The sequence below is a fragment of the Sarcophilus harrisii genome, chromosome 3 (genome assembly GCF_902635505.1).
Source record: "Sarcophilus harrisii chromosome 3, mSarHar1.11, whole genome shotgun sequence".
Classification (NCBI taxonomy): domain Eukaryota; kingdom Metazoa; phylum Chordata; class Mammalia; order Dasyuromorphia; family Dasyuridae; genus Sarcophilus; species Sarcophilus harrisii.
In genome coordinates, this window is record NC_045428.1 from 559,486,382 (window position 1) to 559,773,253 (window position 286,872).

The 286,872-nt window shown below is 43.0% G+C and overlaps 6 protein-coding genes, 3 long non-coding RNA genes and 1 other non-coding gene across 20 annotated transcripts; 7 read left to right on the forward strand and 3 right to left on the reverse strand.

Moving 5' to 3' along the window:
* Positions 1-640: 640 nt before the first annotated feature.
* LOC116422821 lies at positions 641-3,857 on the reverse strand. Its single transcript, XR_004233356.1, has 3 exons — positions 3,588-3,857; positions 1,172-2,310; positions 641-1,091 (listed from the first exon to the last, which is right to left on the reverse strand). It is a non-coding gene; the product is annotated as an uncharacterized LOC116422821 (long non-coding RNA).
* A 21,646-nt stretch (positions 3,858-25,503) lies between these two features.
* Positions 25,504-27,506, reverse strand: LOC116422823. Its single transcript, XR_004233357.1, has 3 exons — positions 27,373-27,506; positions 26,964-27,247; positions 25,504-26,714 (listed from the first exon to the last, which is right to left on the reverse strand). It is a non-coding gene; the product is annotated as an uncharacterized LOC116422823 (long non-coding RNA).
* An 80-nt stretch (positions 27,507-27,586) lies between these two features.
* ID3 (inhibitor of DNA binding 3, HLH protein) lies at positions 27,587-29,601 on the forward strand. The gene is made up of 3 exons (XM_031962620.1): positions 27,587-27,985; positions 28,548-28,620; positions 29,017-29,601. The coding sequence occupies exons 1-2, from the start codon at positions 27,686-27,688 to the stop codon at positions 28,602-28,604; spliced, it is 357 nt and encodes a 118-aa protein (XP_031818480.1). The 5' UTR covers positions 27,587-27,685; the 3' UTR covers positions 28,605-28,620; positions 29,017-29,601.
* Positions 29,602-65,758: 36,157 nt separating this feature from the next.
* On the reverse strand, positions 65,759-69,467 carry LOC116422824. Its single transcript, XR_004233358.1, has 2 exons — positions 67,069-69,467; positions 65,759-66,201 (listed from the first exon to the last, which is right to left on the reverse strand). It is a non-coding gene; the product is annotated as an uncharacterized LOC116422824 (long non-coding RNA).
* On the forward strand, positions 66,080-82,109 carry E2F2 (E2F transcription factor 2). The gene is made up of 7 exons (XM_031962621.1): positions 66,080-66,843; positions 72,132-72,246; positions 75,755-75,974; positions 76,422-76,580; positions 76,884-76,998; positions 77,429-77,609; positions 80,332-82,109. Exons 1-7 carry the CDS (start codon positions 66,100-66,102, stop codon positions 80,574-80,576), a joined length of 1,779 nt encoding a protein of 592 aa, XP_031818481.1. The 5' UTR covers positions 66,080-66,099; the 3' UTR covers positions 80,577-82,109.
* A 10,500-nt stretch (positions 82,110-92,609) lies between these two features.
* Positions 92,610-158,274, forward strand: ASAP3 (ArfGAP with SH3 domain, ankyrin repeat and PH domain 3). 2 transcript variants are annotated; one of them, XM_031962622.1, is made up of 26 exons: positions 92,610-92,913; positions 121,465-121,537; positions 121,700-121,845; positions 123,350-123,424; positions 127,696-127,745; positions 132,889-133,000; positions 133,698-133,783; positions 134,120-134,195; positions 135,476-135,562; positions 135,734-135,846; positions 137,578-137,647; positions 137,914-138,001; positions 138,925-138,973; positions 139,203-139,396; positions 140,591-140,724; positions 140,855-140,949; positions 141,173-141,350; positions 142,570-142,655; positions 142,769-142,884; positions 143,237-143,304; positions 143,407-143,514; positions 150,204-150,414; positions 154,175-154,439; positions 155,474-155,576; positions 156,398-156,541; positions 156,835-158,274. In XM_031962622.1, the coding sequence occupies exons 1-26, from the start codon at positions 92,779-92,781 to the stop codon at positions 156,907-156,909; spliced, it is 2,937 nt and encodes a 978-aa protein (XP_031818482.1). In that variant the 5' UTR covers positions 92,610-92,778; the 3' UTR covers positions 156,910-158,274. The 2 variants fall into 2 exon arrangements, with proteins under 2 accessions (XP_031818482.1, XP_031818483.1); XM_031962623.1 differs by having other exon boundaries at positions 92,611-92,913; positions 135,737-135,846.
* A 2,300-nt stretch (positions 158,275-160,574) lies between these two features.
* On the forward strand, positions 160,575-193,005 carry TCEA3 (transcription elongation factor A3). Its single transcript, XM_031962624.1, has 11 exons — positions 160,575-160,787; positions 166,025-166,087; positions 167,343-167,448; positions 171,209-171,353; positions 172,417-172,506; positions 182,495-182,658; positions 183,112-183,168; positions 187,815-187,969; positions 189,753-189,899; positions 190,983-191,054; positions 192,105-193,005. The coding sequence occupies exons 1-11, from the start codon at positions 160,719-160,721 to the stop codon at positions 192,111-192,113; spliced, it is 1,077 nt and encodes a 358-aa protein (XP_031818484.1). The 5' UTR covers positions 160,575-160,718; the 3' UTR covers positions 192,114-193,005.
* Positions 193,006-214,426: 21,421 nt separating this feature from the next.
* On the forward strand, positions 214,427-232,171 carry ZNF436 (zinc finger protein 436). 3 transcript variants are annotated; one of them, XM_031962626.1, is made up of 5 exons: positions 214,688-214,728; positions 216,780-216,936; positions 217,757-217,840; positions 221,467-221,593; positions 224,241-228,846. In XM_031962626.1, the coding sequence occupies exons 3-5, from the start codon at positions 217,808-217,810 to the stop codon at positions 225,488-225,490; spliced, it is 1,410 nt and encodes a 469-aa protein (XP_031818486.1). In that variant the 5' UTR covers positions 214,688-214,728; positions 216,780-216,936; positions 217,757-217,807; the 3' UTR covers positions 225,491-228,846. The 3 variants fall into 3 exon arrangements, with proteins under 3 accessions (XP_031818487.1, XP_031818485.1, XP_031818486.1); XM_031962627.1 differs by lacking the exons at positions 216,780-216,936; positions 224,241-228,846 and adding an exon at positions 230,986-232,171 and having other exon boundaries at positions 214,427-214,728; XM_031962625.1 differs by lacking the exon at positions 216,780-216,936 and having other exon boundaries at positions 214,440-214,728.
* Positions 232,172-247,091: 14,920 nt separating this feature from the next.
* HNRNPR (heterogeneous nuclear ribonucleoprotein R) lies at positions 247,092-281,770 on the forward strand. 8 transcript variants are annotated; one of them, XR_004233359.1, is made up of 13 exons: positions 247,092-247,199; positions 250,032-250,197; positions 252,510-252,628; positions 253,081-253,188; positions 257,540-257,653; positions 262,098-262,274; positions 264,046-264,181; positions 267,656-267,870; positions 270,802-270,951; positions 273,762-273,883; positions 274,023-274,567; positions 278,784-278,874; positions 280,276-281,770. XR_004233359.1 is itself a non-coding variant. In XM_031962631.1 (12 exons), exons 2-12 carry the CDS (start codon positions 250,041-250,043, stop codon positions 278,795-278,797), a joined length of 1,857 nt encoding a protein of 618 aa, XP_031818491.1. In that variant the 5' UTR covers positions 247,092-247,199; positions 250,032-250,040; the 3' UTR covers positions 278,798-280,068. The 8 variants fall into 8 exon arrangements, 6 of the variants coding, with proteins under 6 accessions (XP_031818491.1, XP_031818489.1, XP_031818488.1 ...); XR_004233360.1 differs by having other exon boundaries at positions 280,279-281,770; XM_031962631.1 differs by lacking the exon at positions 280,276-281,770 and having other exon boundaries at positions 278,784-280,068.
* LOC111719881 lies at positions 263,131-263,236 on the forward strand. The gene has a single exon (XR_002769826.1). It is a non-coding gene; the product is annotated as a U6 spliceosomal RNA (small nuclear RNA).
* Positions 281,771-286,872: the final 5,102 nt, after the last annotated feature.

Consider the following 286,872-nt stretch of genomic DNA (forward strand, 5'->3'; position numbering starts at 1 on the left):
AGATAAGAAGCAATCTGATATAGATTAAATATGTGCAATTCTTTTTAACATATTTTCACATTTGTCACGTAAAATCAAATAAAAAGGGAAAAATTACGAGAAAGATAAAACAAACAAATAACAACAACAAATAAAAGGTGAAAACACCATGCTTCAATCCACATTCAGTCTCCATAGTTTTCTGTCTCTGGATTTGAATGGTATTTTCCATCTCAAGTCCATTGGAATCATCGAATTGTTGAAAAGAGCCAAGTATAATGAGATAATATTTGTGAAGTGCTTAGAACTTGTAGCAAGTGTTTAATAAATGCTTATTTCCTTCTTTCCTTCCTCTCTTTGCCCCTTCTTTCCTCTTTCTGCTTCTCTCCTTCCTTCCTCCCTCCCTCCTTTGTTTTTTTCCTTCCTCCCTCCCTTTCTTCCTTCTCTCTTTCGTTCTTTCTTCCTCCCTCTTTTCTTCCTTCCTTCTTTTTTTCCTTCCTCTTTTCCTTCTTTCCTCCCTCTCTCCTTTCCTTCCTTCCTTCCTCTTCTTTCTTTTCTTTTTTCTTTCTTTTTTCCTTCCTCCCTCTTTTCTTTCCTTCCTTCCTTTTTTATTTTTTTCTTCCTCCCTCTTTTCTTTCTTTCCTTCCTTCTTCTTCCCTTCCTTCCTTTCTTTTTTCCTTCCTCTTTCCCTCTCTCCCTCTTTTTCTTCCTTCCTTCCTTCCCTCCTTCCACAACACTTATTTACAATATACCTATGCTACCTACTTCTTCATTCATTCAATAAGCATTCATCTTTTTCTTTACTTATCTTAATTCAATAAGCATTATTTGGATGCTAATTATGTTCCTGGTGCTATCTAGGGATGGAGACAAAAAAGGAGAAACAGTTGTCGCCTTCAAAGAGCTCACATTCTCTCAAGCTAATATTCTCCTAGTGAATACTTGCTCGTCCTATTGCAGGCCCCAGCCTTCTTCTGGTTCTTAGTTCAAACCACCGTGGGAGACCAGCAGACCTATCAGCTTCCTTGGCTGGGCCACCAAATTGGTAACTGCGAGTCTGTTAACAATTTCCCCCCTTTCAGAGCCACAAGTTCCAGTGGGTGGATGAGGCCCTGAAATAGAAAGAATCTTGGAAGCTTCTATGACTCATCTCCCGACACTAGCTCCCTGTTTTATATCCTGTTCTGCTTACCTTGGTGCATGCATTGTTTGATCTTATTTGCTTGGAATTCAGTTGTGAAACTTTTACTTTCTTTTAATAGCTTTCTGTGTCTTACTGGGTAATGGTTTCCTGGAAGAATAAAAAAATGGTAGACCAAAATGAAAATGAACTCTGGGATGATTCGTTCTCTTGGATGATTTTTATTTGGCTATGGGAAATTTGTTTTTATTTGGCATGAATAATAGACTCATAGAGTGTTAGGACTAGAAGAAAAGCCAGGACTAAGGTCAAACAAGGTGGGCAGTTGATGGACAGTAAGTGGAGTGTAACATGTTTTGTTTTGTTTTTACAGATGGAGGCGTCATTTAATGGAGATAGTCATAAAAATGAGAAAGTTGAACAGCTCTGGTCAATTTGGGGTCTGATGTGTAACCCTTGATGGGGTTGCAGAGAGGCTTGCTTCTGGGTGCTCTGGTGGGAATCCAGGCTGTCAGAGCTGGACGAGACCTCAGGAACAGATTATTAAATGTGAAAAAGAAATTTAAAACATAGACCTTAAAATAAGAAAAAAATCAATGGAAAGAGTAGTGACTTTGGCATTGGAATAGTTGTATTCAAATCTTGTGCTTGCTACCAGGATGGTCTTGATCAAGCCATTGGACCTAGTAGCGACCTTGTGTCTTCTAAAAATATACAGTGTCATATAAAATAAGAATATTCTCATTATATATATATAGTGTCATATAAAATGAGAATAATCAAAATAAATCAGAATAAGAAATAACAGAATATAGAAAGTTAACTTTGAAAAATGCGCTAGAACGGGGCCTGAGAAATTTTTACATGATCAGGATATATAGGTATATAAAATAGGTATAACGGCAAGCTAGAATTCTTCACTAATCTTTTATTTATTTATTTTTTGATGATGGGGTTAATGACTTGCTCCGGGTTTTACAGCTAGCAAGAGTCTGAGAGCCAGATTTAAACATAGTTCTTCTTGAACTCACGACTGGTTAGGCCCATCTCTAGCAACTGATAATTCTATCTCTGGCCAGGTCATGGTCTTGGGTTTGAGGTCAGTTTCCCAGTTGCCAGGCAATCCCATCCATTTATAGTGGGACCTGGGAAAGGGGTCTTCACTGAATTGTAAAGTTCATCCTCGACACCTAAAACAGAAGGTCACAGTTCCCCAAGATTACCCCTGAGTTGCCAGCTCCGATATCATGCTAACCCTTTTTTCTACCCTCCCTATTGCTCCAGATTCCTCCCCCTCCCCACATTAAAGTTGCTCTCAGGGGAAAAAAGTGTAGGGGGTGATGGAAGGGCCCCATTTCCCACAACAGAGCAGACTCCACCATCACATCTGGTCTCCAGCCAGGAATCCTGCTGGAGACGAAATTAGCCTGAGCTGAAAATAAAGTCTCCATCCTTGGAGGACACCAGGAGTTCCCACTCCCCCTCCTTCAGAGCCCAGCTTGGCCTTCAGAAGACCCCTCCCTACTCTATTTCTGGCCTCTCCTGCGGATTTCCCTTGCCTGCCTCCCTCCCAAGTGGAGGCAACATAGAGGGGAATAGAGACTGACTTTCCTAACCCAGGTTTTCCCTCCCTAAAGAGGTTAAGAAAACAGCTAGAGCATCTCAGGTCAAGTCTTGTTGCTTGTCGTAGGATTCTGGGTAAATCATTTCACCTCACTGCTTTCTGAGATACAGCTTCCACATCTGTAAGATGGGGATCATAATGCCTTAGAACTAGACAGTTTTTCTGGGAGGGTCCTTAGAACCCAGGAGGTCAGAGCTGGGAGGGCCCTTAGAACCCAGGAGGTCAGAGCTGGGAGGGCCCTTAGAACCCAGGAGGTCAGAGCTGGGAGGGCCCTTAGAACCCAGGAGGTCAGAGCTGGGGGGCCCTTAGGACCCAGGAGGTCAGAGCTGGGAGGGCCCTTAGAACCCAGGAGGTCAGAGCTGGGAGGGCCCTTAGAACCCAGGAGGTCAGAGCTGGGAGGGCCCTTTAGAGCACAGGATGTCAGAGAGAAGTGGGTCAGTGGAATATAGAATATCAGGACTGGGAGGGCCCTTAGAACCCAGGATGTCAGAATCAGAGGGACTTCAGGATAAAGAATGCCTGGAGCCCTGAGACTGGTGAGCCGGCCCAAAGCCCGTACTGGTTCGGGAGAAGGGCAGCAGGGAGCCCCGGACTTCAGCCCCGGGAGCAGCTCCCGCTCTCCCCGAGCCGCTCAGCCCTCCGCTGCCCCTCCCCCTTCCCGGCGCCGGGCTGCCAGCGTGGTGGACTAACTGCATTCCTTTGGTTTTCCCACACACTCCCAATCAAAGGGTCCCCCCAGCGCTCCGAGCTCCCTCCCTCCCCCCGCGGTAAATGCCTGCAGAAGTTCTTTTCCTCCACCAGCCCCCCCTCTTCCCGCCACCCCCGTCTTTAATCTGTTGTTACCAAAGAAAGCGGCTTTTGTTGGGCAGGGGGTTCCAGGGGCCGGCGGGCGGGGGGAACGCAGCCCTGTGAAAGGCGCCCCCTCCCCACGGCTAATTATGCACGGTGGCTGTGGTCGGGCGGCCGATTGTGTGTCCTGCAGCTGCGAGGGCGGCCGCGGAGCGGGGAGGGGACGAAGAAAAAGGCAGCCCGCCCGTCGCCGCCCCGAAACCTCCTCCCCCCACTCTCCCGGGCCGCTCGCATTGTCTCCGGCAGCCCGGCCCCGCGCACCTGGCTCCGGGGCCCCGCCGGGCCGGCCCAGGGCAAGGGACCCCTCCCGGCCCCTTCAGACACCCGGGCCGGGGGGCTGGGGGCGGGATCCCGGAAACTCCGGCCGGAGGGGGTGCGCTGGACCGAGGGGGCAAAGGACTCGGGTTCAGTCTGTTAGTTCCTAGACTGTGATGGGGGCCATACTTCCCCCACTCTGGCCTGGTTTTTTTTTGTTTTTAATCTGTAAATGGATGAAATTTAGTTCTAACTTTCAAAAACCCAACTAATTTCTGTGATCTAAAACCCTCCCAGCTCTGACATCCCGGGTTCTAAATTTCCCATTACCTCCCTGGTTCAAGGGCCCTCCCAGCTCTGACATCCCTGGTTCTAAGGGCCCTCCCAGCTCTGACCTCCTGGGCTCTAAGGGCCCTCCCAGCTCTGACATCCTGGGTTCTAAGGCCCTCCCAGCCCTGACATCCTGGGTTCTATGGCTCCCTGTGTAGATGCTAACCCTGAAAATATCTGCCTAAAACCATTGGCTTTGGAGTCCATAAACCGGATTCAAATCCCAGCTCTCCCATTTAATGTCTGAGTGACCTTGGATAAGGCATTTCTACTCTCTGATCCTAAACCCAGTCAATCTGTAAAATGAGAAGCAGGGCCTAGATGACTTCTAAGTTTCCTACTAATTCTAAATCTATAATTCCAGTTTCCTGTGACCTGCAGGTCATGGATTCACATAAATGGCTCAGATCAAAAGCTGGAGGAGAGGGTGTGTGATGCCATCTATTCAGTCAGTCAATAAACATGTTATTAAATGCCTACTGTCTGCCTGGCACTGTGCTAGGAGCTGGAATACAAAGAATAGCAAAATATATATGTTTCCAGCACTCAAGAAGCTCAGTCCAAAGGGGGTGAAAGCATGCCAGTAATGTTATACAAATAAGCTGCCAGGTCACACAGCAAGCATCAGAAACAGAATTTGAACTCAGATTTATGACCCCATTTTATAGGAGAGAAAACTGAGGATCAGAAAGGATGTGATTTGCCCATCAGTCCACATGTAGTATTTTAGGAGGCATTTGAACCAGTCTAACCTGACTCCCCACCCAGCCTACAATCTCCTAAAGCACACGGATCTGCCAGAGGGATCATTTTTTTTTTAATACCAGAAACTTGTGAAGGCCATCTACTCAAACATCTAGGGATCTGAATCACTGGAAGAAGTTTTGTCCACTCATTCCTGAAGAACCTGGTTGTGAAGGAGGGTCCTTTAAAGGTTACAAAGTCATTTCCTTACAAAGACTCCAAGGAAAAACCCATGAGTGTTATCTTTGTTTTAAGAGGTAGGGAAACTGAGGCCCAGAGAAATAAAGTGATCTTTACCTCTAAGTAAATTGGGTTCTTAATCCTGGATTCCTGCACTCTAACTAGGGTCATGATTTAATAATAACAATAATAATACACTGATTCCTCTTTACACAATACATTCACACATATGGCATCTCACTGGTACAATCATATGGTATATTCGGAAAAACCCTAGCTACAGGTATACAGTGAAAAATAACAAAATTCTAACGGTACCCAGGGGTTCTTTTTTTGTCTACACTTGTGATATCCCTGGTGAAGAGAAACTAATTCTAAATGTTCTGTAATTTAAAATTTTAAACGCCTACCTAGAATGTAAGATTAGGTTACATACCCAAGGAGTGAGTCTCAGTCAACAGATGGTAGAGTCCTGGCTAAACTTTCAGCCTCTGAGAGAAGCTTTAGGGCAGATAAGTGATACAGTGAATAGAAAGACTGAGTCCTGGGTCTGGGTGCAAATCCAGCCTCAAACACACTTAGTAACTGTGAGACTCAGGACAAATCACTTAACCTTGATTGAGAGAGAAGTTGGGGAAGAGCAAGATTAAGGGGAGAGAGAGAGAGAGACAGAGAGAAACAGAGACCAAGAGAGATAGAGACACAGAGAGAAGACACAGACAGACATGGAGAAAGACAGAGAGACACGGAGAGAGAAACAGAGAAACACAGAAGAGAGACAGACAGATTGACAGAGAGACAGAGAAGAAGGAAGGAAGAGAAAGGTGGGGGTAGAGGAGAGACAGAGGGAGAGACAGAGAAAACCTTTCAGGATTCCCTAAATCTTGGGGCCTTCCCTCTGTGGAGCTAATAGGAAATATTCTCTATCTTGTTTGTATATAGTTGTTTGCATGGTATCTTTCCTCCACATACACACACACATACACACACACACACACACACACACACACACGCAACCTTTAACTGTGAATTCCTTGAGAGGAGAATTGTCTTTTGGCCTTTGTGTTCTCAGCACTAAGTACAATGCCTGGCATACACTAGGTGACAAATGAATGCTAGACCCTTAAAGAACTAGCATATACTTTTTATATAAACCAGACTTTTTTTTTTTTTTTTTGGAGGGGGGGAGGCATTCAGGATAATGTGTGCCATGTTTAAGGGAGGGAATGGCTTCCCAGAGCAAGGATTTTATCTTGTTTGAAAGCGAGAGCGACAATTTTGGAATCAGAAAGACTTCTTGGTTCAAGATTTATCTCTGACAGACTTGTCTGTCGTGTGATCCCACACTCCTCACTGCTTTTCCCCTAAACAGTGTGATGAAAGCAACTTGAAGAAGTCAAGGGGGAGGGAGGAATTGAGCAAGGGGCTCCAGCAGTACCAGAGCTATCTTGAAGGGAGCTAGAGGAAGAGGGGAGCAGGGAGAGCATAGGAGGACACAGCTTGGGCAGAAGCACAGAGGTAAGAGATGAGTTGCCTCTTAGAAAAATAGCATATAGGACAGTTTCACTAGAGAGAATTTATGAACCTACTTATCCGGGAAAATCATTTCGTCTGGTGCAGTGCTATTGAGAAAGCAATGTATGGAGTTAAGAGTTCAAATCATGCTTGTTTCTTATTCCCTCAGTACCCGGGGGTCACCTCATTTCTCTAAGGCCTCAGTTTCCTCATATGTAAAATATGGCAATTGGACTTCAATGACCTCTGAGGCTCCTCTCGGTTCTGATTCCTATGAGCCTGATACTGCCCTGAGTCTGTATATTGGGAATGATACTTCTTCATAGAAAACCCTAGGGATTAATGACACACACTGGACTTACCTAATTAAAATCTAACTGTCAATTTTACTTCTTTTTAGGCCGTGGGGTTAGAACAGGGTAAGCAAAATGCAGTGGAAAGAATCCTGTCTCTGGAACTAACCAATGGAGAAACATTTATAAAGTGCCTACTATATGCCAGACATTGTACTAAATGTTGGAGATACAAAGAAATAAAGTTTGTAAAGATGAGACTCCTGGAATCTGGCCTAAATCAGTGAGCCCCAACACTGGGTACAATAAAGAGGCAACCTCTTAAACAATCTATCAGTCTCCAATTTTTCTCCCGTCCCCACAAATCCATTCTGCATCTGGCTTGAATAATTGTTCTAAAACATAATTGTAACCAAGTTGCTTCCCAGCTCAAGAATTATCAATGACTCTCTATTGTCTATAGGGTAGAGTTCCAATTCCTTAAGTACTTACTGCTTGTCAGTGCTACCTGCTAGATATATAAAAAAGAGGCAAAAGACGTCTCAGCCTTCAAAGAATTTACAGTCTGATGGGGGAGAAAACAAGCAACACATATATACAAAACAAGGTAACTACAGGATGGATAGGAAATAAATAACAGAGGGTAGGCACTGGAATTAAAAGGGTTTGGGAAAGACTTCCTATAAAAGAAGGAATCTTAGTCGGGACTTAAAAAAAGCTAGAGAGATCAATAGACATGGAGGTAGAAGATGAATGCAAGCACGGAGGAACAATTGGAGAAAATGCTTGGAATGGAGAGATGGAGTTCAGGGTTCAGATCTGGGCTCTGACTTTTACTATGCTCGTGACTGGGTTATCCCCTTGAGCTAGATGGTCTCAGACCCCCTTCCCGGCCCAAGTGTAGATCCCAGCATTAGCTAGAGCAGAAGCCAGATGGCCATTTCAGAGGTCAAAAATATGATCCACGACTGTTTCAGGATCTGTAATGATATTCCCGTTGTGGGCTCCAAAAGGGTGAGCAGAGCTTACCCCCAGACTGCCAATAGTTTGCAGGAAGCATCTCTTACCCGGGGTCCTGCTTGTCTCATCTCCCCACCAAGCCCCACTCCTTGCACACCTCGGCTGGCCTCGTGCCCCCAGAGCCCTGGCAGGGGGCACTCTTGGCCAGCCCTAGCTGTTTCCTGTTTGGCTGGCAAATTATATTCTCTGGCAGGCTCACTTTCCCTGAGCCCTCCCCCACCCGGCAGACCCTGGGAGTCTGGAGCCAGGGTAGAATCCAGTCCAAGCCCAGGGAGACGCCAAGCATTGTCTCAGAAGGCCTTTTCTTCCCTTCTCCTGGCTCCGGGTCATCATCACTTGAAGGTTTCCAAAGCATTTGTCTCATAGCAACCCAGTGAGATACGGTACAGTCTTAAGTATTATTTTCAACATTTTACAGATGGGAAAATTGAGGTTCAGTGACCAAAGTGACCGATCTCTAGGGTCGCTTCTAATGTTAAATCCTATGGCCTTATAATGTACATAAATGAACTTAAAATTTTAATGCTTAAATTGTTTTCATCATTCCAGGGATCTTCCAGGTAGGCCCTTTCTAGACCAGAGACTTAACCAGCTCAGCTCAGCTCTGGAACTCTCTGAACGGTACCATACTGTTCCAATTGGTAAGTTTTTCACATAGCCTGCTATATTTAGCCAGCCCAGCCATGCTTCACTTTACACCCAGGCCTTCTTCTAGCCTGCCATTTGCTTGTGCCCTTTCTGACCCCACTCCATCCCTCTTTCCAGCTCTGGAACCATAAGCAAGTGAATTCTTCCATTCCCACTGGAAAAGATGTGTCAGCCTACTCCCCTGTGGCCCACTCGTTTTCCATACCAAAATACTCCACCCTGACCACCATTGCCCTGTATGTGTTGTCTTTCCCTATTAGAATGACCTTCTTGAGATCAGATACTGTCTTGCTTTGGGCTTTTTATTCCCAGGGTATAGCACAGTGCTTGGGGTATAACAAGTACCTTTTAAATGCTTTTTTATTCATTCATTCATTTAACTATATCTACATCTATCTATCTATATTATATCTCTATATTCCTTTGCTACCCAGAGAGTCATCCCTTATTATAAAGATTAAGATGGTCAAGCGGTCAGCAAATATTTATTTACTTTAGGTTATATAGGTACAATCATTTTTAATAACAATAGTTTTTTTTATTTTTCAAAATACATGCAAAGATAGTTTTCACATTCACCCTTATAAAACCTTGTGTTCCAAATTTTTCTCCCTCCCTCTCCACTTCCTCCCTCCTCCCTCAATAGCAAGTAATCCAATATAGGTTAAACATGTGCAATTCTCCTAAACATATTTCCACATTTATCATGCTGCATAATAAAAAATCAGATCAAAAGGGGGGGAAAATGAGGAAAAAAAACCAAGTCAGCAAACAACAACAACATCAAAAAAGGTGAAAATGCTTTGTTGTGCTCCAGATTCAGTTCCCATAGTCCTCTCCCTTGGATGTAGATGACTCTCTCCATCAAAGTTTATTGGAACTGGTCTGAATCCCCTCATTGCTGAAAAGAGCCAAGTCCATCAGAACTGAACATCACATAATCTTCTTGTTGCCATGTATAATGTTCTCTTGATTATACTCACTTCACTCAGCATCAGTTCCTGTAAATCTCTCCGGGCCTTTCTGAAATCATCCTGCTGGTCGTTTCTTATAGAGCAATAATATTCCATAACATTCGTATACCATAACTTATTTAGCCATTCCCCAACTGATGGGCATTCACTCAGTTTCCAGTTTCTTGCTATTACAAAAAGGGCTGCTACAAACATTTTTGCACATATGGGTCCTTTTCCCTTTTTTATGATCTTTTTGGGGTACAGATCTTGGAGAAACACTGCTGGATCAAAGAGTATGCAAAGCTTGATAGCCCTTTGGGCATAATTTCAAATTGTTCTCCAGAAAGGTTGAATCAGTTCACAACTCCAACAATGCATTAGTGTTCCAGTTTCCCCACATCTCCTCCAACATTTATCATTATCTTTTTCTGTCATCTTAGCCAATCTCAGAGGTATGAATTGGAACTTCAGAGTTGTCGTAATCTGCATTTCTCTAATCAATAGCCATTTAGAGCATTTTTCATGACTAGAAATGACTTATTTCTTCATCTGAAAATTGTTTATTCATATTCTTTGACTCTTTATCAATTGGGAGATGGCTTGTAGCCTTATAAATTTGAGTCGATTCTTTATATATTTTAGAAACGAGGCCTTTATCAGGAACACTGAGTGTAAAAAAAATTCCTCCAGTTTTCTGCTTTTCTTCTTATCTTGGTTACATTGGTTTTATTTGAGGCAAAATCATTTTTAAACACATTTCCATATTAGTCATATTGTGAAAGAAAAATCAAAACAAAAGGGAAAAATCAAGAGAAAAAAACATTCAAAAAAGGTGAAAACATTATGCTTCAATTGGCATTATCTCCATAATTCTCCCTCTGGATACAGATGTCATTTTCCACCCCAAGTCTATTGGAATTGTATTAAATCATTGTATTGTTGAGAAAAGCTAAGTCTATCATAGTTGATCATCCCACAATCTTCAGCAAATATTTATTAAGCAATTATTATTTGCCAGCCACTGTGCTAAGCACTGGAGATAAAAAATAAAGAGAAAAACATCATCCTTGTCCCGAAGGAGTTCATAGCCTAATAGAGGCGAAAGCATACAAATAAATACATACATGCAAGATGTAGGATAACTTTGGACAATAATCTCAGAGAGAGGGCAAGATGTAGGGCAGGAGAGTCATTTGGCAAAAAATAGGGTTAGAGTTGATTCTTGAAGGAAGCCAGGAAAGCTGGAGGTAGTGGGGGAAGAAAGAGCATTTCAGGATAGGATACAGCTGGTAAAATGGTCTGGTGCTGGAAGATGGAGTATCAAGTGTGAGGAACCCCAAGAAGGCCAGTCACAGAATAATAATAATATAAGAGTGGGAACATGAAAAAGACCTAGACTGTGAAGGGCTTTAAAAAACAAACTTTGATCTGGCAATAATAATAGGGAGCCACTGGTATTTGCAGAATGGGTTGACGTGGTTAAATTTTCCCTTTAGAAAAATCACTTTGGTGGCGGAGAGAAAAAATGGATCATGTGGAAGGAGACCAACCAGAAAACTTTTGCAGTAATTCATGAGTGATAAGGACTCACACTAAGGTGGCAGCTATGAGTCAAGAAAAGAGGCTTTATTCAAGAGATGCTATCAATCAACAATTGATATTTATTAAGCACTTACTATGTTCAAGGTATTGTGCTGTGAAGGTAGAATAAAACAGATTTGGTAAGATTAAATAGATGAAGTAAGGAAGAGCTGAGTATGAGAATGATGGGGTCATAGGTTATTAGTTTAGGTGACTGGGAGAATGTTGGGGTTCTCAACAGTAATGTGAAAGCTGGGAAGAAAGGGAAGGCTTACAGGGAAAGATGGTGAGCTCTGTTGATATATATTAAATTTGAGAAATTTATGGGACATCCAATTCAAAATATCTAAGGAAAGGGAACATGGACTCAGGAGAAAGACTATGGCTGCATATTGTGGATTTGGGAATCATTTGCAGAGATGTAATAATTGAATCCATGGGAGTTGGATTTCTGAGAAAGATAATATAGAGGGAGAAGAGATGAGGGATCCAGGGTGAAATCCTAGGAGACACTCATGAGCAAAGTCTTGGATGAAGATCTTACAAAAGAGATTGAAAAAGAGCAGTCTTTCTCAGGAAAAGTCAAGTTAACAAAAGGTTACCATCAGTCAGCTATTAAGCATTTATTTAATATCTCCTAAGTGTCAGGCACTATGCTAAGCTTTGGAAGTAGGAGAGAAGCAAAACAAACAAATAAAACCTGGTCCTGCTCATCAGGGAGACAAGATATAAACAACTACATACAAATAAGGTGCAGGAAAAAGGAAATGGAGATAATCTTAGAGGGAAGAGATTAATATTGAGAGAGATCCAAAAAGGCTTTCTATAGAAGATGGGATTTTAGCTGGGACCTGAAGAAAGCTGTGAAGCTAGGAGGCAGAGATAAGTGGATGAGAGTTCTAGAGATAGCGGATAATCACTCAAAATTCCGGGAGCAGAAGAGGAGATGGAGTGTCCCTTGAAGAACAGCAAGAAAGCAGAGTCACTAGATCTCAAAGCAGTGGGAACAGAGAAAGGGAAAACTGAAAAGGTAGGAAGGGGCCATGTGAATTAGCCTTCAAAATTCAAGAAAGAGGAGCATAACCTAGAATGGAGAGAGTATTCAGGAAGAGTGGGTGATTGACTGTTAGAGGATGAGGATTAAGAAAAGACTGTGCAATTTTGCATCTAATACTGGAGAGAGTAGGAGTTCAGCAAAATGAGCCAATGTATCAATCAAGACTGACATTTATATGTATTTTTCCATATTCATTTTCCTCTTCTCTGCAAAGGAGGGATGGCTTGTGATTTACCGTTTTTCTTCTTCTGGGTCAAGGTTGGTCATTATGGTGACACAGCAAATGACCTTTATTTCACGTCCTTTATTTCATGAGCTTCTCACAGAAGCTCTAGACCAGAGAAAGGATAAGAATTTCTCACTCCATCTTGACAGATAAGGAAACTGAGGCCCAGAGGGGGGAAAATGACTTTCAGAGGGGTAGTAGCAAAATGTTTAATAAATGCTTGTTGGATTGATTGGATTAGAATGAGAATGAGAGTCCTAGTTCTCCTGACCTCCAGTCTGGGGATCTTACCTGATACTTTATCTTTCTATTTGAATAATGAAACAAAATGCAGCTGGCAGACTCTCCTTGTATGAAAGGGCCTTTAAAACATTCAAGGGCCATGTAAATGTGTGTTATGACCACAGTTGGCAATTCCAGTAAGAAGAATGGGCGTAATTAGAGTAGCTGCTGCTTACCTTCTTACCAGTGAAGGTCAAAGAAAGACTTTAATCCTTTATTTCATCAGATTCTTTTCTGAGATCTCAGGGGGGAGGCAATTAATCAATCGACAAGCATTTATTAAGTACTTAGTATGTCCCAGGCACTGAGAGAATATTAATAATCATAAATAGTTGTTGTTTTTCAGTCATGTCTGATTCTTCATGACCCCATTTGGGGTCTTCGCAAAGATACTGAAGTGGTTGGCCATTTGCTTCTCTAGCTCAATTTATAGATGAGGAAACTGAGGCAGACAGGGTTAAGTGATTTGCCCAGGGTCACACAGCTAGCTAGTTTGCCATTTCCTTGTTCAGCTTATTTTACAGATCAGAAAACTGAGGCAGAAGTGGCTTGCCCAAGGTCACACAGGTGGTAAGTGTCTGAAGTTGGATTTGAATTCAAGTTTTCCCAATTCCAGGCTCAGTGCTCTATCCACAGAGCCACCTCACTAACCCTCATAACAGCTAACATTTATATAGTTCCTTAAGGTTTATAAATCCCTTTACAAATAATCTCTTTTAAGGGAAAGGGACCTGTATGTGCATGAATGTTTGTGGCAGCCCTTTTTGTAGTGGCTAAAAACTGGAAACTGAATGGATCTCCATCAGTTGGAGAATGGTTGAATAAATTGTGGTGTATGAAAATTATGGAATATTACTGTTCTGTAAGAAATGACCAACAGGATAATTTCAGAAAGGCCTGGAGAGACTTACACGAACTGATGCTGAGTGAAATGAGCAGGACCAGGAGATCATTATATACTTCAACAACAATACTATATGATGATTGATTCTGATGGATCAGGCCATCCTCAGCAACGAGATCAACCAAATCATTTCTAATGGAGCAGTAATGAACTGAACTAACTATACCCAGAAAAAGAACTCTGGGAGATGACTAAAAACCATTACATTGAATTCCCAGTCCCTATATTTATGCACACCTGCATCTTTGATTTCCTTCACAAGCTAATTGTACAATAATTCAGAGTCTGATTCTTTTTGTACAGCAAAATAATGTTTTGGTCATGTATACTTATTGTGTATCTAAGTTATATTTTAATATATTTAACATCTACTGGTCATCCTGCCATCTAGGGGAGGGGGGGGGGGGGCGGGTAAGAGGTGAAAAATTGGAACAAGAGGTTTGGCAATTGTTAATGCTGTAAAGTTACCCATGTATATATCCTGTAAATAAAAGGCTATTAAATAAAAAAAAACAAACAAAAAAAACAAAAAAACAAATAATCTCTTTTGATCTTCATAACAATCCCAGAAAGCAAGTGCCATTTTTATTCTTATTGCAGTGCAGATGAGGAAACTGAGGCAGAATGAGATTAAGTGACCTGCTACAGGGTCACACAAGTTTATAAGGCTGGATTTGAACTTGATCTTATCGATTCCTAGTCCGTATCTGTAACCATCACACCACCCGAGTTGAAAGAAAAAGTAAAAACAGTTCCTGCCCACTATCAGCTTACAGTCTAATTGGAGAGATAACATGTAAAGAGGTACAGATAAGACATAGGAAGAGTGTGCTGAAGGTAACCATAGGAAGGAAAGACTAGCAGTTGGGGAGGGTGTAAGGAATGGACTCCTGCATTTGAGCTTAGTCTTAAAAGGAAGCCAGGAGGGAAACTGCTCATCTACTTCATTCCTTTTTGAGCCAGACCTTTGATTTCACTGGTAAGAAGAATTCCCAGGGAGGGAATTCCCTTTTTCAGAACTGATATATTATTTGACTATATGGAGTCTTAGAACGTAGCCTGGGGGTAACATTGAGAGTTTAAACTACCAGAATAACCCAGTTGGGGTAAATCAGAACCAGACAGGAAAGCTGATCTCCTATCTTCCTGGTTCCTGGCTGGCTTTTTTTGCTATGCTAGGGATTGCCCTCATGGTGCTGATAAAGAAGTAGACCAATTACTCAATCAACAGGCAAAGATCGTTACATTCTGTTTCCTTTTATTTCCAGATATGCATTCTCTCTTTTCTCCTCCTCTCCCAACCCCAATGAGAAAGCAAGAAAAACATAACAAACATGTAGTCATGTAAAATAAATCCCCACATTGGATCCTAGAGTACAAGAGGAAAAACAATACAAAGTGGATATGGGAGAAGAGCTTTAAATGCCAATGATTTTGTATTTTAACCTAGACACAAGAGGGAGACACAGAAACTTCTTGAGAATCAGGAATATTTTAAGATCTCTTCTAACCCTGACATTCTAGGCTCTAAGATCCTTCTCTACTTAGGTAAGTTCAAAATGGAAAGTCTTACTCCCCACTTTCAGCTCTGACACCCAACATTCTAAGGCCTTTTTCAATTCTGGCATTCTAGATTCTAAGGTTATTTTCAGTTTTAACACTTTGTCATTCTGCAATTTCAGGATGGAAGCAAAATTAATTCTTAAGACTGAATTCATTTGCCCAAATAAACAAAGAAGAGTATATGAAGACCACAAGATGAGAGGAAGAGAGAAGAAAAGGAGAACCATAGGAGCACATGTCTAGAACCGAAAACAGCATTGGATATTATCTGAGTTAATAGTGTTGTTTCACAGATGAGCTATTTCTCATCCTCAAGAGATTAAGGGATTTCCCCAAAATCACACAGTCAGAGTCAGGATTTGACCCCTCCTGTGACTGCAAAGCCATTGCTTTTTTTACTACACAAGGAGAAAGAGGGAAAAGAAGAAGGGGACAGTAGACAAGGAAGGTAAGAAAGATAGAAGGGAAAGGAGAGAGCACCAGGGAGGGAGAGAATATGGGAAGGAGGGTGAGGCAAGTCCCTAGAGATTGGGTGGGAATTCCTGGAGTTTGGGTTTTAGTAGGGGAGCTATAATTCTCTTTGTCCAAATACAAATTTCCCCAACACATGCCTGGGACAAAAGGAGCACTGGGGCTCCACAGACAGAGGCCAAGATCTTCCATTGCATCCAAAGGCCATCTCCAGTCATCTTGACCTCTATTTGGCCACTGGACCCAGATGGCTCTGGAGGGGAAAGTGAGGCAGGTGATCTTCACAGCCCTCCTTCATTCAGACCCAATTCACTTAGATGTCACAGCATCACCTCCCTGATATCAGGGTCTTCTTCCAGAATAGAGCACAAATAAAATTGTCACTGAATTCTGAGGGGGAAATCCCTGTGTTCTCTGACTTTCTCTACTTGGGAAATGTTTTTTATTAAACCAAAAAGTTCTACAGAAGAAAGATTATACACACATGAACACCCCCTCCCCCCCAAAGCTCACCTTTTGTCCCATGGCATCCTCTCTAATGGATTTCAATTAAGTTGGGAGAGATCTCTTCCTTTCCTGGCCTTCTTTCCATGGGTTAATTTTCTGAAACTCGAGCTTCTTTCAATGACTGTACAGTGAGGAAGAGAATTAGATGATGGCACTCCGGAGATGTTCCAGGATGGTGCTTGGGACTATTCAGATGGCCTATTTGCAATCCTCACCTTCCCCCAAAGTATTTTGGGAATATTTGTGCTGCCAGCCATGAAGCTGCTTGCTCTGTTCTCAGAAAATCTCCTGACCCAGATACCACCCTGATAGAGGCCGGACCTCATCACTTCACGTCTGGATTGTAGCAATAACCTGCTAATTAGTCTGCCTGCCACAAGCCTCTCCAGCTTCCACTCAACCGTTAAAGGGATCTTGCTAAAATGAAGGTCTGACTGCATCAGCCCTATTCAATAAACACCAGAGGCTCACTATCACCTCCCAGATCAAATACAAAACATTCAAAACCCTTCCTAATCTGGTCGCCTCCTCCCTTTCCAGTCTTCTTACACATTATTCTTTCCCACGAAGTCTATGAGCCAGTGACACTGGCCTGTTCTTCAAACAAGCCCTTCCATCTCCCAAGTGAGAATTTTCAGTGTGCTTGACCCCATGTCTGGAGTTCCCTCCCTCCCTCTTCCTCCTTATCTCCTGTCTTCTCTGGCTTCCTTCCAGTCTCCCCTAAAGTTTCACCTTCTACAGGAAGACTTTTTCCATTCCCTCAATGCATCCTCTGCTGTATCCTGTCTATTTCTTGTCGGAATATAATTATCTGCATGTTATCTACCCCAATGGACTGTGGGCTTCTTGAAAACAGGGACTGTATTTTTGTCTTTCTTTGTATCCCCAAAGCCTGGCATACAGTAGGTACTTAATGAATGCTAGTTGACTGACTCACAAGAATGACTGAATGGAGACTTCAATGAGCCATCTAACCAGAGCTGTACCTGAACACCAATCTTGCCCTCCATGTAGACAATGAGAGAGGCAGTGTGGCTCAGTGGACTCAACATGTGTGGACTAGAGTCAAAAAGATGGACTTTGAATCTGGGCTTAGATATTTATTGTTACTAAGATTCCAAATCTCAGTTGCTTCATCTATAAAACATTGGGCTCAATGACCTCCATAATCCCATCCAGCTCCCAATCTATAGGTATCCAACTTTCTAGTGAAGGACCAACCACTAGCTCATCCCATTTTTGGACAACTCTGATTTCAAGGCATTTGTTTCTTTACAAGAAGCCAAACCCTACTTTCTTATAGCTTCCACTGACTTCTGTTTTTTTGCTCTTTTTGTATCCCCAGCACTTAGCTTAGGACCTAGTCCATAGAAGCACTTATTAAATACCTGGTGACTTGACTCTGAGGTCAAGCGGAAAAAACCCCTCTTTGACGTGACAGGTTTGCGAATTCTCAGACAACTATCATGTCCTACCAATTCAAAATGTCTCTCACCCAGTTCCTAGTCAAAACAAGTCTACTAACTTTTGGTGGGATAGAAAAATCCCCTTCTCCCTTGATCCCCCAATAGCCTCAGCACAAAATCTACCTTCCTGACGATATCGACACTGTTCTATCTTATAGAAGTTTGAACTTAATGTTGTCATGTGGGATCACTTTTGATATAGTATATGTAAATTATTCCAAGGACTTTAAAGGACTATGTAAATATCTGCTAAAACTCTGGAACACACATTAACAGAGCTAGAAGGGATCCTAGATAACTAAAAATAAAATGTTAAAGATGAAAGAAACCTTAGAACACAGGATGTCAGATCTGGGAGGACTCCTAGAACACAGACTATCACAGTTAGGAGGGGGCCCTTCAAACACAGAATGTCAGAGCTGGGAATGTATTTAGGACACAATATCAGAGCTTGGAGGATTCTTAGAACACAAATTGTCATAATCTGAGAAGGGGAAAAGGGAGTTTTAGAACAAAGGATCTCAGAGCTAGCAGGATCCTTTAGAGTATAGAATATCAGAGCTGGAAAGACTTTTAGAACACAATGTCAGAGGCCTTAGAACACAGGATGTCAGAGCTGGGAGAGTCCTTAGAACACAGAGTATCAGAACTGGTAGAGATCTTAGAACACAGACTATCATAGCTGGAAGAGCCCTTAGAACATAGGATATCAGAACTGGCAGAACCCTTCAGAGTGTAGAATATCAGAGTTCTAAGGGAGTACCTTTAGGACAAAGAATATAAAAAATGAAAGGGACTTAGAATATAGATCACTAGAGTTAGAAAAGATGGGAGAAGTTATGGAGTCCAAACTTCTCATTTTATATAAAAGAGATCTGAAGATTAGAGAGGAAAGTCCTGGTAATTAGTCAAATAATAATAGAATCTAGGTTCTCAAGCCTCTGTTCATTCTGCCTTATCTTAAGCAAAGAAGAAATAATATTTTAAGCCTACTGTGCATTTCTGTAGAAGTGCTTTGCATTTAACACCATTTCCCAAGAGGGACAACATTTTTGTGAGAGTGCTTCATTTCTGTATTTGCAGCATAAAACCATAGGGTACGTCACTATTCTGGACTACAGCTCTAAGTGCTTCCATCTCCCCAAACCCTTGTTTTCTCTTGGTCGATTGCTCCTGTCCTTTCTTTGCCCAGTAGATTGGCAGGTCACTTACCTTTTCAGGAGCTAATGATGCCATCCTTCAGGTTTGACCAAATAGTTTCTCGGGGCTCATGGTCTAGCTTTAGATATTCTAGGTTCTAAGGTTTATTCATTCTAAGGTCCCTCTCAATTCTAGCATTCTATGTTTTAACATTCTAAGGCCCCTTCTATAGACTGTGTTCTGCAAACAGTTCTCTAAAGAAGAATTGCAAACTATTAATAACACGAAAGAATGCTCCAAATCACTACAAGAAAAATTCAAATCAAAATAACCCCGAGGTTTTTTGTCTCAGAATGGTCAATAATAAAAATGACATAATATGGGAATAATTCATGTGGGAGGAGTTGGAGAAAGCTTAGCACAATACCTGGCTTGAGTAGATGCTTCATGAGTACTAGTCCAATACTTTGTGGGTAGAACTATGACTTGGTACAACTATTCTAGAATACTACTTGGAGTTAAGTAACAACAGGAGCTAAAATAACCAGACTCTTTTGACTCAGAGATTCCACTGCTAGATTACATATGTCCCCAATGAGGTCAATGACACAAAGAAAATCTCCAACTGCATCAAAATATTCATAAAAGATCTTTTTGAGATTGTGAAGAACTGGGAACAAAAAAGATGTCCATAGATTGGGAAATGAATAAATTGTGGAATATGAACGTAATGGACTAGATTCATCTTCAGTTGTCTTGATCTGTATCTTGCCACTGAACCCAGATAACTCTAGAGGAAAAAGTGAAGCTGGTGACTTTGCACAATATTCTCTCATTTAAATTCAATTTAATTGCATGTTATATGATCATGAGAACGAAGGGCAAACAACAAGAAACAGTAAATGTGATAGCTACAGAGAGGCGTGGGAAGAGTTACATGAACTGATACAGAGTGAGGTAAACAGAATCAGGAAAACAATATACACAGTGGCTACAATGAAAATGAACAGAACAACCACAAAACAATTGAAAGTGAATATCACAAAATTATAAGCTTGGCCCCTAAATAAAGAAACATAAGAAGATACTTCCTTCCTTGCCCTCAGTCCTTTGCAAAGGAAGGGGTGTCTTTAAGTGTGAAATATTGAATATAATATCATAATTTTCTGAAGTATTGATTGTTTTTGCTATACTTTTTTTTTCTTTTCTGCTTTTAACAATCTTGAGAAAGGAAGGAAGGATACAGAAAAAAAATGTAACATGAAAATAAACTATATCCAAAAAAATATGTTTTAAACTATCCTATGACATATACTATTCCTTTTCTAACAGTCTGTCTTTTTAAGGTTCTCTCCAATTCTGAGCAAGAGTCTATAATTATTTGCCTAATTTGCTCCAGGAATGGCTCAGCAAATGAATCCTTGATTTAGAGCTGAAGGTGCCTTATCATTCATCTAACTCAACCCTCTCGTTTTACAGATTAGGAAACTGAGGCCCAGAGAAGGCACCAACTTGACTAACATCATATATATAGTAAATGTCAAATTTGGGATTTAAATTCAGGCCCTCTGGTCTAAGTTCAATATTTTTTCTACTACTTTGTGCTATATGGGTAAGGATCACTATACTGAGGTAAATTGCAATACAACTGTACCTGCCCAAGCAGTTGATATCACAGTCTAGATACTATTCAATAGGTATGATTCAATTTTCTGATGTGGGGAGTCAACGTGCGGGGAGAGGGAATGTTTTCAGCTTATTAGTCAGAAATCTAGGTGTATTTAATTGACTATTTTTTTAAATGACTATTTCCAGTTTTGAGGAGAATAGAGGTAGACCATGATTGGCTGTTTACCCTTTAAAGCTTCCCTGTCTTCAAGAGAGATATAGGGAAAAAATTATATATACATATATATATTATACATATATATCATTTACATCTCATATTATATATATATATTATACATACATATGTGTATATACATATATATACACATATGTATATATATAAACACATTAGATCCTTTCAGCTATGAAATATGATTTTGGGGTTCAAGATGAAAGCTACTTTCTCATGTCATTTCTTTAGCAGTAATTTTGGCCCAAACCATAAGGTAGCAGTTAGCTTAATCCCTGTCATTTCATTTCCCTTCCCACAAAATACTTATTTTTACAAAAAGACAATCACAGATGCTGAGCAAACATATTTATTAGAAACCAGCAGTATGACTGGAGAAGTTACATAGAATAGTTTAAGAAATATAGAATATACAAGAATTAGGGGCTCTATGACTTGGGGACAATATAAAATCTCAGATCAACTAAGGGGAGAATGGTCTCTCCTCCATTCTTACTAGTCACTTCAGTTTAGGTATTGGGAATCAATCTGTCCATTGGAGCATCCTTCCTAAAATCTGTGACTCTAGGCATAGATCCTCCTCCATTCAAAGCCTATGCTCTCTGTCTCAGTCTCTGTCTCTGTCCCTCTATCTATTTCTCTCTCTGAAGCCATAACTCTCACGTAGAGTAAGATGCCACATTCAAAATCACTAATATTATCCCATCACATAAAAGAATATTTGAGTTGGAGTCAAGAAGAAGGCGGGGGACAGCATTTATTAAGTATCTACTATGTACCAGGCAATGTGCTGGTCATTTTATAAATGTTATCTCATTTCATCTCCATAACAATTCTGGAGGTAAGTGCCATTAAGATCCTCATTTTACAGTTGATTAAACTGAGGCAGACAGAACTTAAAATAACTTGCCTAGGATGACACAGCTAGTGTCTGAGACCGGATTTGAACTCAATTTTCCTGACTCCAGGCCCTGTATTCCAACCACTGTATTACCACCCTAGGTATTTTCTAGTTGTATGACTCTGGATAAGTCACTTACTCTCACTTTTCTCATCAATAAAAAAGAATACCTGCCTCATAGGGCTGTTGGGAGGGTCAAGTAAAATACTGTATGTAGACTACTTTTCAAACCATAAAGCACTATATGTGTAAAGTATTGTTGTTGTTATGACACCAGAATTAGGAATAACAAGTAGAAATTTCAGAGAAGCAGATTTGTGTCTGATAACAAGAAAAACTGCTTAATGATTAAAGCTATCTAAAAGTAACTTGACCTGACTTGGGAAGTGGGAAGTTTTTTCCCACCGGAATCTAGCATTTATATAGAAACTACTATGTGCCAGACACTTTACAATTATTATCTCATTTGATTCTCATGACAACTCTGGGAGGTAGGTGCTATTATGGTCCATATTTTACAGTTGAGGAAATTGAGGCAGACAGAGTTCCCACAGCTAGAATCTGGGAATGGAAATGAATTCAGGTCTTCCTAGCTCCTGACCCAGGACTTTTTCTATCTACTATGCTTCAAGACTAGAGGTCCTCAATGGGGGATTCTTGTTCAGATGCCCACTAAATTCCATGGCCTCTAAGATCCTTTCAAAGGTCAATTCAAGGATCAGTACAAGGTCTTTCCTGATGTTCCTGTTTTCTAGTGCTTTCCATTCAAAACTTATCTTGTGTTTATATATTAGGAAATAATTAGGTAGTCCAGTAGATAAGAGAGCTGGATCAGGAAGACCTGAATTCAAATTTAACATTAGCCGATTATTAGTTTTCTGAGCCTGAGCAAGCCATTTAATCTCTATTTACCTTAATTCACTGGAGAAAGAAATGGCAAACCACTCTGGTATCCTTACTAAGAAAATCCTTGGACTGTGTTGGTATGCTATGGGCCACAGGGTCACAACAACCACCACAATGTACTTGCTCTCCCAATAAAATATAAACTCAGGGCAGGAACTGTTTTTCTTTTATCTTTATCCTCCAATACCTAGACCAATGTCTAGCACATAGTAACTGTTTAATGAATGCTTATTGATTGATTGATTGATTCCAGTTCTTACTTTGGGCATTCCCATGACCATCACTATCTGGCTGAGAACCTAAAGCATTTTCACTTGAGATTTAAAGCCAAAAGGAAGCTCGTGGATCATCTAAACTCTCTCTTTATAGCTGAGCAGACCAAGACCTAAAGAGAAAAATCTACTTGAATAAAGACATAGAGACAATATATTTAAAAATCCAAATTTGAACCCAGCTTCTCTTTCTTCAAACCCAGGCAGGATGGGGGTGGAGGTGAGGAATAGGAAGGAGAGGTCACTTAAGTCATTTTACTTCATGGTTTTGTCCCTTACCCCTCCCATAACCAGTGAGTCAGTGAATCAGCCAGTGTTCATAAAAGTGATTTTAAATTTTGGCAAAGTCAGTTCCTTTCCCAGAAAAGCATCCAAAATGATTATTTACAATGCTATGAGATAAATGAACCAACAGCGATTGGGTCTGGGTTGTATTTTTTTTTTTTTTATTTTGGAGAAAAAAAGACAGAAGGTGAAAAAGACATAGAGAAAGAGAATGAGAAAGTGAGAAAGAAAAAGAAAGGGAGAAAGATAAAATGAGAAAGGAAAAGAGAGAGAAGGCAAGGAAAAGAGAAAAAGAAGGAAAGAGAAAGAAGGAAAAGAAAGGAAAGAAAACAAAAAGAAAAAGGAAAAAGACAGAAAGAAAGAATGAAAAAAGAGAGAAAGGAAGGAATGAAAAAAGAAAGAAAAGGAAAAAAACAGCCACTTGGGGCTGGGTTGTATTTTTTTTTTTATTTTGGAGGAAGAGAAAGAGAGAAAAAGACAGAAAGAAAGAGAAGGAAAGTTAGAAAGAAAAAGTGAGAGAAAGTAAGAAAGAAAAATAGAAGGCAAAGGAAAATGAGAGAAAAAGAATGACAGAAAAGGGGAAAGAATGAAAAAAGAAAAAGAAAGGAAGAAAAGAAAGAAAGACCCACTAAGGTCTAGGTTGTTGTTGTTTTTTAATTTTGAACAAAGAGAGAGAAAGTGAAAAAGAGAGAAAGAATGAGAAAAAGTGAGAAAAGAGAAAGTGAGAAAGAAAAAGAGAGAAGGCAAAGGGAAATGAGAGAAAAAGAATGACAGAAAAAAAGAGAAGAAAGTAAAAAGACAGAAAAAGAGAAAGACGAAAGAAACAAAGAAGAAAAAGCAGAAAGAAAGGAAAAAAAAGCAGAAAGAAAGAAAGGCAGAAAAGCATAAAGAAAGAAAGGAAGAAAGAAAGAGAAAAAACAGCCACTTGGAAGAAATGTTATCAAGTTCTCAGCATCTGCAATTTACAAGGCAGTCCCCCAGTTTCCGCGGCCTCCCAGGCCCCGCCCCCTGCTTGGGCTGTCGAGCCCTCATTGGTGGGGGGCGGCATTTCCAAGCCGGTGCCTGCGCCCGAGGAAAGGTTGCCTCGGACACGCATCCCTGTGTGAATGCATGACGTCCCAGGCTGGCGCCAGGCTGTCTGGAGCTGAGAGTTAGATCAACACAGCTGTGGGACAGGGACACACAGCTGGGCAAAGGAGCGGATTCCTCAACAAAAAATAGGATTGTGAGAAAAGTTCTGCAACAAAAACAGCGCAGACAAAGGCCTTAATGACATCCTTTCATAAAAATAAAAAATGCAAGAGGGAAAAAGCCTGGTAAAAGGAACAGAACTGGGAACAGAAAGTTCAGAGAAGGGGGTCGGATGCTGTGGGCCTGCAGCAAAAGGAGCCGCAGAAGACATTTGCATCCTTCAGCTGTTTGTTAGGCCCCAACTCCAATTCCCCAGCCCTCGCTTAACCTGCCTCTATTCTGGGCTGTTGAAGGACTGGGAATCCCGAGACCTGGGTTCAAGCTGAGGCTTTCCCTTTAATTCACGGAGCCTTTGGGCAACTCTTTCCCCACTTTCTGGGCCTCAAGTATCATCATGTGTAAAACAAAGCCCTTGGAATGAATGTTCCTTCGAGTTCTATTTATTCTGCACTAAGTCCCTTTCATATCCAGTACTGTTTACTCTCTGTCCCTTTCAGGTTACCCAGTTCAAAGGCCTCTTGCACTCTCCAAGCTTCCTCTGGTACCTCCCTGGATGGTACTTTTCGATCTGCTTCCTCCAGTGTCTCAGGACACCAACCTCAGAGTCCCATTCTACCAGAGTGGAGAAGTTTGTCTTGTTTTTTGTAACTTGGAAGCAAGCTCCTTTAGCTGAAGGTTGCTTCACCCTGGAAGAAAAAAGGATCAAGATTCTAAACTGAATTCAATTTGAGCCCTGAGGTTTCCAAGTATAAAAAGAGGCTTTGGGAAAGTATAAAATGGCAAACAGATGTGATGTGGAATTGGGATCATCTTCATCCTCATCATTCATTTCATTAAGCATTAATTAAACCCTAGCTTGTATTCGGTTTGGAATTGGGGAGGAGATGGGGGAAGTAACTGACATCATCATTGTTAAAAAGGTGATTATGGTTTTAACAAAGCACAGCTTTGCTCTTTAAAGTTTTCTTAACAATAGGGAGTCCTCTAACTTGGAAGGAATAGGTCCTCTATAGCTTTTAGGACAAGAAATAGTGGAAGTGGAAGCGTTCTTAGAACAGAGAATGTCAGAGTTGGGAAAGACTTTAGCACTTAGCATATTACAGCCCAGAGGGACAAAAGCTGAGAATGAAATCTAGATCTGATGATGTATTAAATGGAACTTTAACATATCTTTCAAGGGAGTAAATGGAACAGTTAATTAAATTAGATGGTTTTGTCACCAAATGGAGCTCAATTCTGATCTTCTAAGCTCCCACCAAGATCAGTCTGTTTCCCTAATGGGCAAAGTTAAGGGTCCAGACCTTAAAATGCAGACAAGAAGAGTTAGGAAAACTTATGGCTGGTAACTTTTTCTGTTTTTCTTTCTTTCTTTTTTTTTTTTTTTTTTTTAATCTCTGGAGGGATGGTAAGAAAACAGGATTGAAAAGAGATTTATCTATCACTAGATTTCCAAAGAGGTTTGTATCAATGGGACCGGGTCCATTTTGAGAGTTAGTGATTCACAAGGAATCAAAATCTGATCTGGCTTCTAAGTGTTGATTGATTCTTTCTGCCCCTTGGAATCCTAGAATTTTAGTTCTTGAATCTGAAAACCATCTAATCTAATGTCTTCTTTTTACAGATGGGAAAACTGAGGTTAACAAGTCTTATCTCTCAAAGAGATAATATTCCCTATACCCAGCATGTCCTCATTTCATTCCACTTTATCCTATTAAATGTGATAAACAGATATTAAGGATCTATTACATGTCCATGAGGATACAAAGACAAAAACCCCAAGACAACCTCACTTCTCACAGAGTTTATTTTTGGGGGGGTAGAGGGGAAGAGATGGGAAAAATGGCATGAACAGATACATAAATCATTATACAAAGTAATGATCTTCTCTTATTGAATCCCTACCCATCTTGCAAAGCTCAATTCAAATGTCACCTCTTTCATCCCAAATCCTCGTGATCATATATCTCCATCCTTGCTCATTATTGTTTGTACCTAGCTAATGTTTTTATATTGTAACATCATGCATTATAGTTATCATGTTGTGCCTTATCCTCTCAACTAAGGGATAACTTTGTATCAAGTTAATGAAGCATTTATTAAGCCCCTCCTATACTGAGGCAGCTTGGCGACAGGAAGACCTGTGTTCCGTGCTAGATATTAAGCTGTGTGACCCACACAAATCATTTAAGCCTCTCACTGTCCCTATGCAATCCTCTAAAACTAAGTAAGGAACACATGAGGTTCTACTTGGAGGAGGTTGGGATCCAAGTGGCGTGTTCTTTTCCATATAGATGAAATCATAGATCTGGACCCAAGGAGTACATTGTAGACATTTAGTAATGTTTTTGCGATTATAGAAATGAGTTTCACAAAAGGAGAAACTGAGGCCCTGAGAGGAAAGAGACTAGCCTCAGCTAGGAAAAGGCAGGACTAAAGAGCCCCAGCCTCTTGAGAGCAGAAAAATGCTAGATTTATGGTCAAAGGACTTGGATTCAGATTCTGGTTCGGCCCCTTTACTATCTATTAGATCTTGCAGCTGTCACTTCGTCTTTGGGCCTCGATTTCCTTATCTGTTTAAAAAAAAAAAAAAAAAAAGAGGATAGAATTAGATAAACTCGTTGCTGTAACTACTCCACCGAGTCCTAGTTTCCCACCTCCTAGAGATCGCCTTTCCTTGTGGGAGTTCCCAAGTCCCCATCTCGTTTTTCTTTGCCCGCCACAAAAACCGTACCCCTTTCTTCAAACCGCCCCCCACTCCACGTCCCTCCCCTCTGAGCGGCCAAATTAAGTCTGTTTTCTCCATTGTAACCTCAGCTCACCGCCATTCATTTTTTTTCCCTCTGGTCACAAGATAATTCCTGACGCCAGAAAGTCTGGAGGTCAGATGAACAACAAATTGAGGAACAAGGCGGCACTAATTCCTTACAAGATTCCCTTGAAAATCTTTTGCTTTTTTTTAAAAAAAAGTTTCCTCCTTGCCGTTTGGGGATTTATGACCTCCGACGGGCCTCCGTCCGAACCGAGGTGGTGGGTGGGGGCTGGGTGGGGGAAACTAGACTCAAACTCCGGTTCCAGCAGTTTTTCCAGTGGCCTGGAAAGTAACCTAGAAAAGGGGCATTTTCCATGTAAATTATTGTAATTGAGTTTTTAAAGACCCAGGGGCCCGCCCCCCTCATTCTCGGAATCCGCGACTACACCGCATTCGGTGTCGAGCCAAGCCGAGCAAACCTGTTTTGCAATTAAACAGCTTGTAAAGGTTCCATCCAACTTTTCCCCCCCAAGGCGGTCCGTGGGGGCTGAGCCGGAGCCTGGGGCGGAGTGTCATTTGCATGAAGGGACGGGGCAAAGCGAAGGATTCCCTAATAAGAGCGTATAGCGGGCGGGCAGGGGGTGTGGCTTGTGCGGTGGGTGGGGGCCTGGTCCGGGCTCCCCTATAAGAGAGAAGGGCTGCAGGCTGGCGCGCAGCGTGGGTTTGCCCTGTTTGTGGTTCTTTTCGTCTTCTTCTCCCCCAGTTCTTTCCTTTGCTACCCGTCCCACCAACATGAAGGCTCTGAGCCCAGCCCGAGGCTGCTACGAAGCCGTGTGCTGTCTGTCGGAGCGCAGCCTTGCCATCGCGCGTGGCCGTGGGAAGAGTCCCGCGGCCGAGGAGCCGCTGAGCTTGCTTTATGACATGAATGACTGCTATTCGCGCCTGCGGGAGCTGGTCCCGGGCGTCCCGCGGGGCACGGAGCTCAGCCAGGTGGAGATCCTGCAGCGTGTCATTGACTACATCCTGGACCTGCAGGTGGTGCTGGCCGAGCCCGCCCCAGGGGCCCCCGACGGGCCCCATCTCGGCATCCAGGTGGGTGCTCTTTGGGGACGGCACCGACAGGAAGGGGTCGCGAGACCGATCCGCTTGAGAGAAGCCTGAGGGCTGAGAACCGGAGTTGAGGGGGTGTGGAGGAAAGGAGGATGGGGACTGAAACCCGGAGAGGGTTGTGGCCCGGGTGGTGTCTGAGACTTGACTCCCCCACCCCACCCAGAAGGGGCCAAGACCCGCGGTAGAAAGGGTGGGGGCTGAGTTTGGGTGGCCTGGGATGGGGAAGGGGGGGAAACTTTAAGAGTATTAAGACCCAGACTGGGAGGATGAGTTAGATTGGGTTGTGACCAGGCTGGGGTGGGGGGGCTGGAACCCCGAATGGGATGTGACCGCCTGGGGTGCGGTGGAGACCCGACACCATTAGCAATTAGTGGTGATGTGAGGGGGGAAAAGAAACAGCCTCTGGACCCCGGAGCAGAAGCCGGGCAGGAGATGATTTTCTTGGGGAGGAGGGGGGGGCGTTGGGCAGGAGAGAAACCGACGCCCCCCACCCCCTCAGCCGCAATCTGAGGCTAAGCCCAACTTTATCCTCTCTCCTATCCAGACAGCCGAACTGACGTCTGAACTCTACTCCAAAGACGAGAGCAGTCTTTGCCACTGACCCCAGCCACCCCTAGGTAAGCATCTCCTCCCTCTCCCCTTTCCCGAAACCTCGCGTGGGTTTAGGTAGCGCCCCTACTCTGACCTCCCAGGGACATGTTTATTTAAAGTTGCGGTACTGAAATGGCCCAGATTCCCCGGTTTCTAATTGCCCCCAGCCCTAATTCTCAGCACCACCACCCCCAGCCCAATCCCCGGGTCCGGCTTCTTCTGGGAGCCTGTGATTTGCAGCCAACCAGTGGAGCTGAGGGTGGGGGGAGAGGGGGGAGAACTCTAGGCACGGATTTCTTATCAGCTGGAGGGGAACAAAGTTTCCTCCCTGGCGCCGACCAGTCTGCAGACCTGCCCCTGCCTGTGATCTGGGAGGAAACTGACCCGTCCCTGTATGTCTCCCTCCCCCTTCCCCCTTCCAGTTCTGTATGCAGGTGTTGTGATCCCGCTGGGACCCCGAGGATCAGGCTTTGACCAGAGCCCCAGGAATAGCCAGGTCCACACTGGCTCCAGCATCTGTTTTTACCACTGTCTCCGCCTCGCCTGGTTCAAGGCTGTGAAAGGAACTCCGAGCTGAGCCCTCTTCCCGGGATCTAGGAGAACTAAACTATGGGGCTTCTGTAGAAGAAAAGAGAAGACGGTTTTCATACCGGTTTACGGTTTTTCCCCAAGTTTAAAAGGATTGGTTTGTTCAGCAGGTTTTGTTTTTTCGAAGGGACATTTTGTTATTTCCCTTCCCCACCCCCAACCAATTTTGTTGAGGCAGCTGGAGACTTTAGATTGTGGTGTCCCTGGAGGGGGGGAGACCTTTCAGGAAAGAGACCTACTTGTTCCTGTCCCCTCCTCAAGACCTCACTGTGATTATGAACTCTATAATAGAGTATGTATAGCATATGTACCTTTGTGCAGGAAGGTGACTTTCTGTTTCATGCATTGTACTTTATAAACTTTTTATAAAAGTTAAACTTTTTGCATAATAAAAGTGTTTTTTTTTTTTTAAACTTTTTAGTGTATGTCTGTTCTCTAACTTCTCCCCAGCCCACAAAAATATCTTCAAAACATCTTATTTGTAAAAGGGTCTGGGTGCCCTTGCCTCTTTGGCTTAGGAAAGGTAAATGAATGACTGGGAGGGAAGCTCCCTCCCCCCCAGGGGGTTGATAGAATAGGACAAAATCTACTCTGCTAAGAAATCTGGCCTTGGCCAGCCAAGGGGTGGAGTGGGCCGTTGTTAGGCCAAGGCCTTTTAAACCTCAATTGCTTTTCCCCGAAGTTATCAGGACAAGAAGCACAAAATGATAAGAACTGGAGCTCTTTGAGATAAGCTGCCCAACCTCGGAATTTTTGCTGGAGAAACTGGCCTAGAGAACAGGGGAAGTGATTCATTTGAGGTCAGATAGACCTGGAATCCAAACCCAAGTCTCCCAATCTGTTCTCTATTTTTCAGTGTACTGGGTTTCCTCATTAAGGGTAACTTGATGGCCTGGTTAGGGGTATACTATTTGTTTTTGGAGAGGGAGAAGGTTCTCTCAGGTGAGCAGCCCCAGTCACGGTTTCCCATTCTATTATCTTTTTATAGATAGCCACCAGAACCCATTTCACAGATGAGTAAAGATTTTCCTTAGGAGCTTGGATAGAGCCAAGCTTAGATGGGGTTTAAATTGTTAATAAATCCCTCATTCGGGGTCTAGGAAGGTTACACTGCTGTTTTTAATCTGAGAAGGTGATGTTTATTTCCACTTGAAGTATATGTTAACCCCTGCTGTTTCTATCATTCCACCTGAGCCAGGGGAGCTAAACTAGCCTCAGCAGGGAGCTGGGATGACATTCACTATAGAGGGACTACCTTTGCATCAGCTTTGGGGCCAGCAGAAATAGAATAATGGATATGATTGATCTGAAAAGTTATAAGAAACTTGATCATCTTCTTGTCTGTAAAATGAGAGGAATTTAAGATCCCTCCCAGTTCTAACATTCTATATTAAGGATGCTAGATCGACTCATCCAGAGAGAACACTGGAGACTGAATGTGGATTGAATCGGAGCATTTTCACCTTTTTGTTTATTTTTTTCTTTCTTGTTTACGACAAATCTGTTTAAAAGGATTACACATATCTAACCTATATCAGATTGCTGGCTGTCTTGAGGAGGGAGAAAAATTAAAAACCCAAAGTTTTGTAAAAATGAATGTTGAAAACTATCTTTACATGTATTTGGAAAAATAAAATACTATTGAAAGATTTGTCACTTTAAAAAAAAAAAAAAAAAGGATGAAAGATTGAAAGAACTTTAGAGACCCCATCTAGTCCAAGCCCTTTCATATTAAATATGAGGCCCAGAGAAAATAAGTGCCCAGAGTAACTCAGGTAGTTAAACATCCAAAGGTGGAAACCAAAATCCTCTTAACTCCTGAATCTAATGATTTTTTTCAGTATACTATGCCACATTTGAATGTCATTTCAAGGTCTCTCCCAATTCTGGGATCCCATGTTCTAGGGGCCCACCCACATCTGACTTTCATTGTTCCATGGGCCCTCCCAGCTCTTACAATGAATTTTCCAAGGGCCTCCCAAATCTGGCATCTGGTTAAATGGCTTGTCTAGGGGCACACAGCTAATAAATGTCTGAAGCCAAATTTGAATTCAGGTCTTCCTGACTTTAGAGCCAATGCTCTATCTATTGCACTATCCAGCTGCCCCTGGCAATGGACCCCTCACTGAATGTTCCAAAGGCTCTCCTAGTTCTGGCATTCCACGTTCTAAAGGCTCTCCCAGCTCTGATTTTCAGTGATCCAAGGACCTTCCCAGCATTGACAATTCTGTTCTAAGGATTTTCCTGTGTTTCAAGGGCCATCTGAAATCTAAACAATAAATGTTCTGAAGGCTCTCCTAGTTCTGACATCCCATGTTCTAAGGGCCCTCCCAGCTCTGAAAATCAATGTTTTAGGGTGTATTCCACCTTCAAAATCCTATTAGGTAAAAAGTAATACAGTAAATACAAAGAAATAAAAAGACCACTGTGGGTGTATGAGCAGCTTCCTAAAAGAAGTTTAGAAATAGGGGCTTCTGTAGCTCAGAGCATCTATCTCTTCAAACTGTCCAGCTAGCGTCCTTATAAAGAAGAAAAGGCAAATAATATTCTCTTCCAAATTATATAACAGATAAAGTAGTGAAAGACCAAAATGGTAAAGTTCCTAATCCAAAGTCATAGAGACCTTAGCAAAACTCCAGGACTCATTGATTAAATACCTATTGTCAAGTTTTCAATCATTCAACAAACATTTATTAAAGATACTTTTTATTAATAAATTATTTTTATTGTTTTCTTTTCATATTAGCTATCTATATCTATATCCCTAATATTTTTTGGGGGGGAGGGGCAGGCAACTGGCGTGTCCAGAGTCACACAGCTGGTAAGTGTTAAGTGTCTGAGACTGGGATTTGGATTCAAATCCTCTTGACTCCAGGGCTAGTGCTCTTCTGCATCATTTAACTGCCCCAATTACTAAATATTTTTAAAGCCCTTTGGAAACCTTCCAGCTGTATAAATGCCGGCTCTTATGTACCAGGCACTGGGAATGCCAAGTCAAAAATGAAACGATCTCTCCCTAAAAGAGATTATCTTTCTATCACTGGAAATAAGGTAGGAACCTAGAAGTCAATGGTTTCAGGAGGCAGGAGGCACCAACAGCTGGGGAAATCAGAAAGGCTTTATAAATTTCTATACTTCTGATCATTATTAACTCAATTTGTAATGCAGATACCACCGGTACAGAAACTCCCTCTAACAATGCAGATCCAAGATGGTGACCTTTCTATCATTTCAAGTTGCCTGCCACTCAGAGAAATGAAGTGATTTGTTCTTGGACATAGAGTTAATAAGAGTCAGAGGAAGGTCTTCCTGATTCCAAGGTTAGCACTGAATCCCTTATTTCACTATCTCCCATGGCCCCACAAAGTCCTATAAAGAGGCATAGAGCTGTGAATTATGCAGCAATTCCATCTCAAAAGAATCCTGATTTCACTTGGGCCAAAGGGCAGTAGAAAGCTTGGTGGTGGCTTGGGCAAGTCCCAGCTTATTGTCAGAGATGAATGGCTCATAAGAAATGGATCAAAAGACCAAGAAATGGATCAAAAGACCACGAAATGGAAGATTAAGAGCCCCAAGGGAAGGATTCCAGTGTGTTGGTGTGAGTTCCCCCACAGAGCAAAACACAGCTTCTTTTCCTTCTGCCCCCTCCTTCCTTTCCTCTTCTTCCTTCTCTTTCTCCATCACCATTATCATCTTTACCATCTATCTCCTCCATGGTCTTTCACTGACTGCCCCCATTCACAACTCAAAAGATTTCCCTCCTTGCCTCTTAGAATCTCTCCTTCCTTCAAAACACAGTTTAGAAGCTACTTTCCCGATTCTTCCAGCTGCTAGCGCCTCTCCTAAAGTTTGATTTATATTTTGCACATGTATTAATAATAATAATGTCTGGGTGGTGGGTTGTTGCCCTTCATTCTCCAAGGGGGCCAAAATGACCCCCAAATTTTGGGATCCAATTCCAACACAATTTGTCCATACGGACATTTGGAATGGAAATGTTTCTAAATAACAATACCTAACTAACTACTCACTATGTGCCAGACGCCGGGTTAAATGCTTTGCAATTATTACCTCATTTGATCCTCACAACAATTCTGGGAGGAAGATACTATTTTTATAGAAGAGCTAGTTAATATATGTAAAACATTTTCTAAACCATAAAGTGATAGAGAGATACACACACATATAATTTATATATGTTTGTCTATGTATATATAGTATATATATTATATAATACATATAGCTTTGGTATATATGGAGAGAAAGAGACAGAGGGGGGGATAGAGACAGAGAGAGAGGAGAAAGAGTATTTTGAATGAGTGTGTATGTGTGTGTACATATAAAGACTATCTATTATTAGTCAGGAAGAGTCAGGAGTTCAATTTTAGCCTCAGACGTAACACAACACTATCCCCATGACCCAAGTGATTTAACCATCATTTGCCCCAGTTTCCTTACACACACACACACACACACACACATACACACACACACGTGTATACATATGCACTATATTAGCTGTTACTACCTTAAAGTAGTATTTATAAACACATCCATACATATATGTGTGAATGTAAAGCAAAATTCTTTATCTATATTAACTCCATTTAACCTGGCCACAATCCCATGAGCTAGGGGTTTTTACAATCCCCATTTTACAGAAATATTGGTTGAGGCATGTTAAGTAATTTGTCAGGGTTATAGAACCTAGAAGCGTATGTGCAGCATTTGAACTCGGGTTTTTGTAACTCCAGGGCCAGCACCCTCCCCATTTAGCTGCTGGTTTTCACCCTTCTCAACCTCCTCCTTCTTTACAAATATCAAACTTCCTGAGATGTGAAGGGGCCCATCAGCCACAAGTGTTGCATCCCGCTGGTGAGTCCCAGGACCAAGCAGGGGACCCTTTCCTCCCTCCTCCCTCCGGAGAAGGCTCCTGAAGAATCTCCCTCATTAGCTTCCCTGTGATTCCCAGCACTCCCCTCAGAATCTGTCTTCGCCCAGCTCTCTCACATCATCTGTCCCACACCTCCCTGCCCATCTTCACTCCTGTCAAATCTCTTCCAGATGCTGGACAAGGTTGCCTTCAGAATGGGACTCTACAGCCTGCTTTGCTTTGGGAGGTAGACAAGGGAGGGAGCCTGGAGCCAGCATCCCCTCCTAGCCTTTCCTCACAAAAGTCCCTGGAGCTCAGGGATTGAAGGGGAAAGAATAATAATGGTAATAGCTCGGGTTTCTGGAAGGTTTGAAGTGTTGCAAACTGCTTTCGATATGTTCCTTCATCTTAACATAACAACCTTGAGAGGAGGAAGCTGTGAAATTCAGGCACAGAGAAATTAAGAAAACTGTACCATATATTGTACATGTATACCAACCCCATATGTACTATATAATGTATAATATACTATATTCTATATGCATATATACAAAGATACAAATGTGTGTATCTCTCTATCACTTTAAGGTTTATAAAGTGCTTTACTTCTATTAATTAGCTCCATATAATGGCAACTACCTTCCAGAATTTTTGTGAAGATCACTGAATTAGTAATTGTAATGACTTAAGTATATGAGGCAAGTTTTGAATGTAAGTTTTCCTGACTGCCACATCCAATTCTCTTCCCATTATACTATCTAGCTTCCCAAAAGAAATGGCTTCCTCATATGTTCTTTTCCAATTTGCTCTTTTGGGGGTAATTTGGGTCTCATACCCAACCACAGGCTAAATGGGGGGACCTTGGACCCCTAAATCAAAGGTCCTTATTATCCAGCTTTGGAAGTGTGACCTGAGGAAGCCCCCATCAATCAAATGATCAATCAATAAGCAGTTAGTAAAGGGAAGCTAGGTTGTACAGTGGTTAGAGCACCAGCCCTGGAATCAATAGGACTTATCTGATCTCAAACATTTACTAGTTATATAACCCCAGGCATGTCTCTTAACTCCAATTGCTTCCAAAAAAAAAAAAAAAAAAAAAATAAGCAGTTATTAGGAACCTACTATGTTCTGGCTGAATACTGGCATTACTCTCCAAGACCTTATCCCAGAATCGCAAAATTGTGATTTGTGGGAGTGTGTTCAGAAGGCCATGGGGGAGGGAAAGGTGTTTATGGAGGGGTGCCATGTTAGGCAAAGTTAACAGGCCTTAGAGCGACCATGAAGGCCAGTATCTTCATCTTAGAGATGAAGTGAAATCTTTTGACCAAGGTCACTCATAAGTGACCAAGTGACCAAGGTCAATCCCAGTTCTGGGATTGAAATCCGGGTCTTTGAGGTCAGGAGCCAGCTCTTTGTCCTGTCCAGCCCCTGATCCGCAGCTGTCCCTTTGGAAGCTGGGCTTTCTGGCAGTGCATCCCAGGCATCCTGAGCCATCCCATGTGTGAGAGAGAAAGAATCCCCCCTCCTGTCACCCCACCACCACCTTGGAGATCTCCCTGACCTTCCAGGAGCACAGGGCCAGGTTGTAGGGAAAAGGGGAGAGGTCTAATTCAAGGCAAAGCTGAACAGGGCCTGAGACTATCCACCACCTCAGCGGGGGGCCTAGGTGTTTTGCTGGATGATGCTTGCTAGAGGTGTGGGGCTGGGGTGGGGGACGACAGCCCCCGGATTTCTCCTGGCTCAGGGCCTAGGAGTGAAGGGTACGTACTCTCCAGGTGGGGCCTCCAGGGGGGCCTCAGAGTTGTGTTTATAATATGACATCATCCCTACTTGGCTCCTGGCACGAATTACTATGATATTTAATAACAAACAGACATCAAATCACCCCCCTTCTCCCCTTTTAGTCCTGATGAGATTTGCTGTGGTAAGTAAAGGTGAGTGAAACAGTTAGGTTCAGAGAGTCTCTTCCCATCCTGACCATCTCATTCCTCTTCTTCCTCAGGTACCAACTCCTCCCTGAAGCTTTCCAAGATCTCCATTCCCCTCCCCCTGTAGAAAATGATCTCAGTAATTCATTTTACCCCATCACATCCCACCTTTTATCACACAGATTTGGAACCCCTGGCTTTAACCATAGGCTTCTCAAAAGTTGGAAATGGCTTTTTATCTTCGCCTTTATCCCTAATGTGAAGCACAGTGTACGTAATAGTTACTTAATAAATGTTTGCTGAACTTGGTTGAATGTATCCCAAATTCCTTCATTCACAGACAGAATTTTAGAGTAATCTTTTCCTCCAGAAGCTGCCTCTCTTTTAGTCTTCCCAATACACAACCTCACTGTTCCTGGACTCTTCACTTTTTCTAACATTCCTCCAATTTAATTAGTTGTCAAGTTTTGTCATTCCACACAATTGGATTGACAGATCTATTTTTATATTATATTTATATATTGTATTTATATTATATATTTTTATATATTAATTTATATATCTAGATATATGTGTGTATTTACATATGTATATATGTAAAACCATATTATGCATATTTCTATTTATCAGTTCTTTCTCTGAAGGTAAAGAGTATCTTTCTTTAATCTGTCCTTTGTAGTTTATTTGCATATTTATAATACTTGGAATAACTTACAAATTCACAGTTATTCTTTGAAGAATATTTCTGTTGCTATATACAGTGTTCTCTTGGTTCTCATTTCACTCTTAATTATTTCATATAAGTCTTTTCTAAAATCAATCAGCTCATCATTTCTGACAGCATAGTAGTATTCCATCACAATAATATACCACAATTTGTGTAGCCATTTCTCAATGGATGGATCTCCCCTCAATTTCTATGTCTTTGCCATTACAAAGAATTACTATAAATATTTTAGAATATATAGGTTCTTTCCCTCCCTTCCTCTTGGGAAAACAGACTTAATAGTGGGATAGCTGGTCAAAGGATAAACACAGTTTTATATCTCTTTGGGTATAATTCCAAATTTCTCTCCAAAATGATTGGACCCATTGACAGTTCTACTAACAATATATTAATGTCCCAATTTTTGCCCATCCCTTCCAACATTTGCCATTTTCTCCTATCATTTTAGCCAATCTGATAGATAGGAAAGGTCATCTCAAAGTTGTTTTAATTTGCATATCTCTAATCAATAATGATTTAGAATATTTTTTAATATCACTCTATATAACTTTGATTTCTTTTCCCCAAAACTGCCCATTAGAAGCCTTGGCCATTTATTACAGAATGATGTTCCTGCAGCACAACTTTGATCCATTTTCTCCTCCTGCTTAAGGAACATCAGGAGCCTCTAATTGCTTTGTTTGACATTGAGGGCCACCCTTCATTTTGGCTCTTACCCACTCTGGCCTTCTTAGATCTCTTTCTACCTCATACCATACCCATTTGAGTCACTCTGTCCTGCCCACTGCTCTAGTTCAGCTCAAAATGTTCCATCTAGACTTTGTACAGACATCAAGGCTTTCCCATCTCTCCCATATCTTTTCCACTTAGCATCCTAGCTTCTTTCAAGGTTCAGGTCAGGAGCTATTGGCTATGTCCTTGCTGATGGTCTAATTGGTCAAGGCCCTCCCCGAGTTACTTTGCATGTATTTTGTATGGATTTACTTACCTGGGTACATGTTCACACTCCCCCTTCCTCCCTTCCAGTAGAAGATCAGCTCCTAAAAATCATCCCTTGCTTTTGGTTTTGTCTTTTTGTCCCTGAACTTTAGCACAGTGTCTGGCACCTACTTTGTTGTTGTTCAATTGTTTGGGTCTCGCCTAACTCTCGGTGACCCAATTTGGAGTTTTCTTGGCAAGAAATAATTTGCCATTTCCTTCTCCACTGGTAGCTACAAGGAACTTGAAAAATCCTTGCTGAATGAATGAATGAATGAACTTGGAAGCAATTCAGTGGCAATCAGGTTCAACCTCTATCTGAAGAATAATCATTACTATAAACACCAGCAAATGGTCATCCTGCTTTTGTGAAGATCTCAGTCAGTCAATAAATATTTATTAAGGGCCTACTGTGTGCTAGGCACTGTGCTAAATGATGAAGATATAAAAAAAAAAGGAAGTTTGCACCCCCAAAGAGGGGCAGGATGGAACACTGGACCTGGAATTCAAATCCAACCTCAGATACTTACTAGCTATATGATATTGAGAAAGTCATTTTACACTGTTTGCCTCAGTTTCGGAATCTGCAAAATGAGCTGTAGAAGCAAAGGGCAAACCATTCCAATATTTCTGCCAAGAAAACCCCAAAAGATTTGGACAGGATTGAACAACAAGAAAAGTACAAAGAGCTCACAACATGCAAACAACTATTTCCAAATAAGCTATAGAGAGCATAAATAGGGGATAATCCACAAAAGGGAGGCATTAGGATTAAGAGAAATTAAGAAAGACTTCTTCTACAAGGTAAAATTTTATCCGGGACTTGGAGAAGGCCAGGCAAGTGTGAAGGTGGAGATGAGAGAGAGTATTCCGAGCACAGGAAAAGCCAGGGAAATGTCCAGAGTTGAGAGATGGCATGGGATAAACAAAGAGGTGGTGACCTCAGATCAAAGAGTATTGGGAGGTAGGTAAGGTATAAGAGGGCCAGAAAAGTTAAGGAGGGGAGGTGCTAAGTTATGAAGGACTTCAAATGCTAAATAGAAGATTCAATATTTGATCCTGGAGGTAATAGGGAGCCACTGTAGTTTATTGAGTAAGGAGTGACATGGTCACAGCTGAGCTTTAGAAAATCACTTGAATGGCTGGGTGGAGGATGGACTAGTGGGAGGGACTTGTGGTGGGCAACCCCACCAGCAAGTTATTGCAACAGTCCAAGTGGGACAAGATGATAGACTTGCACCAAGATGGCAGCAGGATGAGAAGAGAGAAAGGGGTATAGTCTAGACATGTTACAAAGGTAAGAAGGGAAGTGTTCCATATCCTGATAGCCCAATGTTTTATCGGGCAAGTTCATTGCTTAGCAAGATTTTGGTGACATTAATAGAACTCAGATAAAAAGATGCTAGAGCCAAAAGCATCCTTGAAGAGGATCGAATCTCTCTCTCTTTTTTTTCCTCTTTATAACTTTTCTGCACCCAAATGCAATCAGTTTCACATCTCTTCCACCTGGCAATCTATCCCTTTCCAGCTTCTCATCCCACCCCATTTTTCTTCTTCAAGTTAGACATCCAGGTCTTTCGAATGATCTTCTTATGCAAGAAAGCAACTTGATTGCTCTCTTCTAGACCTCCTGCAGTTTCTGTAGATCCTTCCTGAAATGTAGTGCCCAGAATTGAGCACAATACCATAGATGCTGCCTGCTCAGGGCAGAGTCTGGAGGAGACTTTCTGTGTGTCTTAAGGTAGCCCAAGGTCAAGTCACCTTTTCTGGCTGTCATATCACATTCAATGTTGACTCATATTTAATTTTCCTTTCCCCAAACTCCTAGCCTTTTTCTGGCAAATCCAAAAAGCCAGCATTTATTGAGCATTAGAACACAAATTACTTAGACTGGCATTGGTGATTTTCATCACCTGCCATCTACCTTTCCAGATACACAGACATTATTGTTCCTCTTCATACAGTATGTTCCAGCCACAATGACCTCCTTGCTGTTCCCAGAAGTGTTCCACTCCACTTCTCTGTCTTCAGCACATTCTGTGTTCTGTCTGGAATACACTCTTCTCAATTTCTGCTCCCTAGCTTTCCAGGCTCAATTTAGTGAGCACCTTCTTTCTCCCCCACCCCCAAACCTTTCCTGAAAGACCTAGTAGTTAATTCTCCCTCCTAATTCAAATTATCTCATCTAATCAAGTAATCACCATTAAGTGCTTACTATGTGCCAGGCACTGTGCTGAACTCTGGGGATACAGAAAAAGGCAAAAAAAAAAAAAAAGTCCCTGCCCTCAAGGAGCTTACCTCATAACAAGGAACATCCTTACTAATTAGCTTAACCACCAAATTTCCCATTGGTCAGCTAGGTGGCCTTTGCTTAACCAGAGAACTTCCCATTGGTCAGCTAGGTGGCCGAGTGCACCTGAAGTCAGGGAAACAAATCTTTCTGAGTTCAAGTCCAGCCTCAGATACTTCGTAGCTCTGTAACCCTGGGCAAGTCACTTAACCCAGTTTGCCTCCATTTCCCCATCTGTAAAATAAACTGGTCTTGAAGGAAAATGGCAAACCATTCCAGTATCTCTTCCAAGAAACCCTAAATGGGATCACAAAAAGGGAGACACAACAAAGAGTCCCCATAGATTATTAATTCTCTGAGACCAAAGACTCTCTTTCTTAATTAGGTCCTGCCTGGAGGATTGAACGAATGTATGGATTACAGCACATGAAGAAGAAGAGTGGAGAGGGGGTATACATAGAATTTAGAGTGGAAAAGGACTATGTAAATCCACAAATCTCCCAGATTGCGAAACTAAACCTGGGAGAAATGAAAGGATTTGCCCAAAGTTACACAGCTAATAAGGAGCACATGCAGGACCCAAGGTTAGGTCTTTAAGGTTCTAAACTCAGAGCTATTTCCACTACAGTCATCTGACATGGAGTGATTAGAAGGGGTTAGGAAGGGGGCAGGGGTCTGGCAAAAATGGAAAGTAGGCGGAATTTCTTCTACCCTTTTTCCTTCTCCTCCTAAGGACAGACAGAGGTCGAGCTTCAGACACATTTATTTATTCAGGAAGGTGTTAGAGATTTACTCATCCTAGGAGGATCTGCATCTTAATAGAGGGCCCTGGGAGAAGGGAGCAGGAACACTTAACTCTAGTGGAATAACTGATTCATGGCAGAATTGCAGCTCTGGTGACATGCCCTTGGAGAGATTGGCCAAATGGATAATGAGGTGCCACTTCTGGGGTCGAGAGCCTGGGGACAGGAAATAGCAAAGAGAGTGCTGGAGTAGGGATCTGAAAACCTGGATTTGGGGCCTGATTATATGATAATGAACACATCTCTTCTTTTTGGTGACTCAGTTTCCTCTTCTGAAAAATGAAAGATTGGACCAGGGGTCCTTCTCCTTTTTTGTGTCACGGATCCTTTTAAACAATCTAGTGACATCTATAAACCCGTTCTCAAAAACAAATCATAATTGAAGCAAATACTAAGGTTAGAAATAAGTAAAAATCAAAATGTAATTCCCCTCCCCCCACAAGCTATGGTCACGGATCCCCTTGAAATTCCTTTTCATCTTTTAAATGGTTCTAATCATCTTCTACCTTCAATCAATCTTTATTACTTTATTAAGTAATTTTTAATATCAGAAAAAATAAAACTCTTATAATTCTCTTTAAAAACAAATATCACTGCTTTGGCCATCTTCAATTAAAGGCCCCTTATCATAAAATATGTAGTTTTTAAACTTTACTCAAATTGAATTTATAATCTCTATGGCTTCCTTACATATACATAAAAAAAAGTGCAGTAAAAGTAGCAAATTCGAAACTATATTGATAGTCTTATCATTCTTAGTTTGTAGTTTATAGAAATGGCACCTGGTTACTTGGCTTATTAGTTACAGTGTACCATTCAATAAAATACAAAATACATGCTTGGTGAACATTCGTTCCTATCTACAAGATGGCAGCTAAAGATTAGGCTTCAGCCAATCAGTCTTTAGAATGATCAGAGCTTTGGAACTGGAAGGCACCTTGGAGACCCTCTGACCAGACCCTCAGAGGAGGAAACCGAAGCCCAGTAAATAAAGTGACTTGTCATAGGTATAGTAAATAGCAAAGCTGATACCAAACCCAGGGCTCTCCTTATACCGCCTCCGGCTGAGCACAGAAAACCAGCTGATTCCTTGGCCCCTGTCTGCTTCTCCTAAAGGCTTTCCCAGGGCTCTCTTAGACCTACAATTTCATCTTCACCTACAAGACTTAACTTCTACAATTTCATCTTCACCTATATTTTCTCTCTCTCTCTCTAAAGATCTCTTTATGATCGAGAGAGAGAGAGAGAGAGAGAGAGAGAGAGAGAGAGAGAGAGAAAAGACTGCTAGCTGTTTAGGCTAGTTAGGCTGGTTAATGTCTCTGAGACTCAGTTTGCTCATCTGTAAAGTGGTGATAATGATGCTTTTCTAAACACAGGCTCACAGATTCTGAGCTGGAAGGGGCCTTCGAGGCTGAGACCAGCCTTCTCATTTTACAGAAGAGGCAGCAGAAGCCCACAGAAATGAGTTGACTTGTCCCGAATCTCGGGACTGAGCAGAGATCCAAATGCGCCTTGGAGTCAGAAAAACGCGGAGTGCAAAAGCACCGTTCAGTCCCACTCGCACCTCACGGGGTGGTTATGAGGGCAAGGCTTAAAGCTTCGAGAAATGTGCGCAGTTATAATTAATAACGATGATGAAGACACAGGCCGGTGGCTCGGGGTACCCAGAGTTCAGCTTGCCTCGCTGTCCAAGCCTGGGGCGATTAGCCCTGCCCCCCCTCCCAAGGAGCCCAGATTGGCCGGGCTCAGCCCTCCCCCCCGCGGCCCCCTCCCTCCCGCAGACGCTGTGTGTGTCTGTGCTGGGCACGGCTGGCCGGGGAGCCGCTCACAGGTGTTTGCTGGCGCCCTGATGTCTGAGCTCGGGCCTCCCTCCCTCCGCCTCCCCCTCCCCTCCGCTGCCTGGTCCCGGAGCTTCCCGGCACCCGCCTACCCTCTGCAGACAGCCCCAACTTCCTTCCCCAGATCTGCCAGCCCGCCCCCCGCCCCCGAACAGGGCAAAAGAGGCAGCTGCCCACAGCTGGCCAGGGGCCCACCAAGCGGGGGTGGGGGGTGGGGGTGGGGTGGAGTGGGGGCCGGAATAGAGCTCGGACAGCTGGGACGGGCTTGGACTGGGGGCTTGGGGTCATTGGGTGACCCTAGGCAGACTGGACCCTCAGTTTCCCCCTCTGTAAAGCGAGGAGATTGATGATTTCTAACTCGCCCCCCTCCCCAACGCAGCTTTGATGTGTTATTCTTTGTCGGGGATAGACAAGTGCAGTAGATTGGGCGCCAGACCCGGAGTCGGGAGCATACAATCTGGGCTCAGACCTAGCTGTGTGAGCCTCGGCCAGTCACTTCACCCAGTCTGCCTCAGTTTCCTCGTCTGTAAAATGGACTGGAGAAGGAAATGGCAAACCACTCCAGTATCCCTGCCAAGAAAACCCCAAATGGGGTCATGAAGAGTGGGAGACAAGTGAACAACAACATTCTGTGTTCTAAGCTCCCTTCAGTCCTGACATTCTGCCTTTTTATGATCTCTTGGAACTCTGACATCCTACGTCCTGATACTGTTTTCTAAGGTCTCTTTTTGTTTCATTGCTGAGTAGCGCAGTGGATAGAGCCCTGGGCTTGAGTCAGGAAGAGCTGAATTCAAATGTGGTCTCTTCAGACATTAACAAGTTGTATGATCCTAGGCAAGACACAGCCTCTGTTTGCTTCAGTTCCTCCTCTGTAAAATGGGGATAATAATAGCACCTACCTCAAAAAGTTGTAAAGATCAAATGAGATTTTGAAAAGCACTTAGAAGAGTCTAACACATGCTAATGACTTAATAAATGCCTATTCTCTTCTGGCACTAATGTTATTAATTCTGGGTTCTTACTGTTCTAAAATTCTATATTCTAAAATCCCTTCTAACCTTGACATTCTGTGTTATAAAGATTCTCCCTGTCCTGACATTCTGTATTCTAAGGACATTTCCAGTTCTGACATCCTGTGATCTAAATTTCCTCTCAGCTCTAACATTCTCTGTTCTAAGGACTCTGACATCCTCATTCTAAGGGCCCTCCCAGATCTGACATCATGTGTTCTAAGCTTCCTCCCAGTTCTGACACCTTGGGTTCTAAGATCCCTCCCAGCTCTGACACCCTGGGTTCTAAGGGCCTTCCCATTTCTGACATGACAACCTATGTTCTAAATTTTCTTTTCAGCCCTGACATACTTTGTTCTAACATCCTTTTCAGTCCTTATTGTCAATGTTCTAAGGCTATGGTTCTCAAACCTTTGTTCTCAGTATCTTTATAATATTAAAAATTATGAGGAACTATCCAAAGAGTTTTTGGTTATGTGGCTTATATTTAGAGATATTTAACTTATTAGAAATAAAAATATTTTTGAATTTATAGACCCTCTGAAAGGGTTTCAGAGACCCCCAGGATTCTCTGGACCACACTTTAGGAACCACTGTTCTTAAATACCTTACAGCTGGAATATCCTTGATTTCCTGATCTAGAAGACTTTTACTTGTCAAATCATAGAGTGCTATGCAAATGTTAGCCATCCATAGTTCCTCCTAATCTCCTTCCACTTCTCCTTTAGAAAAGCTTAGTAAGTAGAACCTTCTCTATCCCAGTCCCAGGCCACAATGGGATTTCTCAGTTCCTCTTTCCCCCCCCCTCCGCCCCCCCATTCATCATATGATTTCTGTGATGAAGGTACTTGATGTAATTTAGGGAGCAAAAGATTTCCGAGCTGGGCCTGAAGCAGAGAAGGGTAAACTGGGGCCCATTGGACTAGCTCCCTTGGAGGGGCTGCAGATCAAAGCACCAGCTGTGTCACAGGCTGGTTGTATGAGTCTGGGGCAGGGTTAACCCAGGCAAGCCAATTCCTGGCCCTTGAAGGGCCCTCCCCTGTGCAGCTGGGACCAGTGCAGCTGTGAATCCTTCGAGCCAAGGAGGAATTCCTTGTAATCACAGGCCTCAGCATGGGCACCGGCACAGCTGGCAGAGCTGAGGGCATGGGGGAGGGAGGCTCCTGTCTGCACTGAAGCAGGAAGGTGGTCCCAAGAAAGATGATCCCAAATCCCTAAGGAGCCTTTGTTCCCTCATGAATATGGAGTCAATTTGTGGAGAAGGCCTGGAGAGAACCCATTACTGAAAACATGAGGGTGGGCATGGAGAAGAGCCCTTCTGAAGTAAAAAGTCCAGCCTCTTTGGTGCCCAGGGTGAGGTTCCTAAGGCCTACGAAATCATGGAATCACAGATTCATGAGATTTTAAGCTGGAAGGGATTACATATTGGAAATTTTAAGGGCAATGTATTATGGTGGAAAGGGTCCTGTTTTGGGAGCCTGCAAGATCCTGCAGAATCAATTCAATTCTTGTATGATTCCAGGAAAGTCTCTTATCCTTAATGAGCTATGATTTCCTCCATCTGTAAAAGAGGGATAATAGTATCTATTTCCCAGGTTGTCATGGTGGGGGCAGGAATCAAGTGGGAAAACTGCAAATCTTTAAATGCTATGAGAATATGACCCATTCCATCGACTGGGAAACAGCTAAACAATCTGATATTGATGGACATGATAGATAAAATGTGACTGAACCATAATAAGGGACAGTGAAGAGAAGAATTCAGAAAAAGCATGGGAAGATTTATACAAACCATTGTAGCAGAACCGAAAAAACATTGTATACAAAGACTACTATGTGAACAAATGATACAAAATTGACCAAACTCGGGTCAAGGAAAGGGTGGAGAATAATAGAGCTATAATAATAAAGTGTTTCTTCTGTGCTAGATGCTGTGCTAAGCACTTTATATCCTCATAATAACCCTTTGGGGGTAGGTACCATTTTGATCCCCATTTTACAGAGAAGGAAACTGAGGCAACAGCATTATACAGGTCACATAGTTAGTAAGTAACTAAGATTGAATTTCAACTCAGCTCTTCCTGACCAAAGCAGAGCATTCTATCTACTGTGTCAACTAGTTTCCCTTCTTTCTTTGCAAAGAGGGCAGGAGTTATGGAATATTTTATGTACTATTAAATATCATTGATGTGTTGAATAGAGAACCCATCTTCCCCCATAATATGCTGATTATGTGTGTAGCATACATACATAATGATGTATTATTATGTCCCCAAATAATACAAATGTCCCCTGGACAAATGTCCCCAAGACAATTCTCCAAGGCTCTCAGAACCCCTTGAAAGTCAGGTGATCTCTGTCTGAGCTACACTGGTAGAGGGAGTTTCTTTCCTGGGAACTACAGTGGTGAAATTGCAGGTTTAAAAAAAATCCATAAAATACTATTTAAAATTGTGAGTTATTATTCTTATGTACTTGTACTCACAGAGTACTTTAAAGTCTACAGGGCATTTTCTCTATGTTATCTCACTGGGGCAGTGCTATTTGGCCAGCTTAAAGTCAAGAAGAGCTGAGTTTAAATGTGGCCATGCTCACTCACTAGCTGTGTGACTCTAGTCAAGTCACTTAACATCTGTTTCTCTCAGTTTCCTCACCTGTAAAATGGAGCTAATCAACCTCCCGTGATTGTTTTGAGGATCAAACGAGATAATTATCAAGTTCTTAGAATAGTGCTTGGCACATAATAAGTGCTATATCAGTGTTAGATATTATTATTATTATTATTATTATTATTATCATTTGTCCTTACAACAACCCTTGGAGGGAGATACTACAGGTATTATTATTTGAATTTTACAGATGAAGAAATTGAGAGCAAAAAAAAACTAATACGTGTCAGAGGCATTATTTAAACCAAGTATTTTCTGATCCGAGCCTAACATTCCTTCCATTCTCCCAATATTTGTCTTAATGAGTTCTTTTTCCCATCATGTCTAACTCTTTTTGACCCCATTTGGGATTTTCTTGGCAAAGATGCTGGAGTGGTTTGCCATTTCCTTCTCTAATTAATTTTACAAATGAGTAACATGAGGTAGAGTAAAATGACTTGTTCAGGATCACACAGTGAGGTCTGAGGTCAAATTTGGACTCAGGGACATGAGTTTTCCTGACTTCAGGTCCAGTGCTTCATGTAATATGGCACCAACTCACTGCTCCTAAATATGATTAAAAGTCCTGTAATAAGACCATGTTGGAACTAGGAGAATTACAGGTTCTTCCCAACATTGCGGGGGATGGGGAAGATCAATCTTTATTTTTTTTTTAATTTTATTATAACTTTTTATTGACAGAACATATACCAGGGTAATTTTTACAACATTGTCCCTTGGACTCACTTCTGTTCCAACTTTTCCCCTCCCTCCCTCCACCTCCTCTGCTAGATGGCAGGCAGTCTTATACATGTTAAATATGTTATGGTATATCCTAGATACAATATATATGTGCAGAATCGAACAGTTCTCTTGTTGCACAGGGAGAATTGGATTCAGAAGGTAAAAATAACCCTGGAAGAAAAACAAAAATGCAAAGAGTTCACACTGATTTCCCAGTGTTTCTTCTCTGGGTGTAGCTGCTTCTGCCCATCATTGATCAGTTGGAACTGAATTAGATGGAAGATCAATCTTTAATCCAAATTCGTCTCTTCTAGGAATCCTGAGAATCCCTCAGTGATTCTCGGTATATCCAGTCCACTAAGAGTCTACTGTATTTCAGGAACTGTGCCAAAAGCTAGGGTTATAATTAACACAAAGAACCAGTCCCTGCCCTCAAAGAATTTACAGTCTAAAGGGGGAAGATAACACAAAAGAAACAGAAAGGTTGTAGGATCAGAGGTTCCCAGCTTGGGAGCATCTCGTTCCCTGGGACTGAAACCAGGTAGAGCTGCAGATGAAAAATAGACCCATCTTCCCATTTGAGTATGTTATAAAAATTGGCATTGATGTCGCTTTAGAATTGACAAAGCACTTTTTTATCCATTATTGCAACATGTCTTCCTCATGACAACCTAGTGAGAGATTATTATAACTCCCCCATTTTATAGATAAGAGAAATATGCCTCAGAGAGGAGAAATGATTCATTCATTCACACACATGCTTATTTTTTTTCTTATTGATTTCTTTTGTATTTAGAAGACCAACATTTCCCAAAGGACTACTTCCCCTTTTCAGAAAACCATCCATTCTAATGAGGAATAAAAAATAGGGGGAAAACAGTCCAGCAAAACTAACCAACACATCACACAAATTTGACGTTATATGAGCGTGCCCCATCCACAGGCCTCATCTCTGCAAAGAAGAGAGGATGTTCTTTCTCCTTTGGGACCAAACTTGGCATTTATAATTTTTTGGCATTTAGACTCAAGTGTTCTTTTTTGTTGTTCTTTATTTTTATTTATTATTTTTTATTGTTGTTGAGGCAATTGGGGTGAAGTGACTTGCCCAAGGTCACACAATCAAGAAGAGTTAAGTGTGAGGTCAAATTTGAACTCAGGTCCTCCTGACTTCAGGGCTGGTGCTCACTATATCAACTATCTGTCCCTGTTCTTTATTTTTAAAAACAATATTAATATCTTTGGTTTTTATATCACTTACCCTAATCCTAGTGTTTTTCCTCCCTACCTCCATCCCTTATTATAAAAAAGTAAAACTAATCTGTGAGTGGAAAGTTTGAAACTGTATGAAGTATGAAGTTCACACCCACAATCCCCCAACTCTGCAAATAAATATGTATAAGGGCATAGTTTTCATAGTTCTTCCTTGGGTCCACTTTGGTCATTATAAACTCATAGTTTAATTACCATTATTTTGTTACCATCCTTCCTACTTCCATTGCTGGAGGCACTGTTTATGTTGTTTTCCTGGTTCTGCTGAATTTACTTTGTGTAAGTTCATAGAAGTCTTCTCATACTTCTATTTTTCATTTTTAAAGAGGGCCAATGACATCACAGGATAATGTTTTGACTCTTGGATGAATTAGTTTGTTTTTTTTTCCCCTGAGGCAATTGGGGTTAAGTGACTTGCCCAGGGTCACACAGTCAGGAAGTGTTAAGTGTCTGCAGAGGAATTTGAACTCAGGTCTTCCTGATTTCAGGGCTGGTGCTCTATCCACTGCGCCACCTGGCTGCCTCAGGGTGAATTAGATTTAAGGGAAGCAGAGTTGTACAAAATTGTCAGCCCCGATCTCTCTTCTTGTATTGTCAAAGTCCAGCAGCAAGGCCAAAGTCAGGACAACCGATGATGGCCTGGGATGCAGTGGATGATTTAGGCTTCTTCAGTGTCTGATCAAGCTCCATTATGCCTGCCTTTGTAGCTGTTGGAATAGTTCCCATTGTGCTGGGGAAAATCTTCCCATGTTTGAGGTAGACACACCCCTAACTCACTAACCGTTTGGGGGTCTGTTAGTTGCCCCCAACCTATTTCAGCCCATTGCCGAGATGGTCTTCCTGTAGTGTGACCACTGAGAATGATGCAGCTTCTTGGCTAAGTGACAGTTGGACACTAAAGGCAGGTGAGCAGCCCTGACGAGGGCTTAGCAAGCACATGTTCCAGAGGTATTCCTTACATTTCATACATTTCTCTCTGTCTTGCCCACAAGAGCAAACCCATTAGTGGCAGCAAGATAAATGCCCTTCTCCCAAAATAACGCCTCACACTCCCCAAAATGACAGCTTCTGCTCTCAAGGACCTTAAGACCTCAAGGATCTTAAAGATTTATATGTCAGATTAAAGATTTATATTATATGTCAGATGTAATAAGGGCAAAAACAAACCAAAGATATTTGAAGAAGACTAAGAGAGAGCTCATTTTCAGATGGAGGAAAAGATGTGGCAAGATTAAGATGATAACCTGAGAAGGACCTTGGGGAAGAGAGTGTTGATGAGAAACGTGGCTGAGGAAGGAATATGCACAAGGTATAAGGTAACAAACATAGGAAAGATAAGTTAGGATGAGATTGAGGGACCAGATGTTCAGTTTGACTGGAAGGGAAGCTCTATACAGAAGCTTGAATGAAAGCTGGAAAGAAACTAGATTGCGGATTTGCTCACATAACATGTGGCAGAGCCATAACTAGGAATTCTGTGTATCAGGGCAAAGGTGGGACTAGGATCACTGAAGCGATGTAGAGAAGAGACTGACCTCAGAGGCAGATTGAGACAGGTAGTGTGGGATTGGATTAGAACCCGAGAATCTGAGTCCACTTTGTAGCTTTCTCACCTGGTACCTGGAGGAATCTGAACCTTTCTGAGCTTTCAGAGCCTTGAGTTCCTTGTCTGTACAATGAGATTGTTGGACGAAATGGGTTGTGAGCCTGGATCTGATGATTCCATGATGGTGGAGACCAGTCCATGGCTCCAAAGGCAATGGTTTTGTGTGTGTGTGTGTGTGTGTGTGTGTGTGTTGTATGTGAGTGGGTGTGAGTGTGTGTGTATGAGTGTATGTGTGAGTGTCTGTGAGAGTGAATGTGAGTGCATGTGTGAGTGTGTGTGTTGTGAGTGTGTGAGTGTGTGTGTATGAGTGTGTGTGAGTGTCTGTGAGAGTGAGTGTGAGTGCATGTGTGAGTGTGTGTGTTGTGTGTGTGTGAAAGGGAGGGCAAGCTCTGGGAGCTTAGTTGTTTTGCACAGTCAGTGTCACTAAATTGGAGAGGACCAGGAGGTGATGAGTAGGGATGGCATTACTTTGCAAAGGTACCATGCTGGTACTATGGACCAAAGCCTTGGTCATCTCTTCCTACTTCTGATGATGGACAAGGAGCTTGTGTCTTCTGACTCTTAGTCAAATGCTGTTTCCACTACGCCACACTGTCATCGCCAACAGTATCATCCTCCCCATGATGGCCCAGAAAACAAAGCACTGTGAAGTCCCCGAGACGTGTAAGACCCCTGGAGGAAGTATCTCTAGAGAAAGAGGCAATGCAATAATCCTTGTTATTACATGGTTGATGGTGGGATTTACTTTTTAATTTAATTTTATTCTATTTTCATGTTTGCATTATCTTTCTCCTACCTTCCCCATTCCTCATTAAGAAAGCAAGAAAAAACAAAACCCATTATAATCCTAGATAGTCAATCAAAATAAATTTCTGCATTAGGGATGTCCAAAAAGAGTCTTCCCTCTCTTTCCTTTCTATCTAGAGAGGCCGTAGTAAGTGTCGGAAGTCCCGGTTGTGGTTGGCCATTGTGTAGATCAGTGTTCTTGGGTCCTACAGGGCTGTTTGTTTTTACAATTCTGTTATTGTTATACGAGCTGTTGTCCTGGTTCTGCTCACTTCACTCCCCATCTGTTCATATAAATTCTCATTAATAAAATGAAATCAAGTAAAGTGACTCGCCCATTCACCCACAATGAGACGGTTAAGCAGTAGAACTTGATCCTCTGATTCCAAATCCCCTGTCATTCTCCCTTTTCCCTCTCTTAATGGCAGGTGGGCCTTCTCGTCTAGACTGTGAGTCAGTCCTAAGAGAATATGGACCATTTCTTCTGTTTCCTGCACAGCGCTCACTGATGCTCCCTTAAATGCACAGATTCAATTCCATCCTCCTAGCTGGGCCATTGGACAGGTCCCAGCCTGTGACTACCCTCTCGTGGTGAGGCTATGAACTACAACTCCCAGCCAACCTGGATTGAATTCAATCAAGACTTTGTTCCAAAGCTTTGCCACTGGGGAAAGGCAAACCAAAGAGATAGGATTATTGGGCGACAAAATATCAGAGTTACAAGGTCACTGTGTGCATGGGGCCGGGGGGAAATAGGGAGGAGTGTTGAAACATAGAATAGTAGAACATCATCATTGCTACTGCGAAATACCCCATCTATCCTTTCTCCAAGTCATCCTCCGTACAGCTCCCCAAATAATCTTAAAACACAGGTCTGATTGTGTCATTCCACTCCCTTGCTCAAGAATCCTCAAGGGCTCCCTATTGCCTTCAGCATAAAATACAAACTAGCATCTAAAGCCCTCCACAGTCATCCAGTCTACCCTCTTCTGATTATTACTATTTGAATTATTCTTCATATTCTCTGTTCAAGCCAAATTGGCCAACTAGCCGGTTCTAGAATTTGGCATTTTTTCTCCCACTTGGGAGCATCTGCACAGACTGTCCCTTCCCCAGGAAAAACTTATTTCACCACTTCAATCACCACCAAATGCCATCATCTTGAGGCTCCTATAGAAAGTCTTTGCTGATTCCCATGCTTGGAGTATTCTTTCCTGTCTTAAATTAACTTGTATTTATTTATTTGTTTATTCATTGCACAATCCCCACCCCGAGAATATGTTAAGGATTAGGTTTTTTCCCTACCACTGACGACCTTGCCTTGCAATGTGCTTAATTGAATGTTATTGTATAACAAGGCAATATTTCAGATTGGTTATTGTATAATTGAATGGACCAAAGAGCCCAGATTGTTAGAGCTGGAAAGAATCTTATTAATCATTTATCTGGTCTAATTCCCTAATTTAGCTGAACAAATGGGAGCCCAGACAAGGAAGGTAACTTATTAGACAAGTCCTCGAGGTTCACATTTGAACTGGGGTGAGAGCCCAGGGCTCCTGATTCATGCGGCCCTGTGCCTTTGAAAAGAATATCAGTTACTAAAGAGACTTAAGAAAATAACAAGGATTTAAGGCTATAAAAAACTTCAGGTGACTGAGAAAATCTGAGGGAGCTTGAAAGGTGTCCAGGGCCTCCTTCATCACTCATCACAACAGCTGGTGGCCTGTTCTTTACTCACACCTTGCCCAAGCTCCTAGGGATGGATAATATCACTCTTTATGTCAGTGCAGATCACTGGGCTTAAATTTAACATTAAAGGATGTGGGTCTTTCTTTCAACTGACTATATTTTACAGCTTAGAGATGGGGGGGTAATAAAAATTGGGGGGAAAGAGGGAAAGAAATTAAATATTTGGATTTTAAAAACAACTGTTCCAGATTCAATCACTTAGTAGCTGTTGATCCTATGCAACTTGACTTTGATTGCCTCTAAAATAAATAAATAAATAAAATTTAAAAAAGAAACACCTGCTATTCAGGAGACTGCTTAGGAAAATTAAATTGATTATGTGCCAAAGGAGAGAAAGCAGGGGACTTGGCAATCATTCCCCAACTTGACCACTTATTTATGTATTCTTTACATATTGTCTTTCCCCCATTAAAATGGAAGCTCCTTGAAGGCAGAAACTCTCTTGCTTTTCAAAATCCATCTGATGCTTGATATATAGTAAATAATAAATGCTTTATCTAGTTATCTATCTCTAGCCATTTATTTTGCTTGGTGACCCTTCTTTTCTCCTGTGGAAAACAAGAGGATGGTACTATATAAATAAAATATAATAAAATATAAACAATGCTCTTCCCTGATAAAAATCATGATCAATAACCCAGAGTAATGTCAGTCAGTAAGTATTTATTAAGCACCTGCTATTTGCCAGGCACTATGCTCAGCCTGAGGGATACCAAAAGACGAAAAAGACAGTCCCTGCTCTTAAGGAACTTACAGTTAAGGAATGAGGCAAACAACTATGTGCCAACAAGTCATATATAACATAAATAGGGAATAATCAACAGTGGGAAAGCATTGGAATTAAGAAGCACTAGGAAAGGCTTCTTTAGGAAAGTATTTTTTTAGCTGAGACTTGAAGAAGCTTGGGAAGCCAGGAAGTGGAGGTGAAGAGGGAGAGAGTTCCAGACACTGGGAAGAGCCAGGGAAAATGCCCATTTGGAAGATGGGGAGCCTTGTTTGTAGAACTGAAAGGAAGACTGTGAGAGTATAGCATAGTCTCTGGAAGGAATATGGTATAAAAAGATTGGAAGTGTGTGTGTGTGTGTGTGTGTGTGTGTGTGATGAAAGGTTTTGAATACTAAAAAGAGAATTTAATATTTGCTCCTTGAAGGGAAAGGACCCATATTGCAAAGATGTTTGTGGCATCCCTCTTTGTAGGGGCAAGAAACCGGAAACTGAGTGGATGCCCATCAGTTGGAGAATGGCTGTAAAAATTGTGCTATATGAATGTTATGGAATATTATTGTTCTGTAAAAAATGACCAGCAGGATGATTTCAGAGAACCCTGGAGAGACTTACAGGCACTGATGCTGAGGGAAATGAGCAGAACCAGATCACTGTACATGGCAACAAGAAGTTTATATAATGATCAATTCTGATGGACTTGGTTCTTTCTAACTATGAGATGATTCAGGCCAGCTCCAACAATCTTATAATGAAGAGAGCCATCTACACCCAGAGAGAGGACTGTGGGAACTGAGTGTGAATCACAATATAGTTGCATTTTGTTTACATTTTGTTGCATTTTTTTCTTTCTCATGTTTCCCTTTTTGATCTGATTTTTCTTGCACAGCATGATAATTGTTGAAATATGTATAGAAGAATTGCACATGTTTAACTTATATTGGATTACTTCCTGTGTAGGGGAGGGAATGGGGGAAAGGGAAGGAAAAAAATTTGGAACACAAGGTTTTGCAAGGGTGAAGGGTGAAAATTATTCATGCATATGCTTTGAAAAAAACTTTAATTAAAAAAAAGAAGTTGAACTAAAAAAATTGCTCCTGGAGACAAGGGGGTCCCCAGAACCCAGAAAGAAAAGAGTAAGGAGCCACTAGAGCTTACTGAGTAGGAGTGACAGAGTCAGAACTTCATTTTAGGAAAATCACTTGGATTTTCCTAATGGAAGCCAAATGGAAGATGGACTGGAGTGGGAAATGATTTGTGGCAGGCTACTGGAATAGTCCATGTCTGAGGTGCTGAGGGCAGTGGCAGTCTCACAGGAGGGAAGAAAAAAATCTATTAAACAGATGTTATGAAGGAAAAATTCGTAAACTTTGGATGAGATAGTAAGGAGTAAAGGTTGTGAGGCTGGGTATCTGAGAAGTAATAGTAATAAGGAAGTTTGGATGGAGGGAAAGGTTTGGTGGCAAAGTTCATTCATTCCATTTTAGACATGTTGAGCCAATCTTTACAGGGCATCCCGTTCAAAATGCCTAATTGGCACAAGGAAGTCAACAGAGAGCTTGGGGCAAGATAGGCAGGTCTGAGAATTATTATCCTATGGGACATCTATTAGTTGGTGTGACTTGGATGAGGATCCAGCAAAGGAGACAGAAAAGGAGCTGTTGGGTTGGTATGAGGAGACGAGGGGGTCCCCAGAACCCAGAAAGAAAAGAGTATTAAGGAGGAAGAAGGCATTCTCAGACTTCAGAAAGGTCAAAGAGATTGAGGATGAAGAAAAGGTCATTGGATTTGGCAACTGAGAAATAACTGGTAATTTTGGAGAGAGCAGTTTCTATAGAATAATGAAGTCAGAAACCAAATTACAAAGGGTTAAAAAGGGACACAAAAGAGGCATCCATTATAAATGGCTTTCTCAAAGAATTTAGCCACTAAAGACAAAAGATCTCTGGATGGAAAAGAGAAGAGAATAATCCCTTAATGTTACATATTGAGTTGGAAAACCACAAATTATCATTACCTGTGTTCTATTGTATTTTTATTTATTTTGCTAAATGTTCCCAATTACATTTAATCAAGGTTCAGGCTGTGAGTGATTAGGGACACAATAAGGCCCACTGCTAGTTAGATACTTCCAGTCTAAAGAACTTTATTCAAGTTTTTAAAAGGTTTATTGGCTGTTTGTCCTAAGCCTGGTATAGAAGCTCTATTACCTGAAATAAGGCTGATACTGGAAAATAGAATGGAATGGAAACTTTCTAGCCTGGGACTTCCAAGACTTGACTGGCTCTGATTTACTGTGTGATCTTGAGCAGGTCATTTTTGCCTCTTTCTCAGACTCAATTTCCTCTGTAAAATGAGGTAATCCTGCTTTAAAAAAAAAAAAAAAGTCTCTTAGTGACTTTTCGATTGTATTAGCTTATATTCTAAGAGCCTTCTTAAGTCTCAGGTTTTATAATGCTAAATATTTTGGTTGTCTTTCTGACCATTGGTAGGATTGATTGTCCATATTATACATTTCTGAATTTATGTTATTAACAGTAGTTACTAGACATGTTTAGGACTTTTTGAATGATGATGATGATAATGTTTGGGCTGGAAAGGACCTAAGAACATTAGACAGAACTTGAAGAAATATCAGAGAACATTGATCCTTTTCTTGTTACAGATAAATAAACTGAGGACCAGAGAAATCAAATGATTTAAAAAAAATTCACCAGCAAATTGGTGGCCAACTTACAATTTGAATTTAGATCTCTTGATTCTTATTCAATTATTTTTTCCTTGTCCTATCTTTGGGATTCATTGTAGGATTTAAAGGGTGCTTGAATAATAAAAAAAAAAAAAAAACAGATAAGTCAGCCAATGCTAAAAAGCAATAAGCTTTTATTTGGTCCATTTCAGGGAAAGTCATATAGCTTACCTGCATACAATCGAAGAAATACAGAGAGGAAGGCAGGGAAAGAAGGAATAGGATTGTTCTTGTTGTGTCTGAATCTTTGGAACCCTATTTAGGATTTCTTTTTTGGGGAATAGTTTACAATTTCCTTCTCTAGTTCATTTTTACAGATGAGAAAACTAAGGTAAACAAGATTAAGTAACATGACCAGAGTCACATAACTAGGAAGTGTCTGAGGCCAGATTGGAACTCATGAAGATGAGCTTTCCTGACTCCAAGGTAAACAAGATTAAGTAACATGACCAGAGTCACATAACTAGGAAGTGTCTGAGGCCAGATTGGAACTCATGAAGATGAGCTTTCCTGACGCCAAGCCCATTACTCTATCCACCACCTTGCAGCCCCAAGGAAAGGGTATTTGGCCATTGTGCTCCAGGGTCTGTCCCACACTGGAGCAACAGTTGATACCTTCAAAACTAGGGAGGCTTGATGATTTACCCTTTGCCCCACCTCAGTGAAGGATAAGACTAATACCTTCAATGGATTATTGGGAATACAACTTGAGATGTCAACAAAAAGCTTCATGAATCATGGTCTTCATGACACAATCAGAAAAGAGCATCCATGATGCTCTTATGAGATGCTGCTATTAAAACTTGATGAATGAATTGAATGAATGAAGAGTGAATGAATGAATGAAAATGTACACCGACTTCTCATTGGTACATCTTCTAAAGGGATGTTTCACTTTACCTGTCTTATAAGCGAGGCAGCCCCTTGCACTTGGACTAGTTAGAGTGTCCACACAAAGATAATGGTTTTCCATTTCCTTTTCCAGCTCATTTTACTTTGCTTTGGTGGGTCTAGTCTATGAGGTCTCTATGAGGTCATAGGAGTCTAGGACAGTAATCAACTAGAAACCTGGAGTCTCTAGCTCAGGTGATTCTATAAAAGATTTTAGATATGAAAGGCTCTGTTGAAAAGTGGCAAGGTAGAAAGTAATGGGCATCTTTATACTTTAGATCAAAGTGACCTGAGTTTCATTTTGGAAAAATAAATTGAACAAGCTACTAATGAACTCTCTAAGTAAAAATCTCCAGAGCCAGATGGATTTACGTGTGAATTTTACCAGACATTTAAAGAACAACTAATTCCAATGTCATATAAAGAAGACTCAAATTGGATCTTGGACACTAGCTGTATGACCCTGGACAGGTCGCTTTACCTCTGTTTAACCTCAGCTTCCTCAAATGTAAAATGGGGATTATAATAGCCCCCACCTACTTGAGTGATTGCAAAAATGAAATATTTGTTCAAAATCTAGTACGATGTTTAGTACATAGGTACTTAGTACATGCTTGTCCTTCCTAACAGCCACATTGCTTCTCAGATAAGTAATATTATTGACTCCTTTCTAATCAGTGTTTGCTAAAGAATCATTCCCAGAGTTGCCCAAAGAACCTCATAGTTTATCTAAGAGGCATCTTGAGCAGACTCCTTTTAGCCAAGAATTCATGCTCTGTTTTCTGTGGAAGAAAATCCTCACTGGGATTCAGAAACATCTGGGAAGAACTCTGGCCAACTTGGGAGCAATTTAGATAAGACTTAGGTTGGCCTGTGGACCATATTTTCTATTTGTCTAATCCGCCCTGCCAGAATCTCAATGAGTTTAATCTTTTTTAAAAAAAGTATTTTTATTGATACCTATTGTTGTTACCTCCCATTCATTTCTGAATATATTCCTTTCCCTACCCTCCCTCTGGGAATCAATCAGAAGGATGGTAATAGGAGGAATAGGTAAGGGGGGGGAGGATTGTGGGAATTTAGCTGGATATCAGGAAAAACTTCCAAACAATTAAACCTGCACCAAAGTGGACTGTTCTCTGTGAAAGAATTATGGAATAAAATTATCTTCAAGTAGCATTTAGTGAAAATCTGTTCAAGGCACTTTTATTATTTTATAAGTGAGGCAGCCCCTTGCACTTGGACTAGTTAGTGTCCACACAAAGACAACTGACTATTCTTTCAGGGTTCTAAGAATCCTAATCCTGGTAAGGTATATTTTTAGTTCAGTTCGGTCATTTTTCAGTCACGACAGAGTCTTTGTGGTTCCATTAGGGATTATTTTGGCAAAGACATTGGAATGGTTTGCCATTTCCTTCTCCAGCTCAATTTACAGTTGTCAAGAAACTAAGATAGAGTTAAGTGACTTGCTAGGATTACATATAAGTTTGCCTTTTTCTTCTCCAGCTCATTTTACAGATGAGGAAACTGAGGCAAAAAGGGTGAAATGATTTGTCCAGGTCATACAACTAGAAAGTGTCTGAAGCCAAATTTGAACTCATAAAGATGAGTCATCTGGATTCCAGGTCAGGCATTCTATCCATTGTGTCACCAAACTGCCCTGAGTTTCTAGTGTAACTCAAAGTCCTACCTTGTCCCATCTCCTGCTACCCATTATCATTAGCCATATTCTATTAGCTTTTAGAAATAGAACTTAGTAAGAAGTGGTAAAATGCCTCTTCAATGGGCAGGGGGGGATCAGGAGAAAGGGAGAGAATTTGGAACTTAACAAATGTTTAAAACAAATTAATTTTAAGAAGGAAAAAATGAAAGAAGGGAAGGGAAAGGAAAGGAAGGGAAGGGAAGAGGAGGGGAGGGTAAAGAAAGGGGAGGAAATGAAGGAAAGGGAAAGGGAGGAGAAGGGAGGGGAGAGGAGAGAAGAGGAGGAGAGGGAAGAGGACAGGGACAATCTTTGTTGAGATATAGATCCTTTAGATATAGATCCATGTTGGGCACTCATCCCAAATGGGCTTAAGTCTCTGCATCTGTTGCTTCACTAACTAACATCTTCACCATGCAAGTGTTTCTGCTCCCTGAAGCTGCCTCCACCCTCGGCTAATTATCTTTTCTCACCTGTAACAGGCACTCCACACCTGTCTTCAGTCACTGCTTGAGACTGTGTCAAAGGTCTCCCTTAACATCTGAAACCTTTCCAAGATCATGAGCTCGGGACCTGAACATTCCCGTATTAGAACACTAAAGATAGGAGAAAGAACATCCACAAAAGAAACAGAGGCAGCAGCCACATGCTCACAGCCTGCTCAGAGCCAGCCTCATGTTTCAAATGGATGGAAGAGAGAGGAAAGGTTGCCGCCTCTGTCTATGACTCATAGAACTCTTCATCATCATACTGTACAACCCCCCACTTCCAAACATCGCTATTGCCATTCAAAGCACTAACCATCCTCCTGCTCCCCAGGTTCAGAATCCTAACTCTTTATTTCTTCTCATTGCCATATCAGTTGCCAAAATGTATCAATTTCTCCTTCCCGGCATCTCTTGTATATCCCGCCCCCTTCTCTCCTCTGATCACATCACCCTAGTGCAACATTCTATCTCAAGGTCCTCCCCACTCCAATCTGTCTTCCACTCAGCTGTCGAACAGGTCTTCCTCAAATACAAGTCTGACCTTGTCACTGCCTTATTCCATAAACTCCAAAAAAAGCACCAAGATGGCACCCTGTGTTGGAATCAAGTTACAGCGTGTCCAATTGTGGCTGCTCAGACCCATACAAGGCACTTACTAAATACTTGTTGTTGAGTTGATTTGGTATATAGATCTGAGAATCATATAAATAGAGATCATAATTGGATCTATGAGAACTGATGAGATCACCAAATAATATAATACAATAAGAAAACACAAGAGGACCCAGGACAAAACCTTTGAAAACTCAGTTTATTAATGTGACCTGGATGAAGATCCAGCAAAAGAAAATGAAAAGGGATAAGACTGTAGAAGGAGAACCAAGAGAGAACAGTGTTTGGAAAACCCAAAGAGGAAAGAGTATTTAGGAGGAGAAGGTGATTAACAGTGTCAGAAGCTGCAGAGGTCCAGAAGAATAAAGACTGAGAAAAGATCATTGGAATTGTTAATTAAGAGATCACTGATACCTTTGGAGAGAGTTGTTTCAGCTGAGTGATAAGGTCAAAAGCTAGACTAACAAGGAATTTAGAAGATAGTTTAAAGAGAGGAAGAATGGACACTGAATGTAGATGGCTTTCCTGAGGAATTTGGCCATGAAAGGTAAGAAAGACATAGGATGATAGCTTGAGGGCTTGGTAGGCTCAAGTAAGGCTTTCTTAAAGATGGGAAGACATGGGCATGTTTAGCACAGCAAAGATCTCCTGGGAGGAAAACTGAAGGGGTGTGTGTGTGTGTGTGTGTGTGTGTGTGTGTGTTTGGAGGGGTAGAGGGGATGGAGGTAAAGAGGAAGAGACAGAAAAAAAGACAGAGAGAAAAAGAGAGACAGAAAGAGAGACAGAGACAGAGAGAGACAAAGAGACAGAGAGATATAGAGGGAGAGGGAGGGAGGAAAGATAGTGGGGTCAATTTGCTAGGAAAATTGAGAGAGGGATGTGATCAAGGATACTTAGAGGTGTTGGCTTTTGGTAAGGAGAAAGGCCACCCCATCAGCTGAAGGAGTCTGACCCAAATTTTCACATGATTGCTTGCACCAGAACTAGACAAGGCATATCTGTGCATTCAACTAATATTCCCCATAAGATCAGTCTACCTCTAAAACACAAGCCTTGGAGAAAGATTTGGCCAACAGAATTTCCCTTGCTATTTACGGACTCTGGGACAAAAAAAAAAAATCCAACTCATATTTATAGTAACTGTGGGGGAAAAAAGACCTAGAAAATTGCAGCAGTAAAAAGACAAAGGTAGTAAAAAGACAAAGTTACAGTTTTGCATAATTTATCAAAGAGAACAATGGTAAAGTCAACATATCCTTGAAATGGTTAAGTTCAACTTCTGACTTTTTTGGTGATTTGGTGGTGAGCATACTCCCAAATCCTAATCTGGTCACAAATCCTTAACAGAGATCACTTTTATAAATTTATTACTTGGGACAGCTAGGTGTTGCAATGGATAGAGTACTGGCTCTGGAGTCAGGTCAAATCTGAACTCAGACACTTGATACTTACTAGTTGTGTGACCCTGGGCAAGTCACTTAGCCCCTTCTGCCTTGCAAAAACAAAAACAAACAAACCAACCATCAAACTAATACCTATTTTTTCCCACACAAGGAAGAAATATAATTAATGTCCTTTTTCTTTTTATTGTTCTTTCTGGTGATGTTGTAGTCATTGTGCACAATGTTTTCTTGTTTCTTCTGACTGTTCATATAAATCTTCCTGTATTTCTCTAATTCTTGATATACATCTTTTCTTACAATACAATCACAGTCTATTAGATTTATGTACACCATTTGTTAGCCATCCCTCTGCTGATGGAACTGACTTTTTCAATTCTTTGCTACCACAACAAAAAGCACTCCTACTCATACACTTTGGTGCATATGAGATTTTTTTTTTTGCTTCTAATCTTCTTTGGGTCTAGACATAGCAACTAGATCACTGAGTCAAAGAGTATAGATATTTTTTTAAATAAAATTTTATTGATATTTACATTTCCTAAATAAATTCTATTGATATTTATATTTCACAACACATTTCATTGATATTTATAATCCCACCCTGTTTTAAAGAGTTATCTCATAACAACAAAAGACAGTTCATCACAACTAAATTATAGATATTATGCTCTGGATTTACTCTCCCAAAGTGAGGTGTCAGATGCAACTAAGTGGTGCAGTAATTAGAGCACAAGCCCTGAAGTCAGAAGAACTTGAGTTCAAATTCATTTTAAAAAATTATTACTAACTTAACAACTATTAACAAATACAATCATTTCAATGAAAAAGAAAAATCCTATAACATACAGTTTATTCTTTTAAGTGACTGTTAAATTTAACAGGATAGGAACATGATTGCTCTATTTTTTAAATCGTTTCTGAACTTTTAAAATTTCCTTTGCATAGAATGTTTGTGGCAGTCCTCTTTGTAGTGGTCAGAAACTGGAAACTGAGTGGATGCCCATCAATTGGAGAATGGCTGAATAAATTGTGGTATAGGAATATTATGGAATATTATTGTTCTGTAAGAAATGACCAACAGGCTGATTTCAGAAAGGCCTGGAGAGACTTACATGAACCGATGCTGAGTGAAATGAGCAGGAGCAGGAGAAAATTATATACTTCAACAACAATACTATATGATGATCAATTCTGATGGACTCTCTGATGGAAAGAACTCTAGGAGATGACTATGAACCACTACATAGAATTCCCAATCCCTCTATTTTTGTCCACCTGCATCTTTTGATTTCTTTCACAGACTAATTGTACACTATTTCAAAGTCCGATTCTTTTTGTACAGCAAAATAACTGTTTGGACATGTAGACTTATATTGTATTTAATTTATACTTTAACATATTTAACATGTATTGGTCAACCTGCCATCTGGGGAGGGGGTGGGGGGAAAGAGAGGAAAAATTGGAACAAAAGGTTTGGCAATTGTCAATGCTGTAAAATTACCCATGTATATTACTTGTAAATAAAAAGCTATAATAAATAAAATAAAATAAAATAAATGGTCAAACAAAAACAAAAAAATTAAAAAAGTAAAAGTAAAATAATTTCCTTTGCATTTTAAATTTTTTTATTTTTAATAGTATTTTATTTTTCCAAATATATGCAAAAATAGTTTTCAACATTCACCTTTGCAAATACTTGTGTTTCAAATTTTTTCTCCTTCTCTCTCCTTTCCCCTTCCCAAGACAGCAGGCAACCTTATATAGGTTAAACATGTGCAGTTCTTCTAAACATATTTCCATATTCATCATGCTGTGCAAATAAAATCAGATCGAAAGGGAAAAAACACAAGAAAGAAAAAAACAACAAGCAAAGAAGGTGAAAATATTAAGTTTTGATCCACATTCAGTCTCCATAGTTCTCTCTCTGGATATGATGGCTTTCTCCATCACAGGTCTATTGGAATTGGCCTGAATCACTTCATTATTGAAAAGAGCTAAATCCATCACAGTTAATCATCATATAACCTTGTTGTTACCGTATACAATGTTCTTTTGGTTCTGCTCACTTCACTTAGCATCGGTTCATATAAGTTTCTCCAGACCTTTCTGAAATCATCCCACTGATCATTTCTTACAGAACAATAATATTCCATTACATTCATATATAATTTATCCAGCCATGTCCCAAATGTGGGACATCCACTCAATTTCTTGCCACCACAAAAAGGGCTGCTACAAACATTTTTGTACATGTGGGTAGGACTAGGACTCCTAGTTCTCCCCGTCAGCATCGTACTGGCGCTGGAGTCAGTGTTATCCACAGAGGGGTTTGGAATTCTCTACAGCTAGCCTCCTGAGCCCCTAATACTTGTATTTCCCCTGGCAAGTGACTAACATTGGCACTTCATTTAACCCTTAACCTCAATCAGCTTTTACAAAGATATTTTCTTTGAAAATAAAACATTAAGAAAAATACAATCATTTCTTGCATACACCCCAGAAACACAGGAAGAGTGGGTTCAAATTTAACAATTTTTACAGAGCATTGATCCCACCAAGTTCTGTCATGGAGTATACATTCCAAATGACCCCTTATTGTGAATATTACTAGGCTAAATCTAGATGGTCAGTCCTTGATCTAGAGGGCAATGAAATTAAACTGTCTGCAAAAGCCAGAATGTTCTCTCCAATTTCCAGACTCCTGGAGGTTTGCTTTCCTGTATTTTCAAAACTAACAAAGTTGGAGCCTCCAGATTAATCTCTTTTTCCTAAATCAAGAGGATAAAAATAAGTCAGACACAGGACCATTATCACAAAGCCTCAAAAAGTGTGAGACCACTCTCTATACCAAATTTTTTTACAGAATGCTGTCAGTGAAAGAGTCAAACCAAGAGCAGAGATTTGATCATAAAGAATGGTCAATATCTTTGTCACTAGAGCCCAGTGCCAGCTCTATAAACAGGGGAAAAGTCTTCTCCTAGACATATAATTAGCAGATAGGAGCAAAAAATCCTTCACACTTAGGTCTCTCTAAGATATTTCATTCCCCATCATTTGGACTCTCTCAGAAGTAGCTCTTCCACATAGGAAATGTGCATCAACATAGTAAGCTGATAGACTGTGTACATATCAATCCTCATAAAATGAGCCATTATCCAACATTATCGAGAAGATAATAATAATAATAATAATCTTGAAAAAAGGGAGATGAGTTCTTCTGTTGGGACCAACCTCACTCAGTATATGATCTGCTTATTTTAAATCATCTTTTAGAAGAGTTCCAAATGGCTTTCCAAAGATCCTGGACCAGTTCATAGCTACACTGATCTGCCTGTTTTCTGCAGCCCTCCAACATAGACAATGTCCAGTTTTTGTCATCTTTGCCATTTAGGTGTATGATGAATCTTTGGATTATTTAAATTGGTATTTCCCTTAGCATTAGTGATCTGGGACAATCTTTCATAAGTCTAATAGCTTATACTTCTTTGAGAATCTGTTTATGTCCTTTGATTACATAACCCCTGGAAAATGGCTTTAAAATCTTATTATATATTTATGTTATACATTTATTTATTATATATTTATGTTAATTCTTTATATATTTTGGATAAAGAATCTTTACACCAGCCCTATGTTCTGTAAAGACTTTTTCCCTAACAAATTTCCTTTCTTATCATGGCTACATTGAACTTTCCAATTTCATGTAACAAATCCTTTGTGATCTCCTCTCTACCTTCTTTGGCTAAAAATTCACTCTCTAACCACCTGTGAAAAGCACCTGATCTCGTTCTCTTTTAATTTTGAAAGGTGTGATCTTTGGTATTCGGGGTGAATATTCATTTGATTGGGAGAGTATGGCACAGTGGAGAGACTCTTTGGAGTCAGAGGACCTGGATTCAAATCCTACTTCTAATCCTTCCCATTAGTGTGACCTTGGGAAGCTAAGTGTTAGTTACAGTGCCAGACATTAGTGTCAGGAAGATCTGAGTTCAAATTCCCCTTCTGATACTTACTGGCTGTGTGACCCTGGGCAAGCCCTCTATTTGTCTCAGTTTTCCCATCTGTAAAATGGGAATAATAATAGCATCTACATCTCACAATTATTGTGAGGATCAAATGAAAGAATATTTACAATATTACAATAATACAATATTTACCCTGGTAGAGAGTAAGAATTTCATCAATCTTAGCTTTAATTATTATTTCACCTTCTGGGGCTTCCACGTCCCTATCTATGAAAGGAGAGGGTTGATAGATAAATTTGCGCCTTCCCTTTTACCTCCAGATCTATTTTTCTGTTCTCCATTTTCCCCCGCAACTCTTGCCCAATAGGGAAGTCTTCCTCAATTAACTTCTATTTTCTAATTTATTGAATTTCTTGATTTCTCTCATTCGTGCTTATCTAGGCTGTTTCGCCGATCTGTTTTTCTGTTAATTATTTACCAAATAGGTTTGATGATTCTGGCTTCCGAAGATGATTTTGTGTCTAGAAGGGCTATTCATGTAGGGCTTAATTTTGCTGTCTGATGACTCCATCAGTCCTAGACTTTGACACGCTCAGTTGTCACCTCTAGATGGCACTCCCCCCCTCCTAGAGGCCCCTGATTGGCTCCTCTAGGACTTTAATACTCGATGCCTCTTCTGCCTGGTATTAATTAGTCCTTTGCAACATGTTTGATGCAAAACCAAATTCAGCTCCTTTTCATTCCTCACCCTACGCCAGGCGCTGCGAGATCAAAAACAAAAAAACGAAAACGTGTAATGTGGTTAACGATGCTCCTGCTACTTTATTTTTGTTTTGTCTTTATTTACATTCATAAAAAATTGGGAGGGAAGGAAAGGAAACTGTTGCAAGGGTGACCGGGGTGAGGAGGGCAAAGATGCCCTCCCCCTCCCGCATCATGCCAGGGTTCCGTCCTGCCTCACTCCACCTGCCTCCGTCATTTCCTCGGGAACCAAATCTTCCCAAACTATTGGCCCGCGAGTTCCTAAGCACCGGCAAATCCGGTCCTGAATGAAAGGCGCAGATCCTCGCCCACTAGGAGATGATGGGTGCGGTCCCTTTAAGGGAAGAACGTTCTGTTGCAATTGACTCCTGGCAGAATGTATCCTTTCCGGTGGGTGGAGCCTGTGCCTGTTGTTCTGACCAATCCGAGGGCGTTATTTTCCGCGGGAGATCCGAATTTCGCGGCACGCAGTTTGGCGCTAAAAAAAAAAAAAGGAGGAAAAAAAAGGAGTCCGGGACACAGAGAGAACGGAGGGAGGGCTGGGGCAAGTGGAGCGCGGTCGGGGACCATCTGGGCCTCTCCCGGCGGAGACGGCCTCGCAGCCCCCGAGGCACCCGGCAGGGGTCCGGACGCCGGCCATCCCCTCTGCCGGGCTGCCTGGAGGAGGCGGCGCGGGCCCCTCCTACCCTCCCCGCCCTCTCGGGGCTTGCCGCTGCCACCGGCTCGGACCCGGGCCGGCCATGCCCATCCCGTCCTAGCCCCCGCCGGGCTCCCTGGCCCAGCCTCGCGCTCTCTCCTCCCGTATCCCAACGGCTCCGGATCGTCTTCCGCAGGCCCGATGCTGAGGATCCCCAAGGGGGTCTCCCCGGCCCCGGGGGGCTCCGCCCTGGCCGGGCCGCAGAAACCTCCCCAGCCGCTGCAGATCAAGAAGGCCCTGCCGGTGGTGAGCCCGGTGTGGGCGGCCGACGTGCGCAGCCCCCCGGGGGGCCCGGTCCCGGCCAGCCACTTCACTCAGCTGTACCCCCCGGTGGTGGCCGCCGCCGCCCCGGGCAGCTGCCTGGACGCCACCCCGCAGGGGCCCGAGATCCGCGCCGGGCGCGCCTCCGCCGGCCGGCTGCCGGTAATGCGCGGGGACCCTCCCTCGCTCTTTCCTCCTTCCTCCCTCTATCCCCGGTTCCTCCTCCTGCTGCGGGAAAGGCCCCGGATCTCGGCGGCTCCGAGCTCCCCGGCTTTCTCCTCTTAGGCGGTCGAGGCTCAGTCTGTGTGTGGAAAGGGAGGACCTTAGAGAGGTTTAGGGATGAGAGGATCTAACCGAACCTGCCGCTTCCCCAGCCAAGAAACGCACTTTGTTTTGCGGGTCAGAGCCTAGCTTTCAGAGCGTCCCGTCCTGTTAGCGTGTGCGCCGGTGCAAATACGGAAACTGAGCCAAGAGAGGCTTGGCCCGAGGCCCGAGCGGTCAGGCCGCCTCCCGGCGCCCCGGGCACTTAGTGCTCCAACGTCCCCTGCTCTGGGAAGCCCGGGTTTCTCCTAGCAGGAGGGTGCCTCTTAGGGGCGCTGATTTGTCCTGCTTCTTCCCCTGGCCCACAGTGACATGCGGACCCCCTCCCAGGGAGACGCTGAGAGACTGGGCGCACTCTTTACCCTGTCGGGCCTTGGGTTTTCCTTCTGGTTGAGGGTGGGCGTGGGAGGGGACGTAATGAGCTGGAAGGCCAGTGGGTGACTCCCAGCTCCGACAAGCAAACACCTGACATAGACTGGAGAGTAGCAGAGGCAGGGGCTAAGGGAAGAAGGAGGGCCTAGCCCTGACAACCTGCTCCCACGTTCTTTGCTGGGTGGAATCCCGGCTCTGATCCCTTCGGGGGAACTTCACCCCCTGCTCCCTCATTTTAAAAAGGGTGTGACCTGGAGGTTTTCCAGGCCAAACCATTGAGTATGACTTGATTTGACCGTGTCCCGGAGCTGAATTTTTGCCAATGGATTTTTTTTGTTCTACTGGGATCTTCAGTTTAAAGAAACTTTTGGGCAGGGCTATGAAAGTCTAATTGTCTTTTTTTTTTTTTTTTTTTTTTTTTAAATCATCCTTGACAGACAGAAACCTGGTTTCAACTCCGAGCTGGGCTGAGCTTTTCCTCCAGCTTTGTAAGGACGGGTATAGTTGACCTTGAAGAATTCAAAGTCATGTTCCTGCCTTGTTGAGGCTTCTGAGAAGGGAGGATTTCAATAATAGTAATTCAGATGATCAGCCTTTTAAAAGAAGCTCTAACAAAGGGGAGACAATAAACCCTGTCCTCAGGGGTACTGAGGCAAAAGAGAGGGAAAAAACCTCTATCCTCAGGGGTACTAAGGCAAAGAGGAGGAAATAAACCCTGTCCTCAGGGATACTAAGGCAAAAGGGAGAAAAAAAAACCTCCTCTGGGGTACTAAGGCAAAGGGAAGAAAATAAACTTTGTCCTCAGGAAGCTTACGTTTTCATAGGGATAGGAACAGAACCTGAGATTTCTCCTTATAAATGGGACCTATGATTTCCCTCTATGGGGAACTTGTATTTCCCAATACAATCTGGACTTTCTCTCCAATTTAGTCTTAGTTGCTTGAATGAAAGTACTGAATGATTTCAGGATTTGTTGTGGGTTCCACAGCCAGGATGTGTCAGTGTTGGGACTAGAATCCACGATTTCCTAGTGCTCAGAGAGCCAGCTCTCTATCCAGAAGAATAAATAATAATAAACTCCAATAGCTCACATGAGAGCTACCAAATATTGTCCATGGCCTACTTCCTTTAGCCTTGACAACGCTGCTTTAGGATGCCCATTTTACAGATGGCACAAATAAAGCCCAAAGAGTTGACCTGGTTTATGTAGAGTTATGCAGTTACTTAATGGGGGCTGCCAGGGTTCAGCAAATCCTGACTTCCAAGGCTGGGTCTCTTTCATGACACTCTGCCTGCTTCAGTACTCCTTGTTTTTTCTCCTGGCACCCAGGGCCTTTATGCCCCCCATCCCAGTCACCTCTGCCTGTTGGGAGCCTCCCATTCAGGCCTTGACTGTAGATTTAGGTTCCCCTTGGAATCTGGATCTGAGCTCCAGGAGCTATTCCCTAAAGGTCTTTAACTCTAAGGTACAATAGATACTTAACGAAATTATCTGGACCATGAATATGTAGGAGTGGTGCTTTAAATTCTGTGAATCTGGTGGACATTAATGAGGTCATAGAATATGGAAGCCTGAGGGAGTCTGGGAAGCTAGTTGCGGCCCCAAGGCCCAAGCGAGATTCCGCCAGGTAGAATTAAGTGGAAGCGACTCCAGATTGGGAGAGGAGGCACCTGAGGCCAAAACCCGGCTCCGCAGCTCACCACCTGCAGGGACTTAGGGCAAACCGCTTAACCCATGGCTTCCTCCGTCTGTAAAATGGGGCTCCAGTTGGATGCTGGGTAATGCTGGCTAACTTGAGTTGTGGGATTTTAAGGTGTGTAAGAAGCGCTTTGGCTCCCAGCGCTGGGCCCGAGGTTCTAACTGGACCGGCTCATTCACTGAGACCAGAACTGGAGGCGTCAGGTTCTAGATCTGGAGGCTCAGCCTTAACTGTCTTTGAACCTTTTTGTTAATCAGAAACTCTACTGTAATGCAAATGAATGACCTCTTTTATCGGTTGGGGATGTGAAAGCCCTTCGGGGCCTCTGAGGGCCGGCATCCCTGGAACTGCCGCAGCTGCAGGGGCTGGGCCCGGGCAGCTGGGCTTTGCTGAGGTGGAGGGGCGGAGGGAGGATGGGGGGATTGCAGGGGGGGGGCTGAAAATGACCAGGGAGGGGGCTTGTTAGTGGGGGTGGGAGGGGATGGGGTTGGAGGAGCTAGGATGGGAAGGAATGGATTTGTCCATTTCTGCTCCCAGCTGTTTCTTCTCACTCACCAGGGGCTTCTAGGGCTGAGACTCCGTATTCAGAGGCAGTTAGGTAGAAATGTAGACCCCCTTCTCCTACTGTCCTTGCCTCCTGAATGCCGTCAGCTGGGTCTTCTGGGTCTAGAGCCATAGAACCAGCCGCACCCCTCTAAAGTACAAGGGGGAATCCTTGTGTCTCAGTGTTTTTATGGAGCCAGAGGAGATTGTAGTGTAGGGTTCCTAGATTCATAGGCTGTCAGGAATAGCAGGGACTTTAGAACAGGAAATGTCAAGGAGGAGAGGGCCCTTAGAACCCAGGGGGTCAGAGCTGGGAGAACCCTTAGAACCCAGGAAATCAGAGCTGGGAGGGCCCTTAGAACCCAGGAGGTCAGAGCTGGGAGGGCGCTTAGAATCCAGGAGGTCAGAGCTGGGAGGGCGCTTAGAACCTAGGAGGTCAGAGCTGGGAGGCCCTTAGAACTCAGAACTGGAAGGGCCTTTAGAACACAGGATGTCAGAGGGAGAGGGTCCTTAGAGCCCAGGAGGTCAGAGCTGGAAGGGCCCTTAGAACATGGGATGGCAGAGCTGGGAAGGTCATTAAAAATATAATTAGTCTGAGATTTCTTTTAACCTGGGATCCACAGATAGATTTTAAGGATGGTGTTTGTGAACTTGTTTTCTATTTTTTTTAACATATTTTAATGACTGAATTTTAATTAAATTTGTAGTCCTATGGTTTTTGTTTACAAACACAGAAGGGGCTTATAAACTTTACCAGCCTGCCTTAGGAGTGGGAGTCTATGACTCAAAAAAGGTTAAGGCCCCCCTGACCTTGTGCTGGAAGGTACGAAAGGTCTGGTTGTACATGCTGGCCCAAAGTCCTCTCTTTGTCCTACTGTGGAATTAGATAATTTTTCACTGCTGCATTTTGAAGATGAGAAAACTGAGACCCAGAGAAATTGGTCAAAGAACACCCTGACTTGAGTTAGTGCCAGAAGCAGGGATAGAACTAGGTCTCCTGACCCCCAAAGGGTCTGGGTTTTGCCCTTCCTGGCCCCATCCTTACCTCCTATTCTTGGACTTTGTCTCTCTCTCCTGCGCACCTTTCCTGCCTTCCCTCCTTCCTTGATTTCCTTTCCTTCCCTCCCATTCCCTTTTTAACGTCAACTTGTCCTTGTGTATCGAGTTGTTGAGAGTCTTTTGTCGGCCCGAGCATTGGGGATGAGCACCCGGGACAGAATTAGGTGCTTTTTAGTGTTAGAAGGAAAGGGGGTCTTGGAGGCAGAAGTTTGAGGCTCTGATCTGACTACTAGCTTCTACTCTCCAGGCCCATCTTGCTCATCTGTAAAATGGGTATATTTGCACACCTTTTCCTGTTGGGTTGTTACAAGTCTAGTCCTTGTAGTCCACATTAAAAACTAAATTTATATGAGGTTACTATAAATGGGGTGGGAATAAGCGTGTTTCCAGTTAGATCCACGATTTCATTGAGAGGCTGTTCTGTAACTTAAGAGTCTCCTGGGGAGAGGGGGCCCATGGGGCTTAAATTACTTATAGGAGGTCACCCAAGCCAGGAGCAAGGGCAGGGGCCGTCCTGAACCTCCACCTTCCAGGGCACCCTGTTGTTGTTTATTAATACTTATCCTCTCCCCGTGGCCCCCTCCCCCTGCCCCTCCCTGTGATTGGCTGTGGTTTCTGGGCCCCACCAGAGCAGATGTGGCTGTGGTCTGATTTCCCCAGCAGGTGTTTCCCAATCCTGGGGAGGATGGGTGGAGAGAGGAAGCAGGGCTGGGGATTCCTCAGCTGCCTATCCTGGAGGCCGGCCTGGAGGGAGGGAGGGACCCTGGGGGATCCCTTTGGGCTCCGGGGTGCCCCCCACCCCTCAGGAAGCTCAATCCCTGGGCTCTCGGTGCCCTCTGGGTGTGGGCCAGGAAGCTGGGCTAAAGGGGAGGGGCTGGGACCCTGATAAGGACCAGCTGGGAGGCTGCTCTGCAGCCCGGCCCCACCCTACCCAGCCCTACCCCGCTGGCCCCTGAAGATAGGCACAGGGCCCACTGGGTGCTGGCCCTGGCCTTCCCTAAACAATAAACCCCGGGCTCCTGCCCTTCCCCCAGCCTCGGGAATGGTGGAAAGCTAAGTAACAGTCCTGTCCCCCACCTTAAGGAAATGGTTGGGTGATGGATTATGTGGAGAGACCCTCCCCCTCCCCCAGCCCCGTGCTTGAGCCCTTCCTGGCCTTCTCTCCCCCAGGAGCAGAGGCTCCTTAGGGCAAGCCAGGAATTTTTGGCCAGATCCCCTCGGAGCCTGGAAGATAGGAGGGTCCCCCTGGAGAGTTTGATCTACTTGGTCAAGGCTAACCCTTGGGAAGCCCTGGAGGCTCCCACTGACAGAGCTCCTCCAGCACAGATTAGGAAACCGAGGCATAACTATGGCTTCAGTGTCCTGGGCCAGGAAACAGGCTGTTGAGGTTGGGGGGGTGGGGGAGATGCTGGCGCGGCTTGTATGTTCTACCGATTTCTCTCTTTCAATTTTTAGGGTTTCAAGGCCAAGAGGAAATTGGATCTGGAGGGAATGGGACGGCAGGGGCTCTCTGAATTCCGGACACCCAAGGGGAAGTGCGGCGGCGGCGAAGGCCTCCCAAGTCCCAAGAGTGAGTGTTCTGGAGCGTGACAGGAAGGGGAAAAACCAGGAGAGCAAAACGTGCTAATGAGCATTTTTCCTAAATTCCTGCTTTGGGCCTAGCTCATTGTGGTCATGGACATACAGGGTGTGAAAACCAGGAGTCCTTGTTCTTAGGTTTAGCTGAGGAGACAAAGCTTAGAATGTATAACCTGAGGGAGACCTGAGGTCATGGAATGTCAGAGCCGGGAGGGCCCTTAGAACCAGGATGTCAGAGCTGGGAGGGCCTTAGAACCCGGGAGGTCAGAGCTGGGAGGGCCCTTAGAACACAGGTCAGAGCCAGAAGGGTATACATAGTTCCTTGTGCCCTCTGAAATGACTTTTCCAAAATAATTTACATTGAGAGAAATTTTCAGCCAGGAGAGGCTATCTTACAATACAGACTGAGTTACGATTCCTTAATTGAACCACAGAGTCCCATGCCGTTTTTCCTGCACCACTCCTTTCACTCCTGTCTCAATGGAGCAGGATGGGGTCTAGTACCAGTCCCTTCAAGCAGGGACTAGAGTTACTCTTAAGTCTTCCCATATAAGAGTTACCTTTGTCTTTAAGATTAGACTGATTTAAGGTATCAGATATTGGATCTGAGTTACCTTGTCTTCAGAAATCATCCTTAACCCATTTCCCTACATATAGTTGGACGATAGTCCAACTATCGACTGCATTTCTAAAGGATTTATCCCTGGCATCTGGGGGAAAAAAACTCTGGAAAAAAATAGCAGTAGTGGCTAGCAGTGTCTACAAAGTGCTTTTAAAATTCATTTTGATCCCCACGTCAGTCCTGAGAGGTAGGTGTATTGACTATTGGCATTTTAAAGATGCAGAAACTGAGGCTGAGAAAGGTTTACTTCCTTGCTCAGGATCACAGAGTTAGTAAGTGAGTCAAGATTTCAGTTCTTTTCAGTTTTATTTTAAAAGGGAAGGTTTTAAATATGCGTACTCAGAATCATGGAATTTTCTCCACCATCCTTAGATCCTCTTCCCTCTAAAAATCTTTTGTATAGCATTCTGTGAGGGTCACCTGCCTGTGCTTAAAAACTCCACCCTCCCAGAGGTACCCCATTTCACTTTGGGATCCCCCTGGTTATCAGGAAGTCTTTGCTAATGTTGACTTAATGTCCTTGTCTCTCTCTGAGGAGTCTTCTCCCAGCCCATCCCGTCCTTTCTGCTGCTCTTCCTGAGGTGGCCCGGACCCCCAGGGCCCCACCATCCTGGCTGGCTTCCTGGATTCTCTCCAGCTTTTTGGGGTCTGAGCACTCAGACCCAGACGATGGCCAGTTGGTCTGTCTTCCAGACTCTAATCTCTCCCAGACACTCTAGGCCTGTCTTCTTCTGTCTCCCCCTAAAATGTGGATCTCTCCTCCTGTTTCATAAACTCTGCCAGCTCCCTGTTACCTCCAGCTTCAAAAGCCCTTTACGATCTTCCCAGTCTTCCCCTTATTCTCCTCATATTTTTTTATCCCATAATATTACCATCATTTACACTTCACAAAACCTAAAAATCTGTCAAAATGGTAATTAGATTCTGATTTATTTGAATTAATGCAAAGTAACATCATTGGTACTTAATAAATGCTTGTTGATTGATTGGAAGTGAAATCAGCCAGTCATTGCTGTCTCTCAAGACACTCCCATTTCCAGAAGCTGTGCGTTTTTCCTGGCTGTGCCCTGTGCCAAGGCCCTTCCTTTATATCCTCCCTGAAAACAACCTTCTAGATGAAGCTTTTTCCTGATTCCCTTCAGGACTTGTGTCTTCCCTTCGTTATTATCTCCATTTTATTCTCTATATATCCTGCTTGTGCATGGTTAATAATAACCCACTACTTATCTTTATGAATACCTCATTTAATCCTCATAAAACCCTGGGAGGAGGAAGCACTATTATCATTATTTCCATTTTGTGGATAAGGAAACTGAGGTTGAGAGGGATTAAAGTGACTTGCCCAGCTAGTAAATCAGTGAGGCTGGCCTAGAACTTGGGTCTTAAGGCTCAGATTTTATGTATTGTCACCTCTGTTAGTCTCTTAAGTTCCTGGAGAGCCAGAGACTGTTTTGTTGTCTTCATATCCTCATCCTTGGGCGGCTAGGAGCACTGATCTGGAGCCAGGAAAACTCATCTTCCCTAGTTCAGATATGGTCTCGGATGCTTAGCTGGGTGACCTTGGACAAGTCACTTTACCTTGTTTGTCTTAGTTTCCTCATCTGTAAAATGAGCTGGAGAAGGAAATGGCAAACTGCTCCAGTGTCTTTGCCAAGAAAACCCCGAATGGGGTCACAGAGTCAGATGTGACTGAATGGGAATAATAAATATCCTCAGTCCTTAGCAGAGTGCCTGGAATCTAGTGCATAGTGAATAAACTCTTGTTGACTTGACAGATCCAGAAGAACCCTAGTCAGAGCACAGAGACAGATAGTATTGCCTCCCTCTTTCTGGAAACTAGAATGCAGTGGTAGCTGCTGAATCATAGCTCAGTTTGTATTCCACTAGAACCTCCAGATCTTTTCCAGAACAACTGCTGTCTGATTATGGCTCTCCCCATCCTGTACTTGTGAAAGTGATTTGTAGAATCTATATTTGTTTCTCTATAAATTAGGGATGATATTGATCCCTCAGTCATTGTGAAGCAAGCATTTTGTAAAACTTAAAATGGGAATTCGAATAAGATTTATTTCAGTTGATGCAAAATGACATCTTAATGAATGTTTATTAACTGATTAGTCAGTCAGCAGCTGCTATATAATAGCAGGCCCCATGCTAAGCCCTAGGGAGAAGATAAAAGGCAGAAGCTAGATCTGCCCTTGAGAAGCTCCCATTCTAATAGGGGAAACAACTGTGTGTGAACAAGGTACAGAAAGGAAAGGATGGAACTTGTCTAGGAATGGGGGCAGTAGAATTAAGGGGGATGGGAAAGAAAAAAAGTCAGAAAAACAAAAAATGATTACAGTGCTGCAAGGGAAAAGAACAAAAAAATAGGAAAAAATAAAATGATTACAATGCTGCAAGGGAAAAGAACAAAAAAAATTAGGAAAATATAAAATGATTACAATGCTGTAAGTGAAAAGAACGGAAAAAGAAGATTGAGTCTAGTACCTGTTCCTTTTTTTTACAGAGGGAGAACATTGAGTTAGGAACACTACATCAGTTACTTTTTTTTCTTTAATCTTCATTATATAAAGGCATAGATTTTGACAAGGGAAGTGCAACTATTTGAAAACAAAGATTTTTTTTTTTAATCAAGAAAGAGGGAGTGAGCATTTTGTGCTTTACAGCTATTATCTACTTTGATCCTCACAACTACTCTAGGAGGTTGGTGCTCCCCATTTTACAGATAAGGAAACTGAGGCAGACAGAGGGTAAGTGATTTCCCCAGCATCACACAGCTAGGAAGTGATTGGGTAGGGATTTTAATAAAATTTTTTAAAAGAAAATCTAGGATTCCCAGAGCCAGGTCTTTGACTTTTTTTCCTCTTCTCGTCAGCCCCCAAATCGCCAGGTGAGAAAACTAGGTATGACACGTCTCTGGGCCTGCTCACCAAGAAGTTCATTTACCTGCTGAGTGAGTCAGAGGATGGAGTCTTGGACCTGAACTGGGCCGCCGAGGTTCTGGAAGTCCAAAAACGGCGCATCTACGACATCACCAACGTGCTGGAGGGGATCCAGCTCATACGGAAGAAAGCCAAGAACAACATCCAATGGGTGTAAGTGGAAGGCAGGCCTGGGGGGGCCCCGAGGAGGACGATGGGCCACCCTGGCTCAGGGAGGTGTGGGGGACCCAGACCCCTCCTCCAGGAGCTGAGCTGGGGGTGGGAGGCCCAGATGCTGATGGATGACCCTCAGAATCCCAGCCCCTTTATGAGGGACCCCCTAACATCTAATACTCCTCCCAGAGTTTTCTGATACCCAGAATCCCAAGGTGTTCTGAGGTGTAAGCTCACCGAGGCCAGGGGCTGTTTTATTCGTTACGTCCCTGGCACGTAGCAGGTGACTGTGACTCGCTTCATCGAGTGATTTTTGCTCGCTCAAACATTAAGCCTGAGTCTGAACTGAGCCAAGCGCGACAGCCAGCCCTCTGCCGCTCCCCGGCCTTCTGGTTCCAGGCCTGCCGAGGAATTAAGAGTGAGGGCGTGGGTCCTCTCTATTCCCAGAGGCAGGGGAATGTTTGAAGACCCCGCTGGGGCCGGGAAGCAGCAGACCCTGGGGCAAGAGCTGAAGGAACTGAGCAACACCGAAAGGACCTTGGACCAACTGATTCAGAACTGCACCTTGGACCTGAAGAACCTGACAGAAGATGAGACCAACCAGAGATATCCTTTGGAGGAGGGGGCCTGGGACATGGGGGGAAGGCGGGCAAAGGGGCTCCTCCTGGGAGTGAGAGTGATCCCATCCATGGGCAAGGTCCAGGGGCCTCTCAAATTTCCTTAGGAGGTTACACCAGTAGAGAAGAAATGGACAGAGAAATGTGAGCAAGGTGTGGGGTTGTGCTGAGAGGTAAATGCCTGGGTTAATCCAGTCCTTGTCAAAGGGTAATGGGGGAAGGGGCTTGAAAATCAGATTAAGGAGCTTGGACCTGACAACACTTCTGTTTCCCTTAACCCTTTGGTTTCCACATTGGCCTATGTAACCTACCAGGACATTCGAGCTATAGGGAACTTCAAGGACCAGACGGTGATTGTGGTCAAAGCCCCTCCCGAGACTCGCCTAGAAGTCCCAGACCTGAGGGAGGTGAGGGGACATTGGACTGTTTTATTGGGAACCCGGGATCTAGGAAGTTCTAACCCCAAGGGACCAGCCAGGGTGCACGGATGCACTGGGGTCACCAGCAGACCAGGGAACTCTGATGGAACCTGAGAACATCCCAGGAACAAACCTGACGGAATGGAATATCAGACCTGAGGCCTCAGAAAGTAGAAGGATAGTGGTGAATGGGGCATTAACTTAAATGTCAGCTGGGAGGGCCCTTAGAACCCAAGATGTCAGAGCCGCGAGGGCCCTTAGAACCTAGGATATCAGAGTGGGGAGGACCCTTAGAACCCAGGAGGTCAGAGCTGGGAGGGCCCCTAGAACCCAGGAGGTCAGAGCTGGGAGGGCCCTTAGAACCCAGAATGCCCTCACAGTTCCCCCCAAACCTGTCCTGATGTCTCTCATCTTGCAGGAGAACTTGCAGATTTATCTGAAGAGCACCAACGGACCCATTGAGGTGTACCTGTGTCCAGAAGAAAATCTAGAGGCCAGCATCCCCTCCCAGGAGGCTCCTCCCTGTGGCTCAGGTCCGTTCACTGGCCTGCCCGGCAGCCCTGGCAGCTCTGGTGGCCTGGATTTCATTGTACCCCCAGGTAGGTGCTGGGTCAGAATTGTGGTCTCTTTCTTCTCATTTTGGGAAGAGAAGAGGACAGGTGTCCATTACCCCAGCCTGGGACTGCAACCCCTTAAAACTCCACAAAAAGTTCCTTTAACTCAGATTATCTTTAATTTTACTGGGACAGTGATCATCAAAGAGGATTCATTGATTGTGTACTTTGTGTAGGGCATTGCTAGTCCCAAAAGGGGATGTGGAGAAGCTTAGTCTGAGAGCAGTAACTGAATCAGAGTCAGTGGGAAGTCTTGAGCATAGAAGGCCCTTAGAACACAACATGTCAGAATTGGGAGGGCCCTTAGAACATGGGATATCAGAGTCTCTAGTGCTCCCTCTTCATGATGATAAAGAGGACTGAAACTAAGAATAAGTGAGTTATCCTAGATCATTCAGCTCCTTGGTGATGGAGCCAATCCATGGACCCTAACTCAGTGGGCCTTGTACCCACACTGCCTCTTCTATACATGGAAAGATAATTTGTTTTGCCTGTTTATTGGAATGAGCCCTCTGTCTATTACATAGACAATAATTCTATCTATACATATATAAATACATATATATATATATACATACTTAAACATATATAGATAACTAGAATTTGTCTAGCACTTTAAAGTTTATAGATGGGAGCTCCCCTTTATTCCCTATGGTGCCATTTCCCAGTCTCCATACCCTTTCAGAAAATGAGAGCTATGGGAGTGTCAAGGCAGGATGGAGGAGGTGGGATTTGAAAATAATCTTGAAAACATTTGAATTTTTCCCTGCTTCCTCCTTCCATGTGCTCTTGGGGCCTTGTACAGGTGGGTCTGTACAGGTGGAGAGGGGCAGGGAGTGTGTCCTATGCCTATGTAGGGAGCCCCTTCTCCCCACTGACGGTTATCTCCAATGATAATCCTATGAAACAAAGTCACAGCCCCCAGGCCTTGATACTGGTGTGCTGATAGCATCAGAATATGAGTCAGACTTGATGGCTCCTAATGGGCTTTCACATCCATTATCTCATTAACTCCTCGAAACCCATTTTGGGGGAGGTAGGTCAGGTCAGAATTATTATCCTCCTTCTACAGACCGGGGTCCACTTACCCCACATCCTACTCAAGGCCCAGAATGCCCTGTAAAGCTTGGGGGGCCCATGCCCGTTCTCTTGCTTCATTCCCCTGGTCCAGCCCAGGTCCTGTCTTCCTTGGCCCAGGTCCCTCCTTGCTCTCCCTCCTCGTCCTCCTGTACTTTAGCTAGGACGGGGAGGAGCCTTTAGTTCCCGAGCTCCCTGTTGGGAGAAGGGGGAGCCCTCTGAGTTTGGGCCAGAAGGTGATGCTGCCTGAGCCCGGGAATGACGAGGAGAGCTCAGTTTAGGGCTGGCTTGAGTGAGTACCAAGCCTACTCCTCTCCCTAAATCTTTCTTTCTTTCGTGACGGCCGTTCTGCCATTAGAAAGTCATGCCTTTGGAAAGTAAAGCCATTTTACTCCAGAATCTCCTTTATTTTAAAAAGTAAACCTTTATTAGCGTGCAACTTGAGGAGAATTTGTTTATTCTAAGAATGGAGGGGAAATCCTTTCTAATTTTTTTTGAAATCCCAAGGATACCAGTATGTCAAGTAGTGCATGTCAGTTGTCTCCTGGATCAGGGCCTGGCCTCCTCAGCGTATGGGGAGAGACAGCTTTTTATACATTAAAAGAAAACCAGAGGCCATAGACCAGCATGCAGGATTAGGCCATCTGCTTCCTAATTGGAAGAAAGATTCGGGCCTTTCTGAGTTGGGGAGGGGGAGGAGCCAACAGGTACAACTGCCTGAAGTCACAAAAAGGTGTCCTGCACCCCTCAAGTGTCAAAGGAACAAGGAGGCAGTAACGGGGGGGGGGGTTGGAGAAGCCTCCGTTTTTGTCCTTGTCAAGGTCCTTGGGGTGTTGGGTCCTTTCCCAAAGTTCCCTTTGTTTATCCACATACAAAGGCAGGCCATGAGATACAACAGAGAACTGTGGACCCCCCCTTTTCCCTCCCCGGTTAGGGATGTGCGACAACGGGAGCTCTGTGGCAGCACAGTGCGCAGAACAATTCAAATAGGACCTCAGATCTTTGGTAGCACAGAGAGCTCTTGGGCCAGTCCCTTTTCCCTCGTTTTCCTCAGTTTTTTCAAGTATAAAATGAGGGAATCAAGTGAGATCCTATTTGCAAACCACTTAGCACGCTGAATGTATATATTTATTAGCCTTTCCCCAGGAAAGTAACTATTTTTCCCAGGCCTTAATTTAACAAATGATGTTTGATGGCTTAACTTCCCCATCTGTAACATGAAGAGGTTCTGGGGATGGGGGTTAAGATCACTGAATCTCAGAGCTAGAATGTTATCTGAGATACATGGATAACTCCTTACCCTCCCCCCACCCACACACAGTGGCTTGGAGACCTCCAGGCATGGGGAGCTCACAGCCTGATGATGTTTGGACAAAGTGCTATCTGTTAATTTGGGAAGATCACTGCCTTTGTAGTTATTCTGTGAGACACTCAAACCTGTCTTCCTTGGTTTCTTTATTTGTAAAATTTAGGAGTTAATCTCATTACTCTCTGGGGCCCTTTCTGGGTCTGGGATAATGGGATTTCACCTTGTGAAGTCCCTTCTGGGCCTGGCCATCATGGATGCTGTAGGTAGGGGGACCCAGCCCTTTTTGGGGTGGGAGTACAACCGATTGGTCTCTCTCCTTAGCTGTGGCTCTGAAGTCCCAGCCGTCCCAGGCCCTGCTGGAGGTGAACGAGGGCCTCCTGGACCTGCCTCACCCACTCCTGCAGCAGACTGAGGACCAGCTCCTGTCCTCGTCCCTGAGCGGCTCGCCTCTGGTCAACTTCTCCCCACCCCTGGATGAGGAGGACTACCTGTGGGGCCTGGATAGCGGGGAGGGCGTCAGCGACCTCTTTGAGTCCTACGACCTCGGGGATCTCCTGAGGAACTAAGCAGCCTCAGCTCTCCACCTCTGCATCAGCACCGGGCACTCGGAGCGGCCGTTATGGGCCTGGGGAGGGTGGAAGTCGGGGCCTAGGGAGTGTCCTTCCCCTTAGGCCTCTCTGGCTCCCCAGTACCCTCTGCTTTTCCTTCCCTTCCTCAAGGAGTCAGACTCCAGGAGCAGCAAATTTGGGGTGGCAGCTGTTTATGGGATTGTATTTGGGCATTCCCTTCCCTCCATGTCCCCAAGCTAAGGACTGCTCCTTCTGATCCCCATCCCTGATCAATTCCCAGGTAACACTTCTCCCTGGCTCACAGACCAGGCTGAGGGGCTCCTTCCTAGGGAGAACCCACTTCTCAGAGGGGTTTAGACCCAAGTTAATGGTGCTTTGATGTGCCTCAAGGCTTTGGAGCCTACGATGCACTTATAGTATTTATTTGGGATTTTCAGGTTTGAATTGCTTCAATGTTTTGCCCAGATTCCCTGCCATTGGTTCAGCAGGGAAACTCAAATGTTTTCCTGGGGTTTTTTGTTTTTGTTTTTTAAAGAAAGATATACTTTCCTTAATGTGGCTAGTCCCCTGCCTCCATTCCCCAACCCCCAAGTCAACTAGGTTCTAGAAGTCTGTCTGACCTTCCTGGAAAGCTTCCTCAGTCCTAGTGGGGAAGGCTCTGTGTGTGTGTGTGTGTGTGTGTGTGTACAGGCCAGGACCCTCTCGGCAGCTGAAGGGATCTTGCTTCTCTTGGTACGTGGGGCCTGCCTGATTTCCACGGCCTGATGGGAGCTGTTCCCTGCCGTGGAAAGACGGCAGCTCTCTGGTCCCCACCAGTCAAGCTCCGAGTCCAGGAGACCTGCCCTCTCTTGCCACTGACTGTCCAGGCCCCTGGTGGAGGTGGCCTGTGACGTGATCGATGGGAGGGTGACTGGTGCTCCCTCCCCAGAAGCACTTAGAAGCTGTAGGAGATGTGCAGGGGATACCCACCCCGTCTGCAGGTCCCTGTTGGCTGGGATAGATTGGGGTACATCCCTTTATTCCCTCCTTAGCAGCCATCTTCCCCTCCCCTCCTATCTCCTCTCCCAAGCCTCTTTTCTCCTCTTCGGTCTGATCCTTTCTGACACAATAGCACTACCTGGAGAGGAAAGAAAGAAATGGTACTACCCATTAGGAGACTCCAGTTCACCCCCGACCCCTTAACGACCACCCTTGTGAGAAACTGCTCACGTCCCTCAGCTTAGTTCTGCCTGCCACAAGGTGCCCCCCTGGTGACAGGAGTGATGCTGACATTCGGTGCTCCTTGGTGACTGCCTATGATTCTGTCCCCCGGGGCTCTGAAACAACTCTTCCCTTCACCCTCCATCGGCCACTGGGGGCTGCCCGCAGGTTCGGTCCTTTGGTTTACTGGCAAAACTGTGGTTGGGGGGGGGGGGTAGGTGAGAGTGGACCTAAGCCCTCGTGGCACTGGGCTGGGAAGCACTTTGTATTTTTGTTTGAATTGAAATTTGTGGCATTAAATGGGTTTGCAATGTGAAATTAACACGGTCACTACTTGAGTGCATTTTCTTGGCAGTGTTAGGGCTGGGGATGGGGCCATGGAAGGGGCCATGGACGCCCCTGGGAGCCCCAGGGACGGGCTCAGAGGGAGATGGGGGTTGATGCTGCCGTGCTTTCCCCTGACTTGGCTTGTCCCATATTGGAAAACAGAAAGGCTAGTCTGTCTGTCTGTCTGTCTGTCTGTCTCTTTTTCCCTTCTTTCTCTCTGTCCTTTCTTTCCTCTTTTTTTCCCTCCTTCTCTCTGTCTGTCTCTGTTTCTCTTTCCCTCCTCTCTTTTTCTCTCTCTTTTTCCCTTCTTTCTCTCTGTCCTTTCTTCCCTCTCTTTTTTCCCTCCTTCTCTCTGTCTTTGTCTCTGTTTCTCTCTCTCTCTCTCTCTCTCTCTCTCTCTCTCTCTCTCTCTCTCTCCCCATTCTTTCTGTCCTTCCTTCCCTCTCTTTTTTCCCTCCTTCTCTCTGTCTTTCTTTCTCTTTGTCTCTCTCTTTCTCTTTGTGTCTTTTTTCTTTCTGTCTGTCTCGCTTGTCTTTCTGTCTCTTCTTTCTTTCTCCTCTGAATGTCTATCTTTAAGTTTCTGTTTCTGTCTTCCTCTTTGTCTCTCTCCGTCTCTGTTTCTGTCTCTCTGTGTCTCCGTCTTCTTTCTCTCCATCTCCTTTCTGTCTTTATCTCTGTCTGTGTGTCTCTGTCTCTCTCTTTCTCTCTTTCTGTCTCTCTCCCTTTCTTCCCCCCCTTCCTCTTTTTGCTCCCTTACGTTAGTAAAGGAAAAAACCCATGTTGGTGTAAAATGCACGGCCAAGGATAGCCTTTTGAATCTTCAATTCTAGAGTTTATGGGTATAATATTAATCCCCATATAGATGGGGAGGAGGTAGAGTCTTAGAGCACTGTGTACTTGCAGAGCTCTTTATCCACATACACGAATGTGCATACATAGATATCACACATGCACACCTGACCATCTTAAAGGCCAGTCGTTTTTATAAAGATGAAGGTCAAGCTCCAGCAGCCCCAAGGTGCCTTTTGTCTCTTAGACTCTGATAGTGAATTTCTGAGTTGGGGTTAAGCGATGTGCTCAGGGTTGTACCCACCGCTAGGATATTTTAGGGGTCTAAAGAGTCTACGTTTGGACTCTGGTCCTCCGGACTCCAGAGCTGGAGCTCGATCCACTGCCCCATCTAGCTACCCCTAGGTTTTTAATTAGAGTTTCACATTTAACCCCAGAGTTGCAACATGGACATGTGTCTATTTCCTCTTCTGAGCTTCCTGCTGCTCATTTGTGAGTATTTTTTAAGTGATTCATTGTTGTTGTTCTTTGGTATCATTCTAGCTCCTACCACTAGTCTTCCCAATGTAATAAAGGTCCTCCCTTGTAACAAACGAGTACAATTCAGCAAAGCAAGCCCCTGGCTTGGCTGGGTCTGAAGGTGGAGGTCCCCTTTGCAAGTCTGTCGGGAGTGTTTGCATCCAGCTACCATAAGCATACCATTCTCCTCTGAATATCTCTATCTTTCTGTTTCTGTTTCTGTCTTTTTCTGTCTTTCCTCTCTCTCTGGCTCTGTCTTTTCTCTCTCTGGCTCTCTGGCTCTCTGTGTCTCCATCTTCTTTCTCTCTGTCTCCTTTCTGTCTCTGTCTCTGTCTCCATAAGATCCCTCCTGCCTCCCCATGCCCTGAACCTTCTCCCAGGCCCATTGACCTCAGAACCTCATCAGGAAGGTCTATCAGTTTGGGTGTTTTGTTTGTTTGTTTGGTTTTAGAGTGGGAAGTAAAAGGCAGTTTGAAGGAAAGTCACCTTGAATGTAAATTGGAAAGGTTCCTTGTCGGCGCTGTTAGAGTCCCTTTTTTCCCCCTCTGAACGTTTCATTTTGGATCAGCCTCTCACAGGACCTTTGTAGTGAACATCCTGGAAAAGAGGAAGGCTGCGTTGCACTGCTCGGCGGTCACTAGGGGCCGCCATAGTGCACTGAGAGCCTGCCTCCTTGTGAAGCTAATATTGGTACCACACTTTCTAACCTTAGAGCATCATATGAATGCTGTGATCATCACAGCACCTAACTACCATACATGCACTAGGTTGCGTGACTATTACCCAATTATAACCCTAGATGGCATGTTTATAGCCCCTACTGTGTACCAGGAACTGTAATGAGCACATTGCAAATTTTATCTCATTTCATCCTTCCCATGGCCCCAGTATTAAATGAGGGGAGGGTTCTTTGTGCCTTTGTTTCCGGGTGTCACTTAAGATTAGAAACACCCTCCTAGTCCCCAAGGCAGAAGGAGGCCCTTCCGGAGAGGATGGGATCGGAGAATGAGCCCTGGAAGAGCCGTCCTTCAGTCAAGAGGGGGAAGGGATTTCCACGTGCAACCTCACACAGCTGGGGTTCAAACTCTGGCTCCACCCTCACCATGCCCACTCCTCCCCCTCCCATCCACAATAAAATCCGACCATCCATTTCTTTGGTTTTGTCCCCTGTGAGTCTCAATCGTAACATACATCATTTGGCTATGGGATCTGCTGGAGCAGAGGGAAGAGCAGTTGGGAGGCCCTGGGGTGGCCTGAAGGTGTCGGGCAGCCTCCTTTCAAGGCTGAGTCCATCTTCTGGACTATAATGGGAGCATGGCACTGAGTATGTCAGGGATGCCTGATCTTTCCCAAGTGGGCCCACTGAGCTTTGGTGGCAGTGCTCGTCCCATCGCTCTCTCCAGGTAGCCACCCTGACAACGTCTACCATGGATCCCAGAGGGGAAGAGGAGAGAGTGTGGATAAATTATACCATACCGTCCTCCCCAAGAGGAAAACACTCAGAATTTACTGGCCCATCTGTTCTAGTCAGGCTTTACTGATGTACATCATAGAATGTCAGAGCTGGGAGACACTTAGAACCCAGGAGGTCAGAGCTGGGAGGGACCTTAGAACCCAGGAGGTCAGAGCTGGGAGGGCCTTTAGAACCCAGGAGGTCAGAGCTGGGAGGGGCCTTAGAACAAAAAACGTTAAAACACAATGGCAGATATGGAAAAATATATTAAAATAGAGAAAATTAGCACTAGAAAGTACTTTAGGACATTAAATCTTAGGCCTGGATGGGATCTTAGAATCTGGGCCCTTTTTGAGGTCATGAAGGCCAAACATCCTTATGTAACCCATGTGGAAACAGGCCTATAGAAGTTAAGGTGAGGTCCAATGGTACAGTGTAAATACTAATTAAGTGACAGCATCGTCAGCTGTGACTGGACCTGTTTTCCTGTGAGAGCTCATGATTGACCTTGACCAAAGACCACCATCAGAAACTGGCCACAGCTGGCTCAATGACCACCATAGAGGTTTCTATAATAAACTATTTTTTTCGGGCCAGAGCTGAGTGGACTCGAGGTCCTGGCACGGCCTTTCTCAGCCATGGGGTAATATAAGGTTGCTGTCATCAGGCTCCCCTCTAAGTCCCCCCAAATCGAACCAGGACCAAGGCCAGGGGTTGTGTGAATCCAGATTGTGGAGATCACTGCCCTCTGGTGGCCAGAACTTAGTAGTGTTAATCAAGGCTCCCTCTTTTGTTTGTTGTTTTTTGCTTTTTGCTTTTTACAAGTCAGTAGAATTCTATTCATTCATGCTAATGAGAAACTACGACCTGCAGAGTATTCCTGTTGCACTCAGATCTAAGTTAACATCGAGTTGGTGCAAAGAACATCCCCATGCAGAAGGGTTATTGTGCTGTGTGTTTACTCACTGGAACACAAAGGAACGCTGCTAATTATAGCTAGCTTTTAAATAGGGCTCTAAAGCTTACAAAATGCTTTACACTTATCTCATTGGCTGCTCGTGATGAGCCTTGGCCATAAATTCTATTATTAGCCCTAAGGACAGGGGACAGAGTACGCCTGAACCCGGTTAAGTGAGGCTGAAGATCCTGAGGGAAGAATGTGAGACTGAAAAGAGGGGGCTGGGAAAGTCAGAAAGGGGCAGAGGGCCTGGGGATTAAGAGAAGGCTGGAGAATGGACTTGGGAGGGCAATAAAGTGACATCATGAAAAGGGAGGATAGGAAACTCTGGTCCCAGAGCTTGATGGTCCCTACATGAAGGTCACTCTCCATTTCTTTTCTTGATCCCCCCTTATATATCCTAGAAATTGCCAAATCTTGTCCTTTCTCTCCCTGCAGCATCATATATATCTTCTCCCCACTCATACTCATCACCATACTCATCATTTCTCCGGTGGTCTCTTGCAACAATCACTCAATAAACATTATTAAACACTTTGTGGCAGGCACTGTGCTAAGTGCTGGGGCTACAAAAAGCAGTAAAAGAAGGTTCTTGGTTTCCAGGAGCTTACAAGCTGGAGGGAGAGATAATATGCAAATAAATGATACAAAGCAAGCTACATAGAAGATACAAAGGAAATAATTAACAGAGGGAAGGCACTGGAACTGAGAGTGCTTCTTAAGTGGGGAAGGCTTCCTATAGAAGATGAGGATTTTAGTTGGGACTTAAAATAGTTGGAGCAGAGAAAGGAGAGTGTTTCCGGCAGGGGGGCACAGCCAGAGAAAATGCCAGGAGCAGAGATGGAATATCCTGTTTGTGGAACAGCCAGGAACTGGTTTGTGGAACCAGTGTCATTAGATGGAAGGAATGTGGAAGAGGAATCAAGATAGGAGGGAGCTAGTTTGGAAAGGGTTTTGAAAGCTAAACAGACCATTGGTATTTGGTCCTGGAGGCAAAAGGGAGCCACAAAACACACACACACACACAATAAACACAACAAAGGAGTTTATTAAATGGCAGATGGGGGTGATATGGACCTATACCTTAAAAAAAAATCCCTTTGGTAATTGGATGGAGAATGGATTTGATTAGGGAGAGATCTGAGGCAGGCAGATCCATCAGCAGGCTCAAGCATGAGGCAATGGGGTCTAGACTAGGGTTTTCTCTTAATTGGTCTCTCTGCCTCAAGTCCCAATTCACTCAATCTACTCTTCACTGAGTTGCCAAAATGACTTTCCTAAAGTATGGATATGCCCCCATCACTCTCCTATTCAATAACCTCCAATGGCTCCCTATTATCTCTAGAATCAAATGTGATTTCATTTATTTGGCATTTAATGCTTTTCACAACCTAATGCCTTCCTATCTTTCTAAATTTCTTACATTCTACTCTTCTTGAGTACTCTAAGATTTAGCAGTATTAGCCTTCTTGCTCTTCCTCAAACACAATATTTGATCTCCTTTCTCTGTTCCTTATGCCTGGAATGATGTTCTCCCTCTCAACCTCTGACTTTTAGACTATCTGGCTCCCTTTAAGACTCAGTTCAAAAGCCGCTTCTCCTAGGACACTGCCCCTCATGTAGGGTTGTGAATAGTAGAGGTAGGAAAACTGTGGATAGTGAGATCAGGGACATATGACCATGCTTATGTGGGGTCAAAGTGAAGGTGAAAAATGTCAGAATTAGGGGTATTGATGAACTTGAAAGGCACGATATTTGAGGAAATATACCATGTAAATTTAAGTCCCCAAGTCTAAGGGGGAGGAGATAATTGGGATATAGGAAAACTATGAGCCAGGAACTGAGTACCTTAAGAAAGAAGAAAGAATGGCCTCTAGATTGGGGAAGACTTCAGAATTTTGATAGGGGAATATATCTAGTTGGGATGAACCTCAAGGAGGAGAGGTCTTAAAAGCAGTAAAGAATAGGAAACATAGCTACTCCTCTTTGACTAGTGTGTTGGGGGGCCAGGGTAAAGATATATTCAAGACTGGAGAAGATGGCCAAGGATGTACAGATTTCTAGAGGAAACCATGGCTGGAGAGTCTGAGATAAGCAGCTCTAACAGGAAGAGCACTTTGTTGTCAATGGAACAGGAATTCCAGAGAGCACAATGGAAAGATCACTCAGACTAGCATGGGAACACACACGGGATGTGATTGAGATAGATGGGTAAGAGGAAGCAGGAGATGGTAGCCAAGTTTGGTCTGAACAGCCCATGACCAAATTATAGGGATTTGTAGGATAACAGGTTGTCATTCCTTTTGCCAAATAAGCACTCATTTCATGAGTAAAAGGTAGAGGGTGAGAAGGGAAGGCAAGTGTAGAGTGTCTAGTCTGGAGTGAGGATCAAAAGCAAAGGTTGGTCAGTGGCTGGGTGTGTCTGAGACCTTTCAGCTAGGATGGCTATGGAGGAGTAAAGAATAATTGACTTTCTTTTTAAAATTATTTTTATTTTGATAGCTTTTTATTTTACTAAATACATGCAAAGATATTTTTCAACATTCACTTTTGCAAACCTTCGTGTTCCAAATTTTTCTCCCTCCCTCTCCTCACCCTCTCCGCTAGACAGCAAGCAATGGAAATAGAGATTAAACACGTGCAATTCTTCTAAACATATTTCCATATTCATCATGCTGCACAAGAAAAATCAGATCAAAAGGTGAAAGAAAAAAAACATGAAAAAAAACAAGCAAATAACGACAACAAAAGGTGACTATACTATGCTTTGATCCATATTCAGTTTCCATAGGTCTCTCTCTGGATGCTTTCCATCCCAAGTCTATTAGAATTTCCTTGAATCACCTCATTGTTGAAAAAAGCCAAGATCGCAGTTGATCATCACATAATCTTGTCATTTCTGGGTATATTTGACTTTCAATCACCAACTACATCACTTATGACAAGATTTTGTTTCTCTCTGGTTGAAGAGCTCTAAGAAGTTCCTGGATTGTAGCTGTGACATCACAGATTTAGTACCAGAATGGATTTTAGAGGACACCTAGATTGTACAGTTCTAAGACATATATGAACACTACACTGGGTATTGACTCTTATCATCCTTCAATTAATTGACTTGTTGTTATACATCCTTTGTTCTTGAAGAGGACCAATGGCATCCCGAGAATGATGAACAAACATTTGCTGTGGGTCAACTATGAGCAGAGCCCTGGATTGAACACTAGGAAGGCAGAAAATGACACGCAGGTCCTGGCCTCGAGAAGTTTTTGTTTTAGAAGTGTCATGTCCTAGGACATGGTTTAGAAGTGTCATGTCCTAAGAAGTGAGTGTCATGTCCTAGGCCTTAGGAGAAGTATAGGGAGCTCCAGTGTTTCAGAGGTCGCGGAGGTAGCTGCCTAGAAGACATGGCATTTGAGCCACCAAAGAGTGGACAAGGTGTAAGGATTTGCCCTCAAAGGATGGACAAGATTTAACATGGTCTTTCTCCTCAAACTTGACTCCTAACACTCTAAGTGAGAGAATATGATCAGAGGCAGGAAAGCCTAGGATTGAATAGAAGAAATAACAAGTAATAGTCTTCAATCAATTAATCTATTTACCCGTCAATAAGCATGTGTGTTTAATAGGGCCTCTGGGGACACTGACAAAAAAATGAAAGCACCTCTGCCTTCAAGGAGCTTATATATCATTAGATAAGTTGTACATATAAATCAAAATAAATAAAACATTTTGCAGGGTATTGGGAGAGAGTTTAAGGACTAGACTTTATAGTCCACAGCTTACAAGGAACCAGTGAATGATGTGATGAGGAATATGGTCAAACCTGAGCGCTGTTTAATCTAGTTGTATGCACCTGATGGATTGGGATGGGGGGGGGGGGAAGTGCAAGGAGACTGGTTAAGAAATCATGCAAAGCCAAAGTGATTTGGAAAGCCAAAGTGATTTGGAATCCAATTGTATGTTTTTGAGTCTTAGGTCTGCAACCTGTGGCTCCCCAACTAAACCAAAAGTCTTTCCCTTAATTGTACCATACTGTATCTCTTCTCCCCTTCATGACTAAACTCCTTTAGAAAGTTGTCTACACTAGATACTTCTATTTCCTCTCCTCCCACCCTCTTCTAAACCCTTGGTAGGAGCCCATCACCAGTCATCTTGACCTTTGTCTTGCCACTGGAACCAGATGGTTCTGGAGGAGAAGGTGAGGCAGGTGACTTTGCATAGTCCTCCCCCACTTCAATCTAATTCACTTTCATGTCATGGCAGCACTTTCCTGATGCCATCGGTCCTCTTCCAGAATGAAGAAGGAACAACAAACTCTTTGCAATCTGGCTTCTGACCTCATCCTTCCTTTGGACCAGCTCTTTCCAAGTGGTCTCTTCATTGACAAATCCAATGCTTTTTCTCAGTTCCCACCCTTCTTGACCTCTCTTTCAGCCTTGGAACCTGCTGATCACCCTTCCCTCCTGGACACTGCTTCTCAAGGTTCTCTCTCTCCTGGTTCTCCCCCCCCCCCATTTCTCTGAGCATTCCTTCTTGGTCTCCTTTGCAGGATATCTTATCCACTCATACAGATTCAACCATCATCTCCAGGCAGACAATTCCCACATTTCTATATATATCTCACCCTCATTTCTCTCTTGAATATTAGTCCAGTATCACTAAATGCTTCTAGCTATGTAGTGGGGACTTTTAGCTCAACAGAACTCATAATTTTTCTTCCCTACACCTACCTCCCTTCCCTAACTTTTCTTTTCTGTCAAGGGCACCCTAATCTAGTCACCTGATCTCCAGTATCATCCTCAAGACCCTCACTCACGCTCATCCTTCATAGCTATAATCTGCTGTCAAATTTTATCTTTACCTTGACTTGTCTGGTGTCTGTCTCCTTCTTTTGCTCCTCCTCATTAACTCTCACCTGGACCGCTGTAAGTAGCATAGGGCTCTCTGCCTCAAGTCTCTCCCCACAACAACCCATTTTTCCAAATGGGAAGATGTGACCGTGTCATCGCCAGCACCACTAATATACCCTGGATCTCATTATTTCCAGGATCACACATAAAATCCTGTTAGCTCACAAGTTGGCCCTTCCTACCTTTCCAGATTTTTACACATTATTTCCCTCCATAAACTCTGATCCAACTGCATTTGCCCAGGTCCTGTTCTGAAGGCACAAAAATTTGGAGCTTTTGCACCGGCTGTAGCCGCAGTGCTCTCCCTTCTCACTTCTAACTCCTACTTTCTTTGACTTTCAAGATGCATTCAAATCTCACTTTTTGGAGCAGATTTGTCTCTGTTCCTCCCCTGCTTACCGCTGGTACCCCGCGCGCAAAGATTACCTTCCATCTACCCTATATCTTGTCCCCACTAGGGTTTGTATGTTGTCTCCCCTATTTAGCATGTGAGCTCCTTGAGACTTGGGTCAGTATTTTGTCTTCCTTTTTAGTTGCTGGCACATAATAAACTCTTACTAAATGCTTGCTGATTGACTAACTGACCTTACACAAGCGTCCTCCCCACTCCGGGCCAGTTTCCTCACCCACTGAGAAAGTAGTTTGGACAAATAAAGTCCCTCCTAGCTCTGAATCTGTCTTGTGACCCAATGGGGAAAGGAGTTGGGCTGTGGTGGGTTGGGCAACTGTGGGCATGGACAAGCTGGGAAAGGGAGGAGTCAAAGCTCACCTAGCCGGGTGACGGGAGTGGGGGTAGGGGGAACCTCAGGCAAAAAGGGAGAAGTCGGGAGTCGCAGCCGGAGGCTGGTTTTTGTTTTGGGGGGAAGGGGAGGACACTTACGGTCGGGGTCTGCAGTGAAAATCACGAGGTCTGGGCTCGTCCTTGCTTACCGTATTTACGGGTTGTGAGTCCCGAGATCACGTCCCTTCCCTGGGCCTCAGTTTACACTTTTGTAAAGTGAGGACATTAACAGTCGCACAGCCGGCCCGGTGGTCCCGTTTTGTGAAAAGCGCTGTGTAAACTGTAAAAGGCCTGGAAACGAGAGATGGGAGGGCCCAAGAGGGCAAGGATTATTTTGTGGGGGGAAGGGACGGGACGGGCTAAGGGGTGGGGAGAACCTCCCTACGTCCAGGAGAAGTCCCAGGGCCGGCACAGTTGGGTAGGAGGAGGATGCGGCAGGGCTCCTGGGCCCGGGGCCAAGAGCGGGGCGGGGCAGGAGTCCGGAGAGGCCGGGTCTGGAGGGGGTAGGGGGAAAACCGGGCTGAGCGCACGTGACTGCGGGGAGCCCAGGCAGGGAGACAAAGGGCGGGGCCACGGCGTCGGGGCCCAGGTGGGAAGCTGGGGAAAGGGAAGGAGCTGGACTGGACCGGGGGGCGGGGCTCGTGAGGCCTAGAAAGGGGAGGGGCCACTGGGGGGTGGTCGGGGAGGTGGAGCCGAGGGCCTTAAAGAGTCAAGAGGGTGTATGGGGAGCGGGATGAGATGGGGCAGACCTAGGAGAATGGGGATGGGGCCTGGAGGGGGAGGGACGAGAAGGGGCGGGATCTGCGGGAGGAAGGGGGAGAATTGAGGGCGGGAGTGGGAGGGGATGGGAAGGTTGAAGAAGAAATGGGGGATCTGGGGCGGGGCAAGAAGGGACTGGGGGGCTGCCGGAGGAATAAGAGACTTGGGGCGGGAGTGGGAGGGGCTTGGAGGGCGGGGGAGCTGGCGAAGGAATGGGGAGGTCCAGGCAGTGAGGGCGGGGCACAATGGGGGGCCAAGGGCAATGGGGACTTGAGGGGGCGGACCTAGCCGAGCCGGGGGTGGAGGAGGGTGCTCGCAGGGGCTGGCCGTAGGAGGAGAAAGGGGGGGTGGGGCGGGTCCTTGGACTCCGACTGTGCCCAGGCAGGGCAGCGAGGGGCCGCCCGGCGCAGCGCGCTTGCCCCGCTCAGTCGGACCCAGCCGGCGCTGCCGCCTGTCCCCCGAGTCCCGCCTCCCGCGCCCCGGGCCGGACCCCAGCCCCAGCCATGCCCGAGCAGCTCAGCGTCGCCGAGTTCCTGGCGGTCACCGCGGACGACCTTAGCTCCCCGAGTGGCCCCGCCGCGCTCGCCTTCGCCGCCAAGATGCCCCGATGCCGGGGGGCGGCTCTGGCCCGGGAGGAGGTGAGGGGGAGACGCCGGGATGGGGGGGCGTGTCCCGCCGGAAGGGTCCCTCCCTCTCTGGGGGGCCGGGGTGGAGGGGCAGAGCCCGATCCTGTCTCTCCCGGGCCTGCCAGGCCGGTCCGTGCCCGGCGTGTGCCCCCGCCTCTGTGCATCCGAGAGCAGGTACGGTCCAAGCCCAGGGCGCCCCAGGCTGTCTCCGACTGGGGGACAGTTCACGGGATCGCAGGGAACTTTAGTGACTCTCTGGGCCATTTCTCGGACCAGAAAACAAGCCTCCTGACTGAGCTAAGGTCATTCAGGTACTCAGCGGCACGCCGGGGTACTCAAACTCACGTCTTCTGGCTACAAACCCAGCCCCTTTTCTCCCAGCCCAGCTGGGTCTTGCCCACCTGGAGGCCTGAGCCTTCCTCTTCCATGCTCCGGCTCATGGTCATCTTTCTGAATTCCCTACACTGACTTCTGTCACCAGTGGACAGAGCACTGGACCCGGGTTTAAATCCTGCCTCTACACTTAGTAGCCATGTGACCCCGGGCAAGTCCCTTAATAGAAATTAAGTCTGTTTTGTCATTGATAAAGCGGGGATAATAATAGCATGCACCTTCCAGCACCGTGAGGTCAGATGAGATACCAGTTCTGAGGTGCTCTCCTAACCTCCAGGTACTTCCTAAAGGCTAGCTATTATTCCTATTCATGTTTTGTCTTGTTTCACTAGCTAGACTGTCAGCGACTTGAGGGTAGGATCCGTGCCTTTCTCTGGCATTGGCCCTCCCAAGCCCGTCTGCCCCATTCCCTCCCAACATTTCATTTGTAGTGAAATTAGTACTTAGCCTAACTATTCAGTCTGTGGGTGTTCTACCTTCCTTTCCCCACTCTGGTGTTTTATTGGTGCTTTTTGCTTATCCCATTCATTTCTGAACATCGCCTTCTTCCCAAATTCTTTTAACCAGTAAGACTTCCCCTGTAACAAAGAATTATTTTTTAACCAGAAGAAAACATCACTGAAGTTTATTTCAGATGTAACAGCAGTTGGGTTAAAATTGATAGGCTTAATCCTTAATTGCACCAAGTAAAGGTAACAAAGATTTTAAAAGGAAAAACGGTTTTGCACAACCTACCAACTAAACTGTCATGGTTTGAGAGTATATGTGCTATTTCTCATCCAGGTTTAATCCTTAACTGCACCTAGTAAATGTAACAAAGATTTTAAAAGAAAAAGCAGTTTTGCAAAAAAAAAAAAAAAAAAAAAAAAAAAAAAAAAAAAAAAAAAAAAAAAAAAAAAAAAAAAAAAAAAAAAAACCAAAACAACAACCAACTAACTAACCTGGTTTGATAGTATATGCACTATTTCTCACCCATAGTTCCCCACTTCCACAATGAAGGGAGAAAGGTACATTTTTTTTTTTGTCTTTTCCAAGACCAAGTTTGGTTATCTTGATTACATGAAATTAGTTTTGTTTTATTGTTCTTTTTATTGACATTGTTGTAGTTTTATGTTATGTATTGTTTTCTGGTTCTGCTTATTTCATTCAATATCATTTCATAAAAATATAAGAGGGGGCATAAAAAAATTCTTTATTTTTCTTCATTGTCCATTTGGTAGTTTCTAAGGAAATGGGATCTGTGTTCAATCCTTGTCAGTTTAACATATTTGTCCATGATTTGGGAAAAAAAGCATGCATGCACTTCAGATTTGCAGGTGATACAAAGTTGGGAGCACTTAACTAACTCCCTGGATGACAGTCAAGATCCAAAAAAAAAATTCATTTTTATTGAGGTACAAGGTCTATCCTGTGTGTGAGCCTTTCCCCACTGTGTGTTGGGGGGAGTGGGGCACGCGAGTATAGAGAAGAACAGTAGATCAGGCCAGAACACTGGGCCGATTTTAACAAAATGAAATTAAATAGGGATACATAGAATCAGAGACGTGTCACTGGAAAGTACCTTAATTCCATTTTTGAGCTGAGGGAAATCAAGTGAGTGTTGAAGATCACCCAGGTGACCTCTGGACTGAGAATATCTAAATCCATCATGTTTTCTACCACACCATGGTCTCATTCTTCTTCTTCTTTTTTTGCTGAGTCAATTGGGGTTAAGTGACTTGCCCAGGGTCACACAGCTGGGAAGTGTTAAGTGTCTGTGGCCACATTTGAACTCAGGTCCTCCTGACTTTGTGAGTCATTCTTAATACATTTCACTTTTCTCACTTGGTGATCACTGATTACTTTTCTACCCCCCCCTCATACAATGACCTTCCTCAGAACTACCTTGGGAGGTAGTGAGCTCCCCATCTTCAGGGGGATGACTAGAGCTTTCATCTCAAGTTTGGGTCTGCCCGGATGTCTCCCTTCCCACCCTCAAAAGAGAAGGTCTAAAATTCTTGTTCTCCGTGCCCAAGAGAGCTGAATGTCATTAGAGCCCAGCACCCTGGGGATTTCACTGAGTGCTCCCTCTGCCAGATCATTTGTTAAAATATTAAATAAGCTTCATTCCAACCCCCATCCCTGGGCGGCCACGCTATGAATACTGCTCTGTAGGCAGAAGTGTCCATTTGTACTCACGCATAAGGCCTGCCCTCTGTGTGCTGGGGGAGGGGAGGGGAGGAGAAGGAGGCAGCTCTTAGAAAGGGCTACAGAGCAGGGCAGGAGCAGGTTAGGACCTCGATATCTATGGCCTGGTTCAAACCAGGCCAAGCTGGTCCCCCCTTTGGCTTGGAGACTTGGCAGCCTTTCAATAGGTATTATCTCTATCTCTTCTGACAAAACCTGAGGACTGGGGGACGAGCTTCCCATTGACTGATGGCCCTCGCCTGCCATCCTTCCATGATCTCGGTGATTTCAGAGGCCGGCCCCTCTCTCCTTATCCCCGCTGATATCACTTACCCAGACTTATCACTCCCAAAACATTTGCTCAAGCTTGTTCTATGACTTTACCCCTCAGTCTTCCCCAGCCCATGATCTCTCCTCCCATCCTCCTCCTCCTCATCCCCCAGCCTCCATCCTTGGAACTTCAGTATGTATATTGACAATCTTTCTCTAACAGTCTGTCCTCCAGGGATCTGCCTCAGCTTACTCAAAGATAATAGATTTAATTATTCATTCAGTCGACAAGCATTTATTAAGCACCTACTAAATTCCAGATAGTGCGTTAAGCATTGGGGTAAAATGTCAGAGGTCATCTAGGTCAATCCCTTCATTTTACAGATGAAGAAACTGAGACTTGGATGTCACATTGCCTTACCCAGGGTCACACAGATTTCCGAGCAGACAAATCAGATTTTGAACCTAGATTCAAAAACATAAATCTGGCCATATCTTCGTTGTTTCCATCTCAAGGACTGCCCTACTTCCATGACTCAGAACTTTGAAACACCATTCCCTGCCGGCCACCTCCAATCCTTCCATCTTTTCCCCTCTTTTGTTCATATTCAATCCAATTCATGGGGGCAGCTAGGTGGCACAGTGGATAGAGCACCAGTTCTAAAGTCAGGAGGACCTGAGTTCAAATCTGACTTCAGATATTTAACACTTCCTACCTGTGTGACTCTGGGCAAGTCACTCGACCCCAATTGCCTCAGCAAAAAAAAATAATAAAATCAATACCTACTATATGCCTGTTCTGAGAGTACAAAGACAAAATAAAAATAGCCCTCCCCTCACAGGAGGTTGCATTTCTACCGTAGACAGGAAAGGGAAATTTTGCAACCCTCTAAATGTCAACTATTGTTATTATTACTCTTCTAGGTCCGATCTCCCAATGTGGGCTTTATTTTTCTCCTTCTGCACTTAGTAGGCCCACATTCATGTATCTCTGCCTACTTAGCTGTGCATTGCTCCTGACCTTGGGATCCTGGTCTCTGAGTAACCTTGCCATCCAGATCTCTGATCTGTCTGCTCCCTTTCCCACGTGGTTGAGTGTCACTGGAGGCAATCATGAAATCAAGCTGGTTTCACCCACCACAAATTCATGGTTCCTCACCCTCAGCTCGGGCCCTGGCTTCTGCTCAAAAATCCTTCTTCCTTTATGCTTTCTGGCTCCTTATCTCCTTCTCCTCTCTGCCAAGTCTTTTCTTCTCCCCTCTAGGCCCCGACCCCACCTCCATCCCCAGCCCACCTACTGAAAAGATCGAGGCCATCTGATGTGAGCAGCCCCAGCTTCTCACCTTCCTCCCTCTCCTTACCTCATTCATTCATTGAGCCTCGGAAACATCTTCCCCTTCAGCCCCAGAAAAAGAAACAGACCCGTTTCTCATTAGGGATCGTTCCCTCTACTCGGGCCCTTGTTCTTAAGGAACCTCGTTCTCCCACACTCTTGTTCCAGCTCTCTCTCATCTCAGGACTTCAGGTTCCCCCTCGGCCCCAACTCTTTCCACTCTGCCAACAGACACGTTCAGGTCTCAGAGGCCCCGAGACTCAATTTCTTCATCTGTAAGATGCAGTTAGCAAGACCTGCCTCCCTCATAGAACTCTTATCTTAAATAAGAATTCCTGGATGATTTTTAGAAAGTGGCTCCATTTATTTGAGATTCAGGGTCCTAGTCTGTAAAGTGGGCTGGGAAGACCCGCCCTAACTCCCTGAAAGGGTTGTGATCTCAAGTAGAGATTCCTTTTTAGAGAGTTTTAGAAAGTCCCTTAATGTCTTTGACATTCACTTTCTTCTGCAAAATGAAAATAATAAGACCTACTCTGCCCATCTCTGGGGTGGGGTTGGGATCCCTTCCTCTTCTTCTTTTAGGATATTTGAGGATACTGCAGTGCTGCTTGGACTGTCAATCTGTTCTGTCTCTGTCTTTCTCTCTCTCTCTCTCTCTCTCTCTCTCTCTCTCTCTCTCTGTCTCTCTGTCTCTCTGTCTCTCTCCCCACTGACCCACAGTCATACAACTATTAAGTGTCTGAGGCCAGATTTAAATTCAAATCCTCTTGACTCCAGGATTGGATCTCTAGTCACTGTGTCACCTTACTGCCCTTTGTCTCTCTTTTTCAATACAAGAATCACGTATATAATAGGCTATCATAATTAATATTTATCCATAAGCATATAAGAGTGCCATTTTTAACAGATATCACCACAGCTAATACTCCCAATTTCCAAGGTGGTAAAAGAAAAACTTTCACAACTGAGGGATCTAACAGGAAAAAATCAAAAGCACGTGGAAACATGGGGAGGTGCATAATTCCCTGGTCATGCTGCCTTCTACTAGCCCTGTGTCGAGACGCTTTCAAGGATTAGCTTACACCCCAATACTCAGTTGTTTGACCACTGAAAACAGTCATTTCATCCACCTGCTCAAAGGTTGGCAGAATAATGAATTAAGAAGAATTGTGGCAGAAAAATGCCTTCTGCCATTTATCCCATGAAAAGGCTAAGGCCATTGCTTGTAATGGTAAGAATGTAAATGCCTTGTTATAAGGGGTTGGCTCTCTGGAAGGGAAGAGAAGGGAAGCAGGATAAAATTTGGAGGATGTAAAAACAAACTTATTGGTGAAATATATTTTTAAATGTTAATGCTTTTTTTTAAAAAAAGACTTTTATGCAGATCTTTATGGTTTACAAAAATGTATTTTTAATGTATTCCTTACGACAACCCTGTGGGCTGGATGCTTGGAATTGTATTAACTCCATCTTTTGGTTGGAACGCTGAGGATTGGGGAGGTAAAGGAAAGGGTCAGTTCTTATTTGCCAGGATCCAGGATCTTTAGATTAAAACATATCTTGCTCAACCTCCTCTGCTGAAGAGGAAGCTGAGACCCAGAGGGAAGTGGTCACATAGCATAGGTGAGTTTTGCTCTCAGCCCCGTCTTTCCTCGTGCATGGCAAATACATTGGTGCTCGTTCCCCAATGAGATCATAGTTATGAAACTCTCAGCATATAGTAGGCTTTTAATAAGTGCTTATTTCTCTCTGCCTCTCATCCTTCCCATGATGTTCTCTGTGATCTTGGAAAATCACTTCAACTCCCTGGGCTTCCCCATCTGTCAGAAGGGTCTCCTTTCAGGGCAAGACCCAGAACCCCCATTCCCATCCCAACCTAGTTCTTCTGAGGGCACTCCCACCATTCATAGCCCAGCACATCTATACCTGTTCCAGAAAGGTACCAGTGAGCCCCACCATGTCTCTCTTGTCTGACCTCTAGCATGGGAAGAATGCTGAATCTGGGGTCAAGCCCCAGCTTTGATACTTCCTAGCTGTGGGACTTCGGGTCAGTGGACTTCTCTGTGCCTTGCTTTTTTCATCTGTAATAAGAGCAATAACTGAGGTTTACAAAATGCTACACTTTATTTCATTTTGTTCTTATAAGCACCTTGTGAGGAAGGTGTTAATAGTAGTAATAACAGCAAACTTTTATATAGAACTTCAAAGTTTGCAAATTATTACAATTACAATTATTATTTCATTCTGTCTTCACAACAACCCCAGGAGGGAGGTGCTATTATTGTACCCATCTTACAAATGAGAAAAATGATGCTCTGGCAATTAAGTGACTTACTCATCTTTCATTTTCTTTTTTTTTTTCCTTTTTTTTTTTTTATTTAATAGCCTTTTATTTACAGGATATATACATGGGTAACTTTACAGCATTAACAATTGCCAAACCTCTTGTTCCAATTTTCACCTCTTACCTCCCCACCCCCTCCCCTAGATGGCAGGATGACCATTAGATGTTAAATATATTAAAATATAAATTAGATACACAATAAGTATACCTGACCAAAACGTTATTTTGCTGTAGAAAAAGAATCAGACTCTGAAATATTGTACAATTAGCTTGTGAAGGAAATCAAAAATGCAGGTGTGCATAAATATAGGGATTGGGAATTCAATGTAATGGTTTTAGTCATCTCCCAGAGTTCTTTTTCTGGGCATAGCTAGTTCAGTTCATTACTGCTCCATTAGAAATGATTTGGTTGATCTCGTTGCTGAGGATGGCCTGATCCATCAGAACTGGTCATCATATAGTATTGTTGTTGAGTATATAATGATCTCCTGGTCCTGCTCATTTCACTCAGCATCAGTTCATGTAAGTCTCTCCAGGCCTTTCTGAAATTATCCTGTTGGTCATTTCTTACAGAACAGTAATATTCCATAATTTTCATATACCACAATTTATTCAACCATTCTCAACTGATGGACATCCATTCAGTTTCCAGTTTCTAAGCCACTACAAAGGGCTGCCACAAACATTCGTGCATACAGGTCCCTTTCCTTCTTTATAATCTCTTTGGGATATAATCCCAGTAGTAACACTGCTGGATCAAAGGGTATGCACAGTTTGATAACTTTTTGAGCATAGTTCCAAACTACTCTCCAAAATGGTTGGATTCGTTCACAACTCCACCAACAATGCATCAATGTCCCAGTTTTCCGCATCCCCTCCAACAATCATCATTATTTTTCCTGTCATCTTAGCCAATCTGGCAGGTGTGTAGTGCTATCTTAGAGTTGTCTTAATTTGCATTTCTCTGATTAATAATGACTTGGAGCATCTTTTCATATGACTAGAAATAGTTTCAATTTCTTCATCTGAGAATTGTCTGTTCATATCCTTTGACCATTTTCAATTGGAGAATGGCTTGATTTTTATAAATTAGAGTTAATTATATATTTTGGAAATGAGGCCTTTATCAGAACCTTTGACTGTAAAAATATTTTCCAGTTTATTGCTTCCTTCTAATCTTGTCTGCATTAGTTTTGTTTATACAAAAACTTTTCAGTTTAGTATAATCGAAATTTTCTATTTTGTGATCAGTAATGATCTCTAGTTCTGCTTTGGTCATAAAGACCTTCCCCTTCCACAGGTCTGAGAGGTAAACTATCCTATGTTCCTCTAATTTATTAATACTTTCATTCTTTATGCCTAGGTCATGAACCCATTTTGACCTTATCTTGGTGTACGGCGTTAAGTATGGATCAATGCCTAGTTTCTGCCATATTAGTTTCCAATTTTCCCAGCAATTTTTATCAAACAGTAAGTTCTTATCCCCAAAGCTGGGATCTTTGGGTTTGTCAAAGACTAGGTTGCTATATTTGTTGACTGTTTTATCCCTTGAACCTAATCTATTCCACTGATCAACTAATCTATTCCTTAGCCAATACCAAATAGTTTTGGTAACTGCTGCTCTATAATATAATTTTAGATCTGGTACAGCTAAGCCACCATCATTTGATTTTTTTTCATTAATTCCTTGAAATTCTTGACCTTTTGTTTTCCATATGAACTTTGTTGTTATTTTTCTAGGTCATTAAAATAGTTTTTGGGAGTCTGATTGGTATAGCGCTAAATAAATAGATTAGTTTAGGTAATATTGTCATCTTTATTATATTTGCTCGCCCTATCCAAGAGCATTTAATATTTTTCCAATTGGTTAGATCAGACTTAATTTGTGTAAAAAGTGGTCTGTAATTTTGCTCATAAAGTTTCTGATTTTCCCTTGGCAGATAGATTCCTAAATATTTTATATTATCAGTAGTTACTTTAAATGGAATTTCTCTTTGTAACTCTGACTGTTGGATTTTGTTAATGATATATAAGAATGCTGATGACTTATGTGGGTTTATTTTATAACCAGCAACTTTGCTAAAGTTGTGGATTATTTCTAATAACTTTTTAGCAGAATCTCTGGGGTTCTCTAAGTATACCATCATGTCATCGGCAAAGAGTGATAATTTGGCTTCCTCATTGCCTATTCTTATTCCTTTAATCTCTTTCTCAGCTCTTATTGCTATAGCTAGCGTTTCTAATACAATATTAAATAGTAACGGTGATAGTGGGCAACCTTGTTTCACTCCAGATCTTATTGGGAATGGTTGCAGTTTGTCTCCATTACATATGATGCTTACTGATGGTTTTAAATAGATGCTGCTGATTACTTTAAGGAAAAGTCCATTTATTCCTATACTCTCAAGTGTTTTTAATAGGAATGGATGTTGGATTTTATCAAATGCTTTTTCTGCATCTATTGAGACTCATCTTTCATTTTCAAAGAAGGTCAATGATATCACAAGGTGATGTCTTGACTTGGGTCTGAATTGGATTTAAGGGAGGCAGAGTTGCACCAAGTTATCAACCTCAATCTCTCTTCCAGAGTCATTGAAATCTAGTGGCAGGACAAAAGTCCTGGCTTTATGACTGTGGATGGCCCTACATGCATCGGATGGCCTTGACATCTTCAATGTCAAGTATTTAGGGTCACACAGATAATCAATCAACACTTATTATTGTGCTAAGTTCTGGAGACACAAAAAGAGGCCAAAAAAAGTCCCTGCCCTCAAGGAGCCGACAATCTAATAGGGGAGACAACATGTCCACCAAGATATAGAGACAAACCTTATGCAGGATAAATGGGAAATCATTAAAAGGGAGAAGGGATCATAATTAAGAAGGATTAGGTATCTGAGACAGATTTTGAACTCAGGTATACCTTTTTACAAGTCCAGCATCCTATCTATTTCCTCACTGAGCCGTACAGTGACTACAATTCTATACTTGAAATCAGGAGGTTATTATAGCCCAATTTACAGAATTCTATACTTGAAGTCAGGAAGTCAGATGCTATTATTATAGTCCATTTTACAGATGAGAAAACCAAGCCTGAAAAACAGGCTAATTTATTTGACCACAGCTACCCAGCCATTAAGTATCCAGTTCTCTCAACCATCTCTGGCTGTCCATTTTGTCCATCTGTGAACCAGGAGAGCCAATTAGCCCTGGCTTCTCAACCTGTAGCTTCTCATTTAGGCTGGGTTTTTTTGGGTGAGCCAAGGAGTGGGAGGTCTGTAGTGGGTCTAGAGCCTCATCTTTCCTCTGGCTCCCAGGGAGGCTTTACCAGAACATAGTACAGGAGAAATGGCTTGAACCCCTGCCTGCTGGTTTCTTCTCCTCAAGCTCCCCTGAGATAGTTTATGTAAAGCACTCTCCCATCCCAAAAGTCCTTTGCAGATGTGATTTCTCCTCTTCCCTTTGTTCTCAGCTACCTGGAAATGGGTAAATTCCTTCACCGCTCAGTTTTCTTTTCATTAAAATCTGTAAAACTGTCTTTGTGGTTATGACCTCACAATCATAAAGATCAAATGAGGAAACAACAGTTTGGTCTGTACTGCTGACTGCACCTCAAGTGTGGAAACTCCCTTTCCAAGTACAGATTCGCTCCTTTTTGAGGGAGGATTTGAACCCTTCAGGAAACAAAACAACCTTCAATCCATTATTCCACAAGGCATTATTCTTTTTTAAATTTGATGTTCGTTTTTTCAATTTTTATCGATAACTTTTGTTTTTATGTCACCTTCAGTTAGCCAGTCAACAAGCATTTCTGAAGTGCTAGACTTTATGTTAAAAACTGTTCTAAGTAAACACAAAGGGAGCAAAGAAGTTTTAAACTCTTTAGGGGAGTTTACATTCTGATGGGAGAATTGATGTACAAAGAATGATACGTATAGTGGATAAATATGCTGTAAATAGTGGGTAATCTCAATGGTTAGACACTAGCAGTGGGGAGAAGAGAACTCTCTCTCATCTCTTATCCAAGCTGGTCCCTCTCATGGACCTTCTTTTCTTTTCTTTTTAAAAAATAATACACTGGGGTGGGGGAAAGAGTATATCAAGAGCTAATTCCAAACATTCTACTCCTTTACTCTCCCTAGGCAGGCTTAGTCATAGTTTCTTAAGGGTTCCAGGCAACTTTGAAACTAGGAATGTCAACTGAACATGTACTAAGAGGGGGTGAAGGAGGAGAAAATAGCCTCTATATTTAATTTTTAAGGTGATATCACTAGCACAGTCACTTCTGGACCTCCCTTCTTTCCTCTCCATCCACTGGGAGAGTCTTAATTATTGAATGGGCGGCAGCCTCAGTCAAACTATAAAAAAAACCAATTTTCTCCTACTGCATCCAGGGCCACTTCCAGTCTCCTGATCTATATCTTGCCACTGGACCCAGCTGGCTCTGGAGGGGAAAATGAGACTTGTGAGTCTGCAGAACACCCCCCCCCCCTTTAAATCCATTTCACTTGCTTGTCATGGTGTCACATCCCTGATGTCACGGTCCTTTTAGAGAACGAAGGACAAAAAACAGGAAATTGAATCCTTTGTAACAAAGAGAAACAGATAAAACAGAATAATTAATACATCAACTTCATTCATGAATGTATGCACTGTTCTGCCCCGATAGTCCCCCACCTGTGTGCTGAGACGGCATCTATTCTCCAGGCCCACGACTGGTTTTTTCCTATTACCTGGAGTTTGAGCAAACTCTTTGTTAGTCTGCTGCAATCCCTGTGTACATTGTTCTCCTGGCTCTCCTTTTCAGTTCTGGATCAACTCATACATATTTTCCTAGATTTTCCTCCCAATACCTCTTCCTCCAGCCCCAGCGCCATGATAATCCATTCCCTTCATGGGCGACAGCTCATTCCACTATTCTTCAGTTGATAGGGACTCATTTTGTTTCCATTTTCAAAAAAAAAAAATTGTTGATTCTTCCAGGGACAAACCCAGCCTGGCAAGCCTTGGAAAATCCTCATCATGAGGGGTAGGATGGCAGAATGTTTCTCTGCCTGCTTAGGTCACAGGGCCCAGCGCAGCCTCCATAGATTCCATGTTGCTGATTGAAAGAGAAGCTTTTCTGGTTGGCAATCTGATTGTCAATAAGAATTGATTCAATACTCCTTATATTCTCGATGCTAGGAATACAAGAACCCAAATGCCCTTTGAAAGTTTACATTCTAAAAGGGGAAACTACATGCACATATATCGTTATAGGCAGAAGAATCATTTCTTCTGGGTAAGGGGAATGGAAGGGAGGTGCTGTGGGCTGTGGGAGTAGAATGGGCTTCATGCAGAAACTGATACTTGAAGGAAACCAGGATTCCCAGAGGTGGTAGTGGGAAGAGAGAGCATTCCAGGCACAGGGGACAGCTATGGCAAAGGCATGGAGAAGAGGAATGAAGCATGTGAAGAACGGAATGAATGTCAGACTGGTGTCAATGGGAAAGGGCTCAGAGTGGGTGAATCAGAGAGTTCAGGCTCTGGGTCCAGCCATGCTATGCACGCTACTTGTGTTGGGCCAAGTTCTCCATACATTGGATTTCCCATCTGTAAAATGGGAATAATAATTGATATTTAATATATGTTGGATTTCCTATCTGTAAAATAATAATAATGATATTTAATATACATTGGAATTCCCATCTACAAAATGGGAAGAATAATAATGATAATTAATATACATTGGATTTCCCATCTACAAAATGGGAATAATAATTGATGTTTAATACATGTTGGATTTCCTATTTGTAAAATGGAAATAATAATTGATATTTAATATGTGTTGGATTTCCCCTTTGTAAAATGGGAAGAATATACATTGGATTTTCTATCTATAAAATGAGAATAATAATAACAGATATTGGATGCATACTGGATTTTCCATCTATAAAATTGGAGAATGAAAATAACTGATATTTAATTATAATAAAATTCAATTTATTAGAATAAATTTAATATTAGATGTTATCATTAACACATTATATTTATATAATATTATTAAATTATAATATAAAATATTTAAGTGTTCTAAGGTTTGTAAAGCACTCTAAATATTATCTCATTTGATCCTCATGACAACCCTAGGAAGGAAATGCTATTATTATTTCCATTTTACAGATGAGGAGCCTGAGGCACAAAGTAAATGTCCTAATCAGCTAGGAAATGTCTCAGGCTGGATTTGAACGCAGATTTGCCTGACTCCAGGTCCAGTGCTCTCTTCATTGCTGAGGAGAGAGGAACAGGCTGACAGAAATGAGACAAGCACCACATAATTAGTAAGTTCTCAGGCTAAATTTGAATCTTTTTCTGCGTGTTAAATCCAAGATTTTCATCATCACATCAAAGTTTCTCTCATACAGTACACATACACACATGCACACATATGTAGAAATATAATATCCCAATGGTTAATTCACACTATCACTTATTTTGCATGACTATAATTTGAGTTAGGAGAAAAAAAAGGAAGGGCAGTCATCCAATTTGCTGATTAGAGAGAGAGGAGTGTGAATATATAGTTATCCCTCCATATTTGTAGGAGTCTCTCTGTGGAAACAGCCTGAGTGTCTAGTCTGTCGATTTTGACGCTTAAAGCAGGTTAAGCAAAAACTGGGCTGTCCCAGCAGGACCAGGCTGAGGCAGGGGAGAGGAAAATACTTTGCATATGTTACCTTATGGGAATCTCTCTGTGAGATAAATAGGATCATCGGTACTTTACAGAGGAGGGAGCTCAGAGAAATTGTGATTTGCTTGAGGACTTGAAGTCATATAACTAAAAAAAATTATGAGATTTGAATTCAGATCCTCTGACTTCAGATCCCAAACTCAGGTACTGCATCAGGCTGAGGGCGTTAGTAATGGCTACATTGTCTACCTCCCAAGGAGGAATCAGATGAGGGGCTGCATAAATAATATAATGGCTTTTATTAATCATTATTATGGTGGTTCTGTGAATATAAATGTGATGGCTTTTAGTAATTATTATAATAGTTCTGTGGTACATTTGTACAAATGGGCTGGTTCTACTTCTGTCCCTCAACCTCTCAATGAGTTTGATTTGGAGGTGGAGCTGTGACCTGGCTCACAATACTTGGGGTAGGAGGGTAACAGGTGAACAAATGCCCTGGGTACCGGTTATTCTGGGATAGGTTGCTTTGTCCAGACCTACAGATTGATTAAGTCAAATCAAAATAACAAGCATTTATTAAACAGTTATTGTATGCCAGATACTGTGGTAAGGGTTGAGGATTTAAAAAATAGTTTCTGCTCTCAAGGAGTTCACATTGTAATAGCATCTGTCTTATAGATCATAGAATTTAGAACTAGAAGGAACTATAGCAAAGTACATAATAATCTACTAAACACAAGGCCCCTTAGAACATAACTGAGATTGTGGAGTCATAGGTCTGAAGCTGGGTTCAAGGGCCTGAAAGATCAGCTCATCCAACCTCCTCATTTTGTGGGAACTGAGGTTCAGGGAAGTGAAACTATTCATTAAGGTTGCACAGATATGGGGTATGGAAAAGACAGGATTTGAATCAAGGTCCCTGGATCATAGTTCTAGAGCTGGAAGGAACCTAAAAGTCACTGAGCCCAGCCCCCTATATTTTACAGCTGAAGAAATGAGGCAAGGAGAGGTAAAGGATTTTGCCAGTTACCCAGAAGGTAGGAAGAAAAGAACCCAGGACCTCTTAACTGAAGATACAGTGTTTCCATCCTACCAGTATAGGAAGGGCCTTAGAACATGGAGTATCAGAGCTGGGAGGGCCCTTAGAATCCAGGATGTCAGAGCTGGGAGGGCCCTTAGAACATGGGATGTCAGAGCTGGGAGGGCCCTTAGAACCCAGGAGGTCAGAACTAGGAGGGCCCTTAGAACACAGGATGTCAGAGCTGAGGGGGGACTTAGAATATGAATTTCCCATCTACAAAATGGGAAGAATAATAATGATATTTAATATACATTGGATTTCCCATCTGTAAAATGGAAATAATAATTGATATTTAATATTTAATATATGTTGGGTTTCCCATCTACAAATGGGAGTGGGGTGAGGCTGGGGAATCCTGAGAGCACAACTCACATACATTAGAAGAGGATGTTAGGGCTAGAAAGAGGAAGTTTTAGTTGAGAGAAAACTGTCTTTAGTATCCAAGTCCCTTCGTTTCAATCTTGGCTCTGCTACTGTTTGAACTTGCACAAATTACTTCCCCTTTCTGGGCCTCAGTTATTTTTTTCTTTTTTTTTTTTTTAAGAAAAAAATAATAATTCTGCCTTTTGTTTTTACATCACATTATTTATGAATAGACGCGATCTTCCCCTTCCCTCCTCCCCTACTCAGCTGTTCTTCCCCTGTTCTGACCCTTAGCACCCATGGGTCTCTCATAAGAAAGAAAAGAGGTGAATGACCTCCTTCCTTCTCCAGGACTCGAATGGGTCATTCTAATGGCCCCATCCCCTTCAAGAAGGGCTAGAGCTTCCTGGACGGGGAAGGAAGAGGGGGCGCCTGGTTCCTGTGACATTCTGCAGTCCGTGTGTTTACTTTAGTCTCTTGGTCTTGCTCATTTCACTCTGTCAATTGCCATCCGTCTTTCCCCATGTTTCTCAGAATTCCTTCCTTTTGTCCTTTCTTAAGGCACAATATTCCATTCCAGTCATGAGCCGATCATTCCATAAATACTCATTAAGCACCTATTCTCTTTCAAGCATCCATTTGACATGATTTTTTTGCTCATTTCCCAATTTTTCTCTTTCTTTCTTTCCTTCTTTCTTTCTTTCTTTCTTTCTTTCTTTCTTTCTTTCTTTCTTTCTTTCTTTCTTTCTTTCTTTCTTCCTTCCTTCCTTCCTTCCTTCCTTCCTTCCTTCCTTCCTTCCTTCCTTCCTTCCTTCCTTCCTTTCTTCCTTTCTTCCTTTCTTCCTTTCTTCCTTTCTCTCTCTCTCTTTTTTTTTTTTGCTGAGGCAATTGGAGTTAAGTGACTTGCCCAGGGTCACAGAGCCAGGAAGTGTTGTGTCTGAGACTAGATTTGAACTCGGGTCCTCCTGACTTCGGGTTGATGCTCTGTGTACTGCGCTACCTAGCTACCCCCATTTCCCAATTTTTCCTGTTTTCTCTTCCACTTTTTTGCTACTGTTATATGAATGTGGTGGTATAGATGGCGGCTGTCTTTTTGGTCATTGGTGGAAGAAGTAGGATATTAGCTTGCCTTTGTTCATCCGTGAAATAGAGGCAAGTGTCAGAAGAATGTTGTTTCTAAGATCCCTTCTGGTTCTAGACTTTATGGTCTAATGAATATGAAAGAGAGAGTTCTTCACTGTTACTAAGAAAACTTTCCCCATTTCTGAAGTATGTTATATTTACAAGGTACTTTCCATAGCAAGAGCCCTGGGAGAGAAGAAGTGCGAATGTTATCTCCATTTTACAGACAGGGGAAATGACCATCTAGAGGAGAATTTTGACTTGCCCGAACTCACCCAACTTGCAAATACGAAAGCCGAGGCTCAGCACTAGCTTTTTAAACTTCCACTTCCTCACTGTTGCTGAGCTCGGGAGAGCATCTTGATTTATTTCAATCCAACGACCATTTGCTGATGGTCTTTCCGAGCCTGGAACATTAATACAACACATTTAATAAATGAGTGTTGACTGACTCACAAAGCCAGCCATTGGGTGCTAGGGATATGAAGACAAAATAGTTCCCAGCCTCAAGGAGCTCCCCTGCTGGGGGTTGAAGGATAGAGAGAATAATTTGTGCGTGTATAGAAAATAGATCCAGAATAAATACAGGGTGTCCCAAAAGTCTTTCTTGACTAGCTTCAAAAGTGCACTAAGACTTTTGGGACACCCTACAAAAAGTGAGAAATGACCAGTGATAGAGAGAGTGAAGTGTTCTTTCTATTCTGGAACACTCAGCTAGGACTGGTGTAACAAGCTCTTCTGTTATTCAGCTGTGGCTGACTCCTCATGATCCCATATGGGGTTTTCTTGGCAAAAATACTGGGATGGTTTGCCATTTTTTTCTCCAACTCATTTTACAGATGAAGAAACTGAGGCAGAGTTAAGTCACTTGCCCAGGGTCACACAACTAATTAGTGTCTGAGACCTGATTTGAACTCAGGAAGAAGATGAGTCTTCCTGACTCCAACTCTTCTCCATTGGCACCACTTAGCCGCCCCTGGGTCGTGGTAAATAGAAATAGTTTGTGTTTGCCCGGCCATGGTCCCCCAAACTGTGAGGGGCCAGTCTTTCTGGTTTTACAGAAGAAGAGATTAAGGCTCAGGCAGGAGCTGTTTGACTAGGACTGCCCTAATAGGGCCCTTACCACTGTACAGGCTGGGTCGTATTAAAGCTCACATGGGAAATTAACTAGTATTATTTCCTGTGGTCCTGCAACTGCCTGGGGAGCTGGGGCTATTATTATCCCCATTTCGGGAAAGAGGGGTCACAGGCAAGCTAAGTCACAGAGTGGCACGTGAGCCTGGTGAGGGAGACCTGCACCCTCTCCCCTAAGCCATCTTTAGGGCCTTGCCCCTGCCCTGTCTTGCGGGGTGGAGAGGGGGCCTTGGGCCCCTCTGGGTCCTTCCCTCTTCCCCCATGTAAAAAAAACCTTTCTCCCTTTTTTTTCCTTTTTTTTTTTTCTTCCCCGCTTTGTGCGTTCCTTTTCTTTTTCCTTGTTTCTGTTCCTTTTTCATTTTTTCTTGCTTGCTTTTTCTTCCCTGTTCTTTGCCGTTTGTTTTAATTCCCCCTTTTCCTTTGCGTTTTTCTTTTCCCCCCCTCTTTCTTTTTTTGTTGGGTTTCTTTCTGTTCCTTTTCCCGTTTCCTTCCTTTCTCTTTGCGTTCTCTCTTTTCCTTTTTATACCATTTGGGTTCCCCACCCCACCAGACCCGTGTGGGTGCATCTTAGTCCTGTCCCACCCCTAAATCCATTCCTTGCCCGTGCGGAGCCAAGGGCTCACTAAGTCTCTCCTGAGGGGGGAGCCCCAGGGCTGGCTCAGCAACCCGTCCCTCCCGATTTGAGGAGCATCTGGGGGCCCTGGGGTTCGGGGGGAAGGGGTTTGCAATTAACCGGCCCGGGGTCCCTGTTTTTGGATTGGATCCTGTGGAAGCTGAGGCAGGGGCGGCACAAACTTTTGGGGAGAGGTCCCAGGCCCCGACAAGGGTCCTCTCTCGGCTGTGGAGGGGGGCCCACCTGCTGGTAAGGGGTTCCTCGTCCGGGGAGGGTTTTAAACCTCGGGGGGCGGTTCCTTAGGCCCCGGTCCCCCAGGCAGGGTCCCCCCCCTTTGAGGGGCCAAAGGGTGGGGGGATAAAAGCCTTGGAAGGGAAACCCACCCCTCCCGGGCCCGGGAAATCCGGAGCCCCTGCCCTTTTTCCCCGAGAAGGGCCTCCCCTTCCGCCCCGCCCTAAAGAATCTAGTCAGGGAAATCCTGGGTGTGTGAACAGAAGCAAACCTCTCTAGACCTCAGTTTTACCATCTATAAAATGGGGACAATGGTAGTCACACTGCTTAACGAGCAAGGCTGTTGTCCTCAAAATGCTATAGAGACCCTAGGAATGTGTTTGGTTCCTCTTATGGCTACACATTTTATCCCCTGCCCTCACACCAGATGTTTCTCTCCCCCACCCCTTTCAACCCCAAGCCCAGGACCTTACACACACACAGTGGGGGCTTAACAGATGTTCATTAAGTTTGAGTTTATCATACCATCACAGGATTTAGAGCTTGAACGGACCTCTTGTTCAAATTTCTCATTTTTCAGATCAGGAAACTAAGGCCCAGTGGGGATTTTGAGCCCCCATCGTTTATGAGATTTAAAAAAATATATCTTATTTTATTTAAGATTTTTTTTCTTTTTGACAAGGCAGTTGGAGTTAAATGACTTGCTCAAGATCACACAGTTATGAAGATTAAGTATCTGAGACTGGATTTGAACCCAGGTCATCCTGTCTCCAGAGCCAGTACTCTGTCCACTGGAACATCTAGCCACTCCATGTTAATTTTTTTTATTAAAGTTTTTTTTTTTATTTCCAAAACATATACATAGATAGTTTTCAACATTCACCTAAAACCCCCCTTCCCCCCACTACCTCCCTAGGGCAAGTTTAATTATTTAAACATGGGTAATTAAATTTTTTTTCATCAAGATTTACTTTTAATATATAGAATGGCTGCTTGGAAAAGGATAATGCAATGGATAGAGTACCAAAAAACCTTAGGTTGGGAGAGGCCTGAGTTCAAATGTGGCCTCAGGCACTTACTGGCAGTGTTACTCTGGACAAGTCAGTTACTTCTGCCTCACTTTCCCTTCTGTAAAATGGGGATAATAGTAGCATCTCCCTCCCAAGATGTTGTGAGGAACAAATGAGATGAAATTTGAGCCTTTAGTACAGTGCCTGGTACATAGTAAGTGCTACATAAATACTAGCTATTATTATTAAAGGAGAGGAAAAGGGATATAAGGGGGAAAATAGGTAATGGAAAAACAAAAGGGATCACCAAAAATGGATTTTATTATTATTAATTTTTTTTTTTGGCAAGGCAATCAGGGTTAAGTGACTTGCCCAAAGTCACACAGCTAGTAAGTATAGAGCGTCTGAAGCTGGATTTAAAATCAGTTGATTCCGGGGTCAGTGCTCTATTCACTGGACTACCTACTGCTCTTTAAAAATTGATTTTAAAAAACACTCAGTGATCATAGAATTTGGAGCTGGAGTCCGAGGAGACCTCTGGGGCTGTCTAGTCTGATCCCCTCACTTTACAAATAAGGAAAATGACTAAGTGTCGGGGGCTGTGTGAGATGGGGGGAAGTTAAATGGCGCCTTTGACATTGACACTCTGACGCCGGGCAGCGTTCTTTCTGCCCATGCCTTGCTGTGTTCCTGTACGTCCCCACCCAGACCCCTTCGTTTTAAAATCAGGAAACCGAGGCCAAAACTTCCCAGATATCAGCACTGGGAAAATCCCCACCTGGAGACTTTGGTCTCCTACTGTCCTTCTACCAGTATCTGTAAACATGTCTTTTGAAAAATCCCCTTGAAATTCCTGTCCCCCTTTCTTTCCTCTGCTGTTTTCCAAGGCTAGCCTGGGTTCCCCGGGGAGGGCCAACGGAGGCTGGCCACGTGGCTCCCAACTCTGGACTCTCTCTTGAAATGTGAGTGGGGTTGGGGGTCGGGAGCCTGGCTTCAGGACTCAGGCCATACACTCTGATTGCTGCAGTTCCTGGCAAGGCAGAGAGCTGGGAGCCACAGGAAGCTGCAGCCAGGATACTGGGTGGGGTCCTGGCGAGGAGAGAATGCAGTCTTCTTAGTCCAGAGGGGCGGGCGGCCTTTGGACGGGAAGGGGGGGCTGTGCGGGAAGGGTTCTGAGTTTTCCCCAAAACCAAGGGGCCCTGCGTGCTCTGCCTCGCTCAGGGGGGAAGGGGAGGTGTATCCAAAAGGAAACTATTTGGCAGTTCCTGAAGATTTCTGCTGTCTTTGCTATTTTTTGCCATTCTGCAGTTAAGATTTTTATGAGTTCTGTTAAAGACTTGATATGACTAGGGAGATATCTGGGCCCAGAGGATGCCTTAGATGGTAGGGTGTCAGGGGGAGGGCCCTTAGAACCCAGGATGTCAGAGTTGGGAGGGTTCTTAGAAGCCAGGATGTTAGAGCCAGGGGGGCCCTTAGAACCCAGGATGTCAGAGCTGGGAGGCCCTTAGAACACAAATCAGAGCTAGAGAGCCCTGAGTGAGGAACTGGTTTTTGACTCTGAGAAAAGATATAAAAATGCTACTTCAGAATCCTTGATTAGTTTAAAAAGGAATAAAACCCTACCACTTAATTTAGCATCTCTGTTGCTTCCTTAGAAGGGAGTCTATAGTTTCCCATCCTGAGTCAGCTGAGGCCTTCTCCTTGCCCACTCACTGCCCCTGGGAAGCCCCCCCTCACATCCCTTTCACTATAATCCCTTCTCTTCTCTGTTTCTTCTTTTTCATCTCCAGTAGTTATTTTACTTTTCCAAATTCATGCAAAGATCATTTTCAACATTCACCTTTGCAAAACTTTGTGTTCCAGATTTTTCTCTCTTGTCCTGCCTCCCCAAGACAGCAAGCAGTCTGATATTCCTTGCTCAGTTCCTTCCTCCTTTGCCTGCTGTAGCCCCCCAAAGAGAACTGTTTAGTCGGATGCTGGACCCCAGAGTCCAGCCCTTCCCTTCATTCTTCCCCCTTGCTCCCCCCACCCACCCAGGAGAAGAGGCAACTCTGGCCAAGAGCGGCCCTCCTCCCATGTGGGTGGAAGGGGCACTTTGGAGTCTGAGCAGGGAAGGTTGGGTTTGGAAGGATTGCTCCGGAGCCATCATCGTTCTCGCTTTTCTCCTGAGGGGGAATGAGCAGATGATGGGCAGGACTTGGCTGGGTTTGGCAAAGGCTGCCAAGTCATTAGGGTGGAAGATTGTACCTTCTCCGCTCCCCATCTTCTCCCTGCCTTGGCCACCCACAGAGGAGCTGCAGAACTGCTCCCCTTACCCTGGGCCAGGGAGGGTGGGTGGGCTGAGAAGAAGAAAAATACCAGAAATGAATCAAACATTTCAAGCTTACACTGCTTTTCCAGAGGGAAAATCGGGTCTGGATCTAGACTTCATTGGTACAGAGAGCTCTCATAGAGAAAAACTTTCTCTATCAGTCTGGTCAGCAAATGATGATGATGATGATGATGATGATGATGATGGTAAGCATTTATATAACTGTCTTACAGACACTGGACAAATATGCCATTTTTATCCTCACAATAACCTCACGAGATAAGTGATATTATTATCCTCATTTGACAGTTGAGGAAATCGAGGCAGACAGTTTAAGTGACTTGCCCAAGATCCCACAGCTAAAATATCTAAGCTAATAAGGTCTGAGATCAAATTGGAATTATTCCTCTGCCAGTCCTCTGCCCGCTTCACCTCCAAGTGCTCAATTGTGTTAAAAAGTGGCCCGAGGCTCAGAGCTTGGTAAGTCACTTTTCCACAGTCACAGCCAGGCTGTGTCAGAATTTGAAAAAGCTACTCTCTGACTCAGTACTCTGGGCTTCCTTATTATATATGAGAAGAGAAAAGATACCTCCCTCCCTTCTTTGGAGAAGTGGGGGACTATGGGTATGGAACAGGGCATCTTTTGTCAAAATTAGTTGATGTGTTAGTTTTTCTGGTTACTTTTTTGCTTTTTAAAAATTGTTACAAGGAATATCTCACTGGGCTGAGGAAGAGAGAGGGATATGTTTGTAAATGAAGTTAACGTAAAAATAAAATACATTGATTAAAAAAAACGTTTTTAAAGAGAATTATTTCAGTATTAAATAGATTATTGGGTTGGAAGGACCAGTCTATCTGTGCCATGTAGGGAAAACCTGAAAGTTGACTTTCCCTGCCCCTGACTAGCTTGTCCAGCTTCTGTCTAGGATCCATTTTCTTCTCTGTAAAGGAATAAGTTTTTAAGGCCTTCCCACTAGCAATTCAAATGTAGATAACACCTGACGATTTATAAAGCCCTTTCTCTGAACCAGTCCTGTGAGATAACTCATGAAAATATTGTGATTCTCATGTGGCTCCCCTGGGCTCAACGTGAATGGCCCAAGGTCACAGAGTAAGGGATCCAAATTGGTATTAGAACCTGGGACTCCTGACTTAGAGGGAATCTTGTGAAGGTATTAAAAGGCCTATTGCGATACTGATTCTACATCCATTGAGGACTCCTTTCACACAGTGTTCCGAGGTTCTTTATATTTCTCAACATATTTTTCCTAACTAACATTCTAATGTTATTCCTGATTCTGGAATTCTAAGGACCTTTCGCAGCTCTGACATTCTCTCTCCTAAAGGCCCTCGCTGCTCTGATATTCCATGTTCTAAGAACCCTCTCAGCTGTGACACTCTGTGTTCTAAGGACCTTTTCTTGTTCTGACATTCCCTGACCTTGTGCTCTCAGAACCTTCCCAATTCTGATATTCCATGTTCTAAAGGTCCTGCCAGCTCTGATATCCTGGATTCTAAGGACTCTCCCAGCTCTGAACTCCTGGGTTCTAAGGGCCCTCCCAGGTCTGACATCCTGTGCTCTAAGGGGTTCCCCTCCAGGTTCATGGGGTTGTCATGAGGCTCCTGTAAGTATTTTGCAGAATTGATATACTATACAAATTTCAGTTGTATTGTTAGCCAAGAATAAACTGCTCATCTATGTTGTTTTCTGAAATTCTACCATTTGTTCCTTGAAATATGCAGTGACATAGTAGTACAACTATGTTTAGAGTCATAAAACCTAACTTTGAGGTGCTGGGGTGCCCCTTATTAGCTGTGTGATCTTAGGAAAGCTAGCATACTGCTCAACCTCAGTTTTCGAAATATAAAAAGGTAGTGCCGGTATTACTGTTCCTATTTGTAAGGTTGTTGTAAGGGAAAGTACTTTATGAACCGTAAAATTTGCTATCAAATGTAAGCTATTTACTGTTATGCTTGAGTTAAGACCTTGGCTCTTCAGGTCTTTTCTTAAAAAAAAAAATGCAGCTGCCCCCTGATAGGGATTATAAAATCTGGAGCTAGAAGGAATCTTCCAGGTTATCTAGTAGGAACCCATTTTACAGATGAGAAAATCAAGACTCAGCAAGATTAAGTGATTCTGTCAACCTTGCATAGATTAGAATTTAATCCAGATCCTCTGACTCAAATTAACTGTAGTAGGTCATTTAAAAAAAATTCTCTTATTGCCTTTCCCTTGGGGAAGCCTAAAAGGGCACAGAGTGCATGAGTATTTTGATGACAGAAGCTCCCCTCAACTCTAGCACCTAGGGCCTTCCCAAATCTTGGCATCCATTCATAATCATAAAATCATATGATTTAGAACTAGATTATAATCTCTTCCATATTTACAGGTGGGGAAACTGAGGCCCAGAGTTATTTGCCTCTTTTTTAAAACCCCTAGGGCTTAGCACAATGCTTTGCTCTTCATACATGTTCATTGTGTTGTATTGTACGGTGGTTTAAGTGGTTTGCTAAGGTCTCCTGGGTATTAAGGGGCAGAGTCTCTGGAGACGCTAGCCCAGCTTGACCAACTCCCAATTCTGTGTTCTTCCCACTAGAGCAAGTCATTCGCTTCTCTGATTGTTGCCTCTCTGAGGGCTGCCCATGAGTCTGGAGTCACGAGGCAGCTGGAAGATGCCCAGGGACTCTCTCCTGCAAGGCTGCGGGGTGGGCAGGGGTGGGAGCCAGGGCAGCAGAGGCAGTGCCAAGGCAGGAATGCAGCCCAGGGCCTCCCAGAGCAAGGCTGCCCCCAAGGGCCCTGCTTGGCAAAGCTCGGACCCCCCACCCCTCTGAGAAGAGCAGCCAGCGTGGCCATGTGCTCCTGCTTCCCTTGGGGAGTTAGGACAGGTGGGGAGTGGGGACAGCCTGACCCACACGTCCTTCACTTCCACTCTCCTATTTGTAGACTCTGGGCAGAGCAGCCCTCTTGGGGAGCACACTTGTCAATGAGGGCCCCGCCTCCTTTTCCTGGCAGCCTTCCAAGAAGTGGCCCCAGGTCTCTGCTAGGGGGCTCTGCCACGAGTCAATGTGGGACTCTGAATTAGTCCTTTCCCTGTCCAACCTTAGTCTACTTTAGCTGAGTGCTTTCTTGGGGCCTTGCCTAGATTTTCAGTTTCTCTAACTTACTTTATTTTAACATTTTGTTCTAAGGGCCCTCCCAGCTCTGACATCCTGTGTTCTAAGGGCCCTCCCAGCTCTGCCATCCTGGGCTCTAAGGGCCCTCCCAGCTCTGACATCCTGGGTTCTAAGGGCCCTCCCAGCTCTGACATACAGCATTCGAAGGGCCTTCCCTGTTATAACATTCTTTGTCTAAAGGCCTTCCCTAGTCTGACATTCTCTCTTCTAAGATCCCTTCCTACCCTAATGGCCTATGTTCTAAGACTCTCCCAGTTCTTACAGTTTCTATTCTAAAGACCTTTACAGCTCTAACACTCTCTTTTCTTCATTTTTTTTAATTTACTTTTCAATAATAACTTTTTATTTTCAAAATACTTTCAAGGATAGTTTTCAACATGTACCCTTGCCAAAAAAAAAAAAAATCAAATTTTTTCTTCCTTCCTTCCTCCCACACCCTCTCCTAAACAACAAATAATACAATATATGTTAAGCATGTGCAGTTCTTCTGAACATATTTCCACATTTGCTCTGAATAAGAAAAATCAGAGCAAAAAGGGAAAAAATGAGAAAGAACAAACAAACCACCACAAAAAGAGTGAAAATACTATGTTGTGATCCACATTCAGTCCCATAAGCCTCTCTCTGGATGCAGATGGCTCTTTCCATCACAAGTCTATCGGAATTGGCCTGAATCGCCTTATTCTAACACTCTCTTTTCTAAGAATGTTCCCAGTTTTTATATTAGAGGAGAAGATGTAGTATTAGTCAATCGATATTTATTAAATAGCTACCATGTAGCACGCACTACTACATACAAATGCAAAAATAGCAATAGTCTTGTCCTAAAGGAGTTTCCAATCTAATGGGAGAGTATACATGTTTGAAACAAGAAATACAAACTATCTACAAGACACATTCAATTGTTTGGAGGAGAGCCAACATTTGTAGAGAGAGGGATCAATAAACTCTTCAGGTAGGAGTTGGTGCTTGAGCTGAGTCAGGCAGAAAACCAGAGGTATGGAAAAGTACTGACTCTGAAGTCAAAGGATCTGGATTCAGATGCCATCTCTGAAACTAGCTGTGTGATCTTACACAAATTATTTAATTTTATTGGGCTTCAGTTGCCTCTTCTATCAAATGTGGGTCTTGAACTTTGGTTTCTTCCAGATTTAGATCCTTCATCCTACAAACCTTCATTTTCTTTTTTAAAATATATTTTTAGGGGGCAGCTAAGTGGCACAGTGAATAGAGCACTAACCCTGAATTCAGGAGGACCTGAGTTTAAATCTGGTCTCAGACGCTTAATACTTCCTAGCTGTGTGACCCTGGGCAAGTCACTTAACCCCAATTGCCTCAACAAAAAAAAATGTTTTTTAAATACACACACACACACACACACACACACACACACACACACACTTATTTATTTATTTATTAGGGCTAGCTAGATGGTGTAGTGGATACAGCACCAGAGCTAGAGTAAGGAGGACCTTGATTCAAATCTAGCCTCAGACACTTAACAAAATAGCTATGTGATCTTGGACAAATCATTTAACACCAAATGCCTCACAAAACATATGTGTGTGTATATATATATATCTACATATGTGTGTATGCATATATATGTATATATTTCATTATTTCCTAATTACATGTAAATAAATTTTTAACTATTAATATTTAGAATTCCATATTCTCTCTCCTTGATATCCTTTGATAAAGCATGCAATAGGATATTGATTATACATGTAAAGTCATGCTAAACATATTTCCACATTATCTCTCTTGAAAAAGAAAACACACACATACAAAATTCCAAGAAAAAGTAAACAAAAATTTAAAAATTATTCTTCAATATGCATTCAGGCTTTATCCATTCTTGCTCTGGAGGTGGAGAGGATTTTTCACCATGGGTCCTTCGCAATTGTCTTGGATCATTGTCTTGATCAGAATGGCCAAGTCTTTCATAGTTGAATATTCTTAAAATATCACTGTTACTGTGTACATTTGAACCTTTATTTTCTGAGAAGTCTCTTCCAGCTCTGACATTTTATGATTATATCTTTTTTATTATTATTATAGCTTTTTATTTACAAAACATATGCATGGGTAATTTTTCAACATTGACCCTTGCAAAACCTTCTGTTTCAACTTCTCCGCTCCTTCCCACCACCCCCTCCCCTAGATGGGCAGGCAGTCTTATACATGTTAAATATATTAAAGTATATGTTAAATCCAATGTATGTATACATATTTATACAGTTATCTTGCTATACAAGAAAAACAGATCTAGAAAGAAAGAAAAAAAATCTGAGAAGGAAAACAAAATGCAAGCAAACAATAACAGAAGGAGTGGAAATGCTATGTTGTGGTCCACACTCTTTTCCCATAATTCTCTCTCTGGGTGTAGATGGTTCTCTTCATTACTAAACAATTAGAACTGGTTTGAATTATGATTCTATCTGAGACTGGCTTATTCTAAAGTACAACCATAAAAGAGCTTTGCACACATCTCCAAACCCCATGGTAGGACTGATGTTATCTGGATAGAGTTTCCAGCTATAAAGAGGGACTTCTCATTCTTTCACCTTATGGAGATCCCTTTTCTGATCTCCTTCCAAGTCACCATCTCGTCGTCTGACATCCATTCTAGATGAATTGAGCTCTAAATCTCTGCTCTGTGTGTATCCTGTGTGGACACACACACAGATGGTTGGAAAGGAGGGATCTTCACTATGTAATCAAATCACTGACATGGATAACTTGCCCCAACCCAGACTTCCAGGAATGTCTGACTTTTGTCATTTTGCTGCATTTATATATATCCAGATTTGATGGGGATCATAAGCATATGCACCTAGAGCTACCTCAGAGTCCAGCTTGGCTGTCTCCTTCATTTTAGTGATGAGGAAACTGAGGGAGGGGAGTGAAGTTACCAACCCAAAGTTAAGGAAGTTAGTAATCACATACATCCTAGATCCGGAGGAAGGAAGATGTGGCCTCAGGTGGAAATGAGAACCTGGTGAACTAGTAAATGTTTATTAAATGGGTCTCTAGAACAAAGAATATACTCATGAGATGCTTTTAAATGTAATCTGCATTATTAACATTTTCTTCATCATTAAGTATAATCAATGAAATAATATTAATCAAACTCTGATGGTAATGATTGTCATTTCTGAGGTGAAAATGTTCATGCTGAAAATTTAACAATTGACTCTCAAACTGGTTCCAGCATAGCCTTGAGTGGAGGGTCTGCATTCTCTTATGTGGAAATATTATAGTCTAATATTGCTTGATTTAAATAGTTTGTGTGGGTGTTTTTGACTGTAAGCTGCTTAAAAACAGGGATTTTAGTCTCATCATTGCAGTGACAAGTACAGAGCTCTTCATACAGTAGACACTTAATATGTTCTTTTTGTATTGTTCTGTACTGGATGGAAAAGGTTTAGGAGGACCATAATAAACTGCCTAGAAACATAGTGAGCCCCATCACTGGGGAACTTCAAGTAGAAACTATATAACCACTTGTGGGCTATTTGTCTCATGTAAAATGTATCTTTTCTAGTGACAAGAACAGAACTCTTCATACACTAGGCACTTAATATGTGCTTTTTGCATTGTTCTATACTGGATGGAAAGATTTGTCATCTCCATGGGCTCAGGAAGAGTGTAGTAAACTGCCTAGAAACAAAACAAGCCCCCATCACTAGTGGGCTTCAAGTAGAAACAATAAAACCACTTGTGGGCTATTTAGTCTCATGTAAAATGTATCTTTTCTAGTGACAAGTACAGAGCTCTTCGTACAGTAGGCAGTATTAAGTGCTTTTTGTATTGTTCTGTATTGGAGGGGAAAGGTTCAGGAAGACCATAGCAAACTGCCTAGAATCATAATGAGCCCCCATCACCAGTGGACTTTAAGTAGAAACTATATAACTACTTCTGGGCTGTTTAGTCTCATCTAAAATGTAGCTTTTCTAGTGACAAGTACAGAGCTCTTCATACAGTAGACACTATTAAGCGCTTTTTGTATTGTTCTGTACTGGAAGGAAAAGGTTTAGGAGAACCACAGTAAACTGCCCAGAAACATAGTGAGCCCCATCACCAGTGGTCTTCAAGTAGGGAACTGCATGGCCACTTGTGGGCTATGTTGTGAAGAGGATTTCTTTTAAGTTACAGTTTCCTGAGTTTCTCCTGGGTCAGATCCTGTGATTCTGTGAGGGTGGGGGAAGGGTTCTTGTTTCCTGGATGAGAAGGTCTGTGGTCCCTGTGTGACCTTGTCAGGGGACCTGGGCCCTAGTTCAGAAAGAAAGGCCCCCTGCCTTGTTGGTCTCTTGCAGAACATCCTTTCTTTGTTTCCTAGGCCCTTGAAGGGGACCAGGCCATCCTGCAGCGAATTAAGAAATCAGTCCGGACGATTCATAGCTCCGGCCTTGGTGAGTGAAGGGGCAGCTTCAGTAGCTGCATTGGTGGTAGTGGGGGAAGCAGGGACATCCGGCAGCCCCCGTGCCCCTTGCCAGCCTCCAGCCTGCAGCTAACTCAGTAGACCTTCTCTCCCTGGCCCATTTGACGGCTAACCCACCGACTTCCCTCCCCAGCCCACGTGGAGAACGAGGAACAGTACAGTGAGGCCCTGGAGACCTTCGGTAACAGCCACCTCTCCCAGAACAACCACGAGCTGTCCACAGGCTTCCTGAACCTGGCTGTGTTCACTCGGGAAGTGGCTGCTCTCTTCAAGAATCTGGTAAGGGCAGAGAAGGTGGACTGGCCTGTTGTCCTATTCATTTCTTCCCTCAGGAGGACCTCAGGGTCTAGTTGAGCTGGAGGATAGAGAGCTTCAATGTGGGCCGTGGATATGGTGCTGGGCTTGAGTTCAGATCCTTCCTCATGTGCTTACTAACTGAGCACAACACAAGATCATTGGTTTAAAGTTGACTGGCTGCTTTACAGAGAAGGAAACTGAGCTCAGACCACTTCTATGTCCCTGCACAAGTCCCTTATCTCCATAATATGACCTAGGGCTAGTAAGTATTTCAGAAGACATTTGAACCCAAGACTTCCTCTCATTTTTCTCATCTGTACCTGGGTTGTTGTGAAGGCTCAAGAGGAATAATAATATAAAAAGTGTTTTGCAAACCTCAAAGTACCATATAAAAATTCTAGCCATTATTGTTATTGGAGGAAGCCTCTAAGGGAGGGGAAAATCTCTGGAACAGCACGTAGCAGAGCAGGATTAGAACCTCATTCCCCCATGAGGTTTATAAAGTCCTTTTTAAACCGTGCCTTCGTGAGAGATGTAGTGAAAGTCTCATGACAATTGAGGAAGTTGAGACCTCGAGAGAGGAAATGTTCCAACCACAGCCACGAATCTGGGAAGTGTCAGCAGCAAGATTAGAACGTGGTCTTCCTTTTCTTCACATGGGACATTACCAATGACATGAAGATTCAGGGCTTGGTTGTATGGGCTGGGAAGAAATAGGGAGAGTAGGGAGGCTGAAGGTGTCCTGGGGAGGCTGGAGAGGAGTTGGAAGACAGGTTGGAAGGAGGGCATCCAGCCTGGGGAGCCACATGTGCTAAAATGAGAGGTCTGGAGGGGAGGCATCTTGGTGGGGCAGAAAGGGACCTTCTTGCCCAGAGACTCAGCTCCAAGCTTACCTCTGTTGCGTTGGGAAGACGTGATCTGAAAAAACCATGTTCCCTCTCTGGGCCTCGACTTTTTCATCTATAAAATGGGGGGTTGGATGGGACAGTTTAACTTGATTCAGTTTATTCAGCAAGTTTTTGTGACTGATGCACCATGCTAAGTGCTAGAAATACAAAGACAAAAATGAAATAATGCTTGCCCTCAAGAAGCTTACAATTTAGCAAGTGAGATGATATATAAATATTAGTATATACAAAGTAAATCTAAGGTAAACAGCTGGGTAGATTATTATTGAGGAGGAGGAAGGGGAGGATCCCTTGCCTGGATGGATGAAGGTGGAAGCCAGGGAGTTCCCAACAGGCTCCATTCTGCCTCAGCAGAATGGAAGCAGAGGCCAATAGCCTGCCTCAACAGCTAACCCTACTTTTGTATTAGATTTGTGATGGGACCCCGGCCTCTGAATCCTGGCTCTAACACTTACTAGGTACATGACAATGTAAAAGTTCCATCACCCCCTCCAAACCTCAGTTTCTTCTTCTATTAAATGGACTAATACTTCTGGATTTATAATCATATATGGTTTCTCCTTCTCTGTTTCTTCCAGGTGCAGAACCTGAATAATATTGTCTCTTTCCCCCTGGACAGCTTGCTGAAGGGGCAGCTGAGGGATGGTCGACAGGTGAGTTTTGGGGAGAAATAAAGAGATACATGACTCTTTGCAGCTAGTTGGACTCTCTAGGTCCAGTGAAAAATAACTTTTAGAGGATCTCTTTCTCCACTTGGACTGAGAAGAAAAGGCCAGGAGGGAATGGTCACAGAGGGCTGCCCTGGCACAGAGAAAGCAGAAAGTGACAGGGATTGGGGGCAAGTGTGGGGGGTGACAGAAAGAAGACTGTGACATGGAGTCTGACCCTGCTCTGCCTCTAATCAGCTGGGCAAGTTTGGGCAAGCCATTTGTCATATCTGAGCCTCTGTTTTATTATTTTTTTAATGGAGAAGTTAGATTAGATGGTCTTTAAGGACCCTCCTAGCTCAGACCTCCTATGTTCTAAGGGTCCTCCTAGCTCTGACATCCTGGGTCCTAAGTTTCCTCCCAACTCTGACATTCTGAGTTCTAAGAGCCCTCCTAGCTCTGATGTTCTATGTTCTAAGGGCCCTCCCAGCTCTGACATACCGGGTTCTAAGGACCCTCCCAGCTCTGACCTCCTGGGTTCTAAGGGCCCTCCCAGCTCTGACATTCCATGTTCTAAGGACTCTCCCAGCTCTGACCTCCTGGGGTCTAAGAGCCCTCCCAGCTCTGATGTTCTATATTCTAAGGGCCCTCCCACCTCTGACCTCCTGGGTTCTAAGGGCCCTCCCAGCTCTGACATTCTGGGTTCTAAGGGCCCTCCCAGCTCTGACATCCTGGGTTCTAAGGGCCCTTCCACTTCTTCCCCAGCTCTGAAATTCTGCATTCTAAGGTCTTCCTACTCATTGCAAGATTGTATCAAACATATATTCTAATATCAATAGAAAGAAAGAAGGAAAAAATTGGAGGCAAGAGTGAGATCTGGATGCTGTGGGAAGAGCTTTCCCAGTCCCACCACCCCTTGAACAGCCAGATGGCTGCTAAAGTTACCCCATCAGGACTCAACTGAAAGGGAGGACAGACTCTGAGGGTGGAGACTCAATTGTGCTCCAAGGACTCTAGGGAGAAAGCTGCCTGGCAAAGGGTTCTGCTGACAGCTCTAGAGCTGTGCTGTGTTTACCTCCCTAAGGGCTTACTCCAGCTCTGAGTCTGTCTTTTCCCAGTCAGAGGTAACAGCCCAAACCAGACAGGCAGCTTTCTTTGAAGAAGGTGGGGTTGGGGATGAGGGAGAGTTGGGGGTGGGGAGGGCCTCCCTTTTGGGATCCTGGCAGTGCCAAGGAGTGGACTCAGCATCTGGGAAAGATCTCAGACCCTCATCAGAGACTGAAGTAGCCCCAGTGGACTTGACAGTTATTTAGACTCCAAGACCTTTCTGATCATGTAGTCAAGGGAATTGTGAGACAGATCTCTGGCTTTAGAGTTAAATGCTCTGGGTTAAAATCTTCCCTTTATTACTTATACCCTGTTTTGCTTTGAGAGAATGGGACAAGATAGTCAGTCTTTCTCTTGCAGTTTTAAATCTTTGACTTTATGATCCACCCCACTCATTTTATAGAAGAAGAAGCAAACTCTTTGAGAAGTTAAGTTCATCCCAAAGGCCTTGGGATTCAAGGCCAGGCTCTCTCTTAGAGCTGGATAGAGACCCTGGGGCCTCTCCCCCCTCACTCCACTCCCACTTAATGTCTCAGCTTCTGCATCCATAAGTCAAGTAGTTTGGTCTGACCATTGGGTCACAGCTGGATGAAAAGGCCTGGGGTTTTGAAAGGGATGGAATCATGAAAACTGGACCTGCTTGATCTGGAATCAGAAAGCTTTGGGTTCTAGTAAAGATGGATCAGTTAGGTTAACCACCTAACTCTCTGGGGCTCAGTTTCCTTATTCTGTAAAGTGATGAGCATACACTTAGACAATCTCTAAAATCCCTTCTTGATCCCACAGTACAGATCCTCCCCAGCTCCAGGTGTACTGAGGCTTACCTGGCCCCATTACAAGAGGTGCTAATGTGTCTAAAAACCACTCCCCTTTTACCTCTAGGGATGAGCTGACACTGTAGTGGGTTTTGCAGTTTACAGAGCCTTTCTCTTTCCAGGGACCCATGAGGTCAAGCAGGGCAAGCACTCTGGTCCTACATGAGGTCAGCACCTGTGACCTTCTGGGTCTTGGTTTCCTCATCTGTAAAGGAGGGGTTTAGATTACCTGATCTCTCAGTCCATTTCTAGTCCTAAAATCTATGATCCTGTGATAATTATTTTCCTTGTACAGAGAGGAAACTGAGACCCAGGGAAGAAAAGCAATTCCTTTCAGGTCACAGGGCCTAACAAGCCTGAATCTCAAGCCACTCAGACTCAGGCAGCCTCTCCTTCCACCTTCCCCATGCCCAGGGGCTGGGGAGGACAGAACCGGGGTGTCCACAGGGACAGGAACCTCACCCAGGGCAGTAATCAGGCACCTGTTATATTTGTATATGGCAGAGGGCTCTGAGGCCCTGTCCTCCTCATTCACTGAGCTCTGCCCTTTCCAAGTTTAAATGCTCACCCTGGAATTTAACAATCTGCTCCTATAAGCTGGTTTGAACTGGTTCTACCATGTTGCTGGTCATGGGTACATCCCCTGCCCCTTTACTTCCAGCCAGCAGTGAAGACTTGCCAGCAGTTTTTTGAGACTCTGCTCAGAATAATGTTTTTAAATGTGCTAAACAAAACACATAATTCTATAATTCAATTCTATAATTGTGAAGAAAACTGGTTATATTGGAATATACTTATGAAAATACTTTTTTTTTTAAAGTTTACAGCCTCCAGATTAAGAGCCATTATCCTAAGATCTCTTCTAGCTTTGACATTCTATGTGGGAAGGTCGTTTGTAGCTCTGGCTTTCTATGTGCTAAAGGCCCTCCCAGCTCGGACATTCTGTGTTCTAGGGCCCCTTCTGGGTCTTCTGATATTTTATACTGTAAATCTTGCCCAGCTCTGACCTCCTGGGTTCTTAGGGCCCTTCCAGCTCTGACATCCTGGGTTCTAAGGGCCCTTCCAGCTCTGACATCCTGGGTTCTAAGGGCCCTCCCAGCTCTGACATCCTGTGTTCTAAGGGCCCTTCTAGCTCCTCTAATATTCTATATTGTAGATCTTGTCCAGCTCTGACATCCTGGGTTCTAAGGGCCCTCCCAGCTCCAACATACTGTGTTCTAAGGGCCCTCCCAGCTCGGACATTCTGTGTTCTAGGGCCCCTTCTGGGTCCTCTGATATTTTATAATGTAAATCTTGCCCAGCTCTGACATCCTGGGTTCTAAGGGCCTTCCTAGCTCTGACATTCTATGTTCTGAGGCTTTCCCAGCACTGACCTCCTGGGTTCTAAGGTCCTTCCCGGCTCTGACATCCCGGGTTCTAAGGGCTCTCCCAGCTCCAACATCCTGGGTTCTAAGGACCTTCCCAGCTCTGATATCCTGGGTTCTAAGGGCCCTTCCAGCTCTGTGGGCCCTTCTAGCTCCTCTAATATTCTATATTGTAAATCTTGCCTACCTCTGACATTCTGTATTCTAAGTTCCTTCTAGCTCCTCATTCCTTATGATCCTATTTTCTTAGCTAACTATTTGAAGATGACAAAGTTCAGAATAAAATAGGCAAGATGGGTAGAGGATTGCTGAGGTTTAGGTCTTCCTACCTAGGGTTCCAACAGGGCAAGATCAAATTGATGGGAAGTATTAGTTCAGAGTGGATTCAGTTGGAGGGATGGATTTTATGGGCATCAGTGTCAAGACTAGGAATATGAGTGCAAAGATCTAGGTAGAGGCAAAGATCAGATTTGAGGGTCCACAGGGTCAAGATTGGGGAGGATGGCATTAGCACATACTGGATGCCAGGCACTGGGCCAAGTACTGGGGATATAAATAAAGGCAAAAGACAGCCCTGCCCTTAGACTGTAAGAAGCTCACAGTCTAATGATGCAGATAAGATGCAAGCAATTATGTCCAAAGACACCATGTTGAGTATAAATTGTAGATTATCATCCAAGAAAAGGCAGTAACTTTAAAACTTCCTGTAGAAGGCTGGATTTTTGTTAGGATTTGAAGGAAGCCAAGAGGGGTACAGGGGAGGAACAAGCATTGGGCATCCCACAGGAACGGTGGAGGGTTGGGGTTTATATAGGGGAGGATTTAGGACTTGGGCAATGGGTCAGGGTGGGGGATGAAGCCAGTCTCCAGGAGTCTGGAGGGGATCACTCAGGCCCCAGGAAGCATGGCGTGGGGCACCTCCATAAAGCCACTGAGGGCCGTGAGTTGTTCTGATCAAGCCCTTTCTGATCCTCCTTTCCTTGAACCACAGGATTCCAGGAAGCAGGTGGAGAAGGCTTGGAGAGACTATGAAACCAAAATGTAAGTGTTCTCCAGGGAGCTGGGCTGCCCAAGAACCTGCCGCTTTCTTTCTCAGAGCAATAATAATGATGATGATGATGACCTCCAAGGTTTACAAGCCCACCCCTCACACCTTTATATAGTACTATGGCATTTTTTTTTTACAAATGTCCCCACTTTTACAAATGGGGAGACTGAGACTCAGAGTTTGGCCAAAGCTTGAGCCTCTTCTCTCTCTGATTGGGCTCCTGGCCCTAGTGGGGGCTCCTGGACTTAGGGGAAAGACTTTAAAAAAGGCAGAAAATGAACTTCCTGATTATAAGAGCTGTGTCACCTGGCAAGGTCACACATGGTTTTCTTCTCTGAGGCAGAAAAGCAGCCATGTTGGGATACTGAATGCCCAGTGTGGCTCAGCAAATAAAAAGGAGGCAGAAATGCTGCTTCAGGTGCCTGTAGTTGGGTGGGAACATTAGAAGCTTTGGACCCTTCTGGGGCTGGGTTCCTACCTGTATTTGCTGGGTGATTCTGGGCTGCAAGCTTATCCATGGTAAGGTAAATCCCATATTTAGAGCCAGAAGCCTCTAGAGACCAGGTTTGGGGTAAGAGGAACTGGATTCAAATTCTACTTTTGGTTTTTCTACCTGTGTGACTTTAAGCAAGGTGTCTGGCTCCCTCCATCACTAGATCATTGGAACTGGCATCAATAATCTCATTGTTGGAAAGAGCCACGTCCATCAGAATTGATCATTGTGTAATCTTGTTTTTGCCATATACAATGATCTCCTGATTCTGCTCATCAAATGAGATATTTGTAAAGCACTTAGTATAGTGCTAGGTACATAGTAGGTGTTATATAAATGATAGTGATAATGATGATGAAAACCATGACAACAATAATAATGCTGATGTCAGAGCTGAGAGGGCCCTTAGAACCCAGGGGTCAGCTGGGAGGGCTCTTAGAATCCAGGATGTCAGAGCTGGAAGGGCCCTTAGAACCCAGGAGGTCAGGGCTGGGAGGGCCCTTAGAACCCAGGAAGTCAGAGCTGGGAGGGCCCTTAGAACCCAGGATGTCAGAGCTGGGAGGCCCCTTTGAACCCAGGAGGTCAGAGCTGGGAGGGCCCTTAGAACCCAGGAGGTCAGAGCTGGGAGGGCCCTTAGAACCCAGGATGCCAGAGCTGGGAGGGCCCTTAGAACCCAGGAGGTCAGAGCTGGGAGGGCCCTTAGAACCCAGGATGTCAGAGCTGGAAGGGCCCTTAGAATATGGCAAACCACATTTTTATTCTATACAATGTCCAAAATGGGGGAGCCCTAGGAGATCAAGGCCAGGCCCCTGGTTTTTGCTTCCGGATCCTGGAGCCCACAGAAAGATAGCAATGGATTTATCCATCTTGCTGGCGGGCCTTCTCCGTGCAGGGCCCAGAGTCCAGCATCTTTGGGTCTCTGGCCCCGCTTCCTGAAAGGGGTAATGACTCTGTAGGCCCCAGCAGACATCCGGAGCACTTCTAGACCGAATCTGCTCCAACTGCTCCAGGACTGGCCTCTGCCCGCTCCAGCCCCGGTCTCAGAAGGAAGTGGCCAGCTGGGGGCGTAGGGGAGGGAAGTTACTAAGCAGGCCTGTGTAAAACCCCATGACGGGCACTTGGGGGAGACAAAAATAAAGGAGACTCTGGCCTAACCTTCCAGGATGGTGTCTGTCCAGTAGGGAAGAGAATAATACGTGGACACAAGTCTGTGCGAGCTGGAGCCAGGGCAGGCCCCAGACCCCGGCTCTCCAATGCATTCATTTTCCAGATGGAGAAACGGGGCCCAGCGGAGCTCAGGGCCTTCTCCCTATCACTTTAGCAGCAGCACCAGGACTTGGGGCTCCCAATCTGGCCTCCTTTCCACTTTAATTACAGAAATAGGAACAGAGGCTGGATCTGGGATTTCAGTGATCCAGGGAACTCCCAGGTGAGGAAAATCTCTCTCCCAATACAGGTCGGCAGCTCCTCTGCGACTTCAGAGGCCTGTTATAGAGACTTGCATAGGACACACAGAGGGAAGGGAACTGCTGCCCCGACTTGGATGAGCTCTCCATCCGCCACACCCCAGCAGCCTCCGATTTTAAAATTATGCTTTAATTATAATGCAAATAAAAATAGGTTATTAAAATAGTGCAAAGAGAGTGCTAGCTGGGAGTAGCGAGGGAGCATTTCCAGCTGGGGGAAGGGTTTCTGGAGCAGTTGGTGACCATGCTGGGCCTCCAAGAAGGAGATTGATTGCAACAGGTGGCGGGAGTGGGGGCAGCAGCTCCAAGGGCGAGCAGGAGGGTGGGGCCGGATCTGGGGCCCAGACAGCGGGAGAGAGGGGGGAAATGTGCCTCCCAGCCCAGCTGCTGGGGGAGGGGGCGTTTTAAAAAACATTTTCTTTCCTGTCATGATTTTAGTAATCATCAACAAATCAGTCAATCAGCAAGGAATTCTTAAGGGTCTACTATGCACCAGGGCCTCTGCCAGGGACCAGGACTACAATCCTTATGTTGAGTTTAGGTTTTTTAATGAGGGGGACCATGCATAAATTGGTATATGCAGGATAAATATAAAGAGAATAAATATAAATGTTGGCCAAGAAGATAAATGCTTGGTTGTTTAGGAAGGAAGGAAGGAAGGAAGGAAGGAAGGAAGGAAGGAAGGAAGGAAGGAAGGAAGGAAGGAAGGAAGGAAAAAGGAAGGAGGAAAGGAAGGAAGGGAAGGAAAGGAGGGAGGGAGGAAGGAAGGAAGGAAAGAAGGAAGGAAGGAAGGAAGGAAAGGAGGGAGGGAGGAAGGAAGGGAATGAGAAAGAGAGAGAAGAAGGGGAAGGAAAGAAGGGAGAGAGGAAGGGAAGGGGGACTAAAGGAAGGAAGAAAAGGAGGAAAGGAAAGAAAGAAGGAAAATGAGGGGAAAAGGAAAAGGAGAGAACAAAGAAAGAAGGGAATGAGAAAGGAAGGAAGGAAGATAGGAAGGAACGAAAAAAAGAAAGGAAAAGAAATTAGAGGAGAGGGAAAGAAAGGAGGGAGAAAGTGAGGGAAGAAGGAAAGAAGATTATGGTCTCATGTGTCAGGCACCATGCTAAACACTCAGGATACAAATCCTAGCAAAAGACAGGGCCTGTCCCCAGGATCTTAATTCTAATGAGGGAAGGTAATACATTGAAGGCAGCTATAAGGAGGTTGACAGTGAAGAGTGAAAGTACAAGTAGAGAAGGGAACATGGTTTTGTGCTCCAAAAAGCCAACATCAGGGCCAGGAGGGAAAAGAAACAAAAAAAAAAAAAAAAAAAAAAAAAAAAAAAGGAAGAGGATTGTATAAGAAACTCTGAATGTCTGTTACATACAGAGGTTTGGGGTTTGGTTTAGTTTAGAAAGAAACATGAAAAACTGGGTTCAAGTTCTGCTTCTGGCCCTTGGCAAATCTCGGTGTTTCAGGAAACTCTCTAAGCCTGTAGGTTACCAAGAAGGTGCAGCCTGTGCCGTCAGAGGGACGGTCCTCCTCTGAGAGCTCTGTATCCCAGTATCCCTCCCTCTGTGTTAAATTGAACAAGGTAGTAACAAAGTGGCTCCTGTGATGTGAGGGGGTCTCCAGTGTGACCTCAGTGTCTCTGAATTTCTGGGTGTTGGAGTCTAGCATGAGAAGGGTACTCCCCGTCCTTACAGGGTCCCCATCTGTCTGCAACGAGACAAGGACTGTCCTTATGCCTGAGCTCAGGATCCTATGGAAGGGGAAACAAAATCAGCTGTGCTCCAGCATTGGAGTCTTATGCCTTGCTGTGTGGCCCTGGCAAGCACCAGGTCGCTGTGGGTGTTAGGAATTAGGAAGACCTGGGTTTAAGTCCTGCCTCTGATACCTGCTGGTTTTGGAGATGCTGGCGGAGCTCTCTCTGAGCCGCAGATCTGTAGAATAATATTACCTGTAAAACTTAATCATGGAGCATTTAGGTAGCACAACAGCTGGAGCACCAGGCCTGTAAGTAGGAAGACCCAAGTTCAAATGCAGCCTCAGATACTTGCTAGCTGTGTGATTTTGTATGAGTCACTTAATACTGCTTGCCTCAGTTTCCTCATCTGTAAAATGAGCTGGAGAAGGAAATAGCAAACTACTCCAGTATCTTTGCCAAGAAAACCCCAAATAGGGTCATGAAGAAGCAAACATGACTGAAATGAATGAAAAACAAAAATTTCATCATGGGATTATTACAATATTTAAATTTGATAATAGAGGGTGAAACATATATGAAGACCAGTTATTATCTTGGACAAGCCGCTCTAGGGTCTCGTTTTTTCTCATTGTGTGAATCAGATCTGATTTGACTCATGGTTCTTAACCTGTTCTGTGTATCCTGGACCCCTGCTTGAGCAGTCTGGAAAAGCCAGGGACCCTGACTTGGAATTATATTTTTAAATACATTGAACAAAATACATGGGATTAGAAAGGAAGCTAATTACGTGGAAGTACAATGATCAGAGTGAAAATATACAAATAAAAAAACAAACAAACAAGTTTCTGACCTATGGATTAAGAGCATCTGGAAGTGATGATGATGATGATGATGATGATGATGATAATTACTTTTATATAATACTTAGGTTTGCAAAGTTCTTTATATAAGTTATTGTTTGAATCTCACAACATCTCTATTAAAAGAGTTTTTGTAAGTAATGTTATCCCTTCTCTACAGGTGAGGGGAGCTAACGGTTAAATGATTTGCTCACAGTCACACAGCTAAGATATGACAAAGTAGAGTTAGAAGTTCAGGGATCTCATTCTGTGTTTTAAAGTTTTTTCCAGCTCTGACCTCCCAGGTTCTAAGAGCCCTCCCAGCTCTGACCTCCCATGTTCTAAGGTCCCTCCCAGCTCTGACATCCTGGTTCTAAGGGCCCTCCCAGCTCTGACCTCCTGGGTTCTAAGGGCCCTCCCAGCTCTGACCTCCTAGATTCTAAGGTCCCTCCCAGCTTTGACATCTTGGGTTCTAAGGGCCCTCCTAGTTCTGACATTCTCTGTTCTAAGGGCCCTTCTAGTTCTGACATTGTGATTTTTTTCTGGCCTTATTCAGTGCATCAGTAAAGAATAATGATCCTTTTTAATGCCAGAGATGGTGAGAGCTGAGACTAGCCGGGCTTTCTCAGCCCTTTCTCTGTGTGTGGTCTCCAGGGCCAGGCTGGAGAAGGAGAAGGAGCGGTCCAGAATGGCTGGAGGGGGCCCTGGAGAGGCCGCCCAGGACACCCAGCGAGAGCGCCGAGTCTTCCAGCTGCACATGTGTGAGGTGGGATGATGTGGTCAGGATGAATGCTCTCTGGGCATGTCAAAGGACCCATCTTGGATCTCAGGGTGGGCCCGGGAGACCAACGGCCTGGGATCTGGACCCCATGTTCTCAGGCTCTGACCTCTAAGTTGCTCATCCGCTCCCAGGCTGTGATCCTGAGATCCTCGGGCAGGATGTCCCTGTCCCTCAGTGTCAGAAGACCGGGGGCCGGAGAAGGTGATTTCTCCCTGTCCCAGAACAAGGAGAGAGGCTCACAGGGCTGGGACTAGGATGGAAGCAGAGAAGGGAGCCTCATTCCAGCATCCCAGCTTCTGGGCCCAATCGGCTTATTTGCAGTCTCTTAATCCTCTCAATGATAATAGTGATCTATACTTGCCTAATAACAATCCAGCAAAAATAGTTTTAAAAGAATAAAGAAAAAAAATTTTAACAATCCAGCAAAGTAGATCATGCAAAGGTTATTATCCTCCTCATCAAGGAAGGGGGGAGCATTAGCCAAGATCCAGCCCCCAGGTTCCGGGCTCTTTCCTCAAGCCTGTCACTCCAGAGACCGCTGCCCCTTCCCTCCACCAGGGACCCTGGCTCTCCAGCCCACGGCTCTGGCCACTTCCTGGACCCAGGCCAGGGAAAATGGGAAGGGGGCAAAGGTGAGGGAACCAGCGTTCTGGATAATGTCTCCCTACCTCCTCTCCCTTAGTACCTGCTCAAAGCCAGCGAGAACCAGATGAAACAAGGTCCCGATTTCCTCCAGAGCCTCATTAAGTTCTTCCACGCCCAGCACAAGTAGGTGTTTGGAACAGTCTCCCCTCTCCCCATCTGGACCCCCTCCAGGGCCAGCAGCTTCCTAGGAAGGGATTGGGAGCCCAGGATCATGACCCACAAATCTGTTCTGGTTACCTTAGTCAGCTAGCAGCTCTGGCTGGGAATGGGGGTGGGTGGTGGGGACCAGTGCTGGGGAGGGGAAGCTGTGCCCTTTCCCTTCCTTCTCTGCCCCCCCTGGTTGAGGGGGCCCCATGGCCATAGGTACGCTCCCTTCCTTTTTCCTCCATCTGATCTGTCTCTCATTTTGTCCATCCACCCATCTGTTTGTCCCCTCCTTCACCCTCTGAAAACCCTTAGCTTTTTCCAAGATGGCTGGAAGGCAGCTCAAAGCTTGTCTCCCTTCATTGAGAAACTGGCGGCCTCAGTACACTCGGTAAGTTATATTGCCTGGAGGGATGGTCAGTTGTCATTGTGGAGTGAATGGATGGATAGATGACTAGAAGAGCATCTATCAGACGCTTACTAAGTGCCAATCACTGTGCTAGACACATATGTCTAGACAGGCAAACATGATGGTCCTTACTCAGCAAGGAGCTCACACACTAAAGGGAGAAGGCAAGACAAGTCAACGTGCATTTAGTAAGCGCTTACTGTATGCTCAGCATTGTTCTAAGCACTGAGAATACAAATACAAAAAGACAGTCCCTGTCCACATGGAAAGCAGGAGTTGGGGGAAGAAGAATCTGAAATTAGATAATGCTGCAGGCAAAGAATAGGAGAGGGAGTCTGGAGTGAGGGAGGTGAAACATGACTGTGGTTCTTCCTAAAAGAGCAGTCCTGGGATGGGAGTTGCTAGTTAGGAGGACATCAGAGTGAAGGGTTCTTCAAGATGGCAAAATGGTAGCCAAGAAGAAGAAGGAAAAAGATGGAGATAAGAGTCTGGTCATGATGGAGGTGAAGAATAGTCGGGATCTTTTTTTTTTTAATATGGTGGTAAATAAATGCATGAGTGGAGGGAGAGAGGAATAGATAGATAGGAGGCTGGATGAAGGAGAGAAAAAATGGAAGGAAGGATGAATGGAATAATGGAGGGAGGGAAGAAAGTATAGATGGTTGGAAGGAGAAAGAAAGGGATATATATATTTATATATATATATATATATATATATATATATATGGATGAATAGAGGGAGAGAGGGAAGGATAGATGGAGGGAGAGAGAAGGAGGGAGAATTGAATGGAATGATGGAGAGAAGGATAGATGGTTGGAAGGAGAAAAGGAGGAATATATGAATGGAAAGATGAATGGAAGAAGAGAAGGAAGGATAGATGGAAGGAGAGAAAGATTAAGAGGAAAGAGAAAAAGGAGAGAGATGGAAGGATAGATAGAGGGAGAGAGGAAGGAATGAATGGAAGGAGGGAGAAAGGGATATAGGGAAAGATGGAGGGAGGGATGAATCTGATTCCTCTGCCTGAAAAACGAGGCAGTGTGCAGTGTGTGTAACGTCTGGTTGGAGTGCCATGGTAACTGTCTCCCTCCAGATGTGTGGGGTGCCCCTGTGGGCCCAGTGAGTGCAGTCCTTGTCTGCGGGGGCAATCCTCCCTGCAGACGCACTGAGGTTGGCCCTTGTGCAGGCTCCAGGCGGCAGCTGCCAGGGAGGTGGGAGCAGGGGCTGGGGCTGGCAGCTGCTGCCTGACTTCTTCCTTCCCCAGCTGCACCAGGCCCATGAGGAGGACATTCAGAAGCTGACCCAGATCCGGGACTCTCTCCGGGGTGTCCTGCAGCTGGAGAGCAGAGAGGTCAGTCCCTGAGCCGAGAGTTCCCGAGCCCTCCCCCTCTGCCCCACACCCCTCCCTGGGACAGCCAGGGCCCTCCTGAATGACCCTCTGTCCCAGAGAAAGGCTAGCTCCCCTTCCTCCCCCCCCAGTGACCCCCACCAAGCCAGACCCTCTAATCTTCTGCCTCCGAAGCAGGAAACTGCAAGTCGGAAGAACTCTGGGGGCAGCTACAGCATCCACCAGCACCAGGGGAACAAGCAATTTGGCACGGAGAAGTCGGGCTTCCTGTACAAGAAGAGCGACGGGTGAGTGTGCAGGCGCGCATCTGGTGCTTGTTCTGGGGGCCGACGAATGAAGGGACCAAGCATCCAGCCGCTCTCAGTACTTGGGGGTCCGGGGAACTTGTCTCCACATCGGGAAAATGGGCCTGTGATGCCGTGGGGGCAGGAGCTTCCCCCACCAGTGCCTTCGTGCCCGTCCCCGGTCCCAAGGAGCCTCCTTGGACACGGGAGTGACTGGTCCAGGCTCACACAGCAAGGATGAACGGGCTCAAACCTGGAATTTGGGGACCTCGGAAAACCAACAGCATTGTGGGTAGTGAGGAGGACCTGCCCCTGGTCAGGACTAGTTGTGTGTCCTCTCTGAACCTTGGTCTCTTCATCTGGAAAATTGAAAGAATGATCTCAAGAGGGTCCAACTCACAAGTATTTTGTATTGGAAATGGGGACTGGACCTGGGATTGCACTGGTGGAGGGAACTTCTAGGTAAGGAAATTCCAACAATGAAAATGGGCACCTTCTCTGTAACACAGAGAATTACCTAGAACCTCCCTAAAGTTAAGACCAGGCTGGAGCCACTCAGAGATTATGGGACTGAAGCAGGATTTATGTTTGTTCTCTGGCGATGTTGCAACTAATAAGCATTTATTAAGTGCCTCCTGTGTGCCAGGCACTGTACTAAAGAAAAAAGGAAAGAAGCATTTATTAACTGCCTCCTGTGTGCCAGGCACTGTGCTAAAGAAGAAAGAAAATAGCATTTATTAAGTGCCTCCTGTGTACCCGGTACTGTGCTAAAGAAAAAAGGAAATAGCATTTATTAAGTGCCTCCTATGTACCAGGCACTGTGCTAAAGAAGAAAGGAAATAAGCATTTATTAAGTGCCTGTGTGCCAGGCACTGTGCTTAGTGGTAGGAATAGAAGAAAGACCTCAAGGAGCTCATAATCTAATGGGGGAGGGAGATAACATGCAAACAACCATATGAAGCCAGATATGTACAGAATTAGGAAACAGCCAACAAAGGAAGGATGCCAAATTAAGAGGGGCTGGGGAAGGCTTCCTGTAGATGAGGGGATTTTAGGGAGGGGTCTTTTTGAATTATTATTTATTATATTATATATTATTATACACATTATTCCACATTATTATCAACAAGCTAAGGTCAGAATGAGGTGGTTGGACCCCTGTGCTTCTTAGCTTAGCAGGTATTAGAACACCTTAGCTGCATCCCAGAGAAAAGGTTGCTCTTGATTTTGCCTTAATTCTGGCGTGAGATTCAAAGCTGGCATTCAACACTAGTGACGTGGAAACACGTTTTTCTCTCCCAGTCAGCTGGGATGGGCAGATATCCCATTAAGCAATGGATCCTTCATCTGAACCCAAGAAATAGGAACACAGCCACGGTTCAGGAGTTTGTCAATTGTCCTCCTGGGTTCTCGGTAGTTTTTCTGATGGGTCCCCAACTCATGACCCAAAGCCAACGTCTGTGGGCAGCCGGCCTTTCAGATCTGAGCACCCTAAGGGAAGGGGCTGGCTCTCCCCCAACAGATCAGGGTCCCCTCGGATCTAAAGAGTCTCCTAGGACCGGGACTGTGACCTCTGCCTGGAGGTCCGTGAGGGCTCTGTCCCTGCCCTCCCCCCAGAACGGGAGCTTCCGGAGGTATAAGGGTGGAGGGGACAGCCATGGGCCTGACTTCTCCCTGGAGAGGGTATTTGGTCCAGCTGTAATCCTGGGCTTTCTTTCTCCTCTTGGACCCCAGGATTCGGAGAGTTTGGCAGAAGAGGAAGTGTGGAGTAAAGTATGGCTGCCTGACCATCTCTCACAGCACGGTGAGGGGCCTAAGGCCTGTGGACCAATGGGCACTTCCTTGGGGCAGGGGGCGTGAGGCTGGGCCTGAGCAGACCAAATGGACACGGCCAGGCCCTCGTCCTCCCAGGCTGTATCCAGTTGGGGACTTACCAGAGCCAGGCCAGGGTGGGGGGTATTTATAGATGAGAAACCAAGGGCCCTGCCAACCTGACACCTGAGAAGGAAGCAGAGCCCCCTCACCTGAGCTCCCGTTTCTTTCTTTCTTCCCCTCTGCACGTTTTCACAGATAAATCGGCCGCCAGTGAAGCTGACGCTGCTGACTTGCCAAGTGAGACCGAGCACGGAGGAGAAGAAGTGTTTTGACCTAGTGACCCGTGAGTAGAGGCTGCCTTCCTCATCCTCCCTGACTCCCCATGTGTGGGGAACTGGGATCTTGCCCTGGCTTCCAAGCCTTCCTCCCGAGCAAGCGCAGTCAAGTGTAGACAACCCAGTCATAGGGAGCCAGAGCAGCTCCTGGAGGGAGCTCCGGCTTCCTACAAGGACTTTCTGCCCGGCCCTATGGGGAGCTTCAGGAATAAAGGAGACCCAGTCCCTGCCCGCAGACAGCTTCTGACTCAGTAGGGCATTGTCTGTTAGAGACAATGGCACGTCTTAATAAAATGAAGGCGAGTTTTTAAATATATTGGCAGACTGTAAGAGGAGGACGATAAAATGTTAGAGAGGGCCAGGGGAGGGGAGGCCAGATGCCCAGAGACATCCATGAAGGCTGATAATATTGGGCCCTTTGGACACATTTAGAGCTGCCTGGAATCTTAGAAGGGGAATTCAGAGAGGGCCCTTAGAACCCAGGGGTCAGAGCCGGGAGGGCCCTTAGAACCCAGGATGTCAGAGCCGGGAGGGCCCTTAGAACCCAGGGGGTCAGAGCCGGGAGGGCCCTTAGAACCCAGGGGGTCAGAGCCGGGAGGGCCCTTAGAACCCAGAATGTCAGAGCTGGGAGGACCCTTAGAACCCAAGGTGTCAGAGCTGGGAAGGTCCTTAGAGATAATCTAGTCTAAGAGCTTCTTTTTACTAGGAAAGAAGTTTTTAAAAAGCAAGTAACTATTTACAAGTGACTGCCATGTTAGTGACGGTGTTGGGATTCCCAGTTCAGGTATCTTGCAGCTCCATCAGGATGGACAGTTCAGGGGAAGACACTTTCATTCTTTTCCTGACTCAGGGGTCCCTGCCCCTGACTGGGAGTCAGAGGAGGGGGTTTCCCTGCTGCTCCAAGTGGCCCCCTTTGCTTCTCTTCCCATAGATAACCGGACATACCACTTTCAGGCTGAGGATGAGCACGAGTGTGAGGCGTAAGTGTTCTTCCTCTGACTTCTTACCTTCTCCCCTGTTCTATCCCATTTATCTCAGGGCAGGTCTTGGGTTCCCCGGGGGGAGGGGGGGGGCTTGGACAGAGCTGAGAATATCACAGGATCCAAGGGCTGCTGATTGGCTCTTCACTCCCCAAGGCAGAGTCATGGCCTTCCCAGGTGCCTCACCTGTTCCTTCAGGTGTAGCCCCTGTCTTGATTTCCCCCTGCAGGTGGGTATCCGTGTTACAGAACAGCAAAGATGAGGCCCTGAGCAGTGCCTTCCAGGGAGAGTCAGGAGGTGGACTTCAGGGGAGCCCAGTGGGGCCTGGGCTGGATGGGGACCTTCGGGACCTCACCAGGCTGATCATTGCTGAGATCAAAAGCAGGCCTGGAAACAGTCAGTGCTGTGATTGCGGAGCCTCAGGTAGGTGGGCAGGGAGCACAATCTAGCAAATTTAATTAATTTAATCTTATTGATTAAGCAATTAATTAATTAATTAGATTCCTTCAGTATTCAACTCAGGCTCCAGCTCCCCCCATGAGGTCTTTTTTGGTCCTCCCACCCAAAGTCCTTTAATTTGTTCTGTCTCTATTTTGCATGTGTTATCTTCCTACTAGAATGTAAGCTTGTTGAGGACAGGGTAGCTTCATTTTTGTGTTCGTGTCTCTACCACCTTGCTCAGGGCCTGGCACAAAGTGGACACTTAATAAATTTGTGTTGGTTACTGATTGGTTGATTGAAGGTAGTTCCCCAACTAGAAGAGAGAGAGAATGTTTGAGAGCCAAGATCATATCTCAGGTCAAAAAGAAGGCCAGGTTGACTAGAAGATGGAGTATGTATAGTTTGTTTTTCACCCATTCACTCTTTAGGATTAGATTATTTAGTTTCCAATTTTTGGTCTATTTTCCCCTGGCCCTTTGTTGCCTGTAATCTTTTATTGTATCATGATCTGAAAAGGATGCAATTACTATTTCTGCCTTTCTGCATTTGATTTTGAGGTTTTTATGTGCCAATACATGGTCAGTTTTTGTGTAAGTTCCATGTACTTCCCATACATGCCAAGAAAAAAGTATATACACCTTTCTGTTCCCTATTCAACTTTCTACAAAAGTCTATCATACCTAGCTTTTCTAAAATTCTACTTAGCTTCTTAACTTCTTTCTTTTTTATTTTGTGGTTCGATTTATATAATTCTGATAGAGGGGAGGCTGAGATCCCCACTAGTATAGTTTTCTCCAAAGGTCTATCATGCTTAACTTTTCTAAAATTCTATTTAGTTCCTTAATCTAGTTCTGATAGAGGGAGATTGAGCTCCCTCACTAGTATAGTTTTCTCCAAAGATCTATCACACCTAACTTTTCTAAAATTCTACTTAGCTACTTACCTTCTTTCTTGTTTATTTTATGGTTTTGATTTATCTAGTTCTGATAGAGGAAGGTTGAGATTCCCCACTAGTATAATTTTGCTGTCTATTTCTTCTTAACTTCTTAGAGAGGAGTATATAGAGGAAGCCTTGGAAGGGGGGATAGCCTTAGGAGGGAGCATGGAGACTTCAGGCATAGGGTGTGGATGGGGGGCCATTCCTACCCCTCGGGCAGATGCTGCTCTTCCTTCCAGACCCCACCTGGCTCAGTACCAACCTGGGCATCCTCACTTGCATCCAGTGCTCAGGCGTCCACCGGGAGCTGGGCGTGCGCTTCTCCCGAATCCAGTCGCTCACTCTGGACGTGCTGGGGCCCACAGAGTTGCTGGTGAGTGGTGGTAGCTGGTCAGGGAACCTGGATGAGATGGGGAAACTTGGGAGGGGGGCTGTCCACCCCATAGCCCTTGGCAATGGACCCCTCCCGGGCCTGACAAAGTCCGCCCCCTCCTCATATGCAGCTGGCTGTTGGCATTGGAAATACACACTTCAATGAGATTATGGAAGCCCAACTCACTTTGAACGGTGCCGTCAAACCCTCCAGTGAGAGCGACATGTGAGTAACCCTCCAGTGCATCGAGGGGAGGGGGCTCCCTCTTGGAGGAAGCAGACTCTGGTCTGAGGGAGTTCAGAGCAGGACTGATGGCAGCTCCAGGTCCACAGGTCTCCAGGGCAGACACTGGGTGTATGGGATCCTGTGTCCAAGAGTCTCTGGTGGAGGGGTTCAGGAGAAGGAGAGGGACCAGGTCTAGAGGTCTAGAGGGGATTGTGTCTTGCAGGAGCACCCGAAGAAACTATATTGTGGCTAAGTATGTGGAACACAGGTTTGCTCGCCGAGGCGGATATGAGCCCCACAGGCTCTGGACAGCAATCTGCAACCGGGACCTCCCGGCTGTCCTGGAAGCCTTTGCCAATGGCCTGGACTTTGGGCAGCCACTGCCTCGGCCAGATGGGCAGGTAAGCCCTTCCTTCCTCCTTCTGACCTTCCATCTTGGTCTGTCACCCTTGATATGACTCAATCCATTTTGCCTGGAAAAACCAATTAACAGTTAAGTGACCCAAGGTGTCATTATTAAGCACCTACTATATGCCAGGCACTGGACAGAGGAGGGAGAAGTCAAGAGAGGCTGGGGTCGTCACAGAGGGTTTCTTGGAGGAAGCAGAGCTTGTGCTGGCTCGGAGGATGGAGAAGACTCTGAGAGGCAGCAGTAAACTGCATGGAGGGAGAAAGGAGTGAGGTGAATTCTCCAGACAAAGAGAAGGCAGGAAGAGCCTGAGGGGAGAGTTTGTTCTAGAGACTGTAGCATCCTGCTTGGACCTAGGGGAAAGGAACAGATCACGCAGCTTGGGACCCTGGGACCCGGGGCTTTTGTTCCCTGAAACGCGGATGTCAGGATTAGGGGCCTGGTGCCAAGCATGGCCAGCAAGTGCTATGTTGGACCGTCTGACGTTAAGGTTCTGGTGGGAGTTTCAGGTGCAGACCCCTGGGAAGGGGCTGGGATTTGGGAAGTGGTCAGGACTGGAAATGTGGAGCTGAATTTCTTCCACATAGAAATGATAACTGCGAGTGAGAGTGGGATTGGAAGAAGAGAAGTAGCAAAGAGGGCTGGGAACTGGGCGTGGGGGAATACTGACTAAGAAGGCAGAAAGAGAAGTTAGAACGTAGGAGACTGGGAATTTAAGGAGCGCCCCTAGAACCCAGGCAATCAGAGCTGGGAGGGCCCTTAGAACCCAGGGAGTCAGAGCTGGGAGGACCCTAAAACCCAGGATGTCAGAGCTGGGAGGACCCTAGAACCTAGGGAGTCAGAGCTGGGAGGGCCCTAGAACCCAGGATGTCAGAGCTGAGGGTCCTTAAGATAGGATGTCAGAGCCAGGAGAAGCATAGAACAAAGCATTACAGAACTGGGAAAACTCTCAGATCACAGATTTTAGAGCTGTAAGAGATTTTCAACAGAATATTAATGCTACAAGGACCTTGCAACACCAAATTTAGAGTGGTGGAAGTCGAGTCCAAGAATAGGTGGGACCCCCTCCCAGTAGAAACCCTGCCCCTTCCCAACAGAGGCTTGGGTCTGACCTTTCAGGACTGGCCCCCCAGCATTTCCCAGCAGCTGGGCTGGCCTGGAAGGGGTAGGGCCATTGAGATAGGAGGGCTGACAGTTTGATGGTTCTTTAGCCTTCTGGAGAGCTTGCCCTGCACTTGGCCGTCCGCCTTGCTGACCAGACCTCCCTGCCCCTGGTGGATTTCATCATCCAGAATGGGTGAGAAGCGGACCCTCCCCTCCCCCTTTCCGACCCTCTGCTGTGCCCCCTTCTTCCTGCCCCCGGCCCTTGGCACCCGCCCACTCCTCCACACTGACTTCCACCCTCCCCAGAGGCCACGTGGACGCTAAGGCTCTGGACGGGAACACAGCTTTGCACCTCGGGGCCCTGCACAACCAGGCCGACTGCATCAAGCTGCTGCTCAAAGGGAGAGCCTCCGTGGGCACAGGTGAGGCTGGGGCCTCTACTCCTGCTCATCCTTTGGGAGGGGACAGTCCTAGAAGGGAAGTGGAGCACTCTTCCATGGCTCTGTCTACTCTCCTGGTGCAGTAAAAAGATTTCTCATTAAAGATTCAGAATTTAAATCCCAACTTTGACACCTACTAGCAAGTCACTTAACCTTAGTGAGCCTGTTTCCTCATCTGTAAAATGGGGCACCGGAGGCATTGTGGTATAACAGATAAAAGCCTGGTTTCCAAGTTGGGGTGCCCTCAGACAATTATGGCTGCAAGGAAATGGCAGGTTGAGTTTTAAACCCTACAGAACCCTTGGGGGTAGAGTGACCTGTGAATTCTCCACAGTGAATGATGCTGGTGAGACTGCCTTGGAGGTAGCCCGGAAAACCCGACACAAGGAATGTGAGGATCTAGTGAGTGAGGGTCTGAGAGGCCGGGCCTGGGTGGGGGTGGTCCTGGACCCCTCCTGGATCTTCTTCTGACTCCCACCTCTCTCCCCTTGGTGCTGGTGGCAGCTGGAACAGGCCCAGGCCGGAACCCTCATCCTCCCACTCCACATAGACTATCCCTGGGGGGTTTCCCCGGATCCTGCATCTGAGAGTGAGGAGGAGGAAGAAGATAAGGTGAGCCCCTTCTCATCCCCCCCTTCCCATCAATGACTTGTTGGGCCCTTGAGCCATTGGCTGGCTGGGAATGGTACAAGGAAAGGGTTCCTTTAATTCTCTTACAGCTTGATAGTTACGTTGACCACCATCAGCAAGTGCCCCCGCTTTCTTGGGACCATCAGGACTGCCCTCTCACTCTGGTTTTTTTTTCATGGCTATCCTGTTCATTTTGGCAAGAGCAGACTCCTCTGTGAGAAAGGCTTTCATGGTCATGGTCAGGTTTTCTTTTCTTCCCATTGATGGTTCCTTCTTCTGGTTATCTTCTCCCAAAGACTCTCCTCCTCCCCATCTTTCTTTGTGGTCTAATCCTTCCTTCTGTACCTCCTTCCATTTCTCCTGCCCTTAGGCCAAAGGTGACGGGCTCAGAAATCACCCCCCAAGCCAGGAATCAGCAGAGGGTCAGGGTCACAGTGTTAAGCAGAGAAAGGGGGACAGAGGGACCAAGTCTGGAGGTTGCAGCCAGATGGCGAAGGGCTTTAAATGCTGGGGCGTGGACTTTTTATTTTTAGCATCCAGGCAAAGGGAACCAGGAAAGTTTTGAGCTGGCAATGGTAGGTGCTTTAGGAATGTTATTTTTGCAGTTATGAGAAGGATAGACTGGAAGGCTGAAAGACAGGAATCATGGAGATCAATTAGGAGACTTATAATAATCTGAGCCACGGTCAAACATCAGCTGGGGTCACATGTGGCCCAGAATGCTCCCAAGTACAGCCTGAACCCGATTAAAATGTCATTTCTGGGCAATTTTAATATGTTGATATATTAATAAAAAATGGGATCTTATTACAGTTTAGTGGCCCTTTACTCTATTACACTCACATGTAGGCAAGAGAGGATGAAGGGATGTCTCAAAGCTAGTAGTTGTGCAAGAGGAAAAGAGAGATTTATTACCCCAGTAGAACTGATAGAATTTGGAAAACCTGAGTAGTATTGAGGGTGAAGGAAAGTCAAAAACTTGGAGATACTTAAAGCCATCAAACACTGCCCTCAACTCAACACAATACATTTGGAGTCTTTTAAATTCTAGGCGCCACAATTTAAAAAGGATATTGGTAAGCTAGAGAGAAGGACAGCTGGAACTCCAAAGGGCCATTTGAGAATCTGTGGAAGGGGAAGGGAACAGACATTTATTAAGCACCAGCTGTGCTCCAAACACTGTGCTAAGTGCTTCTAAAAATAGTATTTTATTGACCCTTCAACGTTGCAAGGTAGGTGCTATTACTGTTTCCCCTTTTTTACAGTCGGGGAAACTGAGGCAGACAGGTGCAGTGACTTGCACAGGGTCACAAAGACCAGATTTGAACTCATGCCAGTTCCATGCCAACACTCTATCCACTGTACCACCAGTTTACAAGGTGTTGAAGCTGTTGGGCTCAGCAGGTGCTGCCCTACTTCTCAAAGGATAAGGGAGCATCTACTCTACACACACAGTCATATGCTTCAGACCAGTGTTACTTCTCTTTTTTTTTGGACCAATTATATCATGTTTTATTTAGGTAATTTCTACTTTTTAAATCATTGCTCCCTTGGCAAATATAGACATCAGGTCTTTCTACATATGGTATTTTGTTTTGTTTTGTTTTTGCCTGTGAAACTTTTCTTTTTCTTTTTTAACTTTCTAATTATATATGTGTTATATGTAGTTTAATTTTCTAAATTTATTTTATTTGAAGAAATAGAATAAACAAAAAGAAAAAAGCAATGCAAAACAAAATGAAACAAAAGAAAAGAGAACATTATCACGTGCCCAGCAGAACATCAAGGAGGATTCAAAAGATATTTAAACAAATGTCAGTTTGAGAAAAAAAATATATATATATATGTAGAGGAAATTATATTTATGAGTGTCTGACTTTTTTTTACTTCCTTGTAAATTGTTCTTTTGTTCCCTGCTGCTCACCTTACTTTACTTTATTCTTTTTCTCTCCCTTTCGTCTCCCCCAACGTCCTTAAGCAGGCTATAGTTACGAAGGGAGCCTGGCTTCTAATGAGAGAGGTTAGGTTATTTTTTACTCCCATCCTTCATCTCCTCACACCATCCTCCCCACCCATCCTTGTAACCTGAGATGATTTGCTTAGCTTGGGCTTGTATCTGGGATCTCCCCAAATGGAAAAGTAGAAATGTAATTTTTTTATAATATAAATCAGATATGGGACAGAAATTTATGTTTTAAATGGAAAAGAAATGCTAAACACACAAAAATCTACAAGCACGCATTTGGCAAACACAAATTTGAACAGGTGGTAGTAATAACTTCTGTTCCACCCTCCCAGGAGGTTGATATTTAAACCTTGCTTAAACAATAAGACATTTTTCAGGATTACTGATTGTTGTTATGTAGTTGATTAATCATGTCTGACTTTTCATGATCCCATTTGGGCTTTTCCTGGCAAAGATCCCAGAGTATTTTACCGTTTCCTTCTCCAGCTCATTTTACAGATGAAGAAACGGAGGCAATTGGGAGTTAAATAACTGGCCCAGCATCACAGTTAGTTAAGTGTCTGAGCTCAGATTGGAACTCATGGGGCTGTAGCCATCACTCAATCCCCTGCACCACCCAGATGCCTAAACATCATTGAATCAATAAGACATTTTTCAGGGTTACTGACGAGGTAGGCATTTTACATTTCATTTTAGCTCTTCACCGTCCCGACCAGTCATCCTCTTATTGGGGTGCATCTGTTCCAAAAGCACCAAAGGAGTTTCCAGAGACTCCTAACATTCTTTGCAAACAAAGGACTCAGTATCTTGAGATTTTTTGAATTCACGGGGCCGTCTCCAAATCTTACACAATTTGGAATTGATTCTGGGGTTCACTTGAAATCAGTAAAGAACTATAGAAGCCCCCCCAACCCAGGCTCAGATTTGTCTAGCTGCCATGTGCTCAGCAGTTGGCTATTTCTGCTGGGGGCAAAGGGGGAGGGGAGAGGAAAACAGCCCTTTCCCCTCCCCTCATGGGAGAGCTATTTGCCACTTGGTTAGTCCAAGGAAGAAGAGCAGCAGGGGTGAAGTCATCCCCTTTTTTAAAGATCCACTGAGTCATTAGCTTTTTATGGCAGTTTGGTGGCAGAGGGCATAGAGGTCTGAACTTGGAGCCGGAAAGACGGGCCTCAGGCCCCTACTGGTGTGGGACCCTGGGCAAGACACCAAACTGTGCCTAAATCAAGTCGGGTCCTTCCAGCTCCAGAGCTTCCTGTTTCTATGACCTTCCTGTTCCATGGTTAGTAGGAGATGCTTCCTCATGTCAGAACACCCAGCCCCATTCAGGGCTCTCACTTATGGCCAGCCAAAAGCAGCCGGAGACCTTCTCATCCCCAAAGGAACAAAGCTCGGAGGTCAGCCAAAATTAGGAAGGATAGTTTTATGGATTACACAAACCCATATAATAAAATACCAAATAAGCCCAAGTTTTTGTGGGGCTCGTGTCTGGGATGTCCCCAATGAGGAGGGGGGTGAGATGAGAGGGAGAATTAGGGGAGGCTTCCTGGAAAAGGGGGGGTGCTCAAGGTGAATCTGGAAGGGAGGAAGAAATAAGGAGGGAATACATTCCTGATCAGAGAGACAAGTACAAAATCACAAACGAGCTGGAATGCTGTGGGTGAAGAACGAAGAAGGGCACTTTGGCTGGATGATGGAGGGTGGGAGGGGGAGTAAGAGCCAATGAAACGGATGACATAAGTCAGGGCCACACTGTGAAGGACTTGGAAAGATGAGCAGAGGAATACTTATTGGATCCTAAAGACAATGGAGAGCCACTGGCGTATATTAAGTAGGGGAGAGACCTGGTCCATTCAGTGCTTTCAGAAAAATCACTGTATGGAGGCAAAACTGAAACGGCGAGAGATCTGGGGTAGAGAGGCCCATTAGGAGGCAAGAGATGATGTGAGCCTTAACTACAAGGAGAGCTGGGTGAGTAGACAGAAGGAATCTGGTGGGGGAAATGTGGGAAAGATAGAAAAGGTAAGATTTGGCGTCTGATTGGATATAGGAAGTGAGGAGCATTGAGAATTGAAGGATAATGGTGAGGTTACAAATCCAGGAAAAGAAAAATGGTGCGTTTCACTGAAACAGGAAAATGCCATAGAATACAGGATTGAGGGGAAAGATAATGGTTTCTGTTTTGAATATATTGGAGTGGAGATGTCTCAGGGATGACTTTGAATTGATCAATAGGCAATTGGGAATAAGGATCTGAAACTCCAGAATGAGACCAGAGCTAAATGTATTGATCTGAAGTCATCTACATAGAGATTATAATAAAATAAATGTATGAAACTGATATAAATATATAAAAATAAATGAGATTGATTGTATAAATAGATGAGGATTGAGGATGGAAGCTTTTTGGAAACCCACAATTGGGAGCAGTGATTAGACATGAAACAGTAAGAGAGAAAGAAGGGGGCAGCTAGGTGACACAGTGAATAAAGCACCAGCCCTGAAGTCAGGAGGACCTGAGTTCAAATCTGGCCTCAGACACTTAACACTTCTTAGCTGTGTGACCCTGGGCAAGTCACTTAACCCCAACTGCTTCAGCAAGAGAGAGAGAGAGAGAGAAGTGGTCAGACAGAGAAAGGAAAGTACCAGGAGACAAAAGGATCATGAAAACCCAGAGAAATAAAAGTAGGTAGGCAGAGAAAGTGGTTAACACTGTCTAATGAACCTTATGTTTATTTGTATGAGTAGAAAGTTCATGAAGAATGAAAATTCAGGAGGAAGGTGAACATTGCAAAGACAGAGAATTACAGCCCATCCCTTCCACATTGCAACTTTCTCCATCAGAGTTTAATATAAATGAGAATTTTTTTAGGAGTTCTGCAGAAGCAGCAGATGTTACCCTCCAAGGCCAGAAGATTACATTTGACTAAATGCTACACCCAAATTTTACAATAAGGTATTGTAAACACCCCATAAAAGAAAAAGAAAAAACTCAGACTTCTCTGGTATGAAAGAAGGGTCAAAACTTTCTATGTGGATTTTCCAGATTGCAGGGCTCAGGGATGGATGGAAGGGATACTTGTATTCCTAATATGAGGGGTAAACTTTACATAATTTGAGTTGTCCTTAAGTAGAATAGATACCATGAAAAACTACCATGTTGTGTATGAACCTAATTTTTTAAAAGGATAATAAAGGAGTCGTTGGATGAGTAGATGAAGAAGCCCTGTCCTAGAACCAAAAGGAGAACAGAATCACCAGAAGGAAGGGGTTAAGTACTTCCACAGTGTCCAAGGAGTCTAAGGACTGAGGAAGGTCTATTTTGTTCAACAGTTAAGCAATCACTCATTGCCCTGATTCAAGTCCAGTGATGAAGGCAAAGAAGATAGAGTGTCTATGGGCATCTGTCCCTAATAATTTAGCATCCAAAGGAAGGTGGGATATAGGGTGATAGCCTGAGGGGATGGCAGTCAGTGGGAAAGTTTTTCAAGGCTTGAAGAGTGGAAGAGGGAACCTAGCATGTGTTTTTAGGCAGTGCCAAAGGAGTTAGTAGATAATAAAGAGCTCATTGTGAACACAGAGAGTGTGTATTGTCAATATCTAATTATATTTAGTTTAGATGCCATAGTTTCAGAAGGGTATGGGCAAAGAGAGCACATGCAGAAAAGGAGACGTGGCTAGGTTATAGGGCTGGAAAAATGGGCCACTCAGGATCCATCGAGAGTGGGAGGGAGGAGAACGGCTTAAGGGTACAAGGGGAAGGGTCAGTTTTGGTGAAAGGGAGGAGAAAGGACAGGCGAAGGCTCGTAAGAGTTCTGAGGTTTTGAATAGGGGATCCCCTTAATTTTCTTAGTCAAGTGAAAGGCAAGGCCACTTGCCAAGAGGACTGATGGAGGATGTTTCCAGGGAAAGGAGGTGGATATGTGGGGGTTGATATGTGGGATAGAGTTATCTAGGAAGGGTAAAAAGATGGTCGTGTTAAAGTGAGATTGGCTCGTGTGACTTTGGAGTGGTGTGCTCCCTGATTTCCTCCCACACTGTCCAGTTGCTTGGGAATAGGAATGGATGAGGCAGGTGGCCGGACTGGCCCAGGATCGAGCCTTGGCAGAGGGACAAAGGGCAAAAGGATTCAAGGGTAGAAGGGCCTTCATGGTGGAATTGATTAACTAGGTCAGCACTAGCAGGGGAGGGGAGGGAAGGAGACAAGAGAATGTGGTGGGAACGAAGAACAGTTTGAAGAGGAGAGAAGCAGTAGGAGGCAGGGAGCAAGAAGAGGAGACTGTTCAAAGGGGAAGTGTGGAATTCAAGGTCATGGACATAGAACAGTTTTATAAGATAATCTTATGTTCTAAGGCCCTCCCAGCTCTAATATACCATGTTCTAAGGGCCTTCCTAGCTCTGACCTCCTGGGTTCTAAAGGCCCTCCCAGCTCTGACCTCCTGGGTTCTAAGGGCCCTCCCAGCTCTGTCCTCCTGGGTTCTAAGGGCCCTCCCAGCTCTGACATCCTGGGTTCTAAGGGCCCTCCAGGCTCTGACCTGGATTCTAAGGGCCCTCCCAGCTCTGACATCCTGGGTTCTAAGGGCCCTCCAGGCTCTGACATCCTGGGTTCTAAGATCATTTCCTTACACCTGACAGTCCAGGCTCTATTGTCACTCTAACTCTGACATTCTGTGGCTTACTGTTTTTTTTTTTTTTTTTTTTCCCCCAGCGCTGTCCCATCAAGCTCCCAGCCCCAGCTAGGCCTCGATGGGGCTGTTCAGGTTTGGACATAAGCAACAAGACCTATGAGACCATCGTCAGCCTGGGCCCCACGCAGACCAACAACAGAAAAGCCCACACAGAAGAGCTTCCTCCTCCTCTCCCTGTCAAAAGCCCATCCCGGGCCTCCTCCCAAGGTCGGATAGGACATGGGAGTGGAGGTAAGGTAGTCCTCCCTGGTCCCATCTGAACGCTGGGGAAGGGATTAATAATTTCTTAATGGGATTTTTCCCTTTTCTGAGTGAGCATCCACTGTATACCTGTCTCTGTGGGGGAGACAAAAAAATAAGATATTTTAAGCTTTTTGGGTCATTTAAACTTTTGTGTCCTCAAAATCCTGCACACAGAAAGCACTTAATAAATATTTGTTGAATTGAAGCTTTTTTTACTTTACACATTTTCTCCCTTCTAAATCTCTGCATTTAGGGATTTAGGGAGAGACCAATACAAATACAACAAACATATATTAAGTGCCTGCTGTGTGCAGAGCTTCCCCTATTAGATTGGCGGAGGGGGGGGGATAACAAGTTGTGATAAGTCCTGGTCCCTGTCTCTGAGAAGTCCACGTAAGGAGGTAGGACACCAAGAAGAAGAAAAGGTACTTAATGAGAGGAGCCATTCAGCCCAGGATACATCTCTGCAATATCCATACTGTGCAATAGACAAAATCTAAGAATTTAGATTTAAGAATCTAAGATCTCAGCAGCTGACTGTACCAGTCCACACCCTCTCCAATGATAGGAACCTGCTGCCTATGGAGGTGGCCAGTTTTATTCCTTTTTTCTTATACCAGGGCTTCCTCTGCCTCAAGGCAGCTTTCCCACACTGCTCCTGGCTCTGCCCTTTGGAACCAAACAGAATAAGCATAACCTCTTGTCCATATAATAGCCCTGCAGATAACAGAACATGTCTGGCTGTCCCCTTCCCTGGGCCTTCTCCGAGCTGAGCATCCCCCATATCCCCCCATTGTGGGGCCTGATCCCCAGTCCCTCCTGGTACCATCTTGGTTAGCCTCCTCAGGATGTACCCTGATGTATTCATGTCTTTCTTCCAATATGACTGATGGAAATGAACAGGGTGAGACAGCTTGAGCACACACTGTTTACATAAGGGCAGTTCCTCTAAAAGCATTTGGTGAAATGTTTAAATACACATGTAAAATGTTAAGCAATTATCAGAAGTTAGAGAACAAGAGATAGCCCCAGAATCAGATAAACAGTCAATCAGTCAACAAGCTTTTATTATGCACCGAGCTTATACCAGATACTGTGCTAAGTTATAAAAGACAAAATTAAAATTGTCCCTGCCCTCAAAGAGCTTACATTCTAACTGGTGAGAAAATACATATATATGCAGGTATAGATACAAAAATGGACACAAGGTAACCTTGAAGAAGGAATTCTTAACCTGGGAGGCCCACGAATGGTTTTCAAGAGAAGATGTAAAATTGTATCAAAACTAAATTCTATTTTGATTTTGATTAACCTGTAAATGAAATTTGGCATTTCCTTGGATTATGAATTCAGGCAAAAAACACCATCTTGAGAAAGGGTCTGTAGATATCCCCAGACTGTCAAGGAGTCCTTGGGAATAAAGGGAAGGGAATAGGAATAAACACTTTCAGGCACCCACAACTTGGCTAAGTAGTTAATTAATTAATGTGCTAATTAAGCATTTTACAAATGATATCTCATTTGATCTTCCCAACAATCCTGGGAGGTAGGGGCTATTACTACCTCCATTTTACAGTTGAGGAAACTGAAGTGGATTGCCAAGGTCACATAGCTAGTAAGTGTCTGAGGATAGATTTAAACTCTGGTTTTTCTGACTCCAGGTCCAGTGTTCTATCCATTCCACCACCTGGTTTCATTGATCACAAAAACCAGGTGAGAACCCGTGCCTTAAAGTAGTGGTTCTCAAAGTATGATGCAGAGACTCCTTTCAAAGTGTCTACAAATTCAATGTTTTTATTTCTAATATTAAATATCTGTAAATATAACCCACAGAAATCAAAACTCTTTGGACAGATCCTCAATAATTTTAATAGTGTAAAGATACTGAGAACAAAAGTTTGAGAAGCATTTTCTTAGAGGGAAAGGCCCTTACAGATGGGAGGAGGGGGATCAGGAAAGATCTGCTCCAGAACACAGAACTAGATCTGATCCTTGAAGGAAACCAGGACTTTTAAGAGGTAAAGGGCAGGATTAAAACGTCTCTTCCAAGCATAGGTGACAGCCTGGAGGTAGAAGGCAGAGTACAGGCCAGCATGTCTGTTCCTTAGAACGTGCAGACAGGAGTTGTCAGCTAAAATAAAGACAAGTAGAGCTTTAAATGCCAACCAAAGGAGTTCTCATTTGATCCTAGAATCAATAGGAAGTCATTGGATTTAATGAGAAGGGGAGTGACTTGTACTTTAGGAACTGACTTTGGCACACGGAGAGATGAACTGCAGCGAGGAGAGACTCCCATAAGGGACATTGGTCCAACAGCTCCTGGGATAGCCCAGTCAAGAGGGGGCAGATGAAGGTGGTGGCCATGTGAGGGGAAAGGCCCCCCATAAACGATGTTATGGAAAGTAGAAGTGGCATGTTCTGGCCATGGATTGCTTATGGGGGATGAATGAAAATGAAGAATGAAGGTAAAAAGCTGGGGATGGAATAGGGATTCCTCAACAGAATAGAGACTGGGGGGGTGGGAGATGTTGAGTTAAGATGCTTATGGGACAAGTCAAATGTCCAATAGACAATTGATGATTCAGACTTCAAATTTAGGTGAGAGAGACAGAGACAGATACAGTGACAGAGAGAGAGAGAGACAGAAAAAGAGAGGAGAGAAAGACAGAGACAATACTGAGAGACAGAGAGACATTGAGAGAAACAGAGAGAGGGAGGGAAGGAGGCACAACAAGACAGAGAGAGAGTGAGACAGAGAGACATTGAGAGACAGACAGTGACAGAGAGAGAGACAGAGATATAGTGAGACAGAGAGACAGAGACAAGATACTGAAAGGAAAAGAGAGAAGAGATGTTGAAAGAGAGAGTGAGAGAGAGAGAAAATGAGAGAAAGAGAGAAAGACAGAGACATAGAGAGAGACTAGAACTGAAGAGATAAATCAGTCCAACCAAGAAGTGTTTTAAGAGCATGGCAGGGCAAGGCAACCAAACATGCATTAAGTACTTCTGTACTTTAAGCCTTAGCAACATAAATATAATCAAGAAGAAAGGCTTCCATTCTAATGGAGGAAGAAAACACCTGCACCAAAAAAAAAAAAAAGGGGGGGGGGGAACTGAAAAAGGTCAGAAAAACAGAGGGAAAAGGCACTTACTTGGGAGTATAGAGGTGAAATCTGGAGAGTCAGAAACCCATCTCCCAGTTTTGCAGCTTCATTGTCTTCCTTGACCTTCATATTCATTCATCTCACATATCCAGAGAATCCCCACTCTGTATCAACTCAAATAATAGGAGACAGCACATACATTTCAGCTGAATGGTCCCATGATCCTTAGGGTACAGCAGAGGGGGATGGCTCCTTTTCCTTAATTCCCATTTCCACAGATAAAGTTGTGCCATGTTCTGATGCCGATCCATTTGTCAGCCCCAAGAACTTGGGTGGTCCTTTCTGGGTCTTCAGGAACCAGAGTGCGGCACTCACAGAAGCAGATGCCAGGCTGCATCTCCGTGGGGATTGCTTCCCTGGATTCTGGCCCTCGAGCTGGGCTAGAAACAAGACCAGTGGTCTCTAAGTCCTGCCAGTTCCTGGTACTTGGTGGAGCCATTTAGTCAACATTTGGTATTTATGGTGGCAAGGAAAGGAAATAGGGCATGGGATGGGTGGATATATTCTACTATTGATTCACAGTAATATGTTGGCTAAAGGATGAAACATCATCATCATCATCCTTATTATTATTATTTTTACAGATGGCCCAGAAGTTCTCAGCTCGGGCTCAGAACCACCTGGATCCCTGGAGTCACCATCTGTGTTTAGTCCATCCACCTCCAGCATCCCCAGTCCCACAGAAAGTATTCTTACCCGGCCAGCCAGCTGTAGCTCCTCAGGTCCCCGAGGCCCAGGCCAGACCGAGGCCTGTTCAGAGGAAAACCTCTGGGAGGCCTCGGGGACAGCTCATCCTCTCCCATCCTCAGGGACCACCTCTCCTGAGCAGCTTCCTCCAGTCAGGTTCAGGTAAGTAAGGATGAACTTATTCATAGTGTGACACACTGGGCCTATGTTGAAAAATATTTTATTTATTTAGGTTGAAAAATATTTAATTCTAATTTACCCAGTCTTCCCTGCCCAGAATCAGATGATCCATTGATCCAGCATCTAGCATCTGTAGGTGGAAGAAAGCCCTTAACTTTCTCTCCCTGTGGTTGTTACGTATTTCAAGGAAATTAGGGTCCAAGGGGAGCTCCAGAAATTGTGAGATTGGTGATTGGTATTCATACAGTGCTTTGAAGTTTCCAATTTTCTTCTTTGAACCTCACATCAGTCCTGGGAAGTGGGAACTACAATATTAGAGATGCAGAGATTGGAGCCTGTAGCTGCTACAGTTAATAGAAATTAGAAAGAAATTAAATTAATTTAAAAAGAATAGAAAGAAATTCAAATAAGTTCAGATTGCTTTTGGTCAAACAGCTACTCAGAAATCAGAGGTGGTATTTGAACCTGGGTCTTCTTGTACTCTATCCACTGTATCATACTCCTCATGGAGAGATGATAGGAAAGAGGATGGAGAGGGGTTAAATGGGCAAAGAAAAAGGGGGGCTCTGGGTTGTATTGGGAAAGAATTTTGGAGTCAGGAATTCCAAAGATTTTAAGTTTGACCCTGCCATTTATCCTTAGATAAATCTTTTTCGTTTTTTGGGAACTCGGATTCTTCTATAAAATGAGTCGATTAGATTAGATGGCTTCTAAAGTCTCTTCTAATTGTAAAGCCAGTGATCCCAGAGGAGAGGAGGTGGAAGGTTATCCTGTGTTTGGTGAGGGGGAAAGACAGCCATAGTTCCCATCCCCTCAGAAGAGAACTTGTCCTTCTCCCTGTTTGCCTTCACCAGGAATTCCTGGACAAAGACTATGGCCACCCCACCCTGGTCAACGCAGGCTATGACCCGGTCTCCCCATCCCAGAGCTCTCCCCCACCTCCATATTGTGACTTTAAGGGATCTGGCCCTGCCTGACCGTGTCCAGTATCACTTCCATCCCTTCTTGTCTTCTAGCTCAGAGAGCACTCGGTCCTATCGCCGCGGCGGTCGAGGCCTGGAAGACACCCCTGTGGCCAGGCAACTGCCCCCTGGGCCTTTGGCCAGAAGAGCTGTATCGGTATGAAACCTAGAACAGCTTTTTTGGGGAGGAACAAGCTAGGGAAACTGAGGATGGGAGGACTGGAAAATGGAGGGAGTGTGGGGAATGTTCAGTCAAAGTATTGGAGAGATTGAGAATTTGAGGTTTGAGATTTAACAGTTTGTTGTTGGGGTCTGGTCCTGAGCACCCCATTTTAGGAAGGGAAATAATAAACTGGAGAGTTGGAAGGTTAGTTACCACATGGGAGAAACATTAGTCTTGTTCCCTTTGGCCCCAGAGGACAGAACCAGGTCCATAGAATGAGCAGAAGGAGCAGAGACAAATTTGGGATGGATCCAAGGAAAGGCCTCATGACAATGAGAAGCATCCATAAGTGGACCAGACTGCTGTGGGAGGGAAGGCATCTCTGTGGGTGGAGTGGGGATTCTTTAGGAACTATAGGTTGGACTAGATGAGGTCTGAGACAGCTTGATATAATGCATCAAGCCCTGGATCTGCCTCAGATGTTTCCTGGGAAAGTTAAATGCCTCAGTTTCCCCATCTGTAAAATAAGAATAATCAGTTACTTTAGGATTGTGATGGTGAGGAAATGAAAATCTAGGAGAGTATGGAAATGTCAGCTGTTATTAACCTTCCAAATCTAAAATCCTGTCCTGTTTTGGGACTGAGGATAAATTGTTGGAAATTGGGGTGATGGTATTGAGAGTATGAGGTCAGGGTTTGGGTATGGTTGAGGACTGAGCCTTTGGGGACTGGTCTCAGGGTCTTAGGGAGTATTGGGGATGCAGGATCCAGCACCTGGAACTTTCACCCACTTCTTTCCTCCTATACATGCCCAGATCCCCCTTCCCAGCCAGCCCCAGGGGAAATCCAAAAGAACTAAGTCCCTGACAGACGGCCGCATGGAGGACACCCGATCCCTCTCCATCTGCTCCCAGGGGGACGTGAGTGTGGCTCCGTACGCTGAGGATGAACAGAGCTGGGTAAGCCATTCTTGGTGACTTGGGGAGGAGAGAGAAAGCCGGAACTTCAGATATATATATATACATACAGAGAGAGAGAGAGAGAGAGAGAGAGAGAGAGAGAGAGAGAGAGAGAGAGAGAGAGAGATCCATCAGGATTCTCCTGGCACTTTCTGAAAGATTCCTGGTTATATGAGTGAATTGGGGAGAGCAGGGGCTGGCCAGGAGCCCAGGGTGACTGTCAGAAACCCCCAGGCTCAGGAGGTGGGTGGCAGGAAGCTGCAGCCTTGGTTCATTGAAATTTCTTCTCCCAGGATGGCGTCACTGAAGCAGACGGCTCCAAAACTGGACTCCTCTTGGCCAGTTCCGTGAAGCTTTCACAGGACTGACCCCCCCTCCTATACCCTGCCCAGGCTGGGCTTGGGCCATCCCCATCAGAGAAGATCCCTGGCTGGGACTGGGACCAGTGGTCAGCTCAGAGGATCAGCAATCCAGGGGCGTGCTTGGTCCCGGATTCCTCCTGCTGACCACATCCTGGCAGAGGACTCACTCAAACCTGGGGTCATTCTGAGGCAGTGGCAACCAGGGAGGGTTGAGGTGAACTTTCCAGCTGTGTCCAGGATCCCCTATCCTTGGATCTCTGTTTTTGTTTCACCATCGTCACCAGTGTGACAATCCCAGCTGAGAGGCTAGTCTTGGCTAATTTTTTTTTTCTCCCAGCAAGGCTTTGATGGTGGATTCAAGGATAGTTATTGGAATTTGCTATGCCAGACTCTTTCCTAATAGATTAAAAACTGATTCTCTTCCCCATCTCCCTTCCCCTAAGACAAGAACTACACCAACTCCATCAAATATGGGGCTCTTAGGGCTGGGCTCTGTTTTCCCCATCATTTATTCATTTAACAAACATTTCTCTTGACCCTTTTCTTTGTGCTGAACCTTACACAGAGCAATGAACCTCTGCCCTCAGATTTAGTAGGAAAGCTTACATTGTCCAGAAGGTAGGGACTATGTCTCTTCCATCAGGTCCAAGGGAAAAAAAGCCTCTGGGTTCAGAGAGTATTCCGGCTCGGCTGTTTCTGGGGCTGGTCCTCAAACCCTGGCCGTGGGACACTGAAGGTGAAGAAGAAAAAAAGGGGGGCAAGGTTGGAGTTATAAGACAGAAAGGTTAGCCAGAGGTGGGGAAGCAAAGCCAGAGTTCTGTCCCTCACAGCAGAAAATAGGAAGACATTCCCCCAGCACTCAGGTCATAGAGAGAAAGAAAAGAGGAAGGGAAACTAGGAACGTGTGGGTCACCCTTCTCTGAATCCCATCTTCCCCCTCTTCCAGCCAGTCCTGATTTCACCAACTTAGAGTTCTCTTGCCAGGGAGGAAGGAAGGAAAGGGAAGGAGTGGATGTGGGTCGATGTAACCCCAGAAGTAGTGAAGGAATGAATTAAGGATTTCCCCACCGTCTATCCCAGTGTCCAGTATTCTACCATGAGACATCCTTTGGGATCTTAAAGACTTCCGGGTCCCCAAGATCTCCCAGTGAACATTCAGATACTTTTGGAAGGGGGAACAAAAGATAGAAGGGGAGCTTCCTATGAAGCCACTAGGAGAGAGTGGCCACTATGTGGAGATCTGGGTCTCTACACCAGTTACCCTTACAGATGTGGCTGGCTCCCTGCCTCTGGGAGGACTGAGATACTCTCATGTTATTCATCTCAGACTTTTGGTCTCACTGATTTGGAATAAAGACTTTATCATTGTTATTTTTAGTAAATTGTGCTAATTTCATTTGTTAGCGTCACTGATATCTAGAAGGGGCCATCTCTGACTCCGGATGCTAGGAACCCCCCTTTTCTCACAGTAATGGACAGAGTGGGCAAAGTGTTGGGGTGTGGAGGTATAAGCACTGCACCCTGAAGTCAGAAGGCTGAGGTCCCTAGTCTCTGACTCTACCTGAATGTGTGACTTAGGGCAAAAGACTTCTTTCTGACCTCAACTTCCTCATCTGTAAATCGGGAGGATTAGAATGGATGGTTTATGTGGTCCCCTCCACCGCTAACATTCTGTGTTCTCAAGTTAGTCTCAGCTCTCAGAGTTTATTTTCTAAAGCAGTAGTTCTCAAAATTTTTGATCTCATGATCCCTCTACATTCTCAAAAAAGATAGGACTCTAAAGAGCTCTGGTTTTTGTGGGATCTATTCATGTCGGCCATATTAGAAATGAAAATATTTTAGTTTTATTATATGAGCACGTGAGCCCTGGAGAAGGCTCTCAGGATCACACTTTGAGAAGTCCTGGTTAAAGTTCAGGTCCAACATCCCAAGTTCTAAGGGCCCCCCCAGCTCTGACATCCCGGGTTCTAAGGGCCCTCCTGGTTCTGACGTCCCGGATTTTAAGGGCCCTCTCAGCTCTTGGTCTTCTAGGTCCTACCTTCTTTTCTATCTCTAATATTTTTTTATTCTAAGGTCCTTCCCAGCTCTGACTTTCTAAGCCTTAAGGTCCATTTTGGCTGTCATCCTTTATGTTCTAAATCCTCTTAACTCTAACATTCTATCATAGTCTGTGTAGAGGAGCCTAAATTAAAGACAGAGGAAGGCCTAAAGAAAAGGAAAACAAGGTGATTTTTTTTCCCTTTAGGGAATCCCAAACAAGCATTGGCAGAATGGGCCTCCTCAGGGTCCGCAGGGTCTGGTGCTTCCAGACCCAGGTTATTGTGGGGACTGTAACAGGAGCCAGCACAGAGGTGGGACTTTCTGGAGTGTCCCTATTTACTCAGACTGGCCAAAGGAACTAGATAACCCCCACTCCTGTGATCTCATACATTTCTGTAGAGTTCATCTGGCCCAATTGCCCATTTAATGGAGAGGAAACTAAAGCAAAGGAAGGAATGTGCCTAAAGTTCCATATGGCAAAACTAGTGACCCCAGGTCCCTCCCATCCCCAAAGTGTCCAGGAATGTTCCACACTCCCATGAGTCTGCACATAGTGGTGGGAAGCCTGGCATTGCTGGAGCTCCCATGATCGATAATGGCACGAGCCAGGGCTCAGACTCTAGGGCCTAATGTCTTACCAAGGGGGAGAGCCTGTAGACTGGATCACTGGGGTGCCTTCTACCTTTAGTCCTACAAAAATTCAGTCAGGAAAATACCGGGCACCTTCCAGCTCACAGGATAGTCAGAGAACTCTAGATGGACGGTTGTAGTTCCTCCTGTGCTGTGTGGGACTGGGTGTCCTGGGAAAGATGGGGGTGTAGGTGGGAAGCTGGATTTTCATTCTGCTTTTGTCCCAGACCTCAGCTTCTACTAGATGTGTTAGACTGTGTGTGTGTGTGTGTGTGTGTGTGTGATTGTATGTGTGTGATTGTGTGACTGTGTGTCTGATTGTGTGATTGTGTGTGTGTCTTGGATTCCTAGAATCAGGGATGTGTATATATATATATATATATATATATATGCATATCCTGGACCTCTGGAATCAGTGAGTGTGTGTGTGTGTGTGTGTGTGTGTGTATTTTGGACTCCTAGAACTGGGGGGTTACCCTGGACCCAGGAGTTGGGGGGTATGTGTGTATATCGGGGACCCCTATAATCAGAGAGTGTGTGCTTATCTTATACCCCTGGAATCAGTGAGTGAGGGTGTGTGTGTCCTGGTCCCCTCAGGCATTCTCCAAAAGTCCATGGACTTCTCAGAATAATTTTAGATGCCTAAAGTAAATCCGTAGGGTCACAAAGGAAACCAATTCCCGGGAGATGCGGATGTTAATTCCCCCCTCGCTAAACGCCCGGAGCTGCTGAGGTCTACCCACGGGCTCGGGGCGATGCTCTCCCGGGCTCCCTCCAGCCCCACACCCATGACCCTGGGAACCTTCCAGCGCCTGCCCCCAGCCCCCGCCCCAGTCCCGGCCCCCGCCCCGCTGGGGCAGGCTGCAATCTTTGCCCTCCTTAGTCCTTGAAGCCTATAATTAGCCTCCCCTCGCGCAGGCCGGGGAGGCGGGGCGGAGCAGCCCAGTGGGCCCCGGGAGCTCCGCCCCCCGCCGGGCCCGCCCCCGCCCCGCCCCCGCCCCGCCCCCTTTGCTGGGTGTCTGTGCTGAGCTGTCAGCCTTGGCCACGGACCTGGGAGCCCGACGGAGGCAGAGGACCCCCTGGCCGGGCCCGGGCCACATCGCCGTCCTCCCGCGGCCCCGCGAGCCCGGGCAGAGGCCGCCAGCATGGGGCAGGAAGAGGAGCTGCTGAGAATCGCCAAGAAACTGGATAAAATGGTGTCCAGAAAGCACACGGTGAGCTCTGGCTGGGTTAGGCGGGGAACAGCCCCCCAGGGCCCCGGCCCGGAGCAGAGCGAGGCTCCCCGACGTGGGGCCGTCCCGACGTGCGGCCGAGAGCGGCGCCCGAGCCGCCGCGGAGCCGGAGCAGCCCCCGGAGCCGCCGCCGCAGCAGCCGCCCCAACCCCAGCAGCAGCCTCGGACCCCCGGACCCCGAGCGGCGCCGGACAGAGCAGAGCGGAGCAGCGCAGAGACCCTGGCTCCTCTGCCCTGCCCTGCCCTGCCATGCCCTGCGCCGCGCCGCCACGCCGCCTGCCTCGACCCCCGGACCCCGCCCGGTTGCCGCTGCTCTGGAAACTTTCCCTGCCCTCGTGGCGGGCCGGGGGTGGGGGGGAGCGGGAGTGGAGGCGCGGGAAGACGCGAGGAGGGAGGGGCGGGAGAAAGGGCGCGCGCGGGCTAGAATGGAAGCCCCCGGAGGGCAAGGACTTTGTTTCGCTTTTGTTAGCCTTGCCTGCAGCTCCGGGCCTGGCTTCTGTAGTAGGCGCTTAATAAATACTTGTTGGTTTGCATTGGATCGGGATGGGAGGGGGGAAGGGCGAGGGGAGGTGCGGCGGGAAGGGGGAGGGAGGCCCTGGGGCTCCTCTCCGACTCTAGCCCCGGGTGGGGCCTCGGGCCGGGGGCCATAGTCGGGCCTGGGGGCCGGGGAAGGGCAGAACAGGTGCTGGGCAGATAAAGCTTGTTCGGTCGGGGCCCCAGCCCCCGTCCTAGCTGGGGGTGGCGGGACGGGGGGAGGGGGGAGGCCCGGCTGGGCTGGGCGCGGGGCCAAACGGCTCCGAGCCGCCCGCCCGAGAGGCTGGAGCAGGCGCGGGGAAGCAGGAAGAAAGTTTCTATCCCTGGGGGGAGGGGCGTGGAGCTAGCCGGGCTGGGGGAGGGGCTGAGGAGGGGGTGGTAAGGGAAAGGGGAGACAGAGATTCCTTTAGGGGAAGTGAGCCGGGCCCTTCCCCCACCTCCAGCCCGCGCGTGCACACACACACACTCACACGCACACAAACTCCCTCCCTCCTTTCTTTTCCCCTCTCCCCTCCCAAATTTGGAGCCAGACGGAGCGGGAGCCGCGCTGCGGCCCAGCTGGGAGTTAATGTTTGACTTTCCATCTGCTCTTTGCCTCGGCTCAGACAGCCAAAACAAACTTGGCCGGAGCTGTAGCGGGCCGGGGGCCGAGCTGGGGGCTCCCGGAGGCCCCAGCCAGGGGCGGGATGGAACTGAGCAGAGAGGTCCTTGGGTCAGGGGCCCTAGCGCCCCACCCGCTTCTTTTGGGGAAGGGGGTGGAATCTCACTTGGCAACAGGCGGCGAGCTCTGCGGAGCTCCGCCAAGGCGGGAACTCCCTCTTTGTCAATTTCCTCGGGGTCCCTAGGAGGGGCCGGGGAACGAGGGAGCTCTGGACGAGCTGGGAATCCTTCAGCCTAGCCTGGATCCCACTACGTGTCAGCACCCACGGAGGGTGGGGTCTGCTCTGGAGGCTGGAAAGAGGAAGGAGGGGTAAAGTTTCCCACAGTAATAAGACCCAAGTTCCACCACGTTGCAGCTCCGGCTCCAAGTCGGCTGTTGGTAGAACGTCTGTACCCAGACACTCTCAAACACGTCCACCCCGTCCTAGCCCAAGCCCGCCTTTTCACCCGCCTAGCCGTCTGCCGCACTCGTTTCATAAAGAAACAATCTGAATTGGAAGGTTGTCTACCTTGGAGGCAGTTGTGATCGCTGCCGGAGTCCTAGAAAAGGGGGTCTACACCGGCTGTCTACCTTCTCACCGCTTGTCCCATTTATTACAGGTCATTTACCCCAGCCTCAGTTTCCTCCTCTGTAAAGTGGGGGAGTCGGGTATTGAACTAGATGGTCTCCACTTTTATTTCATCGTACTACCCTTCACCTCTCTGCTAGTCCAAAGAAGCACAGTCTTGCCCTTTTGTTGGTCCGAGGCTAGGGATGCACTCCCAGATCTGCCTCAGAGATCCTTCAAAGCTCAATTTAATCTGAAGCTTCTCTTAATATCCTCAGGTGTGAGTGCTTAGTCCTTCCTTAAATTACCTTGTATTTACTTGTAGGCCATATTTCCTACTAGGCTTGTAAGTAATAGAGACTTTTTGTACGTCTAGGCTCTGATTATTATGTATATTATACGTATGTATACTTATGTAGACACGGGTATACATGGCGAGGGTTTTCTTGGGGAGAGCTTTTTACAGAAGTCCCTCTGTGGAACCCCGCTCACTAATGCAGATGTACAACTCCTTGGTGAAACTCTCACAGCCCAGCCTGCCCTTGAGCCTAACTCTCTCTGACTTTCTGAGGACCCCCTAGCCCTTGTTTACCTTAAACACTGTAGCTGTTGAATTGAACTGAATAAAACATGAAATCTTATGGGGGGAAAGTGAAGCAAAATTCTGCTTCAGAAAGTGCTGGCTCCCAATGCCGCAGGATTCAGGTCAGTGGGATGGAATAATAATTATTAACTGACATTGATGTAGCACATACCTGAACTCGTTAAGAGGCTCAGTAGCTCTGTGAGGAGACAATACAGATATAATTTTCATTTTATGGATGAGGAAAGTGAGGTTCAAAGGTAGGGATTGAATGGGATCTGACTCTTTAGCCTGACATTTTAAAAGTTTCAGTGTGACCAGCTAATGAGGATGCTTTCAAACCTCTGGTTGTTTCCCAGCTTTTAATTGAGGAGGCCTGGAGTTTCATTTATGCCCCACAGTCACAGTGAGAAATAACTGTGGTCAAGCATTTGGTCCCCAAGGAGGTATTTTCGTATGAAAGCATCTCAGTCCACTGAGCAGGGTGAGGTGCGAGGAAAATCCTAATTGGTGTTCCCCGTACAATGCAGCCTTTATATAGTCTGCAGGACTCAATCAGTCTCATTATAAGCCCTTACGTTTACCTTGGCCAGGGCTTCTGGGTCTGGTCCCTCCAAAGGCCTGGCCAATTCAGCAGTCACGAAATTCGTCCAGACTTTACTTTTCCACTCGTCAGCCCATGTCTGCCTTGTGGTCTTTTTACCATCAGGTTGGCATTAGAGAATAAAATGTTCCCGGAGCCATCCGTTTGACATGAAGCCAGGTCTTCTCATCCCTCCTCCCAAATATCCCCTATACCACTGCCAGAAGTTATTTTCCTTGTTCATAGATTTGGCTGTGCCATTTTTCTAATCAATTTACAATTTACAATCAAATTCCTGGCTAAACTTTACTAGAATAAAATTCAGACTCTACTTGGTATGTTAATACTTCAGCTTATTCTGAGCGTCAACCGGGGTGTTGCTCCAAGGCCCTTGTATGTCTGTCTCATGTGTGTCCTCTGCCTTTTCTCACTTTCTCCTTTTTCTTCTCATTCACATACATACACCCTTTATCCACAAGGAGCCTAATTCCTGTAGGGCCTTTCCTGGTCATGTTTCTATTGAAATAACAACTCATGCTCTGGGCTTTAGCACGTTTGCCTTGTTCCCCTCTTTAATTACCTTTTCCCAGTAGATTCACTATCACATTTTCAGACATTTTTCAGTTGTATTCATCACATTGTTTTTTTTTGCACGGGAAGCACCTTTGCAGCATCCAGGATCTGGGTTCCAGTATTCTGGCCAAATGACCCTAACCGTTTTACTTTAGGCAATTCTGTGGCAGTGCTCTCAGCCTGTATTGATGGAAGGAGCTCTTTCTGCCAGTTACAACACAGATTTAATGTATCTGTGCATGACTCCCCCTCTTCCCCAACCCCAGAAGGGATAGATTGTGTCTCATCTAAACTTTGTATCTCTCCTAGTACCTAAAGGATCTGAATTTAGTGTGGATACTTAATAAACATTAACTTACCTAGTCACCCACATCCAGAAATTTAGCTACATATGTGAACTGAAGTCATATACATATATGTGCCTAAGTCACATGGGACAGATACAATTTTGTCATTATTTCCATGAGTTAATTTGAGAGACACAGAGCAAGTGGTTTCTCTGAGACTCCCATTCCAGCTCTGCCAAATGAGGGGGCTGGGCCAGATGATCCTCTAGGTTCTAGGGCTAGTAGGTTTAGAATTAGGAGAGAGAACATTTTAGTTCAGACTTTCCATCTCATACATGAAATTCACATTCTTCCTAGCTCTGACATGTTAGGCCTTAAAATCTTGTGTTCTCTGGTTAGCTCTGACCTTCCATGTTCTAAGATCCCTCCCATTTCTATGTTAAGATCCCTCCCAACTCTGACATTCTGTGTTCCAAGGATCCCCCATTCTAACATTCTGGATTCTAAAGGTCCTCCCAGCTCTGACATTCTGTGTTCTAAGGCCCCTCTCAGACTTGCCATTCTGTACTTCAAAGTTCTTTTCTCATATGATTATTATATAGTCTTTTTTAAGCTCTTTTAATGATAGTTACTCTGAAAATGGTTGGAGGTCCTCTGAGAGATTCCTTAGACTAAGTTCCAAGTAGCCCAGTTTAGAAAACGACATAGAGGTTATCAAGCATGCTTGACAACCTCTATGTCGTTTTCTAAAATAAAATAGAAAAAGCTGTACTCTGGGCTGGGAGCTGTGGTTCAATGTTAGCCAGAGTTCCAGAATGTCCTTTTGCTATTCCCATGGATCTATCCTTTGAGGGAGAATACATTCCATCCCACTTCCACAGAGCACCGTAGATCTAAACTGGAAAGGAGAGCTCAGGGAACATCTTGTATAACCTTTTCCACATGAGGAACCAGGCCCAGAAAAGGCTTGCTCAAGGTCACATAAGTCTAATCCTGAATTAAAAGCAGGATTTATATGCTCAGGGCATTTGATAACCTTTCACATGCTTGAAGATAGTTATTATTTCTCTGTTCCCCTGTATTCCCTTGTTTTCAGAAATTGCCCAATCCAGTCCCTTCAGTTGAGGAACAATGAGGTAGGATGGGAGAAGACTAGATTTGGGAATCTGGAGACGAGTTGGGATTCTGACTCTTGAAAAGTCACTAGCTTCATATTCCATGAGATGTCTTACAGCTTTGGCATTCTGACCTGTAAAGTGGGAATTACATTTACCCTAACCACCTCTATAGATTGTAAGGAAATGTTATTGAAATGGTGCTTATTACAGATGGGGAAACTGAGGCTCTTTCCCACTTACCCCATCTTTCTATTTTATCTTACTTGTCTATAAGGTAATTTAAAATTCACCTAGGGTCAGGGTACATAATACTGACTCAGTGCTCTCCTTCAGGAAGGAGCCCTGGATCTCCTGAAGAAACTGAATGGCTACAAGATGTCAATCCAGTTACTGCAGGTGGGCAGTTTTTGACAGGGCTAGACCCTGGTTTGGGGGACCTTGCTGGGGAGAGCCTGGGAGAAGTAGAGACATTTCAAGAAAAAACAGTGGGGAGGGGAAAAATAGAGGGGCCCTGCATAAGAGATCCTGGGAGAGGATAGAGGCAGGAAGGGCCTGGGTAAGAGAGATCCTGCAAGGCATCATGTTTGGGGGCCCCTACAACAGAGAGCCTGGGTAGAAAGTACTTTATATAGGGGAGGAGGGAAGATGATTGCCATGATATATTCTATTTGGAGGATCCTACAAGTGAATGGCCCTCTAGGAGGGATTCTGGGTAGAAAGAGCCCTTTAGAAAGTCTTGAGCACCCTCTATGTTGAAAACTGGGTGAGATCCTGGGAACCTAGTCCCTAAAGGAAAATTAGCATCAGAATTAGGCTTTCCCAGGTCAGGTCCTTTCCAGGGGAGGTCAGAAGCTCCATTTTTTTTTAAACACTGCACCCTGTCCTTCCCCAGTCTGGCCCCACACAATAGGGGCCAGATTTTCCTGGGAAGCCCCTTTGTTCTCAGAGCCCTCCTTTCCAGGCCCACTCTTTAGCCCCAGGACAGTATTTCTAAAGGGATATTGTTCTTGCCATCAGCTCTGTCCTGTGGATGACTGCAGACAAGTCTTGGTTAGTGCTGGGGTCAGGCCTTTAGTTATTGTTGCGAGGTCAAGCCTTCAATCAGGGCTCATCAATTAGGAAGGATTTATTGATCATTTAGAAAGTAGTAGGCCTTGTGCTCAGTGCCAGGGATACGAAGCAGAAAAAGAAAAAATCCTATTATTTCTCCCAGGGGAATGTAGACTCCTGGTTTTCAAGAAACTTGCATTCTGCTGTGTGTGTTGATAGACAATCATAAGTTAAATTTAGGGGGATGGGAGCACTAGCAATGGCAGAGATCATGCAGGAAATTGCCCCTAGCAGCACACTTGAAGAAAATTAGGATTCTAATAGGCAGAGTAAGAAGGGAGCTCATAGTGGACATGGTGGGAACAGCCTGTGCAGAGGCCCTGAGGTGGGATATTAAGGTCCAGCATCTCAGTTATTGCATAGATTGGGGGTCAGAGTTTTAGTCGGTGTTCACACCTGGAGATGGGAAGGTAGGGCAGCTATTTGAACGGATCTTCTCCAGCCTTAGGGAGAATCTTTTCTCAGATACTTGTTCCAGCTTCGCCCTAGGCAGGGCCCGGGCAGAGCCTGGAGGCTATTCCTGAATTTCTTGTTCTTCCAGACCACCAGGATTGGGATTGCTGTCAATGGGGTCCGGAAGCACTGCTTGGATAAGGAGGTGGTGGCGCTGGCCAAAATTCTCATCAAGAACTGGAAGCGGCTCCTGGGTGAGGGAAGCTCTGGGTACACCCACCATCTGGGGTCAGAACCCCTCAGTCCCTGGCGGGGCTAGGGCCCTCAGACTCCCTAAGGGCTCCTGCACAGAGCTCACTGAGACTTAGGGACAGGGCAATCTCTTCTACTTATGTTATTGGTTTAAAAATTGGGATTAGTTCTCCCTTGTAGCCAAGTAGGTACATACAAACCTGAGTAGCTAGATGGGACAATGCATAGGGTCTCAGGCCTGGAATTAGGAAAAATCATCATTATAAATTCAAATCTGAACCCTGACAGATCAGTTAACTCTGCCTCAGTTCCCTCATCTATAAAATGGGAATGATATCCCTTAGAGCAGGGGTCCTCAAACTTTTTAAATAGGGGGCCAGTTCACTGTCCCTCAGACTGTTGGAGGGCCAGACTATAGTAAAAATAAAAGCTTTGTTTTGTGGGCCTTTAAATAAAGAAACTTCATAGCCCTGGGTGAGGGGGATAAACGTCCTCAGCTGCCTCATCTGCCCCGTGAGGCCGTAGTTTGAGGACCCCTACAGAGGGTTGTTATGAGGATTAAATGAGATAATATTGCAAAACATTTATTAAAATTTTATTCATTATGCTCTGGGGCTTTTCAGAAAACAACAGAGACCCCACCTCCCCATATTGCAGATTGGTTTCCCATCCAAGCACTAACAGTCATGATGAGGTTGGCCATACACTTATATATAGACACAAAAATCCACATGTGCCTTGTACAACAAATAAGCTCATGATCACACACCAAGAACCGTAATTTGTTGTTATTTAGCCTCTTTTCAGTTGTGTCTGATTCTTGGTGAGCCCCCTGGGGGTTTTCTTGGCAAAGACACTGGAGTGGTTTGCTGTTTCCTTCTGATGCTCATTTTACAGGTGGGGAAACTGAGGCAAACAGAGTTAAGTGGCTTGTCTAGGGTCATACAGCTAGAAAGTGTCTAAATGTCAGGTCTTTCTGACTCCAGGCACAGAGTTCTATCCATTGAAGGCCAGAGCCATAATTAACAAAGGGAGAAGGGGCCACAGGACCATACAGTAATCTTTGACTCCCACTCCCCCCCACCCCACCCCCGCCAGGTTCGAGGGGAGGGGGCTGGACTGCCCAATACTTTTTCTTTTTGTACTCAGTTGAAAACATCCCTCGTTATAATTCTGTGGGGTCCCTCAAGCATACAGGACAATTTTTTCCAGGTTCCTCAGAAAACAGATTATTTAAGATCAAGTTATCTACAGCTATAATATTAACATTTTTTTATCACAGGCTTCTGAAATGAAAGTATATTTATCAGGGGCAGCTAGGGGGTGCAGTGGATGGAGCACCAGCCCTGAAGTCAGGAGGACCTGAGTTCAAATCTGGCCTCTGACACTTAACACTTCCTAGCCGTGTGACCCTGGGCAAGTCACTTAACCCCAATTGCCTCAGCAAAAAATAAAAAAAGAAAGAAAGAAAAAAAAAGTATACTTATCCCCATTTTAAAGGTGGAGAAAATCAAGGCTCCAAGAAAACTTGAGTCTCTTTGAGATGAAATGGACTGCCAGAGGTCACAAAGACTTCGGTCCAGGCTTTTTATTGTCCTCTAATGGGCTGCAGACCAGGAGCAGATTAAGAGCAGATGATGTCCTGTGGTAGCACATCCTTAAATGACATTCCCTGTCCCCCTCTGAGCCATTATTTCCAGTACAGTTTGTGATGAGGATGGAGCTTTTGGGGTCTCTCCAGCTTGCAGGCCCCGAACAGGGAAGGGAGGCCCCTTCCTGCCTGTACCTTACTCTGCTCCCGGCTCTCTTGGTGTTCCTCTTCCTAACACCTCCTTGAATCATTTCATTGTTTATTAGTGCAAGAGTGTTTAGGCTGCTAGGAGAGTGAGAAAATCCCCGTATGTCAGTGTAGCTGCTCTGAAACTGGTCAGATGGACAAAGAGCCGACCATTATGGAATATTAGGCCCAGACTGTGGGTTAGAGCCACAAAGGTGGAGACAAAGCAGGTTCTGCCCTCCGAATGGGAGGCAATAGGGGGCATGCCGACAGTGACGGCTTCTGTGGAGCTCAGGCATGACTCTCACCCTGGACAAGTCAGCCTCTGTTTCCTGATCTGTAAAATGGGAATAATGAACGTGAGGACCAAACGAGAGAATGTGTAAAGCCCTTGGCCAGCCCTCCAGTGCTATACAAATGCCAGCTAGTGTTTTCACGGGAACAAAGAAAAAATTCACTTGGGTGTGTATGTGAGTTTGAGAAAGGGGGAGTAAAATCAGGGAGATGGGAGGGAAAGTCAGCCTGGAAGGATTTTAACAGGGAGGTGAAGGTTTAGATCAGTCAGCTCTCCCTCTCCATCTCCAGTTGGGAACTGATGAGAGCGTGAAGACAGAGGTCATTCAGCAGACCTCCCAAGGGTCCCGGCCTTATCTAGCTTACCCACTCCCCTCCAGGGCACCCTTTTCAGATAGACCAGGCTTTGCCCCAGCCTGCTGACACGCCCACTCTTAACTTAGAGGATCTGCCGCAACCTTGCCAGCTGCTGATCAGCACGGTGCCCGGCACATAGTAGGCACTTAATAAATGCCAGTTTCCTTCTTTAACACAGGCCTGGCACATAGTAGGCACTTAATAAATGTTGGTTTCCTTTGTTAGCACAGTGCCTGACACATAGTAGGCATTTATTAAATGCTTGTTTCTTTTTTTTTTTCTTAGCACAGTGCCTGGCGCATAGGAAGCAATTAATAAATGCTTTTTTTCCCCTTCCTATACCACTTTTCCCATCTGTTTCCTCCCCATAATGACCTTCCTCCTTTTCCTCTCCTGAGGTCCATAGTTCTTACTTGGGCCAGCTTGGTATGATAGCTAAAATGTTTGGAGTTGTTTAAAGTTTGGAAAAGGACTTTCCAAATATCTGGTCTTCCAGACCACCCTGGGCTGTAGGTGCTGTTATCCCCATTTTACAGATGAGGATATGGAGGCAGGCTTGCCTGAGCTCATAAGGTCTGAGGTGAGGTTTGAATTCAGGTTTTTAGCCCCTGAGCCAATTAACTGCTTCCCTATCAGGCCTTCCAGGCTCCCAGAATCCCGCCTGCCTTGTGAGCCATTCATTGCTCGTGTTCCCCTCCTCATCTTGGACAACTTCAGAGGGAGGCCGGATGACTTCCGACATCACAGGACAATGGATTTAGGGCCAGAAGGGCCTTTGTTTCACTGAGAGGGACACTGAGGCACGTGGAATCCAACTGAGATTTTCTGGGTTTCTTGGCCTTTTGGCTTCTGCATTGGAGAGCAATGGGTATATTTCTAGGCTGTAAAATTGTATCAGCTCTTGGATGATTTTTAAGTGTCAAGGTTGGGGTTATTTATCTCCTAATTAGAAGGGGACCTGAGATTCATCTCTCCTGTCTCCGGTCCTCGGGACTCTCCGGCCCATAGTAGGCCCCTGACTGCAACTAGAATAACCGCTACTTGTCCCAGGCAGCTCCCCCACCCAGGCCAGTTTTTAGGCCCTGACTTAGCCCATGAACTTGGGGAGTCTACATGCATCCAGGAATGGTGACCGCTAGGGGGTGCTTTCTGTCTGCTGAGCAGTTCCATCCCTAGCTAGCTACTTCCATCCCCTGACCACAGCATCCCCATTCCCATTGCCACAGTGGGAAAACTGAGGCAGTGAATTCATTCCACAAACATCAAGTGCCTTCTGTAAAGATGGCTGTTTGAGACGCACCAGTGAGGTGACCCTGCAGTCTGTTTCCTTCCAGATGCCCCTGAGACCTCCAAAAAGGAGAAATCGATGGAAAGAGAAAAAGAGAAGAAGAAAGAGCAAGGGGTTGACCTTCCTGAGTGGAAACCACTGGGGGCTTTTTCCCCCCAGAACAAAAGCCCGGGGGAAGAAGGAAAGGACAGGTATGTGACCAGGAGGGGTTCCATGAGACCGCTGTGGGTGTCTCAGTAATTTGCACGCCCGCCATCACTTCTGATACTGATCTACTCTTCTCTTTCTTTGTTTTGACTTTCCCTGATGGAGGTATCGAGACCCTATTTGTATCCCATCACTGTCCGTGCTGGACCAGCACGATATGGGGAGAAACCTACTAGATTTGGAAGCGAGCGATCTGTATTTGAGTTCTAACTTTTGCTTCCTTTATGGCTCCTTTGTGACTCCATTTCCTTCTCTGCACAATCAGTTAATAATATATTGTCCGATTCACTGACTGAAATTATATTATTATAATAATTGCTATTATTATCTATACATCTTATCCTGATCGCTTTAGCTTTAGGAATGGGTCAGTTTCCTTCTCTGACAAATCAGATAATAGTGCTATGCCGCTTGGATTCACTGACTTATTATGAGTTCTTGCTATTATTTTTCTCAGCCCCCAGCCACTTATCTATACATGGTCACTTCAGCTTCAAGGAATGGCCAGTTTCCTTCTCTGACAAATCAGATAATACCGTACTGCCCTATTCATTGGCTTATTATGAGTTTTTGTATTATTATCTCTCAGAGCTCCCAGTCATTTAACTTTAGCTTCAGGGAATGGGTCAGTTTCCTTCTCTGACAATAATAGCACCTATCCTGCTTGATTCACTGATTTATTATGACTTTTTGCTGTTATTATTTACACACCTTATCCTGGTTACTTCAGTTTCAAGGAATGGGTCTTCCCGGAGGTAAAACCTATAGGCCCCACCCCACCTAACATTCAAGGAGGTAGGACCTAAGGGATGGGGACTGGATCTATGGATAGAGAGGGACATCCCAAGTAGGAGCTCCCCCACCAGTACAGATTGGCACCTTCTCTGTGACTTTATAGCACTAGATCGGCGTCTGTATGACTTGTCCAGGGTCCTACAGCCAGTGTGTCTTGGGGTAAAACTTGAACCCAGGACAGCGATCTCCCCACCATCCAATGCTGGGGTCATCTTATAAAGCGCCTCACCCCAGATTTCTCGGTTCTTCCAGGAGAGACTCTTCAGAGTCGGGGTCTTCCTCCACAGTCTCCTCCCCATCTTTTTCCTCTTCCTCGTCTCCTCAGAAGAGACCAGTGGAAAGGTAGGTACCGTATTCCCCGCCAGGATCCCCCATCAATCCTTTTCTGTTCCCTTGGGGGGTGACAGAGGCTTCTGGAGCTGGACAGCTCAAGACTGGGCGCCCCATAGGAGATCTGCCCAGGGAAGGGCACAGGGATCAGACCTAGACGCCCCTGAGCTCCGGACAGAGGGTACCCCTCTGGAGAAGTGCCGGCTATTACTGTATTGTATCACAGCTGTTTGTCAGTCTCTTCATGACCCACTTTGGGATTTTCTGGGCAAAGATCCTGGAGTGGTTTGCCATTGCTGCTCCAGTGGATTAAGGCAGACTGGGTGAAGTGACTGGGCCAGAGTCACACAGCTCCTAATTGTCTGAGGCTGGATTTGAACTCATGAAGTTGAGTCTCCCTGATTCCAGGCCTGGGCTCTGTGCACTGTGGCGCCCCTAGTGGTCCAGAGGTGTGTTATCTGTTCTACTTTGGAGAGCCTTTGCTTTGAATCACAGAGCCAGTGCTTCCTTGTGGCCTCTAGGATCAGGTACAAGCTCCTCTGTTTGCCCCTTACAGCCTTTTACAATCCAGTTTCGACCATCCTCTCTTCCTTCTTTTCTTTTTTCTTTCTTTCTTCCTTTCTATTTCTTTCACCCTTTTTTCTTTTCCTTCCTTCCTTCTTTTTTCTTTCTTTTTATTTCTTTCATCCTTTTTTCTTTTCCTTATTTCCTTTATTTTTTCTTTCTTCCTATTTCTCTCTCCCTTTCTTTTTTCCTTCTTTTTTTTCTCTATTTTCTTCTTCCTTCCCTCCTCCTTCTAACCCTTTCTCCTTCCTGCCTTATTCCCTTTTTTCTTTCTTCCTTTCCTTCCATCCTTCTCCAGCCTGTAGCACAGCACTCAACCCTTAACAAGTACCTGGCAAATTGAATTCAGCTCACTTGGCTTTCTAGCCCTCAGTTTCCTCCTTTGTAAAATGAGGATGAACTGGATGACCTCTGAGCTTCCTTCTAACTCCAAGTCCACGGAGATGCCTTAATTCCCTCAGTCATCCCTCAGCATCCCTCTTTTTGTCTTCCCATTCCATCCTTTTCTTCTGGATTTGGCTTTGGCCATGGGAGAGTCAAGGCAGAAGTCAGGACCACATGTTAACAGGGACACGTCCTGTGTCCAGGTGGCCTCCCTCTCTTGGTGGCTTTAGGGGGTGTTTTGAGCCTATTGAAGGGGAGATGGTTTCTGCACAGGGGCTTCGCCACTAGTCTTGCCCCCTCCCCTCTCTTCTCTACGTCAGTCAAACTCACTGCTGGCATTCAGCCCACAGCACTGGAGGGCAGCCCAATCTAAATGGAAATGTAATTAGGAAATATGTAACAAAATAAATTAAAATACTGTAAATCATGGATAATGTTAATATGTGGTTTTCTGAGCTACCCTATGGTTAGCTAGGCCTGGAGTCAGGAAGATCTCAGTTCAAATCCGGCCTCAGACACCAGATGTGTGATCCTGGATAAATTATTTCACCCTGTTTTCCTCAGTTTCCTCATCTGTAAAATGAGTTGTAGAAGGAAATGGCAAATCCCTCTAGGATCTGAACCAAGAAAACCCCAAATGTGTCGTGAAAAGTTGGACATGAACAACCAGTTGATATGTGATCACGGCTATGATTCTATAAAATTTGATCCCACCACTTTATACTGGTGCCAAAATAATTTTCCTTAAGTCAAAATCCCAGGACAGAGCCAAGATAGTGGGGAAAAGGCAGTAATTTACCTGAACTCTCCCTTCAAACACCTTTGAATAATTCCATAAAACAATTTCTGGAGCAGTGGAATCCCATAAAAGGACAGGTTGAATTAATTTTCCAGCCAAAGACAACTTAGAAGGTCAGCAAGAATGGTTTGTCACACCTGAGTAAGAATGGAACACAGAATAAAAAGCTATTAAAAAAAAAAAAAAAAAGAATGGAACACAGTCCAGTGCAGACTGAGCCAGCCCAGAGCTAAAGGCAGACCCAGACCCAGAAAATCCTGGGAGCCATTGAATCAGCAGCAACACTGGCTACTTCCAGAGCTCTCAGCCCACAGAGGGTAAGGGGGTCAAACAACTGGTCAGGAGGAGATTAAAGGGGTCTCCTTATTAGCACAGAAGCAGGGCTCTTTGTCCATACACGGATCCAGGTCTCAGTCCTGAGAGGCAGTCCCAGGATGAGGAGGAGTGCCAGTAACCAGAACTCGTAGCCGTAATGGAGCAGAGATCCTTGTCACAATTTCAGGGCCGAAAAGAGTGTTTGTGGTCACCCACAGACAAGAGCACAAGCCAGGAGAATATAAACACATATTCCCTTAGATCATACCACCTTGGAAAAACTGAAAACTTACATAGGTGTTTGGAAGTGTCTCTGAAAACAGCTGCCCAAAACCCCTAAAGCTCGGGACAGTGCTGGAAGCAGAGTCCTACTTTAATAAAGAGGTAAAAGTCAAGAAATAGACTGAAAAATTGAACTGAGATTAGAATTCAGCAAGTGGAAGCTAATGACTATGAGACTCAAGAAACAAATAATAATGGGAAAATAGAAGACAATGTGAAATATCTCACTGGAAAAGCAATAGGAAAAATCTGACTATAGAAAGTTACTATGGTGACAAGGAAGATTAAAATACAGATTCATGAGAAGATAACAAAGTCACAGCTCTTACATTCAAAGCAACTAAGAAAAAAATAAATTCGTCTCAAGCCATGAAAAAGCTCAAAAAAGATGCTGAAGATTCAGTAAGAAGTAAGGGAAAACTGGGGAGAAAGTGATGAAAGAAAATCATGAAAAAATGAGTCAACAGCCCAAAGAAGACACAAAAAAATACTGAAAAAAATAACACTTAAAAAAAAAAGATCAGGCCAAATGGTAAAAGCAATACAAAAAGCCAATGAGGTGAAAAATGCCTTAGAAAGCAGAATTGGGCAAATAGAAAAGGAAGTACAAAAGCTCACTAAAGAAAATAATTCCTCAAAGATTAGAATCGAGCAAATGGAAACTCATGACTTGATGAGACATCAAGAAATAATAATAATAATAATAAAGAATGGTAAAATAGAAGACAATGTAAAATATCTCATTGGAGAAACAAGTGACTAGAAAATGGATACAGGAGAGATCATTTTAAAATTAATGGATTACCTGAAAGCCACAATCATAAAGAGATACCAGGCATCATCTTTCGAGAAATTATCAAGGAAAACTGTCCTGATATTCTAGACCCAGAGGGTAAAGTGGAAATTGAAAAAAAATCTACTAGTCACCTTTTTTTCAGAGGGTGAAATTTTCACTCAAAATGAAAACTCCCTGGAATATTATAGCCAAATTCCAGAGTGTCAAGGACAGCATATCACAAGCAGCCAGAAACAAACAGTTCAAAGAAATAAGTATTGTAAAGCCACAGTCAGAATAACACAGGATTTAACAGCTTCTACATTAGAGAATTATGATATTCTGGAGGATAATGAAGCTAGGATTACAAGTAGGAATGATCTACTCAGCAAAATGGAATATAATTCTTCAGGAGGAAAAAAATGGATTCAAAGAAAAAAGGACTTTCAAGCATTCTTGATACCTGAGAACTGGCTAGAATATTTGATTTGAAAACACAAGGTTTAAGAGAAGCATAAAAAGGTAAACAGGAAAGGAAATTCATAAGGGATTCCATAAGGTTAAACTGGGAAGATGACACTTTTTAACTCAGAACTTTCTCATTATTAGGGAAATTAGAAGTATAAATAGAGGACACAGTTATGAGTTGAATATGTAGGGATGATATATATAAAAAAAATAAAATCAAGGGGGAAGAGAGGAATGTACTGGGAGAAGGGGAAAGGGAGAAGTAAACTGGAGTAAATTATATCACAAAAAAGAGGCAGGAAAAAACTTATGACGGAGGAGAAGAAAGAGAGAAGGGAAGTGAGTGAACCTTAGTATCAGAATGGACTCAAAGACACTCAATTGAGTATAAAAATCTATTTTACCTTATTTGAATATGAGAGGGGCGTAATAGAGAGAGGGTAATAGATGGAGAGGGCCAGATTAGGGAGGGAGTAGTAGAAGCAAAACATTTTTGAGAAGGGACAAGGTGAAAGGAGAGAGAAATACAATAAATGGAGGGAATGTGATGGAGGGAAATACTGTTAGCAATAGTAATTATGAGAAAAAATTGAAGCAAGTTTCTCTGATAAAGTCTTCTTTTCTCAAACATATAGAGAACTGAGTCAACTTATAACAAAAGTAAGAGCCATTCATGTTGATCATTGATAAATAAATAAAATTAATAAATACATTTTGATCATTAAATGATCAAAAGATATGAACAGTTTTCAGATGAAGTAATCAAAGTTAAGTATAGCCATATTTTTAAATGCTCTAACTCACTATTAATTGGAGAAATGCAAATTAAAACAATTCTGAAATCATATTTATTAGATTGCTTAATAGAACAGAAAAGGAAAATGACAAATGATGGAGAGAATATGAGGAAAATGAGATATTAATACATTATTGAAAGAGTTGTGAGCTGATTCAACCATTCTGTAGAACAAGAATTATGCCCAAATTGCTTTAGAACTATGCATACTCTTTGACCTAGCAATACCACTACTAGATCTTTGTCTCCATAGGAAGAGAAAAATAAAAAAGGCAAAAACTGTTTATACAAAAAAAAATTATAGCAATTCTTTGCTAGTAGCAAAGAACTGGAAATTGAGGAAATGCCCATCAGTTGGGAAATGGCTGAACAAATCGTGGTGTGTGATTGTGATGGAATACTAAATGATGAACAGGATAGTATCAGAAAAACCCAGAAAATTTCTGGAAGGTGATGCAAAGTGAAATGGACTGTGTACAACGTAAACAACAATATTGCAAGATGATCCGCAATGACTGACTTGGCTATTCTGATATACAATGATCCAAGACAACTCTGGACTTTGAGTGAAAAATGCTATCCCATCCCCAGAGAAAGAACTAATGGTGCCCGAAAACAGATGGAAGCATTCTTTTTTAAACTTTATTTTTCTTGAGTTTTTTTTTTAGGGGGGAGTTTATGTTTTATTTCACAATATGTCTAAAATGGAAATGTTTTACATGACTATATGTTTAACTTACATTGAATCGCTTGCTTTCTCAATGAAGGTGGTGGGGAAGGAGGAAGGAAGAGAATTTGGAACTTCAAAGTTTTGAAAATGAATGTTAATTGTTTTTACATATAACTGGAGGAAAATAAAATACTAAATAAGTTCTTAAAATAAAAGTCCCCTTCCTCCATTAAACAAACTCCAATGTCTCTCTATTGCCTCCAGGATTAAAATATAAATCCTTTATTTGTCATTTGAAACTCTTCACCACTTGGTCTCTTCCTGCCTTCCCAAGCTTCTCCCGTGTTCCTTCCCTCCATTTATCTGTTATTGCTATGCTGCCCCACCACCTGCCCTACTGCCTGCACTGGCTGTCCTCATGCCTGGAGTACCCTTCCTCATCTCCCCCCCTTGGACTCCCAGGCTTCCTTTAGCCCTCCACTTAAATAACACTTTCACAGAGATCCCCTCAGCTGCTAATAGCCTCCTCTCTGGTGATAGATTGGAAGGGAATGGGGCTTCTGGCAAAGATGCTGGTAAAAGCTTCTGTACAGAAACCATCCATCTTTTGACGGGATCAAAACCCCACCGAGAGCCACCAAGAGTGAGCAAGCATCCTGAATGCAGAGGAGCTCTCCCTACGGCAAAACCCAGGTCCAGAAGAGAAGCATGGAGTAGGATGACAAAGATGCAGGATGACTGAGGGAATTAAGGCATCTCCGTGACTTAGAGCTGGAAGGGACCATCTAGTCCCTCCTCATCCTTCTACTTTGTAGATATCATCTGTGTTCCTAATCTAATGTGTTGTTTCCCTGTTAGACTGGAAGCTCCTTGAGGGCAAGAACTGTCCTTTGCCCTTTTTGGGTCCCCATGCCCGGCTTATAGGAGTGCTTAATAAACGTTTGCTGTTTCTATCCAGCAGAACCAGAGACCTTCCCCATCCCCATCCTCCTGCCATCTGGTTCTCACTCAAGCATCCGTACACATCCTAGAATGTGGCTCATGACCAATGACCTTGGCCATTCTCCTCAGCTGGAGTGAGCTCTCCTCCCACCTTGCTTATGAGGCAGGCTGACCACAGTCTATTAGCCAACTGTGGTATTGTGTCCATTAGAATAGAAGTTTTGTTTCAAACAACTGAATGATCTGTCAGAAGTCTGCTCAGGGAGCACTTGTGGAGCAATGGCTCTGGATTTGGGAATCGGAGAACCTGCCTTTGAATCCTAGCTCTGCCAGGTAATAACAGGAATGATAATAATGATGAGGGTCTGTACCAGAGTGGGGGCAGTGTTGGAGGAGAGAAAGGGACCCAGGATGATGCCTCCATTGGGAGCCTGAGGATCCGGGAGGATGTGGTCCCCTCTGCCATAACTGGGAAGGATTGGGGGAAAGATAAGCTCTGCATTGGACAGAGGGAGTTTAAGGTATCTCCTGGACCTCCAGGCTGAGATAGCTGAAAGCCACTTGCAGAGACAAGACTGGAGAGATGGCTGAACAGGTAGATCTGAGAATGAAGGATGGAGTTCTGTTGGGTGGCTGAATACTCTGATACTTGGGCCAGAAGAGGAGCCTGCTATTCTGGAGGAGGACTAAGCAGCCCTGATTTCTTCTTCTCCTCTTACAGGGTTGTGGGGAAGATCAGATGAGATGTTATCTATAAAACCTTTAGCACAGTGCCTGACAGCCATGTAATAGGAGCTTAAGCAATGCTTGGATTTCTGAGGATAACTAGTTACTGACTCAATGAATTCTATTTGGCCTTAGTGTCAATGTGTTTTGTGTGTCAGCCTTTCATTTGTGTGTCGAAAATAAACCTCTCCTTTGTTGCTTAGGAAAACTCAGGCAGCCAGAGTCCTAGGTGCCAAAAATCTGGGTTTCAACTGGCTGGAGTTGCCACAGGTTGATTAGGGCCCACCAGGAGCCTTGGATGTCATCTGATCTGGCTTCTTTATTTGAGATAAAAAGATAAAGGCCCAGAGACTTTCCACGGCTCCCACAGTGATGCTGGAGCAGCACGAGGTGGAATTAAGAGGGTCAGCAAAGCAGGGTCAGCACACTTTCAAACAAGAAGGCCGGGTCTAGGGCCAAAGAAGGCTCTTTAGGAGCCAGTTGTAGCACAGGTTTCACTTCGTTTCATTTCAATTAAAGCTTTTTTATTTTCAAAATATATACATGGATAATTTTCGACATTCCCCCTTACAAAACCCTGTTTTAATTTTTTTCCCCTCCCTTCTCCTACCCCCTCCCCTAGTTGGCAAGTGGTCCAATATATGTTAAACATGTGCAGTTCCTCTCTATGTATTTCCACAAATATCATAAGTTCATTTCATTTCAACTCAATTCAGTTCAATGTGACAAGTATTTATTAAGGACCTACTGAGGTCAAGGCTTGAGGAGCAGTAAATACTCTGTCTGTTGGAGAAAGAACTTTCTTACTCAGGGTCAGCAAGCCCTAGGTTCAAGTCCCTCTTCCAAGAATAATCCTCCAAAGACTATGAATTGTTAAGCAGATGTCTATCTGTACCAGTAAAGGGAATGTCCCTGCTAGGAGCTTTTTGTGCCAGTGAAAATTGAGACTCGTTTTAAAAATTGCTTGAGGTATTATTATATTGTGATTAAGGAAGTCCTCTGGAGATAGGCAACCTGAATATGAGTAAGTACTAGGTAACGTGACCAGGGAGAAAGAGCTAACAATGGATGGGGATCTAGGAAAGCCACCCCAAGGAGGAAGGGAGATAGGGATTCTGAGGCAGGTGGGTGTGAGCTCAGAGCTCCCCAGGCAACCCTGCCTTTGCAGTGGCCATTGCAGGTCTTAAAAGTTAGCCAACAAGCATTTATTGTGGTTCAGTTGTTTCTGGCTCTTCTTGTCCCCATTCAGGTTTTCTTGGCAGAAATAACTAGTTTGGCCATTTCCTTTTCCTGTTTATCTTTACAGATGAGGAAACTGAGGCCATGGGGAAAGTGACTTAGCCAGGGTCACACAGCTAGTAAGCATCCCAGGCTGGATTTGAACTCAGAAATTACTGGCTCCAGGCCCAGTGCTCTATCCTCTGCAATACTTACCTCCAAATTAATCTCATTAACAAGGAGATGATCAGAGGATATTTCATTGAGACGGATTGAATGAGGGAACTGATTTAATTATCATTCCAGGGGCAGCAAGTTAGTGAAATGGATAGAGCACTGGCCCTGAAGTTAAGAGGACCCAAGTTCAAATACAGTCTCAGACACTTAAGACTTCCTTAACTCCAATTGCCTCACCAAAAAAAAAAAAAGAAAAGAAAAGAAAATTATAACTGAAATCAGGGGCAGGGTGATAGTGGGCAAGGAGGGAGAGGACAGATGCTTGGAAGATGGAGAAGGATGGCTTGGATCCCCCAAGCATGGAGCAGTTAGTTGGTAGAGTCCAGCTTCTTAAACTGTGGTTTATAGCCCTATATGGGGTCTCATAAGTGAATGTGGGGGTCATAAAATTATGATTTATTGGAAATAAATGTTTGTATATTGGAATACTTACATCTGGAGAGGGGATGGGGGAAAGGAGGGAAATTGGAACATAAGGTTTTGCAAGGGTTAATGTTGAAAAATTATCCATGTATATGTTTTGAAAATAAAAGGATTTTATTTAATTAATTAAAATTTAATTTAAAAAATTTAATTAAAAAAAGAAAAGAAAATATTTCATCCAATTATCTGCCAATAAATATGAGAATCTAAGCTAAAAAAGGAAAGAAAGTTTGACTTGTATATACCTGGTTTATATACCTATATACTCAGTCACATCATAATTTCTTGAGCTAAAAGGGTTTAAGAGTGGAATAAGAAGCCCCAGAGAGTACTAGTCTCAAGTCAGGGTGACCTGCGTTCAAATATGGTCTCAGATACTTACTGGCCATCAGATAAGCAAGCTGCTTAACAGTTTTTGCCTCAGTTTCCCCACCTGTAAAAAGTACTACCTCACAGGGTAGTTGTAAGGATGAAGTGAGGTAATACCTGTAAAGCACTTAGCACACGCCCGGCACATAGTAGGTGCTGTATAAATGTTACTTGTTAGCTCAAACCATCTGAAACAGCCCCTACCAGGAGAGCCCTGTGGTGACCCTCGGAGAGAGGTTTTGGAGGAGCCACAATGCTCATGCTCAGATATCTGAAGGGCTGCCTTGTCCAGGACCAGAAAAGTAGGTGGAGGATGCAGGGGCCAGAGGGGGCTCAGGGTTAATGGAAGCTTCCTGGCCAATGGAACTGACCAGCAGTATGGGAGGGCCCCCCCAACACCCCAAAGAGGGCCCTCCAAGCACTTGGGCCATGGCTTAGAGGGCTGGCCTGGATAGCCTTTAGGGACCCTTCTGGGACTCACCTGCAGAAGCTTCAAGATGGCCTGGGTCCCACTTCTAGTGGAAGCCAAAACTTTAAGGGGCGCCATAATGCACAGAGCACTGAGCTCGAATCCAGCCTCAAACAGTTTTCCCAGCTTGTGATCCTTCACCCTGCCTGCCTCAGTTTACCCATCTGTAAAACGAGCTGGAGAAGGAAATAACAAACCACTCCAGGATCTTTGCCAAGAAAACCCCCAATGGGGTCATAAAAAGTAGGATTGAAATTGACTGAACTGAACTGATTTAAGGTTTAATAAGTGCTTTCCAAATATATTATTCGATCCTTGTAGCAACTCTGGGAGGTGAGTGTGCTTATTATTCCCATTTTACAGATGGGGAAGCTGAGGATGAAAAAAGGTTAAGTGACTTGTTCCGGGTCACACTGCTCATAGGCATCTAATGACTGGAACTGAGGTATTCCTGACTCCAGGTCCAGCATTCTTACCCCCTGGGATGGAAGCAGCCCCAGAAAGAGTGAAATATTCTGGGGAGACACAGCCGGCTGTGACCATCCCTGTTCCTCTGTCCTCAGATCTAACAGCAGCAAAGGGAAAGTGGAGACCCCAAAGACACCCACCAGCCCCTCTTCCCCTACATTTTCTCCATCGACCTGCTTCTTGGCCCCGTGCTACCTCACAGGAGACTCTGTCCGGGATAAGTGTGTGGAGATGCTGTCAGCAGCCCTGAAGATGGATGGTGAGGGGATCTGGGGGGCATCCCCATAGGGAAAGGGGACCAGCCTTGTCCTGCTCAGCCCTAGGCAAAGATACCCTGGTATGGAAGTTATAGAGAGGCAGGCTTAAGTCCCGGGAAGAGAGAAACTTCTTCACTAAAGTGTAAACTGGGCTGCCTGGAAAGGTAGTTAAGTTCCCCATCATTGGAGGGCTTAAGAGAAGGGTGCTTGCCAGGTGTGTATTGGTCCCTTCAGACTTTGGTAGTCTGTAGGAAAAAGAGAAAAGAACAGGAGCCAACATTTCCTGGGGCCTTGGACAAAAATGCCCCTTTTTTTGTCCTTGGCTCCTCTGCTGGATCTGGGAGGGAGGAGCAGGGGTTGGAACCCTTCTCTCCATTACTGCCCTTCCTTCCCACACGGGTTATACTTGGCTTCTTTGCCATTACAGAGAAAACATGAATTTTACTTATTTTTAGGTGATTACAAAGAATATGGAGTCAACTGTGACAAGATGGCATCAGAGATTGAAGATCATATCCTTTGGTTCCGCTGTTCTGGGGGCACGGCCGGGTATGGCCAGGGAAGAACACTCACCTGCTTGGGCAGAGCAGCACGGAGGTCAGCTAGCTGAAGTCGGGCCGGTTGTAGGTGATCTGGCCTTGTGGAGGCTTGTGGGGGCCAAGAGATGATCACCGTGGCCATGAGCCCCCAGAGGGGGAGGCCCAGGGATGGTCCTACCACAGGGCTGCATGGGCCACGAAAGGACTGTAAGGGGTTCTCTCTAAGAGGGAGTGATAGCCAGGCGGGGCTGGGATCATCAAAGTCCAGCCTCAGACACTTCCTAGCTGTGTGACCCTGGACAAGTCACTCACTCTCTGCCTCAGTTTCCTCATCTGTAAAATGAAGATAATAATAGCACCTGCTTCCCAAGTTGTTGTGAGGATCAAGTGAGATAATGATTGTAAATGTGATCATCATTATTATTCAAGTGACATAATAATTGAAAAGCCCTTAGCACAGTGTCTGGCACGTAGTAATTGCTATATAACTATATGAACAGCCATGATCATCATTATTATTATCACAGATCTGGGGCTGACAAAGAAGTATACTGAGGAAACAGAGCATGGGGCTGTGACTCACCCAGGGGCTCGTACATCTTAAGGCACCGTTCCCCCCCTGTACTGTGCTTCTCCACAGATGTCACTCCCCAAGACAAAGCACCCTGGGTCTCAGGGAGGGCCAGCCTGGGTCACTCTGGGGCACGGCAGGGATGGATAGCCAAGGGTTGTCACAGCTTCCCTGGGAACAGCGTTCTCCACTACGTACGTCCTTCCCCTCCAGAGCATGGAGAAGGGATGACAGGAGGATATCAAGATGTGCTGGAATGCCCACATCACTCCCTGTGTCGGAGAGTCTGAGAAGGGAAGGATTTCCTGACTCTCTCCTGTCAGGAGACAGGAGTCTCCTGTCCCCCCTCCTGTTTCCCACTCTTGGTCAGCTCCTCTTAGCTCTTCCCCTTTCCTTCCTCCAGGACAAGGAGCAGACTTCTTGGAATCCCCCACTTGTCCCCGTCCCCAGGGACAGATGACCCGTAATCTCTTCTGGAAATGCCAGACAAGGCCACCGTGTGCACGGCACATAGGAAGGGCCCCCATCCAGGAAGGGATCTCCTGCCCTTCCCTGTCGCCCCTGATGCAACATGGTGCAGGGAGAACACAGCAGAGTTCTAACCCAGCTCAGCCCCTTATAGCTCCTGTGACTGTGGGCAAGTCCCTCACCCTGCAGGGTTCTGTAAAATCAGAGGGGTGGGCCAGGTGTCCCTTCAGCAGGAGATCTATGATCTTGTGAGCTCTGGACTACCCTGACCTCTCACGTTGGGTTCCTCTACTATACAATGAGGGGAGTGGATCAGATGATTGTTAAGGAACCTTTGATTCTGACATTCCACCTTCTAATGGCCCTCCCAGCTCTGACATCCCGGGTTCTAAAGGGCCTTCCCAGCTCTGACCTCCCGGGTTCTAAGGGCCCTCCCACCTCTGACCTCCTGGGTTCTAAGGGCCCTCCCACCTCTGACCTCCTGGGTTCTAAGGGCCCTCCCAGCTCTTTTATGTTCTGACATTCTCTAGTCAACGATTCCTTCTGGCCTGAACATTCCCTGTGCTTATAATACCTAAAGTTCCTTTGGCAGGTGACCAGGCCTTCATTCTACAATCAGCGATAAGGCTCGGAATATTTCTGATATAAGGAACATAAAGGATTAAATGTACCTCACAGCATACATGACTGATGTCAGAACCCACCCTGAAATCTGAAAAGGAGAGAGAAGAAGGTGGGGGCCCAAGTCTCAGGGGGAGGGGTGCCCAGAAGGGGCACAGAAGATGGGCTTGGCTGCTCCAAAATGTCACTGGGGGCTGAGCCTGGCTCCAAGCCTTTCCTGGGTTTTCTCATTGTTTTCTCCACTTAATTACTGCCAGATGGATCCTAGACTGTGGGCCTCATTCAGAGCCCGCTTCCTACCAGCACAATGCCTTCCATCCCTGCGTTATCACAAGCTTCATCTCGGTTCGCAGAGGGTCAGCAGTTCCTTTGCTTCTGTCTCTTGGCCTTCCCCCCCAGCTGGGCTTCAAACAATAGCTGGAAGGATTTCATAATCATTTTCATTCATTATCTCAGTTTCCCATCCTCCCTCCCCACCCCTGGCCCCCAGCCCCTCCTTCTCCTGTCCTGAGGTATCTTCCCAGAGGCACTGGGTGAAACCATGAAACCCACATTGATCATTGTTCAGGTGACAGAAGTCTGTGTTAATTGTTCGGCTGTTTTAGTCATATCCCACTCTTTGTGTCCTCATTTAAAATTTTCTTGGCAAAGATACTGGAGTGGTTTGCCATTCCCTTCTCCAGCTCAATTAACACATGGGGAAACTGAGGCAAATAGGATTAAGTGACTTGCCCAGGATCACATAGCTAGTAAATGTCCAAGATTATGGATCTGAAGCCTTCAGTGCATTGCTCAGGAATAGGAGCTCAGAGCTGTTTTGCTTCTCATCTGAATCACAAGGGTAGATAGACTCTGAGGTCCACCATCCCCTAAGGCAGGGGTCCTCAAACTACAGCCCACGGGCCAGATGCACCAGCTAAGGACGTTTATCCCCCTCACCCAGAGCTATGAAGTTTCTTTAAAGGCCCACAAAACAAAGTTTTTGTTTTTTACTATAATCCGGCCCTCCAACAGTCTGAGGGACTATTTAAAAAGTTTGAGGACCCCGGCAGCCTAAGGGAACTATGGATAGATTTTCTAACAATTTTATTTTATTTTCAGCCCCAGATTTTCTCCTTTCTTCCTCCAGCTTGCCCCCCATCTACCCCCATTCATCCTATGAAGTTCTTGACCCTTTCTTTTCATAGAAGAGTAATCTAGCAGCCCAGCTTTGTTTGCCTGCCAGAAGTCCCGGGAGGGAAGCTGAGCTGGTATAACAAGGATCATGGATTTCTTTAGAGCTTGAAGGAACCTTTAAGGTCATCTTGTCCAAAAGAGTTCAGAAGGGCCCAGTATGACCAGAAGCAGATTAAGATGTAATCTAGTGATATTTAACAATTTAAAAAAATACAATAGAACATAGATAATGTTAACAAGTGGTTTTTTGAGTCTCGGTACAGCCAGCTGGGATCCCTCTGTACCATTTAGTGACCTTTCCTTTCTATCTGGGTGTGACATCACTTATGTAGTCTGACTCTTTGTACAGATGAGGAAACAGACTGGGAAAGAGGAAGTTATTTACCCAAAATAGCCTGTGGAAAATGGAGATTTGAACTCGGCTCCTGAGTGACCCTGGGTAAGCTGAGGTTCTAGAGTCTTTTTCTATCAAATGAGGGGTGAGTGAGACTTAGTGATTTCTAAGGAGCTCACAACTCTCGGAGGCAGTGAGGTTCAGTGGAGCAGTGGCAGAAGTCAGAGGCAAAGAACCCGGTTTTGATTCCTGCTTCTTCTCCTTTGGGCCTCATTGATAAGATGGAGGAGATTGGACTAATTTAGATCCAATTAGACATTGGCTGTAAAGCAGCGATCCGGGTTGGCTGCCACGTATGGCAGCTGGTGGACGAGGTGATGTGCCCCTAGTCGCAACACCCAGTAGGTGGCAGGCATGAAACTTGGACCCCATTCTCCTAACTCCAAGTCCAGCACTCGGAGACACCAGACTGCCTCTCTAAAAAACAAAAGCAATCCCTGTTTGCCTCAGTTTCCCCATTTGTAAAATGGGGATATTGTTAGCCCTGGTACCTCTCAGAGTTGTTGGGAGAATCAAATAAGATAATATTTGTAAAAAAATTGTTATTATTAAAAGAAGAATAGTCACCTCTCTGTTCATACAATGGAGGGGTCCCCCAATAGGATAGTATTTCCCATAGAGTTCCTCCTGGTTGGGATGACACTATTGTAGATCCTCACAGCAGGCCCTGTAGGCGAATCTTTCACATTAAAAGCCTTCCTGATGACACCATATCCATGGTGGGAGGGGAGTGAAGACAAATCAAATCAGGATCAAAATCTCTCCCAACAGAAACAAATACCCCAAGGCTGAATGCATCATCCGATTTAGACCTGGAAGGAATATTAGTGATCACAGTTTAGGGTTTCATGGACTCCCAAGGGGTCGTTGGATAGATTTTAAGGAGTTCATGGATTTAGATGGGGAAAAAAAGGGCATCATTATTTTCACTAACTTTAGTTTTCATTGTAATCCCATGTATTTTATTTTATGCATTGAAAGATATTCATTTATTTTTTCATTGTTGCCGAGGCAATTGCCCAAGATCACACAGCTAATAAATGTCAGGTGTCTGAGGCTAAATTTGAACTTAGGTCCTCCTGAGTCCTGCTCTATCCATTGGACTACTGCCTATCTGCCCCTGGAAAATAGTCTTTTAGGAAAGGGTCCCTAGGCTCCCTCAGTCAGCCGGAAAGGTTCAGATCACAAAAAGGTCACAGCTTTCTCATTTTACATACGAAGCAACATGTAGAGATGTGAGGGCGCCAGGTCAGAGCCAAAGAGAAGGAGCATCGGGACCCCCTGGATTCTAAACCCAGTTTATTTGTATTAGACGGCCAGGCTGTGTTGGTGGGAGGGCAGAGAGACTTCCTCGCCGCTACCTCCGGGGTGACTCCTTGACCGTTTCACATATATATCAGGAACTGAAAGGCACAGACATGAAGTATCGGAACCGGGTGCGCAGCCGAATCAGTAACCTCAAGGACCCCAGGAACCCCAGCTTGAGGCGGAACGTGCTCTGTGGGGCCATTTCCACCAGCCTCATTGCCAGGATGACGGCCGAGGTGAGGTGCTCCCTGAGGGAGCTGTTTCTGAAGCTGGCATCTTTCTCGAGCCCCGGGTCGGAGTTAGGCAGGCTCACTGTGGGAAGCAGAGATCCTGAGCCAGCACCCGCAGAAGTGGACCCAGGGAAGGCTGTCTGTCTGACTTTTACAGCCGCAGACGGGACGCCCTGACTTCTTCTCGGCCCTGGGTTTCCCCTTAGAGCTACTGATGCTAAGTCGTTCTTTAGAAATCTCACTCAGTACAAGAACTATGTTCCTCAATCATCTGGATCCACCTGCATTTATCACTTTGTCCTAGCCAAAGGACGAGAAACTGGGGTCAGCTGCTTAAAATTAAAGCCTTGGGGCTCCTCAAAGTTTGGGGTTCAAAGAATATAGATGATTGTCCATTAAGTGAAGCCCAGGAGGCACAAAGCCCATGACTGCATCGGCCCCAGTAGCACAGGCCAGGGTGAAGGTGACATGACCCAGGCCCCTCCTCTGGGGACACCTGCTTATAATGCAAGCTTGAGGAAGTGATTGAAGGAAGTACACAACAACTTGTTGCTGTCGTGTTTGTGGCCCCATTTGGGGGTTTCTTGACAGAGACACTGCTGTGGTTTGCCATTTCCTTTTGCTCATGTTACAGAGGAGGAAACTGAGTCAGACAAGGTGAAGTGATGTAGCCAGAGTCATACAATTGTCAGTGTCAAGCAGGATTTGAATTCGGGTAATCTATGTCAGGCAGAATTTGAGAATGGGTAGCCAGTATCAGGCAGGATGTGAGTATGAGTAGTCAGTGTCAGGCAGGATTTGAATACGGGTGGTCAGTGTCAGGCAGAATTTGAGAATGGGTAGTCAATGTCAGGCAGGAGTTGATTACTGGTAGTCAGTGTCAGGCAGGATTTGATTATGGGTAGTTAGTGTCAGGTAGGATCTGAGTATGGATGATCAATGTCAGGCAGGATTTGATTATAGGTGGTCAGTGTCAGGCAGGATCTGAGTATGGATGATCAATGTCAGGCAGGATTGAATAAGGGTAGTCAGTGTCAGGCAGGATTTGAGAATGGGTGGTCAGTGTCAGGCAGGATGTGAGTATGAGTAGTCAATGTCAGGCAGGATTAAATAAGGGTGGTCAGTGTCAGGCAGGAGTTGATTACAGGTAGTCAATATCAGGCAGGATTGAATAAGGGTGGTTAGTGTCAGGCAGGATTTGATTATGGGTGGTCAGTGTCAGGCAGGATTTGAATACAGAAACGTATCTTCCTCATGGGAAGCTGGGCACTGTGCACTATGGACTACCTAGCCTCCCCAGTCTGCTACCCGAATACCGTGAAAGTACCAGAATTTCACTAATGCAGTGACCACCTAGGCGTTATAGAACATCTTGTACCCCTAACGATGCCGGTCCCTTTCACGAGCATCTCCTGAGAGAATCTATGGCACTCTATAGTTTCCTTTTACAAAACTGAGCTACGGGCCCTTGGTGCTGCCCTGGTGTGACCTGGGCAAGAGATCTCTGTAGAGCTTCTGCTTGTCTCTGGCTGGGACGGCGAGGGCGCTCGGAATTTGTCTGCAGCAAGGGCACCGAGGCAGGAGGATGTGCCCCAGGACACGGCCCTGCCACAAGCACCTGGCCGCTCCGGGGTAGAAGCAGGGTTTTTCAGCCGACTCTGGTCTGCGATTGTTAGCTCCAGCTTGCTCCCAGCCCTAGCCGTCAGTGACAGAGCCCCTGTGGGAATGTGCAGTGTGGGAAATAGTGTCTCTTCAGACATCTCCGAGTGTTGTTGATTGGTTCACCTAGGAAATGGCCAGTGACGAGCTGAAGGAGCTGAGGAGCGCCATGACGCTGGAGGCCATTCGGGAGCACCAGATGGCCAAGACCGGGGGCACCACAACCGATCTTTTCCAGTGCAGCAAGTGTAAAAAGAAGAATTGTACTTACAATCAGGTGGGCACCAGAGTGCGGAGGCTGCGGGCAGAGGCTTAGGAGGAATCCCACTGTCCTAGACTGGGGAGGGGCCACACAGATCTGGGAGACAAGAAATGAGGGAGGGGAAAGGGCACAATCTGGTACTGCGGGCACAAGGAGAGCATGAGAGGGCTTAGTGACATTCTGTAGGGGTCAGAGGGCCGGCTGTGAGGGAAGAAGAGGTTTTCTTGGGTCTTCTGGAATTTGGTCCCATTGGTTTTTAGTGAGGGCGGGCCTTCTCCACACTGACCAGATAGTACTGATTTTCCTGCAGGAATGGACAAGGGAAAATTGGAAATAAGATGTGGAGACCAATTGTTGTTATAAATTGTCAAAGCCACAAGGAGGCTTAGAACACAGAATGTCAGAGCAGGGAGGGCTCTTAGAACCCAGGAGGTCAGAGCTGGGAGGGCCCTTAGAACCCAGGAGGTCAGAGCTGGGAGGGCCCTTAGAACCCAGGACCCTTAGCCCATACAAGCCAGATCAGAGGGTCCTGATAAGAAAACTTCTTGGAAAAATTTGTTTTGAACTTATGTCATAGATCACAGTTTTATAGTACTTTACACGTTACAAACTTTCTTCACAAAAACCCTGTGAAGTAATTAGTGCAAGTATTATTATACCCATTTTACAGACAAGGAACCTCATAGAGGTTAAGTGATTTGCCTAAGTCCTCACAGTAAGTAAGTTGCGGAGTCAAGACTGGAACCAACATCTTCACGTCCAGCGAAGGATATAAAACCCAGAATTGGTGGAAAGGAAGGGAGAGGGCATTCCAGGTGAGGGCAAAAGCATCAGGAAAGGTCCTAAGGTCAGAAAAATAAAGAACTGTTTTCTATCTTTCCATTTTATTCAGCGGACATTTAATAACTGCCTCTATGCGTAAGGCACACAGGACTGAGAGGGTGGGAGTGGCTCCCTGCAGTGATGGGGCCCTGGTGGGAAGCTGAGGTGGTGAGGCTGGTGGGAGAGGTAGGGAGGGAAGCAAGGGGTTCCAGCAGGAAGTAGGAGCCACGGGAGATTCCAGAGAAGGGGAGTGACTCCATGACTCTGCTTTCTCAGGTGCAGACACGAAGTGCTGATGAGCCCATGACCACTTTTGTCTTATGTAACGAGTGTGGCAACCGCTGGAAGGTCTGTATTTCATTTGCTTTCATAGTCCCCCCGAGGCGGCCAATGGCCTTTCCCAGTCAGGCTGTGGAGCCCACGTGCACTGGGCCTGATTCACATCTCACGGGGTCCCAGGATTTGGAGTGAGGGAGCTTCAGAGATGCTCTGACCCCTCTCCCTTGCAGAGGAGAACATTACTGCCCAAGGAGGGAACAGCAGAGCTAGGGTTCAAAGCCGGCCCCATCCAGGGCTGCCCCATGTTGTCCTTCTTCCTCCTTCCTTTCCTCTGTCTGGCTCATGAGCACCAAGTGCTTTAGCCTCCCGACTCCTCTGGGCCTCCCATTGACCCGGCAGGGAACCTCTGAAGGAACCCCGCTCCCCTTGTTAGCTTGGCCAGAGGGGCTGCAGAGCATCCCCCATCCCGAGCTCTCCACTGGTACCTTTCACCCACAAAGGAGGCTTCTGTCCCTGAAGAGCCAAAGGGAGAGGGTCCTGGTGGGAAGCCTTTCTCTTCGAGGGGTCCTTTGTGAGACCCCAGGACTCGGGGGGGAGGTAGCTCCATCCTATTATCATAGATTGGTTTTTTCCCCCAGTTGATTCCAGTAAGTCATGTCCCATTTGATGGATGAGAAAACTGAGACTGAACATTTAGGAAAGGTGCTTCCCATTCCATTTTGTTCAGACCAGAACCACATCAGGAGGAAGAAAGGGAGGAATGAAAAAAGCAAGAAAGAAAGAATAGGAAAAGGAGGCATAAGAAAGGAAGGGGGAGAAAGGAGGGATGAAAAAAGCAAGCAAGAAAGAATAGAAGGAGAGGTAAAGAAAGGAAGCAGGGAGAAAGGGAGGAAGGGAGGTTGGTGTACCGGATATACTTTATAAAAGCTTCCTCTGATCCTCACAACGATCCTGGGAGGAAGATGTCCGCTTTGTAGTGGAGGCAGGCAGAGTTCAGGTGACTGCCCGGGCACAGGCAGCTAGCTGGGTATCTGAGGCAAGGTTTGACTTGGAACTGTGAGGACAGAGCGTCTCAACCGGCCCCAGGAGCGCCCCAATGGCCCATTGTGTCTCTTTCAGTTCTGCTGAGCGGCTGCCAGCCGGGCCTGCCGTGTTGGAGAACCCGAAGGAGAAGGCGCTGGGCTCCCTGCCTGGAGCTCAGCCAGAGAGGCCAGATAGGAAGGGATTGCGCAGAGGAGCCTCCCCAGAATCCACAGCCGACTCTGGCCTCAGCTTTCCCCGGCGGGTTAGAAAGGGTATTTTTTACTGGGAAGTCCAGAATGGCAGAGCTCCGACCTCTGCTTGTTCCCCCCCGCCCCGATCCTGCAGCAGAGTAGAAATACGGACTTCTCTAAGGTTCCCACAGAATACCCAAACTACCAGAGAAATTAAAATCTAGGCTGTCCGAAATGAGAGGCAGTTTTGGACATGGACTCTCCAAGGACACGGAGAGGGAGGGTTTTTGAGATAGAGGGAAAAGCTGAGGCCCAGAGAAAAGATACTTGCCCTAGGTGGCAGAGACAGCTTGTGCCCATAGTAGAGCTTAGCCCCCGTACCATCCTCTAGATAGCAGAAACAGCTTGTGTTGGGCACTGGTACCCCAGATGCCCACAGAGCTCAGCCCCTGTACCATTCCCTAAATGGCAGGAACAGCTTGTGTTGGGCACTGGTACCCCAGCTATCCAGGTCTGGGCTCTGTACCTTCCTGCTCCTGGGGAATGACTGCAAAGACACAGGTATTTGAATCCTTCCCCAGCAATTAATTCTTCTCAAGGTTTTCTCCACTAAAAATACTAAGTGTGACATCCCTGTCTGTCCCATCATTTCCTTCAGTTAGCAATCAGCACCTCATTTGGTCTAATATTAGCTTTGATAAGATCCCAATCTTTGGATTCAGGGGTCATTGTTCAGTAGTTTTCAGACCCATTTTGGGGGTTTTCTTGGAAATATTTGCCATTCCCTTTTCCAGATCATTTTACAGATGAGGAAACTGAGGCAGGCAGGGTGAAGTGACTGGGAAGCTGGGAAATATCTGAGGCTGTATTAGAACTCAGGCCCTCCTGCCTCCAGGCCTGGCTCTCTATTCACTGCAACCAGCTTAAAGCTCATCTCTGCTGCTGGATGACATTGGGCTGAATCCCTTCCCCTTCATGGGCCTCAGTATCACCAAATATAAAATGGAAAGACTGGGTTAGTTAGTTTCTGATATTCCTTCCAGATCAAAATCCATGATCCCACGAGGTTCCATTTATATGTCACATTAGCATTACAAAATCCTCTCACTTATGTCTTCTTATTTGGCCCCCTTGGCAATCCTGTGAGATAGAGAGCGTGAATACTATGGCCATCTCACATTTGAAAAAACTGAGACTTAGAGAAAAGAGTGGATGGCACATTGTTGTACTCACCCACATCCTCCTGATTCTTAGACTCATTTATTCTGTTAGACTTGATACATCTAGGCTTATGTGACAACTGGGAATCCTCCATGAATCATGAAGTCTTCCCTCTCCTGGTCCTCATGGCCCCTTATTCCCACTTGGTTTGGGTGGGGACCTTTGGGAGACTCCTTGAATCAGGAACCGCCCCTGGCTTCCTAAGCGAGGTCATGTTCTCTCTGGGGGAGCCACAGCCTGGCATGGGGCTCTCCCTGACCACTACTCAGGGGACAGGGCACCTGACAGGGGAAGCTCCTAGGATGCCCTTCCTTCCAAGCTTTCCCCTTGATTGCATTTGCTAATTGGTGCAATGATTTGGGCAGTGGTGCTGCAGGAAGCAGACTTCTGGGGACCCCCATTTACCCCTTCTTCTGGTCACCCCCTGGAGAGCTGCCCTCCCTGCCCATGGCTGAAAAGCAGAAGCATTGGCCAGCCTCTGCCGCCCTGGAGCTCAGGTAGATGAGCTTGTTCCCCAACTGGTTCTTGGGGATCAGACAAGGGAACACGCCAAAGCCAAACAGCTAGCGAGTTAGGTAAGAGATCATAGTGACCCCTGTCATTCCTCCCAGAATGCACTAAATACCCCTTCCCTTGAAACGGAGACCCCAGGCATCTTCTCCTACTTGTAAATAAACTCTGTACAGAAATCTGGCTCCGATTTCTATTATTGCACAGTAGCATTTGAAATGGGGATGGGAAAGGCGGGGTTGTGCTGGGTGTGTGCAAGGGGAAAGAGAAGCACAATTAATCAATATTCTCAGTAGCATGGAGCAGGGGATAGACCCCAGCCCTGGAATCAAGAGGGCCAAATTTCAGACACTTCCTAGCCAGATGACTTTGGGCAAGCCATCTAATTACCTAATTAATCATCTAATTACCTTAAAAAGTATTATCTTTCAACATTCATTTTTTTATAAGATTTCAAGTTCCCAGTTTTTCTCCCTGCCTCCTTCTTCAAGGTGTTGTACATGTGCAATCACGGTTAGTCATATCGTAAAAGAAGAAACGGAACAAATGGAAAGCACCAAGGGGAGAGTGAAAATAGTATGTCTGCTCTCAGACCCCATCGTCTTCTCTCTGGACGTGGATGGCATTTTCCACCATGAGACTTTTGGAACTGTCTCGGATCCTTGCATTGTGGGAAGAGCTAAGTTTATCACAGTTGATCATTGTACAATGTTGTTACGGAGCCGTATTATTACATAGGGTTCCGGTTCTGTTCACTTCCCAGCATCAGTTCATGCAAGTCTCTCCAGCCAGTTCATCATTTCTTACAGCGCAATAGTATTCCATTCCATCTGCTCACCACAACTCGTTTAGGTGTTCCCCAGTTGATGGACATCCCCTCAATTTCCAATTCTTTGGTGCCACAAAAAAGCTGCTATTTAATATTTCTGTACCTGCAGGTTTTCCCCCTTTTTTACAGTCTGAGATACAGACCCAATAGGCACATCTGGGCCAGTTGATGGTCCCTTGGTCAGAGTTCCAAATTGCTCTCCAGAATGGTTGGATCAGTTTACAACTCCAGCAATAATACATTAGTGTAGCAATTTTCCCATCTCTTCTCTAACATTTATTATTTTCCTTTTCTGTCATATTAGCTAATCTGATAGATGTGAGGTGATTGCTCAGAGTTGTTTTAATTTGCACTTCTCTAATCAATACTGGTTTAAAGCATTAAAAAAGATCTTCTTAGTAACATTCTCCAGTACACAAATCACAATCCATCTCCTTTGTCTCATGTGTATTAGTGAAAGGCAGGTATCATCCTCCCCTTTTAGAGAGTATAATAGCTTATCTATTTTAAGGTAGCTTCTCTCATCTCATTTGTTATTCTTAATGGCCCCATGACATAGATGGCTATTATTACCCCCATTTTATGAATAAGAAAACAGGTTCAGAAAGGTTAGTTCATTGCCCCAGGGTCATGCAGCAAATAAGTATGTCAAAGCAACACTTGAACCCGGCTCTTCTAGACTCCCAAGTTCCCTACTCTTATCTACTATACCTGTCCTAAGGCAGAAAGATGAAGGAACTGGTAGACGAAAAAAAAAAAAAAAAAACTTATTTAGAGTCACACAGTAAATAAAGAAACTTTAAAGAGACCTGAACTTGTTTCAGGACTCTAAGCCCAGGATTTTTAACTCTTGGAGGTCTGTCCAACAACAGCACAAAAATAGGCCTATTGTAACCTATTTGAGTGTGTTCTATTGATACCTTTTGTCCTAACATTGTAGTCATCTCCTACCCACTCCTTCCACACTTATGACCAAAAAATTAAGCAAAAACATGACATAGGAAGACTCCGTTTAGCAATATAAATGGGTTTCTCACCTACCCCTCTGCTGTGAGATAACGTTTCGCTATCTGTTCTGGGTCTACATTGACTTTCCAATTACTAGAAAAATGAAAAGATTTGTGAACTGATGGGAGGTCAAAAGTCAGATCTGACACAACAGCATAAATGAAAAGAACCAAAAGAAATTGAACTGAATGTTGTATAAATTGCAATGACCAAACATGGAGCCAAAAAAGAGCTATGAGAAGACACCTTTTTTTGTTTGTGGAAGTGGGACTGCACAAATACACATATACAATATATTAAAAATATCTGTTAGTAAAATAATGTAACATAATTGATATAATGCTACAGTTATCCATTCCCCATTGTGATTCTCCATTGTAATTTTGGTTTATTGCAGGAAGGCATAAGAAATCAAATGGGATACTTTTCAGTTTTATAGAAGCCAAGGTCAACAAGCAAAGGCCAGTAGACAACATAGAAACAGTGTAAAATCTCAGAAATGCATAGAATACATATATTTGTATATATAGAGTAATGTGTAATATATTTTCATTTTTTTTGTACCATTCTTTTTTATCGTAGTAAGTTCATTTATTTATTTATTATTGAAGCAATCGGGGTTGAGTGAATTGCCCAGGGTCACACAGCTAGAAGTGTTAAGTGATTGAAGTCATATTTGAACTCAGATCCTCCTGACTTCAGGGCTGGTATGCTATCCCTTGCACCATCTAACTGCCCAGAGTAGTTGGTCCATTCCATGGCTCTACTAACAGTTGATCAGTGGGCCTGTCTTCCCACAGCCCCTTCATCATTGGCTCTTCCTATGTTTTGTCATCTTGCCAATTTGGACAGTTAAAGTGAAATTTCAGAGCCTTTTTTTATTTAACAAGTTGCCTTAAAGGTCATTTGCCATAGACATGTAGCCATTTCCTTCATCCAGTACATCCGTTCACATGATTTTATCAATTAGGTTCTACAAGGATGACTTCCAGATTTGTAGCTTTAGCCCTGCCCTTTACATTTCCCAGAATCTGAGCTAGAAAGAGTCTCCTGAGAGGGCACATGTCTCTAGAGGAATTCCCTCAACAATGTACCCAACAATTAATGATGCAGTTTTTGCTTAAAGACCCCACTGAGTAACAATTATCTCTAAGTAACTATTCTCTCTTGAGGTAACTATTCCACGTTTGTATGTCTCTTTTTAGAAATTTTTTTTCTGACAGCAAACTGAAATCTACCTCTCTATAATATCTACCCATTGCTCTATAAAGCCAAGCAGAGACAGTTCAATCCCATTTCCACGCGTCATAGTTTTAAATAGTGGAAGATAGCTAGTAATCAATCAATCCACTTCTATTAAGTGCCTATTTTGTGTCAGGTACTACATAGGGTGCTGGGGATACAAAAAGAGGCAAAAAATAACCCCTGCCTTCAAGGAGCTTACAATATATCAGGGCTCCCCTAGATCTTCCAGCCAGCTCCAAAATGGCAGGGTTTGACAACCTTTCACTATGTTGGCCACTCCTCTGGCTGTTCCATAGCTTACCAAATTTTCCCCTAAAATTCAGTGCCCAAGAACTGAGTCCAATAGGCCAGCTGTGGATTTTTGTTCATATTTGTATTCTTCAGAACCACAGAACAGGACCTCAAATATACTGGGGGCTCTGCCAATGTTTGTATAGAGAAGGAATAAATGAACAAATGCACCTTTGTTGAGCTCTTTGACCTTTTTTTTTTATTATAGCTTTTTATTTACACGTTATATGCATGGGTAATTTTATAGCAAGCTCTTTGAACCTTAATGTATCTTGAATTAACACTAAAATTGTAAGGACTTAGCAACAATTTTGAAGAAATTCAATCAGTATATTTTACTGTTTTTTCTCTACTTTCACTATCCATCTTTCAAAATTAAGCTCAAAAGTCATCTTAATCTCATCAGTTAGAAATGAGCTTTATCTCTTCATACCTCTGATACCTTTGTGCCTTTATTTATATATTTGTTAGGCTGCATTATGGTTACATTTATATATTTTCTCTACACTTTCACTGCTCATTTTTCAAAGCTCAGCTCAAAAATCAAGCCTTTCTTTATCTCTTCATTCCTCTGATACCTTTGTGTCTTTATTATACATTTGTTATGCTGCATGATGGTTACATTTATATGTTTATTCAAATTGCAAAGTGATCTTTCCCCTTTCATCCTCTTATCAAGAGCCATATCAGGTCATGTTCCAAGGCTATGCCACTAGGACCTTATTAATCAGTCAGCCAACAAGCATTTATTGAACACTTACTATATATCAAGTATTGTATTAAGCCCGGGAGGTACAAAGACAAAAAAAAAAATTACTTCCCTTCAAAAAGCTTCTATTCTAATATCAAAGACAACATGGAAATAACTAGGTCCAGGAAACTATGAGCTGCTTGGGAGGGTTTGGGGAGAAAGGTAATGAGTTGTTTGGACATGTTGAGTTTGTCCAAGGGGCAGTTGGACTTACCTAACTAGCTCAGGAGGGACAGTAGGCAGAATGACCTGCCTGGAGATGATGGAACCCAAGGGAGTTGATGCTATTGCCAGGTGAGATAGTATAAAATGAAAGAGAAGAGGATCCAGGGCAGAGGCTTGGGGGAAACCCATGGTGAGTAGTGGGACACTGATGAAGATCCAGCCAAAAAAAAAAAACAAACAACACTGAGGATATAGATCAGGTCAAAAGAAGAGCTTGGGGAGCTCTCATAACCACCCAGAAAGAAGGCTACAAAAAGATCAGGAGAGTCAGGACCGAGAAAAGGCTGCTGGGTTTGGCAATGGGTTTTGTTTGTTGGTTTTGTGATAAAATTGAGGTTAAGTGACTTGCCCAGGGTCACACAGCTAGGAAGGTTTAAGTGTCTAAGGCTAGACTTGATCTCCTGACTCCAGGGCAGGTGTTCTATCTACCACCTGCCCTGAGCCCTGTCAACTTTGGAGAGTGCAATGCCAACTGAATGATGAGACTGGAGGTCAGAGTGTGAGTATTTAGAAGAGAATGAGAGAAAAGGAAGAAAAAGCATCAAGTAGGGAAAACTTTATCAAAGAGCTGAGCCACGAAAGGGAGGAGAGATCTCAAAGAATAATTGGCAGGGATGCAAGATGAAGGCAGGGCTTCAGAAGGCTGGCTTCCCTTTTCACAGCCTGTATTCCAACCTGTTCCTCAGACATGATAGCCTATCTCCTGGCCCAGTGCCTTTGAATACATTCCGTCCTGCATGCCTGAACATACTCCCTATTCACTCCATGATTGCCCAGCTTCCCCCAATGCTCAGGCTTACTCCATGTCACCTCCTACTTGCAGCCTTTCTTCATCCTCCCCCTTATAAGTACTCTCTGGAATTACTTTGAATATATTATGTATTTTCTTATATGTGTCTGCTAATTTGTTATTTCTATGTAATCTCCTTGGGGGGAGGGGCTGTTTATTTATTTATATTTTTTTTGCTCCTATATCCTCAGTGTTTAGCAGGTTGCTTTGTACTAGCTAGTACTGCATTGTACTAGCAATGAAGAGCTAAAGAAAGGCTTGTTGTTTTAATAAAACAAAACAGCAAGTATTTTAATTAAAAAATGAATGTATAGAGTGTTTGCTTCAATTGCACATGCAGTAAGTGATGAAGGAATGAACAAATTAATGGAGTACAAACTCTGACAGGTTCTTATCCAACAATGTAGAAAGCTAGTCACAAGAAACTATATGCATAGAATACTTTTTTTCCCCTGAGGCAATTGGGATTAAATGACTTGCCCAGGGTCACACAGCCAGAAAGTGTTAAGTGTCTGAGACCAAATTTGAACTCAGGTCCTCCTGATTTCAGGGCTGGTGCTCTATCCACTCCACCCCCTAGCTGCCCCTAAGCATGGAATACTTTTATAAGAAATGATGAGCAGGCTGATTTCAGAAAAACCTGGAAAGATTTATATGAACTGATACTGTGTAAAGTGAGCAGAACCAGAAGAACATTGCACGCAGTAACAGCAAGATTCTATGATGATCATTTATGTTGAACTTAGCTCTTCTTAGCAATACAGTGATCCAAGACAGTTCCAATAGATTTGGGATGGAAAATACCATTCACATCTAGAAAGAGAACTATGGAGAATGAATGTGGATCAAAATATACTATTGTCACTTTTTTCCCTTTTCTCATGCTTTTTCCCTTTTGTTTTGCTTTTTCTTTCATAACATGACTAATGTGGAAATCTGTTTAAAATAATAGTACATGGAGAACCTCTATCAGATTGCTTGCTGTTTTGGGGTGGAAGAGGTGAGAGAGGGAGAAAAAATTTGGAACTCAAAATCTGAGAAAGATGAATGTTGAAAACAATCTTTACGTGTAATTTTAAAAAATACTATTAAATTTTAAAAAAGAAACTGAGGGGATTTTTGGACTCTTATGTAAGGTAGATATTTCTATCATTTTACATAGTTTCTTACTGAAATTATAAATATAAATTATAAAATGTTCCCCCCCAAAAAGAAAGAAGAATAACCATGGAACTAAACATTTTTTGGCCATGGCAATTTACAAAGAAAGTCTATTGGGGCAAAGGAGTGGGTGGAAGGATCTACAATTAATAGTACTATTAGTAATAATAGCTAACATTTACATATCACTTTAAAGTTCGTAAAACACTTTTCAAATATTGTTTCATTTGATCCTTACCATCAATTTGGGAGGTAGGTGCTACTTTTATCCCCATTTTATATATGAAAAGTCGAAGGTTGGCAGTTTGCTAAATAACTCCCCCAGGATAGTGGAGCTTTTGTCATATTTGGATTTGAATTCAGGGCTTCCTGAATTTATTTATTTATAAAGTTCTTTAATGTTTGTCAAGAATTTAACAGGATCCTTAAAACAACACTGTGACATAGATACTATGGGTGAAGTAACAGTAATTGACTTTCTATAGTCATCTAGTTACTAATCAAGTAATCAAAAGGCATTTATTAAGCACCTGCTGCATGTCAGGCACCATTCTAGGTCCTAGAGATACAAAAAAGAAAAATGAAGCCGTGCTGTGTCCTTAAGGGATCCTATCAGGGGGAAATAATAAGTCCATGTGATAGTAACTGGACCAGGTATTCCTGACTATGTCAGATCCAGCGCTCTAGACACTGTCACTGTAAGTACAGTGACAAAAAACAGATTTTTTGAAGAGATTGGGCAACGAGATGATTGAGACCAGTTCCAATTGTTCAGTGATGAAGAGAGCCATCTACACCCAGAGAGGGGACTGTGGGAAATGAGTGTAAACTACAACATAACATTCTCACTTCTTTTGTTGTTTGCTTGAATATTATTTTCTTTCTCATTTTTTCCTTTTTGATCTGATTTGTCTTGTGCAGCAAGATAATCGTATAAATATGCATGCATATGTTGGATTTGATATATATATATATATTTGTTTTAATTTTTTTTATTTTTAAGCTTTTTATTTACAAAATATATACATGGGTAATTTTTCAGCATTGATCCTTGAAAACTTTCTGTTCCAAATTCTCCCCTTCTTCCTCCCACCTCCTCCCCTAGATGGCAGGTAATCTAATACATGTTAAATATAGCATATATATATATATATATATATATATTTCAAAGCTTTTTACTTTTCAAAATACATGCATGGACAATTCTTTAACATTAGCCCTTGCAAACCCTGTGTTCCAATTTTCTTCCCCTTCCCCCACGCCCTCCCTTAGATGGCAAGCAGTTCAATATATGTTAAACATGGTAGCAATATATGTTAAATCCAATATATAATATATATTTTTAACATGTATAACATATATTGGATTACTTGCCATCTGGAGAGGGGGTTGGGGGAAACAGAAAAATTTGGAACACAAAGTTTTTCAAGAATCAATGTTGAAAAATTATCCATGCATATGTTTTGAAAATAAAAAGCTTTAATAATTTAAAAAAAAAGGGTTAGGGCCAGGATAATACTTCCCTCCATCATCACCCTTCCACATACCCCTCAGCTGGGGAAGCATGAGATGTAGTCTTGCAAGCCGAGGCTTTAATGTGTTAGCAAGATGTAACATGCTGTCTTTTTTTTATGAGGTGTAAATATTTGGCTGATTATGTCAAGAAGGGAACACTATGATTGGATGCAAAAACTAACCATGGCTTGGGGAGGCTTTAAATAGCTAAGCTCTAGTCAAATGGCAGCAGTTCCAGAGTGAAAAAGATTTAAAATTGAGAATTGCCAGGGGAAGAAATCCCCAAGGAGGGGGAGGTAATAGAAGGAAGTTCTCACTTCCTTCCAATTTAACCACGTAGCTTTGAAGGGGAATTATTAGACAACAGGGCCCACTAATTATGTCTGGTGGGAGAGTAGAAATATGAATTCTAGGCAGATATGGATACAGAAACAGAGATATCCAAGGATGATTAAATAGCCTCAAGGAGAATGGCCCCTGGCAGCAGAAAAAAGAGTTTATCTGTGAAAAAGAGCAGACCCTTGGAAACCAGCTCATGAAGTAAAGATGGAGCCCCAGGAAAAGTTGCCTTTGTCACAAATGCATCTCATATCTTTGAATCCATTCTTCCCATAGATATTACATGTATTCATGAGGCACTGTGCCTCAAGTCTATAAGACAGATATTTTTTAGCTACTGTTTTTACTTTGTTATATTAGTAAATTCCTTTACCAAGAACTAAATATTGTTTTCTAACTGATGTTAATGAGAAATATACCACCAGTCTGTGACCTGTAGTGTCAGTAATAAGGACCCACAGGGTTACCCATAGAATCCAAAAATAGTTATTTTACCTAGGAACATAACACAGATTGAATGAGTAGTACTAAGTGGTGCTACAGAAATATTATGGGTGTTACGGATACTTCAACTGATACTGTTGTTGTTTATTCAGTGGTGTCTAATTATATGGTTTCTTGGCAAATATACTGTGGTGGTTTGCCATTTCCTTCTTCCATTTTACAAATGGGGAACTGAAGCAAATAGGGTTTAAGTGAGGGTCACGCAACTAGTGGGTGTCTGAGGTTGGATTTGAATTTACATCTTTTTGATTCCAGGCCTGCTGTTCAATTGGTACTACTGTGAATGATACAAAAAAAAATCATGAAAAGAGAGTTAACAACTTAGTAAAGTAGGCAGAAAAATCCACTGAAAAGAAGAAACCCCCTAAAAAAGCAAAATTGGCCAGATTGTTGGGAAGGTACAAAAGTTTGCTGAAGAAAATGCTTCTTTAAAAATTATAGTTGGAAAAGACTTCAACCCAACAAATCTAGATAAGGGCTTTGGTCATAGATTAGGTGATTTTCATTTTAAAATTATTTGTCATAGGTCACATTTTAAAGGCTAATTCTGTATACATTCAATTTATGTAGTTGTTGGAAGATTCAATAAATATTGAATTTTTTATTAGTCTTAAAATGCTTAGGTTAAAAAAAGTCTTTTAAATTGATAAATTTCAGTTGTTAAAAATGTCTGTTGCAATGAGGTGATTCAGGATGATTGCAATAGACTTGTGATGGAGAGAGCCATCTGCACCCAGAGAGAAGATTGTGGGGATTGATTGTGGATCACAACATAGTATTTTCACCTTTTTGTTGTTATTTGCTTGCTTTTTTTCTTATTTTTTCCTTTTTGATCTGATTTTTCTTGTGCAGCATGATAAATGTAAAAATATGTATAGAAAAATTGTACATATTTAACATATATTGGCTTACTTGCTGTCTGGGAGAGGGGTGAGTGGGAAGGGGAGAAAAATTTGGAACACAAGTTTTTACAAGGTTGAACGTTGAAAATAATTTTTGCATGTATTTTCAAAATAAAGAGATATTATTAAAAAATTATAATTGGAACTGTTTGGACATATATACATATATTGTATTTAACTTATACTTTAACATATTGAATGTGTATTGGTCAACCTGCCATCTGGGGGAGGGGATGGAGGGAAGGAAGGGAAAAATTGGAACAAAAGGATTTGCAACTGTCAATGCTGAAAAATTACCTATGCATATATCTTGTAAATAAAAAGCTATAATAAAAAAATTATAATTGGATAAGACAACTCTGAAGCACCACTACATACCTCTTAGATTGGCTAAGATGATAGGAAAAATAATGACAAATGTTGGAGAGGATATGGGAAAACTGGGACACTAATACATTGTTGATGGAGTTGTGAACTCATCCAATATTCTGGAGAGCAATTTGGAATTATGACCAAAGAGTTATCAAACTGTACATACCCTTTGGTCCAGCAGTTTTCTACTGGGCTTATATCCCAAAGAGATACTAAAGAAAGGAAAGGGACCCACATGTGCAAAAGTGTTTGTGACAGCCCTTTTTGTAGTGGCCAGAAACTGGAAACTGAATGGATGTCCATCAATTGGAGAATGGCTGAATAAATTGTGGTATGTGGATGTTATAGAATATTATTGTTCTGTAAGAAATGACCAACAGGATGATTTCAGAAAGGCCTGGAGAGATTTACATGAACTGATGCTGAGTGAAATGAGCAGAACCAGGAGATCATTATACACAGCAACAACAAGACTATATACAATGATCAATTCTGATGGATGTGGCCCTCTTCAACAATTAGATAATTCAAACCATTTCCAATTGTTCAATGATGAAGAGAGCCATCTACAACCAGAGAGGGCTATGGAAACTGAGTGTGGATCACAACATAGGATTTTCACTCTTTTTGTTGTTGTTTGCTTGCTTTTTACTTTTTCTCATTTTTTTCCTTTTTGATCTGATTTTTCTTGTGCAGCAAGATAATTGTATAAATATGTATGCATTTATTGGATTTAACATATTTTTATCATGTTTAACATATTGATTGCTGACCATCTAGGGGGAAGGGAAGAAAAATTGGAACACAAGATTTTGCAAGGGTCAATGTTGAAAAATTGTCCATGCAGAGCAATCTGGAACTATGCCCCAAAAGTTATCAAACTGTGCATACCCTTTGATCCAGCAGTGTTTCTACTGGGCTTATACCCCAAGGAGATACTAAAGAAGGGAAAGGGACCAATATGTGCCAAAATGTTTGTGGCAGCCCTGTTTGTAGTGGCTAGAAGCTGGAAACTGAGTGGATGCCCATCAATTGGAGAATGGTTGGGTAAATTGTGGTATATGAATGTTATGGAATATTATTGTTCTATAAGAAATGACCAGCAGGATGAATACAGAGAGGCTTGGAGAGAATTACATGAACTGATGCTAAGTGAAATGAGCAGAACCAAGAGATCATTATACACTTCAACAACGATACTGTATGAAGATGTAATCTGATGGAAGTGGATTTCTTTGAAAAAGAGACCTAATTCAGTTTCAATTGATCAATGATGGACAGAAGCAGCTACACCCAAAGAAAAAACACTGGGAAATGAATGTAAACTGTTTGCATTTTCGTTTTTCTTCCCGGGTTATTTTTAACTTCTGAATCCAATTCTCCCTGTGCAACAAGAAAACTGTTTGGATCTGCACACATATATTGTTTCTAGGATATACTGTAATTTATTTAACACGTCTAGGACTGCTTGCCATCTAGGGGAGGGGGTGGAGGGTGGGAGGGAAAAATCGGAACAGAAGTGAGTGCAAGGGATAATGTTGTAAAAAAATTACCCTGGCATGGATTCTGTCAATAAAAAGTTACTATAATAAAAAAAGAAAAAGAAAAAGAAAAATTGTCCATGCATATGTTTTGAAAATAAAAAGTTTTAATAAAAATAAATAAATATATAATCAGCTCAGAAAAAATAATTATAATTGAAAATGGAAGCTAATGAAGAAACAACAAAACAAAAACATTAGAAGAAAGTATTTTCCAATGTTTTTCCAAAACAGTCAAACTGGAAATTAGGTTGAGGAGAGATAATTTAAGAATTATTAGACTAGGGGCAGCTAGGTGGCACAGTGGATAGATCAAGAGCCCTGAAATCAGGAGGACCAGAATTCAAATCTGGTCTCAGACACCTTAACACTTCCTCGCTGTGTGACCCTGGGCAAGTGATTTAATCCCAATTACCTCAAGAAAAAAACAGAATTATTAGACTCCCTGAAAGCTATGATCAAAAAAAAAAAAATCCTAGGCATTATCTTTCAAGAAATTACTAAAGAAGTCATTCCCCAAGTGATAAATAGTCAGAGGATATGAACAGTCAATTTTCAGGCAAAGAAATTAAAGCCATTTCTAGTCATATTAAAAAAAATGTTCTAAATCACTTTTGCTTAGAGAAATACAAAGACAACTGAGCTACCTCTTCACACCTCTGAGATAGGCTAAGATGACAGAAAAAGATAGTGATAAATGTTAAAGGGATGTGGGAAAACTGGGACACTAATATATTGTTGATGAAGTTGTGAAATTATCCAACCATTGTGGAGAACAATTTGAAACTATGCCCAAAGGGTTGTAAAACTGTGCATACACCTTTGATCCAGCAGTAGCTGTATCCCAAAAAGATCATAAAAAAAGTAAAGGATCCACATGTGCAAAAATATTTGTAGCAGTCTTTTTTGTAGTGGCAAGGAATTGGAAATTGAGTGGATGTACAACAGCTGGAAAATGGCTGAATAAGAAATATTATTGTTCTATAAGAAATGATGAGCAGGCTGATTTCAGAAAAGCATGGAAAGATTTACATGAATTGATGGCATGCAAAGTGAATAGAATCAAAAGAACATTGCACATAGCAATAAAAAGATTATGTGATGATCAACTGTGATGGACATTGCTCTTTTCAACAAGAGGCTGATTCAGATCAATTCCAATAGACTTATGATGGAGAGCCATTTGTATCCAGAACTATGGAAACTGAATGTGGATCAAAGCATAGAATTTTCACCTTTTTGTTGTTATTGTTTGTCTGCTTGTTTTTTTTTTCTTTTTGATTTTATTTTTCTTGTGCAGCATGAAAAATATGGAAATATGTATAGAAGAATTGCATATATTTAACCTGTATTGGATTGCTTGCCGTCCAGGGGAGGGGAGTGAGGAAAAGGGAAAGAGAAAATTTTAGATCACAAGGTTTTGCAAAGGTGAATGTTGAAAACTATCTTTGCATGTATTTGGAACGATAAAAAGCTATTATTTTAAAAAAAGAAAAGAAAGAAAAAAGAACATTCCAAGTTACTAAAAACCATAAGACTTGTCACAAAGCTCAAATAAAAGATAACAAAGCAGAAAACTGTGCACCATGTACATAAAGGAAGTTTTTTCATGGAAAAAAAAAGAAAATTACCTTTGCATGTATTTGGAAAAATAAAAAGCTATCTAAAAAAAGAAAGTTTTAAGGAAAATTGCCCTGATATCCTGGACCAGAAGATAAAAATAGAAACTAAAAGAATCTACTGGTCACCTTCTGAAAGAAATCTCAAAATGAAAACTCCCAGAAGTATTATAGCTAAATTCCAGAGCTTCCAGGTCAGGGTAGGGAGGGGACTATATCTCATTTATATTCTTATCTCTTTTCCCAAGTTCCAGGAACAGTACATTGTATAAATAAAAATTTGTTGAAAGGCTAATGTGGAAATATCTTTTGCTTGATTTCATTTGTATAATTGATATCATATTGTTTGCTTTCTCAATGGGTGAGGAAGGAGGGGGAGAGAGAGAAAAAATTTGGAACTCAAAATTTTAAAAAAGAAGAATGTTAAAAATAAATAATATCCAAAAGAAGGCTTATTGAATTTAACTGAATTGTTGAGAGATATCTATCACCTTAGAAAAAGGAACTACACTATCAGTAAAGGCATAAACAATATCATCAGAGAGACAAAGGGGATTAAAGACTAAACCAGTGATTTAATTAATATGGGGAACTCCCTATTTCAGCACAAGTTGTTTCCTTGCCTACAATGTATAGTCTTAGAGAATCACTAGGAACATTAAGAAGATAGGTGACTTTTCCAGGGTCACCCAACTAGTATGTATTAAAGATGAGACTTGAACCTTGGCCTTCCTACTTCCTGAAGTCAACTCTAGTCCAAGAGTTCTCAAATGTTTTTATGTTGGGGATCCCGTTTCAAAATAATATCTTTAAATAATCAAAGGAAATGCTAAATTTATTACTGGTTTAGTGAAAATAAAGACACAAATATTTTCCCCATCCAAATTCACAGATCCCTGGGGAGTCCCAGATAAAGAACTCCTGCTCTCCAGATATTGCCACATCTGGAGAAAAAAGTCGGGCTGGTACTATGAAGATGATGAAGAGCTGTTTACAATGGGCAAGCATTTCTGGGGTACTGACCCACATCTTTAAAGGGAGCTCCCTCACTTGTGGCCACAGACCCATTGGAGTGATAGAGGCAGATAGATGGGAAGGAAAAAAGAATCATCTCCATTTTATAGTGGAACAAGCTGGGAGTCAATGAGGAAGAAGACCGATTCCTTTTCCAGAAGGCCTCTCTAAGGAGTCATTGAAGGTGACCTAGGACCTGAATCTGCCTCCTCTAAGCTGCTCTATCTGCATTTTGGTTCTTTTCTGCCCTAGAGGGATGTAAACTGAGTGCTGATATCATCTTCCTTTCCCTAGGAGGTCTGGAACCTCTGGTGTGAGGGCTTGCTGAGCCCTTTTCAGGGATGCTCATCCACCTTTGGTATTCACCTGTCCCCACCTGTGGCTCCACACTGTAGCATGTGCATGGGCCACCTCCTGGTAAACCATCTCAGTAAGCTGGCTAAACCAGGTTGGGGGTAACCAACAGGCTTCAAACCATTCCATTTGGGGGGAGTCTACCCCAAGGATGGGAAGACTTCTTCTGCCCAAAAGGGGGATGAGAACAATTTGTTCCAATGGTCACGAAGGGACTGAAGAAGGAAGAGCTCAGAGCTTAGTCAGAGGCCAAGGACTTCATGGTTTGCCTCAGGTGCCTTCCAGCTCCAACATGCTGCATTCTGAAGTTTCTCCCAATTCCAACGTTTTATGTTCTAAGGTCTATTCCATTTCCAAGAGTCTATTTCCATTTTTTTGGTAGTATTATTTTATTGAAGCTTTTTATTTTCAAAACATATGCAAGGATAAATTGACTCTTGTAAAAACTTGGGTTTCCATTATATAGAATTCCCAATCCCTGTATTTTTGTCCACTGGCATTTTTGATTTCCTTCACAGGCTAAGTGTATACTATTTCAAAGTCCGATTCTTTTGTACAGCAAAATAACTATTGGGACATGTATACTTATATTATATTTAATTTATATTTTAACATATTTAACATGTATGTATTGGTCATCCTGCTATCTGGGGGAGAGAATGGAGGGAAAGAGGGGAAAATTGGAACAAAAGATTTAGCAATTGTCAATGTTGTAAAATTACCCATGCATATAACTTGTAAATAAAAAGCTATAATTAAAACAAACAAAAAACTTGGGTTTCAATTTCTCCCCTTTCCCCCCACCCTCTTCCCTAGATGGCCAGTAATTCAATATATGTTAAACATGGTAAAAAATATATGTTAACACCAATATAAGCATACATATTTACATAATTATCTTGCTGCACAAGAAGAATCAGATCAAAAAGGAAAAAAATGAGAAAGAAAATAAAATGCAAGCAAATAACAAAAAAAGTGGGAATGCTATGTTGTGGTCCACACTCAGCTCCCACAGTCCTCTCTCTGGGTGCAGATGCTCTCTTCATCACTGAACAAGTGAAACTAGTTTGAATCATCTCATTGTTGAAGAGAGCCACGTCCATCAGAATTGATCATTGTAAAAAAAAAAAAATTGATCATCATATAGTCTTGTTGTCATGTACAATGATTTCCTGGCTCTATTCACTTTACTTAGCATCAGTTCATATTTGCAGGCCTCTCTGAAATCATCCTCCTGATCATTTCTTACAGAACAATAATATTCCATATCATTCATCTACCACAATTTATTCAGCCATTCTCCAACTGATGGGCATCCATTCAGTTTCCAAGATCCTATTTCATTTAGGCTTCAACATTCTATGTTTTAAGAGCCCTTCCAACCTTGATATTTCATGCTAAATGAAAGCATGAAAAAAACATTTGTGAGCGCTTTCTGTGCGCTAAGCACTTGAGAATACAAATAGAAAAGTAAGACTATCCTTATGTTCTAGAGGCTCACATGCTAGGAACTCTATATATATTGAGGGTTTCAGCTCCAAGTCAGATGGAACAGTCCCCAATCCTGGAGTTACGAGATAGTGAGTGACTCCTCTTCTTTTCCACTGATAAAATCACATCGGTTTTGACAACGAATCATTTGAGAAAGCCAGAGACTTCTTTTCTGGGTCTTTAGTGGCCTTGGCAACAACAGCAGCAGAAACAGCAACCAGCCTTCATCTCCATGGGTGCTTCCCAGGATGATGGCTAAGGGCACTGGGCTGGACATACTGATGCTCCCAAGGCTCTTAGCTTCAAAGTCTTGGGCTGTTTTCACTGGGGTCTGAGGGGATGATCAAGGTAGGTGTGTTGGTTTGACTGGCCTGGCACATGCTGCCTTCTGTCTCTTTCTCAGGGTGCCCTGCTTAGGCTAGCTTGCCTACCCTGTGTATGGCAGCCATTTGGCACCTATTGGGACTGACTGGCCCCTTCTCCACAAGAATTATTTCCCCAGATGATGGCAGTGGTAACAGGATCTCTTCTAGCCTTAACATCTCATGTTCTAACATTTTGTATTTGAAAGTCCTTTCCAAGGTTAAATCCCATTCAGCAAATTTTTTTCTAAAATTTTTAGAATTTTATCTTTTTTTTTAACTGAACAATATTTATTATTTTCATTTCAGAGAAAATGCTTAAGATTCAACATTAATAATCACTTAACACATGAAACAATGACTCCATCACCACTGTTATGCTCTTAAGTAGGTAAAAAAACTCCCAGGATTTTTATAGGATGACTGAAAGGATAAAAAATTTCTAACAATTTTCTAAAACAGAAATTATAAAATTTCTAAAATTCTCTAAAATTTCTGAAATTGATATCTGTTTTTGTTTTACATTACCTTCATGTCTGAACACATCCTTCTTATCTCTTCTATGCAGCAAGCCTTCTCTTGTAACAAATAAAAAGCAAGAAGAAAAAAAGTTTAGTAAAATTAGCCAATACATTCATTAACTGAACCTGAAGAACACTGCTTCTCCAGTGCCCCAACAGTTTCCCACCACTTCAGTGAAGAGAAGGTGCTCTTTCTCATCCCATCTCTAGGACCAAGCTTGGTCATAATATCATAATATTCACACAGTTCAACATGTTTTAAGCTACTCCTGTGTATAAACATTTATATGACTTCAGTCTCAATTGCTGATCTCATGAAATATACAAAAAAGTCATAAACATGGAATATAAGGACAAATTCACTGGACAGTTGCACAACAAAGCTGCTTGTGAAATCAGAGGAGAAAAGTCCTTAAGTAAGGATAGAGGCTAGATCATGGATGGTAGATCGTAAATTTAGGACTGAAAAAGACCCTAAGAGGTCACCCAGAGCAACTTTCTCATTTTATAGATGAGGAAGGCTCAGAGAAATTAGGTCTTGTCTAGTGGGGTTTTTGAAGATTTCCTGGTGGGGGTAGCTTTTGTAGACTTTAGGGGATGGGCAGGAATTCAACACGCAAAAGGGGAAGGGGGAGGGAGCACATTCCAGGCAAAGGGAATGTTAGTGGGTGGGCACATGGCACATTCTAACTGGAGCACGGAATGTATAGGAGAGGAGTAATATGAGATGATTGGAAAGGGGTGGGGGGTAATGCCAGATTTTAAAGGGTTTTTGGATGTTAGGGAAAGAAATCTGAACTTTACTCCAGAGGCAGCAAAAAAGCTGTGGAAGATTTTAAAGCCAAGAACTGATAAACATTTTTTATTAAAGGTTTTTTATTTTCAAAATATATGCATGGATAATTTTCAACATTCAGTTTGTAAAACCTTATATTCCAAATGTTTCCCTCCCTTCCCCCACTTCTTCCCCTAGACAGCAAGTAATCTATGTTAAATATGTGCAATTCTTCCACACATATTTCTATAATTATGATGCTGTTCAAGAAAAATCAGATCAAAAAGAAAAAAATGAAAGAAAACAAAATGCAGACAACAAAAAGAGTGAAAATGATATGTTGTGGCCCACACTCAGTTCCCATGGTTCTCTCTCTGGGTGTAGATGGCTCTCTTCATCACTGAACAATTGGAACCGGTCTGAATCACATCATTGTTGAAAAGAGCCATCAGAATTGATCATTGTATAATCTTGTTACCATGTACAATGATCTCCTGGTTCTGCTCACTTCACTCAGCATCAGTTCATGTCAGTCTCTTCAGACCTCTCTGAAATCATCCTGCTGGTCAGTTCTTACAGAACAATAATTTTCTATAACATTCATGTACCACAATTTATTCAGCCATTCTCCAACTGATGGGCATCCACTCAGGAGAACGGAATTATATTAAATATATATATATATATATATATATATATATATATATATATATACACACACACAGACTTTTATCTTTCTTTGTTTCCCTAATCTACAGCACAGTAGTGCCTAGTATGTAGCAGGCCTTTAACTGATAAAAATCTGTCTCATGATTGATAGGGGAGAAAACACCTAAACAACCATGTATAAACAAGGAGATGATCAACAGGAGGAAGGCACTAGGAATAAGAGGGATGGGAAAAGGCTTCCTATAGAAGGTGGAATTTTAATTGGGCCTTGAAGGAAGTCAAGGGAAGCCAGGAGGAGGAGCTGAAGAGGGAAGAGATTTCCAGGCACTGGGAACAGGGAGTCCAGTGGGGAGATGGCCCTGCTTGTTGGAGAAACAAGGAGGCCAGTGTTAGTGCCTTGCGGAGGGTGTGGGAGGTGTAAGGTGTGAAAGGCTGGAAAGTTCAGGGAGGGGAGGGAAGAGGATGCAAGGCTATGAAGACTTTGAAAGTCAAACAGGCGATTTTAGAGGCTGCTGGAGTTTGAGTAGAGTCATGGTCAGACTTTCGATTAAGGAAAATCACGGACAGCTGAATGATGGCTGCATTGGAGTGGGGAGAGACAGGTAGATCCACCAGCCAGTCCTTGCAATAATCAAGGCACGTGAGGTGCATCAGTGGTACAGTGTCCAAGACGTTGCAAAGGTGCAATCAGCAGGTCTTGGCAACAGGAGCTGGGGTGGTGAGAGGGAAGAGTCCTGGATGACTCCTCAACTGCAAATCTGGGAAACAGAGTAGGTTGGTGGTGCCCTCAGTAGTTATAGGGAACCCAGAAAGAGAGGAGGACTTGGGGGAGAAAAGAATTAGTTCAATTTTGGATATGTTGAGTTTAAAAGGTGTAAGGGATATCCCACTAGGAAGCTGAGATGTGTGCCTGGAAAGTCAGCAGGGAGGGTGGAAGCAGATAGGGAGGTATGAAGGGGGGTCTAAGAGCAAGGAAGGGTGAAGCAGGACCAGTGGAGAAGGTCCTGCAATAATTCAAGTAATGGGTGTTTAAAATGGTGACAGAGTAGAGAAAGGGAAATACATTGTCAGAGATATGAGATATTCTAATGTGTTATGTTCTAAGGCTTTTCTCAGCTCTGAGATTCTGGGTTCTTAGGTTGCTTCTAGCTCTAATGTTAATAATAGCAGACATTTGTGAATTGGCCTAAGATTTCTAAAACAGGTTATAAACATTATTTCAGTTGATTCTCACAAAAACCTACCAGGGAAGACATAATATTTTTATACTCATTTCACACATGAGAAAAATGAAGCTCAATGTCTTGCCTATGAGCATTGTGAAATGATGTCAGAGATGGACTTTGAGCCCATGTTCTTGTCATCTCAGTGTCCTTTGGACCTTTCTATCATATTATCCTATATTTTGTGTTATCTGGGTTAAGGTCCCAATGATAACATGTTATGTTCTAACTTCCCCTTTAACTCTGGGGTTGTGTGTATGGTAGGGTCCTTCCAGCCCCTACTTTGTTTTCAGTTTGTCAAGTCACTTTCCCTCTCTAAGCCTTGAGGAGATTGGATTAGAGGGCCAACATTTCAGATTTTATAACAAAGAGCACAAAAGGGGGAAAGAGTCTAACAACTAAAAATAACCATTAGCTTTAAGGTTTGCAAAGTGCTTTATATATATGATCTCCTTCAAAAACCCTGTGAGGTGAGTGCTATTATCCTCATTTTACAGATGAGGAAACTGAGGCTGAGAGGTTGAGTGACTGGGTCACCCAGCTACTAAATTTCTAAGGCTGACTTTGAACTGGCTGTGGGGGGGTTCTTTCTGATTCTGGGCCTGGCGTTCTCTCCACTGTCCCACCTAGTATGGTCAGCAAATCTGGGCCTTAACTACATTACTGTTACTAACCAGTTGTGTAACCTAGAGGAAAATCTCTTTTCTGGCTTTGGTTCCTCTATAAAACTAAGAGACTGGACTAGGTGCTAAGGGCAGCCAGAAATGTTGAGCCCTGAGAATAAGGACACTAATACCAGCCTGGCCTCAAGGCAGATTTCCAAAAGAAAAAAAAAATGAAGTTACTAAATTGATCAGAGTGTCTGCAAACAAAAGAAAACCCCTTTTTCCCAGCTCAGAGACGTCCCCTGTACAGTTAGAAACAATAGGCATCCGGGCACCTAGCCAAGGCTCTGGAGATATTTATAACATGGAGAGGGTGGGAGTCCCTAATAAGCTGGTGTGTGCCTTTTCCCACCTCTTCCCTCTCTCCCACCCTGGCTGCAGGCCTGAGTGGTTCCCCAGCCAGGAGGCCAGGCTGACTTGTGCTGGGCCTGGCTCCTCCTCAGCTGCTCAGAGGGAAGGCCTTGTTGGAGCCCCTGGTCAGGGGAAGGACAGCTGCAAGGAGCCAAGGTGGTGGAATTCCTGGGCGGCTCCCCTTTCCCCTCGAGCTGATGCAATCTCTGGGTTCTGTCAGGCTTGGAAGCTGCAATCTGGTGGACCGAGTCGCTCCCGGCCTCTGCTCCTGGGCCAAGGAGGTAAGTGGTCCGTTCCCAGCCTGAGTTCCTGGCCCTTAAAGGGGTTCCTCCGGGGCAATAGGGATGTTGAGAGGTGCCAGCCCCTTGGAGCTCTGCTCTGAGGCTTGCTGCGGACCATCCCCTTCCCTCTGCTCCCTTAACTGGAAGGCCCCTCTCCTCCCTCCCCTTCTGTGGGTCTCCTCTGTGCTCTGCTTTAAAAGGGGCTTAGTCCCTCTTTCCCTTGTTCCCTTCGTCCTGTTCTCACCTCCTTTCCCCTCCCTACCCACCTTCCCTAGGATTCTTTCTCCCCCTTCCCCCCATAGGGCTGTCCCTGCCTGGGATTCCCTTTCTTCCCAATCCCCTTTCTCTCTGAAGGGTTCTCCCTGCCCATCCACTCCACACTCCTTTCTGTGGAGATCTCTCCCATTCTCCCCAGTCTACGGGACTGGCCCCATCCCAGCTCTGCAGCCCCCTCTCTTCCCTTTCCCCGCCCCTCCACAGGACTCTCTCCCTACTCCTCTGCCAGCTTTTCTCTTCCCCCATTCTCAGACTCTTTCACTCGAGAACTTGAAGATTGAGAGATCTTTCCGGAGTAGTCAGGAAAGGCTCCATGGAGGAAGTGGGATCTGTTAGGCTTTGAAGGAAAGGCAGAACTGGGGAGGGGAAGCAGCATGAAACAAATGGGGCGGGGGCAATCTGAGAAAGGGGATTGTTCAGGGTGGCTGGGATTCAGAAAATGTGAAGGGGAAAGTATGAGATAAGGCTCAAAAGGTAGGTTGGAGCAAGATTGGGAAGTACTTTGAATGTCACCCAGAAATACACATTTTATTTTTTGGTAAGTTAATGAGACACATAAATGGAAGATTATTTGGAAATTAAAACTTGGGGAGTTTGGATTGGAAATGGGAGAGATGAAAGATGAGACCAATTAGGAGACCTAATAATTTACTGGAGAAAAGATGGGGGCAGGGACCGGAGGGGAAAGGAGGGATCAGAGACAGGAGACCAGGGCAAAAAGGACATTATTGGGCGACTGATTGGATGTGAGGGGCAAAGGAATCAGAGATGACTTAGAAATGACAAGTCTGGGCCACTGGGGGGGGGCAGCAGGTCTCAGCGACAGAGAGGGTCTAAATGGGAGGTCAGGCCACAGAGGGGGTGTGCAAAGTTCAGAGTGGGGAACCTCAGCAGGGTCTAGGAGGGCTTCCTCACTTTATATTTTAAAAAACAGAGACCCAGAGAGATGGACTAAGAAAGAAACCAAAAGCAGCCCAGTGACCCCAGAGCAGGGAAAGACTGGGTTTGACTTTGAGGTGCTGGAGAGAGAACTAACTCATGGTTCTTTGTCGCTTTGTCTCTTTGCCCATCTGTCTCTCTCTCTTTCCTTCCCTTCATCTGTCTGTCTCTTTCTCTGGGAATCTCCATCTCCTCTCTTTCTCTCTGTGTCTCCATCTATCTTTCCATCTTCTTTTCCTTATGTGTGTGTGTGGGGGGGGGGCCTTCATCTGTCTCCCTTCCCCTTCTCTATCTTCTTTTCTTTTCTTTCCTGTTTCCATCTTATTTATGCCTATTTCCTTCCCTTGTTTTTTTGATACGTCCTTTGTCTCCATTGCTTTCTCCGTCCTTTTTTCTTTCCCATCTCCTTTTTGCTTTCCATGCTGTGTCTTTTCCATTTATCTCGCCATCCTTTTTTCCCTATGCTCCTAGGTCTTATTTTTATTTGTTTTTCCTTTCTTTTCCTTCCCTCCTGTTCTTTCCTCTGTCCTTTTATCACTGCCCGTCTTGTTTTCCCTTCTTTGTTTCTTGTCGTGCTCCCGTGTCTTGCAGGTTTCTCTTTTTTATCTTCTCTTCCTTCCTGTTTTTTGGTTCTTTTATTCTTTTTTGTTTATCCTTTTTGCCTCTCTTCCCTCTTTCCCCTCCACCTCTTGTCTGTTTTATTTCTGTGTTGGTTTTCCTCCATTTCTCCCTTCCTCCTCCATCTCTGTCTGTTTCGCCATTTCTGAGTCTCCCTCACTCTCTCATCTCTCTCCGTCCCTTTTCTCTCCGCCTCCCTTTTCTTGCCCCGCCCCCAGCCCCGCCCCACCACCGCCCTCCCCCGGCCACCGAGAAGATTTAAGGCTCCGGGCAGGCTAAGGCTTTCTCTACACTGACTTGGGGCACTCGGGCTATTATTGTGCGGCCCCACCACTCCCCGAGGCCTCTCCCTTCCGCCGGGCTCCGCCTCCTCAGGTCAGTTGCCCTCCCCGGCACGCCCCCGGCGCTCAATCTCCGGCTTGACAGCGAAGCGGGACCTCGGGTTGTAGTCGGGGGGGGGGGAGAAGGGACCGCGTAACGGGGCGGGCTTCCCAAGCGGCCTCGGGCTTGGCGGAGCGGGTGAGTGGGCGTTGGCCCTGGTAGCTGTCCCTCTTTCCTGCGGCCCCCCCGGGCCGGTGTCTGAGAGACGGGCTGACTTGGGTAAAGAAGGGTGCCCGCCATAGTGCTGTAGGCACATACCTGGGGCGGCTAAGCCGGGCAAAACGAGAGGAAAGCCTCGGCGCCTTGGGGCATCCAAGAGTTGAAGCATCTGAAATTAGAAACTCTCCAGCTAGAACCCATCCTTTAGGGACGCTCGGCCTCAAGTCGGCCTCGGCTTATCGTCGAACTACCGTTCCCGGCGGGCCCCGGGACTCGGCGCAGGCGCAGGTTTCTTTTTAGCCCCTCTGGCCGAGGGGGGGGAGGTGAAAAAGACCTTTGATCCAGGCTATGATTGGTCAAGGTTTCCTGAGTCTCGGTCTATGATTAGCTGGATTTGGAAGCCGGAAGGGGCCGAGCCGTAGGGGACGGCGGCCGGGCGGAGGCTTTGGGAGCTGCTAGGGCGGGGACTACTTTTGGAGACTGCGCTCGGTCGGGCCCCCGGCTTCCTCCCCGAGGGACAGCCTCGGACTGTCCAGGCGCCCGGGGCGGGCCATTGGCTTCCTCCGGGGATGTTTGGGCTCCCCCCCCCGCCGGCCCCACCCCAGGGAGGGGCGGGGCCGCTTTTTCCGTACCCAGCGTCCCTTGTCTCTCCTAGACCGCTGCCTGTGTCTGCCTGCTCGGAGCGCCCCGAGCCCGAGCCGCCGCCATGGCGGCCACCCTCCTCATGGCTGGCTCCCAGGTAAGCGGCGAGGGGACGACTCCGAGCCCGGTCAGACCCGGAGGCCCAACGGGGTGGGCCCCGAATCGGGGGCCCGTGGGGGGAAGGGGAGGGGCCGGGGGGCCGGCGGGGGAGGGGGTGTGGTTCCCAGAACCCGGGAGGGTCAAACCGGGAGGCTAGAACCCGGGAGGTCAGGGGGGGCCCTTAGAACCCGGATTCAGATGGGAACACTTAGAACCGGATGTCAGGCCAGGAGGGCCCTTAGAACCCGGATTCAGAGCCGGGAGGGCCCTTAGAACCCGGATGAGGCTGGGAGGGCCCAGCCCGGAGGTAGAGCCGGGAGGGCCCTTAGAACCCAGGATGTAGAGCTGGGAGGGCCCTAGAACCGGGATGTCAGGCGGAGGGCCCTTAGAACCCAGGAGGTCAGAGCCGGGGGACCCGAACCCAGGATGTCAGGCTGGGAGGGCCCTTGAACCGGATGTCAGAGGTGGGAGACATTAGAACCCGGGATGTCAGGCGGGGGGCCCTGCCGGGATGTCAGGGGGGGACATTAGAACCGGGATGTCAGGCTGGGGAGAGCCCTTAGAACCCGGGATGTCAGGGTGGGAGCACTTAGAAACCCGGACCAGAGCCAGGGGGAACCCGGATGTCGAGGTGGGAGACACTTAGAACCCGGATGTCAGAGCCGGGGAGGGCCCAAGAACCCGGGATGTCAGAGGTGGGAGACACTTAGAACCCGGGGATGTCAGGCGGGAGGGCCCCTTGGGAACCCGGGATGTCAGAGTGGGAGGGCCCCTTAGGGGGAGGTCAGAGTGGGGGGCCCTTGAACCCGGGATTGAGGTGGGAGCACTTAGAACCCGGAAATGGAGCTGGGAGGGCCCTTTAAACCCGGGATTGGGAGGTGGGAGGGCCCTTAGAACCTGGGATGTCAGAGCTGGGAGGGCCCTTAGAACCCGGGAGGTCAGAGCCGGGAGGGCCCTTAGAACCCGGGATGTCAGAGGTGGGAGACACTTAGAACCCGGGATGTCAGAGCCAGGAGGGCCCTTAGAACCCGGGATGTCAGAGCCGGGAGGGCCCTTAGAACCCGGGAGTGGGTGGGGAACACAGAACCCGGGATGCCCAGGAGCCAGGGAGGGGCCCTAGAACCCCGGGATGTCAGGCGGGGGCCAGAACCCTTTCAGAGCTGGGAGGGCCCAGAACCCAGGATCAGAGCCGGGAGGGCCCCCAGACCCAGGATGTCAGAGCTGGGAGGGCCCGAACCGGATGTCAGGCTGGGAGGGCCTTAGAACCCAGGAGGTCAGGCCGGAGGGCCCTTAGAACCCAGGGATGTCAGGCCGGAGGGGGAGGGAGGCCGGAGGACCCTTAGAACCCGGATCAGAGCTGGGAGGGCCCAGAACCGGAGTCAGAGGTGGAGGGCCCTGAAGGAGGTCAGAGCTGGGAGGGGCCCCGCCCGGGATTCAGAGCTGGGAGGTTCCTTGAACCCGGGATGTCAGAGGGGGAGACACTTAGAAAGGATGTCAGGGGCTGGGAGGGGCCTGAGCCCGGATGTAGAGGTGGGAGGGCCCTGAACCCGGAGGTAGGGGAGGGCCTTAGGATGTCAGGCTGGGAGGTTCTGGGAACCCAGGATTCAAGGCGGAGGGGCCCAAACCCGGGATGTGAGGTGGGAGACACTTAGAACCCGGATTCAGGGGTGGGAGGGCCCCTAGAACCCGGGATTCAGAGGGGGAAACATAGAACCCAGGATTCGGGCTGGGAGGCCCAAAGGGATTCAGAGGTGGAGGGGCCTTAGCCAGGAGTCAGAGCCGGGGGCCCCAGAACCCGGGATGTAGGCCGGAGGGCCTTAAACCCGGTGTGAGGGTGGGGAGGGGCCGAACCAGGGGTCAGGGGAGGTCCCTTAGAACCCAGGAGTCAGAGCCGGGAGGGCCCAAGAACCCAGGATGTCAAAGGAAGAGGACCCTTAGAACACAGTGTCAGAGCTGCGAGAAATATTAAAATAGGAAATGTAAGAGCACAAAGAAAGCAGATCTGGAAAGGCCTTTAGAACTTACTACAACTTGGAGGGACTTTTCACCTTAAGTTGTCCCTTCATTCTTCTGAAAGGGCTTCTTTGGGCCCCAGAATGTCAGGGCTAGACTGAGCTATTCGATTTAGGCATGTTATTTGTCCTTCGTTCTCAAAGGGACCACTTGAGATGAAAAACAAGGTTGGTTTAATGGAGAAGTGTGCAGGGTATCTGCCTACTTCCCCGAACCATCTGGGAAGTGGCCAGATGGTCAGGGCGGTTAAATCCCTTTCAACCGCTTTTAATCCAAGATCTTCAACTAGTCTCAGTTTGACTGAGGCCACACCTATTCAGTGATTAAGGCTAGGTAAGATCTGAGGCAAAGAATCTCTTTCACTAAGTAGGGCAAATTTTGAATATTGGCCCAGCAAAGTAATGTGCCTGTCTGTAATTCACCAGCCTAGCCAAGAATTTGAGACTTTTCACCACAAGTTTGGTGACTGACTGATAGGAAGACAAAAACAGTCCTCTTCAAAGAGCTTCCAGTCTATTGGAAGTGTGTGTGCAAATTATGCACAAAATATAAATAAGTGCAAACTAATTTGGAGACAGAAGTAGCTGGGGGAAGCCAGGGGACGGTTCCACAGAAAATTGGCACCTATGCAGCTCATGAAACCAATCCTACTAAGGCTTGGAGAGGTCTGTATGTGTCAAAAAGCCTGGGTGGGATGGAGTGGGGTGGGGGGAATGATAACAAAAAATCAAAGTTCTTTTCATGTCATAGAAACAAGACTCCTTTTACACTATTCATTAAATATAGCAGCTACCCTAGTTCTCTAATAGATAAACCATTTTGATAGTTTTACAGTTTCTCTTTTTAATAGATCCTCTATTTCTGACCAAGAAGTGTATAGCAGAGAGGGGAAGAAGGAAGGAAAGACTAAACATCTTTCACTTATTTCTTGTATAAATAGCAAAAGTTATAAAATACATTAGTGCAAATTACCTCAACAGCTTTATGAACAAAGTGATATTAAGAATAAACCAAAAGCAAAGAATTAATCCTCATTAGATTTCTGTTTCTTAGAAAAAGCTGAATCAATCAAAGCAGATGTGTCATGTCTTGTTTTAAAATGGCAAACCCATCTCTGTTTGGCAAACATGCAAGCCCACCAAACCTACCAGTTTTCCAGCATCCATTGTCTTCTTGAGTCTCTGGCCCACTTCTGAGCTGGAAGCTGTCATAGCTCTCAGCATGTCCCCTGTAGCCAAATGGCCACAGCTGAGGAAACTATCTCAGCATGGGAAAGTGACTTGCTTATAGTGACTCAGCTGAAGCTAAAACCTACATTTTCTGCCTTCCCATGTCATGGTTCTTTCTCCCACATTAGGCTGTTTCCTTCCTTGTTCTGGATTTGTACCATTTTGTCCAGCAAGGGTATTCATTGATTGGTAAATCTCTAGGACATCGATTATCAACATCAGTGATGATTTCCTCGCAGGTTATTTCCAGCTTTACTTATATCCTTCTTCTTGGCTTTAGCTGTACTGTACATGTGTCCTTTCTCATTTTTGATTATTTTCTACATATAGCATGGTAGTGTCCTTCAGATAGCAGGTAACAGTAGGGTGTGTTTCATTTCAGGGGCCTATGACATTTGAAGATATGGCTATGTATCTCACTCGGGAAGAATGGAGGCCTCTGGACCCAACACAAAGGGACCTTTACCGGGATGTTATGCAGGAGAATTATGGAAATGTAGTTTCCTTAGGTAAGAATTCTGACTTGGTTCCATTTCCAGATTTGTAACTTAGATCTTTTGAGCTGCAAGGGACTCTGGAGCTCATCTAGTGACCCACCTTGGCGAGCACAACTGGGCTCTGCCCAGATTCTCTATTCCATATACTTCTTCACAGCTGACCTCATCTCCATTCTCAGTACTTGGCAAGTGTGTGGATGGTGGAGTTCCCTCTGGAACTTTGTCTCTTGTGGACTCACAAAGCTTTGAGAGTGCATATATCCAGCCTCACTTCAGCACAAGAGAAGGAACTGCTTCTGTAGATTCCCAAATTTATTTAGAGTTTTGTGCCATCATCAGTCCTTTCCTCTTCTCACAGGGTACTTTTTAAAAAAAATTTTAATAGCTTTTTATTTACAAGTTACATGGGTAATTTTACAGCATTGACAACTGCCAACCTTTTGTTCCAATTTTTCCCCTTTCCCCCTCTCCCCTCCCCTAGATGTCAGGGTGACCAATACATGTTAAATATATTAAAGTATAAATTAAATACAAAATAAGTATACATGTCCAAACCGTTATTTTGCTGTACAAAAAGAATCATACTCTGAAATATTGTACAATTAGCCTGTGAAGGAAATCAAAAAATGCAGGCAGGCAAAAATATAGGGATTGGGAATTCAATGTAATGGTTCTTAGTCATCTCCCAGAGTTCTTTCCCTGGGTGGAGCTGGTTCAGTTCATTACTGCTCCAGTAGAACTGATTTGGTTCATCTCATTGCTGAAGATGGCCAGGTCCATCAGAATTGATCATCATATAGTATTGTTGTTGAAGTATATAATGATCTCCTGGTCCTGCTCATTTCACTTGGCATCAGTTCGTGTAAGTCTCTCCAGACCTTTCTGAAATCATCCCTCACAGGGTTCTTTTACAGACTGAAGACCAACTATATCCCTAATAGTTTGAATGAATGTAGCACTTTAAAGTTTTCATAATGTTTTCTTTTTTCTTTGTTCTTGTTATTACAAGTGAGCTTGTCCCCATTTATATATGTGGATACTAAGAATCTGAGGAAAAGTGACTTGTCCAAGGTCCCACAGCTAGTAAACAATTTGTTAATGCCAAAACATGAATCTCAGTTTTCTGACTCCAAATCACAGGCTCTTTCCATAATAGTAGAATGTTTCAGAGTTTGTTTTACATAGTAATGAGGACCACAGTATAAAATATTATAGCAAATGGTGTCCCTTTTTTTTATACTAGAATGTAAATATCTTTTTCTATAAGGAAACCTGTGGTCAGAATCATGTCACTAAGGTATAAATCTAGGATTCATAACATTCATTTTCTCCTTGCTTCTGTTCCAAGAATTCAGAATGGCCCCAGTACACTTCCTATTAGAGCATCTCCAAGAGTGGAAACTTATAGAATCTTTTATTTATAAGCAGAGGCAGGGAAGGGATAGGAAAGATTCTTCAGTGGAATCCTGGACTAAACTACTTGAGAAAGAGGATATGTGGAATGTGAAGTTCACTGAGTTATTTGTTTCATGGGATTTCTACATATGGAAAGTACCTTTTTTTACCTTGGATGCTTAAGTTATGGCTTTTTGGTAGTCATATGTTCTGTAAATCACTCCCTCATAAAATCATTCATGATTAAATGGAGACAGGCTCATCAACTCTTAGGGATCTAAAGGCCTTTAGAGATCATTTGGTCCAATCTTTTCCTTTTTACAGATGAGAATATTGAGGCCTGAGAAAGGGAAAATTATTTAATTGAGGTTGCAAAGAGTCATCAAGAGTGTTGACTGGAAAACAGATTTCCTAGCTCCTTAGTTTATCAATCCTTTCACTATATTATGCTCTTCCCCAATGATAATAGTTGACATAGAGTATTAAACTTCTGTGTATATTGTTTCATTTGAGTCTCATAACAGCTCTATGAGGAAAGTACAAGTATTTCTTCTACTTTATAAATGCATAAGTTGAGTCAGTGAGGTAGTGACTTCTCCAGAATCACACAAATTATGTCAGTAGTTTGATTTGAAATCCAGTGCCCAGTGCATTTTTCAATAGATCACTTGGTCTTCATGAAGACCTTTTAAGAGAGAGTGTGGAAAGATGTAACAGTAGAGATCCTTGGCCAGGTTTAGGAACAGATCAGATGGTTGATGTGAGAACAAGGAAAAGACCTAGTGCAGTCAGTCTCTTCAGACTCTAAGAGTGTCTTGGGATAGCAACTATGTATTTGGTATAATCTTTATGGCTGTTTGGCACTGAATAGGCCAATATTGTGAGAGATGCCATACTGTGTGTCTTCCCTGCCTTCCTCTTCTTTTCATAAACTTAATTTAAAAAACCAAAGAAACTGAGAAGGAATAGGGAATCTTTGATAGCTATTTTTCATGGTTTTAGCTTTGACTGACTTGTAAGAGAAGTTAACTGACAACAAAAAAAATATACTTTCTTCTTTGCCTGGCAAGTTCAACACATAATTAATCTTCCATATATATGTACTGATTGTGATGAAAATGGTATAGACCTCAAAACTTAAAATATATAAAACATTAACCATTATGTTTTGATTTCTAAGGATTTTATCTTTATTTTTCTTTAACTCTTTTCTTCCTTCCTAGCATGGAGCCTGTATGATATCTACATTTACCTTTTATTTTAGATTTTGATATCAGAAGTGAGAATGAAGCGAATCCAAAGGGGATATCTGAAGATATAGAATTTGGGGACATATCAGGAAGGCCAATTGAGAGTGTTCATCAGAATCCTGAATGCGAAGAAGGCTTTGAAAGTGGGGACAAGTCAGAAGGACAGTGGGGAGATTTAACTGGAGATGAATGGGTAAATTATCCTCTTCAACAAGTTACAGATCTCCTGGTCCACAAGGAAGTCCATGGAGATATAAGATTCCATATATGCTCTCAGTGTGGAAAGGCTTTCAATCAAATCTCAGACCTGAATCGACATCAGAGAACTCATACTGGAGAAAGACCCTATAAATGTTATGATTGTGGAAAGAGCTTTAGCCGAAGCTCCCATCTCATTCAGCATCAGAGAACCCACACTGGGGAGAAACCTTACGATTGCAGTGAATGTGGGAAAAGCTTTGGTCGAAGCTCACACCTCATTCAACATCAGACAATTCATACTGGAGAGAAACCCCACAAATGTAATGAATGTGGCAAAAGTTTCTGTCGGGTCTCACACCTTATTCAGCACCAGAGGACCCACAGTGGAGAGAAGCCTTATGAGTGTGAGGAATGTGGGAAAAGCTTCAGCCGAAGCTCTCACCTGGCTCAACACCAGAGGACACATACTGGTGAGAAACCCTATGAATGTAATGAATGTGGGAGAAGCTTCAGTGAAAGATCAGATCTTATCAAGCACTACAGAGTCCACACAGGAGAAAGACCCTACAAATGTGATGAGTGTGGAAAAAACTTTAGTCAGAATTCAGATCTCATTCGCCATCGCAGAGCCCATACAGGAGAGAAACCATATAGATGTAATGAATGTGGGGAAAATTTCAGCCGGATCTCACACTTGGTTCAACATCAGAGAACCCACACTGGTGAAAAGCCCTATGAATGCAATGAGTGTGGTAAAAGCTTTAGCCGGAGTTCTCATCTCATTACGCATCAGAAAATTCACACTGGAGAGAAGCCTTATGAATGTAATGAATGTTGGAGAAGCTTTGGTGAGAGATCAGATCTTATTAAACACCAGAGAACACATACTGGAGAAAAGCCCTATGAATGTGTGGAATGTGGAAAAGGTTTTACCCAGAGTTCAAACCTTATCACACATCAGCGAGTTCATACTGGAGAGAAACCATATGAATGCACCGAATGTGACAAAAGTTTCAGTCGGAGTTCAGCTCTTATTAAACATAAGAGAGTTCATACAGACTGAGTCCCTTACTTGAGATTACATGGGATTGAATTTGGCAAAGAACAAAAAATTTGAAAGTAGTGAGCTCCCTTTGAGTCAAGCTCCTTTCACTATATTGAATTTTCTAGTTGTGAGTCATAGTTTAAATTTCTAAGAAGATGAAGTCATTTGGAGTTCTGATCTAAGGCTTTGGAATCTTGATTTCTTCTTCCTTAGAAATAACCAATCATAATCCTTTTAAATTCAACATTAATGAATTGCTCAGTTAAAAGTACAAACCAAGTGACTGAAGATCTGCAATCCCAGGAAGAAACACTAGCCACCATGACTATTGGGACCAGGGACTGCAATGACAATGTTTCAGCAGCTCTTTGTCTCACTCCCCTGGCTCACATTTATACCCCAAGGAAAGCAGGGGATTGTAATAGGTGTTGAATTGCCTTAGAAGAAGGCGATCAGGAACTCTTCCCTGAATAACCATGCCTATTCAAGCTTTGTTAATTCAACATACTCATCCTCTCCTATCAAGGGCTTTGTTCTTGAGTTGCCCATATAGCCATACATAAGGAGTTTTTCTTCTGCTTTCCTGAGAGCAGGACTCTGCGCAATGGATGCAATCATTGCAGCATTTGTCCTTCCTGTTTTCATTTCTATTTATTCATTGTAATATTTTAATTTTTGTTAAAACACTTTTAAGGAAAAAAAGATCAAAAGGGAAAGTGAGCAATGGAGTTTGGGAAAGATGATCTCTTTCCTGCTCCCATTAAGTGACTCTGCCAAAATTTGCTCTGTGTTGTTATCATCATTAATCACAATTTGCTAATTATCTTTTGGGATGACTATAGGGTATAGTTATGGGGGGCATCATCTTCAAGGAAGACAGGGCAGTGGAATCTAACCACAGTCGCCGGTGAAAATGGACCCTTGAGGAAAAAGGAAGGAAGGTGTCTGCCTTCTCCTGTCAAGTACTGGTGTTTTGTGCTTTATCTCCTCCACCCTTTCAGATTCCTGACTGTTGATTGATCTAAGAAGTAAGGAGTCTGGATTCCCAATGTCCTCAGTACTAACTAGACCTTGAGAGGAATGGTTTCCAGTACTTCTTACATAAGGCCTTATAGGCATACCATCAACCATCTATGTGGGTATGGTTCTACAAGATAATTGAGACTGTCAGGATCACACAGTGTCAGCATGGTTTGAAACCAACATGCTTTCATGTGATGGATGTCTGAATTTAACCCACAGGGGTGAGAAATTTTATGAATTTTTTTTTTTTTAAACACTGGTGCCCTAGGACTCACTCTCATGGAAGAGGCTAGCATATACTTGTTTGTGTAGCTAGATTGTTGGGGGGATGACTACCTGAACAGATTGATACAGTACTGTAATTGAAAACAGGACAGGAAGCTGGACACATCGTTCTGGTAGAGAAGAACAGGTAAATCAAGGCAGGCCTTTTTTATCTGTTACTGTCTTAAATGAAAAGCAAATACACATGGATAGAAGAATTCTACAACAGGTGGTGTGAGTTCCCCTCTCTCTCAGGGTGAGATTTTAGAGCCATTCCTAAATCTCAGGCATGGCACTGGGGGAGAGGTAGGAACTGCAAAAAGGAAAGATTTGGATTCTTTTTCAGGAATCCCCCTGACTTTTTATTTTATGTTGTTCTGTGTTGTGACCGTTGTACTGTTTTTAAAACTTCTTTCTGTTCTATTTGGAGTATTCTAGGGGCAAATAGGCCCTTTGGAAATGAAATGCTCAACTGAATCATTGTAATGTTGAGCTTTAAGGGCCTGGGGATTCTGTTGCTTTCTATGAAACTTAACCTCCAGACCAAACCACAAGATCTACAGCCACATATATGACATGTTTCTTTAGCCTAGCTTCATTAAGCATAAGTTCCTAAAAGGTCAGGAATCCCATTTTATGGGTTGGTTTTGTTGTTTTGTTTTATTTTGTTTTGTTTTGTTTTCAAGAAACACCTAGGTTATTTGGGGTGCCACTCAAGTATTTTAATTACTCTGGGAGATCTCTGTTCTGACACTAAAGCTAATACATTTTGTCCCATATCAGTGTTCCTGATAATTGTAATGAAAATCAAGAGTTCTACCCCTCACCCTCGATCATTTTGGGGGTGGCCAGAATTTTCACTTCTACATCTTTCCCTCCTCCTCCTACTGCTGCTGCTGGCTTCTTGCTGGAGGTGAGGGGCTTGGAAGGCTCCAGTTATTTCCCATAGTTTGTGCATGCCTGCTGGTGAGGTTTTGGTTTGGGGGAAAGGGGTAGGGCAAAGGAATAAGAGGACAGGCCACTCAAACTCTGTCTCCTACCACACCTCCCTCTGCCAGGTGCTGCTCCCACCATTGTCGTCATCTGCTTTCTTGAGTAGAAGTTTTGCATTAAATTTCTTCTGTGGTGACTTCTGCATGCCCTGTGCCCCCCAAGCTCCTGACTGCCTCTGCCCACACTCTGAACACTTTGTGCCTGTTTTCTCTAGTTGTGGAGAATAAGTGAGCCAGTAAGTAGGGCAGTTTTTGCTTTTAAGGTATTGGTAAAAAGTTATCTTAGTGTTTATCTACATTTGTATTATTCTAACAATACTCTATAATGGAAAATATACTTTTTAAATGCAGAAGATGTTGAAAATCATTTTAGTAACTCAGCCCTGGTTAATATTATCTGCTTCAAATACATTAAAGCTCAGCATGAACACATCCTAGGAACTTCAAAGATTAGAGCTGGAAGAACCTTAGAAGCTGTAATCCAAACCCTTTATTCTACATATGAGGAAACAGGACTAAGAAGGTGAAATGATTTGTCCAAATTCACATAGCCAGTAAGTAGCCAAGTCCAGGATTTGGATTAAGGATCTTTGATCCTGCTCTTAATAATACACTAAGTGGTTGGCTGTTCTACAGAGGTGCAATAGGACACCAATTTTGTGGAGATTTCCAGAGGATACTATCTTTGGATGAATTACTTTTTAAACTTTGAAAACTTGCCTTTTCTCAGGCAGCTTGCAAAACCTGGTAAGATTTTTTGAAGACTGTGCTAGTGGCAAAATCAACTGGAAGAGTTGGGTATAGGAGATTCACCATTTTGGGGGTGGGGGGGTGGGAGGAATGATCAAATTTGCAAAAGAAAGGTATTCCTGTTTCAGGAAGATGCCTTGGAATACCAGCCTCCAGCACTAAAACCCAGGATGTATGCAAGTAGGACCCTTGAGCACTAAGACTGAGATGGTTCATGCAAGTGGGAAGGGCACTGTGCACACCCAGAGATATGCAGGCATAAGGTAATGCCCAATCCCAGCTGTGCAGCACCAGGGACTTGACATTTTCAAAGTATTTTTAAAAATTAAAATTGTCATATGAAACTTCCTGTTCTCTTGCCTTTTTTCCCCTCCCTTTTTGGTGTGGGTGGGAAACAAAAGATATATTCAACTCTCAGGTTGGTAGTGTGATTTGGCTCTTTGAAAAAAAGGCCTACGGAACACAGAACCTATCAATACCATGGGCTCATATAATCCAACTTTCTCATTTCGTCCATGCAGCAACGAAACCTATGGAAATGATGTGTCTGGGTTTAAATGTGATTCAAACACAGCTCCGCCCCGCCCCGCCCCATCTCCAAATACAGAGACCCAGAAAGGTGGCCATTTGTAGAATTTGTAGGCATAGACCTTCAAATCAAGGGGCCATCAAGGTTTTATTATGCTACAAAAGAGCAGGCTACATCCATAATAGTCTATAACAAGGAAAGGATGTTTTAGCAATTAAGGGAAAAGACAAGTTAGAGGAAGACACAAGCCAGAGGAAGATCCTATTAAATCATATCAAGTGGGAGATTATGGATAACCTGAAAAGGAATTAGGGTCCTAATATGCGTTAGCTATTAGCAGGGGGATTAACCCCTAAATGGAGTTAGCTTTATCCAGGGGAAAAGTCCTAAGGCAGAATATGCCATTGACTGCCCAGCTAGAAAGGAGTTAGCAACTTAGTAAGGTAAAGTCAAGTCCTTTTATAGGAGAAATATAACTGGGGGGTGGGAGTGGGGTGGTAAATTGACTTTCTGATTGGGTGTAGTAAGGGTGGAAGTTTCCAGTGATCTCCACCTGGGTTGGGACTCTAAACTAAAAGGCCCACGTAAGACTGAGGAGTTCTATCTCAAAGGCTCCCAACTTGCCTCAGGGAGTAGCCAGTAATTCAGGCTCTTTGCGAACACCTCTCTAGCTACCCAGGACCTCATCAGTTTCACCAAAACAAATTTGAAAATACTCCAATTTGTAAGTAGTAACCCCGTTTTGCACATGGAGAAAGAGACTGATTTGCCAACGTTTTACACTACTCATCACAAAACCCATCGGATCAAGACATTTGATTTCTTGGACTCAGTGCTCTCCATTACTGGACCCACTTCTTTCTCCAAAATGAAAAGCTTTGATTCTAGTGGGGTGAAAGTGGAGAGAGTCGGGAGAGGGGGAAATAGCTAATTAAAAGTCTGCAGTCAAAAGCCTATTTGATGTGTTAATTTTTGGTTGTTTGTAAATGTTGTTAGTTAGGAGCATTCAGTCTAATCCATTGGGCCATTAGAGACCCATTTACTGTTAGAGGAGTGGTAATTGGCTAATGATACCCTAGGCAGGAAAGGGGAAGTGTGGCTCTCAAAGAGTTTTTCGTAAAGCCTAGGGAGAAAGTGAGTTATTCTTATATTCCTAAAACACTTGGAGGAATATTCAGTTAACCTCTGCCACTGCATATAACACTCCTGCCATTCTCGGTGTTTTTGTTGTTGAAGGAAGGTTTCAAGGTCAAACCTGAGAAAGAAAACCAATAGAAATGATTTTACTCTAAACTGCAGAGCTGAAGAAACCTCAGGTTTCATTAAGTCAAATGCCTTCATTTTGCAAATAAGGAGATGAGGAGGGAAAGTAATTTGGCCAAAAGTCACATAGCTAGTAAATGGCAGCGCCAGAGGTTGAACCTGAATCTGACTCTTAAATTCCATAACAATCCCTCCCAGGCCAGCAGTTTCTCTGGTTAGTTTTATGTTTGTTTGTTTGTTTGTTTTGGGGGGAGATGCTAGAAATGGGGGCCTGATTCAGACTTGGGATTTTATCAATGTAGGGAAACTCCCAGTGAGGGAACTTCCTCTCAATGAAGATCAGTAACTTTTCTATAGTTAATAGTCATGTAGAGCTGCCATGGTCACTGACTTGTCCAGCGTCAGTCAGGAAACACTAAGTGTATTCTACAGGCCAGGCATTGTGCTAAGAACTAAGGCTCCTCAAGCCAGACTCTGTCAGTGACATGAACTTTCCTAATTTTTGCATGACATCACCTATATCAGGCTGCTTTATATGACCAAGGCATTATGAGGGCTTTAAAGTTGGTGCGGAATCTGAAGCTGAAAGGTCATATAGCTCAGGTATTCTAAGCATAGCCCAGTGTTCTATTCCCCATTTATTTACTTATCTAGTATCTCCCAGCAAACATCCCTCTATTATTTTTTCAAAGGTACCACGAAATAAGAACTCAAAAGGACCACTGGAGAAACTCCACACTACCCAACTAAGGTGTGGTAAGCATTTCAAAATTATTCAAATAAAGAACTTCACCCATGTATCTGCAGAAAGTTTTAGATGGATTGGCTGTTTAAATGCACTGCCTCACCAAACAAAGAACAACAACAAAATAAAAATAAACCATTGAAAATGTGTTTACTGCTGTAAAAATGACATTTATGCTTATATTAATAGACATTTACTTCTCTGAAATGAACTGGGTACCATGTTACATGTTGGGGGTGGAGGAAGGAGGGAAGTGACAGAAACATAAGGTGGACCCACAGAATCCCTTATTTTCTGGGAGTTTACTCATAGCCAGGAATGGGTGTGGATAGGACTCCCCCATTTCCCAAAGGTCTTCTGATTTCAAGGTTTGACTAGTGCTCTTTTTCCCAGTAGGATGGATTTCTGCAATATTTGGCTTTTGTTATATACTTACTGAAAATAAGATTTTAGGAATCCACTATGTTGGGTCACAGCAGGGATACCTAAAAAAATACAGCAGAAAATCTGTGGGTAACATATTTTCCAATCGCCAAGAAAATGACCTCTGAGAATCAATAATAATTCATAATTTCGATAATAGATTAAGTTCTATAAATCTTTTTTCCTCATAAAGAGCTTGTTTTTTCCCCCAGAAATATCACAATGAACATGGTTTTTTTTAAAGACCTCTCTGGCTTTACCATTCGATCAGCTGTTACTTCCCTCTGCTAACTGTGATAGCCTCGTCTTCACCTTCATCCTCCTTGGCCAAGGCCGCCTCTAACATCCCCAACTCCCCAGAGCCCTCTTTTAGTTGCTGCAACTCCATTTTCTCCTACTTGTCTAATGGCTCCTTTGATGGATTGTTGTCCACCCTCCCTCCCCATCTCCTCCCTGTGGAAGTGCCTCCAGGTTAGCCCTGGGCCCTCTCGGACTCCAGTCATCTGGTCTTTGAGAACTTTTTTTACCTCAAAGATTACCTCTACAGAAATTATTTCTAAATCTATACATCAGGTCCTACCCATTCTCCTAAATTCCCGTCTCAAACCTTTATTAATGTCTCACCATCCATATGAATGTTCCATCATTATCTCAAACTTTGGTTTTTTTGTTTGTTTGTTTGTTTGTTTTTTATTTAATAGCCTTTTATTTACAGGATATATGCATGGGTAACTTTACAGCATTAACAATTGCCAAACCTCTTGTTCCAATTTTTCACCTCTTACCCCCCCCACCCCCTCCCCTAGATGGCAGGATGACCAGTAGATGTTAAATATATTAAAATATAAATTTATCTCAAGCTTTGTTATGTAATACAAAACTCTATCTCTGCAGTGTTCCCCTTCCAGTCTCATCAAGAACTTCCCTGATGAAGCACTGCCATTTTCTCAGTTACCCTGGTTTATAACCTTAGAGTTATTTGCCACAAAGCAGACTTTAAGCTGGTGGTTCTTAACTCTTCTGTGTGTCATAGACCTCATTAGCAGTTTGGGAAAACCTGTGGAGTCCTTCTCATAACACTGTTTTGTTGTCTACATTCATTTCAGGAGATTAGTGAAAATAAAGATGGAATTTTTCCCATCCAAGTTCGTGGCCCTCCCTATAACCATGGACCTCTTGGGATCTATCTGTGAACCATTGTTTATTTTTAAAAGTAATATTAAAATATATACAAAGTAAATACATACAAGTAAACATATACAAAATATATACAAAAGTAAATACAAAGATAATTCACAACATTCACTTTTGCAAAACCTTGTGTTCCAAATCTTTCTCTCTCACCTCCTCATTTCCTCTTCCCCAAGACAGCAAGCAATCCAATATGGGTTGAATATGTGCAATTCTTCTACACATATTTCCATATTCATCAGGCTACCCCAAAAAAATCAGATCAAAAAGGAAGAAAAAAAAAACAACAAGCAAACAGACAACAACAGAAAAAGGTGAAAATGCTATGCTTTGAGCCACATTTTGTTTCTATAGTTCACTCTTTGGATATGGATGGTGCTTTCCATTGCAAATGTATTGGAATTGCCTCGCATCACCTTGTAGTTTAAAAGCGGCTGTTCTAAACTGTCTCAGGCCCCAATCTTAGACACCAGAGGGATAGGTAACCTTCTCAAATAAAGGCCTTAAGTTCACAATTATCCCAGTCTTCAGCAAACTAAAAGTAATGTGGTAGTTAGGCTGCTTCCTGAGAGATTAGAAGGTGAGTGCTTGTGCCTTGTATAGGCTAGCTTTTGGGATGGCAGGTATCACAGTAGATAGATCACCGTGTCTGTGTGACTCTGAGCAAATCACTTCACCCTTTTGCCTCACTTTTCTCATCTGTAAAATGAACTGGAGAAGGAAATGGTAAACGATTTCAGTATCTTAGCCAAGAAAACCCCAAGGGTCACGGAAAGTCAGACAGGACTGAAAAACAACTAATATCCTCCAACATCTTTTGAGACTCTGGGAACTTGAAATTCAGCTCAGTCTCCCTGAAGTGAATCATCCTCACTGTGACCTCCAATTTCCTGCAATGCAGAGTTCTTTCCCAGGCTCTCTCCTTTATATTGTAGATATTTCCCTGACAAGCCTCAGCCCAGATTTGTGACATCATCCACTGCCTTTGCTCTTCCACACATGCTACTGAACTAAGTTGGAGAAAAACATGACCCCAAGCTGTCTCACATAAAGAGGCGACTCTTCTTTACCAAAGCAAACCTATCTACAACTACAAGGGATCCCACTCCATTCCAGCAGATTGTCTCCTCTATCATTCCCACTCTGTCAAACCACTCACTCAGGTTAAATCCACTAAACTGCACCAGAAATGTCAAATAAAAGGTCAATAAAACAACTTAAATTGTAATTGGGAAACATTTAACAAAATCAATAAAAACATAATCAAACATAGATAATGTTCATAGTGATTATCTAAGTCAATATGTAGTCCACAGGGATCTTTACATGTGGTTTAATAGAGACTGGATCTCTGTGGCTGCACAATGAATTAGAAAACCACAAATTAATGTTATCTATTTTTATATGCTATTTTTATTTAGTTTCAGTTTTTAAATGTATTTATTTGTTTAAAACTTAAATGCAAAATAAGAAAAAACAAAGACAAAAAAAGAAAACATTGTCATGAGCCCAGGAGAACATAAGGAGGATTCAAAATCTGTAACAATAAATTTCCATTTCAAGACAGCATATATAATAATAGAAGATATTGTATTCATAACTGCCCATCTTTGCTGCTTCCTTGTAGATTTTCTTTTGTTTTCTGCTGTGCACTTTTTTCTTCTCCCCTCTCCCCCCAATAGCTATAAACATGGATATATTTGTGTATATAGTCACATACATGTCACTTATCTACATACATATATATGCATGCATATACATATATATACAGATAGATCTAAAACAATATTAATATGGCTGATATAAAATGTAAATTTCTCTCAAGTTTGACTTTGTAATCAGTTATTACTTCCCCTATTTTTTTCTAATAAATTCTACTCTTGATCATTGTTGTTTGTGTGTATCTCTTTTTTCCTATCCCTGCTAACTCTTCTATTTTACTTCCACATTTGTTAAGCTATTAACTTCCCTACTTAACTTCTCTACTATACCCCCTCTAAGGATCTGTCCCTTATCTTCTCTCCCCATCCTTTCCCTCTCTCTCTATTACCATTAATCTCCACGCCTTATCTTACTTCCATTAATCCACACACCTTTCTATACCCTACCACATCCCATCCCAACTTTTTTCTCCCTCTTTATCCCTTTCCCACTAATCTATGTAGTTTTGATTTTTGATTACTCCCAGTAATCAAAACACCTTTCTATAGACCCCTCCTTATCCTATTACCACCCTCTCCTATTTCTTTGAAGATTTTGGAGGATGTTAATCCTTTCTGGATATATAGCTACTCTTCCCTCTTTAATCCACTCCTCAAATGAGTAGCATTTCAGAACTACCAGCCTCCTCCCCCATCTAATTCCTCTGTATCTTTGCTTTCCCTTCTTATTCATATAACATATTTACTTTTTTTTTATATTTTCCTACACATTTTTGTTTTTTACAGTGACTTCATACCTAGCTCTTCCCCAGTCTTTCTTTTGGATTACCCAATTACTAATGACAGTTTTAGACATATGGTTTACATATCCATGTGTAAAACAATGATTTGTCCTTATTGAGTTCCTTGAAATTAGTCTTTGATACTGGCTATTATATGTTAAATTTTCTATTGAATTCAGATTTGAGACAAAATCCAGAAAATCTGATAGTTTTTTGAATGTTCATTTTAAATATATATATTTAATTTTGCTGGACATAATATTTTTGACCATCGCCCTAGGTTCTTTTGATTGTTAATATATAGCATTTAAGAATCTGTGGTCTTTTATTGTAGTCACTGATATGTCCTATGCAATTCTAATTGTAGCTTTGGCATATTTAAGTTGTTTTGTTTGTTTATTTTATTACTTGTAAAAGTTTCTCTTTGATCTGGGGATTTCCAAATTTAGCAATAATATTTCTGTATGTTTTCCCTGTCGGTTCTTTTTGAGGTGGTGATTGGTGGATTTTTTCTATTTCTATTTTCCCCTCTTGTTCCATCATTTTAGGACAATTTTTCTTTTTCTTTCTTTCTTTCTTTCTTTCTTCCTTTCTTCTTTGTTTTTTTTTTCTATCTTTCTTCTCTCTCTATCATATTTTTTCAAATACATGCAAAGATAGTTTTCAACTTTCATCTCTGCAAAATCTTATGTTCCACTATATTCAAAGGACTATCAAACTGTGTATACCCTTTGATCCAGCAGTACCTCTACTGTATCTCAAAGTGATTATAAAAAAGGGAAAAGGACCCACATGTGCAAAAATGTTTGTATCAGCTCTTTTTGTAGTGGTAAGAAACTGGAAACTGAGTAGATGCCCGTTAGTTGGAAATGGTTGAATAAGTTATGTTATATGAATGTAATGGAATATTATTGTTCTGTAAGAAATGATCAGCAGAATGATATCAGTGAGGCCTGGAGAGTCTTACATGAACTGATGCTGAGTGAAGTGAGTAGAACCAAGAGAACATTGTACACAACAGCAAAATTATGTGATCAATTCTGTGCAAGAAAAATCAGATCAAAAGAGAAAAAAATCATGAAAAATTAAAAAAAGCAAGCAAACAAAACAACAAAAGGTGAAAATACTATGCTTTGATCCACATTCAGTCTCTCTACTTCTGTCTCTGGTTATAGATGGCACTTTCCATCACAAGTCTATTGGGATTGCCTATCACCTTGTTGTTGAAAAGAGCCAAGTTTCAGGACAATTTCTTAAAATTATTTCTTGTATTATTGTGTCAAGGTTCTTTTTTTGGTCATAGCTTTCAGGTACACCAATTATTATTATGTTTTTTCTTCTTGATCTGTCCTCTAGAGCTGTTGTTTTACTTGAGATATCTTATATTCTCTTCTATTTTTTTTCATTTTTCTTCATTTTGTTTTATTATTTCTTGATCTCTTCTAACTTTACTGGCTTCCTCTTCCCTAGTTCTAATTTTCAAAGAGTCATTTTCTTCATTAAGACTCTGTTAGCACCTGTAAGATTGGCTAAGATGACAGGAAAAAATAATGATGATTGTTGGAGGGGATGTGGGAAAACTGGGACATTGATGCATTGCTGGTGGAGTTATGAACGAATCCAACCATTTTGGAGAGTAGTTTGGAACTATGCTCAAAAAGTTATCCAACTGTGCATACCCTTTGATCCAGCAGTGTTACTACTGGGATTATATCCCAAAGAGATTATAAAGAAGGGAAAGGGACCTGTATGTGCACGAATGTTTGTGGCAGCCCTTTTTGTAGTGGCTAGAAACTGGAAACTGAATGGATGTCCATCAGTTGGAGAATGGTTGAATAAATTGTGGTATATGAAAATTATGGAATATTACTGTTCTGTAAGAAATGACCAACAGGATAATTTCAGAAAGGCCTGGAGAGACTTACATGAACTGATGCTGAGTGAAATGAGCAGGACCAGGAGATCATTATATACTTCAACAACAATACTATATGATGACCAGTTCTGATGGATCAGGCCATCCTCAGCAACGAGATCAACCAAATCATTTCTAATGGAGCAGTAATGAACTGAACTAGCTATGCCCAGAAAAAGAACTCTGGGAGATGACTAAAACCATTACATTGAATTCCCAATCCCTATATTTATGCACACCTGCTAATTGTACAATATTTCAGAGTCTGATTCTTTTTCTACAGCAAAATAACGTTTTGGTCAGGTATACTTATTGTGTATCTAATTTATATTTTAATATATTTAACATCTACTGGTCATCCTGCCATCTAGGGGAGGGGTGGGGGGTAAGAGGTGAAAAATTGGAACAAGAGGTTTGGCAATTGTTAATGCTGTAAAATTACCCATGTATATATCATGTAAATAAAAGGCTATTAAATTAAAAAAAAAAAGACTCTGTGTTAGGATTCTTACAAAGTGATGTCAGTTGTCTAATTTTAGCATCATGCTTAGCAGTTCTCTAGTTCAGAGTTCACACATTAGTTCACACATTAGCGTTCCAGAATCACAAGTCAGGAACCCACAATCTCACTCTCTTGGAGGAGGAGTCAACCTTTGAGTTCATGCCTCTAAAAGAGCATATAAAAGGACAAGCACTAGAAACTTTTAAGAGATTGAGAAAGAGGAGTGAGTTGGGGAGATTGAGAGCCAGAATTCAGTGGAGGAGAGTCAGAGCCAAGATTCAGAGAGAGCTGGAGGCTGAAGCTGGCAGAGGCAAAGGACTAGCAATAAGAGCTCTTGGAACCAAGGAAAGCTAACTGGGCTATTTTGGAAGAGAAAATAAAGGATTTGAACTTTTAACAGCTGGCTGCATTTGAAGTGATTATTACTTTGAACTGAAACTAAGGCTGCCTCCAGAAACCTCCCAGGAAACCTGCTTCCAGAGAACGATTGTATTTTGGAAAAGAAGAACATTGCAACTCTGGATCTTCTTTTCTAGTTAGTTGACTTTCTTGTGTTTCTTGTGATGTTCTTATGGATTTTTTTTTTTGTTTTTTTTTTTTGTTTGTTTTCAATCTCTCATTAGATTTTTGAAGTCTTTTGTTTTCTCAAAATTCTTTTTGGGCAATAACTTTAACAATAGTCTTTGGGATATGAGAGACTTTTTTTTTTAAATTTCAGTCAATTTTATTGTAATATGGTTTGGTAAAAGTGTGTTACTTGCAGGCTATCTTTGCTGAAGAAGATACCACCATTCTCCCAATCACCTAGGCTTGCAGTTTAGGTGTCATCTTTGACTCAAAATGTCTCTTGTATTCCTTTTCTTCTCTAACATTGTTTTTATTTTGGGGTAGGAAGGAAGGAAATAAACACTTAAATGCCTACCTATGTGCTGGACTGTGATTAGTGCTCTCAAATTTCACAAATATTATCTCTTTGAGGTGGGAGAAAGGTGGGAGAAAGGGTGTGTATGAGGGACACAAAATAGGAAAAAAAAGAAAATAATTGGAGCATTTTTAAAAAAATGCACAGAAGAAAAAGAAGTCCCTGCAATAACAGAGAAGCTAAATAATTTTGAGCATTACATATTAAATTTATTACATAATTAAAAAGAAAAGCAAGCTCTACATACATAACAGAAATCCTTTTCTGTTTCACTATATATATAGAAATGTACATTTTGTTTGCCGTTAAGTTTAAAACTTTTTAAATGAAAAAGAAAATCATTTAACCTATATACTAATCTAATCTGGGCTTTCACTACTATAGGGCAATCTTTTTGTTTTTCCCTGGTTGACTTTCACACACTCTCCACAACAGCTACTCTAAACTGCTTCTCTTCTCAATCAACAGCACCTCTTCCCCCAGCCTTCTTATCAAAGGTCTGTTTTCTACTTCATTAAAAAAAAAAAAATTAGAAGAGCATCTGTCAGAGTTCATTGTTCTATTCCACTCCACTTCTCAAAAGCTCTCTTTATCATTCTCTATTCTGTCTTTGTCTCAGTCTCTGGGTAAGAAATGGCCCTTCTCTTTGCAATCTTATTTCACCTTCTTGTCCCCATCTTCTCTATAACTTGCTCCCTCTATTTTTCTTTCTTTCATTTTCAATCTCTTAGCTACTGACTCTTTTTTTTCCTTGCCCAAGTCTCCCTACAATGACTAAAAGAATTATCTTTATTTTATCTTTTCATCTCGATCACCCTCCATCTCTCCTCTTCATAGAAAGGGCAATTTGCAACTTTCCATTTTCTCATTTTCTTCTTAGTCTCTTACAATTTGGTTTCTAGCCCCCACCATTGGATGGAAATGGCTATTTCTGAGTTTACCGACCAGCTCAACTACTCTGTCCAATGACTTTTTCTCTTTCACATTCTACTTTCCCACTCTGAAGTTCCCAACACTAGGACATTATCCTACTTCTGTGATACTGCTCTCTCCTAGTTCTCCTCCTCCTTCTCTGACATTCCTTGATTAGATTGTCATCTGCCTCCCACTTCTTGGGCATTTTTCTCTTTCACACTATTGCCCTTGGTCATCTTATTGTTCCCATTGTTTCTGTAGATGTATGCATAGATCTGTATGAGTTTGTGATCTTGTGTTCATTCAAGGGCAGGTCTAGGTGGAATGATTTTATTGATGTAGGTAACACCTGGTGAGGAACCTCCCTCTACCAATAAAAACAGGTATTAATATTTAATATGTTTTTTTTTTAAAGAGGTTAAGTGACTTGGTTAGGGTCACACAGTGTTTCTAAACTTGAACTAAGTAAAGTCTTCCTGTCTCTGATGTTAGCTCTTTAGCTCCTATACTACACTGCTTTTATGAAAGAGTTTGGATATATCTATCCCTAGTATCCCTCCTGTATTCCAGCCCTATCTGTCCTTTGGATATTGAGGTTGTTTATCCTTTGTTCTTGACCTATGTGGAAATTGTTTTTAAGGGATCTGGATGTCATCATAGGCATCTCATATTCAACATGTTCAAAACAAAACTCGTATTTTACCTCAGACTTATCCCTTTCCAATTTCTGTTGTAGGAACCCCCTTTTTCTAGTTCCTTATATTCATAACTCTGAAGTCATTTAAAAATTTCTCCTTCTCCCTCACTCTTCATATCCATTCAAATCCTATATTTTTTAGCTGTCACAACATTTTACACATTAAGAAGGGGAGGGATATGTTAAGTTTATGTCATGGATTCCTTAGACTATGAAATTCTTCTCAAAATAAGGTTTTAAAATGCAGGTTTAAAATAAAATCTATAGAATTACAAAGGAAACTAATTATATTGAAATAAAGTTATCAGAATATTAATTGTTGGTATTTATATAGAGCTTTGAGTTGTAGAGTGCTTTGCAAGTATTATCTTATTTAATCCTTGTAAGTTTGGTGCCATTATTTCCACTTTTATAGATGAGGAAGCTGAGACAGAAAGAGATTAATTGTCCGAGGCAGTATTTGAGTTCAGGTTTTCCTGAGTCTAGGTCCAACAGGAGCCATTGTATCACTCAGCTGCCCACAGATGCCTTGAAATCTACTATGGACCCTCAGGTTAAGATCTCTGCCGTACAGGGTAAGGTGACACATATCTGGAATCCCTGCTAAGTAGAGAATAGTGAAAGAGGCAAATTATAAAAGATTTTAAGTGTCAGACTGAGGATTTTAAATTTGATCCTAGAAGCATCAGGGAGCCACTGAAGTTTATTAAACAGGATGGAAACATGATACAAATTGAACCTTCAGAAGATCACTGTGACACAAGTGGATGCTGGACTGAAGCAGGGAGAGGTTGGAGGCAGGCAGACCCACAAATAGTCCTGGTGGGAGACGACAAGGGCTCGGCCCAGGGTGTTGATAGTGTTGGAGAGGGAAGGAGGCATATATGAGAGCTGTTGCTAAGACAGAAGCAGTAGACCTTGACAATTGATTATATGTGGTCAGTAAGTCGGTCAATAAGCAATTATTAAGTACATCCTCTGAGTTAGGCACAGTGCATAGCACTGGGATATGAAGCATGACAAAAGACAGTACCAACATTGACCGAGTAGTAGGAACTAGTTTAGTGGGGTTTCCCTCCACAAACTCAAATGAAAATGAATCTTAGAATTTAGCCCAGATAGCCAAGAAACAAGCCAGGCAGGAATCCTAGAGCAGAAAAACCTATGAGAAAGCTACTCTGAACTGAACTTTCAGAACTTTCCAGCCGATGATAGGACTAGAATTCAATAGCAGTCTATTCTTGTTTAGTCCCAAATCCAGGATAGGTTTGAGGTAGAGCTCAAACCAGAGGGTCAGCAATCAGACTCTGGTCTGACTCAGGTCACTTTAGAACCACTGAAAAGTTACAGGTCCTCAACCTGTCTGTGAGATCTTGAAATAACACAACACTCAGTAGCCCAAGAAAGCAACAGGACCATCTCAGACCTTCCCTAAAGTGGTGCTCAGGGTTCAGTCCTGATGTCAACTCTGAAGAGAAGAAATAGGCTGGAAGAAACACAAATAAAAAAAGAATCCCATCATAAATAATTTTTGTGGTGGCAGAGAAGCTCAAGACACAAAACCAGAAGGAAAGGATGACTCTAAAACATCTAGGAGCAAAGCCCCAAAGAAGACCACAGCTTGGGCAAAAATTCAATTATAATTCATAAAAAAGATGAAGCAAGAGTTCAAAAAATTTTTAAATGTATTTTATAAAGTTAAAAAATTTTAAAAATATTTTTATAAGTGAAATGAGAGCACTTGAGGGTAAAATTGGAAAAGAAATGAGAGTTATGGGAAAAAGAATTGAAAAGGTAATTATCAGCTTGGCATAAGAAACATAAAACTTTGTTCCAGCTACAAATTCCTTGAAAATCAGAATGAACCAACTAGAAATATTCTGCAAATATAGAAAATGTAACGTATCTCAGAACAAAAACAAGTAAGCTACAAAAAAGATTGAGAAGAAAAACTTGAAGAATACTTGATTATTCACTTCAAAATGAAGAATTCAATAAGACCCAGGGTCAAAGATAGTAATCTAAAAGTAAACCAGACATTTGTATCTTTATTTTTAAAGAGAAATATGATCTTAGAATGTAGAAAATAAGGTAATGGTAGTCCATAGTAGCCATATATCTTTTGAATAAAAGGGTAAATGAGATATTTCTTTTTAAAATAGTATTTTATTTTTCCAAATATATCCAAAGATAGTTTTCATCTTTCACCTTTGAAATATCTTGTGCTCCAAATTTTTCTTCCTTTTTTTCCTCTTCCCCCTCCCCTCTTCCTGCTGTCCCCAAGACAGCAAGCAATCTGATATATGTTAAACATGTGCAATTCTTCTAAACATTTACATATTCATCATGCTGCACACACACAAAAATCTGATCAAAAGAGGAAAAAAAACAACAATACTAAGAAAGGAGGAAAAAACCAAGCAAACAAAGAACAACAAAAATGTTGAAAATACTATGCTTTGATCCACATTCAGTCTCCATAGTCCTTGCTCTGGATGGGGATGGCTCTTTCCATCACAAACCTATTAGAATTGCCTTGAATCATTTAATTGTTGAAAAGAGCCAAGTTCATCAGAATGGATCATCCCATAATCTTGTTGCTGTGTACAATGTTCTCTTGCCTCTGTTCATTTCATTCAGTATCACTTCATGTAAGTCTTTCCAGGTCTTTCTGAAATCATCCTGCTGATCATTTCTTACAGAACAATAATATTCCAATATATATTCCAATTCATATACCATAACTTATTCAGTCATTCCCCAATTGATGGGTATCCACTCAGTTTACAGTTCCTTGACACTACAAAAAGGGCTGCCACAAACATTTTTGTGCATGTGGGTCCTTTTCTCTTTTCTACAATCTCTTCAGGATGCAGACACTGCTGGATCAAAGAGTGTGCAATTTGACAACCTTTCAAAGGTGTAGCTCCAAATTGTACTCTAGAATGGTTGGATCATTTTACAACTCTACTAGTAATGCATTAGTATTCCAGTTTTCCTATATTCCCTCAAATATCCATCATTATATTTTCCTGTAATTTTTAACCAATCTGAGAGGTATGAAGTAGTATATCAGAGTTGGTCTTAATTTGCATTTCTCTAATCAATAGTGATTTAGAATATTTTCTCATATGACTAAAAATGACTTTAATTTCTTCATCTGAAAATTGTCTGTTCATATCTTTTCACCATTTATCTGTTGGGGAATGGCTTGCATTCTTGTAATTTGAGTAAGTTTTCTATATATTTTAGAAGAAAATAGCAACTACTTATAAAGATTAGTGAAGAAAGGGGAAGAAGTTGGGTTTATAGTCTCTAGATTGTAACACAGAGGATTTAGGGGAACTTATTTTCAGGACAATTTAGGAGTAGATAATCTGACAAAAAAAATTTCATTTAAGACACTTGTGGGTGATATTCTAACAATGATAGCTATATTTCTTTTCTTTGCCAGGATGGCAAAGTTCTAGTGAATAGACATTCACCACATTCATAGCTAGACTCATCCCAAGAGTTTTGTATTTGTATGGAATTCTGTTGATTTTGAAATGTTGCATTTTGTACTGCAGAGCCAAATAAAAATTCACAAATTTGATCATGACTCGACATGACTAGTGTCAGGGTTGGAACATAAACCCACTTTTCTTGACCTCATATCTAGCACTCTTTCCATTGTGCCTCTCCTACAAAGTTCTGGCAAACAGGTAGCACAGAAGAGAGAGCACTGAACCTGATTAAGAAGACCTGAGTTCAAATCCTGTCCCAGATGCTAGTTGTGTGACACGGGAAAAATCACTTAAACTTTACCTCAGTTTCCTTAAGTGTAAAATGAGGATAATAAGAGCATCTACCTCTTGGTACTCACCTGGGGTGTTGTGAAGATTAAATGAGGTACTATTTGTAAAGCACTTAGCACAGTGCCTGGCACATAGTGGTATATAAATGCTAACTATTATTGTTATTATTAAAGTAAGATGTGACTAGGACAAAGGAGAAATTCAGAAAACTTGAATACATAACAGGGCTCTGCATGGGGAGGTCAGACAATAATTATTTGTTGAATAAATGAATCCATTCAGCATTGAGCTAATTGTTCAGTAGATACTTAAAATAAATACTTCTTGGGTGTGTTCTCTTGATAACTTGATCCTGAAATGGTCTTGGAAAAGAAGTCTAGCTTGATTAGGATCATCTTTCACCTACATGCATCGAATTACAAGTGAAAGGAAGAAATGAGGTTAAGATTCTAAAGACATTTAGATTTTAAATTCCTTTAAGGTCTGAGATTTAATCATCTTTTTATATCTAGCTTGGGGCTGAAACAGGTTTTGGCAAGTAATAGCATTCAGTTATTGAACAAATGTTTATTAAATGCCTCCTGAATATATGGCTCTATGCAAAAAACATTGGTTTCAGGGACTTTTACATTCTTACATATCACCAAGACATGAAAAAAATGAACTTAGGGTAAGTAGGGTTTGTGGTCTTTGTGTACTCAAGGTGCAAAGAATTGTGCAAGATTCTTTAATCTTCAAATTGATTAAAGCTTAAATCCCTAGGAAAGGATGGGGAGGTGCCAAGTACAGATAATTTAATCAATTTAAACTTTAATCAAAACTCCTATCTATGGTATTTTGCACCTATTTCATCTATTTTGTAATAAAGTTCATGGACCTCTATGTAGCCATCAAATATATACTGTAGATAATAGAGAAAATTAGAAATCATTAATAGAAGGCCAAAGAAGGTAGTTTAATCATTTTGATCTCTCTGAGGGATGGTAATTAAGAAAAACAAAAGGGATCCCTAGTCTGGGTTTTGAAAGTGGTCACTTCAAAATTTTTTCTAGATATCCTGTACCCCTAACATAGTCTTTTCCTGATGTTGTTCATTTATATTTCACTCTAGTGATGCTATTGGGAGTTTTCTTGATCAAGATACAGGAGTGGCTATTTCCGTCTCCATTTTGCAGATGAGGAAATTGAGACAAACAGTGAAGTGACTTGCCCAGGGTTCCACAGCTAGGAAGTGTCTGAGGCTGTATTTGAACTCTAGATCAATCTTCCTGACTTCTGAACCAGTCCTCTGTGCCCTATGGGGCCCCCTAGCTGCCCTTCATAGTTTACCTTTGATCATTCACCACAATGGCTTCCCTCACTTCCTACTTACCTTCATAATATCCTACTCCCACAGACTTTTCATAACTATATTTGTCCTTTTTGAACTGCGTTTTCCCTCCCTTTTTGTCTGAAACTTCACATTTTATGGGTTTAGATGCATCCATGCACCAATACAGACATTTCATGTGTAGATGCACCCATGCACCATGCATCAATGCAGATCTGCAATTTGTCACTTATCCAAGTGGACTGGCTTCTCTAGCAAAACAAAGTTAGTAAGTGTCAAGAGGAAGGATTAAAATTTAAGTCTTCTCCATTAGAAGATCAGTTCTCTACATTCACTTAACCATGGACTCCCAATCCTGTTTCAGTTATTTTATGTTGAGGTTTTATCCACACTTAACTTTACTGAGCACAGAGGACAGAAACTGTTTTATTTACCCTTGGCATCTCCCTATCCTTTCCTAGGGCTCTACAATGATCACTACGTGTTTTTTGAATGAATGCTTATTTGAATATTTTCGGTAAACCCCCTAAAGGCATAACAATTGTAGCAGTTTTCATTTTTCACTTTTGTATCCCTTGAGCTCAGTTTCAGGGCCTGGCATTTAATTGTTCCTTCCACAGGTATTTATTTTTATGCACATATTTTTTTGCTCCAAGAAGGCAGGGATTTAAGTGAATTTCTCACTTTTCATAATATCTAGTGCCTAGATGGCAAGGCCTGGCACATATTCCTCGGATTAATCCATCCATCAATCAATTAATAAACGTTGACTCTTCTATTCTTGGGTATATTTCAATTAATAAACGTTGACTCTTCTATTCTTGGGTATATTGTGTCCTCAAAGTAGATTGCAAGGTCCTCCAGGGTAGGGGCTGTGAGTTCTCAAACTTGACCCCAGTGCCCAGATCTAATTAGTCCTTAGCAAACCATTGCCTGAACTGTTCTTTTGATTGATGCCAGGGCCTTCCCTTTGTGGATTATCTGCAATTTACTAGTTACTGCTTGTTTGTACACTTTTCTGTATGACGTCTGCCCAATTAGCAGCGAGTTCCTGAGAGCCCGGCGTTTTTGCCTCGCGTTCAGGCGCTTTGCACTGCCCGGCACAGAGTAGGCGCTTAGTGCATGCTTGCCGCACGTTTGCGGCGGACCTCCCAGGGTGGGGGCAGGGCCTGTGTCTGCTCCCGGCTCTTCACCCCCAGCCCTTGGCCAGCCGGACCGGGGCACTTCATGGATGCGGACAAGAATAGCGCGAAGGTGAGTGACAAAACCAAGGGCTCCAATTTTATCACTGGAAACTACAGATCGAGGGCAGAAACGGGCGTCACATCCCCCACCAGGCCCCTTTCCTCCAACGTTTGTCGAAGCGGTCCCAGATAAGGCAAGTTCGGGTGCGAGAGGCTAGTAGGTCCGGCCTTGGGGCCTGAGACCCTGCGGAGATGGAGGCGGTCCCAGGCGTCCGTCGCGTCCCGACGGGGTGAGGCAGACTGCAAGGGGGCCAGGCCACTCACTTCCCCCGTGCTCGCCGGGCAAGCGAGAGGGCGGAGATCTCGGGCCTTCAAAAGGACTCCCCTACCCCGTATCAAAAGAGTCCAGCTGCAGCGGGCCTCAGCGCACCCTTTGTGTGCCTCCCTCCGCCCCCGGCTCCTAGTCCGGCGCCGCTGAGCTTTCCCATTGGCTCAGCGAAGGCCTTCGGTCATTGGCTTTCGGGTCGTCCCGGCTCATCGCGTCCAGCTCACAGTCCCTTTGCCATAGGTCGCAGCAGCCGCCTCTCGGGCCTTCCCCAGCGCTGATTGGTGGTATCGGAGAGCCGAGTCCCTGGAAGCAGTTCCGGGAAACCCCGCGTGCTGCCGGGATCTCGCCGCCCGTTCCATGAGGAGGAGGAGGCGGAGGAGGCGGAGGAGGCGGCGGCCCTGGGGAAAGGCGGGGGAGACTGAGAGGGGGTGGCGCGCGCGCCATTTCTAGTCGTTTTCAAAGAGCCTCGCGCTCGTTCTCACGGGCCCCCATCGCCGGCGCCCGCTTTGCCCTGGTGAGTCTCGCGCCCGCCCGTGGGGGGAGGGGCCGGCCGCCCCGATTCGGCCGGGCCCGGGCCCCGCGCCACGTCCCCGCTCTGGAAGGGGCCGCCGGGCGGGCCGGCCGGTGCGAGCGGGAGTGGGGGGGGAAGGAGGCAAAGAAGAAAAGGGGGGGGGGGCGGTTCTGGGCCGGCACCCGGCGCGCGGCTTCGGGCCTAGGCCGGCCGGGCGCCTCCCTCCCCCGTAGCGCGCTCCGCTCGGGGCCGCGGGCCGCGCCTTTCCCGCCTCCGAGGAAGGCCCCGCCATGCGCGCCGGGAGGCCGGAGGGGGGGGGGGGCGGAGGCCGGGTCAGGCTAGGCCGGGTTTCCCGGGCCTTAGGAGAAAGAGGCCCCCTAATTCCCCCCACGTGATACGGTGCCATCCCTCCCACCTTCCATCCATCCCCAGCAGACTGAGAGGCAGTGGTAGTGGTCCGGAGAGTGAGAGTAAGTTACTCCCCCCCTCCCCACGTGGTGTCCAGGTCAAGCCCTTGCCGGCCTTTCGGCCGCGCTCCTGGGTCGCTAATGTGAGCATTAAAAAAACCCGGGAAAAGAGGGGTCAGGTAATATATCCCATCCCCTGCGTAATCCCTCCAAATTTAAATGGTCTTCTTGGCCCCTCCCCCTAAAGAAACATCTCTTTCCTCCTCCCCCAACAAAAAGCTCTCTAGAGTGTTTACTATCTCCCGAAGTTTGCTCTGGTTGGGTGGTAGTTTGCCAATTAACATAATAGGCTTAGTTCTCCAGCCTTGGGCTTGAAGGAGAGACAGGTTTTTCTTTTGGAACCCCCTAGACCTAGTCTGTAAAGCTGCATTTTTGGAAAGTTTCAACTTTTTTTTTTTTTTTTTTTTTAAAGTAAAGCCCCCCCCCCTTTCCTGTCTTTCCTCCCCTTCCCCTCTCTGCCCCTCCCCCTCCAATATCTGCTTATTTGAGGCATGCTGAGTACATCTGGTACTAATAGTGTTCATGACTTTTTTTTTTTTTCCATCTTGTGCTTAATAGGCAACCTGTCTTATGCTTTACCCATACTTTGATAATGATACTTCTTAACAGAAATGTTCACATCTGTTAAGAGTTTGCTTCCATTCTGTGACTGCAAAATGTTGCTTTGCTGTGAAGGTCTTGTGATGATGTGTATAACTTTGGAATTTTGAAGATTTCCTAGCTGTTTTGGGGGGGAGGTATGAAAATTCAGGAGAATGGGGAGTCTATAGGATGCAGCCATGTGTAGGAGTATGGTCTGATTTAATAATGTGCATATACCCATTTTTCGTGATAAACAGTTGAGCACAGTACTGTGTAGTTTTGAGTGTGTTAGCTTTTAGCTAGTCCATCAGATAGCGTTTTGAGGCCTGCATTGAAAAGCATTTACCCATGTAAATAAGAGTTCAACAGCAAAATATGCGTCTGTCTGTACACAACCTGTACATATCACCAGACAATCAAATCTTTAATACTGTTCTTTGACCATAACATATCCTGACAGCTTTAGCTCTTTCAGAATAATTCATCTATGCCGAATTTCCTCATTTCCTCCTCTCTCCCTTTTTTACCCTAACTCTAACTTTGGTCTGTTCTATCTTCTCACATTATCTTCAACTGGATTTCAGTGGTCTTTGAAAGAAATTAAGTTGTTTCAAGTGGGACAATTGCTCCTGGTGTTTTCCCATGTCTGGTAGGCTCTCTAGTAGTGTGCAGAGGCAAGAGTTTTTTGGGATACTTGTATTTTCTTGATAGCTGTTACCTTGAATTTTCTTCAAAAACCAGGCTTATTCTTGATACCACCTTCATATCCTTTATTTCAGTATATGTTGCAATGTCTTTCTTCTGCTGCATATTATCTTCATCAAGTTGTCATTTCACCACAAACAAATGCACCTTTAACTCTTACTGCTTTTGTGAGGCAGGTACCTTTTCATCTATGCTGGTCTTTTAGAGCTTTCCATTTAAACTCTCTTCCCCAGGTAGTTAGTCCATTTCAGCAGTACTTGAATGGTGGAATATACAGAATGATTGCTGGCTGGTTAACTGAGTTCACCTTTAATTAGGCCCCATCGATTGGAACTCTTGGAAAGAAGCTAGCTTGAATATGTATTTTTGCAGTCGTATAAACTGATATGGAAAATTCATTATATTGTAGATTGGGTTTCCTTTTTTAAAAGTTACCTTTACAAATAATTCATTTTAAATGTTTTAAGTTTTTTTTCTCATAAATTTATAGATGGGAAGAATGAAATTAATTTTGTTAGTGATCTTAACATGATCTTAGTGAGTTAGGGTGGAGAGAATCACCCCTACACACCACCAGCATGTTGAACAGCTTTACTTCTGTCACACCTGTATTGGAATGGAAGGATGACATGGCAGAGAGCCAGGGATCTTTGAAAATTTTCAAACCTTGAGTGTTTGGTTTGTTTAAAAACAAGATATAATTGAGTTTGTGTAAGAGTGGGAGCTACAGAACTTTTAGGCCTTATAGTGGTGACTTGTTCATCAAAATGTTTCTTTTTGATAACTTGATCACCAGGACTAATCAGATACTTCCCTTCTGATCAGAAAGTTTGAGCTCTTTGATCACCATGGTGTACATGAAGTATTTTAAAACCTTATGCTTCCATGTACATTTTCCATTGTTTAACCAGAATGATTTTATTGCAAATTTAGGTCAGCTATCTCACAAAAAGGCATTAAATATGATTTTGATAGAATATTAGCAGCATGTGTACAAGTTAGTTTAGATAAGTCATGCATTGTCCTGCAAACTAGTTATTTCTGGCTTAATGTAATATAGCTCCTGAATTTTTTCCAGCAGCATAATAAAATGGCTAATCAGGTGAATGGTAATGCGGTACAGTTAAAAGAAGAGGAAGAACCAATGGACACTTCCAGTGTAACTCACACAGAGCACTACAAGACACTGATAGAGGCAGGCCTCCCACAGAAGGTGGCAGAGAGACTTGATGAAATATTTCAGACAGGTATAATATGCATTTCTTGTTTCTGACCGGTTATGAAAGTGAGGGCAAACCACTTTGAATTGTATAGCTTTTTAAGGTTAAATAATACTACTGTTTCTGATCTGTCCGTGTAGAGCTGAATATATATGACTTTTCCGTCATAGAAGGCAAATTGGGTTTGACTTTGACACTGATTCTTATTTCATGATTTTGAAGCCTTCTTAGTGTTGAATATGCAGTTTTAGTTGTTTCAGACTAGTACATCAATTTGTCTTAGATTTATCACAAGAAAAATATGTGTTCCAGCATTACTAAATTTTACATTTTTTTCTCAATCCAAATCAATCATCATTTGCTTTTACTTTTCTACTTTTAGCTTCTTAATGTGACTCTTAAATCAGTTTAGCTCTGAACTAGGTGTCATAGTGAGGAATAGTTAGGATGTATTATTGCCTGAAACAATAATAAATGTCCTTATGTGAGTTTTGTGGCCTGTCTACTTTTCATTGGACAGTAATCCACATCTCTCAGCATCTCATGGAAGTGTTTGGTTTGCAATAGTTGGCTGCTTTTTTATCCAGAAGTCCCAGGGTTAAGTGCTTAGGAAAATCTGAATATATTAAATAAGGTTTTGGTTGTAGGTGGTTTCAGGTTTTAAAGTGGGAGAGAAATGTTTACCCTTAGGGAATCTTGTTCATAAATAAATATATCCTCCCCCTTTGATGACATAAATGGATGGAAACCTTCCTTTTTAGAGCTTTTAGGGATCTGCAGTCAGCTTCTGAGAAAGAGAATTGAAATCTTTCTTAAGTACTGTAAGTTGTAAAATAACTTTTTGTCCTTTAAAAAAAATCGGGACATAAATGTTAGATATTAAAAATGATTTCCTTAAATGTCTCCTGGGTAAGGTATCCATTTGGAAATAGTCCTAAGGAGCTTTTTGTGCATTTCTGCCATGGGAACAGATAGTGATCTGCTTAAAGATGCCCTCTTGAAGAATCTTGTCTAGTAAGGGTGGTGAAGCTTATGGTTTGAGCATAGGCATGGTTGGACCAGGGAAAGGTCTGATGGACCTCTGGGACTGTGGTGTTTGGGTGGCGCTGTGGAATTTTTCATGTAAGGAACTCCAAACTTATTTAGACATGATCATTTGAGGACATTTAAAATAAATTATGCCGGTGCATTTAATTTTCTTACATCAGCAACTGCAAATGGCACTATATTTGTTAAATTTTTAACTTCAGTTTAAAATGAAATTGTTTGGTGGGCTTTGCTACTAGTGGAGTCACTTTTTAAAAAAAAAGTGCTGACTGTTTAAATTTCCTAACAGTCTTTCACAGGCTCATACATAACAATTGTTATAATAAATTTAGATTAAGTTAAAAGAGTTGTATTTTATTTTTTAGTAGATAATCTATATGTTAACAATTCATGTTTAAAGCGCTGGGAAGAATTAAAAAAAATTTTTTTAATTAGGTCCTTGCCATATAATTATAGTTCATTTGGAAAATATCATTGTTGACTTGCCACAGCATTCCTTAAATCTCAAAATACCTCACGTTCAAGAAGAAGCTGCTAAAATGTGGCTTTCTGAATGTTTTTCCAAGCTTTAAATGCACCTATAAATGATTTTTAAAAAATAAGTATTACAGAAGAGTGATACTGTGTCTTTCCTTATTTGACTACAGCAAAGTCCATCTATAGACTCAAAAAACAATTGTCAGTCTCTCTTTGGCCCTAAGAAAGGGAAAGCCTTTGATAAACTGGGCCTGGAGTCACTAAATAATAGGTGGCTTTTTTCCTCCCCATCCCCCAGTTGGTTGGGTGACTGGTTACACTTGAATGAAGATTGCAAAACTCCCTAAGTCCATAGTTTTGGAGCAGATAGATCCTTGAAGATAGTAGTGTTCACATGAACATTACTTAGAAATGTGGACCAGCATTGATGATTGCAAGCCTCAGTCTGTTGCACAGTGTGTACAGCAGATTTAACTCTTTCCAAAGCATTTGAAACTCCAGTATTCTTTTTTGAAGGGTGGGGTGGGTAAATGTGTATTTATGTGTTTTGGAGGGGCAGGGGTGAGATTGAGGGTGGGGGACCTAGAATAAATTCAGTTTCCTAGTAAAAGTATTTTATTTTTAAGTGTTTACATTTTCATGTCCTTTCATATAGTATTTGTATAGTTGCATGTAATTAAAAATAAGATAATTTGTTAGTAATAGAATTGAATGTAACTATTTGTGATTAAAAGTTAATAATAGGACAGGTTCATCAATTTATGTCCCCTCTAGATTTTTGAATAATGTTATCATTTTTCAATTTGAATTTTTAGGGTTGGTAGCTTATGTCGATCTTGATGAAAGAGCAATTGATGCTCTCAGAGAATTTAATGAAGAAGGCGCCCTCTCTGTCCTCCAACAGTTTAAGGAAAGTGACCTGTCTCATGTACAGGTAAGACTAAGATTCAGAAGAGGTGTTGAGTGAGTAAACATAAGAGGAGCTTGCTGGTTGAGTTCCATGATGCTTGTGATATGCTGGGCTCCAAGTGTTTTTTAAAAACCTGAAGTTGGTACACTGCCAAAGTTAAGACTCAGAGCCACATTGAAAATAGCTTATTGGCCATTCATTTTACATTACTGACATCCTCAGGAGATGTTACCAATGGTATGGGGAGCAGACTGCTCATAATATTGAGATTGACTGCTACATTACTGTGGGGGGAAATATTCAGGTAGGAGGGATTTATGGATTAAGAATAGCAAATGAGAAAGCCAAAGGTAAAAGCTAAGAAAGGCCTATTTGGGTTCTTTCTGATGTTTAAATATTGGGAGGGACATGGAATCATTTATTCATTTTGTTGATACAAATGCTTCCGGCAACTCCAAATGATTTTTCTTTTGTAGAACAAAAGTGCATTTTTATGTGGAGTTATGAAGACCTACAGGCAAAGGGAGAAACAAGGGAGCAAGGTACAAGAATCAACAAAGGGACCTGATGAAGCAAAGATTAAGGTAAAGCCTATTTCAATTTGCCACAGTTAATGAGGTTAATTGTTATATTTTCCAGTTCACCTAGCTTTTTTAAACTAAGGAGATTTTTCATGAAAGGTAAGAGTTTCTGCACAACTGCCCTTTTTTCCCTTTCCCATTGCTGAGGGGCATTAAAGTAGAGTGATAAGAGTGATAGAGTGATAAGGACCCTAGATTTGGAGTCAGGAAGACACAGATTTAACTTTGGACACTTGTGGGCTCTGGGTTTGGACTGAGTCTCTCCAGACTTCAGTTAGCTCATTTTCAAAATTCAGGTATTGTCTGGGGGAACCTTCTTCACGGGGTATTTGTGAGAAACCAAATGAGAAAATCATATTGTTTGTGCTTTAGCATAGTATGATGGAAAGGGCACTACGAAAGTCCCTAGTGTTAAATTCTCTAAACCTCAGTGTCTACATCTGCTAGTTGGAAAGGATGATGGTATTAATAAATCCTAATATGATATTTACATAGCCAAATACTTTTACACATATCATGTAATCTTCCAATAGCCCCATGAGATAAATAATGCAAGTATTATTATCATCCCCATTTGACAAGAAAGAGCCCAAAGTCATACAACTAGGAAGTATCTTGAAATGGACTTAGACAATCCATTCTTTTGAGTTTAATTTCAGCATATTTTGTCCCTTGTGTTGTCTTGCCCTTGTTAGGCTTGCCCTGTTTGCCTCCTAGTTTTTGTGGAGCTCAAATGTGTTTCTGTATACGTGCTTGGAAACTTTGCAAATGTCAGATTGTCATTATCATAATGACACCTGAATTTGTATAGAGTCTTTCTCAGAACATTTGTTTCTGTTTCTTTGGGCCTTCTCCATGAGTCTTTCTCATTAAAGAAGTCACTCTTCTTTCACTCTTCAGTCACTTGTTTCTTTTGATTCTCAGTGTGCCTTCATGATTAAAAAGAACACCTGAAAGTGAAATGGGAGATTAGTGCTGATTAATGAGGATACCTAGCTAGATTTTATGTTTTCTTGACTGCTATTTACCTCACAATCTTGAGCAGGAAACAGACCAACACTTTGCTAGCATGATAGAACTTCTCCCCCCTGTCAATAGTATTTTATTTTTCCAAATACATGTAAAAATAATTTGTGTTCCAAATTTTTCTCCTCTTTCCTTTATCTCTTCTCACCCCAAGTCAGCAAGAACTCTGATATAGACTAAACATCTACAATCTTTTTAAACATATCTCCTTATTTGTCATGTTGTGCGAGAAAAATCAACCAAAAAAATAAAAAAACCAAACCCAAAAGGTGAAAATACCGTGCTTCAATCCACATTCAGTCTCCATAGTCCTCTTTCTGGACGTAGATGGCATTTTCCTTTATTTATTTATTATTACAGCTTTTTATTTACAAGTTATATGTATGGATAATTTTACAGCATTGACAATTGGAAACCTTTTGTTCCAATTTTTCCCCTCCTTTCCCACTCCCTCCCCAAGATGGCAGGTTGACCAATACATGTTACATATGTTAAAGTATAAATTAAATTCAATATTAGTATACATGTCCAAACAGTTATTTTGCTGTACAAAAAGAATCAGACTTTGAAATAGTGTACAATTAACCTGTGAAGGAAATCAAAACGCCAGGTGGACAAAAATAGAGGGATTGGGAATTCTATGTAGTGGTTCATAGTCAGTAGATAGCATTTTCTGTCCCAAGTCTATTGCGATTGTCTTGAATCACCTCATTATTGAAAAGAGCCAAGTGCATTACAATTCTTCATCATATAATCTTGTTGTCATGTACAGTGTTCTTTTAGTTCTACTCACCTCACTTAGCATCATTTCATGTAAGTCTCTACAGGCCTCTCTAAAATCATCCTGCTGATCATTTCTTATAGAACAATAATATTCCATTGCATTCATATACCATAACTTATTCAGCCATTCCCCAGCTGTTGGACATCCACTCAGTTTCCAATGGAATAATAAAACTTTGAAGAAGCCTGAAAAAGGAAATATCTTGTGTTGTAGGGTTTTGTTTTTTTTTTTTTTTTAAATAGAGATTGAATTTGGATATTGTATAAGGAACAGCATTGGATTTCAAATTAGCTTGGATTCTAATTACTTTCACCATCATTTTTTCCCTAAGTTTTAGGACTTTTCTGTACTTCAGTTTTGTCATTGCCAAATGGAATAATTTCACCCATTTCCCTTCTTCATAGGCCTATTAGTATGGAGTAGTAGAAAGAATTTTTATTCAAGACCATGACTGGAATCGTGGTTCTGCTGTTGTCTGTGTGAGACTTTGGACAAGTCACTTAACTTTTTGGGCCCTATGAGAGAAGAGGTTGGACTAAGTGATTTCTCAGTTTTAAGGAGTAATATTTGAAAAACAAATTCTTTAACCTTTGCAGTAGATAGGCCTATATAATTTATCCTATATGAATTGCTTTCTCATTAAGAACACTGAACGATTAAAAAACAAAACTAAACCTTGGGTTGGAAATGGGAGAGAGAGTAGGACAATTTAAGAACCCACTTAGAAATCTATTTAGAGATGAGGGTGGCTGCTATTAAAGCAAGCCTGCTCACAAACTGGGTGATCTTGGCCAGATTACCTTCTTCCTGGTTTTTGGTTTCACTTAAAAATGAGGGAAGTATATTACAATCTCTCTAAGGTCCCTTCTAGTTCTGAGATACTATGATCCTTAAATGGAATCCTTGTTTAATGAATGGTATAAATTAAACTATATATGCTATTCAAGGCTTCCATTCTTTAGGAAACTTCCTGTTTCTACATCATAGTGATGGCACATTATCAACATTGGCTATTAACTGTTTTGTAATTGTGTCATTTGACCATGTTTCATACAGTAGAGTGAGACCAGGGATTATAGGTTAATAATTTACATTTGAATAATGTTTAAAGTTTATAAGACACTTTCTTGAAAAGCTTGTGAAGTGTAGCTAATGACACATCATTCTCATTTAATAGATGAGGAAAGAGATAGAGATTTTGAGTCCTCCCCTCCACCCCCCCCAAGGTAGCAAATGTCCAAACTGGGAATTTGTAATCGTGTATCTTGAGTCAGTGATTCATTGTTGGCTCCTATATTACTCATTGTGTGAAATACTCAGTTTTGTAGAATCAAGGACTACCTGGCTCCAGTGTGCCCAAGCCTACATTTCTGTCCATTTAGAGGGGTTTTCTGCGCGTTTCTTTATGTGAATTTAACCCCACAGTATGGTCTGAGGGAAATCTATTGACTGCCCTTACCAAATTCCTGGCTTAAACAAAACTGGACCAGATAACTAAGGGTTAGATTGTGGTACTAATCAGCAGTACAGAAGGAATGAGTTGAGTGAATATTAAAGTTGGAAAAATCTTCTTGGAGGAAGTGAAACTTTTGAAGGTTAGAGTGAATGGAAAGAGGACATTTCAAAGGGCTAGGAACAAAGATGGTATGAACAAGGACTTGGTCATGCTGCACACTAAGGAACAATTGGAATAGAAATTGCTTATTGAAGAATAACAATAAATAAATTTGGACAGCTATTGGTAACTTGGAACAAGAGTTGGGAGTATCCCTAGCAGACATTTAGATCAGCTCCCCCATCTTAAGTAAGAAATCCTTTTAGAGATTGCCATCAATTGGGGAATGGCTGAAAAAGTTGTGGTATATGAATCTAATGGAATAATCTTGTTCTATAAGAAATGACGAGAAAAAATCTTAGAAAAACTTACAGGAACTGATGCTGAGTGAAGTGAGCAGGAAAACATTTACATAGTATCAGCAACATTGTATGATAATCAGTCATGAATGACTTAGCTTTTCTCAGTAATACAATGATACAAGACAATTACAAAGGTCTCATGAAAATAGCATCCATGTCCAGAGGAAGAGTTAATGGAGTCTGAATGAAGATTGAAGCATACTATTTTCACTTTATTTTTTCCTGTAGTTTTTCCTTTTGTCCTCTTTTATAACATGACTAATACAGAAATGTTTTATATGATTGCACATGTATAACCTATTTCAAAGTGCTTACTGTCTTAAGGAGGGGAAGAGGAGAGGAAGAACAATTTGGAATTCAAAATCTTATTAAAAAGTCAATATTAAAAATTGTCTTTATATGTAATTAGAAAAATAAAAACAATACTAAAAATCCCCTTTGAACCATCCCAAAATAGTAGCCGTCTCTGCTTCCTGGTTAGCTGGAGTCGAATTTTACAGAACCCTTAAAAAGTCTGTTTATATAAAGCTGTTTTAGGATTGAGTTGGCGAAGACCAACATGTCGAAAGATTAGTTTTTTTTTTGTATAACATCCATTTAGATTTATAAGCTGTATTATCTTTTTAGGCTTTGCTTGAGAGGACTGGTTACACGTTAGATGTAACCACAGGTCAGAGGAAATATGGTGGTCCTCCTCCAGATAGTGTGTATTCTGGTGTACAACCTGGCATTGGGACAGAGGTGAGTTTGATGGCTTTCTTCTTGGAATCTTTTCTACATTAGAAATATTCTGGCAAATGTCTGAGTTTTTTTAATTCATTTTAATTTTGCTCTTAGAAGGTATGTAAGCATGGAAGATGAGAAAATCAAAAAGATTTAGAAATACAAAAAGATTCTAAACAAGTTTCTAAACATTCTAAATTAGAATATAGATTCTGGACTGTATCTTTGAACTTGAGAAGACATTAATAGTACTTCTTAGGAGCTGAGTGGGAAAATATCCTTTCTCAGCTTCTCAGTATATAGTCCTATATAGTTCTGTAGGAAGTAGCATGGTTCATTGGAAGATGATGTAATCTTGGGAGGCAGGTTCTGGGTTTAAATCCTGGCTCTACCAGAATTAGTAGTTGTATCATCTTGTGTAAATCTCTTCTGGAGCCTCAGGTTCCCATATTTAATAAGAGGGTTGGATTAGATGAGCTCAGGTCTCTTCTAACTCCAGTATGTCAGGCTTTAAGAGATGAATATAGCAACAAGAATGAAAAAAAAATCAATGAACATAAGCATGCTATGCAAGCTGCAGAATTAAGCAAGTTGAAAAATTGCTATGTTGTAAAATAGGAAGAGTACAGTATTTGGAGTCTGGAGAACCTGGGTGTAAGTCCTCACTGATATTGTTGGTTTATGTGACATCACGCACATCATCACGCACATCACATCACAACACAGGGCAAACGATCCCTAGTCTCTTTCAATTCCTGAATCCTCTGAGCCTATAGATTGTAAGGAAGAGAAGCATAGCAGTTGTGTAAGTCCTGGAAAAGAAAAAGAAAATATTTGTAAGTGGAAGAAGCAAAAAAATAATGTTCCCAACTTCCAACATTCTGTATTAATTCCAAGTTAAGTTGTTGAATACCTTATTCTTTGCAACATTAACTAAGCTCACTGAGGGCATCTTTCATAACTGTTTCTCAGTTTAAAGATTGGTGTGTGCCTCTTTCTGTGCCTTTAACTTAAACAGCATTAGATGGTCTATCTGTCTGATGGAAAATAGTTGCCTTAATTATATAGAAAAAGGGCTTTGTGGGCCTTACATAATGTACTATCTTCAGCAGTGAGAGCTATTAATTTTTTTGCTTATAAAACTGATCTATTTTGGCATTTTATTATTAAATCCCAAGAGACAGGGAACTTGGGAATCCCAAGTTCCTGTTGAAGACAGGAATACCTGGCTTCAAGTCCCCTTTGTCATACAGTGGCATTTACACCTTCCCTGGGAGTGTAAGTGGCAGAGAAGGTGCTGATTGAGGAGTCAGGAGTTCCCTATGCTAGTGAGATCACAGGTTCAGTTAAACAAGTGGCCAGATGTTCCTATGCTACCTGTGGTCCTGAAAGAATGAGATTTTTTGATTTCTAAACACAAGCAGGTCCTCCTCCATTGATGTAAGTTGGAATCTACAAGAACTTACTCTATTGCCTCAAGCTGGGTACATTCCTGAGTTTTTTTGAAGGTGTTGCCAATAGTGTGTAAGTTGTGATTTTATATACTATATGGGGATGGTAACAGGCATAGTCTTGGTAGTAGTTTGTTGGACTTAAGAAGACTAGCTTTGCTAAATACAGAGGCTCATCAGGAGTAGGTCATTCAGTAGGGATGGAGTCCTTTGGCCACAGCAACCCATGAAACAATTTTGGGCCCTATGAGAGTGATTTAGGTTTTTTTTGACTGTGATGTTGAATATATATGTATATATGTGTACACACACACACACACATATACACACACATACATATATGATGAATGATTTGGAGGAGGAAGAGAGAAAAGTTAGAGCCTATTTCTGTAGTCTCTGGTGGTTAGGACCAGAACAAGGAAAGTAGCAGTAGAACAGGTACAAAATACATTTTAAATGAAGAATCTAGAGAATTTTATAGTATATGGAGGGTTGAAGAAGGAAGAACCAAAGGAAAAAAATGATTTGAAGTTTCTGGGCTAAATGTGCTACTCCTGTTAAGAGAGGAAGGCAGGTAAGGGAATAAAAAATTTTTTTTGAGCAGTAGATGATTTTTATTTTATTTAATTATTTTTTTACAGTATATTTTTAAATTTAATTAGTATTAATATTTTCTCCACCATTTTGTTATGTCTAGAAACTTAGTAAAATTATAAGTTAAACCTTAATTTGTAATATCGGCTGATTTCCAAAGAGAAAATTCTTGGTCTGAAAAATTTAACAAATGGCTCTTTTAAAAAAATTATTATATATTATTTTATTATTTAAAATTATATTATCATTTTCTTTTTATGTTATCTATCCTAAGTGTGAGTTTCTTTTTTTAAAATGGCGTTTCCAAATATGTGCAAAGATAGTTTTCAGCATTTACCTTCATAAAACCTTGTGTTCCAAATTCATCTCCCTCTTCTCCCCTTCCCCCAAGACACCAAGCAATTTGATACAGATTAAATGTGTGCAATTCTAAACATATTTCCTTATTTGTCATTGTGAGCCAAAAAAAAAAAAAAAAAAAAATCAAATCAAAAGAAAAAAATGAGAGAGGAAAAAAAAGGCAAACAAACAACAAAAACTGTGAAAATACTATGCTTTGATCCACATTCAGTCTCACAATCCTCTCTGAATGTTTATGACACTTTCCATCACAAGTCTATTGGAACTGCCTTTAATCACCTCATTGATGAAAAGAGCCAAGTCCATCACAGTTGAGGTGATTTCTGTTTTAAACACATCGAAGTGACAAATACTAAACTGGCCAAATGTAAATTGAACAGAGGCTGGCAAATTGGCCTTTGAGTAAACTAAATCTGACTTGCTTATGTTTTCCCATGGTCCATGAGATAAGAATGTTTTCTTTTTACATGTCTCTCATCTTCTATAACAGTTGTCCCTCACATCTGTGCTCCCTGGAGGGAAGCGCCTTCTGTTGAAGAACTTTTGCAGAGGGCTAATCCCTAGTCTTAGGGGTGTTCAGTTGGTGGTTACTAATAGCACAACTATAACATGGCAATGTACAAAATGTCTCAACCTTGAAAAGATTGGGAACCACTGTTATGTACTGAACCCAGCACAATGTTTTATGTAGGAGTTACACAGAGGATGGCTATTTGGGTTAAATGAAGGTTTTTTTTTGTTTTTTTTTTTTTTTAAAGCTGTGGGAGCTTAGCTATATGTAAATGGAGGTAGAACTCCTGCTAAAGTAGGAGACTGAAAAATACTGAAAGGGAGGGGTTCATTGAAGGAGCAAGATCCAGGAAAAGGTGGGAGTAGAAACTTGAGGCAAAGGAGGCAAACTTATAGATTGAGAGAGAAAGAAATTAGAGTGAGTCTAGAGCATGGCTTTTATGGTAAGGAGGGGAAAAGAGAGACTAGTAACCTCCACTTCAGTAAAGGTGGGGGCCAGGTGACCTGTGTAGGACAGGAATTGGGGGAAGTAAGAGAGTCAATGGTTGTGGAATTCTGGGAGTGAGTGGACCAAAATTAAGGAAAGATTCTGTTTCTGGCTTGCTGTGAAGATCTGTTGAGTGAAGGTTAAACATTTTAGGTTTATCTAAAGGTAGGTGGAATAGCTATTCTGCTGCTATAAAACTGTAGAAAGAAATTTCTGGAAATTAGAGTTAACTTCTTCATCTTTATGCCAGCTATTCATTCGGTAAGTTTTTAAGAATATGAAATTTTATCACAGAAGATGAGATTGTCATGCTACAATTTTTCTTCCAAGTCTTCAATGTTTCACTTTAAGCAGAATTCTGAGCACAGATAACATTGTTAAAGGATGAAGTTACCTTTGATATATTCTTTAATTTTGTATTTTAACTGTCCTATTTTCATGCAGATTATGAAATCATTTGGAAATTTTATTAGATTTATTTACAGAGTTGTTTTAGGGTTGACTGGGAGTCCAGTCTTCTGAACTACGTACATTTTGGGGTGCGCCACAGTTACTGAACATCCACTGAGGCATCATACAAACAGCATGGGTTACATAATCCAAAAACCTTGGGCCAGAAGACCTGAGTTTGAATTCTGAGTCTGACACTTGTTAGCTTTTGACTGTAGCCAGATCATTACCTTATTATGACTTGTTTTCTCACCTGTAAAGCAAGGTAAAAACTATTACATGCATGAAACCAATTTATAACTTTCAAAGCAGATTATAATTGAGTTTAGTACTTATTTTTCTGAGATATTTAATCATTAAAGGAAAAATTATGTATAGCATAATGTCTAAAAAAAGTTTTAATATGCTAGCAAAATTTGAAAAGATTTTTGCTAATGATTGAAACAAAGGTTTATGTTATAATTAAGTACTTATCCTGCCCTCTCGTCATGCCAGTTAATCATGTGTATGTAACTTTTTTTTTAAGAATCGATTTTTGTCTACAATATGGCTTTTGAATTTATATATTTAAATTGGACTTTAATGAACTATTTTTAAAAAATTCCTTCAGGTTTTTGTAGGTAAGATACCAAGAGATCTCTATGAAGATGAGTTGGTGCCACTGTTTGAAAAGGCTGGTCCCATTTGGGACTTGCGTCTTATGATGGATCCTCTGTCTGGTCAGAATAGAGGATATGCATTCATTACTTTCTGTGGAAAGGATGCCGCACAGGAAGCTGTCAAGCTGGTATGTAAAGGGGCTAAACTCTACGGTTCAAGGATCCTTTGGAAACCGTTCAAATGCTTTGCTTTTAATGATCATTAATTCCTATTAGTTCTTGATTAAAAACTTTAGTGGGTGACCTTTTTTGGTTGGGGGAATGTACTTAGACCACTTGGTTTTAGGAGTTTCATCTCCATTTTGGCTTTGGCTGATCTGTACTGAGAGCAAGAAGAGGTCCTCAGCTCTACTTGGCTTGGCTTGAAAAATATTTTACTCCTTTAGTCTCTCATGTCTACCATGCTCTGCTCCTGTGACAGATGGCTTCAGCTCTCTTATTCTTAGAAGTATCCTTGGGCCTCCTTTGTTTCTTGTTATCTTTTTGTCTTAGGTCTTGAGAACTTTTGCCATTCTTGTTCTGTCTCACTTTCCAGTCTTGTCTGTTGGGTACCTTCTTCCCTCTGTTCCCTCCAAATAACAACAGTAAGCAAGCAGTGGCAAAGTCACTCAAGTTCAATGTGTCCTAGAGTTGGGAAATTATGTCTTGTTACCTTCTTAGCACAGTGCTACATAATCAGAGGCCTGAGACTTCCCCAGGTTGGGGTAAATGTCTTCATCACTTTGCTCCTTTTCTCCCTTATAGTTAGATGATTCATTGAGGGGTTCCAGTTTCCTTCTTTAGTGTTAATGCCTCCCTTCCTAGAAGGAACCTAGAGGTTGGTAGCTTGGAAGCATTCCCTTTCTTCTCCCCTCTCCTGTTTCCTTTTCTCCTCTTACACGCTTCCACCCCCTGTTGTCCATATAGCATCAGGAAATTTAAACTACAGATAAGTTATCTTATTGAAATGTGGGTATTGAAAGCTTGTAAAAAATCATTAGTATAGTGCTCACTTTGGCAGCACTTAGATGAAAATTAAAACAATACAGAAAAAATTAGTGTGGCCCTCTACAAGATCGAGATGCAAATTTGTGAAACATTTGATATTTTAAAAATCATTGTTATTATGATTTGTTGAATTTCAGACCCACAAATTTGTGTGCAGGTATCGCATATTATATGCCATTGTGTTTCTAATTGTAGTGTGTTAGGTCCAGTATTAAAATGACATAGAAATGTTGAATTATTTTTTAAGAAAGTTTTTTTCTCATTTGTTATGTATCATCACCATACTTTGATATTCTTGGGGGCAAACTGCTTGATTTTATCCTAAATCTCTTGAATAATTTATCTCAGTTGACTTGTCTGAAATAATGAGAAAAATTTTGAAGTAGATTAAATTTTGTTTAAATGGGCCAATCTCTTCTGTCCTCAATTTTGAGTAAGTTGAAGACAAAAGGAGGGAAGTGACAAAACCAAATGGAATTGGGGGTTGAAAGCATTTTCTTTTAAGGTAATAACATTTAAAAAATAATAGCATGGCAAGCATTTATAAGGATATAATGAATAATTTAGTTCTAATGATTCAAGTTAGCAGTTCTCCAAGTGTGGTCCAGGGAGTAGTCAGTAAGGGGCCCTCTCAGAAGTCTGAGAGGTTAAAATTATTTTCAAAGTAATAATAATAGGACAATTCAGTTCCTAATGTGATAAATATCAGTAGTTTTAATCCACATAAACAAAGCTCTTTGAACAGACCTCAGTAGAAGAGTATAAAGGGTTCCTGAGACCAAAAAGTTTGAGAACTGCTGATGTTAAAGAAATGCCTGATTTTATAAAGTTATTAAATACTTTAGAATTAAAGTTCAGTATCCTGAGTGTGGGGTGGTTTTGGGGTGTATTTGGGTTTTTTCTTCCTTGCAGTGTGACAGCTATGAAATCCGTCCTGGTAAACACCTTGGAGTATGCATCTCAGTGGCAAACAACAGGCTGTTTGTTGGATCGATTCCAAAGAACAAAACCAAGGAAAACATATTGGAAGAATTCAGCAAAGTCACAGGTAAAAAAAAGTAGTGTTTGTAAATTAGTTTGGGGGAATTAGAGTCATCATCTAAGCTTGAAAGGTCACTTTAGATCCCAGTGGTGTCAGACTTGAGCCAGGTACATGTTGACTTAGAAAATCTCGAATCAACATTATGTTGTATTATATTTTTATTTCTATTAAACATGTGTCAAGTACATTTTAATTTGGTTCAGGCCAGGTGCAAGTTTGATGTTGTCTTAGTCTTTGAAATTAGAGATCCACATAAAAGTGAAAGGTCTTGTTTTCCTCCTCCTTCCTCTGTTTTTTTAAAACCATCTCTTTGTTTCTACTCATCTTTTGACTGATTTGGGTTCAGTTTGGTTATTAATGAATATTGGTAGCCACTTTTGTGAGTCACTGTTTTGGGGATCAATTTGGCTCTGTCTGATGGGTTTATTTCAGATCAGGATAGGACTAAAGTTACACTGGACTTTGGGGAAACTCAGCCTATCAATGTAGGATACTTTGAGGCCTGGCTTCCTTAATGGGAGATGACCTCTCTCTATGTGAGTTAAAGCCTGGACCCTTATGTCAAGGGAGCTGGGTCCTGGACTAGATTGGACTGACTGTGCCCTTCCTGTCCTAATTCCGTTTAAAATACAGTGTACATGCAGTTCCAGGTGTCTATTCTTTGTTTTCAAGATGCTGGAACACATAAATTGACCTAGGTCATCTCTTGCATCTCAGCAAGATTATGTCTGTCATGGTTAACAGATGTTAAGGATCTTTAAGAAGGGAGAGTCCACATTCTTCTTTGGTGACCTAATATAAATAGCCCGGACTGGAAGATTTTTCTTAATGGTTCAACTGTATTATTATTATTGCAACTGAGGCGGAGTTTTTCTTTGTTTTTTCAGTCAGATTTAGAATGGTTGTTTAATCTTTGAAGAGGAATATTTTAGATATCTGGAGACCGGTCATTCAGGCCACAAAAGTAATTTAGGCTAACATAATACCTAACATGCTTTTATATGCATTCAAAATAAGAACAACTAGCAAGCTAAATAAATTATTTCTCTTTTCATTTTTGAAGTCATTTCCAATCTATCAGTAAGCCTTTATTAATCTACAATGTGCCAGATTATGTGCTGGGAATAGAAAGATACCAGTGAGACAGGTCCCACTTTTTAAGGCATTTACATTCCAGAATGATGGGATGAGAATAAATTATTTTTCCTTTTTGTCTTAGAAAATGCACAAAATAAAGTTGGCCGTGATCATTGTAATTTTACTATTTGTTTTCAAGATCTAGAATTATGTTTGTTAAAACCTCACTCTTGCTTTAATAATATTTCCTAATCAAATGAATTCTTGCTACTCACTTTGTACTGTCTGTGCAAATTACTTACGTTCTCTTGGAGCCATTTTTCCCCCCTATTTCATTACTACATAGGAGGCATTGGAATTTAGAGGAATTTGGTGGTAGAAATTAAGCTTCTAGACTTCCAAGAATCATTGCAGCTGTTCTAGGTAAAATAGAAGCATTCTAAACAGTAGGGAGACAATACATTTTCATACCCCACATCTTCACTCTCATCTCATTGTTCCTTTCAGTATCTAGATCTTATGTGGGAAGACATACTTAATAGGTTTTTTTTTTAAATTAAATTTTATTTTCTTTTCCATTCCAAATCATCTCTCTCATTTCTTTCTCCCAACCATTGAGAAGACAAGGAAAACAAAACCTGTTACAAATATGGATAGAGAAGAAAAACATTCCCATATTAACCCTGTTGCTCCCTCCACTCACCTTACTCTCCTTTAAAAGAAAGAAAAAAATACATTTCACGCCACATGCAGACTTCACCGGATCTCTGTTTGGATGGTATTGGATAGCATGGTTCCTCCTGAGTCCTTTGGAATTCTGGTCGGTTGATCAGTACTACTGAGTCTTTCAGAGTTGTTTGGCTTAGTTTAGAGCTGTTGAATATTAACATAGCTTTTTCATTTGGGGAAGGCCAAGGGTTATCTTCAGAGGAGCTTGACTGGTGTAGTGAGTTCCAGTAGTTAGGCTTTTGTGTAGTGCTTTGGATAACTTTTAGGAGCTAAGACTGTTAGGTAATGGACTATGTATAGCAGAGGACTGTCTTGAGTACTTTTGCTCCCTCCTTACCTGTGTTTTGATGGCTTTTTCTTATCGGTACAAGAAGGCAAAATAGGCCTAAAAATGATGTAAATTTTATGGTGTTAAAAAAGTTCTATAAAGATCTTTGGTAATTAGTCAGAATGAATTCTCTCTGAAATATTTTGTTGATGGTCTTGAAGATTTAGATCTCTGCCCTTAAATGAATAAATGGTTTAGAATTTCAATAGCTAGGATAGAGATTTCTGTCAAAAAGCAATGAAGTATTGTCAGTTTTCAGCAGCATATTTGGATTGCTGAAGCTCCCTGATGTATGATGTTATGAAATCCCTCATATCTTGATCTCTTGAGCAGTCTTATTTCCACCTCAATTGTTAGTATTGTCTATTGGACTTGGGGGATGGTCCTTTCCCTTTCAGGTCGTTTTATTGTAGATGGCCTTTTGGAATTTATTTCTTGTATGTCTTTTGTGCCTCTCAACTGATTTTTGTCTGAGCTTTGCCTTCCATGTTCTCGGTTTCTTCTCAAAAGTCTTTGATCATATTAATTGCTTTGGATTAATTCAGCTTTAGCCCCATGTTTCCAAGTTGTGACTGGTTATTCAATTCCTTCCTCTTTCTGTCCTTTTATTAAGATTACATTTATTAAACCACAGGTAACTATTTCATACTGTGAATTGCAAAACTTTTATTTCTGGGTAATTCTTTTCTGTTAAGGTTAACATTTTTGGTGGTCTTTTTCTATTTCTGTTGTTGTTAATTGGTAAGATGTGATATATGGGATTTCTTGGAGAAAAGGCATCTGAAAGGACTTTGAGATGCAGCAACAGAGAGCTACTTTATCAGTAGTGGACTGTACAGATGTAAGGAGGGCAGGACTGCTGGAGTAAAGGTCTTGTAGGTTGGGGGGCAGTGGAGATAGAAGATGACAAGGATAGGCAGAGGGAAAAGGATAAACTGGAGAGACGTTGTGGAGGAGGAAGAGACTTAATTTAGCTGACTCTTTATTGTAGACAATAAAGAACAGAGAACTGTATGAGTTCTGTATTTCTAGTTTGGAATGTCAAGAAATGATTTTTTTTTTTCAGTGAAACACTTTCACAAATGTTTCATGTTGTGTAAGTGACATTGTTGAAGACTTTGGTGGAATCTATTGCCTTTGATTACAGGACCCCTTAAGTTAAAAGGACTGTGATAAGGTTATGACCTTAATCTTCTCTCTTGGATCTAAAGCTTAATTACTTAATAGTAATTAGCAGAGTACTCCAGGCTGATTTTTCTTTTTTGGTCATGGGCAAGTGGATTTAGAGCATAGGTCAGCTCCCTAGCTGTGTGGTGGATGCTTTTGGCTCATCTCTCTGGATGTTGGTTTAACAGAGGGTTTGGTGGACGTTATTCTCTATCATCAACCCGATGACAAAAAGAAGAATCGGGGGTTCTGCTTCCTTGAGTATGAAGACCACAAGTCGGCAGCACAAGCCCGGCGCAGGCTTATGAGTGGGAAAGTCAAAGTCTGGGGCAATGTTGTGACCGTGGAGTGGGCCGACCCTGTGGAAGAACCAGATCCGGAGGTTATGGCCAAGGTAAACGTAAAAATTTGTATTGATTATGGTTGAATTCTGCAGACCATAGAATGCCTGCATTGTTATACCAAGGACACCAGTGAGGGCTTAGTTCTTACTAGCCACTCACCATAGCAGTGTCTTAACCCTAAATGAACTCTCTTGGAGGCCACAAGCTTGGCCATCCCAGTGATCGTCGACAGAGGGAGAGCTGGGGTTCTGGGCCTGCCTCCTACAGAGATTGTGGAAGCCAAGAAAGAACCAAGTTGACAATGTGTGCTAGAGCTCGTGTTCTCTTGGCCTAAGTCTACAAGGATTGGGGTGGTGAATGCTTCCCCAGGCCTTGGGCTGGCCTTTACACTGAACTTTTTTTTTTTTGGTTTGTTTGTTTCTATTTATTTATTTATTTATTTATAATAACATCAGCTCCCCTTATCTGTACAAGGGGCCTGAGAAGACTTGTAAAGTCTATTCCAGTTCTGATTCCTGTGCTCTTTAGGACAGTGACCACCTTGAGAAAAGATGAAGATGGAGAACATTGCTATTCAGTAAGATTGGATTTGCCGGTCAAGACCTATTTATATAGAAGCTGCTTGTTTTCTCCTACTTCCCATGCATGCAGCCCCACCAGCTCTCACCAGTGTGAATGGTGGTATCCTGGCATGTGGTGCCTAAACCTTGGGATTAAGTCATTCCAAGTGTGAGTCTTGGGATATGCTAAGGACAGGACAAGGATGGTCCCTAGTAAGATATTGAGGGTTTAAAAAATAGTGGTACTTTTCCTTTTGGGAGCTATCATCCCCTCAGGGAATATGTTTCCTCTGTGTTATCAGAGGCAGGAGTTCTCCCTCTGGATTTTGGGAAACTGTGTCCAACCCCATTCTCTTGGGTCCTGAAGGACAATTCTCATTTTGAATGAATGAAAAAAGCATCTACTAAGTGCAAAATGCTTGGGGTCCAGGTAAAAGTAAGACAGTCCCTACTCTCCAGGAGCTCATATTCTAATGGAGCACAGAACATATAAAAAGTTTCAGCTGCACATCAGGCAGAAAGGTCCTTGAGTCCTAGAGTACTACAGTAAAGCAGATGAGAATGCCTCTCATTTAATGTTATTTCCACTGATAAAAACCTATCCATTTTTTATGGCAATTCCTTTGATAGTGCCAAGGATTTTAGTCATGAGAACTTTTTTTTCTGGGTCTTAAAGAGTTGTGACTCTTAGATCTCCATAGGGTTTACTATGGTAGATTTGATCACTAACTGGAAATATCGCTGTCCCCAAGGCTCTTGAGTTCTGGGTCCTGAGCTGTCTCCATTGGAGTCTGAGGGGAGATGGTGGTCAAGGGGGTGGCGGTTTGGCTGACTGGTTGCTTCCCATCTCTTCCTTGTAGTGCCTCGCTGCTTCAGCCAGGCTGACTTTGAGTCCATGGGTGACCTTGGGTAGGGATGGCTGGTTCCTTCTACTCCAGGGGCTTATGGGGTGGAGATGGAGGTGGGAGTGCATTGGGTATGTATGTAGCTAGACCTGGGAGTGCTTCCGGCCAGATCTGACCTTTGCCCTCCTCCACCAAGGGTGGTGTGGTGCCTGTGAGAAAACTCTGAAACCAGAGTCCAGGAGACCTGCACTCTTAGGCCCTGGTTTACACTCTGTGCCCGAGCAAATTACGTGATATTTCTGGGCCTCCAGTTCCTTCTCTGAATTGGGAGGGTTGCATCAATGAGTCCTGGAACATTGATTAAGGCTGAGTGAGTGTGCCACAGAAGGCTTTGAGTGAGCACTTGGGCCCAACCAAAGTCAGCACCCTACTTTTTCTCTCAGTTCAGCTTTAGCTACTAGTTATCCTCAATTCCTCTTCCAAATCCAGCCATACCCTGAACTTGTTATGTCGAGAAATTCCCTAGTGTTTTCACGTACACAACCATGGAGGTGCCTCCCCTGGCACTCCGCTTTTACCTCCTTTTAGATTTCTTGCTGCAACTTCCAGTCAAAGAGCTCTTCCTTGAAAGGTGTAAACTACTTCTTCATTAAACACAAATTGAACACAAATGGGAGTTTGTAATCCATTTTATTCAAATGAGGGGAGGGAAGGGTGCTGTGAATTGGCATAAATGGAATTTAATGACATTTTCAAAAACATCCACAAGCTGACTCCCTGGTTTTACCATCACCCATGTGATCACATATGGAAGTCACATAAGCCCTTCTATAAACAGAGTGGAAGGGGGTAGGGCCATTAACTCATAGACTTAGAGCTGGAAGTGAACTTGAGAACATTGAATCCAGACCTTTCATCTTACAGATAAGGAAACTGAAGGCCAGAGGGTTTTGTTCAGGCTTGCCTGGCTTGCCAAAGGTTGATGTAAGCTGCAAATTCACACAGAAGCCTAGAATCCGTTCTAGTCACCACACTATGCTGCCCCTTGGACTGAATAGTCTTTACCATCCTTTTTAGTTCTTTATTATTCTGCCAGCTTTCCAGCGACTGCTTATTATGGAGTCCAGTCCTAAATATTATAAATAAATCTTAAATAAAAAGAACCAAATGTGGAAATGTGATTAGAAATGAAGAAGAGCTAGATTTTTCTTTTACTCTAAAGCAAATTTTTCCCATATATATCCATTCACTCTGATAATTAATCTTTTTCTAGCATGGATAAGAAAAATATCAAGCTTGCTTTTTGCATCTCTCCAGCTGGGCTAGTGTCTTGCTGGTTTTTTGTAAGTTATGTGCTTGAAATAAATGATAGGAAATAGCAACATCCAATTATATACCTGAAAACAGAGACTGTCAGGTAATTCCTTCTTTGTAGTGGTTTTCTGTAATTATATTGCAAAAATGTATGACTTGTGTTTGACAGAAGAATAAGTATCCTTTGCATTCTTATACATTTCAGAGAAATCATAAAATGTTTGCATCATGTATCTAATCTTGCACATTTTTCTTTCAATAGGTGAAAGTTTTATTTGTGAGAAATTTGGCCACTACAGTGACAGAGGAAATATTGGAGAAATCCTTTTCAGAATTTGGGAAACTAGAAAGAGTGAAGAAACTAAAAGATTATGCCTTTGTTCACTTTGAAGACCGGGGAGCAGCAGTTAAGGTAGAAATGCAAAGTTTAGTGTCCTGTGTTTTGAAAGGGATCTTTGAAGTTAAGGAATCTCTTTTCAGAGGATTGATGTTTTTCTGTTGGGTTAGTTGCATTTCAGTTTATTTGCTGAACTTTGAAAGTTCAGTTTTTCTATGCTTTGTAAAATGTAGTTCAAAGGACTCATGGAAGCTCCAATTTTTTAACTCTTGACTCTTAGTAACTTGCTGTGTGATCTTAGGCAAGCCACCTTCTGGAGTCTTGTTTCACCATCTATAAAATTGGTCCCAGTGGACTATGAAGCACTAATTCAGCACTGTTGTAAGTATATCAAGTAACATGTGGTTTGCTCCTTCAGCATTTTGTGGGTAAAAAGGAAAGCAAGCACTCTACAGCTCTAACCTGCGTACTATTTCTGGACTGATAGTTTATACTATTGTTAATACACCTTAATCAGAGCTCATTGTAACATGGGGAATCTGCCTTAATAGTTCAGCTTAAGGTACAGATTGAGTGGTCAATTTCACTGATGATCTAAATGAAACCTTAGTGCTTCAGCCCTGGTAGAATTAATACTTTGAATGTCAAGTCTCCTCAGTGTTGTCATATGGCTTACTTGCTGTGTGTACATCAACATTGCTCCTGTGGAGCTGACTGGATCCTGGAACATGGTTTCATCTAAGATCATGTTTTCATGGAACCATTTAATGATGTTAATTAAGGTAGGTATTCCTTGTTCTCTTGACTTTCTATAGAAGTAACATAGAGTTCTCAGGTAATTTGTATTATATTGTCATTGAACACTGTGTGCTGAAATGTTCTATATGTTTGTCTTATTGTTCTTTAATTTCTTACTTTTCTTAATGACAGGTATAAAGTAGTAAAGTAGATGGAAAGTAAATATGGGGTTTGCTAATTTCTTAGTATTTGACTGTTGGGGAGAATGATCTGGGGTGAACTTAGCTCAGAATCCTTTTAGTGAAAGGTATAAGAAAGGAATTTGAGTTTGTGATTAAAAACATTTCAAAAGGAACAGTATTCCTATAAATTGTTAAAACTACAGAATTGGGCTGTTCTTCAGCTTTCTTTTTGATTATGTACTGCTAACTTTTTGTCCCTTACTTTCAAACACTTACATAGAAAACTAGTGTCAAAGATGTCCTTGTATGATTAGAAAAGCCGGGAGTTGAGTTATCTGAGTAAAATGGTGACCATAGCAGTAGGATACTGGGGCTTGCTCATTAAGACTATGGGTTTTTTGGTCATTTTATTTCTGATAGATAACTTTTCCTCTTGATAAGCAGCCACTGGCTATTTCAAACTTTAATTTGGGAATTATTCATTTTTAGCCTATGCCTCTTTAACATTTGTTGTATTAGATTGTGCGAAAGGCTCCTTGAACTAGTGAGGATATAACACTTTAAAATTTCCATATTCATATCAGTTTGCTCATCTTGGTCAGTATTCATTTTAAGGTCTGACCTCTGTATGTGCATGCATATATGTGTGTCTGTGGGTGCCCTCACAAATCTGTATTTTTGCATATATTTAACTCAACACTGAGTAGGCTGGCTTGCTTTCTAGTTGATGTTCATAAGAACTGGTGGGAGGGTTTTTAAAGAAGAGGAACTTGAGGTAAAATTTTGTCTCTGTTTCTACCTTCTGATCCCTTTATCAGTTAGTCACAGTCTCCAGAATATTTGTGAATGATTTTTGTAGACTCATTGAGGCTTGAGTCCTAAGCAGTCCAGAAGTGAGGTTTTAGAAGAGGTTGTAGAAGAGATTTGACAGATGTTCTATGGAGAGAGTCTTCAAATACATGCATGCTCTGACCTTCAAAAGCAGTCTGCCTCCTAAAGATTCTTTTTGCTGAAGCTGACCTAGGGTATAATCACTTAACGTACACTAGATGAGTTATCATAATCAACAATCCCATTTTCTGGGCATTAATTTAGTTGGTTCTTCAGCTTCCCCAATGGATGTTCCATCCCAGGTTTGTTTGAAGACTTTATACTTATTTCTTCAAGAGTCTTCAAGAGTCTTCACTCAATTACATTGATATAGTTCAAATAATTTGTATTCAAAATGGAAGTGAACTTGAACATACATTAAATACAACATCTTTGTATGACCCAGCCAAGCTCTTGGAATAATTTTATGTTATTTATGTTTATGTTTATTTCATGAAACAACCCACAAGCAGCAGGGTAAGTAAAGAGGAGTCCTGGGCTTTAGAGCAGAAGATGAGGATTCAAATATGGGTTGTGACATTTAGAACATTGATTGTTGGGCAAGTTGTATTGCCCTTTTTTGCTTCTCATTTGTAAAGTGGGGTGAGAATGAATATTCATGCTGCCAATCAGATGAGGTGGTGGTCGTTTAAATAACTGGGATGTAGTTTAGCTTAAATCACATTTCTTTCCTTGGGGTTGATCTGGCTTTAATCTAGATGAAGGAAATGCTTTGAAGAAGACCATAGTATTAGACTTTTAGGACAAATGGATAACTTTAATGTTTGCCATAATTTGTACATTGAATTTTCCAGGGAAAACCGTTTCATTTATTACTTTTAAGTGTAGAAAAATTTGAATAAAAATTTATGTAAAAGATGTATCAGAAGACATTTATCCTCTCTAGAGCTCATCACCAAAGAGAACTAGGTTTCTTTCTACTTTAACTTATCTTTATTTTAAATATGAAACAAACAACTGTCAACCTTATGTGAAGCTGCATTATGTTAATCCTTAGGTATTTGATTGGATGAATTGTGGTGGTTAAATTTTTTTAAAAGTAAATTTGATTGGTGTTTTTCCATTTTTGTGCAGGCCATGGATGAGATGAATGGGAAAGAAATAGAAGGGGAAGAAATTGAGATAGTGTTAGCCAAGCCTCCGGACAAGAAAAGGAAAGAGCGCCAGGCTGCCAGACAAGCCTCCAGAAGTACTGCGTGAGTCTGCCCTGCTGTGTTCTGTAACCAGGTCTTGGCATTCCAAGTTTGAGCACCTTGTTCTGGTGCTCTGGAGAGGGATTCAGGGTGAGTCCCCAAGGGCTTCCAGTGCAAGCTAACAAGGGTTCTCTTCTCCTAGGTATGAAGATTATTACTACCATCCCCCACCTCGTATGCCGCCTCCTCTGAGAGGCCGGGGGCGTGGTGGGGGGAGAGGTGGCTATGGCTACCCCCCCGATTATTATGGCTATGAAGATTATTATGATGACTACTATGGCTATGATTACCATGACTACCGTGGAGGCTATGAAGACCCCTACTATGGCTATGATGATGGCTATGCAGTAAGAGGAAGAGGAGGAGGAAGGGGTGGGCGCGGTGCTCCGCCACCACCACGGGGGCGCGGAGCACCACCTCCACGAGGTAGAGCTGGCTATTCTCAGAGGGGGGCACCTTTGGGACCGCCAAGAGGAGCTCGGGGCGGGAGAGGGGGCCCTGCACAGCCACAGAGAGGCCGTGGTTCGCGAGGAGCTCGGGGTAACCGTGGGGGCAACGTAGGAGGCAAGAGAAAGGCCGATGGGTACAACCAGCCTGACTCCAAGCGCCGTCAGACCAACAGCCAGCAGAACTGGGGCTCCCAGCCCATCGCCCAGCAGCCGCTTCAGCAAGGTGGCGACTATTCTGGTAACTATGGCTACAATAATGACAACCAGGAATTTTATCAGGATACTTATGGGCAACAGTGGAAATGAAGTAGACAAGTGAGGGCTTGAAAATGATATTGGAGAGATTTGATTGGCTATAGATCTACATTCTTCAAAAAAAAAATTTGGCTTAACTGTTTCATCTTTCAGTAGCAATTTGCTGCCATTTGTATTGGGCTGAAGAATCACTTGTATATATACTCAAGTCTTTTTATTTTTATTTTTTTTCCTCTTTTCATAAATGCTCTTGGACATTATTGGGCTTGCAGAGTTCCCTTATTCTGGGGATGCTTTTATCGTTTTAGGCTTCATTTTAGCAGTTTCAAAGCAGTCTGAGCATACTGTTAAATCATGATTTTTGCAGAACCTCTGGTTTTTGGACAGTTTCTTTTTTTTCCTTTTTTTTTTCTTTTTTGAATTTGAGATAGACTACATAGGAGTATGAGTATGCTGTAAATAAAAGTACGAGCTAGTGCTTTGTCTTAGTAGTTTTAAGAAATTAAAACAAACAAATTTCAGTTTTCTTGTATTGAAAATAACCTATGATTGTATGTTTTGCATTCCTAGAAGTAGGTTAACTGTGTTTTTAAATTGTTATAACTTCACACCTTTTTGAAATCTGCCCTACAAAATTTGTTTGGCTTCAACGTCAAAGCCGTGCAATTTGTTCCTTGATGTGATTGTATTTCCAATTTCTTGTTCATGTAAGATTTCAATAAAACTCAAAAATCTATTCAAAACATTACCTATTTCAAATTCAATTGTGTCCTAAAACATTATTTCATTCGTAATCCTTGCAAGGAATATTGTTTTCAAAGTATAACTGCCTATGTGAGTGATCAAATTCTTGCAAAATTTCTTGTCTATTCCAACACAGTAGCATTGTGGATATTAGCCTGAGGATTTAGATCAAATTATGAATTATTCCACATGGAACTCAATTAATTGGTGTTCTCACAATCACTTCTCATTTTGAAATTTTGTCTTTTGTTTTAAAAACCAGGTTCAAATAGCCTTTGAACATTTTTACAGGCATGGATTAATTTGCAGTTCTATCAAGTATTAAAGGAGTTGGGGAAGTGGCCGACAATTCCTTCTGACCCACATTCTTGTTCTGAAGGATAATTTGTGGTTGAAATGCTTGTTTACTGGATGACAGGGACGACAGTTACTAATAGTGCTGTGGGGTCAATTGCAACCAAAATTCTACTAAAGCTTTTATGAATGTGATTAATTATTTAGCATTTAATTTAGTCATAAAACTTGTTTTGGAGAAAAACAAAATTTCCTTTCAATATGTAAATTTGCCTCAGAATTTTAATGCCTTTTAAGAAGGCAACTGATGGATCTTATACATAATTTTCACTTTTGATTGACAACTTTATTTATTTATTTTTGGGGGGACTATTTTGGTCATCATGCCCTGACACTTCTTTCCCTGTTTAACCTTTGGAGCTGTGACTTTTAGTCTTCAGAAGAATATTTTGCTTTCCAAGAGATGAGCAGAAGGATCTGAGTTTTAAAACTACAAGAACCCGTCAGACAAAATGCTATTTGGAGCTCTATTTAAATTACAATTATTGCTTTCCCCTCTTGCACCATGAGAGATTTCTAAAGCTTGTTTATAAATATGGACAAAATGTAAAAATAATTTAAATGATTACACACACCCTCCTTTTGCTTTTTGTTGCTGTTTGGTGTCTTTTAGAAAAAATCATTTCAGTAGAAGACCAAATCTTCCAAAAAGAAAATAAAAACCAAACTATTCTCTTGTTGGTTTGGTAGATCATATCTTGGGTTTCATGACTTGTAATTTGATTTGGAGTAATAAAATTAATATTTGCTGCTGAAAATGCATTTCTCATTTCCTTCTAAAATGATTATATTGATAATATCACAGTCTTTGAACAGGCCTTAATCTTTTAGTGTTTAAAATGTTGAATATTTTAAAATTATTATTTGGCCTGATTTTATTTTGTAAGAGTTGAATTAATATGAGTATTTCATTAAACTTTACCTTTTTTCTTCCAGTAGATCATTTTTTAAAATGTGCCTGTTTCTTATATGTGAAAAGACACTAAAATACTCTTCAGATATTAATTTCAAAATTGGAACATACAGACTTATGGTTAAAATACGAATCTTCTAAATTGGAGTTGGATTAAGCCCTGCTTCTCCTTGAGGGATAGTAAGAAACCTCCAAAAATGCTTGGTTCCAAACTTGTATAAAGTGCAAACTTGTTTGTGTTCTCAAATTAGAATTAGGCATCAGTTAAGTATGGCTTAAGGAATTTTAGAAATACAAATAGAATTCAGAAAAAGTCGATTCTTGTAAGCAAACAAAACAAAACTTTTAAAGTCATTGCAGTAAATAAAATGCAAGTTATTTCAGTGGTTAGTCTCTAAAAGGCAGCCATCCTTCCTCAACCCTGACCAACTCCCTGGGTTAAAGTCCGGTGCCTGTCTGATATAATTGTTTTTGTAATTCATGTGAATGTTTCTTTAATGGAAAATGTAAACCATGTGGAGAACTAATATATTTCACTTAGAGACATCCCTTTTTAGGGGAAGTTTCTATTACTCATTGCTGCAGCAGCATTTCGTATATAAGACAACAGATCTAAAAGTTTGAAAATCTACCTTGTTTTCACAAAGATACCACAGTAATAACAAAATGTAATCATATGACACTGGAAGTTAAGTAAGGAAAGATGTCATTTTGGATTTTCGTTATTAGCATATTTTTTTAAATTGCCAATTGTGTGATGAATAAGTCCTGAGAAATTTGATTTCCTGGTCCTTTGCTGCCTTTTCCTTTTTCTCCCTCAGCTCAATTAAGTTTTAACCATGAATCTACTGCAGGGGGAAAAAGTGTGTATCTGGTAAATGGTTTTACTTTATACTGAGGCAGATTTTGTTGTATATCTTGAAACTGACCTACAACTCCCTCTAGTAATGGAATGCTAATTTTTATTTGATCACTCATTTATAGCAGTTGTTTCAATGTATGTATATTTTTATGAAGGTATTTTGATTTTTAAAAAAAGCAAAAAAAATATTTATTATACTGTCAGATTTCTTGTTAATCCTAAAAGTCGTCTCAAAAGATTTGAATGATCATTTCATCATGTTCCTATAGTTAATTTCTTAATACTGAAATTACTACACAGGTATTTCAGCATAATTGTTTTTAGTTTTCTTAATTTGTTGGGGTTAATCTGCATCATGAAAGCCCACTGCTTTCAATAAGTTTGTACTTAACTTTTCTCTAATGTGACTTTAAACTCTATAATAGACAAATTGACCTCAAAGATGAACCTTCATCTTTTAAAAGTTGAAAGGGTCTAAGAAAGTGCATTTTAAAATCAGTTACATATTTAGATTCAAAAGAATAGGGTCCAAAAATCCCATTCCTAATTGATAGCTATGTGGTGGTGTTATAATTGTATTCCTCAAAGTGCATTACATCTTTTGCCTCCTTCCTATTGGGGTGACCTGCCTAAGTCAATTCATTATATTTTTAACCCATTTACAAAAATACTTCCTATAAGGCTATTGATATGTTAGGCAAGTTGTGAAAAAGACTGTTTGAAACTTTGATAAAAAGCAGTTTTATTATCTAACTTATTAGTGTTTTTTAAGACCACCAGTAGCATTGTAATGTTCTTGGTGAATCTTGAATAAGATAGCTTTCATTATGAGTAGCTGAAAAGCCTTATAGGAAGTACTTTGGCTTTAGAAGTGTTTCCATGTTCTCTAAAAGGGGGAGCTTCTGTTAACTTAGGCATTAAGTAGTTTTTAATGTGCCCCAGTGAATTGGGTTAGAGCTTTTAAGAATCCAGAATTAGGTGTGAATGAAATAAGGCACCAGTCTATTTTGACATTTGACGTTGACTGCCTTCCTTACTTTAGAAGTGAAAACACTAAACTTTCAAAATAATACATAAATGAGTTTGGTGTTAGCCAGTAACTGAACATCTGATAAGGATTGGATTTTATTTGAAATGGTTACAGCTTTAAAGTTTAAAAAAAAACCCAAAAAACTTTTCTTGTTTTGGAGGTTACCAGAAGCTCTGAGTGGTTTACGTTTGTATTTTAAAAAAATAAAATAAAAAAATCATTTTCAGATGTTATCCAGAAATCTGCAAGTGTACTTTTCTTGTTTTAACTCCTTCCTTTTATCACCTGACTATCAGGGAAGCGTGGTTGAGGCTGCCCTGACCTGACATGTCATGATGTCGACTTGCTAGGTGGGGTTCGCTGGGGACGATACCAATGGAGTTGTTGGTAAGAGCACTTTTCTTTCTCATTTTTTGATCAGTAAAGGGACACAAAGGGTGGGGGAAATACCCAAACCCTTTATCTTGGGTAATTTTCATGGGGTATGTAGAAAAATGAGACTTTCATACTTACTTTACTATTCTGCTGTCAGCAGTTTGTAAAAATTTAGCGAGGACTCACACACTACATAATATTGAATTGAATGAAGTATTTGCCAATTCATACAAAATATAGAGTGCTCAGTCTTCAAGAAATTTAAAATCTAATAAGCATTTTAAATAAAGGGCAGCATGGTCCTCTAAGACTGGAATTAGATGGGACTAATCCCAGTACTTTCACTGATGTGCCTTAGGACAGGACATTGAGAGACATTTTTGACTTCATGAGCCTCCCTTGTTGTCATCCTAAAATAAAAGTAGGGGGTGGAGTAGGGCTGGAGGTGGATGTTCTGCCCACTCAAATGATCTGTGGGAATGGCTTATCACACATTTGCATTATCTTGTGCTTCCTTTTTATTTTTCCATTGCTGTTTCATGCAAATGGGACCACTAGCTAGTTATTTTAGTGATATTCTGAAGATTTTGACCTGCAAATTATTTTGAGAGACTGGTTTTAAAAGTAGAGAAATTGGCTTTTTGCAGCCAACCTTCCAAAAGGAAGGAATTCTTCATGTTTGGAAGTAGAAATTACAGATTTATTAATTTGGGATTTAGAAAAAGTAGTGTGGATCATCTATATTGAGGACAGTGTGGAAGTTCAGTGGGATAAATTGATGGCATTATAATCGCTAATAATAATAATTGACATATAATGCTTTGACAATCTGCAAGGCATTTTATATAATTTATAGACATCATCACAAACTAAACAACTTGTCTTTTCTAGGACACTCCCAGGACACGATGACTATGGGGTATATTAGAATTAACAATGAAAGGGGGTCACTTTTTTAATAGACTTAAAAAATGTAAAGAGATTTATAATTTACAATATTTAACAGTAATATCTTTAATACACTTTCACTCAGTTTCACTGTAATGTCAAATTTTGCTGGCCAATTCCTTTAGGGTAGTTAACTCTCCTAAGGCTGTACTTATCATCTTTTCTATTTTATGTTTCTTACTGTCCTTGATCCTATTGTGTTTGGGTGGGGGGAGAGAAACCTGTTAATGTCTTCAGGAGGGGAACTCTGAACAGTAAAGCCTTTGTTTTGCCCTCCTAGCAGGACATCCAGAATGGTGATGAGGGACCAAAAAGGAGACAAATCCTGGAGAGGTTGGGGGAAGAGTGGCAACCAAGCATGATTGGGGCTGGGCAGGGCCCACTATCAGTAGTAGGAGGTTCCGTGATTTTGTGGCTGTGGGTACTATCTCCACCAATGCACATTGCACCTTGTTTATGCTTCAGTAGATGGTCTTCATGAATTGGCGCATTCACGATCACCCTGCGGCTAACCTGGTAATGAGGCTCTCTGAACTTAGCTAGGCGGGTCCTTGGATGGCAGACACCCAGCTCACCACTGGGCCCGTGCTCAGTCTTTGCAGCTCGCCAGGACCTTCCGGAGCTTGCACTTTGCCTGGCATTGCCTTCGGGAACCCAGGTCACTTCCACACTACCATGTTACTTCAAAGGAAGACTTCAATGGAGGTGATTTTGATATCAATATTAATAAAATCACATTTTTGGTACTGAAGTAAGATAGCCCTAATGTATTTTCTTCATCTTACCTATCTTCCTTACTCTGAGATGACTTTCATTCTCTCTTTAACTTATCTGGACATCAGCTCCAAGGGCATATTTCAGTAGGTTTTGGGAAATCCTTGGAGAGGAACCTTTGAGAAGGTTCTGGGAGAGCCCTGAGAGGGTTGTGGCACTCTCCTATGCATTTTTGGGGCTTAGTGGCTATGTACCTGCCCTTTCTTCTTTTCTTGATCCACTTTACAGCTCTGTATGTTGTAAAAGGAAAGCTTGTAAAAGGCAACTTATATAAGGAATCTGTTGCTCCTCAGGGATAGTTTTATAGTAGTAAATGGTAGAAATACTTATAAGCTCCATGCATTTCAACATGGTTTTCTAAGTATTTTCAAAATATGAGAATGGAACATTGCACAGTGCAGGAATTATTTTCTAACTTGCATTTCTCTAGCACTTCGGCATCTTCCATAGGGACTCCCTGAGATACACAAAGCAGGAAGCATCATCTCTGTTTTACTGATGAGGAAGCATGCTTTCAGACAGGGGAAGGGACTGGCTGAAGACAATATGGTCAGTCAGAAAACAACGTGTTTCATGTATGAAATGTTTGCACATAGACAAACATGGCCTCCATCACTGTAATTGTGCAGTAAGATTATTACTACAAGATAAATAAACTTTGAGATAACAATGCAATCTGCTAACCTATTATTTTGCCTGAGATGGAAAATACAAAACTTTTGTTGGGGTATATGCCCTAATAAAATTTCACCTGATGCTGACTATAATCAAATGTTAGCTGACATATTCTTGTCATAAATAAAGGGATTTACTGTGTTTAAACAAGCCTAGTAAAGCTATCTTTCTTAAACCAATTCTCTTAGTGGCTTGTAATGGACAAGGCTGTTCAGTAAAGCATTTGTGTTATGATGAAGGTAGAGTCCTATTTGAGTGTAGTGAAATCATTTCATTCTCTTAAAAAGGCTATTGGTAGGCTGTGTGTGGTCCAAAAGCCTGAACTAACATAGCTTGACCGGCATGCACACTCATCCTGTGACTGGGAAAGCCTGGAGAGTAAGGCCATTCACAAGTGTCTTAATCTTCTTGGGAGGAAATTCAACAAAATTTGTAGTTTTTGGTAGAGTGTTTATGTATCTGTACAAACTGTATTGAAATACCTGTATAATGTTTAATTTTTTTAATAAAACATTTTATGTTCAAAGTGTTTTGTGCTGGTGATTTGGGGTGGGATAAAGGGTTAAATTTATTTTATTATTTATTTTTTTTTTGGTAAAGAATGTTTCTTGACTTTCAGTGTTTAGGATGGTGGCTTTGGTAGGAATTTGCACTTTCAAAATTTGATTCTGATATTTTTCTTGTTTCTTCCAGGATAAGGCACAGATTTAAGGAGGGAATCTCAAGAAAATCCTAGCTCACCATTTTATATGACCCCACACTTTGTTGATAACTGTGAGCTAGATAGAATTTTTTCTATACTTTTGGGGGTGAGAAGTGCTTTGATATGCATAAGGAGTCAGGTGTGACTTAAACCCAGGTCTTCCAATGGCAGGCCCACAGTCTTTTCTGCTGTGCCTTACTGTTGACCATGTATGTTACTGTATTGGGAGCAGAAGGGGAGAGGCCAAGGGTACTTCTCAGAACAGAATGGTCAGCATAGGGTAGTAGCATGGAAAAGGGTAAGGAAGTAGGGATATTTATTAGGAGTAGAGATGTTGCTTTTTCTCCCTCTTGCTAATGGGTAGTACCTTTTTTTTTTTTTTTTAAATTGGTCCTATTATTTCTCAGTTTATTTATGAGTTTAATTTTTGGAATGAAACAAATAAGAGACAGTGTCCAGATAAAAACCTAGGTAACACTGTAGCAAAGTTGGAATGAAACAAAATTTCAGGGTCAAGTGCAAGATTATAGATAAAATGATATAAGTTCTAATAAACAATGTTGGGCCTTGGGGGACTGGGAGTATTTTATTGGACCAAGTTGCCATCATGAATCTTGGAGCTGACACCAGGGAGGCAAAGGAAACATGAATCAGCACCTGAACTATCTTTGGAGCTTCTTGATTCCTTCCTATTTAGACTCTATATAGAACACTGTTCTATACTTTTCTAGTCTTTTACTCTACATGTATGAGAAGAATGTCTCTAAAACATGCACAGAGAATTTTTTTTTTTTTTTTTATACACAAAAAGTCCTTTGAACACAACCAGTAATCATTGTAGTATTGGGAAGGAAGGGAAGAGTAGAGCAGGATGTAAATAGATTCCTGAAAACCTTGCTATGAATGAGCAGGAAATCTTCCTCCTACTCTGACTCAAACTAGTCCTTCCTCAAACTAGTTCTGGGCTCTGTCTTGCCAGTTCTATCCTTTGTTGGTCAATATACCTCATATTCCTTCTCAGCGTGTGACACTGGAAACTACTGTTCTGGTTCTGCTCTTGGCTTTGTTAACAAGTCAATTCGGATCATAGAATTATTGATTAGGAGCTGGAGAGTAAGTTTCTGCACCTCAGGGTCCTCTGTTTGGAGACGGGACATTGGGTGAGAATAGTCCTCAGAGGCCCTTACCAGGAATGGTGTTCTGAGATTCCTCCTTTACCCTTACAGATATATAGATTACACCTCATAAGGCATATGTCCACACCCTTAATCACAGTACTCAATATTTAGAGCTCTCCCCCCTCTCTCTCTATAGATAACCTCGTTAGAGGCCTTAATCTTCTTGTCCCTGACCCAGGCATAAGAAGAGAATCGCTAACTAATCCCATAGTGTGTTGTCTGTCTTAAAAGACCCTGATGGAATGAGGTTATAGTCGATTTTGATTTCAGATGAACATAAACTTTAAATCAAGAATCTTGTAAAATGTCAGGTCAGTGCAGCCTATCTTTTGTTTCTCTCAGAGGATGCTAGTCAGATCTGAGGTCTCAGCTGGTTTTGCGTCATAAAAAAAGTTAGGCAAAGGGTAGATAGAATATAGAAAATATTTTTAAGGCTGTTGCAGTTTCAATCAGTTGTGATCATTTTGACACATCTCTTTCTATTGTAGGTTAGAATGATTTTCTGTTTTTATTTAAATAGATGAATCACAGGGTTAAATGCCATATTGCACATGAATCTAGTGCCATATAGGGAGAAGAATTTTGTCTGACTAAGCAAATATTTTAATGGCAGTTTTTTTTTTAAGGTTAAATTCTGTGATTAAACATGGAGTATTTATAAAAATAGTGAATCGTCTTAATCTTAGGACACAACCTACAGCCAGCTTACAGGTTTACCCATGTTAACCTTGGGTGTCAAGTTATATTTAATGGGAACAATTTTACTTTAGGTATAGTCAAGTCTTACCTGGTAATGAGCTGTATAATAATGAGATTTTGCTGAAGAAACTGAGGAATCGGTCTCCTTTTATTAATCTAATTTGTCAATTTCTTTGGATCACTGGATGTCCAAAAAATATAGCAAGCATCCAGAATTACAACTGACATCTATTTTTATACTAGTATAAGACAAAAATCAAACCAAATGAATGGTTGTATTTTGTTCTATTTATACCATGCTGTATTTTACTTAGTATATTTGAATCAGTATTAATCTTTTGGATCTTTCAGGCCTCTTGAGAATTTTTTCTCAAGTTCCTACCACTGCTTTTTCTCTAAGGGCAAAAAGTTTATTTTCTAATGTAGTGTAAGGATTCCTAATACTTTGGTACAAGGATCTTTAGTTTTATTATATTGCTACCATTTGGTGTTTTGATTTTTCAGATTTGTAATAATTTGAAAGTACATAAATGTTTAGCTTCTTTCTCTGACTCATTTGTAAGAATATGGACCATAAAAGTTTTCTCAAAAAGAAATCATCGCAAAGTTCCATTTTTCCATATAGATGACTCAGAAAATTGTTTACTCTGACATACTCAACATAATATTTTTGTTCAGTGTTCTGATAACCTTGTAAATATGTCTTTTGGATCCTTTTGTATAATTCAATATTGAACAGACCTCATTTTGTAAGATTCTTTTCTTAATTGCTAGTAGTATTTGTAAACACTAAAAGCACTTCACAGGTACATCTGTAATTTGGGTGGTCTGAATATTACTTACTCCCTTTTTGCAGGTGAAGAAACAGATGTGGAAAGAATTGCCATCCTTCACATTACTAATATATGGCAAGACTGGACTTGGAATTTCCTCTCTTAACTGTGGTTGCAAGGGACGATGGTGATGATGCATAAGACACAAATTTTGATGATGAAAAAAGGCTCATCCTAGGCTGTATTCCTAGCCAGTCTTTGGAAAAGCCAAGGCTCTCACTCAGAAATCTGCTCCAAGAGAATCAGGCTTGGATCTGCCCAAGACAGAGCTGAGGGACTTGTTTGCTTGAATTTGGACCTTGTGCCCCACAGAAATTGGGTCTGGTTGGTCTGATGCCCCCATTTGTAGCTTTCTAGTGTTTTCAATGTGATGTGGAGGTGACTTGGGTTTCAAAAAGCTCTGCCAGTGGACATATTAATCTGACAAGCTTCTTCCCGACATAAATGTGCCCAAATTATTCTTTAATGTCCAAATGTTACTATGTACTCAGCTCAAAAACGTTTATTGACTCACCTGCCTGTACGATAAAATACAAATTCCTTTATCTTTGCAGCTGAGACCAACTAGGGTTGGCCCTGTCCTGCCTTTTCACCTTATTTTTTGTAATTTCTGTCACACACTTAGATTCTACCCAGACAGGACTTTCCCCTGCTTCCCAAATTCCTCCTAAGACTCTTCATCTCAGGCTCTCCAAGGTATGTGGAGTTCACATCATGTAGATGGCCAGCTCAGGTGCCGTCTTCCATGAAACCTTCACTGTGATACTCTTTCCTACAGGGAAGTGACTTTCCCTTAGAGTTTCTCAGAGTATGTTGTTGGATCTCTTCCTTTGCCTCTGTCTGTCTCTCCTCTCCTCTCTCTCTCTCTCTCTCTCTCTCTCTCACACACACACACACACACACACACACACACACGATTATTGGTGTTTAGTTGATGTTTGTCAAATTGACTTGGCCAATTTGGAAAGCTTTCCATTTCAGGCCTAGTAATGGACTCTATTCTTTTGGACCATCCTTTGCTGACTGCAGAGACTCATCACCAAATGCTTAGTTACCAGTAACTAAAGTTATTTTGCCTCAGGAACTTTAAGATCTAAGGTATGAAGAAGTTGCATTCTATTCCACTTAGTGCCCATAGCAAAGCTGTTCTTCCAGAGCATTCAGGCTCAAGGACTTTGTCCAGAGGGTGGTCTGTATGTTACAGTTTCTTCCTCAGTTCTGTAAATCAAATGAGATCTTTTTAAAGCACTTCATACAGGGCTTGGCACAGTAAAGTAGGCACTTCTATGACTTCCTAAGCTCAATTCTTTGTTTAAGAGTTGGAGATTTTAAGGAACGAGTGTTAGGAATTTCCATTCACTTGGATTCATTATTCAGTACTGACATTGGAAAGGCAGTGGATTTCCATGGAAGCCGCTAAGGGTTTTTCAGGAGGACATCAAGTATGGTTCTGATCTCAGCATTTCATCTCTAGAACCAAATGGTAGCCCCTGGAAAAAGCAGCTTATGCTTTCCAAACATCCTCAGTTGCATTTGTCATGGGGTGATAAGTTCCCCCAGGGGTGGAGATAGTGTGGTGAAGGCCTGGGCTTAGATCTTAGAAGTCTAGAGAACTTGGCCCTAGCTGGTGTCATCATTATTCTTTACAGAGAACAATGCAATTAGGAGAGTCAGTGTTAGGAGAGCAGGGAAAAGCAACAGCAGCTTCTCACTCTCACCATTAAGTTGTGTTTGCTTTTGTATCTAGGCTGAGAGACTTGGGGGGAAGTGCTGCCATGGTAAGACTGCAGCCGCTGAGCACCCCCTAGAACCAAAACCAATCCCCGGCATAGATTTTGATAGTAATCTTGGGGAGGGTAACTCAAGATTCTAAAAGGAACGTTCTTTTCCTGTAAAACCTTCCAACTTAAATTTAGCACGAGTTGTGAGACATCTTGTCCTTGCTAGCAGATTATATTGAATTCCATTTTAATCGAAAGTATCAATTTTGTTGCTCTGAAGGGTAATGTTCTCAGCACCAAAACAGCCTGATTTAACAGCCTGAGATAAAGTGTAGCAATGGCCACCAGGAGTATTAGCTTTACTATCTTCCCAATAGAAAGGTAAGTAGTTTGTTTTCTTCAGAAAGGAAGTAGTCTCCATGTTTGATAAGTGGTTTCATGCCCACAAAATAAGGATACAAATGTGATACATTGGCAAA

What these genes read in the sequence shown, in the direction of transcription:
- ID3 (XM_031962620.1), top strand. Translation starts at nt 27,686, where the DNA reads ATGAAGGCTCTGAGCCCAGCCCGAGGCTGCTACGAAGCCGTGTGCTGT. An exon ending in GGCCCCATCTCGGCATCCAG is followed by an intron (nt 27,986 to 28,547) that starts GTGGGTGCTCTT and finishes TCTCCTATCCAG; the next exon opens with ACAGCCGAACTGACGTCTGA.
- E2F2 (XM_031962621.1), top strand. Translation starts at nt 66,100, where the DNA reads ATGTATCCTTTCCGGTGGGTGGAGCCTGTGCCTGTTGTTCTGACCAAT. An exon ending in CCTCCGCCGGCCGGCTGCCG is followed by an intron (nt 66,844 to 72,131) that starts GTAATGCGCGGG and finishes TTCAATTTTTAG; the next exon opens with GGTTTCAAGGCCAAGAGGAA. An exon ending in AAGAACAACATCCAATGGGT is followed by an intron (nt 75,975 to 76,421) that starts GTAAGTGGAAGG and finishes CTCTATTCCCAG; the next exon opens with AGGCAGGGGAATGTTTGAAG.
- ASAP3 (XM_031962622.1), top strand. Translation starts at nt 92,779, where the DNA reads ATGCCCGAGCAGCTCAGCGTCGCCGAGTTCCTGGCGGTCACCGCGGAC. An exon ending in CTGTACAAGAAGAGCGACGG is followed by an intron (nt 135,847 to 137,577) that starts GTGAGTGTGCAG and finishes CTTGGACCCCAG; the next exon opens with GATTCGGAGAGTTTGGCAGA. An exon ending in ACAAGGAATGTGAGGATCTA is followed by an intron (nt 143,305 to 143,406) that starts GTGAGTGAGGGT and finishes TGCTGGTGGCAG; the next exon opens with CTGGAACAGGCCCAGGCCGG.
- TCEA3 (XM_031962624.1), top strand. Translation starts at nt 160,719, where the DNA reads ATGGGGCAGGAAGAGGAGCTGCTGAGAATCGCCAAGAAACTGGATAAA. An exon ending in TGGTGTCCAGAAAGCACACG is followed by an intron (nt 160,788 to 166,024) that starts GTGAGCTCTGGC and finishes GCTCTCCTTCAG; the next exon opens with GAAGGAGCCCTGGATCTCCT. An exon ending in GGGGAAGAAGGAAAGGACAG is followed by an intron (nt 171,354 to 172,416) that starts GTATGTGACCAG and finishes CGGTTCTTCCAG; the next exon opens with GAGAGACTCTTCAGAGTCGG.
- ZNF436 (XM_031962625.1), top strand. Translation starts at nt 214,645, where the DNA reads ATGCAATCTCTGGGTTCTGTCAGGCTTGGAAGCTGCAATCTGGTGGAC. An exon ending in TCCTCATGGCTGGCTCCCAG is followed by an intron (nt 217,841 to 221,466) that starts GTAAGCGGCGAG and finishes GTTTCATTTCAG; the next exon opens with GGGCCTATGACATTTGAAGA. An exon ending in TGGAAATGTAGTTTCCTTAG is followed by an intron (nt 221,594 to 224,240) that starts GTAAGAATTCTG and finishes CTTTTATTTTAG; the next exon opens with ATTTTGATATCAGAAGTGAG.
- HNRNPR (XM_031962629.1), top strand. Translation starts at nt 250,041, where the DNA reads ATGGCTAATCAGGTGAATGGTAATGCGGTACAGTTAAAAGAAGAGGAA. An exon ending in TGATGAAATATTTCAGACAG is followed by an intron (nt 250,198 to 252,509) that starts GTATAATATGCA and finishes TTGAATTTTTAG; the next exon opens with GGTTGGTAGCTTATGTCGAT. An exon ending in ACCGGGGAGCAGCAGTTAAG is followed by an intron (nt 270,952 to 273,761) that starts GTAGAAATGCAA and finishes ATTTTTGTGCAG; the next exon opens with GCCATGGATGAGATGAATGG.